At 34.7% G+C, this 241,592-nt stretch overlaps 21 protein-coding genes, 1 non-coding gene and 14 pseudogenes across 28 annotated transcripts; 20 read left to right on the top strand and 16 right to left on the bottom strand.

Moving 5' to 3' along the window:
* Positions 1 to 4,918: 4,918 nt before the first annotated feature.
* Positions 4,919 to 7,396, bottom strand: LOC120206860 (COMPASS-like H3K4 histone methylase component WDR5A). Its single transcript, XM_039206435.1, has 2 exons — positions 6,670 to 7,396; positions 4,919 to 5,423 (listed from the first exon to the last, which is right to left on the bottom strand). The coding sequence occupies exons 1-2, from the start codon at positions 7,348 to 7,350 to the stop codon at positions 5,130 to 5,132; spliced, it is 975 nt and encodes a 324-aa protein (XP_039062366.1). The 5' UTR covers positions 7,351 to 7,396; the 3' UTR covers positions 4,919 to 5,129.
* A 1,365-nt stretch (positions 7,397 to 8,761) lies between these two features.
* Positions 8,762 to 16,938, bottom strand: LOC120206858 (probable sphingolipid transporter spinster homolog 2). The gene is made up of 16 exons (XM_039206432.1): positions 16,777 to 16,938; positions 16,381 to 16,512; positions 16,167 to 16,268; positions 15,615 to 15,719; positions 15,437 to 15,512; positions 15,259 to 15,333; positions 14,995 to 15,097; positions 14,822 to 14,887; positions 13,748 to 13,829; positions 12,449 to 12,546; positions 12,108 to 12,184; positions 11,867 to 11,980; positions 11,310 to 11,429; positions 10,358 to 10,486; positions 9,887 to 9,965; positions 8,762 to 9,269 (listed from the first exon to the last, which is right to left on the bottom strand). The coding sequence occupies exons 1-16, from the start codon at positions 16,833 to 16,835 to the stop codon at positions 9,163 to 9,165; spliced, it is 1,524 nt and encodes a 507-aa protein (XP_039062363.1). The 5' UTR covers positions 16,836 to 16,938; the 3' UTR covers positions 8,762 to 9,162.
* A 2,766-nt stretch (positions 16,939 to 19,704) lies between these two features.
* LOC120206859 (protein BRICK 1) lies at positions 19,705 to 20,804 on the bottom strand. 2 transcript variants are annotated; one of them, XM_039206433.1, is made up of 3 exons: positions 20,434 to 20,804; positions 20,229 to 20,345; positions 19,705 to 19,985 (listed from the first exon to the last, which is right to left on the bottom strand). In XM_039206433.1, exons 1-3 carry the CDS (start codon positions 20,564 to 20,566, stop codon positions 19,960 to 19,962), a joined length of 276 nt encoding a protein of 91 aa, XP_039062364.1. In that variant the 5' UTR covers positions 20,567 to 20,804; the 3' UTR covers positions 19,705 to 19,959. The 2 variants fall into 2 exon arrangements, with proteins under 2 accessions (XP_039062364.1, XP_039062365.1); XM_039206434.1 differs by lacking the exon at positions 19,705 to 19,985 and having other exon boundaries at positions 20,221 to 20,345.
* A 316-nt stretch (positions 20,805 to 21,120) lies between these two features.
* LOC120206855 (serine hydroxymethyltransferase 1, mitochondrial-like) lies at positions 21,121 to 24,611 on the bottom strand. 2 transcript variants are annotated; one of them, XM_039206430.1, is made up of 15 exons: positions 24,483 to 24,572; positions 24,358 to 24,408; positions 24,194 to 24,280; positions 23,988 to 24,109; positions 23,765 to 23,841; positions 23,511 to 23,635; positions 23,294 to 23,386; positions 23,099 to 23,191; positions 22,784 to 22,981; positions 22,540 to 22,710; positions 22,292 to 22,369; positions 22,094 to 22,205; positions 21,908 to 22,018; positions 21,516 to 21,669; positions 21,121 to 21,301 (listed from the first exon to the last, which is right to left on the bottom strand). In XM_039206430.1, the coding sequence occupies exons 1-14, from the start codon at positions 24,570 to 24,572 to the stop codon at positions 21,524 to 21,526; spliced, it is 1,554 nt and encodes a 517-aa protein (XP_039062361.1). In that variant the 3' UTR covers positions 21,121 to 21,301; positions 21,516 to 21,523. The 2 variants fall into 2 exon arrangements, with proteins under 2 accessions (XP_039062361.1, XP_039062360.1); XM_039206429.1 differs by lacking the exon at positions 21,121 to 21,301 and having other exon boundaries at positions 21,515 to 21,669; positions 24,483 to 24,611.
* A 4,977-nt stretch (positions 24,612 to 29,588) lies between these two features.
* On the top strand, positions 29,589 to 30,109 carry LOC120206800 (L-type lectin-domain containing receptor kinase IX.1-like). Its single transcript, XM_039206384.1, has 2 exons — positions 29,589 to 29,797; positions 29,842 to 30,109. The coding sequence occupies exons 1-2, from the start codon at positions 29,589 to 29,591 to the stop codon at positions 30,107 to 30,109; spliced, it is 477 nt and encodes a 158-aa protein (XP_039062315.1).
* A 2,668-nt stretch (positions 30,110 to 32,777) lies between these two features.
* On the top strand, positions 32,778 to 35,820 carry LOC120206851 (uncharacterized tRNA/rRNA methyltransferase YsgA-like). Of its 2 annotated transcripts, none has more exons than XM_039206426.1 (4): positions 32,778 to 33,134; positions 34,000 to 34,174; positions 34,867 to 34,917; positions 35,363 to 35,820. In XM_039206426.1, the coding sequence occupies exons 1-4, from the start codon at positions 32,824 to 32,826 to the stop codon at positions 35,750 to 35,752; spliced, it is 927 nt and encodes a 308-aa protein (XP_039062357.1). In that variant the 5' UTR covers positions 32,778 to 32,823; the 3' UTR covers positions 35,753 to 35,820. The 2 variants fall into 2 exon arrangements, with proteins under 2 accessions (XP_039062357.1, XP_039062356.1); XM_039206425.1 differs by having other exon boundaries at positions 34,000 to 34,294.
* Positions 35,821 to 35,903: 83 nt separating this feature from the next.
* Positions 35,904 to 37,106, top strand: LOC120206799 (receptor-like cytosolic serine/threonine-protein kinase RBK1). Its single transcript, XM_039206383.1, has 4 exons — positions 35,904 to 35,917; positions 36,061 to 36,482; positions 36,560 to 36,817; positions 36,976 to 37,106. The coding sequence occupies exons 1-4, from the start codon at positions 35,904 to 35,906 to the stop codon at positions 37,104 to 37,106; spliced, it is 825 nt and encodes a 274-aa protein (XP_039062314.1).
* A 2,162-nt stretch (positions 37,107 to 39,268) lies between these two features.
* On the top strand, positions 39,269 to 41,049 carry LOC120206852 (nicotinamidase 1-like). Its single transcript, XM_039206427.1, has 5 exons — positions 39,269 to 39,432; positions 39,511 to 39,694; positions 39,786 to 39,919; positions 40,026 to 40,211; positions 40,713 to 41,049. The coding sequence occupies exons 1-5, from the start codon at positions 39,292 to 39,294 to the stop codon at positions 40,794 to 40,796; spliced, it is 729 nt and encodes a 242-aa protein (XP_039062358.1). The 5' UTR covers positions 39,269 to 39,291; the 3' UTR covers positions 40,797 to 41,049.
* Positions 41,050 to 41,579: 530 nt separating this feature from the next.
* LOC120206798 lies at positions 41,580 to 45,775 on the bottom strand (annotated as a pseudogene).
* Positions 45,776 to 47,314: 1,539 nt separating this feature from the next.
* TRNAS-GCU lies at positions 47,315 to 47,396 on the bottom strand. The gene has a single exon. It is a non-coding gene; the product is annotated as a tRNA-Ser (tRNA).
* A 7,684-nt stretch (positions 47,397 to 55,080) lies between these two features.
* Positions 55,081 to 57,513, top strand: LOC120206853 (very-long-chain (3R)-3-hydroxyacyl-CoA dehydratase PASTICCINO 2-like). The gene is made up of 9 exons (XM_039206428.1): positions 55,081 to 55,238; positions 55,315 to 55,426; positions 55,528 to 55,546; positions 55,674 to 55,762; positions 55,855 to 55,908; positions 56,535 to 56,605; positions 56,682 to 56,763; positions 57,048 to 57,144; positions 57,241 to 57,513. Exons 1-9 carry the CDS (start codon positions 55,168 to 55,170, stop codon positions 57,309 to 57,311), a joined length of 666 nt encoding a protein of 221 aa, XP_039062359.1. The 5' UTR covers positions 55,081 to 55,167; the 3' UTR covers positions 57,312 to 57,513.
* LOC120206854 lies at positions 56,923 to 93,641 on the top strand (annotated as a pseudogene).
* Positions 93,642 to 96,472: 2,831 nt separating this feature from the next.
* Positions 96,473 to 97,162, bottom strand: LOC120206797 (protein MIZU-KUSSEI 1-like). The gene has a single exon (XM_039206382.1). The coding sequence runs from the start codon at positions 97,160 to 97,162 to the stop codon at positions 96,473 to 96,475; it is 690 nt and encodes a 229-aa protein (XP_039062313.1).
* Positions 97,163 to 99,983: 2,821 nt separating this feature from the next.
* Positions 99,984 to 102,993, bottom strand: LOC120206850 (protein DETOXIFICATION 27-like). Its single transcript, XM_039206424.1, has 8 exons — positions 102,672 to 102,993; positions 102,053 to 102,594; positions 101,602 to 101,688; positions 101,398 to 101,454; positions 100,613 to 100,851; positions 100,411 to 100,529; positions 100,235 to 100,324; positions 99,984 to 100,136 (listed from the first exon to the last, which is right to left on the bottom strand). The coding sequence occupies exons 1-8, from the start codon at positions 102,960 to 102,962 to the stop codon at positions 100,089 to 100,091; spliced, it is 1,473 nt and encodes a 490-aa protein (XP_039062355.1). The 5' UTR covers positions 102,963 to 102,993; the 3' UTR covers positions 99,984 to 100,088.
* Positions 102,994 to 116,991: 13,998 nt separating this feature from the next.
* LOC120206796 lies at positions 116,992 to 117,976 on the top strand (annotated as a pseudogene).
* Positions 117,977 to 120,190: 2,214 nt separating this feature from the next.
* On the bottom strand, positions 120,191 to 120,727 carry LOC120206795. The gene is given in 3 exon segments (XM_039206381.1): positions 120,191 to 120,364; positions 120,367 to 120,567; positions 120,710 to 120,727. Coding segments are annotated over 3 exon segments (393 nt in total).
* A 4,560-nt stretch (positions 120,728 to 125,287) lies between these two features.
* On the top strand, positions 125,288 to 134,102 carry LOC120206848 (annotated as a pseudogene).
* A 1,328-nt stretch (positions 134,103 to 135,430) lies between these two features.
* On the bottom strand, positions 135,431 to 136,706 carry LOC120206847 (annotated as a pseudogene).
* A 2,456-nt stretch (positions 136,707 to 139,162) lies between these two features.
* Positions 139,163 to 143,152, top strand: LOC120206842 (magnesium-transporting ATPase, P-type 1-like). The gene is given in 9 exon segments (XM_039206417.1): positions 139,163 to 139,464; positions 139,562 to 139,681; positions 139,784 to 140,010; positions 140,106 to 140,317; positions 140,434 to 140,536; positions 140,734 to 141,086; positions 141,088 to 141,102; positions 141,337 to 141,838; positions 141,988 to 143,152. Coding segments are annotated over 9 exon segments (2,775 nt in total). The 5' UTR covers positions 139,163 to 139,283; the 3' UTR covers positions 143,050 to 143,152.
* A 2,107-nt stretch (positions 143,153 to 145,259) lies between these two features.
* On the top strand, positions 145,260 to 145,652 carry LOC120206794. The gene has a single exon (XM_039206380.1). The coding sequence runs from the start codon at positions 145,260 to 145,262 to the stop codon at positions 145,650 to 145,652; it is 393 nt and encodes a 130-aa protein (XP_039062311.1).
* Positions 145,653 to 146,037: 385 nt separating this feature from the next.
* Positions 146,038 to 152,637, bottom strand: LOC120206843 (annotated as a pseudogene).
* A 5,047-nt stretch (positions 152,638 to 157,684) lies between these two features.
* On the top strand, positions 157,685 to 163,179 carry LOC120206844 (annotated as a pseudogene).
* A 2,250-nt stretch (positions 163,180 to 165,429) lies between these two features.
* Positions 165,430 to 166,814, top strand: LOC120206793 (WEB family protein At4g27595, chloroplastic-like). The gene is made up of 2 exons (XM_039206378.1): positions 165,430 to 166,434; positions 166,533 to 166,814. Exons 1-2 carry the CDS (start codon positions 165,430 to 165,432, stop codon positions 166,812 to 166,814), a joined length of 1,287 nt encoding a protein of 428 aa, XP_039062309.1.
* Positions 166,815 to 174,340: 7,526 nt separating this feature from the next.
* On the top strand, positions 174,341 to 176,358 carry LOC120206845 (serine/threonine-protein kinase SAPK1-like). Of its 3 annotated transcripts, none has more exons than XM_039206421.1 (9): positions 174,342 to 174,577; positions 174,667 to 174,741; positions 174,962 to 175,063; positions 175,141 to 175,173; positions 175,282 to 175,374; positions 175,449 to 175,541; positions 175,612 to 175,716; positions 175,805 to 175,903; positions 175,987 to 176,358. In XM_039206421.1, the coding sequence occupies exons 1-9, from the start codon at positions 174,458 to 174,460 to the stop codon at positions 176,260 to 176,262; spliced, it is 996 nt and encodes a 331-aa protein (XP_039062352.1). In that variant the 5' UTR covers positions 174,342 to 174,457; the 3' UTR covers positions 176,263 to 176,358. The 3 variants fall into 3 exon arrangements, with proteins under 3 accessions (XP_039062350.1, XP_039062352.1, XP_039062351.1); XM_039206420.1 differs by having other exon boundaries at positions 174,346 to 174,577; positions 175,141 to 175,194; XM_039206419.1 differs by having other exon boundaries at positions 174,341 to 174,577; positions 175,141 to 175,374.
* A 2,354-nt stretch (positions 176,359 to 178,712) lies between these two features.
* On the top strand, positions 178,713 to 179,718 carry LOC120206849 (annotated as a pseudogene).
* A 21-nt stretch (positions 179,719 to 179,739) lies between these two features.
* LOC120206846 (peroxidase 17-like) lies at positions 179,740 to 181,593 on the bottom strand. The gene is made up of 3 exons (XM_039206422.1): positions 181,356 to 181,593; positions 181,087 to 181,278; positions 179,740 to 180,448 (listed from the first exon to the last, which is right to left on the bottom strand). Exons 1-3 carry the CDS (start codon positions 181,551 to 181,553, stop codon positions 179,867 to 179,869), a joined length of 972 nt encoding a protein of 323 aa, XP_039062353.1. The 5' UTR covers positions 181,554 to 181,593; the 3' UTR covers positions 179,740 to 179,866.
* Positions 181,594 to 183,698: 2,105 nt separating this feature from the next.
* Positions 183,699 to 185,483, bottom strand: LOC120206841 (ras-related protein Rab11A). The gene is made up of 2 exons (XM_039206416.1): positions 185,165 to 185,483; positions 183,699 to 184,321 (listed from the first exon to the last, which is right to left on the bottom strand). The coding sequence occupies exons 1-2, from the start codon at positions 185,395 to 185,397 to the stop codon at positions 183,877 to 183,879; spliced, it is 678 nt and encodes a 225-aa protein (XP_039062347.1). The 5' UTR covers positions 185,398 to 185,483; the 3' UTR covers positions 183,699 to 183,876.
* A 3,030-nt stretch (positions 185,484 to 188,513) lies between these two features.
* LOC120206840 lies at positions 188,514 to 190,114 on the top strand (annotated as a pseudogene).
* Positions 190,115 to 191,037: 923 nt separating this feature from the next.
* Positions 191,038 to 201,467, bottom strand: LOC120206839 (protein CELLULOSE SYNTHASE INTERACTIVE 1-like). 2 transcript variants are annotated; one of them, XM_039206414.1, is made up of 8 exons: positions 201,340 to 201,467; positions 200,727 to 200,891; positions 199,802 to 199,875; positions 196,206 to 199,263; positions 193,470 to 196,014; positions 192,526 to 192,980; positions 191,569 to 191,685; positions 191,038 to 191,449 (listed from the first exon to the last, which is right to left on the bottom strand). In XM_039206414.1, the coding sequence occupies exons 2-8, from the start codon at positions 200,727 to 200,729 to the stop codon at positions 191,309 to 191,311; spliced, it is 6,393 nt and encodes a 2,130-aa protein (XP_039062345.1). In that variant the 5' UTR covers positions 200,730 to 200,891; positions 201,340 to 201,467; the 3' UTR covers positions 191,038 to 191,308. The 2 variants fall into 2 exon arrangements, with proteins under 2 accessions (XP_039062345.1, XP_039062346.1); XM_039206415.1 differs by lacking the exon at positions 201,340 to 201,467 and adding an exon at positions 201,150 to 201,279.
* Positions 201,468 to 207,581: 6,114 nt separating this feature from the next.
* On the top strand, positions 207,582 to 212,013 carry LOC120206838 (regulation of nuclear pre-mRNA domain-containing protein 2-like). The gene is made up of 7 exons (XM_039206412.1): positions 207,582 to 208,087; positions 208,876 to 209,123; positions 209,604 to 209,765; positions 209,934 to 210,090; positions 210,212 to 210,354; positions 210,450 to 210,485; positions 211,146 to 212,013. The coding sequence occupies exons 1-7, from the start codon at positions 208,012 to 208,014 to the stop codon at positions 211,920 to 211,922; spliced, it is 1,599 nt and encodes a 532-aa protein (XP_039062343.1). The 5' UTR covers positions 207,582 to 208,011; the 3' UTR covers positions 211,923 to 212,013.
* A 2,171-nt stretch (positions 212,014 to 214,184) lies between these two features.
* On the bottom strand, positions 214,185 to 216,553 carry LOC120206837 (photosynthetic NDH subunit of lumenal location 4, chloroplastic-like). Its single transcript, XM_039206411.1, has 5 exons — positions 216,074 to 216,553; positions 215,441 to 215,533; positions 214,637 to 214,697; positions 214,462 to 214,530; positions 214,185 to 214,280 (listed from the first exon to the last, which is right to left on the bottom strand). Exons 1-5 carry the CDS (start codon positions 216,443 to 216,445, stop codon positions 214,201 to 214,203), a joined length of 675 nt encoding a protein of 224 aa, XP_039062342.1. The 5' UTR covers positions 216,446 to 216,553; the 3' UTR covers positions 214,185 to 214,200.
* Positions 216,554 to 217,309: 756 nt separating this feature from the next.
* On the top strand, positions 217,310 to 220,500 carry LOC120206792 (annotated as a pseudogene).
* A 562-nt stretch (positions 220,501 to 221,062) lies between these two features.
* LOC120206791 lies at positions 221,063 to 222,362 on the top strand (annotated as a pseudogene).
* A 2,179-nt stretch (positions 222,363 to 224,541) lies between these two features.
* LOC120206789 lies at positions 224,542 to 227,116 on the top strand (annotated as a pseudogene).
* A 956-nt stretch (positions 227,117 to 228,072) lies between these two features.
* On the bottom strand, positions 228,073 to 231,931 carry LOC120206833 (annotated as a pseudogene).
* A 3,196-nt stretch (positions 231,932 to 235,127) lies between these two features.
* LOC120206788 lies at positions 235,128 to 236,489 on the top strand (annotated as a pseudogene).
* Positions 236,490 to 241,592: the final 5,103 nt, after the last annotated feature.

The following is a 241,592-nucleotide window of genomic DNA, read 5'->3' as shown; positions in this document are numbered from 1 at the left end:
ATGATGAGCTTAGGCAGTAGGGTGGGGGTGATAAAACTACTTAAAAGTTCGAAGGATGCCATCAAATCTTGGTCTGCGAATAGGGAGCGGGGATGCAGGAATAATATTTTAGCACTGGAGAGGAAGATCACTGAAATTGAGGTGAAGGTGCAGCAAGGTTCCTTTGATTCTAAACTGTTGACGTCCCTTTCTTCTTTAAGGGCAGAACTGTGGAAAGAATTGAGGATAGAGGAGAGGGCTTGGTTGCAAAATTCCCTGATTCGCTGGTTCAAGGAAGGCGAATTCAACACGCGGTTTTTCCATCTTACAGCTTCAAATAGGTGAAGGGCAAATTCTTTAAAGGATATTTCAGTGAAGAACCGGGTAGTGTCCAACCCTCTGGAAATTAAAAAGCTGTGTTTAATTTTTTTGAGGAAGCTTACAATAAGAAAAATACATTGAAAGTGGAAAGCTTGGAGTTAGATTTCAAGAAGCTCTCGGCATTTCAGCAAGCATTATTAGAGAATCAATTTTCAGAAGAGGAAGTTTTGATTCTTGGGATAAACCTCGACTCTTACTGCTATTCCTTGATATCTGTCATGGTTATATGCCAATTTTTGTTTTTTGCATTGAATTACCTAAACGATACCATATAGTCTATAGGTATACTTCCATAGGTCCGGGAAACCATGTATCTATGCGCTTCCCGGACATGGCGAGGTGGATGTTATCTTAGCACACCAAAGTTCTGTGGAGTTGAAATTTCCCTGACGAGTGGATAGTTGAATAATGTATGTGAAAGTTCTTGCGTCATTATTTAGATTATAAATAAATTTACATTAAATTTTAACCTATGCTACAAGGACCAAAGGCTTAATTCCCCATATCCAAACTTCGATTATGTCAATCCATGATTTTCGTTAATACGTTCACAATCAATGTCGGAATTGGGAGAATCAGTCCAGCAGGCACCAATCGCATTGTCCCTAGACCTAACATTATAAAACCAAAAACAATCGTAAGCAAACTTTAGCAAAACACAACACACCCAAAAGGGTAAAAACAAAATCATATCTTTGGCATACGGTAAATACAGCCTGAAAAACCTACAATGAGCATCACTCTCCCAGCATGAGAGACATTCTAACATAACACCAAACTAACTTCAACACTCCACATGCTTATTGTTGCGACTATTACAAAGCTCAATACAATTTCTTATCCGAAGAATTTAGAATCGCAACAAGACGGTTGCATGGTCACCTGTTTTAAGGAGTTAGTACATACGTACATAGGGTGGGATATGCAAGCAGGGCACCTGCTTGCTGAAGTCAATGAGATATCGAATAGGAAGTCAATATGATTAACATCTTTCAATGGTGGTGGAGGGGAACGATTGGTAGGGAAAAGAGAAAGAAAATTATGATGCAAGAACTTTCACATACATTATACAATTATCCACTCGTCAGGGAAATTCCGACTCCACAGAACTTTGGTGTGTTAAGATCAACATCCACCTCGCCATGTCCGGGAAGCGCATAGATACATGGTTTCCCGGACCTATGGAAGGATATCTATATATGGTATCGTTTAGGTAATTCAATGCACAAAAATTGGCATATGCCCATGATAGATATCAAGGAATAGCTGTTCTAGTGAATGGTGCTCCTACTGATAGATTCTCAATATCCCGAGGTTTGAGACAAGGGTGTTCATTGTCACCATTGCTATTTAATATTGTCGGGGAAGGTTTAAGCTTGATGTTAACGAAGGCAGCAAGGCTGGGGCTTTTTTCTGGTTTTGTGGTGGGTAGAGGGGCGAGGAATACGAGTATTACACACCTACAGTTTGCAGATGATCTTCTGTGATACTTTGTTGGAACAGTTGAAAATTTTGAAATGCATTCTCCAAGTCTTTCAACTTGCTTCAGGTTTGAGTTTAAATATGCACAAAAGCCGCATTTTTGGGATTAATGTTCTGCAGGATGTTATTTCCGATTGGGGTGCGAAGTTGGGCACTTTCCAGCTGATTATTTAGGCCTGCCCCTGGGTCCTAATAGGAACTCTTTATCCCTTTGGGAACCAGTCATTCAAAGAGTGAACGAGCGTTTAGCGGGATGGAAAGCAAAGGAATTGTCTTTCGGTGGCCGAGTGGTTCTCGTTAAATCCGTACTGGCTGCTCTACCCTCATATTATCTTGCACTATTTAAAATGCCAGTCCGGATCTATCAGAAGCTTTCAAGTCTGATGTCAAACTTCTTATGGGGTGGTTCGGAGGATAGAAGGAAAATTCATTGGGTCAAATGGACTGATGTTTTTATCCCAAAGGATTTGGGGGTATTGGAATCCCGGATTTGTCGCTACAAAACAGAGCTCTATTGGGGAAGTGGATTTGAAAGTTTGCCAACGATAAGGATGGATCGTGGCAGCGTGTAATCTGCAGTAAGCATAATTATATGCCGAATAGTTACTTCCGCCCCAGACCATAAACAATCAGGCATCTTGGATTTGGAAAAGCATTCTAAAGTATTTTTTCGAGGAAGACGAGATCGAAAGGTGTTTGAGGGAGAATTTCTCATTCATGGTAGGAGATGGAAATTCAATCTTGTTCTGGGATGATCCATGGCTTTTTGATACGCCCTTGAAGGTTAAGTTTCCCCGGATGTACTCTATAGCGCGGTTGAGAGGGGGTGTGTGGCTGATATGGGGAGTAGACCTCCTGGCAGTGGAATATCCAATTGCGAAGACAACCTTTTGATTTGGAGCGAAATCAATGGTTGGATTTCTCTAAGGCACTTGATGAGTTTAGATCGTCGGGGCTTGATAAAGACTGTATTTGTTGGACAGCCGCGGGCGATGGGAGGTTTTCAGTCAGTTCTATTAAAAAGTCTTTTTACAAACAGAGAAATTCGAGCTTCGAGTGGGAGAGACTGGTTTGGGACAGTGCAGTCCCTCCCATGGTCACACTGTTTAAGTGGTTGGTATGTTGTAACAAAATTCCGGTTAAGATTGAACTTGTTAGAAGAGGAGTTTCTTCAGTTGTGGACGTTTCCTGTCCGCTGTGCGGATCCTACCCAGAATCCGTGTCCCATTTATTATTCACGTGCGAGATATCTTGGCGTATTTGGATGAGCTTCTCAAATCTGTGGAATGTCAATTTTGTTCTTCAAGAGGATCCGAAAGCCTTCATTCAATCATGGCATGAGATGAGTCTAGTCACTTCCCTTGATTCTATTTGGCATCTTATTCCAGCAGTAATTTTGTGGACTGTTTGGCTGTTTAGAAATGAGATAGTTTTCTAAAATGTCCATGGATTTTATTCAGTTGAGTTTCCTTGTCAAGTACCGATTAGCTACCTGGTTTAAAGCAAAAAAAATCCTAAGGTTCCCATGTCATTGGAGGAGATTATGTCGAACCCACTGCTAGCCGACAAAGTGACGGTTATCAGGTTCCCCTCAACGGCTGTTCATTGGGTAGCTCCTCCGGGGGAGTTATCAAACTGAATGTAGATGGAGCTATGCCTCTAGGCGGGGCAGTAGGGGGCATTGGGGGTGTCCTTGGGGATGAAAATGGCTCAAATCTTGGGTCCTTCTCAAGGCAGATTAGTCGAGGTCCGCCGGTTCTTGTGGAATTATTAGCGTTGAATTATGGCTTGCACATGTTTTTCTCTTCGCCTTGGGCTGCTTCTTTTCCATTAATTGCAGTGTGACAGCAAATTGATGGTGGACTGGGATTTAAACCAAGATAAACGCCCTTGTATCGAAGGGATTGTGGGGGATTTCGAAGATGGTCTGCGAAAATAGGGTGACTCTCAAGCATTGATCAGTGCTGTGGTCTATTCTCGGTGGGACTGGGTGCGCTGCTTAGTGATGGATGTACTTTACTTTGAATTACTTTGATTGTGCTTAAATTCCAGTCGTTGTTTGGGGATGTAGCCCGAGTCTTGGTGTGTGGTGGCTGTGAATGAGGGCTGGTGATCGGTTGATAGCTGGCTTGTTGCGGTTGGAGGGCTGCTGCGATGAAGTTTGATTTGATTTTGTTTTGTTATGTAACTCACGCTTTTGTTGGCTTAAGCTGTTTAGTTTGGTGTATTCTGTTTTATTGGTTTGATGTCACAAAGATACTGTTAACTGGTTATATTTTGTCCGTTCTAATAAAGTTTCAGCACCTTGTATTTTTCTGTGTTTTTGCCCAGAAAAATACAATGAAAGGGATTTTTAACGAGACTTCCTTTCTTATAAAAATATATAATTAATTATTAATTTTATTATAATATGATAGTGAAAATTAAACAATATATTATATTTATAATTATATTATACTAATATAATTTTATAGACATTAAAGTATTATATTATATGTATTTATATTTTATATTCTAAACTCTAAATAATTAATCCTAAATTATAATATTCATCCTTTAAAACTAACCAAAAATCTCGTACCAAGAGTTAAAAAAAGTCGGTTGTAATTTATTTAACAAAATAAATTGAAATAATTCGATCAGATTAATCTCTTAAAATATACAAATTAAAATCACATAGTTTACATTAAATGATAATTACATATTTTATATTTAACACTTGAAACGCCAGTTTATTATGTTTATGAATCTTCACCTTGTATTTCGGATATTCTAATTTCGCTAAAAAAATGATAATTACATTCCACAATTCAGACTTGGGCTCATATTCGTGTTGGACCAACTTCGACTATTGACTGATCAAATCGGGTTAAGTTTATGTTTGGGTTGGATCAAAATTGACATGCCCTGTTCCATCTCCCTTCCAAGTTCAGCTTTATATGAAGGCGCAAGGCAGTTCCTCCCCCTATTCCTTGCGCAAACAAATACTTATGCGCAAACAAATGCTCAAAGTAGAAGAATGATACATAAATACTAAATATAATTATAGACAAACAGGTGCACTACTGGGCAATTTGAACACATCAGGTGGTTATTGGATACACAGGCTGAAAGGGGGTCACAAGACTAAATTAAGGTACATGGAACAATCTTGTTATGATAAATAGCAAAAGGTCCAGGAAAAAAATGTATGTTTCATTCGGACAAGCAAGTTGGCCTACACTTAAAATCGCAAATTGTTACCAGCGCAAAACGTGAAACATACTGAACAGGGTATAGAAGCCAGATCATTCCTTCTCCTGAGTCCAGATCCTCACAGTCTTATCGCTGCCGAGTGCAGTCGATGCAATCATGTTGCGGGTGGGGTGACATGCAACTGATATAACAGCATCGGTATGACCTTCCAACTTCTGAACTACCTTCCGGGACTGAAGTTCCCACAAGTATACACAGTTGTCTTCGGAGCCGCTAACAATATACTTCCCATTTGTAATAGAGAAAGAAGATGAAATGCAGAACTTTGAATTCACATGGCCAGTGTAAGTTTTCAAAAACTTCCCAGTTTCAAAGTTCCAAAGCCTCTGCAGAGAGAATGTAATAGTAAGAAAAAGCAGTTGAGGACAAAAACACCAGGTAGAGAACATCAAAAAGAATACTTCAAAGCCAGCTTAATCAGCTCATAAAAGAACTCAAAAGTAAGAAAACAATACAGGATAATTTTTTGCCTTTGAAACGATATGCAAAAATCGCTTCTATAAGATATAAGCAAAGTTGATTGATAAAGCAAACCAAAATTACTTCAGCTAAACGGATTGTTTACAAATTCAATAGCACTTCAAATAAAAATATTTGTAAGCAAGGAAACATATAGGAAGGGTGAAAGTGAAATCGAATTGCAAGTGAGTCAAGTATGACAAATTAACAATCCTTATGGGGCATCCCGGCACTTGCTCTATCCATTTTTGGTAATACCAATACACAACCTAGAAATTTTTCTGAGAAAGGGATCATTTCCAGAAGCAGTAGCAGTGAGATTTCAGGCAAAACAACTGATTCACTGATTTCATAGAAAAACAGCGTTGAAAATAAGCACAATTCTATTAAGTTGCCAATATTAAAGGTCATCTAATAAAGAATAAACAAAGCTAAATTTAAACACTCATCCAAAGATCAAGAACAACTCTGTTCTTCACATACAACTGACAAGAAAAGTTACCGAAGCATTATCCAGAGTCCCAACTAGAATAAACTAAAGTGGGCTATCTTTCAAGTGTGAGCCAAATTCTAGAAAATTCATTTATAATAGATAATGCTATGAAGACGTTGGATACAAGAATTCCAATTATTTCTCTCATCGGATCATTGTCTATGGAGAAATTTTGTAACACATTAGGGCATCCCATCAGCAAACCGACATGGACATATTCCTCTGATTCTGATATTAATATTATTGACCGATTTGTGCGTTAAAGGATATATATATATATATATATATATATATATATATGTTGAAATGTCATTACATCACTGATACATACATATGTTGAAAGATAACATAAACTACAAAAGCATGTTGAAATGTCATTACATTGAGAACAGACTCGAAAATGGAAGTGTAAGCTAAAAGATTACGCCGCCAAAGTAGTTATTTAATTTCCAGGCTAAGCAACCTCAAATTTTCCTCATACAAGTTGAAATTTATATAAATATACAACAGTAAAAGAACCCTCAATCTAACATTGGAAAATCAGAAATTTTTAACGAATTAACATGCAATAAAAGAACTTAAAAAGGGGAAAAAGAAACGACCCAAAAATGAAAACTTACCAAAGTATTATCCAGAGTCCCAACCAGAATAAATTTCCCATTAGGCGAAAACTTAACATAAGAAACAGGTGGATTCTCATCATCAATCAAAGTCTTCATACAATGCCCAGTTCCAGCATCCCAAATCCTACAAAGCCCATCATAACTACTCGAAACAATAAGGGAACCATCTCGATTAAAATCAACGGCTGTGACTGGATCAGAATGAGCGGGCAAAACTTTCAAACATTTCCCAGTTTTCACGTCCCAAACACGCACCGTTTCATCGAAAGAACCCGAAACTATCATGTTAGATTGAGGGTTAAAGTTGACGCAGAAGACATAGTTGGTGTGGCCGTTAAGGGTTTTGATCAAGGAACCAGTGGGAACGTCCCAGAGACGGAGAGTTTTGTCGTCGGAAGCAGAGACGAGGAACCGGGAGTCGTTGGAGAAGGCCACGTCGGAGACACCTTGATCGTGGCCAGAGTATTCATGGATAGGTGTGAGGGTGGCAGCCGTGGGAGAGAGAGAGTAGGTGCGGAGGGTCTTGTCGGCAGAGGAGGAGGCGAGGAGGCTGCCATCGGAGGAGAATTTGACGGAGGAGATGGAGTTTCTATGAACAGATAGGGTTTGGGAGAGAGTGTAGGGCTTGAAAGGCTCGGTTGCCGCCGCAGATGTGGTGGTTGTAGCTTCAGTCGCCATATTTTTCGGGGATTTTGAGGAAGAAAGTTTTGGGGGAGGGTTTAAGGTTTTGAAGTTATTTTTAGGTGATTTTTTTGTTAGCTATGGAATAAATTAAATACCGACGATACCTTTTTTTTTTTGGATTGGAGTTCAAATTCTAGTTTAAGAACGAAATAAATTGGATTTTATATTAAATTTATATAAAAATTAATTAATTAATAAATGAATTATTGATAGTTATAAAAAATTAATATCAATAGTTTTTCTATTATGAGAAATGTTCTTAGACAAAAAAAAAATAGAATTAAAATATAAGAACTAAATTTAAATTTGAGTTGAGTAAAAATATTTAGATAAACATAATTTTATTATGCGACTATTTAATTTAAAATGTTTTTAACACAAAATATTATCATGTTCGATCTAAGAAATTATAAAATTTATAAATTTTTTGTTGTAATTGAAAATTTTCATTGCGGGAAATTTAGGGCTTATAAAAAATATTATGAGGAAAGTAACATTTTCGGTTAACCAAAAATATTATGAAAAAAATAATATTTTTTATTTCTACCTAAAAAGTTACCTCTTCTAACTTAAAAAGTTAGACCTCTTACTAAGATTTTCAATTGTAACCAATTTTTTTACCCTTTTTGAACCTTATATTAGTATAGTATATTTTAAAATTTTCATTAGAGAAGTAGATAAGAGGATCTTAATTTCATAAACAAAATGATAATATTTTTTTAATAATCTAGAGTAATTACAATATAATATATGTGTCAAATATTTTTTAATTATTAATAATATACACTCTACAGAAGTAATTATTCGAATTTAGGGTGTCTTGAGAGAACAAGTTGATTGTATTTGTTTCTTACCATGAAACATTACTAGGGAAGAAGTAAAAGACGTATTGTCATATGTTATCCTTAGACAGAAAGGTGTTCGGTCTGCAGAATAACTGGAAAGATTGGGTAGTCTGGTTATCAAAATTGAAAGAGAACCGGCATTCCCCATGATAGAGAAACATCAACATGTAACTCTAGGCCCTTGTTTTGCTATAGCATCATCAAGATGCCCAAGTTCAATACCCTTTCCAATATTGGTTTCCATAAGTTCAAACTGTAAGTTTATAGGCTTCTTAACATTTGCACTTATTTCTTGGCTCAAAATATTGACCCCTCAGGTGGCCTCAACAATAAAATAGAATATTATTTTCCTTAAAAGTATTGAGTTCAAACAATTGATTAAAAAAATTAAAACCTTAATTAATCCAAATCCAAATTGATCCAATGAAACCAACTAACCCACATTTTCATTTTTTTTCTTGTTTTTGAAATTAAAATCGGGAACGCAAATTTTACATCCATAATTTAGCAAGAACAGCACTAAAAACTTTTTCAAATCAAATCAATTTGAAGGTCCATTCCGAACATAAAATATCATTCACCATCCATCTGCAAACTACCGGAAGAGGGGGAAGAATCCAAATACAATATAGTACGGGTAGAATGAGAGTTAACATGCACCCATGATCAATCATATGTCAACTAATAGATTAGTTGATATATCTACAAATTGATTATATCCAAATCAGAAAAAAAAGGAACAAAAAGAACATTCTATATTACCTTTATCCTTTCAAATAATTCTGTAGAAGCAATCTCAACATTTGCCAGTTTAGATGTCAACTGGAGCAAATCCTCAACAAATGCCACCAAATTTCTTTTTTCTTTTTTGCTTTAACAACTACTGATTTTAGAAGACTGCCTCAGAAAACTAACTTGAATAAGTTCGGAAACTTATACCATGCCGGTCTGAACTCGAACTTCACAAAAAACTTTCATCCACGTTTCCATCAAGCAATGGTTTCGTTCTGGTTGTAGAGACTTGTTGACTTCCATCATTGGATTTGTCAACGCTACGTAGGAAAACACCTGTAAGAGAAGCAACAATTATAAAGTCTTCTGTAAAATAACTGATATACAAAAAGTATCAAGTAATCATGCTGCATCTGGATTTCTCAGTCTACCATAAGAGACTAAAAATGTTTTATCCAAACTAGTAATCCCCAGTAAAACTTCACCCTGAGACCACATGGAAATATTGTTTTCAATATAACCACTGATATCCAATCTATTAGCTGACTAATCCGAATCGGATATTGCATAGGTCCATAATGAGGATGATCCTCCCAACACAGTTTGCATCATTTATAACCTTAGGGTTCAAACCATGGATCTTATTTAAGAGGCCCAGCACCTCATACCACAAAACCATCTGGTAGTTAGAGATCACATACAAATATAGTTGCATCATCCTTAATTTCTCTCAGATAAGATGCAGCTCAACCATTGTACCACGTAGACAACTCTTAATCCAGTAATAAATAGGAACATTTTATTAGTAGTCTCCTCTGGACAAGAGATGCACTGTCAGGAACTTTAATTACATTACTATGCTTTAAGGAGGCTTAATTTAAAAAAAGAACAAAATAAAGAATCTCTCATCAGATCTTTCCGGAAAACATTATAAAAAACTTAATATTACTCACCTATAAACCATATTCCAGCAGCAAGAAAGAGAATAGAGGTCAAACTAAGTGCAGTATACCTCCAATTGTTGATATGATCCTGCCCAAAACATAACCGCCAATGATGCAATAGAAATTTGAGTCCATGGACAAAATAGATAGGTTGAAGTTGCATAGACATGTAATAATTCATAAGATCTCGAATTGAAAGAAATACATGTACATTCAGATTCCCGCATCAAGTATTTGTACAACAAGAGGGACTATAAATATAAGATACGCAATAAGGCAACTATAGAAGTCGTGTTAAGAAATAACCTAGGTAATAAGGCAAAGGATAGGCTGAAAGAATTTGGAAATATTATGTTCACAGTTAAAAAGGCCTATATTTTTCAGAGAAAAATACAAATCATGAAACAGCATATCAATGTAAATAAACAAGTTTACCACACTAAACCTGTACCTAACAAGCTCCGGTGTAAATGAACTCACCTGGAGAATCCCAACAAGTGGTGAGGAAGGCACATCACCGAATATGTGAATTGAGACAGTAGAGATTGCCATAGATAATGGTCTCAAACTCGGCTTTACACAGTGGAGACATACATAATTGACAGGAGCCTGTAAAATCAATATTCGTGACACTACTAGATCAGAAAAAGTGCTCAAATATTTCATGATAATCCAAAATAATAAAATATGCTCCTGTGCTGATGTATTTACTACAGTGGCGAATATGAACCAGAAAAGCTCTTTCTTTTACCAAAGGGGAAATATGATATTATTGTTCAATTTGTATAAACTAATAATCTATACATAGGGATGGGTATTCGATTGAGTCAAGTCAAGTTAAAAAAATTTGAGTTAGTTGAGCTGAAGAGTCCTATCTTATAACTAAATTTTATTTGAAATCTTTTCGAGTTAGAGTTTTTCAAGTTTATGTTTAAATTTAAATGTAAGTATTTATAATGCTATGGAACTAATTGATTCCAATTTCAACAGATTTCAATAACCATATACAATATACATATATATATATATATATATATTTTATATGTGATATACATATATCATGGAGAGTTGAGGGACTAGACTCGAACTTGAACACCAATCCACTAATTACTAAAAAAATTGAGTTATTCGGGTCCTATTTTATAATTCAAACTTTATTTGAATTTTTTCGAGTCGATTCGAACTTTTTAGCGTCGAATCAAGTCAAAAAGTTCAATTTTTTCGAGTAGAGTTTTGCTCACCCCTATCTCTAGGTGCTCTAAAACAAGTGTATAGGACTCATGGAATAGTTTCTAACTAAATCTTCCTTAAATTTTTTTACCAATCGAACCTAATTGAAGAAGGGAAAGAGAGACAACTTACACCTGCAGAAGTAAAAATACAATAATTTGGAACAAGAACATAAATCTAGCTCACTCCATTTTTATATTACCTGAGTTGCAAAAACAAGTAATTCACCCACAGCAAAAAGAACTATAAAACCATACAGGCTCCTGAGACAAAAAGCAGAGAAGCAAAATATTGCCCCCAGAAATGTTGCTCCCGAAAGAAGCTGTTAAAGAAGCAAAGTAAGCCATAAATAATGCAATAAAAAAGGAGACAATTCCAGAAGACAATTTATCAGGAAGTAGGATAGAACTTCTCAATTTTATGAAAATCCCAAATTCCCAATACATCTGTCTTTGTTTGTCTGTTTGCTGGTTAACTCGTTATTTTTCTATACTTTGCAGTGTGTTTGCAATTTCTTTTTCATCTGTGTGGATTTAAAAAATTAACAGTCGAGGAAAGTTTCCATTGAAAGAATCCTATATTCATCTTTTGTTTTATTACATAAGAGGCTTTATTAGGTAAAATAATGAAGAATACCGCCTATAGTTCAATTTCTCAGAAAACCCTCTACACTTTATATCAACTTACTTTACACACACATGCTTGTAAAAGGAAAGGAAAACATTCACAAATTACATCATCAGAGCAAAAAAAACTCACAATAAAAGCGTTAGATATTGTAGCAGTCATGCGATCTAGGATGAAGCCACCAGATATTGTTCCTAAAATCCCACAAACAATTGTAATACCTCCAAACAACATATCTGCACTCTTCTGCAAAATTACAATTTAAATGAGTATAGCACTAAAAGAAAGGGCAATGAGATTCTTTGTGATGCCAAAAGAAAATGCTAAAAGACTTTGAAAGAGAAGAATGCATGTTAGTAGGAAGCAACTGCACCATATGATAAATGTTATAACCAGCCTTTGGCCCCCAATATGAGTATGCTCCAATAACAAAGTTGTATGCTATGTAACCTGACAAACACAATGCCGAAAAATTAATATTTCACAAGCCAAAGTAATACCATATGTTATAAATACAAGTTTTTGTGGCAGAAAATTAATGAGAAAAGAAGCCGCCACATTTTCTAAAGATTGTCTTAGAGATATCCAGGAGCAAAATTTAATATGAAAAGTTGCCGCAAAAATTGAAAATTTCATAATTAATATTTTTTTAGGGGAAAAAAAACTAATTCTCAAAGGATTAGTCCAGTTGATGTGAGAGGGTCAAGAAAATACCCAAAACATTTACAACATAAACTTTGTCCACCAAAAGCACTTTCATGTCTTTCGCAAACTGAGAGAGCTGATTCAGAATGTTGTGTATGCTTACTGACCTAAAGAAAAGAACAATCAGGTTATTCAATGAATACCAACTATCAAAGTACACAGCAAACAATTTTCAGCATCCATAAAGTTAAATCCTAGAATAGATTTACTTTTAACATCAGTAAAACAGGAAGAGATACAATTGTTCGAAAGACACATGAACCACTTTGACAATTACATCAGACATCAGTAAATTCGAGAGCCTTCTGTTCCTCTCTGCACCTTCTCGTCCAGAGGCGTTTTGTTCTGTGCCTAGTGCCATAGGCGAGCTTTTCAAAACTAAGACTACAACTTGCAGACATTCTTACCAAATCCCTTCCAAGAACTAGTTTTGATGGATTCAAGTCCAAGTTGGGTTTATACATTATATATACCCAGCTTGAGGTGGAGTGCAGAAAGCTATCGAGATTAAGAGTTTATTCTATCTTAGAAGTCTAATTTTATTTTTAATTTATCTATATTTTTTATTAGGTTTTATCTTCGTAGGAGATAAGAGTTAAGAAGAATAGAAATCTAGTAGGAGTCTAACTTGCAATTCACAACCTATTAAAAGAGAACATTCTTTTCTCGGATTCTCACGCACCATGAATTGCACGCGACAATTCTTCCATCGCTTGTCGAATTGCAGCCAAACTCCATCTCTTGACCCTAGTTTCCTCTTGGGCGGCCTTTACCATGTCCAACCATGGCTTCAGAGTAAATCTTACTCCAAAACCTAGATCTAGTGAGGCTCTAATTACCAATATTGATGTGGTCAAGAAGATAAAACAGAAACAAAACTCAAGAAACTAGGTTGAAATGAGTTTCAAAGTTGGGACTTGAAAAAAATTAGTGTTTAAAAACCACTGGTTTTTCCTTATTAATTCAAAAATAATAATAAGATTGATGTGGTTGTAGATCTATTGCAACTTACTTATAATAAACTTTCTTGCAAACAAAGTTAATTTTTTTCTTACAAGTAAAGTTTTATTCTTAACCTTAAACTTAACCCTCAAGAAAACTAATATTCTAGGCTGTCTAAAACTTCTTATACTTAATTGAAATAAAACTGAAATAATAAAAAAAAATTAAAAAGCTCCTGCATCATTATTGTGAAAACATAAGTATTGCTTTGAAACAGTTTACCCATCATGGGCTGAAGAACCACTTACAGACACAAATAAACTAATGAAATATTTAATATAAAACATGGGGTGAATAACCACTTACTTGGAAATTTTACTCAATTCATCAGCACTGATACTGTCACCTCTGACCAGCATACGGCCGTCTAGTTTTGATGCCTCTGAATCTACAAATAATATAGGCTAGAATTAAAATAAAAGAAGGGAAAAAGAAAAGAGAGGAATTTTAATAGTTGGCAGGCTGGCTCTTTACAAGAAAGATAGGAACCTTTTTCTTCCTTTTTTTTAAAAAAAAAATAGAAAGAAAAGTTTATGAATTAAATTGATTTTAGATGGTATTTCTTTTCTTATTACTGTTTTACGGGACCAATAAGCTAAAAGTTTTAGTTGAGTTTTGTTTGGATTGTTAAACCAACAGTTTTTATTTCAATTATAATCAAAATCAACTTGATCCTGCTAGATTTCTGTTAGCAAGAAGTTGAACCAACCCAGCCCATGCAAATCCCTAGTAATCACCAGTTCACCCCATTCTTAACATGATTACACATGTTTTGTGCTGATTTAAAGCCTTGCTCAAATGTGAAGGGTCAGAGATGGGAAGAACAAAATAGAAATGCTGGAACAGGATTAACAAAATAGAGAAAGCTAAATATCTATGGACAACAACAAATAACAAGATTAACAGTCTTGTATAAGTACCTTTAGAATGCAAAACAAAAGAAAAAGAGGGATTAAAAAATTACAGAATTTTACTAGGAAAAAAAACAAATTTATAGAACTTGTACAGCACATCAAGAGAATAATTATTGAATCTAGAGAAAACCTTGCAATTTTATGTCCTTACTGCATGGACCAGGGATTGGCATCATAAATGAAATTTCGTTACTTCTATTTTTTGGCTACATCCCAGTAGACATACTGAAACACTTCTTAGTTAACACATTTGGATAATGAAAACAGGATTGACATGCACGAGATGAAAAAAATCATATATTTTTATGTGAGAAGGATAAACTTTTTCCTTTGGATTATGTTTTTACGTGGTGTGCATGCATATATGGCAAGTTCTTAGCACCCTACCATTGAAATCAACTTCGGGCAAAATAGTAGAACCAATAATGAATTTATACAATAAGGAAAAACTATAAGGAACACTTACCATCAGTTATTGAAGAAACAGTGTCCACAGATGTCAATGCTTTTTTGGATTCAACAGGAGAGAAACCTATGGTTTGAAGTTCAGTGATGTTCAATAATTAAATTACTGTGGGATCATAAAAATAAAATTTTAAACACACACACTCAGAGTGTGCAGGGCATCAAAACAACTACCTTTCAACTGCAAAGGTTTAACCACAAAACCCAAAACAGCAAATGGAACCATCAACAATGCCTCTCCCCAGAATGCATAGCGCCAGTGAAAATGCCCCCCTACCTATAAGATTAGTTAACACTGATTAATTATTAAAAATCTTGGAGACATGCCTACATAGATGGGTCTCATGAAGTACTTTGATCTAGGAGTATATAAATCACATCTTTAATGCAAAACTGAGATCTAAAGTGAGAAATAAAGAACACGATGTACAAACTTACAAATCCACCATAAACATATCCAAGAGCAATTCCAGTAGGTATGCACATATAAAACATCGCAAGCCATGCTGTTTTCTGGAGTATGACAGAAAGTTAGCATGATTGTGTAGTTTTGGAAGGAAGATAGTATATGTAGCTCTGAATTCTAAAGTTAAAAAAGAAACAAAAACAAATGAACCTGAGAAACAGGAGCATTGTCATCAATAAATGGAGCAGCAAGACTTATGAAAGAAGCTTCTCCAACACCAACCAGCCTAAAACATCAAGACCCAGCCACAATTTTTTTTTTTAAAAAAAAGAAGACACATTGTGGCACAATAAGCTAATGAAGAGGGTATTGAGATTGTTACACTTACATTCGGCATATTGCGATAAACCAAAAGGAAAATGCACTAGCACATCCAGCTACAGCCAAGGTCCAAACAGATAACCCAACTCCAATAAGCCTAAAAGGGTTGTAGCTGCAATAATATAAATCAATTGATATTACAAACCAAAATCAACATGTTACTTATCCAAAAAAAAAAAAACATGTTAACCGTCAAATACAGTACAATAACTCCAACAACGAAACGATCAACTCCAAAAAGTAATCCTGATTTTATTTAGTATTTAACATGGCAGTTCTACTACCGAAATGTCAGTTCTAAAAGCTTTAGTTATGAGTAGAATATTAAGATTCAATATGATTATATATTTGAAAAGTATATAAACATGTATTTCAAAAACACAAATATATATAAATAAATTTTAATTCAACACTAAATAGGCATCCAACAAAATCCATGAATTTGAAAAATCCATGTATTATTTCATACAACTAATACTAAATTCTGAAATCAAAATTCTCAAACACAACCTAGATGTTCACCAAATAGAAATGCAAAGAACCATCAATCGTAATTAACCTCTTTGCCAAGGAAGCAAATATCGGGGATGCCAGGAGAAGCCCAACCATGAATGCAGACGACAAGAGACCATCTTGAAAGTTAGTCAACTCAAATTCCCCCCTGCAAACAAACAATTTTTAGTAACACAAGTGAAGCTAACAGGTTAGAAAACATTTTATGGCAGCTGAATCCACGCAGCAAAAGAGAGGAATCGTTTGGGATAAAATCTTACTGAATTCCAGTACCAGATTTGCAAATTCCCTTGTCATCACAAGTCCTACTACTCCCATTCACACCATTACTGGCTATGGCTCCTCGATCTACATAATTTATCATGTTAACCAGACAAAATATAATCAATAACCTACAAGAAAAAAAATACAAGTCTGGAATTAGCGTATTGGTCCAAAAAAGTCAACTATAAACGTTCTAGCTTCACCTAACTTTTCTTATATCAACCCTAATTTTAGTAAGAACAGGATTCGGCAAGCAATTAAAATTCAGAAAAGGTGAGGAGGAAAAAAAAAGCAGAAATTACGGATTAAATAGTTTAATCATTCGAAACAAAAAAGGGGGGAGTGTAATTAAAGTTGATTTTTGAAAGAAAAAGAAGAAGAATAAAAAATACCGTTTGGGGGTGAACCAGGAAGGAGGAGGAGAATCTGTAATGGAGGAGGAAGGAGCCATTTCTTGTTGCCGAAAGTTTGATTGTTGGGATGAGCTTTGTTTTTCCTTTAATTCTGGACGAGTTGAAAAGGTGACGCCATTAAACTATATTTCATTTATTTATTTTATTTTAAGGTAAAGTATAGTAATGGTCACTTAACTTTTTTAAATATTTCATTTAGGTTCCTAAACTTTTAAAACTTGTAATAAAGTCCCAAACATTTAGTCTGTTTGCAAAATGGCCCCCCAACATTTAGTCTGTTTGCAATATGGTCCCCGTCCATGGAAAATTCTAATATAACTTTGAATTATGTAAAAATGGTAGTTCTGTCTGAAGTTGCATTCGTCTTTTTCACTGAAGTTGGATCAATAAGACACTTTTTTTCCTTCCGGTTTGAAGGCTTTGTCTTGATTAATCCAAACCGACCCGCGTCGTACACCTAACTTTGGTGAATGAGTCTCATAGTAGAGATTTTCTACATACACAAAGATTCAAACTCGAGACATTGCTTAAGTGATATCAATATGCTTACCACTTCAATCCATCTCAATTGGTGAATAAGATTTAAGACAAATTAATAAGTATTTAAAACCCAATTACCTGAAAAAGTTTTGACCCACAAATCTTAAGTCGTAACGAAAACAAGGATGACTTAACACCATCGCTACTTATTGATCCATATTTTAACTGGGTTAGTGATTTTATATATTAAGAAGAATTATGTTGGTTAATGATAATGTGGTGCATTCTTGTATTATTTTCCATGTCTAGAATTATACTCTGACTTAATCTAAATAAGATTTTTTCTAAAAAAATAATAATTATATTAAAATATGGGATTTATTTCAAGGCACAGTGAAGGATATACAAAGGAATATAAATACTACAAGGAAATGTGTATAATCATTGGTGATTTGGGCACTAAGAAACATGGAAATGTGTAGGATTTTGGGAGCTACAAATATAAATACTGGCAAGTTAAATATGACTGTACCAAACGATACAGGCACCTACCAAGCCTATGTTTTTAAACTGTTTACTGACTGTCACGGGTAGAACTGACTGACTGAGGAATATTGCCTTTGAAATATATCTTACATAAATATTATAAGATTATTAATTAACATCATCTTAATTTTTTATACTATATTTAACTTATTTAGAGTTTAGTAGTATAAGATTTAGGTGTACCCGCATCGAATAATTTTGTCAAGTTTTCTTTCATGATTTGTGAATAGAATAACATATATTTATACGAAACCTGTTTAAAGAAAAATCACAATAAAAAACAGTATATATAAAATTTTATAATATTTATAACATTAATATATAGAATTAATATATTTATATTATAAATAATTTTTTATTCTTGTAAAATAAATTATAAATATTATAAAGGTCTAGGTTTTACTTCTCAAGGTCCCCTGGTTCAAATCTCTTTAAGTGCATTCGACATTTTTTTTTCTTAATCATCTTCTAATAAACGACGCAGTTCTATTTCAACATCCATATTAGCAACTGCCATGTGCTATAAATGAAACAATTGAAAGATTAGTAGTATAGAGGATACATCGTATAAAGTTCAGGGATATAAGCAGGTAACAATGAACTTCAGGGATTACTACCAGACTCTTATCTCATTTCTTGAATGTGATTATAATGCAAGTAGTTTTTTTTAACAAAAGGTTATATATTTTTCTGCGAAACTAGATATTATGTGGCTCAACTTGACAATGATCACCCATCTAGATTGAAAAGCTCAAAACCACCATCAAGAATGAAACAAAATCCAATTTTTATGACTCTTTGCAAACAACAGAAGCATTTAAAAGAAAGTGTATTGATATTTTGCATTTGTATATCATTTGCATGTCTTTGGAAATCAAGTGGTACTGCTGCATATGGATCTGCCACAGTTACTGCTACTTCTGGAACTGTTATTCTTTACCTTTATGACAAAAACTAATGGCTAAGAGAAAATGCAATAGAAAAAAGTCTCACGCAAAAGAGTGGGTAAATAAATTCATTACCATGAAGCTTACATCAACTAATTGCATTCTGAGTTTATGTATATAAAGGTTTGAGGTATTTTTCTAGTCTGTATTATTATGTTCTCTCAAAGTGAATTGATTTTACCTTACCTCCTAGAAAATGCAGGTGTGGTGTACTCCATAACTAGCATAGAGGATGTTTTTGCTAAGTCAATGTCTATACAGACATATACTCTAGAATGTGCTGAGATCCAAGGAGTATTCAGATCTATTTACCATACCCTACCTGATTGCAAGGAAGTTACAGTGAAGGCCTGTCAAGCTACCTCAACTCAAGGAACTTGAAAATTCGAGAATGACATAAAAGTCTTATTTTATAAGTCATCATCTTAGAATCCACCAACTGGGGCAGCAATACATACTGAAATATATGCAAACTGATCACTATTTGAATCTACCTATAGCTAAACGACCATATCTCAATTACGGAAAAGTCGAGCAGCTTATGTCTAACCATACTATAAAACAGACAACTTCCATTATGAATCCAGATTGACTGACTGAAAACTCAACTGCAGGAGATACAATAGCGATTGCCAACATAGAATGTTTAAATTGACATTAATTAACATACAAGAGACCTTGTGAACATCTAAAAGTTATAACCAATTCAAAGATAAATGAACTGATGGCTAAGAGAGCCAAAAGAAGCCGTTTTAATTATTTATTTAATATCCTTGAGCAGACTAACAAGCAAGTCATGCAAGAGGAAAAGTTCAAGTAAAATAGATCTAAATTTAGATGAAAAATACTCTTTTAACGCAACAGTGCAGCTAACTGACAACAAGTTTTCTGCATAAAGAAAAATGTTTTACTTCTTTTTCTTGGATTAGATCCAAATCTAGGATCCAGTCAAGCCCACAATTTTGGTTTTCTTCTAGTTAAGGAGATAACCAACCATCACAATTAAATCCACTTTCCTTTTGTCTATCACGGTGGAAGTCAGAATTTTCAGCTGTCAAGCAGTGCTTCAGCCTCTTCCTTTAGACTATTATTTGCACTTGAATCGTTGTTTTTGGAGGAAAAACTGGCTAACCTTGTGTTAATGTTTCGGTTACAACCATAAATTCTCCTTTCTACGAACGTATGCTTTTTAAGCAGCTAAAATATTGAAGCAAGCTGAACAAAAAAGAAAATTACAATCAAGAGAAAGTTGAATTATAGAAAAATGCAACAGCAAGACGCTAATGTCTTACAAATACAACAGATTCAAAAGAAACAAACAGCAAATTTCACTAGTCGACAAAGGTTACTGTACATAAAAAAAAAAACTCTGTTTTCTACAATGTCGAAAACTATGAGAGGAACAGAACCACAACAACGACATGGAAAGAAATACAATTATAAAAACGAATCACGTACTGAAAAGAGAAGGGTTAGCGGAAGCAGTTCCAACTTGAACTTCAAGAAGCTCCAAACGACGTTCCAGGGTGTCGAGTTTCTCGTTTAGTGATGCTAATTTGCTCTTCGTCGTAGCCTCTGGAAACAAACAATTAACATTTAAAAAGAAAAGAAAATGGAGCTTGAAAATGAAAAATGAAGAGAAAGGAAAATAAGTAAAATTTACCGAATTGAAGGAGAAACTCAAAGAGGCGGCGAACATTGAGGGAAATGTGAGAGATAAATTCGCGATTCTTCCAATCGGCTTGGACTGCTATCCCTACGTTCACGGCGTTCGTTATCCCTCCTGCTCTTGCCATTTCTTTCTCCCTTTTCCTCTCACTTTTTCCCTCTGTTTTCCCCCTTAAAAATGCTGATTTTCACAATCTTCGCCTCGCTTGTTCCTCAACTTTTATATTTGTTATAAACTTTTTATATTTGTTCCTCGGTTTGGTGGGTTGGTGTTGGTAGTTGGATTTGATCATTGGGTTAGTTGTGGGTTTATGGTTGGCATGTTTTTCCTCTAGGTTTTCAACGAGAGTGTTCAAAATTATTTCAATCGAGATATTCAACTAGTTAATTCATCAATTCAGATACAAATTATCCAGTATTTATTTTTTAAATATTTAAATTTTTAGATCGGATATTCAGATTTTTTTTTTCATGAGTTTAAGTGAATCAAAAATTTTTAATATATATATTCTATTTTTTAATATTCTTTTTAGGTGTGGAGCCATGTCCTCACTAGTCTCCATTGTATGCCGCCACTGGATGAAAGAGTATTTCTGTTATTCACTAACATGAACATGACATTTACCACATAAATCAAATTCTGGAGTAACAAGAAAACTATTACGTCTCAAAACAGGTTCCATGCTTCAAATCATACGTATGTATGCATGCATGCATGCACATTTAGTAGATATTCATATCAAAGTTTCCTCGTTTAGACCCATAAAAGCTTAATTTACATTGTACTCAAATTGGCCCCCTAGTAAAGGTTTATTCCTGGTCTGCCTCCACCACTAAGAAATCTCATACTGGCACATGCATATCTGTGTCCAAACACATGAATAATCAGCAAAAAGGCATGACAACAAGAATAACAGAACCAGAACATGATTTATTGCAGATACGGAGAACATAACAACTCATCAGATGGAACCTAATATAGATTCTGACAACAAATTTTGGTTTTTGATGTCTAACTAATTTGCTTTATCAGAAAGTAAGGGAATTAGACTTAACTAGGTGAAATCAGTCGAGTACCTGGTTGCTCAGTTCTTGTACTTCATGGTTCCTTTTTCGAATCCAATTGTCGGGAATTGCTTTGCGTACTCCTCGACATTGTGGCGGAGTTTCGCAACCTCGGATTGAAAGTGAGCAGACTGAAGTGTGGCCACGAAATCTTTCAGCTTTGTCCCTTGTTAACAAAAACAAATAGCATGCAGCCAAGAATTAGCAGAATGCTATGCTACTTGGTTTCGAGTTTCAGATAAGATATGTTCAATTTTCCTGGTTTTTTGTATATTTTGAATTCAAAGATTCTAGGAGGATCATATGCCTATTCTGCAGAAGTGTTGTACACAAGTACTTATAGAATTACAAGTAGAAGTCCAGAGATAAGAGTATAATAAGAGGGAAAAAAGGCTTGCAAAAACCTGTTGTTTCAGCCTTGATTTTAACAGCCAACTTCACAGCAGCATCGAAGTATTCTGCTACCTTAACAAAGTCCTCCTCAACAAATCCCCTAGACGTAAGAGCCGGGGTTCCTGAAGCACAACCGGATTTGTCGGAATAAGTTTATGTCAAGCGAGCATAAGTACATTAATATTAAGAGCCTTTACCCATCCTGATGCCACCAGGAACCATAGCCGACACGTCTCCAGGTACAGTGTTTTTGTTCGCAGCAATATGAACTGCTTCCAACACCTTTTCAACCCTGGAGCCATCAATGCCCTACAGAAAACGTTCAATAAAAGAGCATTGCCTTGCACATGAAAACTTTTAGTGAAGATTTATTAATTTGTCCAAGATGCTCTTACCTTGTTCTTCAGATTAACCAAAACTAGATGATTCTCTGTTCCACCAGAAACAAGTTCATATCCATTTGCAGCCAGAGTCTGCAAATTTGGGAGATTTCGGTTGTTAAAACAATTGCATTTGAGAAGAGAGAAACCGATCTTTATTGTTTAAAATCATCTAACATGTCCCTAAGAATGACTCCTCGTAGGCAAGAGATTTCTCCATGCTTTGTTGCATAACAACTTCTGCTACATCATGCAAATGATACCTGTGCAAACTTAGAGCAATTACTGAGAACTTGCTCTTGGTAGGCTTTGTACTCTGGAGTTGTCGCTTGTTTCAGTGCAACTGCTAGACCGGTAATCGTGTGGTTGTGCGGGCCACCTTGAAGTCCGGGAAAGACAGCCTGGTTGATTTTGTCTTCGTAATCATAAAAAACCTGCAGGGAAAAAGTCTAAATTTCTGTGCCACTTCCATCTTGAAAGAGATGAGGTTTACTTTCAGAAACTAACCTCTTTCCCTTGTTTGTTAATCTCTTTCACTCCCTTCCTGAAGAAAATCATGGCTCCACGAGGCCCACGAAGTGATTTGTGAGTTGTGGTGGTGACAACATCAGCATACTCGAAAGGCGAAGGGATGACACCGGCTGCGACCAAACCACTGATATGTGCCATGTCTGCCAACATTATTGCTTTTTGCTTGTCACAAACCTGGTTAATGCATTACCAATGTGACACCGAATGGGGTCAAAAACATGAACTTCCTTCCATGTATGACATATTGGAAATCTTAACCGGATGACTTCAAATAATTCAAAAGATGATTACCTTTCGAATGCGTGCATAATCATACAGACGTGCATAAGCGCTAGCACCAGCAACTATCAGTTTAGGCCTGAAAAGAGTTGCACTCTTCTCCAACTACAATTAAAAACTTCGATGTCAAGAAAATATTCGACTAAGGAAACCAATCACACAGTGATAAACTAAGAAGCAATTGGAGTTCGAGAACCGATAATATACCTGGTCATAGTCAATATAGCCAGTGCTTTCATTCAACCGATATGGCATTGTCTCAAAAAATATGGACACAGCAGATATCTTTTTGGTGTCCGTCTAATCAATCACAGAAGGAAACTGTAAGCATATAGCTGCAACCAAAAAAAATACTGATAGGAACTAGAAGAGCTCCTAAGAAACTGTTGATTTGCAGTCATTTAGATATGGAATTTAGAAGTACCTGATAACCATGAGAGAGATGGCCACCATGAGGAAGATCAAGTGCCATAATTCTGTCATGAGGCTTTAGGAGTGCAGTGTAAACCTGGAAATTGGATGGAGAACCAGAGAGGGGCTGCACATTCACTGCCATACAACAGAGTTGGATGAACAACCAAATGCTAATTAGGCCCAAAACAGCATCAAAAGTTGTTTCACAAACATAATATAATATCTTCTTCCACCATCAACATGAAACTAGAGGATATCTCTTACCTCCCCATTTTTCAGGATCTAACCTGAATGCTTCCAGAGCTCGCTTCTGACACAAAGTCTCAGCCATGTCGATGTACCTAAAAGATGAAACTTGAAAGCAAATTTCAACATACTTTTACGATCAAAAACTCTAATTTTCTAGTTTATTTTTCAATTTCATCATGGTTAGCTAAGCAATATACAGGTAGAATGAAAATGAGTGTAGGGCGAAAGTTGAACGTACTCATTCCCTCCATAGTATCTAGCACCGGGATACCCTTCACTGTACTTGTTGGTCATGATAGACCCAACCGCTTGCATCACGGACACCGAAGTGAAGTTCTCCGATGGAATGAGTTCGAGTCCCTTTGAACGCAAACATATTTCATTTCACTAAAATTATAAAACTCTTGAAACTATGTATTTTAGCAAAGTTGAATATGAAGGAACCTTCCATTGGCGTGCTTTTTCAAGCTCAATGATGTCAGCAATTTCAGGATCAACGACTTCAAGTGGAGCATTCAATTGCTTTGGCCACTGCATAGAAGAGAGTATTTTCAATATAAACTAAGTAAAATGGAACTTAAAATTATATAATAAAAAAAGAGCTTTACGGTGACCCCAGGTTTCTCCTTCTCGTACACAGCTTCATTTGGCAAAGACGACTGCATTCACCAACAAAAAAAAAAGATTAAAAAAGAAATGGCTATTGAAATTTAGAAGGAGAAGGAGAAGAAACCATGTAATAGAGCGAAGTGGCATGGAAGAAAGGACGTAAAGGCTTGTCGATGGACGAGGAGAGTCGTCGAAGCGCCATTGCCATGGCCATATTTTTCTTGTTTGCTATTGAAGAAGTATGTTATTTTGGAAGAGAGGGGTGATGATATTGTATTGTGTGTTAGCTAAGGTTTTTGTTTGTGGCGTTGGGTGAGGGTAAGCTTTTGATGGTTGGAAATGGAAGCTAATTTGTGGGTTCAAATCAAATCTTTCGGACATGGTTTAGTTTGGTTCCATCTGGTTTTTGTAAGACCCGCCCTTGTCTCCATGCAATCATGATGTTTCCGTGTATAATCTTATTGCACTTTGTTACTAAAATCTTAGATTTCCACAGTTGGTTATAAGTTGATATATTTTTACGGAAGATAGAGAATAAAACTTAGCCATGAAGGGCTTATCCACAACTCTATTTCTTAACCACAGAATTAATACGAGAAATATAAGTAAAAAGCTGGGTGTGATTTGAGACAGATTTTGGCACACAGCCTACCTTGGAATCTTTTCTCCCGGAACTTATCCGTCATGTTGCCACCAACCTTTTCCTTTGAATATACGCATCAGGTTGAATCCATCAATTGATTTTAATGGTCAAAGGGAATGATATTCTTCTTAGAGATCTTCGGTTCAAAGAGTTTAATCATTGAGCGTGTGTTGTCAATTATAAGAAAGATTTTGAACATATATTTATTATCTTATAATCACCCTAGAATATTAAAAAAATATAAAAATGTAATACAAATAAAGATACATTATTGTTATTTAGATAAGCAAATTATATTTTGTCAAAAGAGGCAAAAAAAATTACTGCAAAGTCAATTTGATTTAAAAAAATTAAATACATCAATTCACATTTTCTATATAACAGTGAAATAGCATTACCCGTTAAATAACCTATGTTAAAAAAAATAACCTATTTCCAGTAATTATTTTAATCTGTCCACAATTATTTAGATTTTAACTCATATCAAGATGAAGAAACTTACTCATATCACATCATTACAAATTCTTGTTCTATACCTGCTTTTAGTAGTCACAGTACTTAAATAAATGATTTCTATTTTTAAAACTTGTTATACATAATTGATAATCTATTTTAAATAACCAAACAAAAAATCAAAAATATATCGAAGAATAATAGTTAAACCTCAAATAATTCTAAACCATGATATTTTGGAGTATTATTTATGCCTCGACAATATCAAGACTTTATTGACCTTAAAATCAGTATCATTTTGTTTTCATCTGATTTTATTTTATGCATCTTATTCGTTTGTGGAATCAATTGCTTTATCTTCAACAGCTCTTTTTATATCCAAATGTGAGAAATTTAAGATTTAATTTGTCAGAGGCTCTTTCCTTTTCTTTAATATTTTATTTATAAAATATTTAAGGTTAAATATAAAAATACCCTTATTTCGTTTTCCGATTCCATTTCAAAAAAAAGAAATAGTCATTGATTGGAAGAGAAATATTGATTAATGACCGTTTCAACAACAATTATGACTTTCTACCAAAATTGGAAGAGATAAATCACTGACGAGCGATGAAACAAACTTGTTCCATCAACCGTTAATAATTATTAATGAAGTTTATATATACAATTAAATATTTTACATGTATATCATATTTTTTATTTAACTTTTTACCAACTAATTAAATATAATATTTTAAATGTTATTATTTGTACATCGATAATTGAGTTGATTTAACTCAAAAAGTAGATTACAAAATCGTTATATATATATATATATATTTTTAAATAATTATCAAAGATGTTTGACGATTTTTAAACTCAATATACCACATATTTATTTATATTTTTATCCTTGAACTATAGCATTTTTAAAATAAAATAATTTAAATATTAATATTCATAAATTATATAACTTATTCATTTTGTTAAATAATGTAATATTAATTATTTCTTTAAAATGTATTCTTGTTGATATCATTCACATGAAATGGTAGCCTCGACAACCACCTCTTCGGCCCAAAGAAAGCTCCTATCAATTGGCCTGGTAGGTACAAAATAGCTCGAGGCTTGGCATCCGCATTGCTATATCTTCATGAAGAGTGGCAGCAATGTGTGGTTCACCGCGACATCAAATCAAGCAATGTAATGCTAGATTCTAGCTTTAATGTTAAGCTTGGTGACCAGGGCTGTGGCTAGGTTATCTAGGGACCCGTACAAATTTTTATAAAGGGACCCTTTTTATGCATCCAAGTTCCATTTTGTTTTCTCCCAAGTATTTGACCACATGATATATTTTTTATATGCCCTTTTTTATATATCAAGGACCCTTTTTTATATATCAAGGGGCCCTTTTTATGCATCCAAGCAAAAGTTGCATTACACCAAATTAATGGTGTGGTTCTCCCACTGACTATTAATGAACAATATTATATTAATGAGCAGTATTAATACATGTGTATTACACCAAATGGGTGATGTTTTCTAGTTTTCGTGTTCCCCAAAGACAAGGGCAATGCTTAGCTGTATTACAGCTGTTTTCGTGTTCCCAACCTTTTCTAATGGAGTTTCGCCTTACAGTATTATATTAAGGCCAATCACTCTTTTCAAAGCCGTGCGTCTGGTTTGTAGATGCTCGTTTTTATCCGAGTCTAGGTCGGAGCAGGGCCGAAGCAAACCAATTACAGGCCCCATTCAAGCCCAATAGACAACAGATATATGCACAAGAAGAGAGCAGTTTGAGGGTCGGTTTTTAGCAGTTTTTGTTTTTAGGAGATAACCACCCATCATTAATTTTAAGGGGAAAACTAAAGGAAAGGAGGAGGGCAGTTTTAAAAGAAAAAATTACACGATCAGTGGGGGGGCGGTTTTTGGGACAGAACAGGGGAATTAGCGAGCAGAGAATCATCAGCAGTAACCAGAGAGCAATTCCAACAGAGGATCAAGCAACAACGGAAAAAGTGTTTATTAACCACAGTGGACAGAACTCTTCAAAAAAAACATACATTGTAATAAGAGTTTCACTCACCATTGCATTGGAATCAAAGAAGCAATTGAAAGCAAGGAGAAGTTTTTTGGTATTTTTCATCCTTATTTCGATTTCCAGTTTAATCTATGTCTTCATTTCGAAACAGTTATTAAATCAAGCAGCATAATAATAAAACACATTTCAAGGGTAAAACCAAAACAAATAAGATTAGGTGAGAGTTTGAGAAATAAAATAAAACAAGAAAGAGAGGACGAGGGTTTTAGAGTTTACCTGGGTTGTTCCGGCTCCTTAGCGGGGGTCGGTGAGCAGAGGGAGGCTTTGGGTTTAGGCTCTCGTCAGTGGCCATCGGAGAAGGAGGTCGAGAATGAGTAGAAAGGGAAGGTGCAGCGCTGTGCGTGGAAGAGAGGAGATGGAGAGGTTGAGCGGCTGTGTGTTTAGGTTTAAGTTTAGTCTAGATTTAGATTAAAATTAGGATATATATTATAGATTTATGGTTAATTAACTTTTAGCCACCGAATCCTTAGGGTGAAAATGTCGTTTAATCCCTCTAGTTTTTGTGCTTATTTTTATTTTGGTCCCCAAACTGAATGTTTTCCTGTTTCCAATTTTGTCTCTTTATTTTATCCGCTTTTAATTTTAGTCTTAAGTGTTGTTGTATTTAATCTTTGCCGTTTCAGACATTGAACTGTTAATTTTCTTTATGTTTCGTTTTTGTCCCTATGTTGTAGTTTTTATGTTTTTAATTCTGTTCCTATAGCTTTCGTGCATTTCATTTCGGTCCCCAGTCTTATGTTTTTTAAATTTTGCTATTTTTGACTTTTGACTTTCATTGTTTTGCATGTCATGTTTGAGTCACTAAATCACATTTTCCAAGTTTATAATTTTTTCTTCATGTTTGTAAGTGTTTCTTTCTTGGTCACCTGTTTATGTTTTTTTTATTATTGTTTATGCATTTGGCACGTAATTTTGGTTAATTGGCATTTTCGTCTTTAAATCTAATATGTTGTGTTTTTAATTTGATCTTTGCATTTCATGCGCATTTAATTTTGGTTATAAATGTTGGTTATTTCGTTTTTTGTGGTCTAGACATTAGGGCTCCAAGTTTTTACATGTTACGTTTTAGTTCATGTTTAAGTTTCTTATGTGTATGCATATGTGATTAGTTAGGATCCGTTTATGATGTATACTTATCCTTGGTTTGAACGATGATGATATGTGTGCATATGCTATTACGTGGTTCATAAGCATGGATTTAGATGTAACATATTTTTTTAATTAATCTTTGCGTGACATCCTTTTGCATAATTTGCATGTTAGCCTCATGTGTATAACTCGACATATTACATAATTAGATTAAGGGTAATGCCCTTTTAATTTAAAATTATTGTAAGTGGGCAGTCATAACTGATTTGAGGTCCGCTTTTAATGATTTTAAATTAAAAGTGTATCCCGAAAGTGAAACCAAAAAATTTGATTCGTCACCTAAAATTTGGGAACGAAAGAAAAAGAAATGTTCGTTTATTTAAATATATCGAGAAAAGGTTGTTATATCTTTAAGATCTGATCTCGATATTTGTAAATAATCGAACATTCTTTATCTTTCTAAAATGACTTGGTAATTTTAATTTAATTTGTTTGAGTGTTTTTTAATATTTCAAATTTACATTTTATTTTATGGGATCAAAAATTAAAATAAATTCGAATTTGTAAAGTTCATTGCAAAGACGTTAATTAATCGGCTAGGTACCGATTTAGGGCGTTGTGGGGGTGCTAATCCTTCCCCACACGTAATCGACTCCCGAACTCATTTTTTGGTAACGCAGACCTCAATTTGTTGTTTTAATTAAAATTAATTTTTATTTAAAATGACAAAGCATTTTTGGCTGCCCAATCACACCTTAATCAAAGATTGGTGGCGACTCTTTGAACCGTATTTTTTTGATCGTAAGGGAAATTCAAAATTTTTCGAAACGAGAGGTCTTTTAAATCGCATTTGTTTTTAAATTAAAAAGAGATAATTAAGAATCAATGTGGTTTTTTTTAAATCTTACCTTTTTTCACCCTTCAAGAAAAAAACCGTTTCGACATGGTTCATTTCCAGAAGAAGAATGGTTACCAACCGCCAGTCGGCATCGGTCATTGCCGGATTCAATAGTCATTTCGGGCTCTTATTTTTTTGGGATCCTACGCCGTTGCGCAGTTTGCGCCGGCTCAACCACGCCCCTGTTGGTGACTTTGGATTAGCTCGGTTAATGGACCATGAGCTAGGCCCTTTGACAACAGGATTGGCAGGAACATTAGGTTACATGGCCCCAGAGTACGTGAGAACCGGTAGGGCTATAAGGCATCCGATGTGTACAGCTTTGGGATAGTTGCCTTGGAGATTGCTACAGGTGTGGAAGAAAATTTCCATCTAGGATTGGTGAAGTGGGTTTGGCATCTTTATGGAACTCAGAACCTTTCTGCAGGTGTTGATGAAAGGTTGGTTGCAGGGTTCGATGAACAACCGATAGAGTGTCTCATGATTGTTGGACTGTGGTGTGCTCACCCTGATAGCAGTCTAAGACCCTCAATCAGGCAAGCAATTCAGGTTCTTGATTCTGATGTGGCACTGCCAATTCTCCCATAAGAAATGCCTGTTCCTACATATCAATATCATCAACCTATTGCACCAAGCACTGGCAGCAACATTGAACCTTTGATGACTGATTCGAACCTCAGGACCGAGCCTTAAGCCACCCATCACACTTTTGTACTGTAAAATGTCTTCATGTCTATGATGTCTCCGATTGGCTTTGTTATTTGATAACGATCCATATGGGACTTTGTACATACTCACTCGATTATTACCTTAGGCTGTTTAGCCGTCATCGCTCCCAACGGTAAGTACCATCGGAAGATTTGGGTACTACATCAATGCCTAGAAAATAAGTTAAATATTTAATATATATTAAACAATTAGTAATAAAAAGTATTTTTATTTAATAGTAAAATGTTTAACATTATATATAATATTTGATGCACGGTCATTAGTCTACAACAAATCACATCATCACTGAATAGAACAGAAATTAATTGAGGCCAATTTCTTCTCCAGTTATCCTATTAGGTTGATAATTTACCTAATTAATTTAATCGTATTTCTTAATTGACTTATTTATGCCATTGATCAATGTTGACTCAAAATTTTAAGTTATTATATTTATTTTATAAAAATATTCAATTATATCATATAATTATAAAATATATATGTGGCATCAATTATATAATATATTAATTATAATATTTATAATTGATATTATAAATTTATTATTATAATTGATGTTATAGCTATATTCTTATTATTAATATTATAAGTATATTAATTAGCACATGCTATGCATTAGTTTAAAACTAATAAATACTAGATGTCGTTGCAGTAGTCATTTGAGTGAAAATATATTTTATATAAGAATTATTTATAAAAAAAATATTTAATAAATGATCATAATTAGAATCATAAAGGATTTGTATATAGATCTACCAATCTTGTGTAAGATCATTAAGTAATAATTTGTAGTTATTTTATTTAAAATGAGATAAAATTATAAATCAATAGTGAAAAAATGCATAGTAACAAAAAAAACCTTAAATGTTTTCCTTTTTTCAGTTGTGATTTTATAACATGATTGGTGTTATAAGGTGTTATAAGTATATTCTTGTATATTTTATAATTTATGTTATAATTAATATGTTTTTATAAAATAAATATAATTAAGGGCTACAACAAATATCATTGAACTTTAAGGTGTGTATCGTTTTTATCTTTAAACTTTAAATTACATCAATTTTAGCACTAAATTTTAATTTCGGGTTCAATTAGGGCACTAGATCATTAAATCGTTAATGATAGATAACATGGTCATTTCTTACTTGTGGACTTTAGTTTACTTATCGATTTTGTTATTAAACTTTGAAACGCTTCAGTTTTGGATATTAAACTTTAGTTTGGGTATCAATTTGATCCTTGTAATAAATCATTAACATCTACAATTACCACTATCGGTCAATCACTGATTGTCGTCATTTATAACAAGATCGATATTAAAATATTTGTATTTCACCTTTCTTTCTTCTCTTCATATTGGTTTTTCATGAAAACCACTTAAAATTGATGAGAGTTCATATAAAAATTTGATGTTGTAATACTCCAATCTCCTTTGATGATCTTTTGGTGTGGTAAGTTTTTGAAATATATTATTCATCTTCTCGAAAAAAATGCTTCTTATCATTCACATTTTAAAACACCTTTAACATTCGATTGAATGTTACTTTGGACCATATTTTTTTAAAACATTTTAACTCTTAACGTTTTACTTACTCAAATTAGTGTTAAAACCATTTCGATAATTACACCCCTAATATCACCAGACATCATAACAGAAGAAAACCATAATTCCAGAGCATTCAGATCAGGTTGGATATCATAGCATGTCACATTTTTCAATATGGAATTCTTGAATTGAATCGATTAAAGGAAGATTGATAATATTGTTAGAAGATAACATGTATAATCATCATCTAATAAAATAGACATCAAGAGTTAATTTGACACAGAAAGATACTAAATTAGAAAATAATTTAAAGTATGTATGAAAATAGTAAATTATTTTAGGGTAAAGTACATAAATGATCCCCGATAATAAGACGTTGCTTTGTTGAGTCATTCGATTATTAAAAGTTACAAAATGATCCTCTAACTATAGGGTGTTATTTTATTGAGTCCCCTAACTATTAAAAGTTATGAAATAGTCACCTAACTATTCATATGTTCCAAACTTCGTCGTTTTCTGTTAAAAAATTGATTATAGTCTAAGCTGAACGTTAACCAGCTAATTGGACTATATAATAAAATCTAGTTCCATAATTTCAAATGATTATACAACTCAAAAGGTTCTGGAATAAAAATTTTATCGTATTCTAATCGGAAGGTTAACATTTATCGCAGATAACCACTAATTTTTTAACGGAAAATGATAAGTAGAACATATGAATAATCAAATAATAATTTTATAACTTTTAATAGTCACGAGATTCAACAAAACAACGTCCTATAATCGAATGATAATTTTATAAATTTTAATAGTTAAAATCAATAAAACATCATCAATCATATCATTTATGTCTTTTAAACCGTCAATAGACATGCTTGGGGTTGCAAAAATATTGGGCCTCAAGTTTTTTAACTTTGTGAACCAGGTATAATTTGTCCATCGTTACTTTTAGATGCCCAATGTATTTGTATTTTCTATGATAAAATAGGATAATCAGGACTCCATAGATTAGATTACACAGAGAGAAAGCATGCTATGCTCGTACACGCCTTGGGTACAAGCGAGTTATCCTCAACATTTGAATCTACTAAATCAAAATTCCGATATTTCAATCCCTAAAACAAAGACCCAATTCCAAAGGAAGTCTTTTGGCAGTCGATTTCACGATATTGACGATGATGCTGATAGTTCTGGGTTATTGAAATTTGCATTGCCATCCCATGTTAAATCCATTACAAGCACTTCAAACCCATTTGTAAAACACTGTCTTAAGCTCAAAAACAGCTCTTCTTATCGCCATTCTCATGCTTCTGTCCTTGTTGTTGGCACTACTCCTCTCAGGTAACCTTTCTATTCAAAGCCATAGGTTTGGGTCTCTTTGAATTTTCAGTTAATTGCCCAAAACCTCTGATGGGTTTCTTTTATCCTGTGCTATTTGCTTTATAGTACTTCTGTTGCTTAGAAATGGAGAAATGATGAGAAGATAACAGGATAATGTCCAATTACACCCCCTTCTTTTAATTGTGAAGTAGATTTTTCTTTGTTTTGTTCAAACGAGAATTTAACTCTATTTTTTATGTTATTTTAATATAAAGTGCGATATTCTCTGCTCCATTAGCTTGTTGGTGTTGTTTTGAGGATTACGGAACTTACGATTTTTAGCCTTTAGCAGTGCTTCAACTGACTTGGTGGTATCATCTCAGCTGATTAGAAATACAGCTTTTTTTTTTTCTTTTTTTGCAGTCAAATGCTATGTTTTCTCTGTCAATTGTCTTCTTGCTAACTAGCGTGGGGATTTAAATGGTGGTCCGCTACCTGAATAGTGGCCATTATATAACAATAATGGTGTCATCCGAAACTGTTATTACACATTCGCAATATCTATAATAAAATCTACTATGTCCGTAATCGCGATAAACGTAATGCAACAAAAAATGCTGCCGCAACTGCAATTTTTAATCCCCATGACCGTTGATTTGGGGCCAGACCTTTAGATTTTACACCCACGTCAATTAAAGAACTTATGGATCTTTTTACTGTTATGTCAATAACTGATTTGATTAATGAGTTAACATAATATGCCTCTCGTTTGGGTTTTCCTTCTTTCCTCAAGCTATCATCTTGAAGGCAATTTGCATGAAGTTAGACATGTAAAGGTTATGGTTCTTTTGGGTTAAGCTAAGTTATTATGACATGTCTTTTGCAGGGAAATATACTGGTATAAAGAAGCTTCACAAGAGAAAACTGTAATAGACTTTTTGCTACTACTTGACAAAGCTGAGATTCCTGAAGGACTAGATACTCACTCTGGTCATGTTGTGCGAATAAGCTCCACGGTAATGAAAAAACTTTCTGGGGTGCAATCAGCTGAGTCTATTGAGGCGATTGCCTTGATGAGGTTCCCTACCAGTTTTTTAAATTTATCTGTTGATCAAAACAAGTCTGATTCTCAGAGTTGGTTCCCATCCACACATCGAATTTTAGTTCTTGATGGAATTCAGGTGATTGCAAACTTTTGAAGCATTTTTATCAAGACAGTTACTACACATTTCTTTTAAAAAGATGACCAATATTTGTCAACGTTTCTAAATGTTCAAGAAGTTACAGTGACTTGTCTTCTGTCACTGTGAACATCAAAGTAATTATCGGAACTCCTTTTTAAGCATCTGGAGGAAATCATATAATCACTAAAGCTTTTCTTTAGGATGCATCCAAAAAAGGTGTATCTTTGTGTTCTCATATTTGTTCGCAAAGTCTTCTCTCTACAACCTCCTCATGGCGTATCTGCTGGAATTCAATGTTATACTGTTTCTTATGTAATGTCAACTAATAAGATTCGTTGACAGAAGATCCATTTCAAATAAAGTCCCAAATACATTGCATGCGTCATCCTGTGCTTTATTTTATTTGCCTTTATGTGCAATCTCATGAAATAGTATAGGTTTCCTCGTAACACACTATAAACATGTTAAATCCAATGATATAATCATGCAATGCCATTTAATCATTAAGCTATAACTGCACCATTTGATTTGAGGGATCTTCTCTGATTCATGTGAAATTATCCCTGCAGGACCCTGGTAATCTTGGTACATTAATCAGATCAGCTATGGCCTTTCAGTGGGTAAGGAATGAAACTTTTAACCTGAAATTTTTCCTCTTCTTCCGGTCTGTTTCTTGTTATCAACAGTTCATCTTGTTTTCCTTATGTATTCATATACATGAATGCTTCCCATATAATTTTAGCATAATACTCTGTAAATCTGTTATAACATTATTTTGCAGCCGTCTATGAATACATAAACATGCTAATCTGTTAACTGCTTTGAAACTCTTCAATGATGCCTACAATGAACCCCTATCTTTTGCTGAAAAATTCCAATCACGTGTTTTATTGAGCTACTTGAACCAACAATAGAAGGGTTGAACTTATTGGTTGACATAAACTTTTGCTCATCATAGTCGGATTTCTGCCCCTGTTACTTTTCTCCAATGCAGTCGTCTTTATTGTGTAGAAATTTCTGCATTCCATTATTGTGTCTGATTCTATTTTGATCAATATCCAACAGGGAGGTGTATTTCTTCTTCCAGGTTGTTGTGATCCGTTCAATGAGAAGGCACTCAGAGCGAGCCGGGGAGCCTCCTTTCAGTTGCCTATAGTTTCCGGCAGTTGGAGCCATCTTGAAACCTTGAAAGGTACATTCAACATGAAGATGCTAGCTGGCCATCCAGATGCTGATTGGAAAACGGAAAAACCTTTTTCACTATCCCAAGAATTCGTACACTCGTTAGTGCATGCTCCACTATGCTTGGTTTTGGGAAGTGAAGGACGTGGGCTGTCCGAGAAATCGCAGCTGGAATGTGAGCTTGTGAGCATTCCCATGTCAGGAAAATTTGAGTCTCTCAACGTTTCTGTTGCTGGCGGGATTTTCTTGTATATGTTACAGCCTAAAAACTAGAGATTGAAGTCTGATTTAGTGCTCCATTTCCCACCATTGTTGATTTCCTCATTTCTTTCTTGCCAATTGTCTTCATTTTCCTTTTATCCTGGGGAAAGGGGGATTTGAACACATATCTTTAAGTTTGGTATGCATTTACTCATCATTCTAGATGAACCCACATGCGTACGGTTTTTTTTTATTATTATTATTATTTCATCGCAGGAACCGAGTAATTTATATATTTCTTAGGGTCTTGTCTATGTTGTAGAGGGTGCTATAGAAAACTTGGGCTAATATACAGTAAAAACTTGGAGATTGTGAGTAAGCCTGTCAAGGGAATTAGATAAAAACCCAGAGCTGGAGACGAGAAATGAATCGGTAAACGATCAACCATCTCCAAGATGTGTACTGGAGATACCTGTGGTGGGGTCGGACTCTGATACCAGCAGCTGCAGCAGCAATTCTACTTCATTTTCTCCCAAAATTAAAGGGAACCCAGATTCTTATGGTTTGCAGTGGAAGAATTTAATTGGAAAAATTGAGAAGAAATCAGCTCGAAGTTTCTCTCTTATTCCTTTGCTGCCAAGTTATGATATTTCCAGGAAGAACTCAAGGAGGTCGAAGCTGCTAAAACTCCATGCCTCTGAGGAACAAGATGTTGGTACTGATTTCATGGCAGTGCCTAAGCTATCATGGAAATATTTTACCTACTCAGAGCTTGCTGCTGCTACTGACAATTTCTGTCCTGGTAAACAACAACATTTTAAGCTTAACTTTTTGTTTCAATCTCTGTCATGGTTATGAAATTTACTATTGACTTTGCAGAGAATTTGCTCGGAAAAGGGGGGCGTGCGGAGGTGTACAAAGGGCAATTACCTGATGGTCAAGTTGTAGCAGTGAAGAAACTAATGAAGAATGAGAAAGAAGAGGAGGATCGAGTGAATGATTTCTTGTCAGAACTTGGGATTATTGCTCACATAGATCACCCAAATGCAGCTCATTTAATCGGATTCAGCATCGATGGAGACTTGCACTTGGTCCTTCAGTTTTCCCCTCAATGCAGCCTTTATTCTGTTCTTTTTGGTACCATATACTAGTTTCTCTATTGGTATGAGTTGATCAAGGGAAAAGAAAAGAGTTGAACCAAAATGGCTGCAGTTTCTGGTTTAGTTCGGTAATTATACTTTCGGGTCAATGAATTCATAACCATTGCACTAATGGGGAAATAATCGGCTCTGCAGGTTCACCGGAGCGCCTAGACTGGAAGACAAGGTTTAAGGTAGCCATTGGTATAGCAGATGGAAGGCGCATTATACACCGAGACATGCAAAATTTTGATCGAATAAAAACTCAATCTCATAAACTTAAATAGAATCATAAAAAATTACATATGTAAAATTTTGATCCTTTATATAAAACATTAGTCTCATCATATGTACAATTTCTATCAAATAATATTAATTATATTGAATGTGATTACCTTTATACTTGTAATTTTTTATGTATAATTTATGATTATAATTATACTATTAGTGACTTTGAAAAGATTGATCATAAAAATTTAATAACTCATAATTGTTTAACTCAAATTTAAAATGATTTGAATAAACAACTTAATACGACTTAAATGTAAAACTCAATTCAAATAAAAAAATTGAAATAATCTGATTTAAATGTTCAAATAATCTAAACTGAAAATGATAAAAAAATAGATTGATCTGATTTAAACTGATCACTAACTTCATCGTGTATTAATGAACCACATTTGGATTTAAGGTCCTACATAATTTCTAAAATTTATGGATTCAATAATACATCAAATAATATCATTTTTATAAGTTTCTAACATAAATTATCACAGCCTACTTATTTATCAAAGACACTCTACAAGCCTAATCTGACATATAAACATCACATTTATGAGTTTCATAAAAGATTTCAAAGTTAGAAGTGTACTACCTTCAAGTAAAACATATAAATGGGCTTATTTTTCTTTAAATTTATTTTAAGCCCCTAAATTGAGATTTTTTATGAATGTCTAGGGATGATGAAAGGATAGATTTTACCCCTTTTTTAATTTTGATCGACTTTTAATTCACAAAACCACCTTCTTTCTATCAATTTCTCTAAAGTTTAAATGATGGAGAGAAAATGGAAGAAATATAGGAATATGGATGAGGGGGGAAAGGACAAAGGAAGCTGGTGGAAGAAGACATCAGTAACCTAAATATCAAACAAATGGGATCTCAGTTTTTCCTCGACTCTATTTGTTTTGTATTTTGTCTTTATACCTTCACTTTTTTTTTCTTGGGCCCACCCACCCACCCACTCACCCATTTTTATATCTGTATTTGTTAAATATAAGATTTTACTAATCATAAAAGTTAAGAAAATATATTTGATTGATTGATTAAATTATTGATTCTTTTATAATTTTTTAGCTTATCATTTTTAGATTCGTTAGAAGTATTCTCTTTTTTCTCCCTTTAGATAGGATGAGTTTAGCAAAAAAAAAAAAAAATGAGTTTCAAACATAAAAATAGTTGAGTGACTATTTTATAATTTTAATAATCAAATGACTCAATAAAATAGTGTACTATAATCGGAGATGATTTTATAACTTTTAATAGAATCATTTGTGTATTTTACCTGATTTTAAATATATTTGAAAAATCATATGTTTTGATAAAGTATAAAATAGTCATCAAACATTTAGGGTACTTGTATTTTGATCATTGAATTTTTAATTCACTCTCATTATTATTATTATTACCATCATTAATTTCTCTTAAAAGTTATTGACGTGATATATTAAAATCATTTTTTCTCTTAAAAAGTCTTAAATTTCCCAGGCCAATAATATGAACATAAATAAGATAAATTATAAATTATAAATCAAGAAAAATTTGAAGATAAATAAGATAATAATATGTATATGAGAGAAGGAATCTGAACATAAACATTTTTTATAATGTTAAAAATAAATTATAGTGTTTCATATATTTTAAAATTTTTTAAGTAAATTTAAAATTATTATTTAAAAATATTAAAATAAAATTTTAGTCATATTTAAAAAAATAAATATATTAATTATTAAATTATCATATTATGTCATCTCTTAATTACAGTTAATAATATTGTGATTATTTTATAATTGTTTTAAAAATTAATGATTATTTTTATTTTTAAAATTTTAATAATGAAAATAATTATTTAACAATATATTAAAATTCAGTCACATTTATAAAATTAAAAAATTATTAAATTAATTTTTAGTTATAATTAATCTTATTATTTAATAATTGTTTAAAAAACTAATGATTATTTTATAACTTTTAAAATTTTAATAGTGAAAACAGCTATTTTAAAGAAAGTTGAATGACCTGTACCGATGTTCCTTGGTCCTAGTTTCCTGATCCAACTGTAGTCATCGAATCTTTTTTGACTTCGACATTCAACGCCGTCTTTAAAGTTAGATTGCTGAAAACACAAATACCAATAATCTTCCCTCTTCCAATTCATTGTACCATTGGGATCAAAGAACAATACACAGGAAGATGGTGTCAGCGACCATTGATCTGTTGAAGAAGGAGCTTCCTGTTGAACAATCCTCTTTGGTTCTTTCTCAAGATACTAAGACTGGTCTTGTTCTTGTTGATCTTGTCAATGGCTTCTGCACAGTTGGTGCTGGAAATCTGGTAAATTTTTATTTCCCATAAAATTTATCATTTCTGTTATCTCATCAGGGATCCACGGTTCGTTTCTTGTTCATACAGGCTCCAGTGGAACCTGATAAACAAATATTTTGTATGGTCCAAGAATCCGTGATACTAGCCAGGCTATTCTGTGAGAGAAAATGGCCTGTTTTTGCTTTCCTTGATACCCATCATCCTGATATTCCCGAGCCTCCATATCCTCCTCATTGCATCGCTGGAACTGATGAAGCTAGATTGGTTCCTGGTACTTTATCACCACTGCTTATTCTATTTTATACATGTTTGATCCTTTTCGTTTAAATGAATTCAGTGGCATCCATGTTTATGTATTGTAGATCTCCAATGGCTTGAGAACGAGGCTAATGCAACCCTTAGATGCAAAGATTGCATTGATGGTTTCCTTGGTTCAGTTGACAAAGATGGTTCCAATTTGTTTGTAGATTGGGTTAATAAGAATCAGATTAAAGCTGTAAGTACCTTTGTTTTTTAACAATTAAAATTTGTTTTCATTGATCTTCGTATCGGCAGACATGGGAAAGATTTACTTTGTTGCTTTGCTATATAATATTTTGAAGATACTGGTTGTCGGCATATGTACAGACATATGTGTACTGGATTTTGTATGTTCCGCTCTGTCTGCTCGAAATCGGCGAATGCTTACCCCACTCGAGGATGTGATCATCTACTCTGGTGCTTGTGCAACTTTCGATCTTCCCGTTCATGTCGCCAAAGATATCGAGGGTGCTCTGGCTCATCCACAGGTACTTCAAAATCACCGATGCCCTTGTTTTTGGTTCAATTTTGATGTTCAAAACCAGTTGTTGCACCCCATGTCTTATTATTGTCTTGGTTCTCTAATCCTTCTTAAAGTTTCACTTTCCTTGTACATTTGGATCAATGTGCAAACCGATTAATCTTTCTTCCAGATATGAACTTAAACCAGTAATGAAATCTATGCCAACAACATATTTCTTAGAATTGGCAAGTTGCTGACATGGATGTCTTCTGAGTTTCCCTTGTGTATCAATCAACCATTTCTTCATTATAAATCATTTTAAAGCATTGCTGCTTATAAAGTTTCAATCAAACTAACAGCTGATATTTTACTTTTGATTCAAACTAGGTTTTGGTTCCTAGAAAGTACGTATCAATCACATAAAGAAATGTAAATAAAATAAAGTAGTAATAATTAAAAAAAATGAACTTTGGCCTGCTTGTTTTCTTATTGATAGGAAACTTTTTTGAAAAATTTTCTATGGCAGGATCTGATGCATCACATAGGTCTATACATAGCTAAGGGAAGGGGAGCCAGGATTGTATCAGAGGTCTCATTTGCTGCTCAATAAGAGACTTGTTCATAAGACATGTAAGACTGCTGCAAATGTGTACTGTACGTGAATTGAAGCTATGCAATTATACTAGGAAAATAATAGCAACTTTATTAAAAAAAAATAGCTTCTCTTTCCAGTTTATATATCGCCACTGAAACAAGGAAGTTCATATTGAAAGTAATACAGTTTTTCAGTCAAGCAGTTATGTGATTTCAAGTCCAGGGATCTATGTTGCTTCGGCTTTTTGTATTTCTTGAAATTTCCTCTATGACTCGTGTTCAATGCATATTCAGATATGAATATTGAGATAATCCTCTAAGGACTCTGACTCTCCAAATGCATGGAAATCTAAGAAAAACATATACCCCAATCCGACGCCGACATCCGTTCTGAGTAACATAAACAATGATAATTGCCTTCTTTTCTCTTCAGTGCCTCGACTACAGCTATCGGAAAAATTCTCTTTTATATTTTAATGGATTTTTTAAAGCCTTACAATCTTGAACTCAATCCAACCTTTTATTTGTACACCACTTTCTTCTGGAGCAATTAAGAGGGAAAACCTTAAACCTTACCTAGACAATGAACCTAGGAAAATGTTTGGAACCTGCAGCAGTTCTCCCATCCCAAAATGTGGGTGTCTAACGGTATCTATGATGTAAAAGAAATGGTGTTTTGCAAAATCACAAGACATAAGTCACTGACAGAGTTAGACCGGAAAATGTCAGACAATTTGCTTAAGCTTCGAGTTTTTTTTTTTTAGAATGAAGGATACAAATATATGTATTTTTGTACCATATTTGTAAGTACATACTATGAAATGAAACACCCTACAGCCAACAGAAAACATGATTTTAACAGTTCACAAACAAAATGAGAAAGGAAAACTGCTGCATTCTGTGAGAGTATCACTAAAAGGAAGAAAGCAACTTTGAGAAAAAGGGAGGGGGTGACTTCATAGTATAACTTAACACAGGCAACCAATCCATTGACCTATTTCTTGGTCTTCCTGATCTTGAACTACTGAACTTACGATGCAGTGTAGGGTGTACAATGGAAAAGATCAATGTCCTTTCCTTCTTTGGTTTGGCACTAAAGATAAATGACCTCAAAGGAACCCCAGACCAACTACGTGACTGTTGCATTCGGCTACCTTGATGGATCTTTGATCCAGAAAGCTCACAGTCTTCATTCAACTTTGTCAGACTAATCTCAATTTCAATCTGAAGTGCTGTAACACGATCGGAACCAGCTTGCAGTTCATCTGGAAATTTGTTATTCTCTTGTTTCATGTTCAAAATCTCACCTTGAAATTTCACTGCCTGGTAACTTGTGAAGCTGAAGTCATCGTCTTCATCACTTGCTTTCAAAGCCTTCGTTATTTCTTCTTCAATTTCACACAAAAATGAAAACCTCTTCTTCAGTTCTTTCAGTAAAACACTGCTTTCTACCCAGAGATTTAGTTCATTCTGTATTTCTGTCAGACGTTTGATGGTCGCACATCTGATACCAGTGTACATTTTTTAGCGGTATTCTCCTCTTTCTTTAGTCTTTCTGCTAGTTTTGATGCCTCAGTCACTAAGTCTTTCACACTAGTTTCATATTTCTGAATCTCATGAAATGCAGTGCTGAATCTAAACCAGAATTCCAAGTTCTCTTCCAGCAGTGCATCAATGTTCATCCTGAACTTTTCTTCAATTGCTGAAGTAGTTGGAGACTGGTTAACTAGCGTCGGTCCAACATCTTCATCCTCTTGTGACAGTGTTGTTGAGATTTTAGTCACTACTGGTTTCTCAGAATCAGTACTGTTGTTTTCACCAATACTTGTTTGTAAAAGGCTTAATTTCTGATGCAAGGATTGAATCTCTTCATCTTTCAAGGAATTAGTGCTCTTCGGTTCTTTTAGCTGCAACATAATCGCAAACAGGATATTCTGGTTATTTGCCTCTTCTCCCTCGAGCTTCCTTTTCATGTCCATGTATTTCCGAAGCGTTGCAGTATATTCTGTCAATAGAGTCTTCTCTCTGTCTCCCATTCCTTTCGAGAACAACTGCTTCCAGTCTGGCTCATCTTCTTTCCCTATTTCATGTTCTTTTGATTCAATTTGAGCAAGAGTAGCCACTTTCAGGAAAGGAGCTTGTGTATCAACTTTGTCCTTCGCTATCAAGTCTTCACATTTCTCTGAAGGCTTACAAGTTTCATGGTAAACACCTTCATTTGTAGAAGTTTTAACAGAATCATGTTCCATTGAGTCCTCTTGTAATTCCAGTTCCTCCCTTGCTTCTGATTTCGCATCCCGGCCCTTTATAAAACCGTCATAATGATCAAGTTTTTCTCTTTCCTCTTCTGAATCTTTTGGCAATGCCACTTTAATCCCAGAGTCCTTTTTCGATGATGAACCGGAGACCACGAACCTCGCTTGTTTTAGGACTGCATATTTTTGAAGCCATCATTTGCATCTGGATTCCTCCTCTCTTGTTCTTCAGACTCTTTTGTGGATTTAACTTCAGGTTGAGAATTATCCCTTTCTGATACATTAGCTACGACAAACTCCTGGCCTGCTTTCACCTCCTTCAGCATTTTGTCGTTATACTCGCTCTTCTGTCTTCCAAACTCCTCATCTGGCTTCATACTATGCACCTTCTCTGAAAGGTGATCAAGATTTGCTTCAGTAAAATGAGTTTGGAGATTGTTGTTGTGGTCTTCTAAATGCTGATTCAAATCCTGAATCCCATGAAACTTCTCTTCCATCTCTATTATCTTGTTCTTCAATTCATTTTTCCCATCAACCAGTGTGGCCTTATCCTCTTCCAAGGTCTGAATCTGGGATTGAAGCTCATTGTTATCTGCTCTTAGTCTCTGGACAAAAGCTGTCTGAGATGAAATTGCGTTTTCTAAGCTGATGACCTTGTTCACTAGTTCATCGACCTTCTCCACCATTTGTGTTACAGTCAGAGATTGAGAAAGGCCAGCCTCAAATTGCTCCTTTATCTTTTGCCTTAAGGACTCCATGCACTCACTTCTTGTTCTAATATTTTCGACTTTTCTGCTACTATTCCTGATTTATCTGCATCAGATGGTTGTATCTGACAGCCTTAGTTTAAGAGGAACTTGTTCTTGAGAGAATCCAGTTTCTCCCTGGCATCCTTGATCTTTTCCTGCTCCACTTCTGCTTCCAAGACTGATCTCTCCTGCTTCTCCTGCATCCGAGTCAATGTCCCTTTACATGATTGTAAAGCTGTTGCTACCATCATGATTCGAGCTTCATCATCCTCAATGACCCTACCTTCACCAAATTCATCTTCCAAACCGGAAACTTTCTCTTGCAATTCTTTTATCTCGTCATCTATTGCCCGGTACTTTGCTAGTCCACTCTAATAAGAGCCCTTAACAAACTCTTTTTCAGTTTGCAAAGCCAGGATTCGTTTCTGAAGGCTATGAATCTCCTGAAGTCCCTCGGCCTTGGTAAAACCGGATTTAGGAGCTGCATGTTTAGTGGCTTTCGTCAGTCTCTTAGGTTCCGTTTTATTTTTAGCTGATGATATTAAACCCTTCAAATCTTTTACAGGAAGGTCCTGAATCCCAGGGACATTGCCTTTAGAGTTTGCTGGTGTCTTCCTTGAGAATGTGGGTGAAACATCTTCGTCATTGTCATCCATTGCAAACTGAGCTCGCTCCGGACAAACAGAAGCAAGAGTGTGGTTTGCATTTTGTAGCTCCGTCCATATGTGGTCGTACCGTTCGGCTAAGGAGCGGTGAGCCCTGTAAAATTCTTCCACAAATTGAATCAATTCTGGCCTCTTTTTGTAATACATTTCTGCTCTCTTGGCAAAGGAATCTCCATCTTCTTCAATGACTTTAAGCGCAGCAGTTACTTTTTCCTCCATAACTGCAATTCAGATTGTTTTTCTTAGGTAGTACAGATTCTGGATTCATAATGAAACTCTATTTACCTATCTGCATGTTATTTCTACCAAATTTCATAAATTTAAAACCCAATCAAATAAGAAAAGCAAAGATATCAGCCAAAAAACCAAAAGGAAAAAAACCCAGAAATTATTAACAAATAACTTACCTTGAAGGCTTTGTTCCATCCATTTGATTGCTTGGTTCTGATATGGCCAGCCCACCACCATGAATAAGCATTGCTGGCAGCTGCTTTGCAACATATTTTTCTTCAAATCCTTCAAACTTTCTAGTTCCTTTGCATATGCAGAAGTGGCACAAAAGCAATGCAAGACTATCTTCAACTAATTATGGAACAAGGAGAAGACACGCAAAACATCAAGGAACAAGAGAAGAAACGATTTTTTATTTTTTTATAGACAATTCATGAAAATCTAGAAAGAAACGAAATACGGGTGTTTCTTGGGTTTTGTTAAGGGATCATGGAGAGGAGCGAACTTCGGTCGGATGTTTTGTTTGAGGTAACAAATGAGGCATCCTTTGTTCTTTCTTCTTCGTATTAAAATAAGCCATGAAAACGGCACAGTCGTTGGCATTGTATCGTTAGGATACAGTTGAAAAGTTTTCACGTGGCATTCTGCCCACTATACCTTGTAAACAGGGAAAACTACATAAATTCATTAAACTTTGACTAAGTTTTCGTTTTCTCCATAGAACTATAAAAAATTACAAAGCAGTCACTAACATTATTATTGATTTATAACAAATTCATCACTCCACCTCAATCACGGAGAACTAGGTGAAGGAAAGCTGACCTGGACCGTTAACCTAGTCCTTTGACAGCTTACATAGTCGTTGGTCGGTCACTAATAGAGGAGAATTGATGGAAGTTGTTGAACATTTTATGGAAAGTTGAAAACTGCTTCTTCTTCTCCTTTCCTTCTTCATCTTCTTTATTTTACCCGCCATTTTCAGTTCTCCAAGAGTCGACTCAACCTGGTCCAACAATTCCCCAGATCTCAGCTTAGTTCCAATTCCAACCCAACCAACCTAGCTACCTTAACCAAAATCCTCAACCCACCAACCATATGGCTAGGTTTATTAGCCCCAAACTGATACCGATGAAACAGACGGGTTCACCAGCGAAACTGACCAAGCTTTATCGAGGTGTTAGGCAACATCACTTGGGGAAAAGGGTCACGGAGATCTAACTACCAAAGAACCAGACTCGTCTCTAGTTAGTCACTTTCGAAACGGCTAAGCAGGCAGGCATGGCTTACGACAAAGCGACCTATAAACTAAGAGGTGACTCAACGAGACTCAACTTCCCTGACCTTTGCCCCACGGTTCTCACATCGATGGCACTTTTAGTGAGTACAAGCATTTGTAGTCCTCTGTTGATGCTAAGCTTGAAGCCATTTGTGAAAGCTTGGAACAAGACCGAAGACAAGAGAACAAGAAGAAGAAATCGTCCAAGGAAACAACTGAGAACAAAAGCAAGGTTCAAGAAAAGGCAGTGAAGTTGAAGAACTCGTCTTCTCTTTGTCTCTGGTTTCGTCTAACAATGAGGTATCTTCCATCACTCATTCCTTCTGCAACCATAATCATTACTTTTAAGCCTTGGTCTTTGTCAAAATGAGCTCTTTTGTTAGAAAATTTGTTACGTTATTCATCACATTTTGAGGGGTCCATGTACTATTTGATGAAATTACCTTGTTACTTTATGTAAAGGGATTATTCTTTCGAGGTCATATTTTGTGTTTAACGACTATTGCTTGTCTGAAATAAAGGTTGTTGTATGAAAATCTCCGTGCATTAGGGAGTATTTATTGTTTTGAAGTAACTTGGGATTTGATAGGTCGTATTTCTTGCTATCCTTGAAAACTTAGGTCTCTCTGTTGATGCAGACATGAGTGTTTTTTTGAATCTCAGGAAGCTAGTGAAACTCTCGTTTACCGGTGTCGAGAAGGGGAAGGGGAAGAAGAAGCAGTTTTCAACTTTTCATAAAAGATTCAATAACTTCCATCAATTCTACACCATTAGTAACTGATCGACGACTAGGTAAGCTGTCAACGGACTAGGTTAACAGTCTAGGTCAACTTTTCATTCATTAATGTTGAGTGACCAATTTATAACTTGTGAAAGTTTAGTATAAAAAACGAAAATTTACTCAAAGTTTAGTGACCATTTGTATAGTTTACCTTTGTAAGTATCATTCTATAACTCTCAAGATTACACATTTATTATATCACTATGATATATGAATAATTATATCAGATTAAAATCTTAATAGTTATTAAAAGAATAGTTATTAGTCTTAGTAGTTTCGAGTTTAAATATTAAAATCTTAATAGTTATTAAAAGAATAGTTATTAGTCTTAGTAGTTTCGAGTTTAAATATGACATTTACGATGATGTTCAAATTTTTATTACCAAATGATTGAATAAAAACTATATTATAATAACCTTAAACTAATAACAAGAATATTACATTAAAAATTGGGTGCCTAGATAAAACTGTTCAATTGTCTATGAAAGTACAGTGGAATATACTTGTATGCGTATTTAATAGTTAATACTTGGCCAAATTGTGTATATAGGCCGTACACAAAATTTAAAAAATCAAACGTCACCTGAGAGATTCGAACTCTCGCGGGAAAATCTCACGTACTTAGCAGGCACACGCCTTAACCACTCGGCCAAAGCGACGCTTATGCATTATGTTTGAACTTTATATTAAAATTTAAATCTATAAGGAGTAAGCAGCTCCTACTCGTAGATGGAAATATCTTAAGAGAATGATAATCTACGTTGTTATTAGTTGATGGGACACACGTACATTGATTTTAGCGGATCTGAGTTCAACCATTTATATGTTTTCAACTTCTTTCAATATTAAAATCCTACTATCTGTTTCAGCCATTAATATAGATCATCAACTAAGTTCAGTTAACCTTCATAGCATGAAACCAGGACATGGAATACTAGTTTCTGGCATCCAACAAAAGGTTAGCTTTTGGAAAAACCTACACTGTGGAGACATATTTCATCAAATTATCTCATGTATCTATACTTACTTTTGATCATCCTACAATGTCCCATTTGTTTATCTGATCGTCAGTTTCTGGCATAATGCAGAGATATTTGCAACTTCTTTCAATATGGATCATCAACCAATATTTTGTTTTAGCAAATCTGATTTTAACCAACTATAGTTTTCAACTTCTTTCAATATGGATCATCAACCAAGTTCAGTCTACCTCCATAGCATGAAACTAGGACATGGAATGCTAGTCTTGGCATCCAACAAAAGGCTTTTGCCAAAACCTAGACTCTGGACCCATATTTCATTAGATTGTCTCATGTATCAATATTTGCTTCTGATTATCGTAAAATGACCCACTACAATGCTCTCACTAAGAATGGAAATCAAATCTCTAACCTATTAGACTACCTAGGAAGGCTGACTATATGAAACAACTGAGCTAAATATCGGATTCGTGCTGCATGTATAAATTATGGCTATCTCTCTTTTTCTATGGATACTGCATGTATAAATTATGCAGGCAGACAGTGTATGAGGTCTAAAAGACAAAACAGATATCTTAACAATACATGTTAAGGATTATGAGCATACAGAACTCAAGCATATCGAGAAGTCAACATTTATGGTTTTTATCTCGGAATATGTCGATAATATCTCACATTAATGCCTATATCTATAAACGCCAGCCACTATGTTGGAACAAGGACCTTAATCTACAGTATAAGCAGGTTATACCTTGTCAAATCGAAGGTGTAACACCAAAAATTTAGGTGGCTTTTGTTCCTCATTTCGATCAGTGGCCTCCCTGAGATAGTCTGTGCTAATTGCTCGACTTTGAACCTTAGGTTACCTTAACAGATGCATGAACAGGTGCTCTTTTACTCAGGTGGCTCGAATAGCAGTGGCATAATACTCCCTCGTGCTCCATGAGAATTCTTCAGGCAGCTCTTTGATAACCGGAATGTCATCCTTCAATACATTAATAAAGTGATCCACATCAAATATATCCATGAATGAGCTGCTAGGAAAATAATTACTTCAGAAAAATGTCTCCTTAAAACAGGGGCAAAAACCAGACATTTCCCATTGGCATAAGCAATGGAATGGATAATTTCCTTCCCCGTAAAGTACCTTGAATCTTGTCAAACAGGATGTACTCCAAGATGTGGGATCACAATCGTTGCATTCAGTATTTTAGCAACAGTATCACATATCTACAAAAACAGGTACCGTAATATCTGAGTCCTGATTTATTTTTCAAAGCATACAGTTGATTTAAATATAGAATCAAGAGAGCTTGAAATATTGGAATGTTTCATAGTTCTCGTCTCCTCTAAGCATGTAAAATGCAAACGAAAACCTATCCCCATTCTTTGCTGGTTGAGTCCCCAAGAAATACCTGGAGGCATCAAGAAATATAACAATCAACTAGTTTAAGTTCATATCCTACCCACAAGAAGCAAATTATGAGCATTTCATTTGTCATGTTAACACATGTAAGCTATGTTACGCAGGCTCTGAAACGAATACCGAATTATCTGTCCAACATGGGTATGCTACCATGTTTCTGTTAAATTAATATTTTATTTATATAATATGATACTTAACTCATTAAGCGGATTCAATGGTTAAAAGGAGATTCTTTAAGGTCTTTAGTTTAAGTAATTACATCTGCAAGATATGTGCACATTGTCAATCGTTAAAAAAATTATAAAAAAATATTATATTATATTCACCCAAACTATTCTAAAGATATAAATAATATAAAATTCTTACTTTATGTTGAGGATTTGAGAAAAATATTATATAACCAACATTATTGAATTAGATAAATAGTTTGAATTTTTAATATGTATGATTAATATTATATTTAATTATTATAAATTTATGGGTAAATCATGAAAGTGAATGATCATATATAAGGTGACTATCTTAAAACTAAGGGTAAACTACATGTTTAGTATCTAAACTATCACTTTTGTTCTGTTTTGATCATCTTTTTTTTTTTTGTTTCAAAAGTACACCAATGTTACATTTTGGTTTTATTTTAGTCATTCACTGTTAAAAACTTGTTGATTTTAGTATTTTAAGGGTTTTTCTTTTTTTAATTTTAAATAAATTTGGAGGGTTTTGTAAAATTTAATTTTTTAAAAAAATAAAAATTTCAAAAAAAAATATAAATATGATATGTGTCAAAAACGATATTTTTTAATTGCAATTACGGTCGAGATACTTAAAATGATAATATTTGTAACATTAGACACCTATATTGATTGCAAAATGTTTAAGCACCTAAATGAGAAAAAAATGTATTAAGCCTAAAAAATTTAATGATCGTTTTATAATTTTAAAAGATAAGTAAAAAACTATTATATTTGAACATAATTAAATAATAAAAAATTATTTGAGCATAATTAAATAATTTTATCAAAAGACAAATGAATTTTTATTTAATATTTTATTAAAAATAAATTTTATTGTTTATTTGTTTATCATCATACATAAATTTCAACACGATTTTTTTTAATTTTAAAAAAATGACATGTAATTATTTAAAAATTATCAAATAAACATAATATTGAAAATCATTCTCATTTGGTGTGGTACTACATATGCATGGGCAGCACAGTAGGATGGCTATCCATCTATTATCGATTCATGGTGTGTTATGGATATTAAGTTGTATATTTTATTCTTAAATTGCATATCATAAGTTACATTCATAATTTGAAAATGACATGTAACTTTCCCACCGTAATCAACGTTTCAGTTAGCTTCACACGGCGTACTTACTTAATTGACACATTTTATCTGTAATATTTTTTTTTAACATCTATTGATTAATATTTTTTTGAAGTAGTACCCTTTCGGCTGACGTGGCACAAAGGCGCATTCCTGGAAAAGCGCTTTTACGGGATTCTGATGACTCGGATGCCACGTGTGGAAGACGCATTCCCGGGGACGCGCCTTCCATTTGGGTTATGCTGAGTCAGATGCCACGTTGGTACTTCTTTTAATAATAAAGATTTTATTTTTATTATTATTATAAATAATTAATATGTTATGTAAAGTGTTTCAATTATAATTTAAGAATTATTGAATGTATTTTTTAAATGTATGAAATTATAATATTACACGTATTGTTATATATTTATTATTTTTTTATTATCGATCTATTAATTTTATCAATTAATTATTTAAATGTTATCAATCTAGTCATTTGTTATCAATATTTAAAGAAAATATTGATGCATAAGTCAATAAAATTAGTATAATTACACATTTAATCTTCAATAGTTACATATTTTATCAATTTAGTCTTACTTTTAATTTGTTGGAAAATTTGAGTTATATAAGAGATGAGAAGATGATTTTGGTGTGAAGAATGAGGGAGGGTTAAGGTGGTTTATATAGAGGAGGAGGGGTAGTAAGGGAAAAATGAATGGGGTATTTATGACATTTAATGGAAGGCGCGTCCCTGGGGATGCGCATTCCACACGTGGCATCCAAGTCATCAGAATCCCGGGAAAGCACGTCCCCGAGGATGCACATTTGCGCCACGTCAACCAAATGGTGCTATTTCGATAAATATTAATCAACGGGTGTTAAAAAAGAAATATTACAGATAAAAGATGTAAATGCGCCGCTTCACACGTGTAATTTGAATCATGTGAACCCACATTATGAGTTTTATCACTTTATGGGTAGCTAAAGTAGGTATACTTTTTTTTATTACTACATTACGTCCTGAAATCAATTTTTTATATTCATGTTAATATGTAATACCATAATGATTTAATATTTTTTTTAAAAAGTAAACAACCATTAAAAAATGAAGAAAAATATAAAACAATTTAAATACAATGTAGTATATGTTTATAGGCTCTCAATCATTTAACATTAAACGCTCATATATCTTTAAATATGTGATACTCAAATCCAAAAAATCTAAAAATAATAATAATATTTTAATCACTAATATGACTTGATTCTTGCAAAAATAAATTTAAATTTAAAGCGAGTATATATATATATATATATATATATACAATAATCAAAACCAATAAAATAACATACAATTCAATTTTGGTTAAGATGGGTATAAACTAATGAGAAAATAACCTCAGTGACCAAAAATCCTAGATAATATACGATTTTGACTATTTTTTTTAGATTTACGAAAATGACCAACAAAATCGCAATGCGATCTCTAATTCGCATTGCGATATCTACTATCGCAAATTCGCGTTGCATTTCGCGTTGCAATAGTTGAAAATCGCGTTGTCGTTGCGATTTTCCAAATTCGTTGCGATAGTTAAAAAAAAAGATTTTGTTTCTTAAGAATTTTCTCTAAAAAGATAGTATCCGCGCGGACGTGTCGAAGACACGTACGACCACGACACGACACGAGACGGACGGCGGCGGCAGCGCGCGAGAGTCCCCATTATTCTCTATCACTCAACAAGGAAGTGGAAAAGCCAAGCCTTAAATACCATTCCCACTAGTGTTTCCAATACTATGTGGGATTGAGTATTACCAACACTTGTTTCCAATACAATGTGTTTATTCAGGAAACATTAACAAGCATGCACCTTAAAACAACTGAATCAGCAACCAATTGCATTAGTATTATACGATTAAATATGTCATAATTAAAAATCAATCTACAATCAATCGCGATTATTGTAATTTTAAGCAAAACATTCAAAAATAATATCATTATTTAAGGCTCAATCTCACATAGTATTGGGATCAAGTGTTGGTAATGCTCAAATCCCACATAGTATTGGAAACACTATTGGGAATGGTATTTAAGGCTTGACTTTCTCACTTTCTTGTTGATTGATAGAGAACAAGGGGGACTCTCGCGCGCCTCCGCCGCCGTCCGTCTCGTCTCGTCTCGGGTCGGGTCGTGGTCGTGGTCGTGGTCGTGGTCATACGTGTCTTCGACACGTCCCGCGCGGATACTATCTTTTTAGAAAAAATTCTTAAAAAACAAAATCTTTGTTTTTTAACTATCACAACGAATTTTCGCAACGACAACTGTAGACTATCGCAACGAATTTGTAAAATCGCGACGCGAAATGAAAAATCGTAACGCGATTTTCAACTATCGCAACGCGAAATGGAAAATCGCAACGCGATTTTCAACTATCGCAACGCGAAATGGAAAATCGCAATGCGAATTTGCGATAGTGGAGATCGCAATGCGAATTAGAGATCACATTGCGAATTAGAGATCGCATTGCGATTTTGTTAGTCATTTTCGCAAATCCAAAAAAATTGGTCAAAATAGTATATTATCTGGGATTTTTAATCACTGAGGTTATTTTCTCTAAACTAGTATCAATATATAAGAATAAAGCTAAGATGTTGAAATTCTTGAAAAAATTAATTTTTTTATATAATTTAAATTTCTGTTTATAGTTTTAATGATAACTTAATTCCATACACTTTAAATTTTATAACTTTATTTTTTTAACATAAATTCTAAAAAAAATATTTTTAATATAAGATTATCTGTCTGTTCATATAAATATAACACGAAAACAAATAATATTATTATATGAGGGGGTAAGCACGTGACAGTTGAGCAGCTCACCAATCTTCCAACTGCATTTCGTAAATGATTAATGATATTCGGGGAATTTCAAAATGGAACGACGGACTAAAAATATTTTAAGAAAAATGAAAATAAATGTCGTTAAATGAAAAATTATATTATATACATGTAAATCTCGAAAATGTCATTAAATGCTAGCTAAATAAATCCAGAATAGTTTAAAGAAAATAAATGTGTAAATACCATTCAAAGTTTCATCTAGCGTGCTTGATTACACCGGAAAGTTTTGTTGTTCGTCAGTTTAAATATACGATTAAAGAAATGTCTTACCGAAAATATTAATATTTTTTAATATTTTTAATAAAGTATTATTTAAAATATTTTTTTTATTGAAAATATTAATTTTACTAACTAATTTTCAATAGAAAAAAATAATGTTTTAGGCAACGTTTTACCGAAAATATTAAACATTTTAAGTAAAGTTTTACCGAAAATTTTAAATATTTTAAGTAACGTCTAATATTAATATTTTTGATAAAAATAATATTTTAAATAATATTTTATTAAAAATATTAAAAATATTAATATTTTCGATAATATATTTTTTTAAACGTATATAAATAATGTCAAACCGGAGACATCCCTGACCACACCTCTCTCTCTCCTTACTGTAAGGATAAAACTAAGTCACATCAGATCTGCGTATGCTATTAATATATTTCATATTTATTGAAGTTTAGAATGAGAAATATCCATTTTAAATTTGTTTTTTATTTTTCATTTTATTAAAATAATAATAAATTTAACTATTGAATTTTAAATGTTGAAGTTTAAACCCAATCCACATTTTAAATGATTTTTTATTAAATTTAAGATGATCACAAAATAGTATTTATTATAAGTATTTATAATTATTTAATAATAAATTTTCAATCACTCATGTTTGAAGTCATTTGACAATGATTCATTTATTTCAAATGAACTTATTTTTTTATATATAAACTTAACTCGAAACTTTTATATAAAAGTTCTTAAAATTTAAGTGGAACTTCAAATCTAGATATATGATCAACTTTTTAATAGATACGTGATATGAAACGTTATATTTGAAAATAGAATTTTAAAAAATAATATTACTTAATAGATTATTAATAATATTATATTATATTATATTATTGATTTATTTTGTTAAAACGTAATATTGTAATCTTTGGTTGGGAATATATCATTACTTGATGTATTATTGATGATGTCATATTATACTATTTGATTGATTTTATTTAGAATAATTATAGGATAACGTTTGTTTAAAAAAAATTATAGTCATTAACAATAGATATCCCGTAGACGTGAATGTTTAAACGTAGATTTTTTAAAAGAACAATAATTTTTTTATAATCGAGATAGATTGATAGGTTCACTATTAATTGTTATTAAAAAAAGTAGTGTGACATATTAAAATTCGTAGATATAGTTTTATAATATTTTTAATTTTATTAATTTTCATATATGATTTTTTTATAATATATGAAAATATGGAATTAATTAAAATATATACTTATATAATTAATTAAAATATTTATGCTAAAACGGTTATCGTTAATGAATTTCCATATATTAATTCATTGTTAATTATTAGTATTTGCGTGGGAAGTTGACAGTATTTTGATTGAATTGCCCCATTTTGAAACAACCCAATTCATGACAATTTTCTCTCTCTAGGTCTATGTTCTTCCAGTTTCCTTTAATCCTCCCAGTTCCTCCTTAGTCTATATAAATATTCAATTCTTCTACTGATCTACTATATAGCTATCCTTTTCCAAGAAATCAAATAATCTCTCTGCTTTCTTAATTTGGGTTTTCAACTTTTCATGGCTTCCGCTTTTACTGTTCTCAGGCGGCTCTACCTTTCCATCTACAATTGGACCGTCTTCATCGGCTGGCAAGCTTCCTCATCTCAGAATTTCTTCCCCCCCCCTAATCATCCCATTTTTTAACTTCTCGGTTTTCTTTTGCAGGTTTCAGGTTCTGTTTTTGGCTTTAAAGACTTTGAAAGAATCAGGTCATGAACATGTCTATAATGCAGTCGAAAAGCCTCTCCTTGCAGCTCAATCCGCCGCCGTTTTGGAGGTTTTCTTGCTTCTTCGATCACCCCGTTCTTTATGCTTTCACTTAATTTTATTTCCAAGTGTATTAAGTTCAATTAAATTTGTTTCTCTTTTATTTGACAGATTCTTCACGGTTTAATAGGTGATTGAAGAGCGCTCTCTTCTGATGATGATGAAAAGCTCTCTTCTTCTGACGATGAAAAGAACTATAATAGTTCTCGAGATAATTCACTGATTTGAATTTTATTTTGTTTTGTTAATTTTGGCAGGTCTGGTTAGGTCACCAGTGTCATCAACTCTGCCACAGATTGGATCAAGATTATATTTAACATGGGGAATTTTGTGGAGTTTTCCTGAGGTAACAGAAGAAAAATTAAATTTACAGTCTTATGTTCTTTTATTTTATCTTAATTTTTAATTAAAAGTTAAAATGATGATCGCGATTTGTAGATTCGAACCCACATTCTTGTTACTTCGTTGGTCATCAGCTGGGCCATTACAGAGGTAAAATTAACGGAATTCTGCTGTTTTTCTTTTCCGTTTTTTCCTTCAAATTTGTAGTTAATATCAGCAGGCTTTAGTTGGTGATGAGTTGAAACCGATGAATATGTTACTCTTCATTAGTTGATCATGCTTTTGTTATGTTTGAGATATTCTCTTTATGTATTCAAAGTACAATTATATAGAAAGATTTTACCAATTGTAATCTTTGTTTGTTTTCGTTGTTTGGTCAAATTGATTACTTGGATTGTTATTTCTAACTGGATTGGGAGATTATTCTGAATGCATTTGTGTCTTTCTCGTGTTTAAAACTATCACCTCTCTTGTTTCCTTGCAAGTAACCCTGTTGAACACTGACGTTCCAATAACCTTTCACATACATGGAAAAACTTTTAAGTTATTTAACATACCCCTGTCCGAAGTATATACCTGTGTCCAACATTCACACTTGTGTCCAAATAACATAGTTTGGAACTTAGCATTGAATCTTGTTATCATTTTTACTCATCATGCCATCATTTGTTGAGAGCTAATGTTTCTCTCTACATTGATGATGCCAAAGGGAATTTCTTTTGTAGCTATAGATGTCAAAAGGAAATTAATTTTTCATAAATTCCCTGTAATCGCAGATTATTCGCTATTCATTCTTTGGCATGAAGGAGGCCTTTGGTTTTGCACCTTCATGGCATTTGTGGCTTAGGTAAATAATACATGTATTCTGTTGTTGTTAAGTGGGTGTGTCAAATCCATGGTGTTCATTTTGTTTTTTCGAACAGGTATAGCACGTTCTTGGTTTTGTATCCAACTGGCATCACCAGTGAAGTTGGCCTGATATATTTTTCCCTGCCATATATCAAGGTAATATATCACGGCTTATGTGTTCTACACCTATAATTTCAATCAACTATATAATTCGATGAAACAAATAGAGTTTTCCTGTTGATGGTTGCCAGGTGATATTTTATTGTTGTATGACCAAATACACATAGAAATGTTTTGAAGAGCAAAGGATGGATGTTCAAATACTATACGCTATTTTCTTAAACTCCCCTCACCTTTTTTTTTACCATTTCATTCCAATAAAATTGGAATAAGGTGAAAAGCACATGCTTCTCGATTGAATAAAACTGTTGTATCGGCAGGCTTCTGAGAAGTATTGCATAGGAATGCCAAACAAGTGGAATTTCTCATATGATAACTTCTACGCTGCAATTCTTGCCCTTGGGATCTATTTCCCAGGTATGAACTAAGCATTTCTCATTTAGCGTTTCGTCTCAGCTTGATTTGATTACTTGCTTCGGTCATGCTTATTCGAAGGGCCTATTGTTGTTGCAGGCAGTCCGCACATGTACCGTTATATGCTGGGGCAGAGGAAGAGAGCTCTTTTGAAATCGAAAAAGGAGTGAAACACTGTCGAGATTTGCACAGCATTGTGATACCAGAACTTTGTGCACGTATCATTTCATTCTTTTCAGCATTACTTTTGGGCTAAAATGTTTGAGTTGAGTTTTGTGTTCAATATGACGAGGATGGCGCAGCTACTGAATTTACCAAATTGTAGGTAAGTTTGGTGGTCTGCTCTGGGTATCCTGCAAATCTCTCTAGTTTTGTTGTGCTTTTTCATATTGAAGTATCAAAAACAAATAAATTTAGCTAATTTTTTTATAAACATATTTATTTGTGATGTTAAGTGAAAATTTAATAGAATCAAAGTTGTATTGCCTCTATTTGATAACAAATAAATTAAATAAGAAACTGTGTTCCCCGATGATCATCGATTTTTCCTCCATATCAGTAACTTTTTTATCAATCTAAAATCATTTTGTTAATTATTTCAACTTTTTTTGTTATGTATTGTTTTCTTCAAATTTTAATTTATATTTTATATGCACAGATAAATTCTACAGTGAGGTGACTAAGAACATAGTTTATCCTAAAATATTCTTTGAACTGTGAAAATGAACCCAAAAATAGCATGAGAGGGAGCTAGAGCTTCGCAAAATGAAGAAACCAGCATCCATACCCATACCATACACAACATAAAAGTTGGAATATTGTTTTTAATTTTAGATTCGAGTAAATCTAAATGTTTAGAATTTTTTAATTATTTTCTTCTATCATTCAATTTTTGGGCTTGAATTTTCTTAGCCAATTTTCTAATCATTTTAATTTTTTAATAAATTTAAATTATTAATTTTTATGATCAAATTAAATTAGTTATTTTTTTTATTAATTTGAGATAATTATAAGATAATAATTGTTCAAAGATTTTCAACAAATTAATAATAAACATTTAAATATCCTTACATATACATACTCAAACTCAATATTTTTAAAGATAATAAATTTCTTAAATGCTGAGATTGTTACTTGATCTATATAATTAAATTTCTAAATATGTGTTAAATTTACGTATATAATTATAACATTCTCTTGATAAATTATAAATAAAATGTCTGCATCTACGCTCAAACCAACCACTCATCATAATCATTTCAAACACTCCCTATTATTACTTTTTGCATCCCAAACATTTTTATATGATTTATCTTCCTGAATTTCTGTTCACACTATTATCGCTTTCCAACTGATTCCTATTCTTTAATAAAAATTTGTACATTTCCATTCAATAAAAAAAGTAATAATATTTAGTTATCTAATTAAAAAAATAAACTTTTTTTAAAACCCACAAATTAACCTTTCAGTTTTCATAAGATAAAGAAATCCTCTTTTTTGACAAAAAAAAAGAAAGTTTGAAAGGGTGAGGCGGGATTTGCTTTATCTTTAAATAATAATAATAATAATAATTTTAAAATTAGATATTTAAATTTATTATGTTATCATGGACAACATTTTGGATTTATATATTTAAATTTATTTTAAATTATACTTTTTAAACCTACTAAATTTAAATTCAAATATAATTTAAATATATATTGTTATATTTTCAATTGATAAATTATTTTATACTACTTAAAATTTTAATATAACTTATTATAAATTTTGTGATCTAAACTTTTAGATAAATTTATAAATAAAATTTGTCGACTTGAAAACATAAAATGTTATGAGATTGAACAAAATTACATAAATGTTAATTCATCCGAAGTGGATCCAATTCATTTATGAAGGGACAAAGCTGAAGAATTCGGACGCCCCACCAAAGTTGAATGCATTTATTATCGCTGGTGCGAGGGAGGAGAAGGACAATCCCTCGTGAGAGCGAGTCCCAAACCAATTTCAAACGTACATTTTGATAAAGTTTGGGAAAAATAAGAATTAAACAAGTGTTTTAGAATTAGCCAAACCCATTACTTCTACTACTAATACCACCGCCACACCCTTTCCTTTTAGATTTAAATTTTCTTCTCTTCTCTCTTGGGTTGGGGGTGATGGGGGAGCACAAGAATACCAGCAATAACCGATGGAACTGGGAGGTCAGTGGCTTCGAGCCACGGCGTTCGTCGCCCTCCTCACCGGAGGAGCTACCGGGGGCCAGTGTTGCGCCGTTGATGCGACGGTACTCGATATCCGCGGCAGCGTCGTCAGTTGTGTCGCCATATTCTTCGGAGTTTTCTAAGCAGGCTTTGGCTTCTAAGGTGCTGCGTTTGAAGGATAAACTTAAGGTAACGCTGAAAATCGGCTTTGGATTGTGAGATTTTCGTGTAAATACTTTCGTCAAGTTGCTTTAGTATCTTAATGTGATTTTAGCTAAGCTTCATTTTTACGAATTAGCATGCAGTATTTAAGCAATTTGTTTTAATCTATCAACTTTAACAAATAAAACTAGGATATGCTTTTTTTATGTCATTTTCTGGAAGATTAGGTTCTCATAACAGTATTAAGTTTTAACGGAAAGTTTATGTTTCAGATTCTGATGAACCATAACTTATGTATCAGCTTTTTCCTTTTAGTGTTAGAATTTGATAAAGTGGACGAGAATGTTAATTGCTGTTTATGTGGAGAACTTAGTCAGTTGAGAATGTTTAATAATGGTAACATTCTTGTTACACAAGCTTCGGATCCTGCTTGATGGTCCAAATTGAGTTGGTTTGAACTGTTGTAAGATTGTGCATTGTGTCAAATGTCGATTAATATGCCTGTTTGAAAAATATTTGAATGGACTTTGATGCAGTTCCATGTCCATCCTATATGACGGTTTTATGATAATGCTGTGGAAAACTTGTTGACAATTCATTACCAACAATAACATGATTCATTACCAAACAAATGAAATAGCTTGCTGACAATTCAAAAGTTGATTAATCTAATGAGTACTAACTAAAATTTATATCTACTTATAGATCTGACTTATTTTTATTTGGAAGACATTAAGGGATCCGGGTTCTGATTTTCTTATGTGATAGTTTTTTCTTGACTCTATTAATAAATAAGCTTCTATGTTTTGTGCAAGTTGTGTTGTCCCTCCTTGATCTGAAAAGATAGCTCATGGATTAGGTGATTACTAGGGGTTGCAGTTGGTCATGAAATTTGAATAAAGCTTTTGGCTCTTGTCATATGCATTCAAGATTCATAAAAGAACCTTTTTTGGAAATTTGGAACTTCTCTGGTTGTTTCTGATGTCTAAAATAATGATTGGTAATGCATGATGTCTTCAATGTGAGAAGCTCTTTTGGGGCTAAAGAAAAAGTATTTTGGGCCACATGTGTGCTTTAATATGCAGTGGTTTGGTTTGCATTCTGGATTTTTTCATTGCAGTGTCTTGTGTTTGATGCAATTTCCCCCTTTTACATTAATTTGGCAGCTTGCAAAAGAAGACTACTTGGAGTTACGACAAGATGTTAGTGATCTGCAGGAATATTCAAATGCTAAACTTGATCGAGTTACACGTTACCTAGGTGTTCTCGCAGAGAAAACTCGTAAGCTAGGTAAGATATTAGGTTTAGTGGCAGTTTAATTGGGTTACATTGATGAATACCTTATGCTTCAGCTATTTTAGTGCTTGGTTTACATGTCTAATGTTATATTCCAAAGGTGCTTATTTGGAGTTTGGTCTATTTTCACTCTACAGATATCACCTTGTAATTTTTAGAAGTAACTGTGTTACCCTGTCCCCTTGCCTGTGTTTTTGGGCTTATGAGAGGAATTGAGATATATTTTTTAAGAAAATAGTTAAAGGTACATTATGTTGATTTCTTGTCCAAAAAGAACGAAGGGGATAAAAATATGCTTTTAAAGGAAGCACTAAGGGAAAAAAACAGGATAGAAAAAGAAATGAGTTATTTGGTTAAAAACAGTAAAAGAAAAAAAAGGCATTTTCGATATTTCCTGCTTGCATATTGCAGGAGTTGTGTCACCCTTATTTTAATACCTTCTGTGACTTTCTTGCTAAAGCATGGAAATATAGCCACTAGGGGAGTTAAAATCTGATAGTGTAATAAATGATTGGTAATATTAATATGATAATCAACCAAAGCATAATTAGGGTCTTCAGTTTGTCCGCAGTTTTATGCATTTGATGTTAAATGGCGTAGGTTTGTTTTGTTGGGTTTTTCCTCAATACTTTTTAGTTTGATAGGATCATTTAAGGATTTGTATTCTGTTTGATAATAAAAAGAAAAATAGGGCAAAAAACATGAGTGCGAGAGAGAAAAACGTAGAGAGAGAGAATTTTAAAAAAAAGTCAGTTCCCGATGAGTGTTGGTCGGCGTTTATCGACAACCTGAGTAGGAGGGTTTCTCGTCATACTCTTAAGGAATTATTCTTAGTCCATGGTCCGGTTATGAGAGTTTTCATTCCCAATCAAATTAGAAATCCTAAGTACAGATTTTCCACCTTTGCGTTTGTTCATTTTAAGAGGGAGGAAGATTTAAGGAGGGCTGTTGATGAGTTAAACGGGGTTGTGATTGATGGAAGGAAGATCTTAGTTAGTCCTGCCAGATTTAAGGATGATCGTTCAAGGTCAAGGGTGGTGCTTACTTCTTCAAACGAGGCTTCTGGTCAGATTAATGCAGATTCTTCGAAATCAAGAGAAAGAGAAAATATTATCAGAAGTAGAAGGGACGATAGAACTTATAGGGATGCTCTGATGTCAAATGGGATTACAAGGGGGTACAAAGAACTATTGTCTGAGGATGTCCAAAGGAGGAATGTCAAGAAAAACATTATGGAGATGCATATTCCATCAGAAAGTGCCAATTGGGTGAAGAGGTCGTTAACAGGGATTATCAAATACTCATTTCAAGTTGAGTTCATTCGGAATGCCTTATTTAAGGAAGGCTATGATGTTCAAATTGCTAGATGGGGTTATGTTTGGAACTCTTGCGTTTTAGTTCTCAATTCCCATGAAGAGATGCTGGATTTATGGAGCAAAAAGGAAGAGGTTTTAAAACAGTGGTTTGAACGAGTGGAACCTTTACTGAATGAGGCCGGAGTTCCCATGGCCTTCTGCATGGCAGAATTAATAGGGGTTCCTTTGTTATGCTGGAATGAATATTTCTTCGAGAAAATGGCTGGGAGATGGGGCAAAGTGGTAGGTATTCATGAGAGTACAAGGAAAAGAGAAGACCTTACAATGGCAAGAGTTTTATTGAGGGTGGAAAGCCCCTTTGATGTTCCAGAGGTGATCACTCTTGGATCTTATGGAAGATCATTCAAAGTAAGTATTAAGATTGGATCAGCAAGTGAGTATTCAAGTTCGTTTTTCAGTAATTTTCCGGTGGAGGATTCCGATGAGGCATTTTCTGAAGAAATTAGGTCTGAGGAGGATGTAGACAGGTTGTTGTCAGATCATGGGGAAGGGGAGGCATGTGCAGCAAGGAAAAATCGTCTGTCAGTGGACAATTGGATTGAGCAGGGTGTGTTCAGTGGTTCTGGAGGAGTTAGTGAGAATAGACAGCTAGCAAGGCTTCCCTTAGATAGGAAAGGTATTAAATGTAGTCTGCCAGAAAGTCAAAAGGTTGGGAGTTTAAAAGTTGGTGAGTTTGCAGGTTTGGGGATTAGAAGTCAACATTATTCGGCTGATGGGTCTCAGGCCCATTCTGAAGACTCTGGGCAGTCTGGGTCAAAAGATTTTTCGGGTTTCATTTCTGGGCCAGCATATATAGTTAATAAGTGTGGGGATTTTGTGGAGAACCTTAATTTAGCAGGAAAAAACAGGAAAACGTTTAAAGTATTGGAGAAGAGCCCAATTACAGAGAAGGTGGTTAATGCAGAAGTAGAGGCTGAAGAAGAAAGTTTAAGGTTGGTTGAACCGGTTACAACTAATTTAGGAAACATCTCAAGGGGGAGACAGTTACACCGTTCTAGAAGAAAGGTCTCATCTGAGAGTGAGGTGCTGGAAACTAGAAGTTTGAGCAGTTGCAAAAGGGTCTATAGCAGGTCGAGGGAAAGAAGATATTGGTATGGAGATTTGTTGAACTTTACGAATGAAATAGGTGGCACCAAGGTTGGGCAGAGGAAGTTGGATGTGGACTCCAGCACTGCAAAACAGATTTGTTTTTCAACAGAGCTCATTGCTGATGGGAGTCTTCTTCCTAGCTTTGTTAATGGTCTTGGGGATGGGACCGTAGAGCGGGAGATTGAAGGTTACTGTTCTGAAGGTGAATGCTTAAGACCCAAATCTGGTTTGTTAATTAGAAGGAAGAGGAGAGCTAGAAGGATCCTGTTTCGAGAAGCTCTTGACTAGGTGAGCATTGATACAACATCCTCCTCAGCTTTCTCGAGTTTATTGAAAGAAGCTGTAGAAACTTGGGATGTTAGTAAGCTTTTGGGAGTATCTTTTAAGGAAGGGAAAGAAGCATTTTTGGAAAAAATCATAGCTCTAGAGAAAGGCTTGATTGGGATTAATCAAGGTTTGGTTGATTGAGGGTTTTGTTTGTACCTTGTTCCCTTTATGAAGATGTCAAAGTTAGTAATATGTTCATGGAATGTTAGGGGTCTGGGGAAAAATGAAAAAAAGAGGGCTGTTCAGAATTTAGTCACTAGCTTAAATCCTACTTTCCTTTGGTTGCAAGAAACTAAGACTGAAAAATTTAAGAGGTATTTCTTTAGGAGAAGTGGGATTAATAAGCTTAAAGGAGTTTTGGAATCTCCTTCAGTTGGATCAGCGGGGGGCCTATTGTGTTGTTGGGATGACAATATCTTTGAGTTGGAGAGTCAGTTTATTAGTAGGAGATTTATAGCTACCTTTGGTAAATTCCGGAATAAAAACTTCAGTTGTGGTTTCATTAATGTATACGGTCCAGCAGTGGAGGAAGAGAAAGCTGGTTTTTTTGAAGAATTAAGCAGTTTTCTTAGTGGACAGAATTTTCCCGTTTGTGTGGGAGGGGACTTCAATGTTTATTTACAAGAAAATGAGAAGATGGGCAGAGGCCAAAGTAGGAGCTCAATGGAGATCTTTAATGACTTCATTCTTCATACGGGCTTAATTGATCTTCCTATGAATGGGGGAAGGTTCACTTGGTGTAATAACCAAGAGAATCCCACGTTTGTAAGATTAGATCGTTTTTTGGTTGACAGTCAATTTCTAGCGTTATTTCCGGACATTTTATAGTCTCTTCTACCAAGATCATTGTCAGATCACAATGCCATAATTCTTGTGAATAAAGGAGTGGACTGGGGTCAAAAACCGTTTAGAATGTTCAACTATTTGATGGATGAGGAGGGTTTTGAGGATATGGTTATTTCTTCTATTCAGAGTTCTAAGAAAAGTCAGAAGAAGGCATGTGCTTTTAGTCTTTTAAGGAGTGCCAAACATGCAATTAAAAGTGGTCTGGAAACAGAGATAAGTATCCAGGAGACTTGATTTCTGAGTTAGATAAGAAAATTTCGAAGATAGAGGCTGATATTCAACAAAAGCAGGGTGCTGTCGATAGTGAGGTATTAACTGAGTTGAATAATTGTAGAGCAGAATTGTGGAAGCTGCACAAGATCCAAGAGCAGATTTGGTTTCAGTATTCGAGATCTAAATGGATTGAAGACGGGGATCGCAACACTAAATACTTCCATACCTGTGCTACGGTTAGGAAGAAGAGGAATGCACTGGTGGCACTTAATTTTAGAGGAGAAATAGTTGAAGACCCAATTGCTATTAAGGACATTGTGAAGGATTATTTTTTTAAGATCTACAATAACCGATCTACTCTAGAAATTGATGAATTAAATCTGGATTTTTCCAGAATTTCTTTGGAGCAGAATCAGTTCTTAGAGCAGGAATTTTCAGAGGAGGAAGTTTGGGATGTTGTGAAGTCTTGTGGAAGTAACAAAGCTCCGGGTCCCGATGGCTTTAATATGGGTTTTTTCAAGAGGTTTTGGCAGGTCCTTAAGGAAGATATTATGATCTTCTTTAAGAAGTTTTACTTGGGGAAGGATTGGGAACATGGAATAAATCACACTTTCATCACTCTTATTCCGAAAATTTCAAACATTGGCGGTTTGGACGATTTTAGACCTATTAGCTTAGTTGGTGGTTTGTACAAAATCCTCTCTAAATGTCTGTCAAGGAGACTTAGGAGCTGCATTTCAGATTTGATCAGTCCATGTCAATTCGCTTTTATTCCCGGTCGACAAATCTTGGATTGTTCCCTTATAGCCAATGAAGGGATTGACTTTTGGAAGAAGAATGGTTTAAAAGGATGTGTTTTTAAAGCTGATTTCAAGAAGGCATATGATACTCTTGACTGGCCTATTTTGTTCAGAATTATGAAGGAAATGGGATTTGGTTCTAGATGGATAGGGTGGATTTTTCAGTGCATCACTTCAGCAACTGTTTCAGTCTTGGTGAATGGGGTTCCAACCGAGGAAATCCCAATGGCTAAGGGTCTTCGTCAAGGCTGTTCTTTGTCTCCGTTGTTGTTTAATATAGTTGGGGAACTATTGAATTTATTGATACTTAAAGCTGTTTCAGGGGGTCTCTTTTCGAGTTTGATGATTAGAAATGAGGAGAAGAATTTTAATTTAGCACATCTACAATTTGCTGACGACCTTATAATATTCTGTGGTGCGTCGAAAAAACAGATCTTGAATGTGAAGAGGGTGCTTCGAGTGTTTGAGATTATTTCTGGACTTCAGTTGAACTTGAAGAAGTGCAAATTGTTTGGGGTGAATTTAAGGGAAGAGGAAATTAAGGATTGGGCAGCTACGATTGGATGTTCAGTGGGTTATTTTCCCTCTGAATATTTGGGACTCCCTCTTGGTCCACACAGAAACTCTAACATTCTGTGGGATCCAGTGGTTCAAAGCTTCAATAAGAGGTTAGCAGGCTGGAAAGGCTCTTCTTTGTCACTGGCGGGCAGGCTGGTTTTGATTAAATCAGTCCTATGTTCACTTCCTATATACTATTTGTCATTATTTAAGGTTCCAGCTTCAGTATACAAGACCGTAAACTCTATTATGTCAAATTTTTTATGGGGTGGAGGAGGTGGGAGAAAGAAAATCCATTGGGTAAGCTGGTCCAGCGTTTGTAAACCAAAAATTGAAGGAGGCTTGGGAGTTCCTAATATAAATACGATGAATAGGGCTTTATTGGAAAAGTGGGCTTGGAGGTTTGCTATTGAGAGGAAGGCGGTTTGGAGGGAAATGATTTGCACTAAATACAAATTGGATTCTTCACTGATGCAGCTTGATAGTAAGGTTTCTCCTAAATTTTCTTGGATATGGAGATCTTTGGTGAATAATCATTTTAAAGCTGATTCGATGGGCTGTAGTATCAGAAGCAATTATAGCTACAAAATTGGCAATGGGAGGAATATTGGGTTTTGGCAAGACAATTGGGCATTGGATCATCCTTTGAGGGTCATGTTCCCTAGACTATTCTCTATTGCAGTGAACAAAACTGGAAGATTATTTCAGTTTGGGGATTACAGTTCTGGGGGCTGGTTTTGGAACGTCCAGTTGAGAAGGGAGTTGAATGACTGGGAATTTGAACAATGGTCAAACTTGATGGCTGTTATTTCAGATTTTTCTGTTTCTACTGATGCTGTTGATGGACTGTTGTGGAAGGGGAATGGAGAAGGGGTTTTCAATGTTAAATCATGTGCCAATCTATATTATTCGGGTATTTCTGATTTGGAGGAAGCTAATTTTTGGAAATCTATTGTTTGGAGGGGCCTGCTGCCTCCAAGAGTGGAGACTTTTCTTTGGCAAGTTATCTTAAAGAAGCTGGCAGTGAAGACAGCTCTGGTTAAGAGAGGTGTTCAGGGCATAAATGATTCTATGTGTCCTTTTTGTAATCTAGAAGAAGAGTCTTCATCTCATCTATTTTTTCCTGTTCGGTTGTTTGGCCAATATGGACTAAATTCATGGGTTATTGGAATTTTCAGTCTGTTTTTCATGAAGATGCAAAAAAATTCCTAGTAGCATGGACTAACTTAAAGACCAACTCTCTGATGTGGTCATTTATCCCTGGAGTGGTCTTATGGACAATATGGAAAACTAGGAATTATATAGTGTTTGAAGGAGGGAAGTTTGATCGAGCAGAAATATTCTATCTAGCTAGGTGCAGGCTTGCTTCATGGTTTCTAGCTAGGGAAACTCAGATTTCTATTTCCAAGGATGCTCTTATTGCCGACCCGTCCTTAGTGGATTCTTGCTCGTCTCATACTAATCGGATTTCAACTAAGGTTCCTTGGTCCCCTCCTCCAAAGGGTTTTATTAAACTTAATGTGGATGCGGCTACTTCTAGTGATTGGAAGAGGAGTGGTTTAGGTGGTGTTCTGAAAGATAGTTCTGGTTCGATTCTTGGCTCCTTCAAAGACCCTGCTGGTCCGGGACCTCCAACTTTGATGGAATTGAAAGCTATCCTAAAGGGGTTATTTTATTATGAATCTATTCGCCACAGATTTAAAGAGAGATTGATTATCGAGAGTGATAGTAAGGTGGCAATTGGTTGGGTCAAGGATGTTGGTTCTTGTCCTGTCGTTTATGTTCAAGTTGTTAAGGAAATTATTCAAAAGCTTAGTGTTTATGAAGGTCTTATTAGATGGGTTAGTAGAACAGCCAATATAGAGACGGATGTTCTAGCTAAGGCTGGTATTGGTTGAGTATTATGTTCTGTTAAGGGCTGGTTCTTTTTGGCTTTTTATCTCTGGAGGGAGATTAGACTTTGTATTACTTTGTAATGTTTTAAGATTAATGAACTCCTAGGGCACTCTTTTCCTCCTTCCGCTGATTAAGGAACTATTTTCAAGTTCCGTTAATCATGAAGGGGGTTTTTAGTGAGGCCTACTATTCCTATCAAAAAAAGAAAAAAGAAAAATAGGGTTACTATATCATAAAAATATAGATTACGCAACTTGATAAAATATATGTATACTCCAAATGGTTATACTGTTTCCGTTTATTCTTTTCAAGATTTTGTTATTTCTGGGTTCTATTACTTCTATTGATGGTTATAAACTGTTTCTAAATATAAATGACAGATCAATTTGCCCTGGAAAGTGAGGCTAGAATATATCCGTTGGTCCATGAGAAGAAAAGGTTGTTTAATGACTTATTGACAGCCAATGGTACTCTTCAACTTTGTGCTTTACGAATAATTTCTCCTTCCATTCCTTGAGATTTTCTGATATTTACTAGCATATATTAATTCTATTTGTTTTTCATGCTTATGCTGAGTTAAAAAGCTATGATAGTATTTTTATTTGAGAAACAATATTATTTTTTTCAGGAAACATAAAGTTATTTTGTCGGGCAAGGCCACTTTTTGAAGATGAAGGTCCTTCAATTGTTGAATTTCCCGATGAGTGTACTATTCGTATAAATACTAGTGATGATACGATCACCAACCCCAAAAAAGATTTTGAATTTGACAGAGTTTATGGGCCTCATGTCGGACAAGGTTAGTACTACCTTGTTTATTAATTTAAGAAAGAAGGATTTGACTGAAATTTGTGAATCTAAATTATTTTTTGTTTCTGGTAGTGTTTGACCATGTTGGTTAAGACAAGTATATAATGATCTACATTTCTCTGCAGCTGAGCTGTTCAGTGATGTTCAACCATTTGTGCAATCAGCGTTGGATGGATATAATATTTCCATATTTGCTTATGGACAAACTCGGTCAGGAAAGACACACACCATGGTTGTTTCCCTCTATTTTTCTCTCTTTATTTGTCTGGTGTGTGTGCATATGCTCTTGCACTATTTCTATTTATCTATCTATAAAATCAAAACTAGAATCACGATGTGTTTCCTTTGAATGGATTGGTCACTTACCATCTTATTAGATAATTTTTTAATATATATTTTTCATAATATGCTTGATACATTAGTTTGATGGCCAAAATGCTCATGTTTTCCAGTACTGGTACTCACTTTCTCCATGGTGCATCTTGTATCACTAGTTGTGGTTTTTTAGGCTTCTCAAATACATCGGTTGCTTCTACTTCTTTCAAGTTTTCTTATGTCAAGAGTTTGCTGCATTTGGCTTGTCTATCTGTACACTTAGAATCAGTACTTTAGACGGTTGATGATTCGTCATTATTTATATGACAGCCTCTTCGACTCATTTTTTCCTGTATTGCTATTTTGTTTTTCTTTCAAACAAATTACCAGGCTATTCGATTCTTGACTTGAGTTGTTCACTTGGATTAGAGAAGCATCTTATTTAATGGGAATTTTATGTCTATTCATGGCTTTTCATATACTAATATTGACCTGTGTTTTGGCTTTGGTTATCTCAGGAAGGATCCAACCATGATCGTGGCTTATATGCTCGTTGTTTTGAGGAACTTTTTGATTTAGTCAACTCAGATTTAACTTCAACTTCTAAATTCAATTTCTCTGTCACAGCCTTTGATCTCTATAATGAACAGGTTTCTTAACCGTTCTCACTGTATTCTCACATTTTATTGGTTGTCTCAATATCTCATTTTTGGTTTTTATTGTTATATTTTCATTTCAATGTGGTAATACGGAAGTTTACTATTGATGACCCCTTAAATGTCCATAGATAAGGGATTTGCTCTCAGAATCAGGGAGTACTTTACCAAAGATACGGTTGAAGTTACCAGAACCTTCTGTAGAACTTGTGCAGGACAAAGTTGATAACCCAATGGACTTTTCTAAAGTCCTGAAATCTGCATTTCAAATCCGGCAAAGTGACACATCAAAGTTCAATGTTTCTCACTTGTACGGCTTAAATCCTGTACTTTCTAGTTTCTGCCTCTCTTTTATTGTTAAATGCATGGCATGCTATTAAATAAAGTTAAGTTTAAGAAAATTGTATTTGTTGCTTGTTTCTGAGCTACCTAATCCTCAACAAGTAATACTTAAATATGTGTATTTTATGTTCACTTAACTTGCAATATCTAATTAGTTGCACAAGATGTCTATGTGAGGCATTACATTTTATGTCAGACCTATAATTATAGTTTTCAGTTTGATTACTTGTATGCCAATTTTGGTTGAAACACTGAAATGCAATTTGACGATTCTATTTGTTTCTCAATTTACATCGCCTGTTGTGGTTTTCGTACTGTGTATCATTCTGTATTTTATTTGGGGGATTTCTTTTGTTCCTTTTTTCAGGATCATCACAGTGCACATATATTATAACAATCTGATAAGTGGAGAAAACTCATACAGCAAGCTTTCTCTTATTGACTTGGCTGGAAGTGATGGTCAAATTTTAGAAGAATATAGCGGGGAGCGTGTGACAGACTTGCTTCATGTCATGAAATCACTTTCGGCGTATGTCATCTTTACTATTAATTTTCTTTTATTATTATAATATTTTCTGCTTGCTTAACAAGCACAGAAAACTGAATGTATTGAAGTTACCTCATAATTGGTCTTTTACTTTTGTCTATGGATTTTTTTAACATTCTGTAACAGCAATGAAGATGAATAACTTCTTAGGGATGTCAAAAGTGCTTGTATACACTCCCCACCTACCCCTTTTTTTCTTTTAATTATAAAGGCTTTCTTTATCTTTCATGTGGAGTTTTGGCATCTGCGCGCAAGTAGAGTGTACTTATTATATAATTATGTTATCTATCTTAGGTTCAGGCTTGACCATCCATATTTTGATTTCACTCTTACCATTTTCTTAGTTGTTGTATCTTGTGTTACATGTAGGTTGGGAGAGGTTGGGAGATGTTTTGTATTCTTCTTTGACCTCAAAGAAGGATTGTATTCCTTATGAAAATTCAACTAATATACTTGCAGACTCGCTAGGTATCCTTCTGCTTCTTATAATGTAAAACTTATTGAAACTGAGTATTTGTTATAGAATTGAAGAACTGGATTGCATGTAATTCTTTTGTCGTTAACTTTATTTTTCATGTATAGTTGGTTTCATTGCCTTTTTATTAGTTGAAGTGTAATATTTAATTTTGTTTCTTTCATGTTAACGGCAAAAAAGGTGAAATTTAAAAGATACAAATTAAAGAAAGGTATTGCTAATGAATAGATATTCTCAGTAATCAGGACAAAAATATATAGTAATCTTCCCCATCTTTCAAATATAATACAAGATATGCAATTATTTACTAGAGCTGCTTGTTTGACTTTTATATCCCATGATATTGGTTAAGTTCATCAGTATACTTTCAGAGTCGTCGGCTTTTTTCTTTTAATGCAAGATATGCAATTATTTACTATTGCAAAATTTAGTGCATGGCTTTTCAAAATAACTTTCTATCATTTTAATACCATTGCAAACTTTATTAAAAGATTTTATTACTATAGGTTCTTTTTTCATGTTTATTTTGCCCCCCCCAACAACCAAAAGAAGCATTTTTAATATGATGGATGTATTAACACTTACTTTTTCTTGTTCACAATAAAGTCTGGGTTGCTGACCAATTTATTTGCCACTAAACGTTTATCAAAAAAATGAAAATCTAAGAAGTGGTCTAGAATAATTTAGTGATCTTATTGATGCAACTATCCTGCATCGTCTGCCCCGCCTTATGTTCTCTTTTTCTTATGAAAATATTGATTTGTTATTGTGCGAAGCTTTTATTTGTGCCTATAACTTATTTTAACTTTCTGAAAGCTTTTATTTTGTGCCACTATTCTTCTTTCTGCAGGGGGGAAAGTCAAAAAGTTTAATGTTTGTTAACATCTGTCCAAATGCTGCAAATCTGTCTGAGACATTATCATCTCTCAATTTCGCTGCACGAGCTCGAAATTCTGTATTAAGCCTTGGAAGCAGGGATACTATTAAGAAATGGAGAGATGTTGTAAGTCACAGATATTGATTTCTGAATCACTGATAGATTTTAACTTAACAGTAATGTCTGTATTCTTATTTAAGAAACTGGTATCCTTTGAGGACAGCCTTTGCCGTTCCTGCATCTTTTGAGGACAGTCTTTCTGATGTTATGTAAGGGTTTTCTGATGTAATTATGAAATATCAATAAAATGAGGTACTCTTTTCCTCCTTCCGCTAGTTGTCCCTTTCCTTTTGGTAAGAGGTAACTATGAAGGGTTTTTTTAATGAGACCTCCTACTTCTATCAAAAAAAGAACTGGTATCCTGCTACAAGCATAATGAAGTCAGTAAATTTATTTGAAGGAAAAAGTTTTATCTACTAGCAGTGATTATGCATGATTGAAGGTCTGGAAACAATAGAACTGATTATAAATACAGAAGCAACTTTAGGCGACTGAGATAAAAGACTAATAACCCTAGTAGTAGTGAAACACAATTGAAGCCTAGAATCGACTTGGTGTCAAATTGGTTTTTTTTTCTCTCCTTTTCTCAGAAAAAAAAAAAAAATCTTGCTGTAGTCCATAAGAAATGTAGCTGGTATGTGCAATCTGCATTTACCAAATCTTTTGGTGGTAGTACATTGAATTGTTGAACAAAGCGTATTTATTGGAATGTGCATCTTTATATCTTGCAATTTTTCTTTTAGGCGAATGACGCACGTAAGGAGCTTTATGAGAAGGAAAAGGAAATTCAAGATCTCAAACAAGAGGTTTTGGGACTAAGACAAGCACTTGAAGAGGCTAATGATCAGTGTGTCCTACTATTCAATGAAGTTCAGAAGGCGTGGAAAGTTTCTTTTACTCTGCAATCAGACCTAAAGGTTTTGTAATTTCTTTGTTTGGTTATCTGCAATTTTTCTGCGAGTTAAATCTTACCTAACTGGTTGACATGTTTTGGACATTTACCGGCGGGATCTTGGTATTTGCTAACCATAATTTACATCCCTATTGCCATTTCTGTTCTTTTGTGGTGACTCCAGTCACCCTTTCTCCTTTCCTCTTGTCGTTGGACTTTCAACTATCTGATGTTCCTTTCTGTTTAAGTTGTCATGTGACTTTTCTTATAGTCATTTCTTACTATCACCATTGCAGAATGGTTTAGATGGTATGGATTCTTGGTTCTTCATTGTCTAGCCACATACAAATTAGTAATGATTTTGGGTTTAGGGAATTTTGTAAGGTTCAAGAAACCAAAGTAGGTGTTCCGTCCATCGTTTTTTCCCTTATAAGGAGTATGGGCAATTGAAATATTGCCTTATAGGCTCTGCATTTAGGTTTTGTTTCATGCATGACATTTTCATGCTATCAAAATGCTCTCAGCTTTGGCATGCATCTTATTGAAATATTTTTTTTTTGATAGGAATAGGAGGACTCATTAGGAACCTCCCTCATAGTTTACATTTGATGTAAACTAATTGAGGGAGGAAAAGAGCACCTCATTTTATTGATAAACCAGAATTACATAAGATACACAATACATCCTGATCCTGAGAAACACAAGATAAACATAACACTCTAACCCTCGAAAATACACCATGACCATAATACAAATAGCGATGGGAAAAAATCACCCATCAGCCTAACCCCACACCAACACTATCGTAAAGTACAACACTAAGCCTTCAACACTCATCCGATTCCCTGTTTAGCTAACCTATCTGCCTCCATATTGCAACTCCTAGAAACCCATCTCAGAACAACTCCCTTTGTAGTAACAAGAACTCCAATTTCCTCCACCAACTCACTGAAAATAGTAGGGGAAGGTTGCCGTTTTAAAATCCAATCTACTGTATATTTGTTATCACTTTCCAAAATAAGTCTTCCCTTGTTGGCCCAATCGGATGAAAAGAAGAAGAGCAATCCTTTCTTAATAGCTTTCAGTTCAGATAGTATAGGGGGACCAGGGCCCACTGCGGAAGAAAAATTAGCTAAAGTGCAGCTGTAGGAGTCTCTCAAAACACCACCAATACCACCCTGCATCCCATCTCCAGTCACTGCCCCGTCAACATTGAGTTTGAACATATCTGATGGAGGAGGAGTCCAGCAAATAACCGTCTTAGAACTCGAATTAGAGAGTAATTTATCCGCCCGCGTAGGATCCCCTACTAGAAGGTCTGTCAGAATCCGAACCCCAGGGTATTTAGCCAAGAACCATTTAGCCAATCTAAATCTAGTAATGAAGAACAGAACAGTAGAGTCACATTTTCCGTTTTCAAATACAACCTGATTTCTGGCCTTCCAAATAGACCAAAAGATGACAGCCGGAATAAACCTCCGAATAAGGGAATTATTCCTTAGGTTCGACCACGAGCACAAAATTGAAGAAGGGTCTTGAGGCAACACCGTAGAGATATTCCATAACCTTAGAAATTTACTCCACAAATCCGAGGCAATAGGGCACGATAGGAACAGGTGTGCAATAGTTTCATCCTGAGCATGACACAGTGGACAAAGAACATCCGAAATCTGAAGTCCTCTTCTCTTCAATTCCACTCTCACTGCCACTTTCTGATGACAGATCTGCCATAATAAAGTTTGTACTCTTGGAGGCGCCAATCCATCCCAAACCCACTTCTTCCATACAAAACTCCCTTCAGACCTATCTTGTAACGATAATCGACAAGATTTGACCGAGAAAATGCCATCCCCCTTTCCTGACCAACCCAAAAAATCATCCACACATCGTGACAGCGACGACTTGTCAATCAAAGACATAAAAGCAATCCACTGGTCCAATTCCCAATCACACAAAATTCTTCTAAGTTGTATATTCCAAACCCAAACATCATCTTCATACTCACCAAACTCAGAGACCATCCCCCATTTGTTTGTCGACAAAGCATAAATTCTTGGGAATTGTCTTTTTAAAGGCAAATTAGTAATCCAAACATCATTCCAAAAAGCAATCGACCGCCCATTTCCTACAATGACCTTTGAATTATTTCTCAAACATCCACCAATCTGATCATTCTTATTATAGTTACTGAGGATACCTCTCCATATCCAGGAATCAAAAGGTGTAGTCGCTTCTGAAATTGAGAGAGACAAAATGCTAACGTTGGATTTGCTGCAAATCAGATTCTTCCACAGACTATATTTTTCATTGGCAAATTTCCAAACCCATTTCCCTAGAAGGACCCTATTAATCAACCTTAAATCCAGTATTCCCAGACCACCCTCTTCGATTGGTTGACAAACCGATTTCCAATTCACCCAGTGGATTCGTTTTTTCTCAAGATCATCACCCCAAAGGAAGTTGGCCATCAGCGAGTTCAACTTCTGAGACACTTTGTGTGGAATCTTGAAAATAGATAGGTAAAAAATTGGCAAGGATGAAAGCACGGATTTAACCAAAACAAGTCTGCCCGCCAACGACAGTGAATTTACTTTCCACCCAGCTAACTTCTTATTAAAATTCTGGACAACCGGTTCCCACATACCCACTGAATTTTTCCTAGATCCAATCGGTAAACCAAGATAAGACATTGGAAAAGACCCCACTCCACATCTTGCTTTCCTAGCACAATCCTGAACCCTGTCAGCATCCATATTAACCCCAAATACAGTACACTTTGACATATTTTAATGCACCCCAGACATCACACCGAAGACCCTCAAAACTCTTCTCAAGTTTAGAAATTGCATTGTTGAATCGCTGCAGAAGAGTATTAAATCATCAGCAAACTGCAGGTGAGTCAACTGGAAGGAATTACCAATCCTACCAATGCTAAACCCTTGAAACAGGCCTTTATCAACTGCCTTAATCAACATAAGATTTAATAATTCCCCCACTAAATTGAATAGGAGAGGGGATAGGCTGCACCCTTGTCTCAACCCTTTACTAATATTGAATTCCTCGGTAGGGAAACCATTAACTAACACCGAAATAGATGCAGTTGAAACACAACATTTAATCCATGAGATCCATTTATCCCCAAAACCCGTGTCCTTCAAAATCCTGAATAAGATAGGCCACTCAACCGAATCATAGGCCCTACGGAAGTCAGCTTTAAAGACAATTCCTTTCCTCCCTTGTTTTCTCCAATATTCGATTCCTTCATTTGCCAAAAGTGCACAATCTAGCAACTGCCTACCCGGAATAAATGAGAACTGTGAAGGGCTAACCAAACCTTGAATAACAGAGACTAGCCTTTTCGATAGTATTTTAGAAATAATCTTGTAGAGACTGCCAACGAGACTAATAGGTCTGAAGTCCTCAATTCCCTGTGGATTAACCTTCTTTGGAATTAACGTAATAAAGGAATGATTCACTCCCTTTTCCCATAATTTCCCTCTTTGAAAATCTTGAACAAACTGCATGACAAGGTCTTTCAGTATAGTCCAATATTTTTTAAAGAAACCCATAGTAAATCCATCCGGACCAGGTGCCTTAGCACTGTCCGCCTTAAAGACAGCATCCCACACTTCCTGTTCAGTGATACTAACCTCTAATCCAGCCTTTTGTTCCACGGTCAATTTGGCAAAATTCAGATTACATTCATCCACCTCCAGAGATGTTATCTCATTGTAATTTACTTTAAAGTAATCAAAGATAGCCGATTTAATCATGCTGGGATCAGAAATATCAATCCCATCCACTTTCAAAGACGAAATAGCATTTATTCTGCTCCTATTCAGAGCGCAAATGTGGTAATATCTGGTATTTCTATCCCCATCCTTAATCCATTTATTTCGTGATTTTTGGAACCAAATACTCTCCTCCTTCCTATGCAGACCCCACAATTCATTCCTCCAAGCTACTAGTTGACCCCATTCTTGTGTTGAAGTTCCCCTACCCTGAGCCTTTAATTCCAAGTCGTTTATCCTATTTTCGAGCTCTGAAATCTTTTCTGAAATCCCCATATTATTGTTGTATGGCCACTTCTTAATAGCTTTCTTCGTTCCTTGAAGAATACTCAACATACCCCTTCTTGCATTCTCCCTCTTTAAATCATACACAGCATTATGAACCAACCCATCAAACCCTTCATCCTCTAGTAAATAGTTAAAAAACCAGAAAGGTTTAGGGCCCCAATTGTTGTGGTCATCTTCCAGTATTATAGGGTTATGATCAGATAAGGATTTCGGCAACAATTTCTGGATAACTTTTGGAAATACCTGAAAAAATGCACCACTTAATAGAAACCGATCTAATCTAATCCACGTTGAAGCTTCTCTATTGTTGCACCAAGTAAATCTCCCTCCAACTAAAGGAAGATCCATAAGGTTAAGATTAAGGACAAAGTTGGAAAATAACTCCATTGAATGCCAATTCTGTTGAACTCCAATCTTCTCCTCGGGATCTAGATAAGCATTGAAATCCCCCCCTAAGCATACAGGCAAATCAAGCTGTTGTGTAAAACACATTAGCTCACTTAAAAACTCCTCTTTATCAGTCTCAACCGACGGCCCATACACATTAATAACAACACAATCAAAGTTAACACTCTTAACCTTTCCTGATAAAGCAATGAACCTATTATGCTTAAACTCCCTGCTAACTTCAAACAGATTTTCGTTCCACAGACAGATTAGACCCCCTGCAGAACCAGTAGATGGCTGAAAGCTAGACCCTTTTAGGAAATTACCCCCTAGTTTCCTCAACAATCCCTTTCGACATTTATTCAACTTAGTTTCCTGGAGAAACAGAATCATCGGTTTGATATTTGAAACTAATCTAGCAACAGCTCTTGATTTTTCCTTTTTTCCAAGCCCTCTCACATTCCATGAAATCAATTTGATTTGTGACATAATTAATAAAAGCAAGAAACCTTTACTATCCTGAAAAAATCAGTCAAGAGCTTCTATTATTCTCACTAAGCTCCATCTTCAAGATCTCCTTTTCCAGAATTTGATTACCCCCTTTGAAAGAGATCCCCAACATATCACAAACATCTCTAGAAGCAGCAGCCTCCAATCTTGCTTCGATAGATTTGTTTGGGGGCGTTGAATTAACACTGGTTCGATCCAAACTTTCCCTATCCAGACCTCTATCAAGTCTTTCATAAACTCGATCATGAAAACTAAATGACATTTCACCCTCCAAACCAGAACTATCAGACCACGTTGGAACAATCCTTAACTTCTTTTTCTTTATAATCCGCCCCTGGAAACTAGCTAGTATAACTGGATTTTCAACCCTTTCCACCTCTGTTCCGTCCGCATTACCCCCTCCTTTATCCCGAATTACTCTTTCCTCCATCAAGACCTCATTAGAAACAATAGTCTGTAAACTGACGTTCGTACCATCATTAAGCAAATATGGTATGCAAACCGGCGTAGCTCTATCCCGACCCTGCCTATTTGAGTAGTTCATCTCCTTTTGCTGTAAGTCTCCAAGTTCCACCACCCCAGATTCTATTAGATTACCACAGCCAGCTGATTTAAAATAACAACTGGCCCAGCCGTAGAAAGTCTAATGGGCTCACTCAAGTCCTCTGATTGGGCCTTATCATTTTCATTAGAAAAATTACTCCTAATCCCAATACCCTGATAATTCCCTCTCAAATTCAAATCCTCTGCTGGAAAGTCTGACACCTTTACTCCACTAGATTGACCTTCTCCCTCCTTCCACATTAAATTCTGGCCGGCTTCATCGCCTACTAAAGCTGAACTTACATCCCCTACTAACCATCTGTCTACTCTGTCCCTAGTATCCTCAACTGGCAAGTCTGGTCTACCACCCCCAACAGCGCACTGTTTGTCTTCCTCCTCTGAAAAATCATCATCTCTGGACCTATCCTCTCCGGCAACCATTGAATTTCCTACCGAAAAACTTTCCTGTTTAATAAAGACCGACCCCACGTTAATTTTAACTTTAAAAGATCTCCCATACGAGCCCAGCGTAACAGACTCCTGAACATCATAGGGACTGGCCACCCTCAGCAAGGCCCTGGCCACCGCCATGTCCTCTCTTTTCACCGTCGAATCGTGGATACAGGCTAGCTTCCCCCACTTTGAGGCAAGTTTCTCCATAAAGAGGACATTCCAGCATAATAACGGGATACCAATTAACTCAACTGAACAGAAAGCCATCGGTACCCCGTCATCATTCAGAAGGATATCAATCCAATCAAACCAGAAGGACAATTCCACTAATCTGCTCGACCACGCCTCTTTAAAATCTTCCTCCGAATCAAAGGTTAATATGCAAGAGTTCCACGCATAACCCCATCTAGCTCCCTTAACCTTGAACCCATCACTTGCCAATCCCTTCAGCACTAGCTCCAGATCAAAGTGAGGTTTGATAATCCCAGTCAATGCTCTCTTCACCCAATCCCTTTCATCAGAGGGAATTTGCATCTCCCAAAGATTTCTTATTCCATTATCTTTACAAGGGTGTCCCTCCCTACCCTTTTCATCAACCGGAACTTTCCTCATCCCATCAGACGAGGTTAAAGCAACCATATATGTCCTCTCATCCCTAAACCGACTAAAAGACTCAGATCCCGCTCTACTCCTCTGTTTCGCTCCCTTAGTCGACTTATCTTCATCTTTTCTGGACTTACTTCCACCAACTTGCCAGGACCTCTGCCTCCGATATTTAGCTACACATACCGAAACTCTCTTCCTGTCAATCCAAGTACCATTGACCTTCTCTATCGCCTTCAGCATTCCTTTCTCCTTCGCAAACTGAACGAACGCAAATGAATGATCTCTATAATTTGGTTTGTTAGAACTATTCGGGATATAAACTCTCAAAACACTCCCATGGTGACTAAAAATTTCCTTTAATGATCTCCAAGTGACTCTCTTGCTAAGATAATCTACAAACACCGTCCAATCCTCGCCGGAGTGCGGACCTCCTAAGACTCTCTCTCTCACCATGCTTCTTAATTTCACAAGCTTTTTTTATTTCCAGGTAACCTCTTGGTAAGTATATCAGCAATTATTGAAATATTAATTAGTATTCCATTATGCAGTCTGACAATGCTATGCTTGCGGACAAGCATAAGATAGAGAAGGAGCAGAATGCTCAGCTCAGAAATCAAGTAGCTCAATTGCTACAGTCAGAACAAGACCAAAAGTTGCAAATGCAGCAATATGATTCAACGATTCAAACATTGCAGGTTGGTTGTAATCAAGACTCATGACTTAATGTACGTGTTTGTCTTCGTATGTTTGTAGGTGTCCATGTATATGCTTCTAGTGAAAAAAGGGAAAAAATGAGAGATGAATTTGGTTTAAATTTATCATGATGAAACGCACACATCTGAAGTTCTGTTTTCCTTATCAAGAGATTTCATGTCTATATGGTTGATTGCTAAGTAAGATGACCTTTCATGATGTAGGCAAAACTTAGAAGTCTTGAATCACAACTCAATGAAGCTAAATCCTTCAGCTCAGAAAAGGGATCTGGAGTTTCAACAATACCAAAAGCAGCAGATGACATGGATTCTTCAGCAGTGACTAAGAAACTTGAGGAAGAGCTTAAGAAACGTGATGCTCTTATTGAGGTTTGCTTAATTTTGTAATTAAAATCTTCAATTTTTGTTATTCTTTTTTATGTTTATTTAATGACGAGGTACTATTGCTAGAGGATATATGTTACATCATAGTTTACAATCATAATCTGTTGAATTTTAGGTGTCGATCTTATCAGTTTGTTGCATGTTTTAAGTTATGATGTTAGAAGTTGTTGATTGTTTTTAAATCTAGAAACAACTGAAATCATGTATTAAATTATTGTACTCCTTTTAACCACTTGATCATTCTACCATATAAGATCATTTAATTATGAAAATTATCATATTTTATTACTGATCGTACTTACCCTAATTTAATGCACCTTGTCTTTTGCAATTCTGCTGCAATCTTTTAATATTTATTGGGGTGTAAACAATGAATGTGTGAGACTTCGAGAGAAAAAAGGAAAGTATATCTTGCTAAAACAGAAGAACACAACTTGTTTTAATAGGTTGTGAGTTACAAGTTAGAGTCCTACTAGGTTTCTATTCTTCCTAAACTCTCATCTCCTAAGAAGATAATACTAACCATAGAATACAAATAAAATTAGAATTATAAGATAAAATAAACTCCTAATCTCGAAAACTTTCTACTCTTCCCCTTAAGCAGGGGTGTATATGTTATTCAAACCTAGCTTGGACTTGAATCCATCAAAGCTAGTTCTTGGAAGAGCTATGGCAAGAATGTCCTCAAGTTGTAGCTGAGTAGGAATGTAGCTTAGTTCAAGAGTCCCATTGTTTACTTTCTATGAAATGAAGTGTGTCGACCTCCACATACTTTGTCATGTCATGATGAACAAGATTTTTTTAATACTTATAGCTGATTGATTATCACTCTGCACCTTGAAATGATCCTTTCAATCGACCTCTACTTCTTTTAACAGTCTCTGAATCCACATTCCTTTACAAATACCTGAAGCTAGTGCTCGAAACTCAGCCTCTCTACTACTTGAAGCTATAGACTACTATTTGCTTCTCCATGTAACAAGATTACCTCAAACAATAGAGTAATGTGCGCTTGTAGATCTTCTTCAGTTAACTTCTCACCCAATTAGCATTTAGCGTATACTTCTACCTCACGGTTTTCACCCCTTTTAAAGAGTAAATTGTGACTTGGTGTCATCTTTAGGTATATAAGGATTCTGTTTACAACCTCTCGGTGCTCCTCTCATGAATCTTTCATTCGTTGGTTTAGATAAGAAGGTTTAGAGAAGAATCTGATTTCTCTATATGTTCTTGATTGAAAACTATTACACTGGTTAAGCCTATATAGGCAAATTTACAAAGAAGGTAAGTGGGAATATAATTCTAACATAGAGTCAAACTAGGAGTCTATTTAGTTTAGTTAATATCCGATCTAATCTCCTAATTATACAAGTAGTAGTAATATCCTATCTAATCACCTAATTAAATTAGTAATATTCTAACTAATCTCCTAATTAAATAAGTAGTAGAATACAAAGCAATTAGAAAATAAAACTCTAACATAGTGTTGCCTAATCTGCCCTCACACCCACGAATCTCCTTTGAATTCGTCTGTTCCAATTTGGGATTTGTTTGCGTGCCAAATCGTTATGGAACATGTTCGAAAACGATAAAATTAGCTTACTGAAAACCCATCACAACAAAAGCAAAGGAAAGGAAGATAGGAGGAAGAATTCAATGGGAGAAGGGTGGAAGGAGGAGTGTCACACCCCAAATTAGGGCCTATTTTTTTTAAAAAAAATTTCGAGGACTAAATTGGAATTTTAATTAAATTCGAGGACCAAAATGAAATTTTAGTTAAATTTTTACCCAAATCAGAAAGTAACCAAAGTCTGAGGACTTATAGTGTAATTTATCCATTTTCCTTTTTGTTGAGCTCAGAACCCAAAATTCAACAGTTTCCATTTTTGGAAACTCATTTTCTCTCTCTTCAAACCTTCCCTTTTTAGGTAAGATACTTTGATCGTTGTTTGACTTCCGACTGTTGCTCCATGATCGACACCTCCCATACCATGGTGTTCCTTACATCATCCTGAGTTCAACGGTGGTCGCCTCGTTGTCGTCATCACCAGCGTGTGGAGGGGTGAGTGTAAGCAAATTCCTGACGTTATCGAATCGAGCTCTCCACTGTGAACCGAGCTTGGTAAGTGTAAACACCTTAAAATGCATATAATAATTTTTCCTCAGTTTTTCCGACCCCCGAAGGCCCAACACGCGCCCCCACGTGCCGCCACTGCACGTGGGGAAGTCCCACCGCTTGGTGGGTTTCTAGAAACAGGCCAACCTGACTTGACCTGCATGTCCAACCTGATCTGACCCGACCCAGTCCAACCCGATTAGAACCGGTCAACCATTGACCGTTGACCAATTGTTAACTGTTGACCGACTGATAACCGTTGTAACTGTTGACCGGCGTTGACTTTTTTTTGAAAACTTTTATTGTGACGTTTTTCGACGTCTTGAGTTCGATTTTGCTATCCGTTTTGCCAAATTTTGACCCGAAATCTCCAAATCAAGCCCGTTAGTCCGAAAGTGCTTAGTATTTTTAGCATTTTTGCTTATTTATTTGAGATTTGGTTATGGAATTGATACGAGTATATATATTTATGAAGATGCTCGTGTTTTTCCCGACCGAGGGTCGATTAGATCTGGTGCTTCCCATCCGTTCGATCCGCGTTCTTTGAGAGTTACTTGTAGGTTTCTGTAAATTGTTTAAATAGAGGTTATTATTATTCATATTAGGATTTCGATATAGATTTTTCGATTCGTAGGATCTAACGCTGCCGCTGATCTTGATCGGTGAACTCAGTAGTAGGCTTTCCTATCAGACTACTCAGACCGGTAGAGGTGTATTTCCTGATGGTGTTACATTACTATTTTAAACTATTTATCTGAACTGTTTTAGATTTCTGATGACACTGAATATTTTTACGATATGACAATTGATTTTCTGAATGTTGTTTATCTGATATCTGATTTACCATATATTTCTGATATGATCTTTGGATACTGTATTTCTGTATCTGGTTTTTGAGTATGCAACATTTTCATATTTTAATGGATTAAACTACCGTTTTCACTCGAATACATACATGTTTATTACTGTCGTTGGGGGTATTATTGGAGGAAGTATATCAGGCTTAGTCTATGACTTGTAAGGCCTTATTGTAGACTTCTTTGCTTTGTGCACAGGGTAAGTCCTTACCGCAGGTCCTTATGCTATATGTATAAGGCTCTTACCGGGTGTATAGTTAGGTGTATGATTCTGGGAAACCTACACATTCTGGTGATCGGATGGGGTAGTGGTCAAATTTTTAAAACATGTTTGATAAATAGACTTTTTTTGAAGTATTTTATCTGTATTTTTTATACATCGTAAGGAGCACACTGGGCTTTTTAGTTTATTCTGTAAATTAACTTTTTCAAACATTAGCAGACTGTAGACTTGGTATCAGAAGGACCGACTACTCCTATTTTTGTACCACTGTATATCTCTATATGTCTTTTTGTTATACTTTGGTGACACGTGTTTTTGCTACCGTCTCGATATATCTGTATTACCGGTATTTTGTTTTGTATATGTTTTATACGGTTTTCTGATATATATATATATATATATATATATATATATAAGTTCATACTATACTGTTATATGGATTTTAACGTTGTTTTAAATATGAAAAGAATTTCTGAATACGATATGTACGCGCCTAGATTTGGGCATAACGTCCAAGCCGGGTCTAGGGGGTTACAAGGGTCACAACAAAAGCAAAGCAAAGGAATATAGGGGAAAGAGTTCAGTGGGAGAAGGGGTGAAAAGAGGGGTAATGAAGAAGGTGTAAGGGTCGATATTGCCGATCGTCGGCCTTGAAATCGATAGATCTCTTTTAGTCGGCATTTTGATAAAGGAAGGAAAAGGAAAATAGGGAAGATCGGAAGAGTGAAAGTGTGAAGAGAAAGAGAAAAGTAAAACTGAGAAGAACAGTCACGAAACCCAAGTGAAAAAGAACAATTGTTTAATAAGTCTTCTCATTATTGTACTTTCACCGTTGTTGCCAATTACTGATTAGGTCTCCACATAGTTGACAAAGACTAATATCCCTGACCTTTGAGTACTTAAGTTCGGATCTCATTATACGTAAAAGCCAAAAAAAATATGAATATGTGAATAAGTTATTAAAAAAATTATCAACGAACCAAACAAAATATCATCACGGATCATGATTCCAAAGCCCATACCAAACAAACCTACCCCCAACGAATTGCAAACGATGAAGCTAGCGAATTGTGATCCCGTATCCATTCCGTGAATCAAAGCGAATCACGAATTAGGTAACATTGCTAACACCTAAGTTATGCGCTTACAATCTACATTGATAACCTAGCTTGATACCATGTGAGAATTCGAGATAAAAAAGAAAAAGTATTCTCTCTTGATCGTATATAATGCTGGAACGGAAGAACACAACTTGATTTAATAGCGTGAGTTACAAGTTAGAGTCCTAATAGGTTTCTCTTCTTCGTAAACTCTTATCTCCTAAAACCTATATCCTAAGAAGATAAATACTAATCATAGAATACTGATAAATGTGGGACCTCTTAGAATGTAAATGTTGTGAAGGTCATTAACTTTTTAATAAAGGCCAATGTAGTGGGACCTCTTAGAATGTAAATGTGGAAAAATGGAGTGGGAGAATACCACTCTGTTTGAGATAACTTATAGCTATTATGAAAAGAGTACTTAATTTTTTTTATAGAATATTAGGCCTCGTTAAAAACCCTCATCTTACCCTCCATATTACTATAGTACCATGAAGGACAAAGGAAGAGGGAAAAGAGTGCCTATTACTTTTATTAATCAGGAGAATAATACACTGCCATCCCTTACATCATACTATAAAAGCCTTAACACTAATTACATAAGACTTAAACACCTCATCCTGCTGAAACCTTAACACTGATTACATAAGACTGAAAACAAAATCCCTGCAGAATTGTAAGGGAGTCTTGCACCCTAACACACGAAAAACAAAGCCTAACAATCGTCTTATACCATCTTTAGCTAATCTGTCTGCTTCCCAGTTAGCAGGCCTCAAGATAAGCCTTAACGTAATATCCTTCCCTTCCATTATAGAGACGATCTCCTTCACCAAGGATAGAAACATAGGGGTGCTTAATTCCGGATTCTTGATCCACTTCAAAGCATTACTTGAATCCGATTCTAAAATAATCCTCTTATTAAGACCGACACCTGAATCAGTCAACATGCACAACCCCCTCTTTATCGCCAATAATTCTGCCATAATCGGAGGTCCCCCCCAACCTTATCAGAGAACCAGTGGATCAACACACCACTGCTGTCCTTTATGAGTCCACCTATACCACCTTTATTCCATTCATTCACCATCGCCCCATCAACATTAATCTTTATGAACCCATCTGAGGAGTAACCCAACAAGTTAGTTGGGATCTACTTTTTTCCTGTCTACCAACCGAATCATCAAGAGTTAAGTCACCCACTAGGGAGTCGAAAGGGATGTGTACAGCGTCAAAACTAGCAACAAACCAAGAGACTATTCTAAATCGAGCAATAAAGAACATCCTCACCACATCCAGCTTTCCTTTCATAAAAATAACCTCATTCTTGCATTTCGATACCGTCCACAACACTGCCCTTGGGATAAATTTCCAAATACTAGAATTCGGTAATAGATCATCCCACATAATAATAAAGTCTAAAATGTTATTTGGAATCACCGAAGAAACATTCCACAAATCCAAAAATCTAACCCACAAACCCCAAACTACCTCACAGTGCAGAAAAAGATGAGAAACAAATTCCACAAAGCTGCCACACAACGAACATAAGGGGTCTTCAATCCCAGCCACACCTCGCTTCAACAATTCCTCTTTAACCGCCACTCTCTGATGAGCAACTTGCCATATGAAAGTTTCAACACGTGGAGGTGCTATTCTGGCCCAAATATGTTTTTCCCACGTAGCCTGATTCCCCTGAATACCAACCGTATAAAAAAAATTGTTAATATAAGACTTAGTTGAAAAACAACCCTCTCCATTCCCTAACCAAATCCAGCAATCTTCCTCATCGAGAGACATTGAGATGTTGTTCAACATAGAAATCAGCTGAAACCATTGTTCAATCTCCCAATCCACCAGATTTCTTCTCATTTGAATATCCCACACCCAACCTGTAGCATTGTTCACCCTAAACTCCACCAGTTTACCACTTTATTATTCGAAAGTGCATACAATCTAGGGAACAAATCTTTGAGGGGGACTTCTCCCAACCAAACATCATGCCAAAACTCCACAGAATGACCGTTTCTAGCTTTCAAACGCAAATTTCTCCTAATGCAATCTCCAAACTCATCATTAGAAAAGAAGTTATTAATCACTCCTCTCCAAATCCAAGAGGCACAAGCTGTCAAAGTATTCCCCAACATTTTGGAATTCAGGTCCAAATTGTTCACACAACAAACCACCCTCTTCCACCAAGAATCCTTTTCAGAGGCAAACTTCCATACCCACTTACCCATCAGTGCTCTGTTCAGAATAGCTAAATTCGGGATCCCTAGACCCCCCAACCTTCAAGGCTTACTGACCAATTTCCATTTCACCCAATGTATGTTTCTTCTATCTGTCGAACCCCCCCATAAAAATGCAGCCATGATCGAGTTTAATTTCTGCAACACAGTTTCTGGAATTCTTAAGATAGAAAGGAAATAAGTGGGAAGAGAGCACAACACAACTTTAACCAACACCACCCTTCCTGCTAACGCTAGAGAGTTTGCCTTCCAACCAGTCAACTTATTATGAAATCTCTGTGTGAGCATTTATCCAGAAAAGTGGTTGGGTTAGAGTAACAGGGTTTTGAGTATCTGTTATTTTCTTTATACATTTAAGAATTTTGACTGAAAAGTGTATGTAGAACATGCTGAATTAGTGAGTATGTAGAACATGCTGAATTAGTTACTCCACTAAAGGGAGATAAAGGAGTTTCTAATTGCAGAAAAATTAGTAAAATGTGATGCCCCCTTGGATCATTGATAGAAAAGTATCTCATTCATTCAAGAGCTGTCAGATGGTGGTTCTGAAAGTATATCTTTGAACTCTGGCTGCTAGCTTTTCAAAAGTGCATCTTTTCTTTGTTCTTGATAAGACTTTCTAACTATAGATTAGTGTCATTCTCACACGAATTTTATTGCAAGTACAGAGGTTGCATGAAGAAAATGAGAAATTATTTGATAGACTAACCGAGAAAGCATCTACAGTCGGATCGCCGCGGGTAATCTTTTTATTTTAATTTTCTATGTGTTAAATCTGTATAATTGTAGTACTTTATCTCAGATTAGCATCTATATTTAGCCTTGCTGTAACTTGTTTACTCTTATTCCGTTATTAATTTTTTGTTATAGGCTTAGATGCTATTTTAGGTGTTTATGTTTGTAAAATATTTTAAGTTTCTGGACTAAACTACTGTTAATTCAGGTTCCAAGCCCATTAGCTAAAGAAACAGCAAATGCTCAGCCTCGAGACCCCGGGAGGTTCTACTTCATTTTTTTTGTACTTCAATCTTTCTTGTTTCTAACTATCTTCATAGCTACTAGGTGAACTTCTTTGTAATTGTGTTTACACAGGAACAATAACAAGGGACGGTCCATGGATGTCCCTTTGCAGTTGGCCATGGACAAGACTGATGGTGCAGGTGCTTTGGTTAAAGCAGGTTCAGATAAAGTTAAAACCACACCTGCTGGAGAATACCTTACTGCTGCACTGAATGACTTCGATCCTGACCAATATGATAGCATTGCTGCGATTTCAGATGGAGCAAACAAGCTTTTGATGCTGGTAAGCTTAAGAACTTGTTTAATTGTTTGGGTTTAAACTCTAAACGTCCAAGCTATGATTTAGCACAAAAAAAAGTCTAAAAGTATGTGTTTTCAAATCTCACTCTAAAAGGGATAAAGTGGTTTTGCAATGTTTCATCTTTATTGATGGGATCCATAGGAACACAACTTATGACTGTTTGTCTATTTAATGATCTTCTATCATTGGAAAATGCTGGATAGTCTTTTAGGAGTTCATAAAATTTGTCTATTTTCTAAAGTAATGTATACCAAAAATCTTCAAACTCTCTTGCCTTTGAAAAGCTAGATTAATCCTATCTCAATCTTCCTATTGTTCAATGTTAGGACAAGTCACTTGAAATGGCCATCAATTTATGCTGATTGATTGTGTCACTTGTTAAAATTCTGGTATATATTTGGTAAAATGGTGGAGATATACAAAATTTGACTGTTGCATTTATCTACAATATTACAGGTCCTAGCAGCTGTCATTAAAGCAGGTGCTTCTAGAGAGCATGAAAATACTTGCTGAAATTAGAGATGCTGTTTTTGCTTTTATCCGGAAAATGGAACCAAAGAGAGTAATGGATACCATGCTTGTTTCCCGTGTTAGAATTTTATATATAAGGTCTTTGCTTGCTAGATCACCTGAGCTTCAGTCCATCAAGGTAACTATATACTGGATGCTGGTTTTTTACTCTCAACTGTGGATATGAACTTGTACCTTTATGTTGATGAATGCTAATATCATCTTTCAATTTGTAGGTTTCCTCAGTTGAGTGCTTTCTAGAAAAGCCTAATTCAGGACGTAGTAGAAGTTCCAGTCGGAGTAGCAGTCCTGGAAGATCTCCCATGCGTTATGTTGATGAGAAGATCCATGGCTTTAAAGTAAATATAAAGCCAGAAAAGAAATCAAAGTTGTCGTCGGTGGTTTCAAGAATCCGTGGACTTGATCAGGTATGTGTTACCATTAAGTGTTTGGTTCTTTTCATTTACATGGGCTGGTAGAGAACCTAACCCCTCCTTTCTGGAAGCTTATTGTTAATTGTTCTCAGAAAAAAAATTCAGTTGTCACTATATGTGTCAAATCCTAGTGTATGAGAGACATTCGTCTCGTTTATATGTTTCTTCATGTGACATGGTAACTATCAAAGTAAATGTTTCTTAAGTGATTCTACAATTAAATGCACAGGATACTCCGAGACATCAGCAGGTTACTGGTGGAAAGCTAAGAGAAGTACAAGAGGAGGCCAAAAGCTTTGCAGTTGGAAACAAAGCTCTTGCTGCTCTTTTTGTCCACACTCCTGCTGGTGAACTGCAGCGGCAAATTAGGTCCTGGCTTGCAGAAAATTTTGAGTTTCTTTCTATTACTGGGGATGAAGCATCTGGGGGAACCACCGGTCAGTTAGAACTTCTTTCAACTGCTATTATGGATGGTTGGATGGCTGGACTTGGTGCTGCACTCCCTCCTAATACAGATGCTCTTGGTCAGCTTTTATCAGAGTATGCAAAGCGAGTTTTTACTTCTCAATTGCAGCACTTGAAGGTATGCAATATACCTTAAGGATAACCCCTTCAGCGATCTTTCTGTAACTCGTATTATACCTATTTAATATAGACGTGAGTATTCCAAGTCTTGGATAAATATTTGGTTTTGTTACTCAATCAAATGATTACCTTCTTTGTGGGAAAGTTGGGTTGATGGTGTTATAACCAAAATCTGAAATATCATAGTGATCACGTCAAAGCTTCAATACTTGTTATGTCAAAAGAACCATATATGTTCCATTTCATTTTAGGTTCTAAAGGAATTAAGGGTGGTGTTGGCTCTATGCTTTTGTTGATTCTAGAAACCTTTTAAGTTTTCATGTGTCAGGTTCTTTGCTTTTGTTGCTTTGGGTCGAAGAACTGGGTGCAATGTTTAGCATGTAAGAATTCTTGATGTTGTTCCAAGCAGGGTAAGCTAGTGAGACCTATATTTCCTTTTACTTTCAGGCTTAAGTTAGATGCAAGTCAAAAGGATAACCTCTCTATGGGTGTAATCATTCAGCTTTTAGAGTTCATGGGGGGGGGGGGGGAATTGTTCTGTAGAAATTTTTTTCTACTATTATCCGATTCTTCAAGCTAACATAATGAACTCTTAAGTCCGCTGGTTGACCTTTTCCTATTCGAAAGGGTCAATTACGAAGGAGGTTTTTAATGAGACCTCCAACTTCTATAAAAAAAATAATGAACTCTTAACAACGAGTCAATATGCTGGACCTCACAAGTGCGTAAATCTCTAAGATTTACCATTTAACTTTTCATTCAACAAATAATGTTAAACAGTCGAGGGTGGAGCTGCTATATCCATCTTTAACGACAAATGACAAAGTTATTGAATTCTAGATTTGCTAAAAATCTGTTTCTTCCTGTTTCATTATTGTTATGTCATATTTGAAACTTTTAAATTGAAAAGATCCATTCACTGAAGATAAATTTTCTTTATATCTATTCTACTTATGATGGTATTAGTTTTTCTATTCATCATTTTTATTCTTTGTTTGTGTTTCTTGGAGATTGCATATTGCTCTCTTTCCAGTTCCCCCGACTCTCTGGAATGGATGCAGTGCACTACAATCATTTTCTAGGCAAAGTAGAAAGTTTTCATATTAATAGATAATTTTAATAATTATTATAGCTAAACTCTAGGCACATTGAATTACAATAGAAAAAGCTCATTGTGCTTTATTAGTTGCCTATACATGGTGCTTCGTGCCTTGTAAGTGTTTCTTGTATATGTTTAGGGATGGTGGCTGCAATTTTATTATCTCCTCCCCCACTATATATATAATGAATGATAAAACCATTTGTGTGATTCATTAGACATTCCTAATGTTTTTTTTATCCTGTTAGGATATTGCTGGTACCCTAGCAACAGAAGAGGCTGATGACGCGGCTCAAGTGGCAAAGTTGTGTTCAGCTCTTGAATCTGTTGATCACAAACGAAGAAAGGTAAACCATCCTGCCATTTTTTGCTCCATAAGTATCTTATAATTAGCTTGCCGGCATAGATTAGTTGTTTAATCCAAACTTAATATTTTAATGTATTCATAGTGTGTACCAGTTCAATCATACTTTCTGGGGAAGCTTTATTTTAATGTCGTACTTGATCTATAGTCAAAATTCATCTTTATTACAAAAAAATCTGGAGAGTCGTGACTGTTTAGCATATCTGTTGTGACTTCTTGACCAAGGAACTGATTCTTTAGATGATCTTTTAGGTAGACCTTATTTGATTTCCTGTGTCAGAATGTCATCAACTCTTATATTATATCTGCTGAATTGAAAAAATCTGTTCTCTGTGGACTAAAATTAGATTGCTTGATAGGTTAGGACAATGGATGATCAAATAATAATACTTCTGGATGATGAATAATTATTACCTTTTCTTTTTTCTTTCTCTTCAAATATCCTTTTCCTTTTATGATATTTTTCCTTTTATGGAAAGAGAATTTGCTTTCATGTTCAATAAGAAGTCTGGATAGATGAATGATTCCTCTCTTTTGATCTCTTGTTCTGGCATTTAAATTTAAAATTCTTCAGTTTCTATTGTTTAGTGTAGTATTGTGTGCTAGTTTTTATCCCTTTGATATATCTCCTTCGTGCTTAAGACATTATTGGTCTTAGCTGAATGTCGCATGAGGATATTATTAACTGAAATTTGCTAATGTTTTGTTTTTATCACAAGTTGTATGCTGACAGATTAGTGAAATATTTGCTTGTGTGTAGATTTTGCAACAAATGAGAAATGATGCCGCATTGCTAACACTGGAAAATGACAGTTCTCCCATTCAGAATCCCTCTACTGCAGCTGAAGATGCCCGTTTAGCATCTCTGATTTCTCTCGATAGCATATTGAAGCAAATCAAGGTTTTACCTCTTCTCAAACTTATTGTGTACTTGACGATTTACTGTAGAATTTGAAAAATAAATAATATTACTCTTATATGTTGAGCAGGATATAATGAGGCAATCCTCTGTAAGTAGCATGGGTAGAAGTAAGAAGAAAGCAATGCTAACATCTCTAGATGAGCTGGGAGAACGAATGCCCTCTCTCCTTGACATTGATCATCCATGCGCTCAGAGGCAAATTGCCAATGCTCGGCACCTGGTTGAGGTATGAAATTTTCTTTTGTATTTTCAGAGCTGCAACATTTATTCAATATATGCTTCCTTCTTAGGGATCAAAGTAATTATCCAGAATTGGTTGGTAATTCTGTTTGCATAGCTTTCTTATGTGTTGATCTGGTATTGGGGAAAATAGGTATGCTTGTGCCATAGTTATCCTAAAAGGGCTAAAACATAAGCTGTTGGTTTCCGGAAAGTTTGAAGTGTCCCATATCAGCGTAAGTTCTTCTGAATTAGGCATTTGATATGTGTTTTTGGCTGCATAACGAGAACTCTTTCATCCTGAACTATGGTAATAGGGCTAGTAACAAAATTGCCAAAACAACGTGCACCAAGTAAACTATCGAGTGCTGTAGGTGGAAAGATGATTTCTTACATGATTATATCTGTCCTTTTGACAATTGACCGACATAGTGCTTCACTACATCTGATATTTTGTTGTGGATGGAATTTGTGGCGCTTCAATTGTTTTTCTCACCTGCTATTTAATCATCCATGTACTTCTGAAGTCGATCCGTGAAGAGGATGATCAGGCGCATGAGATAGACCATGCTCAAAAGCCATCTACAGAATTGGGATCTGGTACCGAAACTGATGTTGCACAATGGAATGTATTACAATTCAACACAGGCTCAACAACCCCATTTATCATCAAATGTGGAGCAAACTTGAATTCTGAACTGGTCATCAAGGCAGATGCAAAGGTTCAGGAGCCCAAAGGTGGTGAAATTGTGAGGGTCGTTCCCAGACCCTCAGTTTTAGAAAATATGAGCTTGGATGAAATTAAACAAGTATTCTCCGAACTTCCTGAGGCTCTTAGCTTACTTGCCCTAGCTAGGACTGCAGACGGCACCCGAGCTCGATATTCCAGATTGTATAGGACTTTGGCGATGAAGGTACCATCGCTAAGGGATCTAGTTGGGGAGCTCGAAAACGGGGGAGTATTGAAAGATGTAAAGTCGTGAAAGCAAAGGGTATGTTGTCTTATTTTGTGATGTTGTTTGGGGCGTTCTTTTCTGTTTATAATATTTAGGAGGGACAATGTGGTGTTGTAAACCTGTGCTTTGTAGGGTTTTACGGAGTACTGGAAGTTGGTGCGTTGGTGCCCCTTGTATCACATCTGCCACTGTTGCGGTTGACAATAGTGGCAATTTTATGCAGGCGTCAATAATTTTGGTACTCAATGTACATATTGAGACACAAAATTAACCCCAAAAAGATAGAAAACAAAAAAAAATCTACATAATTAAAATATGAATCAACAAACTTAATAAAATTTAAGGTAAAATATGCAAATAATTTTTTTTGGTTGATTCCCTATATAAAATGATTATTCAACTTAAATAATATCAGGTTGATTGTTGAGATGTATAAATTGATAAAAATCATATAATAATACATTTAGTCCGATTTTTATATATTTTTTAAATTTGATTCTAATTCTTAAAAATCAATCTTTAATATTATACTAATTTAATTCATGTAGACTGAGCTTATCATTTATCTGAAAAATCTAACCAAAAAATCCCCTTCTTGAATCGCTTCATCTTGATAATTTCTTCCCTGATTCGTCTCGCACCATACAATATTACCGACCACCCAAGCATTCTCAAGCAATTGCATAAATTGATGTTCTGGATTTTTTTAGTTAAGCAAGAGGGCCGATTGGAACAAACACCTGACCTCAATCTGTTTGGGTGATGGGAAAATTCAGTGAAGAGTCAAACGGAGAACCCCAATTAAACTTGAATGTTGAGCAAGTGGGCCAATGCTCTATTGTTTTGTTTTCATTTTTCCTCTCATTTTCGCAGCAATCAGACAGATTTTATAGAAAACAAAAATCGAAGAATATAAGATTGGAAATCAAATCAAGAGGGCTTCAGTTTCATCCATTTCATCATCTATGTTTTTAGCGCTTAAATTTGATCGCTAATGAGAAACGGAGAGACTTTTAATATACATCTCTTTCCGCCTCTATCTCCTCCTCATTTTAACATATATTTTTAGGGCCTCTGATTTACAATATTCTTTTAATATACATCTCTTTCTGCCTCTATCTCCTCCTTATTTTAACATATATTTTTAGGGACTCTGATTTACAGTATTCTCAAACACCCAATAGATACAGAAGCGAAGAAACAAAGTTGAGTTTGTTGGTTTTCTGGGGTACCTTTATCCATTGCTTCAAAGGAACCAACGCTAATGAGATGATGAATAGAGTTGAGCATTTATATAAGAAAAATAATTTTATCTTTATAAACAACCCATACTAACAATGATTAGAGATGAAGAAAATTCGATTTGACTTAAAAAATCAAATTTCAAATTATTAAAGTCGAGTATGTAATTCGAGTTTAATACGGAGCTTAGAGCTCATGCAAAGTACCAATCCATGATTAAAAACATATGTTATTAGAAGTTTAACTTAGTAATTTGTCATGTAATAAAGTTTAATTACATCATGATTTTGTCCTTGGACATTAGGTGTCAGATATAATTAGTATATCATAAAGCTCATTAAGTTTATACACAGATTTATATAAAGGTATGTGTGTAGTTCAGTCTTTTGGTAATTTTGGAAGATATAAATTGTCACTAATATTCTAATGGGCTAAATGTTATGCTATATAGATTGAAAATCATGTACTTATGTTACTTTCAATTAACTTGAAATTACCTTCTTAAAATAAATCCATTAATGATGAGATTAACATGTATAAGTAAAAGACACACGAGTGGTACAAAAAATGAAACAGAAGCTCGTGATGGGGAATGATGAAAGGCGGAAGACAAGAGAGGATACATATAGATGGTGAGGAGAAAGAAAAGTGTTATAAAGGGCTTGCTAGGTTCCATAATATTAAACAGTTGAAATGTTTGTATAGATGAAGAGTTAGTTAGTAACAAGTGATTCAATGTGCACAGTTAGAGCATTTACAGGCGTCGTCCAAGTGTTCTGCTAAACGACACAAGGAAAGCAACATAACAGCTCATCTTAAGCCCCCACCCCCCGACAATTCTACAAAAATCTCAATTACGTGTTCTTCTACTACATGACAATGGATTGCAATCTCAAGTTGCAGCATTTTCTAATAATCAAAAATCGTATATTCTTTTCCAATATTACTCTTCTCTATTCAATCAACTTCATTATTATTTATTCTTCTCAAACAGATTTTGGTGCAGCTGTCCTTTCATTTTTGTTTTTAATACCACAAAAAATGGCAAATCTATATGCTAAACAATTAAACAGATGATTTTGTTTATTGGTGGTGTGTTGCAAATGTAAACTGGCCAGATTCTCATGATCGTAAATTGGCATATTTCATCAACATATTCTCTCTTTCATACTCAACTCCCTGCATGAAACACGTTGATGTGACATGATATTGAATAATTTAATGAAGTCTTGGAATGTTATTCCTAAGCCGTGGGTAAGGTTATTTTTGGGACACAGTTGAGTAATGTTTTCACAGATTTTCACGTTGAGATGGAGATTTGCATGGTATTTTGTCGAATGGTCGGGTCATTTGGGCATCAGCCATAATGGGGACAGCCTTGCCCACACTCATTTTTTCTTCTGAAATTAAAATGCGCTTTCGCTGTCTTGAATCTTTGATGTTAACACCATCTACTTGACGGATTGATGATTCCATTCAGATCATCCAAAATATTGAATCCTTGTGCTAAAATTATAGCAAATTAGTTTCGTTTCCAAGTAAAAAAAGAACATCTGGTTTTCACACAGTCGGCACCCCATAAAAACATAGATTGTTTATCAGATACAAAGGGTCGTAATTTGTAAAAGTTTATGCTAATTTGCATAGCTCAAAAAAAAGGGGCTAAGCTTAACAAAAAACACAGGTTGCTGAACTTGAAAATTGAAATGGGAAACCCAAGGTCACCATGAGCGGTAAAAGAAAATGCTGAGCTCTTGACCAATGTTTCCGTCAGGATCTATCAAATGGAAAGATTCAGAATCGACTGAACAACGAACACTTTCGAAGTTGGCCCTCAGGTACATAAGTTCATCGTCATGATGATGACCAAGTTCCTTTCCACTAATCAATCCAGCGCCAACAACTACTGAACTCATTAACCTTAAAGCATCCGTATCAGCTTTCGATGGCTTCCGCTTTACTGCGTACCCAACTTTTCTTCCATTACAGTACATAGTCCACAGTGGCGTCGATAAAACTGACTCTGAATTTCCTGAACTGGTGCACTCCAGCGCAATTCGGAGGATACCACCTTGCATTTCCCTTGCCAAAGCCGCTGTAGTGATTCCAAATTCAAGGAGAATCGGATTGTTTTTGGACTTGGGGTTTGCTTGGATACAAAAGCTGGCTTTTCCTCTACGATAACCAAAGATTGTGCCTGTAATAACGCTAGGAGAAGTAGAGACAGGTGGTGGATAATAATAACTGGGAACGTGATTTTGGTCACGGCCTTCATCGATGAAGGCGCAGTTGCAACTTGGGATGAGGAGTTCCATAAGGGAACGAAGGAGCCGCCATGACCGGACTTGTTTGTGGCAGTCAACAGAAGTAACCCCATTTGTTAGATGGGTGGTGGTGGCACTTATTGACATGTTACTTTGCCTTTGCTCTACAATAGGGTAAAGGCTTGGCTCCTGGGTTGTTGCATACGGTTCAGGCCTTTTTATAGGACATGATTGCTGAGATTATGTTTTTTAAGCTCTTTGTTTTGGTTCAAAGCATGCCCAAATATTATTTATTTTAGTGTACCACAAATTAGACCGTTTGTTATAACCTATTTTTTAATAAACGTGTACTTTTATTTATGGAGAAGTATTAAAATGTTATAATGAATAAAAAATTTATTGAAGGAATTGAAAAATAAAATTGAATCTGCTTTTTATAACCTATTTCTGTTTTTTTTATTTGTTTCGACTTCTCACAATTTTATGATTAATCTTGCAATGGAAAATAATCGGACAAAATTAACAATCGAGGATGATGATAAGGTTACAATTTGAGACAAGAATACGAGATTCTTTCATCGACATGTCTCCCATAGACATCATAAGAATCAAATATAAATAATCGGACAAAATTAACAATTGAAGTATTTTGAAGTTTTAAAATTAGTGTAGAATATAAATAATATTTTGAGAACGTGTGAAATTAAGCCTATATTTAGATATATATATTATAGGGCGCATGAGAGGTAGAGGCTCGAATTGCTGCGAAAGAGCAAAGCAAATGGGGTTGGGTTTCTGCTTTATATCCTGTTTTCTCCACTCGTGTCCGTTGCCATTTTCTTCTTTCAATGCCTCTTTTGTAAATATATAAATAAAATCTTATAATTTTGTTTCAAACAACTCAACTTTTTCCTTGATAAGATCGACACGATCAATAAAATATATAATTATTTCGAAGAAAATTAAAATTTTAAAATAGATACGTACACACCCTAAACCTTCAATGGATGCGTCAATGTTATTAATCTAAACGTGAACGTGTGAAAAATCAAAATCAATTTTAGAACTTAATTTATATGGTTTTAATGTATGAAGGAAATCCTTTTTATGTCTAGTACCTGCCTCCAATTTGATGCACCTTTAATTTAAAGAACAAAATATAATAATATTATTGAAAATGGAAAGCCAAAAACTCAAAAAGAACACTAAACTGATGTATTGCTGAACAAGAAATAAAAAAGGAGCGCAATTATTAAATAGAGAGAAATAAAAAGGAGAATATGTAGAAGATGTTAACTTTGGTGGGATTGAGCATCCACCTCATAATTATGTTCTTTTTGTTGTTCTCGTAATATATCATTGTAGTTGCACCACTATTTTAGATTAAATATATATATTTATTTTTATTTAAATCGGCCAAGCCTGATACCATAAGATCCTGTATTTCAATTAAACAAACAAAAATGCATTTTGCTGATGAATATAACCAAATTATCGTAACAATGTCCAAAAACAGTTTGCATTAACAACGGTGATGGTGTCACAACTTGGTTTTTGAAGTCATTCAGATTTTACAACAGTTTTGCTAAATGAAGGGACGAGTGGGGACAGTCGTACCCCTAAAACTTATAATTTAATATATTTTTTAGATATTTTTTTATTTTTAATTAATAATCTGATTTCACCCCTATAATTTTATAAGTTTGTTCTCTCCTAAAATTTTAAAAGTTTGCTTCTCTGATATAAAATTATGCGTATGTTCTGATTTTGTTTGATTGAAGCCTCCTTCTTCCCGTGTCTTTTGGGCCGTGTTTGACAATTATGTGATGCGGTTGGGTGGAGTCCCTCTCGTGGTGCCTTGGTTTTTGGAAGGGCTTAAGAAAGGGTAGATGTTGTTAGCTCTATTCCAATGTGATTAGTTGTTGGGCCACTTTTATTTTCAGCTTTTTCCTATTGTTGGCTCGATCCTCCCTCGAACTACCTTTGTAGGTGTATGTTTGATGTTGCTTCCTTGTCAACGCAAAGGTTGTCCTAAGCAGATCTAGTTTCCTATGGAGAATCAAGGAATTTGGTTCCACATCACTATTCTCGTTGGTAGCCATGCTGTCTAGATTCCCTTATTTTTCTCATGTCCTTGTTGGTGATATTTCGATGACTAGAAGTTTATTCGTTATGAATGAAGAGGCTTTTTTTCGACCTTGCTCTGGTCCTTATACATTGCCATTCTCTCGTCATCATTCTTGTTGGAAATATTTTGATTACTAGAAGCTTATTCGTTATGAATGAGAAGAGTCCAATGAAAATTCTCTCTTTTTAATCCTTTGGTTTAGATCTCCATGAAACCACCTCAAAATCTACGAAAACTAAATTGAATCTCGAATCAAATAGCCTCAATTTATACCCCTTTCATCGTTCGAATGTTATCCTACATAGATAAGTTACTCTCAACTAGACGTGACATACATTCACCGTTAGGATCTACGATTGAAGATTAATGAGACTTTTGGGGTTTGCGATGGAAAGATCAATGAGGTTTTGGAATGCTCGTTGAGGGTTTATGGGTGGGACTGTTTGGGGTGGTCAGTTGAGACTGGAATTTAGAGGTGATTTGTTGAGATTGAAGTTTGGATTTTGGGGAACCATTTAATAATAACTGCGTTCATAATCTTGTGATATGAAACTTTAGGAGATAATAATAATATCTTAATCATTGAGTTTATTTTTTTTCCTTCGTGCTCTAACATGGCTTGAAACTCCACGAATATTGTCCCCGTCCCAAAACTTATCCCGCATCTTTGCTTGATCAGTTGCTGCTGATCTCTAATGAAATGCAACATGTTTTCGAAAAAGAAGAAGCTCCATATGAACCATTATTCACACTTGAACCACAATTTTGAAATTTCATTCGAGAACGAACGAGAGTTATAAAGAAAGTTGTAGCAGCATAGGCAAAAGATTACAAACTTGATACTTTAATGGCCAAACGAAATTTAGCAGGCCCTCTTAAATTATATGATGAATAAAAAGGCCATTCGGATCACTATAAAAGTATAACATCCCTGTGTTGAAATGATTACATCGTCTCTGACCATTTCTTCACGTGCATGCTTGCTCTCTCAGCCTGCAAAATCCCCAACAAAACAAAGATTCAGATACCATGAAATGGGAGAGAAACGGTAATTAACTTGATGAACAGACAAGATAGAAGAAAGGTCGAACCTCCTTGTCCCAATCACACCGCATGGTAATAACAGCAAGTATCGCTGTCTGAACTGCTGTCCCTCCGAAGATCATTCCAGCCCAAATTCCCTACCAAACATTACATTCCGGCCTGTTTTGAGTTTACGGGTTTCACGTGTCTAAAAACAAGACCTTAAAACTATCAAAATCATTACCATGACACCTAGTTTGAAGCCCCATCCCATCAAGAATCCAAGTGGAACCCCTATGAGATAGTAGCAACCCAGATTTATGTAAGCCACATACGATTGCCATCCAGATCCCACTGCCACTCCTATTGTATAAAAATAAAAACCAAAGTTAAATAACATATATTTATGGAATTCATGATTACTAAAATGATGTAATAGTCTTTACCAGATAGGATGGGTTGAACACTGTTGAGCAAAATGGTGAAGGCTAAGAGCAGTGAGAGCCTGCTGACTGCTTCTAAAACAGGTTGGCTTGTGGAGAAAATAAGAGCAATGTAATCATGAAATATCATGATTAACAACCAGATGAAGATTCCGATTATAACTGATGTCACCACTGAAACTGCTGTTGCAAACTTGGCTCCTTTCCCATTCCCAGCACCCAGCTCATTAGCCACCCTCACTCTGCATGCCTCACAATTTAGTAAACATTTTTTCTTGGAAATTAGTGTTTTTCTTGGGCGACAAGTCTCTCCCTTATTTTGTTAACATCAAATAAAATATTTTATATAAAAACATATAAAAATGTAGTTAGGAGAATTAAACAGGATGAAGTATAGCATTTTGACACGACTCTTGTGATGCAAACACAAGCCACCAATCTAGAGCATTCATACTAGACTATTCGATGCAGACAAACAAACCCACGACGCTTGTGATGCAAACACAATCCACCAATCTAGAGCATTCATACTAGATTATTCGATGCAGACAAACAAACCCAAATAAAAAAAGTTTGTCCCGTTCATATGACACTCTACAACAACAACAAAAAGACGAACTTTCTGCTATATTGTGGTTGGTTGTTGCAGATCTCAGTTCCCGATAAATCAGAGAGATATTTACAACCAAGTATTTGCATTATGACTAACACCAAAGGGGCTCTACGCCAGTGCTTGGGTCAGAAATACGCAGGAAAAATAAGTGGCTACAAAGGAAAGGCAGGCTTACCCGGTTCCAGCAAAGAAAGCGAAAGGTATCATCATTTCCCATCCGTTGATTGACATGCTGCCAAATTTGTCCCACCACAACAAATAAAAATTATAATACTATGATTACAAAATCTACGTTCTTAAACTCATTTTTATAGCCGTCTTATATGACAATTCACCGGTCAACATAATGACTACATATTTACACGGTCAAGATTCATACCATATGGACAAAGCATCGACGGCGATCCTGGCGTTTTGGAGATTCCCGGTCATCAAAATTAATATTCTATAGTACCAATTCTCCAAACTGTAGATTTTCAAAATGTACAATGAAATTGAATTGTTAGATTTTCAACCAAAAAAGGAATTAAATTATAGGATTCGAATTTCAAAAGCTAAAGCATTGATATATCTTCAATATCATATATAATAATATAAATGAAAGTGTTGTAGACCAGGCGCGTTTTAAAAAAAATGGCTCATATCAAATACACATTCTACAAAAACATGTCTGACGGGACGGGTTATATTTTACTTTACCTGGAACTATAAGAGCCTGTTATAGGACCAACTAGAAAGCAATGAATGCGTGTTATATGTGCTAAAAATATTATTAATATGAACGCGGGCATAAATAAAACGACGTCGACGATAGTAAAGCAAATACCTACCAAAGCATAACACCGGAAGCCGCCGAGAGTTTGATGAATTCCCAAAGGCCGGAAAACGCTTCCATGCTGAAACCAGTCCAAGTAAGAGGGCAGCCACCGCAGACGGTGTAGGCAAACAGTCCAACAACCAAAACCCACCACGAAAAATTCAAGGTAATGGCGGTTCCAACCACCCCAAGCTGAAGCCTATACACAAACAGCCAACTCACAAACACATGGACCAAGAGAGCCACCAGTGAAACCCAAGCAATCACCATGTTTTTCAGCTGACTCTGCAAGAACCTTTGCAGTGGGAACTGAAACGCAAAGCTAAAATGAAGTGGTATCATCCACATGGAAACGATCCCCGATAGCTCCGCCACGTCTTTGGGTTGCCCCAACAGCTTCAACGCCGGCGAAGCAAAGAGATACAAAGGCAAAAGCAATATACAGCACAGGAAAAGAACAATCCATGAACGTTGCATATATACTCCCAACATGTAAAACTTCTTCGCCCCAAAAGCTTGGCCACATAGCGTTTCAAGAGCACTCGCCATCCCCAACTAATAACACCAATAGAAACATCAGAATTTGGGCAACTTTTCGTTGCTGTATAAGATAAAAGACAAAGAATTTGTACCAAGAGGCCGAAGTCGAAACCGACGATGACATTGTTTGCGATGGAAATGGCAGCGAGCTCGAGATCCCCAAGGTGGCCTGCAAAGGCTTGAGTGATAACCAGCATAGAGTAAGAGGCAAGGCGGCTGAAGATTGCAGGCCCAACTATATGCCATAGCTTCTTTGATTCAATCCATACTCTTCTCGTAAGAGATTGACTTTGATCATCTTTATCAGCTTCCAAACGTTCTGCCGATGCTAATTCTTCAATCAAAGGAACCTTTGCTTCCTTTAATACACCATTACTCGGCATATTATCTGATACCTTCTGGACTATGAACTCTAACCTTTTCTCTCAATGTATTAAAATTTGAAACGGAAGTCTCGAGTGCCTTCTTGCCTTTTAGGACGCAAGCGTGTATATATATATATATATATAACACGTGCCCACATACACGCCCGAAACCATTAGAATTTGATTTATTTATTTGAATAAAATACGAGAATACACAATTATCTTCTTCTTCTTTTTTCATTGACACTCCAATTATAAAAAGTCACATATTGAATAGTATGTGATTTTAAAAATAATTATATAATTATTTTTTTGTTTAAAAAATAATAATAAATAATAAAAACAATAATATAATAAATATAATCTTTAATTTTAATTCTAAAAATTTAACCATTAATATTTTAATATTACATTAATTTAAACTTGATCTACTTTTGAAGCGCCTTAATGTTTAAAAATAATAATAAAAACAATAATATAATAAATTTAATCTTTAATTTTAATTCTAAAAATTTAACCATTAATATTTTAATATTATATTAATTTAAACTTGATTTACTTTTGAAGCGCTTTAATGTTTAAGCGCTTTAATGTTTAAAAGAATGGTTTTTATATATTAAGATATCAAGTTTGAATACATCGTCTGTAAAGATATATGAGTATTTATCATCAAATATTTGAGAGTCTTTCAAACAAATATCATTTTATAATCACAATCTCATTCTGATAAAAAAATATTACTTACTCTTTTATTTTTGTTTGTTAATCTAAGAAACTGTACGAGGAAAGAAGGGAAGTTGAGTTTTAGATGATCACTACTCTACCAAGGTTAAACTATTGCAATTTATTCATAGTGCATAAATAGTCCGAGGTAAAAAGATAGACGCTAGTCACTAAGTCCAAAAAGTGGCGTGACCTCATTTTCTTAGCTTCTCTTTCTTCTTCCATTCTCTTCTTTCTCCACCATCTTTGAGTTGTGATGTTGTTGGGACAATATCTTAAGATAAAAATCATTCTCTTCATGCCCTAAGCTTCAAAATAAGATGTAAATCTCCATGTTTTGGAGATTATGAAATATTTAGATTTTTGGTGAGATTTAAACTTTGGGAAAGATTTTTGAAGATTTGAGGGTTGTAAATGATATTTTGTTATTCATTCATCCTTTCTTCATGTTTTATGAAATTTTTTTTACTGTTAAATATTTAGTGAAAGAAGCGAGAGAGCCTTTCAAAGTTAAGGTAAGAAAAGATTGACGGTAATTTTGTATAAGGTAATACACCCTTATTCTAGGTAGAGATCATATAAATCATAAATATATAATTTTATAGGTTTAAAATGTATGTTGACGTGTACTAAAGCCAAAAGTGGTTGTTATTGATGTCAAATAACGCATGGATAATGCTTATTGATATCCTTTTTGTTTTCAAAGGATATATTTATATATGATTTATGCTTTATGTTTAAGGTTTATAACGTCTCTCCAGACATTATCGTTTCTAAGTTCAAACATATATTTTCTCTCCGAGAGTACAATATACTTAAAAAAAAACTAAAATAGAATGTCATGGATAAATATAAAGTGTTAAAATGAAGATCAATCTATTTGTTAAATCATTAACTTAAAATTAAAAATGTAAGATCAAGTATCATTTGTTTAATTTTAGAAATTGATAGAGATACAGAAATATTTAACTCGAAAAGTTGAAAACTTAATTTGTCTTGTTTAATACTAAAAATGACCTAAAAATCAAGAACACCTCCGGAGCTTTCTTATCCTTTAATTTGTTTCAATGGTCTGTTGCAACTCTTGTTGGTTCTATAGCGATTTTTGTAGTCTCTATTGTTGATGTTTATAGCTAGGTTGTATCTTGAGAAGCATTTATGTTTTCTATTGGCGATTAAGCATGTCGTTTCCATAAGTGGTGGTTTGTCTTGGGGATGCACTGTCTCTATTTTTGCATTGTGGTTTTTATTGGGTTTTGGTCTTGATTCTTCATGATCTGGATGGTTGTGATAGCGAGGTGATCATGTTTCGAATGCGTGACATATATTTCATTGGAAGATTTGGCACCGTTGGATGAACCCAGAAAAAAATATTGTAGATGGAGGTGAACAAAACCAGAAAGAACTGAATGCAACCTGATTAAAGCCTATCAGGAACTAGTTGAAACATTGGAGGAAGCCAAAGCATCTTTGTGAAATGTAATAAAGAAAGGACAAGTGCAAAATATGTAGAACTATAACAAGTGGCTAGTTGGGGCAGGTTACCCTTGGTGTTGGATTTAGAACCTTTTGATTAGCAACAGTTTTGAGTCTTCCAAAACAATGAAAAGAAGTTTGGAGGAAATAAAGAAAACCATTGGTGCCTTTTGATACTTGAAACTGCTTATTTCAAGATGATATTTAGCGCGGTATAGGAGTATTGGCGGTCGTTGTTGTGGTTAATACTTGGCGTTTGTAGGGCTTGACTAATTTTTTATGGTTTTGCTGTAAGTCCTATCGTATTACAACAGTCATATGATCATGGTGTTTCATTTGTATTATATTTTTCTAGCTAGGGTTATAATCTGAAGATTGATCATGGATGTTTCCTTTTTTTTCAAATATTACTAAAGTCAACGTTAAACCAATCACATGGCCAAAAAAGTAGAAAACTTGCTTGATAATAATAATTGTAGTAGAAGAAAAATGCCCCTACTTTCCCCTTCTTCTAATTTGAAATTGTTTCCATCCCAGTGGGTTAGTGTTGTAATTTGAATAAAAAAAACCCATACCCTTTTGAAACAATTATTTGGTATACGAAAATGTCAAACTCGGCTAAAAAGCTACTAATGAAGTTTGTTTTCGTCTATTCTTCGAACTTATCTTTAGTGCTTTGGAATCAAAGATACCCATACCACGTGAAAACATTAAAAGTACATTTCCTATATTGTAGTAACGTTTCACAATTGCGAATGTTACAAATATTAAGATAAAAAAATATTAAAAACAATTATATTTTTATATTATAATTGCGATTATCCTTAAAATATTATACTATAATCATTACAATGTACTGCAACTGTAATCTAATACTATTCATCCAACTATCTGATTTTGCTTTCAAAATTGCTCCGTTGACATTATTATCTCTTCCCAATCTTAAACATAACAATTAATTTTTTGATAAAATATATATATATATATATATATATATATATATAAACGTAACAGGGTGCATTACTTTTTTTTGGGGGAAAAGAATAACACTGTTTTTATTCCACTGTGGTAAGATGTACAGCAGTCCAATCTCTACAACCGTCCGATCACACCCACGGATACAATCAACCTCCCGTACCCCAAATAATGGACTCGTAATCACCAATCAATCCATATATGACAAATAAATTATAGAAACAAAAAAGAAGACTAGTCGAAAGAAGAAGAGTGAGCAGGAAAGCAAGATCCAAAAGCAGCAACTTCACATTCTTAAGCCAAAACGGCAGCGACGAGAGTGGCGGCAACAGCGGTTGCACCAATGAAAAGGCTGTTGGTTGAGGCGGCAGAGGGTGGAGGAGGGCCTTGGTCAGCAGAAGGCTCGGAGGCCGGAGCACCTTCACCTGATGGGGTAGGAGCAGGAGGTGAAGAGATTGGTGAAGGAGAAGGTGAAGAAGTTGTCGGAGATGGCGATGGGGAAGTTGGCGCTGGAGATGGTGTTGGAGACGGAGTCGGGGTTGGCGATGGAGACGGTGTCGGTGTTGGCGTTGGTGTCGGTGTGGGGGTAGCTGCTGGCGGTGGCGGAGATGTTGGTGGTGCCGTTGGTGGAGCTGTTGGTGCTTGAGCCATGCCAGAGGTGGCCAGAAGACCCAACATAATCAAAACCTTAAACATGGTGCAACTCATCTTGGCTAAACTCGAAACTTGGACAGAGAGACAGGTGAGGGAAGCGGACACCAGGAAGAGTCCTTTGGTTATCGGAGTTGTAGAGACTTTAGAGGTGAGGGAACTGAATATATAAAAAAGGGGAGGGGGAGAACGTGGGAGTGGACAGCACGGAAAAAGAGGGGAAACAACTAAAACAAACAATGCAAATGGACTCTTTTTTATTGTTTATACAAAAAATATGAAATATGTAGCATATATATATTTATATACTATAATTACATACATGCAACCACATGACATGATAGGCTTAGCTAAGCTATGTGCTGGCCACGTTTTATTGGTTTTTTTATTTGAATACAGTATAATTTAATATAAACCACGCGACTTAGGGAGTAAGAAATTATTGTTATTCTGTAAAATTTTAAATTCGAATATTATATATATAAATGTATAGGTGTTTAATAAAAAATAGTTAAGAATGCTTAAATATATATTGTCTTGACTAACTAAAAAAAATCTAATTTAAAATTAAATTTAAATTTAATAACTTTTTTTAAATTTTTTTATATTAGTACATAGTCTATTTTGAGATGTAAATTTTATCCAAAAAAGATAAGTGGTACACGTTGAATAAACGAAGAACAAGTAAGACGAGCAATGTGTTTATACGAGTATTGTCTTCAATCTTTCAAAAAATGTATATTAAAAATATTATGTTTAAACACTTGAAAATCATACCTAAACAATACTCTCGAAAATCTCATTGTTGAACATGATAATTTTGAGATGTTAAAGACATGTCTTCAACTTGATCAGACTCAGCTCCTGAACTCTTTCAGTTGTTGCATTTTGAAATACTTAGAATCTCAGTATCTAAAATTATATTCGATTATCATATTAACATAAGTAAAGTTTAAAACCTTTCTTTAATAGTTCAAAATCAACATGTTTAGCCATCAAATTCTTAAATCACACATTGTTTAGATGTAAGTTTTTTAAATATTTAAGTACAATATTTTAAATTTGTATTTAACGAATGATTGATGATGATAAGACTTATGTACACGTATTTTTATTGTCATCCAACTTGTGCATATGTACAGTTTTTAATAAATAAAAAATCATGTTTTTTTAATTATTTTGTATCATTTTTATTATTTTAATCTAATCTTAAAAAATTGTGAATGACTTTCTACCATGTAAGCAAAAAATTTTATTTAAAAAATGTCTTCTAAAAAGCACGCTTAATGTGATGTGTTGTTTTAAAACAATAATAATCTAGAAATTAATATGTAATAGGTGTTAATTTCATAAATAACTTCTAAAGATATTTCAGTAACAAATACCCCATATTTTATTGTTTTTATTCTCATTATATTTATATAATTGTAAAAGAATAAGATTTACATTTTGTATGATCAAATTAAATAATTTGATTAAATATATGTAATTAAATAATAAAATTAATGAAATGAAAATTCGTCTATGTGTGTGATATTTAAATGGAATTATAAATTTTTTTTTTAAAGTGTACCTGATTCCATTTTGCTGTTTCTTTCTTAGAAGTTTGTTGAAGAATCAGATACAAACAGCTGTTGCCCGCCCCATAAGGTCAGTGATTTTGACACCTGTTCTTGATTAGGGCAACTTAATTAGTAGTGTAAATTTTGGATTTACCCGCTGATTTATGGCGTAGTGCCATTAAGTTTAGAACTTTGTCGGTTGCTTAAGGTCAGTAAAATGTCACTTTTTATACAGTAGGGTTTGGACAAATTACAATATACTTTTTCCAACTATAAAATATTTTTTTGGCCACCGTCTTCTCTTGCCAGACTGTCCTCTGCCTTAAGCTTTTCCATCAACTTCTTCATTATGGTCGCTGATATTCCCTTTGAATTTTCTAATGTTAATTAAGTTTAGATACAAATAATCTCATTTGACACGTGGCAAATATCCATTGAGTCTGACACTAAAACCGTCTAATATGGGGTTGGGGTGTTTGAGATAATGAAAGATTAACTCTAAACCTGAGATTTCAGTACGGCTGTCATAGTCATGGTGGCTGTGGTGGATGGTGACATTTTGTTTATACATTAACGTATTTAGGGCTAGTTATTTATTGTGGAAACGAACCGCCGTAGAAGATTTCAGAGGAGAAGCGGAGTATACGATTCGACTATGTCCCTCCAGCCCTCCAACAGTCTATGAATTACTTTTGTTTAACCTTCATTTCCATTCAAAAATAATACAACACTTCGTTCGACATTTCTTCAATGGTGGATTTTAGGTTGTGATGATCTTCGATCATCAATATTTTTTACAAACCAAAAAAGATTCAATTGTTGCAAAAGATTTCGATGGAGAAAGTTCAATTTATTCATAGATTGAAAAATTTACCGGTGGAATATCGTGGGGGCCAAGGCTCTCCTTGGCTCCCCAATTACCTTTTTTTAAAAAAAAATTAATTAGTATTAAAAAAATATTTTGAAAAAATAAATAAATAAAAAATTACCTGATCTTTCTCAATTAAAAAAATACATTTATGGGGAATAAAAATTACTTTAACCCCACTATAATGAATTTCTATTTCTGTCCCTGCAAATTATAGAGTCTGCACAATTGCCGCTTTCAGAAATAGATCAAATGATGGATTTTTTTTAAAAAAAAAACATATATTTTAGGTATATTTTATATTTTTTATCGACAATTCAATTTATTTTCTAAATATTATAAATTTATTTTCTAATATAAAATCTTAAGAAGTCTTGCTTGCCAGCTTCAGCCTCTTTAAGTTGTCTGGAAATAGGAGGAGTTTTGGGTGAGTTCGGAGTGGAATGAGGGTGATGTTTAATACCAAATTTGTATTATATTTTGAAGAGATTTAGAGGTTGTTTGTTTATTTCAGAATGATTAAACGCTGAATGATTCAGAGACTATATATGAATTAACTCTGAATGTGACATGTTGTTTGATAATGACTTTAATCATTCAGAATATACTTCTGTGTTGAATCATTCAGCACTGAATCATTCAGATATACGAAGCAAACGCATTAAATACTGAACAGTTTAACATTCAACGTTAAATGATTCTATTAAGAGACAAACAATCATACCCTTAAACCCATTTTCCAAATTCCCTTGCCTAATAAACCTGAATTATTAATTTTCTCAACCGCACGTGTTTTGACTTGATTTTGTGGAATACCATGGATAACCATTGATAGGGCAGCCCCCCAGGCTTTTGCTTTTATGGAACCCTAAATCATCAATTATAAAGTCCAATAATGGGATTTGTACAAAAGTCAGCGGTTAATTAATCGTCATTCCAGCATGCGTTTATTGAATAATTTCAGTAATAATAGAATATATTATTTTTTAAAAGATTCCGAATTTTAATAATTATGTTTCTAAAATATATATATTATTAATACATAAAAATATTTAAACATTTATTATTTATAATCACTTCGAAATTAATTAAAAAATAATAATGTAATGATTGGACGTAGTAAATGTGATAGTTAAGCACGATGTGCCTAAAAACCCCATTTGTCGGTCCTTTGTTCTAACTAAAAAGTTAGCTTAAGTAACTCACCCTTTCCTACCTGCCTCATGCCTACATCCAACGCTCCAATCTCTTTTTCAATATATATTATTGGGTATATTTAAATTTACATGTTCACTTAATATCTGAGAAGATTTAAATAAATATTTTTTTAAATAAAAGAAGGATAATTTTAACTCTAACATGCAAGACTAAAGTTATTAAAAATGAAAAAAAAAATATAAAACATTTTATTGCATATTATTAATAATATTAATAGTATTAAAATTTTAAGACGGACACATATCCACCCTAAGCTAAGGGTGTATGCTCCACTTATTACTTTTATTATTATTCAATAAATCTTTCCTTTTCGTATAAAAATAGTGAATGATTGTCTATTTTGTAGCACGTTCTTTGTATACTATTGTAGCACAACCGTTCTTTTTTTTTTCCTATCGGTGTTAGGTTTGATGTTGTCTCTCCATATACATATAACATTTATTTGGTTATCATGTTGATCTATTCATACTTTCGACCATCGAACTGTATATTGATAGACACTCGCAATCATCGATGATAAATTGTGATTGAGTTGTGTTAATGTCAATTTATCAATGAGTTGTCATTATTAAATATGTTTTTATGTTAGTGTTGATAGTATTTATCCTTTACTGACGACAGTAATATTTGTTTGTATCTACAATTTAAAAGTTGTTTGGTTGGGTTTTTAACTCTTTTCTTATGGGGATTTTTTTCATCCTTAGATGATTAGTTTGTCTAAATGGATTCAAGGGAGATATCTGACTCATATGATTAATTTACTCGTTCGTATAGTATAGGAATGTTTCCTCTTTATCTAATAAAACTAGCGATCACTATTAATTCCAATAAAAAAATAAAACTATGAAGTCCAAGTTCTCAAATGCTACTTCAAAGATTTTATGGTAATAAGCAACTAAGAGCGGTGAATTTAGTCCAAGATCAAGTAACAATAGAAGATTTAGGACAAGCTCAATGGATCCTGCTGCGATGCTTCAACAGGAAGATGAGAAATTGTTTCACAACATCAAACAAAGCTAGTGCATGGCTTAGATTGTTAAGAATGCTTGGAGGAAACTTGGGTTGACTACGGCACTAGATTCCATTAAAAGAACAAAACTGATTAATTTTATCTCCTTGCAGTGCCTGGCAAAAGTACTCGAATAGGTTGATTCACAATAATGTTTTTGTTCCTTCAAATCGATTCATCCCCCACACCCATAAATAAAAAACCAAGGAAAAGAGCATTAAAAATTTGGTTGCAGCTGCTTTTTTCCTTCCAAAGTTGCATCTATATGGCAAACAACCTGAGGAAACTGCAGTTCCAGTCATTGCAATGTGTTCTAGAGAGCATCTGGAATTCTGGATGCTCATTGCTCTTATGTCAAACAAATATCGTATTTAGTCCGGGGAAGTGGGAGGTAATTCCTGTTTTTTAACTGTATTTTTCCAGTAATCCATGGATGCAGAATTTACAGTTAAAGTCTATAACAGAGAGATTAGCAAGTACAAACAAATATTATTAAGTTGAGTTGTACCCTAAGACATAGTACAAGCGACAGTTAAAGAGTAGGATAATGAAAATATTCTTGCTTTCTTCATGTAAACAATCAAATAAGTTACCCTTTGAAATATATAGAAAACATTTCTAAACCTGTTTTTTTTTTTTGAACTCCTTTACCCAGAAAGGAATAGCCTTTTCCAATAAATTTCTCATCTTTATCCCATCGGCACGAAAAACCTGGTGGCTTCCTCTCCGATTGAATGGCTAAGATCCTGGAGTAAATCTTCTCTCTGATATTTACATGCCTCTAATAGTCAATTGTCATCATGTTAGAGAATCCGATTATAAGTTACTGCCAAGTTTGCCAACCTATCCAGATCAGAGGCTACTTTTGACCAGCACTTGTCTAGAGAAACCGAAGCTCTGTCCTTCAGCACAAGCACATCTTCACCCTCGCCTTTGGTTTGCTGTGTGCGCGTGTGTTGCCACGCTAGTCACTTTGTTTGATGTGTTTTGCTGTCATGTATTACATGGTAAAGTAAAGAGAGTCGAGGAACTGTCCAGGTTTGGAATTTAAACAAATGACACCAAGGGTGTCAAGGAGTTGGGATTTGGATAAGTGGTGTGCCGCAGTTGACGACAATGATGATGACAATAACATCAAGGACGATGATTAGGATTAGAGATTAGAGGTAGAGGAGATAAATATAGAGAAAGATTTTTTTTAAAGACGTGGAAAAGAAATTAATGACATGTCATGTTATTGAATTATTTAACGATATTGTAATCAAAGTGTAATGAATTGATATTACAAGTGATTAAAATATAATTAATATTGTTTTTATATTAAAATTTTGTATACTTTTATAATTATATTTTATTATTTACATTAATCCGACTGTCCAACCTGTAATAATTAAATCAAATTAAAATATCCACTCTTACGTATAATGAAAGATAATATCTATAGGAAACAACATAACATAAGGTACTAGATAATGTGCATGAATCACAATCAAACAAACCAAACGTTAATTAATTACATTTAAAATGAATTAAGAGCATTAAAGAAAAAAAAAGTAGAATACATATTTAGTATCTCAATTATCTATTTTGTTTTATTTAGAATCATAACTAACATTATATTTTGGTTTAATTTTGGTCACCCATCATTAAAAATTTAACGATGGTTATGACATGTCACCATAAAATAATGCTACATCGTCGACTAAAATAAAATCAAAATTTAACGTTAATTATGATATAAAAAAAGAATAATTGAATAATTAAAATGGAATAAAAGTTTAGTTGAGGTACTAAACGTGTACCCAACCAAAAAAAAAGGGGATGGTTTTTTATTGTTGGTTGGTACAGTACATATTATGTTTGGTGTGGAAATGGTGGTGGCACAAGAAGCAAAGCTACGGGGGGCCATTGTGTTTTCATTCCCCATTCTTTTCTTGCCCCGTCACAATCCACTTCCCTTTCCACCGCAATTCCCTCTCTCTGTCCCTCAAGAAAAAAAAAACTTTTTTTTCATTGTATTATGGTTTGATTGGTAGCTTCCGTCCCGTTTATACATGATTATGAGCGCAGTGCAGCAACTTGTATATTACAGAGTTTTGTTTTGTTTTGTTTTGTTTTGATGAGACAGAGAGGCAGAGTTGGTGAGAGCAACAAAATTGGATATGGTATACAGTGGTAAAGGAGGAGGAGAGTATTGCAAAATAAAAACCATGTCTGTATCTGCATTGTCTTATCTGACACACACCAATATCTTATTGTATTCATACATACAACCAGTGTTTGTGTTTTGTTTTTTTATCTCCTGTTTTGTTTTCTGGGATACTACTCTCTATGTCTCTGCATTCTCAGGTTGTCCCGTCAGACGTCGCTTCTGTAGCCTGTTTTTACCCAATCATTTCAAACTTACTTTTTTATCCTTGACCTTGCAAAATCATACTATATATTTCTTGGGTAAAGTACACAAATATCTCTTCATTATAGCGTATTATTTTGTTGCATCTCCTAACTATTAAATTATATAATGATCCCTTACCTATAAGATGTTATTTTATTGAGTTCACATACCATTAAACGTTACAAACTGGTTACTTGTCTATTCATAAGATCCAAAATCATCCCCTTCCATTAAAAAAATAGTGGTATTTTGAGCTAAACGTTAACATATTTACTGAATTATAATAAAATTTGATCTTATAACTATTTGAGTTGTAATTTATGGTTCGACTCTCCGTTTACATTATGTCATCAACTAATACTTGAAATATTATGTCGTCGAACCAGTACTTAAAAGTAACGATTGTGCTAGTAGACTTCATTAAAATATGATTTTATCACATCTCAGTCAACAGATTAATGTTTAGTTTAGACATATTCAAATTTTTAACGAAAAATGATGAGTTTGGAATATATAGATAGTTGGTGACCATTTTAAACTTTTAATAGTTGGGGACTTAACAAAACAACGAAATATTAGTCAGAGGACGATTTTATAACTTTTAATAATTGAGGGACTCAACAAAATAACACTATATAATCAAGGGACTATAATTTTAATAAATACTATATTATCACAATTTTATATTATTTTTTATTAAAAATTACTATATTTTGTGTCTTTAACAACCCACAATACCTATTGATAGTATCAAAATAAAATTTTGAATTGAGAATTTAAGATTTCTTCAAGAACCCCAATAAGAATTTCCAAGTATCAAAATCTAGGGAGTGGGGCACATCAAATTTCATGATTCATAAACATTGAATCTCCAACAATCACAACTTCACTCCCTCAATCCTTAGCCACCTTAGTTTCCCCCTTTCTCTTAAATGCTTCTCATTCCTCTTTGGCCATCAACACATGAAAAAAAAGGGTTCTAAATCACTCAAATGACTATGGGAAAAGTAAAATATGAATTTAAAACATAAAATAACATTTAAATTACGAATGCGATCTTCCACAACTTAATCTTCAAGCTCTACGTAGCACCTTAGTTTTCTCCTTTGCCAAGCTCTACATAGCGCCATACGTGGCAATGGCGAGCTTTTCTTGAAGCTCACTACAAGATGGTGATTAATCTTAGCTCTAGGGTGATTAAAAACCTTCCCAAAGGTGCCGCAATTTGGAATGTGCTAAGAATTCAACTCTTGTCCATTGTGTGCCCTTGCCACGTTATCCTCGGGACTACTTGATTCCGTTCACCGTAGACCAAAATATAAATTTCGACCCCAAAATTTAGGGTTTATAATTATTTATCAAAAATTCAATCATCAAAATTACCTAAAATGAAAAGGTGTGAATACTAAAATTTTATAATATTTTTTATTAATATTGAGTTATTATAAGATAATATCTATTTAAAAGACTTTCAACCATTTGATTACGGTCGTTCAAACACTCATGTAAATGTCGTACTTGAATCGAAACCTTTTAAGGATAACAACAATGCTTTAACCACTTAAAGAGTGAATACTAAAAATTCATTGTTGCTTTCGGTTCCTAGGAAGCTTTTTTAATGTTGTAATTTCTCAATAAACATTCGCCAGCAGTATTCGCTTGTTCCTTAACTTCCTGACATCTCTTGCAAGTTGCAAGGATTCTCACTAATTTTTCTAGTTCCCCATACATGTGTAGCAAATGGGACCCACTTGAATTCTTCATAATATTAACTTAGACTTCACTACTAACCTACATAGGAGAGTCAACAAGATAATGAATGCATACTAACGATTTGTTAGGCTTCTCCATACTAATTTATACTAGGACACCATCTCTCTTTTGTGGACTAGTTGCTCCCACAATTTATTAGGCTTGAATGCAACAGATTATAAACCATCTAGTATTGGAATTAAATCAATCAATTTAAACACCGTCAATCATACCCAATTCTACTTCATTTAGGATTAAAAATATACTATACCCGATTCGTTATTATCCTTTGAGGTTACAGGTTGAATATTACGTATGTAGAGGTATGAACGTTCATTATCAAGTGATTGAAAGTCTTTGAACAAATATTATTTTATATTCGACCCAAATTTATTAATTATAAAAACTTAATTGTGTAAAAAAATCATAAAGTTTGAATTAATTATTATTACTACTCTCATTCAATTATTTTGTCTCATGTTGACGAAACATATAGTTTTAGGATATAAGTTTGATTATATGCCAAGTAATATAAAACGAAGGAAACCGTAAAATTATTTTCAAAATATGATTGATAAATTTGACAAAATTATTTTTATAAGTGTAAAAGAACGAGACACATAAAGATAAAAATGAGAAATATAAGTATTATTATTTATTAATTTTTTTAATAATATATTTTGAGTAAGATAATTTTAAAATTTAAATAAATAAATCTGATATAACGAAAGAATATTATATTTTAGTTTACTTCTAAAAAATCTGAAGCCAAAAATAATAATATATCTTCAACATATTCTCTAATTGAAAAAATGTAGGAAGAAACAAGTACAAGAAAATATCTCTCCCATCATCCTATCATGTGCATGCCTGCATGGCTTGGTAAGGAAAAATACACTTTCGATCCCAAACACAACCGCCCACACTCTAGCGCGTTCCCTCCACGCGAATCACAGGAGAGTATTAATAACCATTAAGCTCCAACTTTTGCCTTCTCCATCCTTAATTTTCTCTCTCTTACAGAACACATCGGGATTTAATTGCATGTTGATGCCAACAGCGCGTCACCACCAATGTCGGAAACTTTGGCACACGTCAGAGGTTTTCAAGCTTTGCATTTAATGCCGACAATTTTTTGCTCCCCCAAGTAATTCCGAGTCCCCATCTTCTTCCGCAACAAACTCCCCTCCGTACTACAATGTTACGCGCCGCTACACGCGCCACCTGACCTCACTTTGAGGTCCCTTCTTTCGGTAACGAGAGAAAAATGAAAGGGTCCATCGAAATTATTACAACGTAAGTTTCAGTGCGGAGAGAAAGCGCGTGAACTTTGGATTCCTTTAATTGTCCGCTCTGCAAACTATATACCCAACAGTGGACAAACCCCAGGCCTGCTATCTTCACTGTACCCACTCTTCCTTTAAAACCAGACCCGTGTATTTTTCAGTTCCGTAAAAATCAACCAAATGAGAGGTTAAAGATATATTTTTTTTCGGAACGGGAGAGTGATCAAGAAGGATCCTTTGTTAAAAAAAAGACAGGTTCAAGGGGGGAAATTATGGTCACAATGTGTTGTTCCTCTTATCTTCTTTGTATTCTATAGGGAAGAAAAGGTTTATTTTTTGTTCTGTTAAAATCTCTTTCCGTGGGGTAAATTTTTCGTCTTGGGTGGGAGAAATGGAGTTTGAGGATCAAGAGGAGCAAGAGGAAGAGATGGGTTTGGCACCGACTTATGACTCGCTTGCAAATCATCTCCAACCAAAATATCAGGTGTTGAACGGGTTCAATAACTCCAGCGGCTCAGTTGCAGAGGAAGCCAAGGTATAGAGAGTGTTTGAAGAACCACGCGGTGGGGAATCGGCGGTTACGCCGTCGACGGTTGCTGTGAATTCATGCCGGCTGGAACTGAAGGTACCCTTGATGCTCTCAAATGCGCAGCTTGTAACTGCCACCGTAACTTCCACCGAAAGGAAACGGAACTCGGCTCCCCACACTCCGTTCCCATGACGGACCTGTACTTCCCATCACCAGCCACCGCAATTCACGCCTTACTTTAGACCTCCAAACGGGTACCTCCACGTGGCGGGACAGCAAAGGCCGTTGGCTCTACCGTCGATATCAGGAGGCGGCGGAGGACACAGCCGGGAAGATCAAGAGGATGTTTCGAATCAGGTGAGTTCAAGGAAGAGGTTTAGAACAAAGTTCACGCCGGAACAAAAGGGAAGATGGCGGCGTTGGCTGAGAGGCTAGGGTGGCGGATTCAGAAACACGATGAAGCCATAGTTCAACAGTTCTGCAATGAAAATGGATAAAAGGCATGTCTTCAAAGTATGGATGCATAACAACAGAACACTCTTGGTAAGAAACCCTAAAAAACAGCTACTTCAAGGCAAAAGAAATTGAAAAAAATAATATAAAAAGCTAGATTTGTTAGGGGGCTAACATTTGGTACTTTGGTGGTAAACATAAATCATATTTACTTAATGTTAATTTTAATTCTAATACATGTTTTAATGTGAAAATGAGTTTAGATATTGGTGGATTGAGGCAAAGCGGTGGAGAGACGTGCAATGCAAATGAAAGAGGCCTGAACATGGAAGAGCTTTAACTAGTGGAATTTTGAGCTTTAATAGGCAAGGGAGGGATTAGTCAAGATTATCCATGTATCACGTATAAACAGTTGCTATAAACCTAATTAGTTATCCTTTTGCACGTGAATTTATCTGCATGTAAGAGTTATTGGTAGATATTTAGCTTCTTGTAACCCAACTATTTTTGTTTAAGGAAATCTTCAGCTGCACTAACATTGATATATGTGCTTTGGCATGGGAATGAATGCTCTTGTTTAGTTGACTGGATGAGATTTTTGCTGGGTATGTCAGAATTCAAACCACATGGTAGGTAAAAGAGGGATATGATTCCTTATAAAAGGTAAGATTTTAAGACGAGAGATGTGCTTGTTTTTTTTTGGACCATTTAGCTGCAGCTGCAAATCCTCTAGTGTCTAAATCTTTTAGCAACAAGATACGCAGAATAGTTTGCTTGATTCGGGAATTTTAACCACAGTTTCTTGCATCAGACTGTGATTCATCATCTTCTTCCTACTTAGTATGCTGGATTGTCTTTATTCATACTTGTATTCATGTTATTCATGTTCAAGTTGAACATAAGTGGACACAATTGTGTAATCCATCTAAAAACAGCAAATTACCCAGTTATTTAGGATTTTTATTGTTTATGAAAGTTGTTTAAGATAAAAAAGGGTTTCTTTTTATAATTACTGGACGGATTATGTTGATTTTTTTTTGTTAATTTAAGATGATTACACTATAATATATGTTCGAAAAATAATCAACTATTTAAGAATAAAAGTCTAATGATCTTTATAGACATTGTGTTTGAACTTGATAATTTTAAGAATAATAACCATCGATTATCCGCTAGATCGGTTGGTCGTGTTAGGTTAGAATCCTATATAATACTAATAGACCTATCCATTATAGTTTCTTACCTATAAGTATGGAAATTCTGCTTTCTCAAACTCATTTCGATTTGACAGTGTCTAAAATTCATCCCATCAACATTTGATTTCGCATCGTCTTTGCTAATATACGTTAGTAGGGTAATTATCATTCTAAATGTTATACCACCTCAAGAGAAAACTTATCATTTTATCTTAAAATAAATAAATTTTTTTTATCAAACGTTTGAAAAAATTGATGTGAATGTTTCAATTAACTAAATTCTTGAGTTTAGATTTTGAGGTTGCAAAAATGTTGTGGTCTATACAGTTGACTATGATTAATCTTTGTTTAAACTATTAAAAATGAATAGGGGATGTACGTAATTCACATAAAAGTAATAAAATTAGAAACAAACGTTGTGTAGAACGGATATAAATAATAAGAAATAAATGTAGTTAGGAGAGGAAAATGTAGTAGGAAGTGGGTGCAAAGTATGAGACGGAATGGGGGTGGGTTTGGGTCCTATATGACTCCAAGTAATAGTGCACAACAGGCCAGTGTAACCCAAGGAAGGGGGGGTCCTCCCAAGATTCTTTGGGTCGTTACCTTTTCTAAAGCAAACAACCAAAAACTTATGGACATAACTTTTGCTTTTATAATTTTGTTTTGAGGCATGATATGGACAATTGGATATGAACATTGGACATGGACTAGACTATGATGCTTCATTCCCAACCATAATCCCTCTCTCTTTCCATCTGGTCTCCCAATAAGCTTTTTGTTTGGACTCTACCAACTCATACAATCTTTTCTTTCTTCCATTTTACAAATACGAGAAGAAAATCTAGACATAATCACACATCTGTGTATTCAATTCCTTGCAAAACTATACATATCCCATTTTAATTGGCAGTATCAGATAGTAAGTTCGCATGCAGTATTTGAACAAAATAAACAAACTCAAACCATATTTTATTTAGCTGCATAACAAACCAAATTCATTTTACCACTTCCATCCCAGCTCAGAGCTTGTTATTTACACCAATGTTTCCTTTCTCCTTGTTTTCAAGCTTAGGATCATTGGTGTGTACCTTAGCTTCGTATGATCTTTCAGTTTTCCTGCTAAGAATTGCAGGGTCAGCCCTTGTTGATCTCAGACGATTAGCCCATCAAACTTCTTAGCATTAGATTTAGACCCTTTTGTTCTTGACTCCGGTCCGGGTCTAAGAGGCTGACCCTTTTGATCTTTCTTAGTCTCTTTAATCTCAATTCTGGTTCCACCCTCCATTTTTATACTTATATTCACCTCGGAAAGTGTTTTGTCTTTTGTTTACTCCCAGATTCTGATATTCCCTCGGCATTCCTTTCCCTTTTGTGCTGATAAAGGCGGTGCAATCTAAATGCCAGATGGTATATTCCATCTTTGATTTCTTCTTCCAAGTCTCTCTCTATTTCACTCTCCAGCTCACCTCGAATTCTCCACTCCTCTTCACACATGGCCCCTTGTTTTTTCTGTTTCTGAAAATCAACCTGCAGTACCACCACAACACAATAAACTTATTTATTAAAAAAAAATAAGAAAAGCCAATTACTCACCTGGAATCATCAGCAATCTGTTTCTGGTCCATCCTCAAGATAATGCTTTTCCTTGCTCTTATTTGTGGATTACTACCAGAGGCACACCTGACATTTTAAATCCAAGTCCAAGGATTGAGACTTGTTGGGGAATGGGACCGATATTATAGTTGGAACGAAGCTGTCCTTGTTGGATGTTTTAGTTTGGGGGAAAAATGACAGTAGGAAGTTAGTTTAGTATGGTGATTTAAATTTAGGGTCAATAGCTCTGTGAAATGGAGAGAGGATTATGAAGGTTATGGTAGTAGATTAACCAAGTGCTTTACGTGGAAGGGACCAATGGGGTGTTTTGGTTGCCCTTAAAGCATAATCAATATAGGTACAATACCCACATGCTTGATGTTGTCTTCATGGATGGTTACCTTTCATAAGGTGCATCTTCCAGCAAGACCAAAAAAGACCAGACCACCATTGGTTGAAGCCCAAACCTTGAAACGTAAGTTGAACTTGAAAGGACAATGGTCAAGACTCAAAAACTAGAAGGTGCAATGTGGTGACCAAACACAGAAGCAGCCCTTCTGCAAAAAACTTACCTAATTCGGTCCTTATCTTTACAGTAAATTACCTGGTAAATTATTTTTAGGTGCAAGAATAAGGATTTTTTTAAAGACAAATATCAAGATTCAAATCTATGGGATAATATGAACGTCCTTAATCGCTCAACCAATTAATACATCTTCGTATTTCAGTAGTCTTAACATACTTGTGTCTCATCTTACTTGGTTCTTCGGTTGATATTCTCTTTGTAACAGACAACGCCTATTGTTTCTCAGTGTCCATTACAAATTGTGGTTCTCCTTGTTTTATTTTTAGCTTTACAATGTAATTTGATTCACCATGCTTTTATTGTTTGTTATCTGTCGAGCTTTTTGGTTTATAGTGACTTGAAAAATTTATTTTTGAGTAATGTATTCAGATAAAATGATAAAGTTAATTTATTTTAATTAATCACTCAATAATTAAATTCCTATAAATCGAGTTATTTTGATAAAATGATGATACGGCAATTAAGTAAATTTGTAATTACATTTTTTTTTCTTAATTATTTACATATTTTATTAATTTTAATTCATAAATTTAATCTACCAATAAGAATAGAGTTGTAAATTAGTCGAGTTGACCTCGAGTATTATTGAGTTCGACTTGAAAAGTTCAAAGGTGAGCTCGACTTGACTCGAAAATTTACAAATTTAAAATTGTGAAGCTCGAGTTGAACTCGAAATCAAATATTGAAGCTCGACTCAAGCTCAAAAAAATTTATGCTTGGAACATTCTCAGACTTAACTCAATTGAAGCTCAACTCGAGCTCAAACGTGAACTTTAATTACATCAAAACATAAAAATTTTAATATTATTAATAATTAAATTTTAAAATAAAATTTAATATATTATTTTCCAAGTTGCTCGAGAACTTTTTGAGTCGGATATTAAGTAGGTCACTTCGGCTTGTTAAGAACTTGAGTCGAGTCCATCTGAGTCGAGTGTTGATCAAGCTTTGATCGAGTCAAAATCAAATAACTTACAATCTATTTCGTCTCATTTACTACCCGAAATAAGATGATGGCAGTTTGATCGGAGGAATTTTCTCTTAATTTTAACTAGTTTTTACTATTAAAATAATACACAAGTGACAATCTAGTTAATGAAAAATAAATGAAACGATAATAGGAAAGAACATGAGGGCTTGGTGGGGGAGGGCGTGTGCACTAACCATTGACAAGAAAATCATCTTATTAAACTATTTATTAATTGATATTAGCTAACCAAAGTATCTCTTAGTTTGGGAACAGTTTTCATATGACCGTCTATCAACTCATTGAGATATTCTCATCGGACTAACCTATTGAGGAGTAAACTGAAGACTGCAGAGACTCGGCAGGAGATTTCATGGATGAAGAAGAGGAACGATCACTTTCAGCTAATGAAGATAATGCTGGAGTCAGATACAAATGCTTTCAGCGGATAAGGTGGTGAAGGAATCGATTGAGAAAGAGAGATAGAGTCTGTAAAAGCGGCCTTGATTGTTGCTCTTCTTATCTCCCTAGCTAGCCCAAGTTTCCAACACTACTCAGCTGCTGCTCTCTTTCATCACCTGCGCACTGTTTAGATACAAATGCTGCTGTTAGCTTGCATTTTTGCATTAAAATGAGCACTTTGAGTCCTTTTCGCATGAAAATATCAGCTCCAAGGTGACTCGAATCCTCAAAATGGGTTTAAGATCTGTATTTATGCTGCATTTTGACTGCAAGGATTACATTTCCCCCCACACGGAAGCATTATAGCTTGTTGTTTCTGTGACATTAGAATATTTTTACGGGTATAGAAGAAGATGTTCCTTTCAAACAAGTTTTCAAGATTTTCCTTTAATAAAATATGTTACCAAGATTTGGTTATCATATGGTTGTTCCAATGTTAATGCACTTGTCCTCCGTCTTAACGCTCTAGGTTTATTTTTATCAATAAAATTATGACACATGACATCGAATAATTTAAAAAAAATAAATTAATTAAATAAAGAAAATTCTTCCAATCAGATAATGACATGCGAGAAACTATAAAAATTACTATAATACGAATGGTCTCATAATATCTATAGATCATGAGATTAAGACATTTAAGGGTAACCATGAAAAAAGATTGTTTAACTAGTAACACGCATATAAATGTCAAATCTTAAGTCTTTAGTAGTTTTATATTTAATCTTTTAAATATTTTTATTTTATATTTAAAATTTAAAATAATTTTATTTTTTTAAATTAAATAAGCCAATGAATATTAAAAATATACTCAACTCTCAAATTAAAAAAAACCAATTTAAACCATTTACCATATCATCAGTTATTGTGGATCGATCGCTATATTAATATCTTGAATTATTATATTAACAACGTAACTATTAACGATGAAATAATTAACTAAAAGGACATATTAAATTTTTCCTGAGTTTAAGGGCGTATAAAATATTTAAAGGCCATATTATTTTTTTTAAGAAAAATTTGAGGTTATCAAAACCATTAAATTTTAATTTAAAAACAATTTGCTGTATATCGCCGCGATTAAGTGTTGTTAAGCGCGGGATTATAATAGCTGGAAACCGGGGATTTACAGCACATATCCAGTTTGGACTAAAAAAAACACAAATATTCGGGGAACCGCGTGGTGGGTCCCTTCTCTTCTCCAAGGTACCGCCTTTTGTGTGTGCAACCGAAAAACACTTTTACTATTAAACAAACCAGCAGGCGCGCTTTCACTCTCACCACTTTCCGTTACTTGAGTACTCTCTCCCTAAATTTCGCTTCAAAGTTGAAACATTTACTTTTGAATTTGTATTCTTTAGAAGAGGAAAATAATAACCATTAATGATTTTTTACGAAGCTGAGAAGAATGTCTATAGCAGCAGTTGAAAACCAACCAAGCTTTTGTTTTTTTCTCTTTTTTTCTTCTCTCACTTTCTCTTTTCACACTGTGTCAGAAATTCCTCCATCTCTTCCTCAAAGTCTCCTTTGGGCAGTGCCATTTCCTTTAGTTTCCTTTTTTATCCAGTTTTAGTGATACCCTTTAAGTGGTTGATCATTAAAGCAAGTGGGGTTTCAGTAATTGCATTGTTTGTTACTACTTTGATCAGTGCTTGGCATGTGAAGTTGAACTGAATTCCCATAATCTCTTTGGTAAATATTGTAAAATAAAAGAAAACATATACTCTTCCATCCTTTTCAATGATTTTCTTTTCAATGTACCAAAACACAATCCCTCATATTAATGACTCAGTTTTGTGCAGTTTGCAGTTTTTTGGGGTCAAGTATTGGACTTATTTTAATCACACTGACTGACTAGAAAGGCAAGAAACGAAACAGCATCAGTATTTGCTATTTCTTTTATTAATGATTTAGTTTGTTAGTTTTTTTTTCTTGTGGATCTTCGCTTATTAGTTCTTCAAATTTTAATTTGGGTGTTAACTTCTCTTTCAGGGGTTTGGTTTTAGGTTTAAGTAGAAGAAACTGTACAATGTTCACCCATGCTCTTGCCAAGGATGGGTTAAGATGGGATCGCCAGGTGGGTCATTTCATTTGGTTATCTGTATAAATTCATATGCTTTTGTATCTGTTCAGATGGATCGCCAGGTGTTGCATCTCATTGACAAACATAGAATTCAGATACTAATTCTTTCAAGCATTTGCTGAAACTAGGTTTTAGAATGTCCTTCACTAAGAATTTGATTTTACTCGTGAAGTTTCTCGTTTAGTGTTATTTTATTTGGTTACTTGTTATTAATTTGCTTAAATTATGCCCCTGAAGCTTTGAAGTAGAAAATTATTAGGCACTTGGTAATTCTTTTTTAATGATTTTTTGGTTGTGCTTATTTAAATTTAGGATGTTAGCTTTTCATATTTGCAAAATCCATCTAGTGATATGGCCATTGTCAATGGGTAGGCTACCCGGGGTTTCACATCCTAAAATTGTTTACCTTCTTGAATTTTCTAATTGCTTTATCAGTTATGGGATTGGAGATGTCTAAATGGCTTCCTTCGGATGTGTATACTTTAACTTGCATATGCAATCTGGAATTTATAAGATTGAAATATGGCACCTCTGTGCTCATAAAACTTAAATTTATTGTTAACCTAAAACATTATGCCATGTATCATACTCAAACTATTTATGTACATGTAGGTTTTTCATACTGGAAGAATGCAAAAGATGGAACCTTCTCACAGTGATACCATTATTCTGGATAACAACAGGGATGAGATCCTCGACCAATCAGTTAGGTTTGTACGTCTAAATCTCTGAGCCTAGGTTCCTTGATGTTTTTAAAGAACATGGAGGAGCCAATGAATCCAGTAATAATTTGCCTACACGTCGCCCTATATTTCATGCAAGGTTAGCCAATTGCTAATCTAAGCATGGTTTTCTCTTGGTCTAGACATTTTACCTTCATAAAGTCTGAGACAACTGACTGCATTGATTAAAATGTTGCAGTGGGCTTGGTCCATGGGTTGCGGTTCTATCTTATGATGCATGTGTTCGTTTATGCTTAAATTCATGGGCCAAAGGTTGCACTGAAGAGGCTCCCTACTTCTTGAATCAAGAATGTTCAGAGTTGCGGAAAGCATTTGGGTGAGTGCTAGTATTTCCTTTTTGTTTCTTTAGTTTCATGTTTTTGCAGTTACACATTGCCTGTTTAAGGTCAATATGTGATCAGAATACCAGTTTAACTCTGAAATCCAACTTAGTTTGTTGAATGGAACTATTCCAATAATGAACCTATAACTTGATATGCTGATAAAAGTACAAAATATTACCCATATTTGGCAATATGAGGTCAGAAATAAGGATCGACGGAAGTGGAACTTTGGACAACTTTGTCATAGAGTTGCTTTGCGTAGTTCCTTGCCTTCCATGACTGTTCACCGGAAAGCTATGCAATAGTGTTAGGTTGTCACTCATGTCTATCAAAGAATCATTGAGGTGATTTGGTTCTTTAAAAATATTTCTCATCCAACCTAACCAGCAGATCATAAGTCATGGTTGCCGGTGACTTATATAGAAGCTGTTGCTATGTTTGCATTGTAATTTCACTAAATAGAGAACCATTTTAGAACATACTAACTATTTGCAGCCAGATTAATTGCATGATTGCATATTAACCAGATCACTTAAGAAGAAACACTTTGTGTTGTGTTCCTGGCTTTTTATTGCAGTGATTCCTTTGTCCATGCATGCCTACCTTTGTGCATCCATGAATGTAAGATTTAAGCTTTCTTTTCTATTGTTGGTTATGTGGTCCATTTACATGATACTTTCATAATGTTGATTTATGTCGGGCTTTTTACTGCTTGATGTGAAACTTTGTACTTTCCTTCATGCTTTGAATTACATACATCTGACTCACATTTTATTTTGTAGTTTACAGAATGTTCTATTGCAACCTGAAGAAGAGCTATTGGCAAAACAGTCTTCCGAGTTAGTTAGTGAGGCAGCTGCTCCTAAATCAAAAAGATTCATTGGCAAAATGAAAGTGCAAGGTACTGTCATGTTTCCGGAAAAAAATTGACCAAAGTCATAAATTTTCATTTTTAAGCCTACACATATATCTTCTTTCTGTTGGACAGTGCGTAAAGTCAAAATGGGTTTAGACCCTCCTCCTGGATGCAATCTGTCTCTAATGAAGATGGAATCGCTTCATCATCATTTCTGCAAAGTGAACTCAATGTTGTTTTCTGGATGGAATGCTCTTCGGAAAGTTCGAGTGACTCCCAATACTCCTGCAAATGGTTCTCTTACAAAGCAAAGCCTAGCTTATCTGCAGGCAAGCCGCCAGTATATAAAAAGAGGTATCCAAGCTCTTGAAAACTGGAGTGACCACTTTGCACAGCAATTCGACATCATTTGACGTAATTCCAGGTATTTAAACCCCATTTAGTTATATGAAAATTCAGAAGTCTGCTGTGATGATTCAATTACTTTAGCATGGTTAGAAATTTTGTAGTTAGGGTATCATTACTGTTGAACATACCGAGGGACAGACGCATGATTTTATGCCATGGGGTTTGAACTTTTAGGAAGTTATATTAGAAATTTTAGGGGTGCAAAATTAGATCATCAATAGAAAATACAAAGAAAATACCTCAACTATATGGGAATTTGAAATTTCCAGGGGTGTGGACCCCCCAACCCCCCGGTCCATCCCTGAACATATCCTTTTTCGCCTTGTCCATTGGTTTCAACATCCTTTACTAGGTCGTGATGTTTCTCTTTGTATGTGTTGATTCTCTCATTGCCACCTAAAATTAGAGTGACATGTCATTAATCACTCCATAAATTCAGTAAATACTGTTGTGATCTATGAAGCCATGTCAAACTTGTTTCTTTTAATGATCTAAACAATTGTTTGGTTGTACTTGGAACCAAATATATGAATCTTTGGCACTATCAAGGAGTAACTAGTTAATTTCTAAGAAATGATTTGACCAGGGGAAACGCTACTTAGGTATATCAAAAGCAGCTATCAACTACACCTGTAGGAAACTTTTATGAGACACATGAGTTACAAGGCGCAAAATGCCACACTTGTAACAGTTGTAACCTTCTACTCTGAATATTTGGCTGACTGCCATTTTCCTCCATTTAATGTGGAACTGATCTTAATTATATGGTAATTGAAATTATGGTCAGAAATCTTATTCTTTTTCCAAATAGGTGCTGACAAAGGTGTTAGCTTCATCCTATTCTACCAAGTAAGAAAAACGTTATTTGGAGGAATATGAACAAGGAGGGAGTGCTTTCTTGGACTACTTGTTATCGGGCTAAGTTTTTATTTTGTACTCTAACTGGTTAAGGATAATAAGACCAAAGAGAAATTATTTTGTTTTTGGTTACATGAACGCACTTAGTTCTATGAATACACTTCAATAAATTAGACCTTGGCTTAAATGTTCATAGCAAGGGGATGTGATCCTAAATAGAGCACCGTTTGTGCAATATATTTCACCATCCACCAGAAATAATGTAAAAAGGCTTAGACATTTGTTGTTGATGATGATTGGGCTCAGAGAATAGGGTGCACCATGTATATAATCTCTTGACGGATTGATTTTGTGCACCTTTTGCACTGTCTCTCTAACACTAGGTGGTGATTGTAATTCTCAGAAACATATTGTTGCTTGCTGAAATTGAAAAGTTCATCTGAGGATGATGTGATCAAAATGCAACCAGGATCCAGTGAAGCTCATGTGTTGTATGTAGCTCCTCTTACCCCTTATGCATCTTTTCCTCCATCCATCCTTTTGCTTCACTTCTCTCAAATGCTTTCTATCTTATCTTTTTCATCCTTGCTCCATACCCTGTGGGAAATTTCTTCCTGACATTTTCCTACACAGCTTACCTGATGGTCTTGGTGATGATTTGATTGTAAAAGTTCACGACTCCAAGGGGCAGTATTGTGGCCATGTCCTAGCACAAGTTGTTTCTGTTGCTGATGACCCTGTAAGGATTTTTTAATAATACCTAGTCTTTAAGTTGTAAGGTAAAAGGGCAGATGTTTATGCTGAAAGTTTAAAACATTGGTTATGCAGGGTGACAAGCTTCGATGGTGGCCATTATATCATGAGCCAAAACATGAGCTCGTTGGCAGAATTCAACTGTATATACACTATTCCAGTCAAGAGGAGAATAATCCCAAGGTACATGCGAAATGTAATTGTCCAGAAAAAATTTCCTACTTAAGGGTTCTTTCTTTTAAAAAATAATTTTCCTTAACCATTAGCTACCATTTTACCATTTGAATTACATCACACCAACAGAAATAGCAACTATACTAAAAAGTGAGACTAAAATTTTCTCGTCCTCCAGTGTGGTTCTGTTGCGGAAACAGTGGCATATGATTTTTTGTTGGAAGTTGCAATGAAAATTCAGCACTTTCAGCAAAGAAATTTGTTTCTACATGGCCCTTGGAAGTGGTTGGTAAATGAATTTGCATCATACTATGGAGTATCAGATGCATATACCAAACTAAGGTATGGAGATGCAATAGAAGGTAGTTGATGTTTTTATGATTAGGAGTTTTAAATTTCTTTCTTTTGTTTGATTTTCTTTTTGGCTGCAGATTCCTTTCTTATGTTATGGATGTGGCTACACCAACTGAAGACTGCCTTACAGTAATACATGATTTACTATCTCCTGTGAAGGGCAATAACAAGCACAAATTAAGTCACCAAGAGGTATGCGTGCTATTCAAGCCAAATTATTTTATAATTTAAATTCTGTCTGTTTCCTGTGTCATGCATATATGATATATTGAAAATGACTGGTCATTAGCTTCTTAGTATTTCTAATAATCAGATTGTATCAACTCAGAAACAGAATCGCAATCATGTTTCTTAAGTTTAATTCATCTTTTGAAGTACCTTTCCAATTCTTGTTAGTTTGGATCTTCTGATTCACAGGTACAAGTTACTGGAAAAATGTTTTCTTGAATTTCCATCTTATTTTGATTTAGTTAAGATGTGACACTTTGTCATTGTCATTGCAATGCATCATTCTTACATTTGTATGTAATACGTGTTTAAGAAAATGTACAGATATTTACAAAATATTTCCTCATATGAATATAATGCTTTAACATCGATCAGAACCGCATCCTTGGAGAAGTTGAGGATCAGATCCTGCATATTTTAAATGTGATCTTTGAGAATTACAAGTCCTTAGATGAATCATCACCATCAGGGATGACAAGTGTTTTTAAGGCTGCCACTGGAGCACCAGCTCCTGCCTTGGTCCCTGCCATCAAGCTCTATAGCCTATTACATGATATTTTAACTCCCGAGATACAACAGAAGTTCTGTGGGTATTTTCAGGTATAAGTGACTTATTTCTTCATAGTCATGGTTTTATATATTCCTTTCCTGTGTCCCCTCACAGAATTTTCAATAACCTTGCAGGTTGCTGCGAAAAAGAGATCAAGAAGGCACCAGGCTGAAACAGATGAGTTTGTTTTGAGCAATAATGACAATGCATTGATGGATCCAACGATTCTTTCAATGTCTTACCAGAAGATGAAAACTTTAATTTTGAGTATCAAGAAAGAAATTTTCACTGATATTGAGATCCACGAGCGGAATATACTTCCTAGGTGATTTTCTCTTATTTCAGTAGATCACAGCATGCAAAATAATTTATTGTAGTTCTGAAACAAGTGTTCTTTTTCCCTCCCACTTGTTGATCTATTACGACTGCAAATGTTTCTATATGTAGTTATCTTACTCTATGTGCTCAAACTTTTGAGCTGGATATGTGTCTAACAAGGGTGTTTTAAATTTTATTCTTGGAAGGTAATGACTCCATATCCATGTCCACTTTGAAAACTCTGTAACATAGCATCTACAATTTCCTGGTTTGCTAATTTGCTTTAGTAACACCAGTTTGAAAAGGGAGACAAAAGGAGAGAGTTTTAATTAAGAGAACTGTGGATTTTGCAGATCAGTTCAAGGAGAAAGATTCCAATAGAAAATAGTTAAAAAGTATATGATTGCAAGATGTTAAATATTTTAAAATTACTTGTATTTTGGTGTATCCCCTCTACTTATATGTCTTCTGGCTCTGCTTTTTGACTGATTCGATTCTTCTGTACTAATTTCTGTTGCCGCTCTATCTTCTACGTTTTGCAGTTTTATAGACCTTCCAAATCTTTCTGCACCCATATACAGTGTGGACCTTTGCAGTAGGTTGCGTGCATTTCTTGTTGCATGCCCCCCTCCTGGCCCTTCTCCTTCTGTAATAGAACTGGTTATTGCAACAGCAGACTTTCAAAGAGACCTGTCTTCCTGGAATATTAAGTAAAAATTTTACTTCTTTTAGCTCACTTATAGATTATATAAACTTGTTCTAATCTGTAATTTCTATGGTTTGAAAATTACTTTCTGTTGTTTCCATTCTTCTCTGATCTTTTAGCATTTTGCAGACCTATAAAGGGGGGAATTGAGGCAAAAGAGCTGTTTCAGTCTTATATAACATGTTGGATTGAAGAGAAACGTCATTCTTTACTTGATTTGTGCAAACTCGATAAGGTACACATTTTATGTTGCAGACTTGTGTAACTGCATTATCAAGCTCATGTGAAAATGTTGAAGGTCGGATAGAGTTGGTTCTGTTTTTCTGTCTTGACTTATTCATTGTTAGACTAAGTAGTGTTTGGACACTTGTGCATCTTTTACTTTTTTACTTGCTTAAATGGCATCCAGGAAAACCACAGTCAATCTTTCTTGGAATAATATATAATTTGGGATCATCATATTTTATCCTGATAGGTTAAATATATATGTGTGTGTGTGTGGAGGGATCCACTTACATTAGTGTAAAACTAAAGTAGTTTTACACATTTCCAGAACTCTTTCTACAACATTTTAACAATCTGACCGCTTTATTTGATATAAAAAACTTTCAACTGTTAAATATAGTGATATATACGGTATTCTTGGTCGATATGATAGGACATCAGATTGATTTGAAACTTTGCGTGCATGACAAATACAACTATATTGATGAATTCAATGGTCAGATTGTGAGAATTTTAACCGTAGAAAGAGTTTACACTAGTGTCAGTAGATTTCTCTCAGGAGCAGAACTTAAGAGGGACTAGTGGAGGGCACCCCCCCCCCCCCACAAATTTATATTAAAAATTTGAAAATTTTAAAGTTGAGACACTGGTAAAATTGCTCATTACTCCCCCCCAAAAATATAAAATTCATTGTTGCCCCCATAAATTTAGATCATTTTAAATGGCCCCCTCAACAAATAATGTTGAGTTCCACCGCTGCTCTCTCTCTCTCTATCTGTGTGCGTGTATGTGTGTGTGCGCGTGCAAACTGCCTAGACCAGAGAACTGCGTGTGAATGACTTAATGAGTTATTAAAATTGATTGTAAGGATATTTTTGTTCTCTCCTCAATTGACAGTTTTCTTGAAACTGATTTCAGGTTAAATGTTCTGATATTAAAACACAACAATCAACAACTCCTTTTGTTGATGATATGTATTGTCAGCTAACAGAAGCATTGAATGAATATGAAATTATCATTTCTCGCTGGTCAGAATTCACCATCATCTTGGAAAATGTATGTTGTTCTTCCCTGTATTAACTGTTCTTACAGATTTTAAGATTTGTGGAGTATTGAGATGACAGAATTCAAAATGAACTCAAAAGTAACGATATTTTGTGTTTTTGGTAGCTTGGATTTGACGGATGCAATATTATTATCTTCATATTATTTGTTGCTACTGCTGTAAACATTATGGAATATTGAAAGGCAGGAATATTTCATTAAGTGGACCTGAAACTACAAAATAACTTGTAACCTTGTTGCCTGACCGGTATCAGTTTTCAGGGGAATTTGGTAGCTTTGATCTTGAGCCTTAACTCCAGGCTTCAGCTTGACAGTCGTGTTAACTTCATGCATAATATGCTTCTTGTTTATGTTTTATTGTGTTATTCTAAATGAACATGTTAATATCTTTGGTACTTGTGTAAAAAGGCTATTGCAGATGTTGAAAGAGCTATTATTAAATCTTTAGAGCGGCAGTATGCCGATGTTCTAGCTCCACTGAAGGACGGCCTTGCTCCTAAGATAATTGGCAAATATGTTCAGAAATTCACCAAAGGAACACCTGTCATCTATGTTGTTCCTGATGAGGTAAAGTTTTGTTTACATGTTTTGCTGACTTGTTCCGTTTTTATCTCCTACAACTAAAAAAAATGATTAATTTTTCAGTTGGAGTTCTTTTGAATTCCATGAAAAGGATGCTTTTTGTACTGCATCCCAAGATAGAATCCCGGCTGAAGTGTGTCCTTGCACTCCACCTGGTGGAAACTCAATTCCAGGAGAGCGTATTGTGAAATTACAGTAATGCTGAGGGCTGAATTCAGAAACCATATTCAAGCAATGGTGGAGAAACTCGCAGAGAATGTGTAGCCTCTTCTAGAACACAAAGAATGCTAATGTTGATTTTAATATCATTTTATTAGACTCCTTCCATCACTGATTTTCGACTCATTTCTTTAATAGTAGCTTGAAATACGAACAGGGCCTTTATATATATTACTATCTCCTTGCCTTAGTTTACATTCTCTCCTTCCCAGTTTTTTTATTTCTTTGTTTTCCACAGACAAGAATTCAAACTGCTACGAGATTGAAGAAGATAATCCAGGACTTCAAGGAAAGTGTTGTCGAGTCAGATGTAAGAAACCGAATGCAGCCTTTGAAGGATCTCCTGATAAATATGATAGAGAACCTCCATTCTGTCTTTGAATCTCATGTGTTTGTAACCGTCTGTCGAAATTTTTGGGACCGGATGGGACAGGTATAACTAGTAAATATCTTCATATACATTAACCTACTAAAACCATGAACATGTTTTCTATTTCTCACAGGACATTCTACATTCATGGGAAACCGAAGAGAGAACATGTCCTGGTATAAGGGCCTAAGGATTGCAATTTCGGTAAGTCTTTCTTTGATAATGAACGTTCCGATGTCAGATGAACTCACCATCTCCTTTGGATTTTGTGCTAGTGACTTGAACGTTTTCATTTGTAGTTTTATATGTTATTCATAGTGGCAGCCTTTAAACTGCAGGAATTGGATGAAATCTTTGGGTCACAGATGCAGAAGTTGCATGGAAATGCACTACAGGAAAAAGATTTGGAGCCACCTCCATCTGTGATGGAAGTTCGTTCGATGTTTGCGAGGATTTTGTAAATTAAGACAAGTATTGGTTTTGATTCTCCTGTACAGATATAGTGGAACAAAGGAAGTCGGTCTTGTAATATTATACACGGCTAAAAGGAGGGAAGAGAGGAGTATGCAGGCAATTTTGATCAGAAATATAGCAGAGGATGCAGGCCAATTTTGATCGTACTCGGGTTTATGCCTATCTTCTCTAAAATTTAAATTTAAAACCGAATGCCTAAAATATACTTTATTTTCATTTAATGGTAAAAAAATATTAAATCTCAAATAAAATTTATCAAGATTAGGAATATAATATATTATTATAAATCCATAAAATTTAGATGGTTAAGATTCAAATCTCCTCATAAGTAAACATATTATCTATTTCGAATGTAACTATGACTCCCGTTCTAAATAAGTCTTTAAACTTGTGAACATTCTAATTGCATCCTCAACTATGATCCTTTTTTAAAATTATTCTCCAGACTTTTGAATATTCCAATTTCATCCTCAAACTATGATTATTTTTTTAAATTAGTCATCAGACTTTTGAATATATTTTAATTCCATCTCAAAATTCATCTAAATATATAATTAGTTTCAACCATAGTTTAACTTAAATCTTATTTTTTTTAAACATGTAATAATATAACTTGGGCTAACGGTTTTATTAACAAGGGATGTGATTAGTATATATGTATAATTTGAGATGAAATTGGAATGTTGAAGAAGTTGAAATGCTCAAAAGTTTAAGAATTAATTTAGAATGATAGTCATAGTTTAGGTATATAATTGAATATTTAAAAGTTTAAGGATTAATTTAAAAAGAGAGTCGTACTTGAAGACTAATGAACTCTAATTTAAATAATGAGATGTATGGTGGAAAGAAAAGGAAAGCCGTGAACCAAGGAATTCCGAGGGTGAAATGGAGCGCCATCCTTGTTTATATTTGCGATGCTTATGGCTCATGCGTCCATAAAACCCAACTGCTGAGGAAAGCGAGGAAGAATCTTCTTACTTTTTGTGTCGGATTCGGACAACGTGATAATTCAGCCATCAGATGCCAAATAAATACTTATTTAAAACAAAAGTTTGATATTTTAAATCTGAGCTAATTTAAAATATATAATCACACAAAAGCGGAACATAAAATCTGGAAAGCGTTGAAAAGTAAGTCAAAGCTGATAGGCGCTGCACGAATTGTGGTACTAAACTGGGTATTAATTCAAGCATTTAGAAACCAACTGCCTAATAAGCTCATGTCCCCACGAGGAAGGTGCAACTCCGATTCTTCAATCATCTAAGCAAAATAGTTTCTTGCCTTTCTTTTGCTCGAGCATAAATATTTGAATGTTCCAGGCTCAAGGTCAGTGTGACATAATACATCTGAATTGCTTTTTTAAATCCATGGTGCTGGACACCGACAATCGCCATCTGCTGCTTATTATTAGCCTGTCCGTTACTTTTGGAGAAGGTGGTAGGAAAATGGCTTGAAAATCAAAACCCCAAATTTCCACCAATAGAGCACTACACTAATATCAATATCAAATATCATTAATAGAATAAGACATTACAATTCCATGGATTCCAACCACTTCAACCTGGAAAACAATCACCTAACTTAACAACATACGGTTCCTAAAATTCATTTTCATCGTCATCTTTCAATACCTTAAAATTCCTTGAGCAATTTCCGGACCTGTTCAAGAGTAACAAAAAGCACCACCGTAAATGGTCCCTGTCTTGAGATTGTGGGTATAACCCTTTATACAACGCCATGGGTCCTTCAGCCTTCACCGTCTTGATGGCACAATCCAACGCCCCCGCATACGGCGGCTTCTGTCCGGGCTCCACCTTCATGTTCATGACCCTTGTTTTGATCACATCAACAGGATTTGACGCCACAGACGCCACAAACCCGGCTGAAAAACTCGCCGCCACGTGTGTTCCGAGCCCATCTTTCATCAACCCATTTTCCAAAATCGTTTCTTTGATCTGATCGTAGGAGGCCAGCTGCGATGCCGTCACCAACATAGCCCGATTCACGGTAAGCGACGAGCCACGCCACAAGGAGGTCACGCCTTCTTGTTTGCTCATGCGAGTGATGGCGTCCACAACGCTAGTGTAATTACGTCGTTGGGATACAGGGAGGCGTCCGTCGGCTTGCATCCGAACCATGGCCACGTCGGCTGGGTTCCCGACAGCAGCGCCAATCCCGCCGGCGATTAATCCGGCGCCGATTTGCGGGAGAGAGGCATGGTTTTCGTCTCCTCATCGGTCCATTTTGTTTGAGGATGTCGTAGAGTCCCATGCGGGTGGTGGAATAGAGGGTCTGGCGGAGGACGGTGGCAGAGACGCCAGAAAAAAGAGCAGCAACGCCTTCGGTCTGGAAGATCCTGATTCCGGTAGCGACTGGTCCAACACGCGCTGCCGTGGGTGGCGGCGGAGGAGAGATGTGGATCGTGGAGGAGGTGTTTTGAAAGGCTAAAGCAGGGCGGAGAGTTTGAACAGCCGGATTGGGGACATGGCTTTCCCCCTGGAGTTGCATTCGGACTTTGATTAAATCAAGAGGGTGGGTTGAGCATCCGGCGACGATTGAGGCAATTCCTCCCTCCACAAAACCTTTGACTCCCATCTCGATTCTCTTAAACAAAAGATAATCTCTTTACCAAAATTTGCTTGTCAACCAACAAGCCAATTACAAAAATAATGAAGAGAAAATAATTATGATCCACAAAATCAAGAAAAGGAAAGAGATGAAACTAGTGAGAGCTAGGGTTCTTCTCACTGGAAAGCAGGGGATGAGAATGGAGAACAAGGGCTCTTGTAGAAGAGTATTTATAGCGGGGGGTAAGAACATGGGAGGGATACTTCTTTGGACCGAGCTCTTGTTGTTTTTACGCGTTTCAAATTCAATTCATTAAAGTCAATAATTTCCCACAACATTGGCGGAGAGATGCAAGTTGAGGCCAATTTGAATATAATTTAGGGTTTATTTATTAGATTTATATTCTAATATTTACGTAATGCTGTCGTGCATGGCCTTTGAAAGAGGTGAAAAGCAATTGAAGATCTTCGTTTTTTTCCTTCTTTTTCTGGCAAGGCTTTTCACCCTCTAGAATATTATTTAATTGGTAGGTTGAAATATTATGGGCAAACTTAAAGTTTGATCACTTTTTTCAAATTTAATCACTTTTGATAATTGAAATTGAAACAATTATGTTTCAGCCACTTAACCTTGTGGTCGTGAGATTGAGTCCCACGGTGCGCAATTTATAATTCTGACTGCCGGAGGTCTCCCACAGAAGCTGCTCTCAACCTGGCGTTGGGGACATCCTACTAACCTACCTCCCCCTTACCCCATTACATATGGGAATAGGGTCAACTAATTTTACTTTAAATATCATTAAACTTTGTCTATTTATTCGTTTTTCACATTTAATCATGTCACTTTGTTGTTAAGTTACTAACGAGACAATGTCATGATTAATGATGGTTGATGTAGCATACCACACACAAAACGACGTCGTTTTGGTACAATTGTTCTGGTACCTAAAACAACATCATTTTAGACACTGAACTTAGGAGTGTATCGATTTTGTCATTAAATTTTTAAACAATTTACTTTTTTTGGCACTACACTTTCCGACAAGTGCTGACAGCAAATCACCGATCGTCTTTCGTGGCCGAGTCGGTACCAAAATATTCATATTTTACTACTAATTCTTCTCATATGATTAATTTTCTACGAAAACCACTCAAATTTGATGAAATAACTTAAGTATAAGTTATGGTGAAACTAACACAATTAATATGCTTAGTCTGGTGACTGTGTTTGGCCCCTTTTAGAGAGGATCTTGGATTGATTCCCACTAACTTAAAAATTAAAACACTACATTATATATAATTTAAAAAAATAGTTAAGTGACTAAAACAAAAATGTAAGAATAAATGGATTATTAAATAGGTCGTTTAGCCAATTAAAATTTTAGGGTACGTATGGAATGGAAGGGGGAAGGTTGACCCACGTCCAAGTTGAGTATGGGGGGATTCTGCAGTGTTATAGAAACCTTCCACGTGTACGTATTCAATACTTGACCAAGTTGTGCATATAGGTGAGGCAGTCTGGGCCCAACTAGTAAGTTGACTTCAAAATTTTATAACTTAACAACCCGTCGCCTGAGAGATAGGATCGGAATAGGTGGTCAGATTTTAATAGGCCTGGGTCTGGCCTACAATGATTTTTGTAGGTTTGAGCCTGACCTGTGACCTGTCAAAGGCTTTTATTTAGGCCTGACCTAATCTGTTTAAAAGCTTGGCATGTTTAAAAGCTTGTTTAATAATAAATATTTAATATTTTCAGTTTAGTCATTAATTTTAGAGTAAAATCCCTATTAAGTCACTCTAACTTAGTGCATTTTACAAAGTAGTCACTCTAAATAGGCCGACCTATCAGACTTATAAGGATTTTTAATAGGCCTAAGTCTGGCCTGTTTAATTAAATAGGCTTTTAAAAATGTCTGACCTGACCTTTTTATTAAATAGGTCAGGTCAGGCCAGACTTTATACAGGTCAGGCCGTATGCCCCTGTAGGCCGGCCTGGCCTATTCCGACCCCTACTGAGATATTCGAACTCTCCCATGTACTTAGCAGGCACACGCCTTAACCACTCGGCCGAAGAATGTTTAAACTTTCTTTAAATACTCATTTTGAAAAGAATTTATAAATTAATAGAATATAAAATTTTTAGGACTAAAATTATTATAATATTATACCACATTAGATGTTTGTTTCACTATTAACTACAAATGATATGTTTATAGTAATTTTTAGTTAAACAACTAAATTGTAACTTTATGAAATGATCCATTTATAACTGAATTAATACTTAATGACATAATTATCAGAGAATAATAATATTTTTTTGGTTGTAAAGAAAATAATAATATTTCAGTGACTTGGGTGTATTTTACCATAAAATATAACGTTAATATAAAAATAATAAAATAAGTTGCTACATTGGATCTGCCGAGTGATTTTTTGTCATTCAAAAGGGAAATAACTGCCATTCCCTCCTATACAGATTGCACCTAACGGTCATTTGAAGTTTGGTAGTTGAAGCTTTGAACTTGGAACAGAGAAACAACTGGAAAGAAGCACCCGATTCTTCAAACACGCTTCGACTTGTCCAAATAAGGTCTATCTAAAACAAAGATTTATTAATCCTTCCTTCCATTCCACCTTCTCTTCAAATCTTCAACCTCCTCACCGACAATCAACTTGTTTTTTAAACCATGCTTTCTTTTGGGGGCTCATAATTTCATGTAATGTACTCACCAACCTTATTCTCCATCCATTTCTATTCTTACTACCTCTTTTTCCTCCTATGGGAAGCTTCAAATTCTTCAGTTTTTTCAGTTTCGGAACCCGGTTTGAATTCCTCCCTTCTTCCAACCCTGTTCATGAAAGCCTTGTCAATGGCAGTAATAGTAACACCAATCGTCGCCACCGTGCTGGGTTCTTTTCGAATCCGGTTTTCGGGTTTCTCCAGCGTTTTAAGTCGAGAGGTGAGTTGTTGTCGTCGCCATTAAGGTCTAATAGTAGTTTTAATTTTGGTTTTGTGACAGTGTTTCTGACTTTGGGTTATTTGTTTGAGATATTTAGTGAAGATCGATGGGGCTTCAAAGACAGAAGAAGAAGAAGAGAAGGTTTATTCTTGGTTATATGCTTTGGCAAAAACAGAAAGATATTTGGCTTTCGAATATGTTCGATCCACCGAAAGAGGTTAGCTCGCTTTCTTATTGAATCGAAGACAGTAATCTCCTTGATCAATTCACCCATTTTGTGAGGGATAATGGATGCTGACATACTTTTGGTTTTGAGTAGGCTTGAGCTTTACTGAAGCTGAGAGGAGATTGAAGGAAAATGGCTCAAACATTCCTCTTGAATACACATTTCCAAGCTCTTGGCATCTTCTGTGGAACGCCTTTTTTCATCCTTTCAACATCATTCTTATTGTGTTGTCAGCACTCTCATACATAACCAGTGATAATCCAAACGGATGCATCATGCTTGTATTGGTTTTCATTAGTGTCTCCCTTCGATTCTATCAGGTGCTTCCTGTTTAAGTTGCTCAATCGACCGAATGGTCCACGAATTCGGCTTCAAACACGGTTTTATATAACTATAATTTCTATGCAACATCCAGGAATATAGCAGTTCAAAAGCAGCCATGCAACTTTCAGAATATGTAAGATGTCCGGTTAAAGTTCAAAGATGTGCAGGGAGAGTGGTTCAGACCGAACTGATTGTTCAAGTTGATCAAAGAGATGTTGTTCCGGGAGACATTGTCATTTTTGAGCCCGGGGACCTTTTCCCTGGTGATGTGAGACTATTAACTTCCAAACACCTTGTTGTAAGGTACACCAGCTTCAAATTTTCCGCTTTCTTTGTCTCAAGAATCAAGATTTGAATGTATTTTCCTTTTGCTGGTAATTCGTGAAATCCCTTAATTTACATCCTTGCTTCTTCGACAGTCAGTCCTCGTTAACCGGAGAATCTTGGCCAACTGAAAAAACAGCTGGTGTCAGAGAAGATAGAAGCACTCCGCTGCTAGAATTAAAGAATATTTGCTTCATGGTAATCTTTTGTTCCTTCTTGTTGTTTTATCATGAACAATTGCAGGTCATTGAATCATTTGCGTTTTTGAATATTAAACAAGTATGGGAGGAACTTCAGTTTAGCTAACATCATACCGTTGTCCACTAGTATTTATGTAACCAAGATTATTACCGAGTAATAGGCTGAGGTATATACTGTTGCAATTAATATTTCAGGGGACAAATGTGGTATCAGGTACTGGAACTGGTTTGGTTGTCTCCACTGGATGCAAGACCTACATAAGCACCATATTTTCAACTACTGGAAAACACAAACCAGAAGATAGTTTCGAGAAGGGTATTCAGCAGATATCGTATGTGCTTGTTGGCATAATGCTTCTTGTAGTCACAATCATGATACTGGTAGAGTACTTTACCTTCCATGATTTTAGTGAGAGTACTCTTTTCGGGATATCGGTTGCATGTGCCCTTACTCCTCAAATGCTTCCCCTCATCATAAACACAAGTCTTGCAAAGGGTGCACTTGCTATGGCAAGGGAGAGATGCGTAGTCAAAAGCTTGTCTGCTATACGATATGGGATCCATGTAAGTCCAATTTCTCTCATGAAATATAGAGAAAGACTTAAATCATTCCATGCAGATCATTGTTTGAAGTGTATTAAATTGACATTATAAACGAGAATAAAACCAGATGATTATAGCGTGTGAAGAGTCTCATGTTCTATGTTTTTACATACTAGGTTCATAAAGTTTTTCATCTGAAGCATAATGCTTCGACATTTTGTTAGTTATATTCAACTTTGCCTTTTGTTTTGGCAGGGATATTCTATGCATCGATAAAACCGGGACGCTCACCATGAACCGTGCAATCATGGTTAATCATCTGGACAGCTGGGGTACTCAGAGAGAAAAGGTCTTACATTTTGCCTTCTTGAATTCTTACTTCAAGAGTGAGCAGAAATATCCACTAGACGATGCAATTTTGGCATATGTGTACACAAATGGTTACCGATTCCGACCATCCAAATGGAGAAAGATTGATGAAATCCCTTTTAGTTTCATAAGAAGAAGAGTATCTGTTATTTTGGAAACAGAATCTAATCGAGAAGGCAGATATAGCGAACGCATTAGCAGATTCATGATAACAAAAGGAGCACTTGAAGAAGTGGTGAAAATTTGTTCTTATGTGGATGATGTAGATAGGGGTGAGATTACAGCTTTCTCTGCAGAACACCATCATAGGATCTTAAATGTGACGGAAGAACTTAGCAATGAGGGATTAAGGGTTATAGGAGTTGCAATAAAGAATCTGCAACAATCAGTGAGTTCAAATATCCATTAAACCATTGCCCTTTTCTTATTTTCTTGCAATACCTCTTTCTGTTTTACTTGTTCCATGAATGATTTTTCAACCAAGAAGAACCAATGCTTAAACCCTTGAATGTAGAATAATTTTATGTCATGTTGCAGGAAACAAGTGAGCAAAACATGGAAAACGAGGATGCTGTTGAATCAGAAATGGTGTTCCTCGGCGTCATAACCTTCTTTGACCCGCCTAAGGACTCAGCAAAGCAAGCTCTATGGCAATTGGCTGAGAAGGGAGTAAAGGCAAAAGTACTAACCGGTGATTCATTGTCGCTGGCAATAAAAATTTGCCAGGAAGTTGGCATCAGAACCACACATGTAACAACAGGACCAGACCTGGAGCAACTGAACCAGGATGCCTTTCACGAGAGAGTGAAAAAGGCAACAGTTCTGGCTCGTCTCACTCCTTCTCAGAAACTGAGAGTAGTACAGTCATTGCAGACAGACGGTAATCATGTTGTTGGATTCTTGGGCGATGGCATAAATGACTCACTCGCGTTAGATGCTGCCAATGTAGGTATATCAGTTGATGCAGCAGCATCGGTTGCAAAAGACTTGGCTGATATCATTTTACTAGAGAAGGATTTAAACGTTCTTGTTGCCGGAGTTGAGCAAGGTCGTCTCACATTCGGCAACACAATGAAATACATTAAACTTTCAGTCATTGCTAATCTAGGGAGCGTTCTTTCACTCTTCATTGCAACACTTTTACTCAGATTTGAGCCATTGACCCCGAAGCAACTCCTTGTGCAGAACTTCTTGTATAGTGTAGGTCAGATTGCAATTCCATGGGACAAAATGGAAGAAGATTATGTCAGAATTCCACAAAAATGGTCTACCAAAGGTTTGCCGATGTTCATCCTATGGAACGGTCCCGTCTGCACACTCTGTGATGTAGCCACTCTTTTGTTTGTCTGGTTTTATTACAGTTCTGGTAGCCAGTTGAGTTCAACTTTCTTCCGTTCAGCTTATTTCATTGAAGGGCTTCTGATGCAGACCCTGATTTACCACTTAATCAGGACGGAGAAAATTCCCTTCATTATGGAGATTGCTTCATGGCCTGTAATTGCTTCAACACTCGTGATTTCTGCCATTGGCATTGTTGAGCAAGGTCGTCTCACATTCGGCAACACAATGAAATACATTAAACTTTCAGTCATTTGCTAATCTAGGAGCGTTCTTTCACTCTTCATTGCAACACTTTTACTCAGATTTGAGCCATTGACCCCGAAGCAACTCCTTGTGCAGAACTTCTTGTATAGTGTAGGTCAGATTGCATTCCATGGGACAAAATGGAAGAAGATTATGTCAGAATTCCACAAAATGGTCTACCAAAGGTTTGCCGATGTTCATCCTTGGAACGGTCCCGTCTGCCACTCTGTGATGTAGCCACTCTTTTGTTTGTCTGGTTTATTACAGTTCTGGTAGCCAGTTGAGTTCAACTTTCTTCCGTCAGCTTATTTCATTGAAGGGCTTCTGATGCAGACCCTGATTACCACTTAATCAGGACGGAGAAAATTCCCTTCATTATGGAGATTGCTTCATGGCCTGTAATTGCTTCAACACTCGTGATTTCTGCCATGGCATTGAAGGCAATGTAGGAAGAAATTTTCTTCATTGTGCATTACTGAGAGGAAAGCACATACTTTCCATAGTTTTGACTGCTAAACATCATTAAAAACATGATTTGAACAGTTGCCAATGTTTTACGGACCTGCAACCAAGATGATGCAATGGAACTAAAAACTTGGGTTATTATATAAATCGGTACTTCACTTAGAAGGAATTCTCAAACTAATCTCAAAATTGAGGGAAAAAAACCCTCAATTAATATTTTTATGTTAATGCGATATTTCAGCAATAACAGTTTTTCCATGTGACACTTAATAGGATTATCATTTTGATTGATCAATATAATATTTATTCAGAATTTTTTTAATTTATTGACAACACCATCTACTCTATAGACAGCTACTTGAATCCAAAACCTCTAAAGAAAATAATATTCTCTTTATCACTAATACTGAGTTAGTATATATATATATACACGTCAGTACATATTAAATTCATGTCAGTTAAGAAAAGTTACTAAGTTAACGTATGCTAATATAAAATAATAAAGGTTTTTAAGAGAAGAAAGGAAAATTATATTTTTGTCCATTAATTTGATAACCGAGGTTTAGTGGGAATTGACGCAACAAAGTCTCAGAGCAGGCCAATGGCAAGATCAACGTTTAATTTTTTTGAAATCCACACTTTTGACCCTCCCTACATTTTCCGATTTCTTCAATTCAATCCCTGAATCTTGTAGAAGTTCTGATTTTCCCCTAAGAAACTTCATTCTCTCATATTAATCCTCAAAAATTCAAACTTAGTTAATATCCGTTAAAACTTCTAGCTCGGATTTTAGGTCCTAACAACTCCCCAATCTTCAAAGAAAATTCATCATTGAAATTTATCGACTTACTAACAAATTTATATCATTGTACTCACAAAAATTTTATACAGTCATTCAATTCTTTCCGTATTTTCAAATCAATTCTAAAGTTCACAGTATGTTATGGACTCTGATTTTTCGTTATACATGTCAATGGTCTTCTCATCTGATATCCTCTAACATCTTGCGCAACTTACATGTAATGTTGATATTCCTACTTATGCTCTTTATAAGGTTTTAAGATATGACTATAGGAGTTTCTTTCGAACTTAAAACTCAACTATGTTTTTCAACACCATGACAAAACCCTAAACCTGTAATCTCTCATACAAGTTATTAATTATCATTACTTAGGAGGGGCGACATTAGACTCTAAAAAATTCTATCAAAATAATTTAAGACACACGTGCATGGTGCCCATAATCTTTTTATTTCAAATCATGCATGCAAAAACTTTTGTTTTATTTTTATTTCAAAATATAAATCCAATTCATATCATATTAAGGAGTGGTGGTGACTAATTACCATCTATATGAGTATTATTATAAACATTATTATTATATATAGGCATATAGCTACTCAGCTCTGCTTCGATGGAAAGAAAATCACATATATCATTCTAGTATATTTGATAAATCATATTTAATAAACATCAAAAGAAGTGGTTTGCGTACCGTACGTTGCATGTGAGGGCTAAAATCGTGGACTTCTGTGAACATCAGTGTGGGTTCGACAGACCCAAAGGTGATGAACTTAACATCCATCTACACTATCACACTAACCTGTAATGCAAAAGATGTTTTGTCCATACGACTATGTCAGGAAGCTTCTTGGAAGCTAAGTGGAAATTTTTTTTCCCGCATGTTGTCTATAATACACAACTCAAGCAATAATCATCAACTATTTTATTTTCTTTTCTTTTCATAAAAGAAATTCCTACATGCATTTTTCTGAAGCAGACTATGGATGTAAGAAGCACTCAAATCACCTGGAACATCAAGGTGTTTGCCCTTCGTGTCTTAGAGAGAGATTATCTCGTCTTACTTCCGTTTCACACAAAAAAGCTTCAAGGGTTGCTTTGTCACTGTATTTTTGTCCTGCTGACTCAAACTATGCCTCTCCGGCTCAACATCGAATTTTCCATAACAGAAACAGCTTCATGGGGATGTCGTCGTCTTCCACGCTGAAGGTTGGTACCAGCAATGGTTTGAAGAAGAGTAAATCGATTGCTTCTGTACCAAGAAACTTGGATGATCATGAGGAGGCTAGAATTGGGAAAAGTAAAAAAGGGTTTTTGTCTAAGTGGATACATTTACCTTTCAAGGAGAAATAGGATGTCTGAGGCATTCACCAAGTATGAGACTAATGATGGGAAGAGTGAAATAGTATTCTAGGATTCGGTTTCAATAAATTTCTGCATTTTTCTCTTTCAATTGTTACATATTCATGGGATGAGAAAGAAATTTTAAGATTGAATCCTGTGTTTCTTGTATTTTGTAAATGTTGCTTCTTTCTTTAATCTTGAAGAAGAAACCAAAACAGGTTTGGGTCTTTGAATCTACTTTTAAAAGCTGATGTCCACGCAATCCTGAAAATCTTCATCATTCGAATGGGGGTGTAGCTTTTCAGATGCCGGAACTATCTTCAAAATAGAAATGCTTTTAGATTTTGTCACATCAGAATTACACTATATATCACTTAAGAGCTGAAACGTGTTCAGTTCAAATTAATTTTTTTTTTTTTTGAAGATTCAAATTACAAAGTTAGCTTTGAATCATGGGGAATGATTTTTGCCCTATTTTATTAGTCTGAAATTTCCAGCTGCTGACTCCAATACAGCAAAAACATGTTCCCTTTACTCCTACCTCACGACTGCAATGGACCATTTGATCTGTATATTCCGTATCACAGTTTCCAAACATTTTTCTGAATGGATTAGTATCATCGTGTAGAACCCTTGATCTTGATTTCTGTGTCGTCCTCATTTTCATTCTCATCACTGTGGTCTACTGACGGCCGTTTCAATCTCTGGAATATTTCGTCCAGGGATTCAGAATCAGATGAGCGATGTGGGGAGTAGCGAGTATGCCTTCCTGATTCTGGCGTAGAGGGAGAAGCTTTCTGGCTTCAATATTTGCTTTAAAATTTTGAAAACTGGATCTCTTGACCTCCATGTTGAGGCCAATCCAGAGGGTGCCCCTCCCTTTTGGCTACCAGAATGTGAGTTGCTTGCTTCAAGAAATGAGACCTTACCAGAGGTGGTTTATTCTCCATCGGTTTTGGTTTTGACATTTCTCGACCCTGCTCTCTCATGGCAGCATACTTGTTGCTGATGACTTCTCTACTCGAGACATATTTACGGGCTTCTTCTTTCATAGGAGTTGAGGGAGATCCCTTCACACCACCAGTGGCTGAAATGGTTGCTGCCTTCATTTCTACAACAGTATGATCCTGAGCATTTCACATCAAGTTAGAAACTGACATAAACGTAGGCTCTTTCTTTTTGATAGAAACTCAACCAAAGGCTTTAGATGAAAAAGAAATAAAACATATTATAGACTAGGAACAGACACGCAATTCATAAGATCTTTGATTAGTTGCACTATAAAAAGACTATCTTTTAAGAGTGATTACATACTGCAATATTGTTACCATGCTCAATATCAGCACCATTGAAATTCCTCGCCAATGGAATTACTGTTCGCCAACCTGGTATCCTTGTTCAAGCCAAGATCGCTCTGTAAAGTGCAAAAACTTTTATTAACAGCTGGTCAAATATCTAAATAATTCTTACATGACAGTTCGTCATCTCTTTAAGGAGTCACATACACATCTAAGCTGTTGACTTGCTTTCATCATGAAATTCACAAGCGAGTGATAAACAAATAATATAAAAAATTGAACTGTTGACTATTGTAGTGTCCATCATTCCCTACAAAAATGGTGGATTGTGAGGAAAGTTAAGTCCTTAAATATTTATTTCACTATCGTAACCTTAACTCAGTAATGAAGTGTCACCATGAACAGAAAAAGCACGAGTGCACGACCACTAACTAGAATAAATAAGTCATATCATGCAATGCCCAATACACTTTTAAACTGTGCATTTCAGACAAGAGTATTTTATAGTGATTAATATTTAGTAGAATGAAGATTGGTATCCTTACCCTTTTCCAGAATAATTAATCCTGAGGGATTGAATCCATCCACATCATCTGCCTCAGTTTGAAGTCTAAGTCTCTTCCAGTTCCCAAAGAAACCAACTACACGATCAAAGAAATTGCCAGCGACTACAAGGTGTAAACAACCATGATAAGTGGATAAATGTTGTTGAACCCTTCTCCAAAGAAAGGTACAGCATCATCAACGTTCCCCATTCGCTGCAATGAGAAGTTTAAAGATTACAATTCAAAAACCATACAGGGGAAGAAAAATATTAGCACAGATGCCTAGTTTGATAACACAGCAAAGTTAAAAATGGACCAAATATGATACAGGGCAATATGTTGTTTGTGAAATTTGGGGACTGGAGGTCAAGACAAGTTTCAGATCAGACAAACTACCAAGCAGGGATGGACTGAAGGGGGGAGGGTGGGGGCAGTCACCCCTGAAAATTTAAAATTACCATATATTTTAGATTTTTCTATTGAAAATCTGTTCTCCTCCCCCCCGGGGAATTTTATAAGTTCGTCCCCTCCTAAAATTTTAGAAGTCGCTCCCTTAGCATAAAAATACTAATGTTATGTCTAAGCATCCTGATTCTTTAAGAAAATCCAAAGTTCACCAAATAAGTGTCCACTCAAGAAGTTATCACTGAAAGCCAAAGCAGCTTTCTTCCTTTCTTGGAATGGAAATGAGGCAATAAGCCAGCTACAAGGCTAAAGCAGCTTCTTTCCATTTTTTGGTGGCTAATAGTGACAAACCAGATTAGAAAATCAAACTAGACACACTAACACTAGCATTTCACCTTACAAACCAAAACTGTAACATTTTGAAACAAATGAAGTTTTTTTTTTTTTTTGGCGTATGGCTAATGGTAACAGACAGACACTAAACCAGCACCACGTACACGTACTAACAGTATTATCTTCCCCCTCTAAACCAAAAAGGCTCAAACATTTTGAAACAGATTAAGAAGAATTGCTGCATTATTCCAATCACTTTGTCCATTACAAATGATATGTGAGATGCCAATCTAGTAATTGACAGGCCAAGCCATGTTTATCTTTCTTGCAATTTCTATAACCACTGAAATCACTGGATGTAATGTTGAACAGCTAAATAATGAAGTAGGAGAATTACCTTTTCAAATATGGTTTTTTACCATGAAGGCTAATGAGATTGAGAAAGTTGTAAGAAATTGGGGGAGCATATCGAGCAACCATCCTAGTAAACATGTTATCAGTTTTGATTACCAACACAAAATTAAACAAATTAATTAATTAAAAGGGAAAAAGGAAAGCCAAAAACAATAGATTTCCTAGGTAAACTTACGAGCATATCAGAGCAAGCTGACTGAGCTAGTCTGCCGTGGTGTTAATGAGTAAAACATTAACATTCCAACCTTGAACAAGGAATAATATGTGCAGATGCACATATACATCAAAGGTACAAAAGCAAAGGCCTGAAGAAAAAAGCAATCAGCAGAAAAGTGGGAAAAGAAGAGGATGATCCAGAAGAGAACACATTATGGAAATATCTAACAAAAGATACAATGTCAATGGCAGAAGTTATCAGTTGCATGCAATGGTGAGGCAATTTTGAAGTGGCAACATGCACAACGCAAGAAAGAAGAGAATTGCAGATTGCCAAGTAAATTTTTTCCAAGACCAAACTCCTAGCCCAATCAAGTAATCGAATCAAGTTTACAGAATCTCTATGAAACTACAAGTTGAATCTCTTTATAGGAGAAAAATGCAAAACTTTCACCTGTACAAGCACCTCCTCCTCCTTTACTGAATTTATAAGGATAGAGAAAAGAGACAGGTCAACTCCTCTCGGTAAAAGAGTAGCCTCAGCTAAAAGAATTGCTGCAGACATGATGCCGAGTATAACAGCCAAAATTTTCTTTAGTTGTTTCCTTAGGATGCATCGCCAAATAAATTCTGAAAAAAGAATTATCATTTGTGTTAAAACCAATTATAATACAACTTTTACTGGTGGATAGAAAAGGATTATATACATCCCTTAAGGACCCTGCACACATCCAAGAACCATAAAAATCACTGCTTTCTTTCAAAATACATTACTTATGAAATGAATATGACACATCCTTATAAACCAGAAAAAAACCAAGGAGATAATTAAGAGTGTTGATTTCAATTGATGACTCCAACAAATTTCTCAGAGAAATTGGAAGAAGTAAGAGAACAAAAGTTCTAGGGTCTCCCCAGAACTAAACATAAGCAAAGCATCATGAAGCAAGGAAAATACTGATTGTGCAACAAAAAATCAATAGAGGTCTACATACCTATTGTATCTAAGAGTTCCTGTCTTCCCAGAGCGACCAGGTCTGAAACTTGATACATATTTCCTGAAATGACATCAAATATGAACATTAATGATTGAGGAAAAGCAACTAGAATGTCATAAAACTAGAATAGACAGAAGAAAACAAGGTTAGAAGAAAACCATCCAGTTGAACTACGACGTTCGTAATTTTTTATTGTATCTTCAAGCTGAAGCCTCTGAGACATAGGTCATATACTCACTGCAAAGCCAACCATGTTCAGATATAAAGAAGCAAAAGTTTCAAATACAAAGCCAGAATCAAAGTTTAAATGCACTCAATTCAAATCTAGGAATGAGTTAACCCACAGGACATCTTTAAAATTATTACAAAAGCAAAGCATTAAAATAACAATTTCCAGAACACATAAAACAGTTTGAAGATGGTATATAACTTGGATTAAGTGAATAATATGGGTTAATAACAAATTAAAAGTGTAAATCGGCAACCAGTTTACCTTTTGTAACGATAATATTCTTCTCGAGCTAGCCTAAGATGACGCCTAAGTGTTGCCATTGTTTTCTCATCTGAATCATAGTCCATATCATTTTCTCCCAACTTACCACCTTGTGGCTTAAAGGACGGGTCTTCCCTAAGCTGGAGAATAAATGTAGCATATAAAGTCATGCACTATTCCCTACAAAAGATCCTTGTTCACAGAAAAGCTTGCAAATAAACACAGAAAATACCATTTGAGCCAACATATTATCAATGACATCCATGTATGGTCTCAAAGGATCACGCTTGGACATCTGGTTGGATGTTGCTTGGGCAACCTGATAAAGCAAATAAATAGTTAGACAAAACAATCCATTATGACTAACAAAAATAGCAGAATAAAGTTTAGCCAAGGAGGAAAAACGTGTGATATAGAAATTGCTAATAGCGTATGGAAACTCCAAAGCGTTTCACTTGCAAAAATGTAAAATGAACAAATATGTGCGTGCTCATGCCTACATGCACACATGTTACTAAGAATTAATGACAGAGACGTCTTCACATGCATGCATATGAGTATCTGCTAAAACCATTCATTATTCTACTAGGGATAGCATATCCATGTATAACAATACGTGTAATGGATCATTTGAATGAAAGTTGGTATGAAAATGAAAAACAATTATAAAATTTAATGGGGATAGCAAATACCACAATAGCATTTGAAAGCTCCTGATGAGCTTCATCAAGCTTCATAGCCATTTTGGCAACTTTATGCGAGAGAACTTTTTGGCGGATGGTCCAATCTGCATTTTTCCAAAGGGTCTTTGGAATTTCACTCAAGCCAAATCCAAGAAGAAATGCTCCCGTAACTAGCCCAAACGTATTGGACAAGGCCATAGCTAAGCCAAGGATACCACCACTCCTGTCAAGATAAAGTTATCAAGTAACAATTTATAAGAACAATGTGTCAGCTGGCATACAAGGAAAATCTTTTCTGCCCATTTTTCTATATTTTGTAGAACCCATCAGTTGAAAAGCATTTGCATGTAACATATCTGATCTATAAAAGAAAATTCAGAACATATGCGTAAGAGAAAATGTAAGAACTTGAAACAACTTCCAATATAATCCTAATCTTTATAAGACAACCAAGATCATATCAGATAGAATATCATAAAACCGAAGAAAATCAGGCAATTTATAAAGAAAGAATAATGTACCAGTTCCTGTTCATTGTGATGAGGAGAATAAGTCCCACAAGGCCAATAAAACCCACGACTGAATAGAAGATTAAGTTGACATGCACACTAGTCTTCAATCTTTCAGTCACGGAGAAGTCTCCAGCATCTTCAAAACCCTGAATAAGGGGCACCACAGCCCTGCTTAGAGATAACATAATCAATTATACAAGGAAATGCACAACAATCTAGAAAACCAAATGCAAGAATTATCTCTACTTGCAACAAAACCATCCGGCAACAATAACACAGTGGACAATTCAACGAAAGGTATAAGTACAACCTTAAGTCATTCATTTCAAACCCACCTGAAGAGCTGACAGCAAAGTAACAGGAATATGGATACAGACTTGCAATCAGGGGGTGAAGAAAAGGTACATCTAAGAAATATATACATCCCAAAGGAGAATTTCAAATTTAAGAAAATTTAACCAAATGTGATACTAAAGAAATTAATTTAGAAAACAGCACATTTGCATATCAAACAGAATTTCAGATCCAAAAATTCTCATAAATTAACGAACTGTAAATAAACTAGAAAGAAATTCGATCGAGGTAAAAACACGTACCAGGTAAGGAGAAAGGTACCCCAATAAGACCAGCTCCAAAAGAACGAAATTCCTCCATTTTCATTAGCATTTTCCGGCTTCGATATCGTCTGACAAAATTTAACAGCAAAATTTCAATTTCTGGTAGCCCTATCTTATCAAAAGAAAAAAACGATCGATTAAATAAACCAAAATTTCGAAAGGAATTATTTATATAAAGAAAAATGATTTACCGTCCAAATATCGGCGGGCACAAGAATGATGATGGAGAGAGAACAGAACCAAGCATATCCGACGGTGAAGAGGACATAACGAGGGACATCGGGGCCAGCGAAGTACCTCAAGGTGAAACAACCATGCCTAGGGTTAAAGGCAACGAGATCAGGTAAAATACCCACATCTCTCCTTGCCTTTAAACTCCAATTTTAGAGGATCTGGGTCAGTGATCGATGAGGATGTAGAAATATTGGAATTGGTTTGGCGTTTGTATGGAAAGAGGGAAATGGAGGAAGAAAGACCCAAACTCGAAGAAAGAGCTAACACTAAAACACCCAAATGGGAAAGAAGAAAAGATGATTCTTCATTTTTTAAGCTGTTGATTCAAAGTCATATTGTTGTAACGCTTAAGCAACTCCATAACAGATCCATTCCATTCTCATTAGTATTTTATTGGGTAAACTATACGAATGGTCCTTATGTTTTTAATCTGACTAATTTTGGTTACCTATTTTTTTAAAAAATTATTCGTTGTCTCCAGTTTAGTTTAGTTTTACTTGACCATTAAAAAATTAAAGAAAGAATTCATGTGCATCTTCGCTAATAAAGAAAAGCAGGTGTATCTTCTTCTTCTTCTTTCATTTTATCTCCTTCACTACTTCCATGAATGAACCTTTTACAGCTCTCTGAGACTCTGACCATTATCTCTTTATTACCTGCAGGTACAAGGCGTAGTACCTGTAAAACCAACTCCATAAATTGATTGCAGTTACTGGCTACATCGAAACTGCAAGTCAAACTAGAAATAAAGATAGAACATACAAAATTTAATGTTAAATATCTGTTGGTAGCACTGCTGACTAAATAGAAAGGGGAAGAAAAGCAATGGAAACTTTTGTATATATAGCCAAAATGTTCATAGATTACCAATTTTCAGGGCCACATAACTAGAAAGATAACATAAATTTTGAGAGCGTTCATGGACATCGATGGCCATTGATGGCCATGGACAAATTACTTTAAGGTCTGTATGTCTTTTTCATCATGTTTTCTCATTTGGGTATGTCTTGGTTTCATTGAATGTTAACAATGAGTTTTATTTGCTATTTCATCAAATATATGTGGTACCCCCCAAAGGTTTCTTCCATTGATTTATTATAAAAAATATGGAAATGTATATTTTTTTCTTCTTTACGTTGTTCACTTTATGGGATTTTCTGCATATGCCATACGTGATGAACATTCATTTTTTATTATTTTCCTTTGTAAAGTTTCCCATGTTCATCATTTATTTTTCTTTGTTTTGTAAATAATGCGTCTATATATATAGTGATGATGATGTTCATTCTTTTCCTTACACACATGATGAACCAAGCACGGATCCTGATTTCTCTGGTTTTTTATTTGGATTATTGATTTGCTATGGCCTTTGATATCTTCCAGCTTGAACGCCATCTATTCGGGTGACAGGCCGGAGAATATGCGGTGGTTCAAACAAGACACAGAAGATAAGATGTTATGATTTCACCAGATGGATCAGCTCCACTTATCTCTCTCTCTTTGTATGGTTCATTTGTTTCGGTTTTCCGAGCTCTTTACCACTCTTTGTTTCTTATTATATTGAAGAATGCGTCGATGTTGGGGAGGAGAAACAAGATGGATCGTCTCCTAAAGGAGTTAAAGAAGCATGCGCTTGGAATCCAACTAAACTATTCCTGATGCGAGCCTGAAGGCGAAAACTAGTTCTGTAGGTTCTGGAGCACTTGCTAACTGGAAAAAACTCTTCAAATTATGAAAAAGAAGATCGAAAGAGCGCTAAGCTTCGGTCCCCATTTTTCCTTCAACAAAGCGGTCGAAAAAGATTGACAGGTAATAAAGAGAGAATGGTCAAAGAGCTGTAAAAGGTTCTTTCATAGAAGCAGTAAAGAAGATAAAACCAAAGACGTTTTTAATGGGGCAATAGAAGCAGTGAAGAAGAAGAAATCTTAACGTCAAAGAAAATGTTGATATTCCTGTAGATTTTATGTTCAAACAATTTTAACTATTGGGGGTAAATCAACGAGATAATGCTCTCGAAGTTTTTATTTCACGAGATAATGCGGTGCTCAGATTAATTGCTCAAATGAGGTAAATTCTACAGTGATGGCCGTAGGTCGTCATGCTATCCGGGAGACCTACGACGTGGCAGCATCCAGATGAACCACCATAGGTCGCCATGCACGCCCGACGTCGTTATAGGTCGCCATGCAAGTCGATCTTTGCTATGCATGGGCCATGCACGGGGCATGTGGGAGCGGGAGCTGTGCATGGACCATGCACGTGGGGTGTAGGTCGCCATGGAGGGATAGGGTTAAAGCTTGGTATGCATGCATGAGGGATAGGGTTAAAGCTTGGTCGCGATGCCAGAGCTTGATCCATGCACAGCTCCCGCTCCCACATGCCCTGTGTATGACCCATGCATAGCAAAGACCGGTGTGCATGGCGACCTATAAGGACGTCGGGCTTGCATGGCGACCTATAAGGACGCCGGGCGTATATGGCGACCTATAAGGACGTCGGGCTTGCATGGCGACCTATAAGGACGCCGGACGTATATGGCGACCTATGGTGGTTCGTCTGGATGCTACCACGTCGTAGGTCATCACTGTAGAATTTACCCAATTTGAGCAATTAATCTGAGCACTGCATTATCTCGTGAAATAAAAACTTCGAGAGTATTATCTCGTTGATTTTGCCAACTATAGGGTGTGTTATTAAATAATTAAAAAATTAAATAAATATTAATTTATAATCATTTCATATAATTCATACAAAAATATTAAATAAATAATGACAAAAGTGGGCCTCCATAAATCAAAGCACCCTTTATTATTGTCAAAATCTTAAGGACAAAGATTAGAAAAAAAATTGTCAATCTTTGAATAATCAAAACCATAATTTCCAATTTCCCATCAATTGTGACGAACAGAGAAAAAGAAAAATAATTATTTTGTGAGGGTGGCAAAGCTTATAGGACACATTGTCTCCCTCTTTTTGCCATTATTAACAAAGGTCAACCCTTGGGAAAAACAGCCCTCCAATAATGGTTATACATCGGATCCACTCTCTCTTTTTCTAATATATTGTCATTCTCAACCTCTTACTTCCACCATTATTATAACAATGTGTCCCCTAATTCATCCAACTTTTTACCTAAAAGTTTGTACTACTTTGCAAAAGATTACCAATTTTGCTTTTTCATATAATTTGCTGCTCATAGCTTTAAAATATTATTTCTTTTATACAATTTTATTAATCAATGTGTTGAAACAGTGGTTAAAGTTTATTTAAATCAATTAAAAGATATTAATCATTTCATACATGAGTAAGTAAATGATGCAAAGAATTAAATCATATAAACTATAAATTTTAGAATTAAATATATGTATTCACACATCAAGTTGCTTAATAATAATAAAAAATTTCATTTCTCTAAAAAAAATTGAATTTAAAAAATAATATTTATAGGATGTTATTAATAGGTTAAGAAAATTTTGAATATATATTATATTATAATTATCTCATACTATTCAAAAAAAAAATTATTACATATGGATTGAAGGGTGCCGAGAGATGATAGCATCCTATGACAGATCCATTTGTTGGATGGGAGGGGATGTGCCCCCAAAATATTTTTGGTATAATTATTTTTTAATAACATTAGGTGATTCCATAGTAATATGTGTCTAAAAGATTTTTAATTATTGATAATGAACACTCCAACACTTTTATAGGCTCGTGCTTGAACTCGAGACCTCTAGAGATAACAACTACACTTTTAACCATGAAGACGTTTGGTTCATGCTTATAAAATTATCGGTTTAAATATTAGTCAAATAAGATCTTTGTCCCTCTTAATTTTAAATTTAAATATTAATACATCTTTGTCTCACCAAATATTTGATCTTATTTCTATCTCGTATCGCACCTATTAAAAATTTTAAATTATTATATAATTTAAGTAATTTTTATATTTTTTATTAATGATTTGATTTTATATTTATAAAAGTGACATTTTATTAAAATTTTGTGTTGGTCGTTAACTGTCAAGCGACTAGAATTCTGGATATACCATTCTTTTTCTCTTACGATGTTATTCTTTTAACTTTTTCAACATCAACATTAATGTTAATTTTGAATTTATCGTGGATCAAGTTTTTTTTCATCTTTTTTCTTTACATTTAAGTTATATTTCTTATCTAAGTAATCTTTTATTATTTGAAAATGATTAATGATTTTACTTGTTTTTATAATATGTTTTTTTTAATATATTTTATAGTACGTTTTATTTATTGATTGAATTTGACGTCGTCTCTTAAGATTTAAACGACTTTTGTTTAGTTATCTTGTTGATCTATTCGTATTTTAGACCCTTAAACATTAACAATTACTTAAGATAGGCCGTGACTCGCGATTGACTTGTGTTAATATCAGTTTGTCAACGATCACATATGTTTTTATGTTAGAGTTCGTGATTTTATCTTTCATTATTAATGATAATGTTTGTTTGTCTTTATTATCGACGGTGGTGTTTGTTTATATGTATTATTTTATATATTTTAATTTACTAAATAATTAAATTATACACTTCGATAATTTTAAAAAATTATTTGATTCACTTTATAATTTTAAGATATATTCTCTTATTTAATAAAATCAGCAGCTACCATTAGTTAATAAAGTTCTAGTTCCAAACTTGAGAGATGGAAATTTGATATAAAATATAATATAAGAATGTTACTGTACTCAGAATTTGGTGTGTTTACCCCAAAAATATATGCTGTCAATCTTGTTTGCATCTATAATCGCCAGGCAAGCAATCAGCGTTACGAGCCAAGACTGGAATATTCATCTTGAATTTCTATAATTATATGTATATAAATTCCAATAAACTATTTAATTTTCATGTGGATTAATATTCAATATTATATTATATACTTTTCAATATTATTTTGATGGCATTGTATACTCTTTATATCTATAATCCCAACTAACAAAAATAATTAATTCATTTAATACTGCTGACCTGTATCGGTAAGAAATTAAGAAACCAGATACAGCTATTTCAAATACATTATTTAAACCAACATTTGTTGAAGAAAACCAAATTAATTATTTGTTAAAGAATTACCTCCATACTAGTTAAGCAACAACCCACCATGGAGGCCGTTGATCTCTCTTACTTTTACCCATTTATCATCAGACGGTGTAAATTTTTTTTACTCAGAGAAAACAGTGTTATACTTCTTCGTCGCCAAATCACTGAAATCAGTGACTTTTAATCACTGGATTTATAAAACCTTACAAAATAAGGGGGGAATATTACGCTTACACCCATAAAAACTACAGCTCAGCTCTTGAAAGTCCACACTTTCTCCCTCTAGACCTATCTGAAACATTTCTCCATGTCCGCCGTAACCGTCGTCAAATCCCCCTAACGGAACCGCTTACGCTCTCAATTCGTCTGTTTTTCTTCTTTAAATCGAAATTAGTGTTAGTATTCGGTTCCGTACATGGCGGAGGACGACGTCGTTCCCAAGACCTTCCGAGCTCTTGTCGAGAGCGCCGACCGTAAATTCGCACGAGTTCGGGATTTCCCGTCGTACGGGCGGGCACAAGGCCAACACTATTTTCACAAGGTCTTCAAAGCCTACATGAGGTTATGGAAGTACCAGCAAGAAAACAGAGCACAGCTTGTTAAAGCTGGTTTGAACCGGTGGGAGATTGGCGAGATCGCCGGTCGGATCGGCAAGCTGTATTTCGGCCAGTACATGAGGACGAGCGAGGCTAGGTTTCTAGTCGAATCCTATGTTTTCTATGAAGCGATTTGAAGAGGAGGTATTTGAAGGGGGTGAAGTGAAGGATCTTCGAGTTCGGTTTAAGGAGTTGAGATTTTATGCCCGGTTTTTGCTGGTTTCGTTGATTTTGAACCGAACCGAGATGGTGAAAGTTGTCGTTGAAAAGCTTAGAGCTCTTGTTGATGAGTGCAAGGCCAATTTCCGGGTAAGAACGAAATTGGCTTTTTCTTTTTTCTTTGTGTGCGTGAGGGGAATTTCAAGCTGAATTTTATTTATATGTATTTGTTTGTTTTTTCTATTGTTTTGATACGGTGCTTTTCCAGTTTTCGTCTTCTCTCTTTGTCTGCCAAGGGGAATTATGAATAAATAGTGACAAAAGAATTTCAATCTCTCTTTTTGTTTTTTCAAATGAATAGTACGAATAGTACCCAGGTAAGTTCACTTAAGAAATAGAACTTACTTTTTTTTGTAAATAATCTAAAATTTGAATATATGGAGGGATCAGCCAGCTTTATTACTGTCCCTTTTCCCCTCATCTTTGTAATATCTTTTTTTGCTGTTAATTTTTGTAATATCTTTTTTTGCTGTTAATTTTTGTAATATCTTTTTTTGCTGTTAATTTTTGTAATATCTTCTTCAGTGTTTTGCTGTTAATTTTTGTAATATCTTCTTCAGTGTTTTGCAAATTAATAAAAAAGGAAAAACAGTTGGACCTTTGTCTTTGTTTTTTAAAGGTCAGTTATCCCCTATTTTAATAACCATTTAATTTATTCATTTTGATCGTAATGATTGAGCTAAAAATTAAGGATAATTATGTTCCTGGATGATTCTGCTCATGTCAAAAGTTTATTCTTGTAAACCTTAGGGCTATTTGTGAGTGTGTAAGAATTGAAATAATTTTGTTGCTTTTGTTATGATGGGTAAGATTGGAAGAAAAATCATTATTCTTTCTCATTGAGCATGTAATCAAAGTATTTGAAGTGAAAAATTTTAGAATATGTTTGTTTGAATTGATGAATGAGAACACATTGTTGAGTGCTGTGCAGTATATTAGAGGATGATTAAGTATGCTATAACAAAATTTTAGTTTTAGAGGTACATATTGTAAAGCTGTGGGCTTATTAACTCAATACAAAGTGTTAGTAGCTCCTGGTCGGTGCATATGATTCTTCTCCCCTTTTTTCAGGAAACAAACTTTAAAGAGTGGAAGCTAGTAGTGCAAGAAATTCTCTTCTTTATAAACATTGATACAACTTTTACCATTCCAAGTTCGAGGTCATTTCGTTACTGTGCTGTTCTTGACAGTCATCCAAAGTCTGCTCCATATGTAGCTCGATTCCATGCAAAGAAGATTCTAAAGTTTCAAGATGCCGTGGTGATGAGTTATCACCGGAATGAGGTGAAAGATTTATTTTTGGTCTGATTGTTTTGATTTTGAGGTCATATTCTAAACCTGCAAATTGAGATTCTTATAATCTGTTATTCTTGTCTTTTTTAGGTAAAATTTGCCGAGCTTACTCTGGATGCTTACAGAATGCTGCAGTGTTTAGAATGGGAGCCTAGTGGATCATTTTACCAGAAGCATCCTGCTGAACCAAAGGAGAATGGTGTTGCAGCTGATTATTCTGGAGCTTCTGGATTAATTGATATGAATTTGGCTGCAGACATGACTGACCCTACTCTACCTCCAAATCCTAGGAAGGCTATCCTGTATCGACCATCTGCGACACATTTGATAGCAGTGAGTTGTAAACCCTGTTGATTGAACTTGCTACTGCTATATATATATATATATATATCGTAACAGGAGATATTTAGGCTAGTGCATTTCTTTTAAGATTGTTTTAAGTGGTTTTTAGACATTTTGTTCCACTACCCTATTCCCAGGTTTCTTGTACCTTTCCGGGTTGAAGGTTAATCAACATCTAACATACTATTCTGGTAACCAAATCGAGTTAAAAAATATAAAATCAATTAATTAATTAAGATTTATGATGGCCTCTTGAGAATTGAACCACTCAGAACATGTTTGTTCACGGCTGACTGTTAGGTTCTTTTACTATTTTAGGAAGAGGTGTGAGTTCTCTGCTATGCTACAAATGGCTTCATTAAACTTTTAGTTAACTGCGTGTTTGTATTATTTATGATGGGGGACTTTGCATTTACTGTCTATCAACACCATTATATTCTTACGGATATTTGTATGGATGGAATCATCATGAGTGATGTTTAACGAATAAGTTTGGGCAGGTTATGGCAACAATTTGTGAGGAGCTGCCTCCAGAGAGTATTATTCTTGTTTATTTATCAGCCTCAGGTAATTTTGATTTTTCTCTTCCTCCAATCCGAATAATTTGAATGTTTTTCTTCTTCCTAAATTGTTGACACAGTGATAACTATGCAGGGAAGCCTGGTCATATTAATGCTTCTCAGGTAGAAACTTCAGGAGGATCTAGGCGAACAAGAAAAAGCATGCTTGCTTCTCATAATTCCCTTGAACAGAATTGCTCTGCTCCTGAATCCCATGTCAATGGTGTGAAAGAGTGTAGTGACTACTATGACAATTACTTGTGGTTAGGTCCTAAAGGAAATGGTGGTAGGTAGCTCTATCCATATCTAATGCTATATGCTATCTTTAGCTTTTATTCTGAGGATTTGTGGACCAACACTCCTGAATTTGTGCAATATGAATTTTATTTTGTTCCAATTTATCTTAGGTATGATTCTCTGGGATTTGCAGGTTCAAGTAACCTCTATCCCGGTGATATAATTCCTTTCACCCGAAGACCTCTTTTCTTGATCATTGATAGTGACAGCAGCCATGCATTCAAGGTAAGTTTTTCATAACTCGTGTATGCTTGACAGGATACGTTTAGTTTACTTACTATTTACAACAGTAGTTTCTACCAGAGTTTTCTACTGTGTTTAAAAGGTGATATGTAGTATTCTTCTGTTTTGTATTTGAAAGAATTTTTTCATATTCTTTAGTTTTAGAAAGTTTAAACCTTAAATCACTTGTATTCCTCTACCTTCAATGTGATTACATATGGCATTCACAATATGGAGTTGGATTGAAAAGATGAAAACATAATGTGAATATTTTGAGAGTATATATAAAACCTCCAGACTGGTATTTGATAGTACTGCAACTTGCAAATAAAGTTAAATTCATCATAATGCTTTTTGCGGATGGAAATGATGGATAGTCAATTAAGAGAAGGAAAATGAATCTTACTGTGGTTATAATGAAAAGGAGGGAAAATGGAATTTGAAGGTTTTAAAGTCATATTCAGTGATCTGTGGCCATGAGCTAAATTGTTCTTGCTGCAACATGCAAGTAAAGTACTTTCTATTGCAATTCCTTTAAAGATGAAAATGATGGACAATAACTGAACAGAAGACATTAATTGTACCCTTTGCTTGAAATGTCGATTGATAGGCTTTGTTTTCCTCTTTCAAGATTTAATGTATCTTTATGAGCAGGTGAACCTACTATCTAAAATTTACGACAGTTTTAGAATTAACTGCTTGGAACATGTTTGTTTACTGCTAGGTGTTATTACTATTTTCAGAAGAGGTGTGGGGTCTGCTAAATTGCTAATAAGCTTCATTGAACTTGTCTTAAACTGTATTTGTACGATCTGAAATTGGAGATCTCATTTTGTTGTAATCTTTGTTATTGTTTATCTATGTGGTTCCTTACACTATAAATTACTTGAGTTTCAGGTCTTGCATGGTGCAGAAAGGGGAGAAAAAGCTGCCCTACTGCTTTCGCCATTGAAGCCATTTTTCAAGGACCCATCCGCTGCTGATATTAGTCAGAATGGAAGTCAGTTTACCTTTTTCTTGACTGCTCCTCTACAAGCATTTTGCCAAATGGTCGGATTCTCCTTGTCTGATAGTGACATGGTAAAATTTCAAATTATTTGAGATCGTTAATCCTACATTCTCTCTGCTCCAGTGGGTCTTACTTTTCCTTCCTTTTCTGCTTTTAGGAGGTTCTAGACGTTGCCGAAAGCATACTATCTACTGCTTTCTCCAAGTGGGAAGTAATTCTTTGCAAATCACCTAGCCTGGATCTGGTTTGGGCGCAGGTTTTATCTGATCCATTTTTAAGGCGGATTATTGTTAGGTATTTTATCTTTAATCTTTTATCTGATTGGCTTTTTACTCTAGCTTTTGCTGTTGTAAATATAATTAAGTTTTTCTTAGTTTAATGGAGGCATTCTGAGACCAAAAAAAGTACTGAATGACATGACTTTTTCTTGCAACTTTTATTCAGATTCATATTCTGTCGAGCCGTGCTCTCTGCCATCTCCCAGGAAGAAGGGAGTGAGCAATTTCTGCCTCTTTGCCTACCACAACTTCCTAATTCCCTGTCTCCAAAGGCTGATGCTGTGCAGTCTTCCGTCATCCAGCTTGCAGATCACCTGAAAGTTTCCCACTGCTTTCACTTTGCCGATACATAAGTAGGACCTTATATGTTGATGGAATCTGCAGCATAACATTGTTGCATCCAATACATATCTCGTAGAGTTTCGACACAAGTCGGACTTTCAGGGCCCTCAAGGGTATATGATTGCTTAAAACCCAAAGCATTGTCAAGGGTATTTGATTGAGCATGCTACATGACATTGCTGGTGTGTGTACCGAATCTTCTGGTTTGGTACCAAGTTGAGATGGGTGCTTGATAACATGCAAGGTGCATTTGAACATAGTTTGGGTAAAGGTTTTAGGAGCCCGTTGATGTATCTAATAGGTAATTTCTGTGGGAGTATTGCATTTTAGTCTTGGGATTATTAATGTTATGTTTTTTTTTTCTTTTTCGTTCCTTTTTCTGTAAAAAGAAAAGTGAGGTAGGTCAGTGGGATTAATTCTTTTTCTTCTTCTTGTTCCCCCCCCCCCATTGATGGGTTTGATTTACATGTAGTCTTTAAAAAAGGTAAAGGGGTAGAAGGTTAATTGAATATGATTGGTATTTGAGGAATCATTTCAATACATGTATTACTTTTTCCTTTTATATATTTGGACTTCTGTTTTTCCTCTTTCACATTCAAACCAAATGAAATCTAAAGCAATTGTGTTCTTATCTTTGTAAATAACACTATAGACGGGTAACTTTGAATTTTTTTTGTATAATATATGAAGTATTTATAATTTTTAAATGTAGGCTCAAAATTTAAAATTCTCATATATTTTAGATAGTTTTTTTATATATTTTTTCTATTGATAAATTGTTTTTGTTACGTTTAAAATTTTATTAAGTTCGTTTCATTAAACAAATAGTGTTTTCTTTGAGGAGAAAGTATTATTCTTAAGAGTAGACAAATGGTGACCTATATGATCATAAGTAGAGAAAGTCGACAACATTTCGGTGTCATGTGAGAAATCATAATTTGTGACAAAAATCGCGAACATATCGGGTCAAAGGGAATGTTGATGGTACAATATGTGGTAAGAACATGTGGTTGGCGGAGGTGGAGTGATTCGAAATGAGCAAGGTTCATGATTATTTGGGTTCTCCAGGAGTTTTAGCATCAGCTCAGTGTTAATTATAGAATTATGGTCGGTACATGAGTATTGTCATACTCTTGGAAGCTCCGTTATCGTTGGGTGGAGGCAGGCCAGTCCTGACATTTTAAAGGTTTTAGGTCAGAAGGTGATGACAAGAAGACAAGTGATGCTCATACCTAGATTTCTCCCTAATTAAAATGGGGTCCACTTAATTACCATATTTTCGAGTTTTTTAAATAAAAAATAATGTTTAAAAATATTTTTTAATTATTGAGGCCCATTACATTACCATATTTTAGAGTATTTGAAATAAAAAAATATGTTTAAAAATATTTTTTAATTATTAAACTTAAAAATAATTTTAAAAATGGGTCCCTCTAAACTTGGGCCCTAGGCGGTCGCCCCTTGGCCTATGCCCAGGGCCGGCCCTCGGTGGAGGTAGAGAAACAATTTTGAAATATCAAAAATTCTTAAGGGAAAAGTATGCAAATAGGCCCTTTTATTTAGGGACTGACTGACTTTTGTCACTAATTTTAAAATTAAGGGTAAATGGTCCCTTACATTATCGATTTGTCCGGTTTAATTTCCTATGCTATTAATTTATGCTAGCACCCTTTTGTTTAAGTCCCTAACATGGCGAGGGACTAAAATCGAACGAGAGTTAATGGCTGAGGGACTAAAATCAAATGGATCGGTAACGTTAGAGACTAAAATTGAACGAATCGACAACGTTAGGGATCATTTTCCCTTAATTTTTAAATTGATGACCAAAGTCGCTCAGACTGAAACCATAGGGACTATTCACATAGTTTACCCAATTCTTAATTATAAATCTTAGTTCTTATCATATAATATCGTCGTTGTTGCTATTAGAGTCTGTTGCGAAGAGATTGAGAGGTTAAGACGAAGAATATCTGGATGAAAATAAACGATAAGGCGTACATGTTGGCAAAGATGGCTTGTGGAAAAACTATTGGAGAACTTGTAATTGCAGATCTGCGAAGGGAGGTTGCAGCATTAGTGAAGCAGAAGGTCGAAGCCAGCTTCTAGGCTCAGTTTCTCTTCTGTTCTTATACCGGCGGGCAAAAAATAGAATATGGAACAAATTCGAACCCAAAAAATAAAAAAATAACATCACCTGTCCCCAATGAAGTGGGTTCGGTTGAAAGATTTATACATTGCATATTCACGAGTGAATAAATTAATATTTGCTTTAAATTGGATGGCATTAAATGATTGGTTTTGTTTATATTTCATTTTGCTTAATCAAAATCGCTCTGTAGCGTCTTCTATTAGAGCAAGTTTTGGAATCAAGTAGGACGTAACGGGGCACATACTCTAAATTTAAGCTTTGGTTTGAGCAGAATACCCGACAACCTCCGATGTCCCTAAAAAGCCTACCCCTTTTTTTGTTTTGTTCTGTTCCCCGACATTTCTGGACTGGTTCTTGTTCAATATTTATCCTCTAGCTTAAATTTTGAGCATTGTTAAAAAGTTTAGTTCGTTTAACTTCCCTTAAATTTAAGAACTCGTTGTGTTTTCCAAGAAACAATCCCTTCCCCTTATATCCAAAAGAAACCCTTCTACTTCTTCCTCACAAGGGAAAACTTCACTGACAACATCACCACAGATCAAGAAACCTTCAAAACATTCCCATTTCAATACAGATTTTAGCGTCGTCATGATAAACGTCTGAACTTTTCATGGTATTTCTTGGAATATTGTCTAGCAAGATAGATCATCTTTTCGTCGTGTGAAATTTGTGATAGGAAAGGAAGTTTAGGGTTTGGGAGCAACAAGGCAATAAATGGGGCAGCTTGAGGAGGATTCATCGTTATCGTTTGCTAAAGAAGAACAAAGAGTTGAGAAGTCTGAAGCAATGGATTTATTATTGTTAGAAGGTAAGAGGAGAATTCATGAACTGGAAGACGAAATTAAGAGAAGGGATGAATCCGAAAAGAAGATGTATGATTCACTTGTTGCTCAAACCAAAGAGCTCGCGAAAACAAAGATTTCAATTGAAGAATCAAGACAAGAAATCACATCCCTCCGTGAAATCCTCGAGAAAATGGAAGGTTCATCCGAGGCTGCTGCATCTCAGAGTTCTTCTTCATTAGATAGCCTTGAGGCCGAGCTTCAATCGGCGAAAGAGAAGGAAGGGAACGTTGCTTCATTAAAGGCCAAGATGAACTCGCTAAAAAATGAAATGAAATCGACCCGAGAAGCCAAAGAAAACAATCTGAGAGTCCTGGATGACTTAGCCTTAGCATTGAAAGAAGTAAGAACGGAAGCCATCGAAACCAAGGAGGAAGCCTCGATGATAAAAGACGAGCTCGAGAAATCCAAAGACGAAGTAGAAAATCTGAAGCTCAAGTTGAAGAACATCGAGGTAATGTACAATGAAGCAAAGAACGAAGCTGAAACATTTAAATACATTTCCGAGATATTAACATTAGAGGCCGAACAAAACCTAATGCAATGGGATATGAAAGAGACGGGCTTTGTCGATTGCATTAAAAAACTCGAAGATGAAAAGAATGCTGCACAAGAAGAGAACAAGATATTGCTTGAATCACTAACAGAAGCTCAAAACATGTACAGAAAAGCCATGGAAGAGAATGAAGAACTTCGGGACAACAAGAAACAGGCCGTGTATGAAGCTAATTACGTAACCAAGGAGACCGCAAGCATATATTCCCGAAATAAAGAAGGGTCAAATAAACTTTCCCCTGAGAATGAAAACCGTAAGAGTAACGGATCAGCAACTTTTGAGATCATTAGGGAGTGGAAGCTTTGCTTTGTGAAGAGCAAAGTAATAAACATAAAAATGGTAAAGCACAGAATAAGAAACAAAAGCAACATAAATTCAGCACCCCTTGTTTGAATATAAAATTCCCATATAAACTCAAGGAGGTTGAAGACGAAACCAAGAACCTGATCAAAGAAAGTGATGAAGAATCAGAGTCTGATTTGTCTGATCCACCGAGGGGTTCTATATTTGATGTAGTTGAAACTTTAGAACACCAGAAAAAGCCTGCTTTTGTGGCCATTGATGAAGCTATGAATAACAGTGAGGAGTTTTATCATCTTGGGACGGGCCATTTCTATGTAGAAAACAATAAGACCTCCCGGAAAAAGAAAGCATTGCTAAGTAGGTTTAGTGATCTTTTAAAGATAAGGACTTTACACTAGCTAGGATTTACTGTGTAGGATTAAAATCTGACAATAGTGGACATATTATTATGTATATTGATATTAAAAGGTTAATGATATTCTGTATGTCATAGATATTAAAGTAATGAATGAAAGTTAAACATCGAAAACCCTAATCGAACCGATAGGGATGGCCATGGACTCAAAGTCGAAGCTCGATCTATCTAGGGAAACCCAAATGCACGGTGGCCGGTGGCCGTATATGACAACTGACAACCACCTCTTTCTCCTATGCCTACTCCTAGGGGATTGTTTCCTTTCTTGCATGTAATTGAAAATTTCCATCTTCAACAAAAAGCTTAATGTGGAATCGTTTTCTTTTAGACTACTCATGAACGAAGAATGACGAATTTTGTCAAGAAGAATCAAGTGAGGTTGTATACCAAAGTTGTGGAGAGTTGGAATTCCATAATGGCTAATTTCCATGTCTAGGGATCAGGATATTAGTTTTGTTGCTGGACCATCGATAATTTGTGATGTTCAGTCGCCTATATTAACATGCAAAACATTATGCTCTTCTTCCTCGCTTCGAAAAGAAGCATAAAGAGAGAAGATTGAAGAAAAGATCGATCAAAATGATTATCTCACATAGTCAAATGATGTCAAAAAAGTTAAACTAATGTGTCACATCAACATTATGTTATCCCAACAATAACCTTAATGATCAAATTGTTATTTTTGAAACATCAATAAGAAAAAGAGAAATTTATTCAAATATTAGTGACAATTTGTATAATTTAACCTATTTATTTCTCTTTTATGATGTATCAACTAACCTTTTTTTCCTAATAATAATAAGGGTAAAGTATAGTAATGGTCACTGAATATTTTTGAAGTTTTTATTTAGGTCTCCTAACTTTTAAAACTTGCAATACAGTCCCCTAACATTTATTCCGTTTGCAATATGGTCCCCCAACTTAAACTACTGTTAGAAAATTAGGGTAAATTATATAATCGGTCATTAAACTTTTCAGACACTTGAATTTAGGTCTCCCAACTTTTAAAACTTGTAAAACAGTCCTTAATTTCATTATAAACCCCAATTTCCAAAGTAATTCAATTTCATTCTAAACCATTGATTCTACTAAATCATAAATGATCACTGTATGAGCAAATTCAGGTGAATCATAAATGATCGCACTGTAAAGCACTAAAGGGTTAGGTACTCAAATCTGATAAAAAAAATAGCATGCAAGAACATAGTGGTACTTAAATCATAATGCTCCAAATGAGTGTTCCGAATTTCATATAGTCAAAAGTTGAAGAAATGAGCAGAGTTTATGGGAAGTTGAAATACCGAATAGAGTGCTTCCATTTTGCTATTCGGGATGTTTAATCAATGCATATTGTTATTCAAAATTGATATAAATAGTTAAACAAACCTCAAATTTATATTGAAATAAATATTGTCAAATAGTAAATTCATGTTCAAAATTTCAAAACACCTTAATTTCATTCTAAACCTTAAATTCCAAAATAATTCAATTACATTCTAAACCTTAAATTGAAGTATTTTAGAATTTGGGGTTTAAAATTTAATTGAATTATTTTGGAATTTAGGGTTTAGAATGAAATTGAATTACTTTGGAAATTGGGGTTTATAATGAAATTGAGGACTATTTTACAAGTTTTAAAAGTTGGGAGACCTAAATTCAAGTGCCTGAAAAGTTCAATGACCGTTACCCTAATTTTCTAACAGTGGTTTAAGTTGAGGGACCTAATTGCAAACGGAATAAATATTGGGGGGACTTTATTGCAAGTTTTAAAAGTTGGGGGACCTAAATGCAAGCTTCAGAAATGTTCAGTGACCATTACTATACTTTACCCTAATAATAACTTGGATAAATTATCTATTTGGTCACTCAATTATCTTTTTAAAATCATATTTAAAGAATTTTGTTTCTAGTGATTACCCATCGTTAGATTTGACCGTTTATTTGATGAAAATGGTGATGTGGTTTGGTATAATAGTAGTTTTAGTTTTCAAAACTTACACATTTTATCAAATTGGTCTTCATTTAAAATAATTCAAAAGAATCTTTAATATTTGAGAATCCTATCAATTTGATCCAACATAAAATCTCAAATTCTTATCATCTTCGCCGAATGAGTAGATGAGTGGAGATGGTGTTGAGGTGACATTGGTGAGCAAAGTTGTGATGACAATCTGAGCAAAGCTACCATGTGAGTCCAGATGGATCTCATATGAGTGACATCAGTGTTATGATGTGAGTAAGATAGTGATGAAAATCTGGGGAAATTGTTGGATAACGAAGAAATGATGAACGACAATGCAAAGATAGTGGTGAGAGCTATGGAGAACACATGGATATTCATATAATAAGTCCTTAAATTTCGACAGTTTTAAAAGTAAGCTACTAAATATATATATATATATATATATATAAAAGTTATATTTAAAAAGTAATATATTGATCCAATTTATAAATTTAGATTTCGTCTATATATATATATATATATATATATATATATATATAGTTGTTATTGTATTTTTAAATTGAAAAAATATACATGAATTATATTAGATAATTTTTTATTATATTTATATTAGTTCAACCAATAAATTTTTTCTGGATTCGTCACTATATACATACTACAAAGATCGTAGCTCAAATCCAAGGTTCTAGGAAAAACAACACTCTCTCTCTCATCTTTTTAATAATATTTGTACTTTTAAAACATTATATTTTTCCTTATTCTAGTGTTTCTTGAGGTGGAACTTCCCACTAGGGCTGTAAATGAGACGAGACAGATTACGAGCTACTCAAGATTGACTCGGTCAAAGCTCGATCAACACTTGAATCGAATGAACTCGACTCGAATTCTTAATGAGCTACTTAATATTCGACTCGAAAAGCTCGCAAGCTACTCGAAAAAAATGTTATATTATAATTTTAAATTTTTTAAAATTATTATTAAAAATATATTAAAAATACATTATTGATAATTATAAATTTTTAAAAATATATTTTAAAATGTAATATAAGATTTTTGTAGGTTTAAATTCGAGCTTGAACCGAGTTCAAGCTTGAACCGAGCTCAAGCTTGAACCGAGCTCAAGCTTGAATCGAGCTCAAAATCGATCTTCAATCGATCTCGAGTCTCAAGCTTCAATCGAGCTCATGAAATTTTTGAGTTCGAGCTGAGCTTGATAATTTTTAGCTCGCGAGTTTTCGAGTCGAGTCGAGACTAGTTTTAAACTTTTCAAGTCGAGTTCAGTAATACTCGAGCTCGACTCGGCTCGTTTACGGCCCTACTTCCCACGTACTTGCATTTGAAGAAATCGAAATACTATATTTAAGAAGAAAAAAGAGAGAGTGACCATATTTTCCATGGAAGAAGGAATACAAAAATGTCACTTTCTTTATTTTGTTTTCTAATTTACCAGTGTGCCATTTGCTTTGTTTTTTAATTATTAAATTGTAAAAATCTCAATCAATCCAAACGTAAATTAATGATTAGATTATAATTAAGACCCCCAAATCTTGTGTTCATATCTGCTTTAAGGTATATTTAGTTCGTTCACGAATTGCATGTGGCAATAGGTTTATCTGTTTGTAGATACTGAAATTGATGCTTAGCATTGCAGGAATTCCATTTTTGTAAAGGGCTTTACTTGGTTTCTGGTTTGTATGGTTTAAGTAGACAAAAAAGATGAGTATGGGGAAACGTGATCGAGGAATGAAGCTTTGCTTTGAAGGAATGTAGGGTGGTTCAGTTGATTGAAATAGTCGGGCCATTGCTGTGCTGGAATGCACTTGAAGAAGAAGAAGCTTAAAAGCTCTACCATATCATCTTCTTGTTCAACCCACTATGCTTTATTGGAAGTGTTGTGAAATCGCCAATAACCACAGAATAACACACACAACCAGATTCTAAACTCTGATCAAGATCAAGAATCAAAGCCGTAATCAAGAACACCAAATATTTACGTGGTTCGGTCAGTGTGACCTACATCCACAGGAAAAAAACAATTTCACTAAGGCAATCAAAACAAGGTTTACAAGATTTAGAACCAGAAGTAAGAATTCTCTCTCTAAATCTCTCAATACAATATGTTCTCTCCCTTGAACCCTCTCAACTCACTTACATCTTATTTATAACTAAAGACCCTTCAAGTTGATCGGTTCTGCATCACCAACTGTCAAAGTCAAGACAGTTATAACTGAGTTAGTTTTGGCTCCTAACAGTCGCAACCACCTCTTGAATCATAACATTGCCTTAGTCCAGTAAATTGTGAGTCATTACAACAGGAAGCGTGTAAGTTTGGGAAATGTGAGCCGACTTGATCAACCGTATACTCCTTTATTCAGGGACTCGCTGCTTTCATCTGCTTGCACCCATAAAAGGACTCAAATATTTTATTATTATGAAATCAAACTTTTAACCAGAATTTGTGATTTATTAGGCATGATAATAAAATTAATCTCAACGATTATACAAATAATCATTTTATTATTTATTTTTTTAAAATATTTTAATTCTCAATATTTTCATTTTTGAACAATTAAAACTCGACTTCACTAAAATATAAATTCGACACAACCTGAATATGAAAATGATTATATGATATCTAATAACACGTCTCATAACGATATGGGTTTTGCGTTGATGCACAAAAGAAATTTAGTGACTTGTGCTTCAAGACAATTAAATTCCTACAATTGGATTTTTCTAACTCATGTTATAGAACTAGTTGTGGTCTTCGTAGTTAAAATTTGGAGAACCAAACTACTTATACATGAAAAGTGTTACATTTAAACGGATCAGAAGAATCACGTGTATCTCATAAATCTATGAGTAGTTGAATTTGAGATAATGTCGATGGGTCGAGCTTCTTTGTATGTTGAAAAGTGTTATGTTTTCACATATTACAAGAATCTTAAAGTATCTCTAAATCTAAATTGAGTTGAATATGATAAAACACCAGTAGATTGAGCTTTTAACCATTATGATTGCATTATTAAATTTTATATCGATAAAATGAACATAATCACTAATGCTTAGAGTAGCCATCTCTAACGGATCCGACAAATATATACTCGACTAGAGATGATGAACGATAATAGTACATTGGTGGAACTATAGGTTAAAGTGATTTTAGCTCAACAATAAAGGGAAAGTAGTTGTTTGATAAAAAGAAAACAGTGGTTAAATTTAGATGGATTAAGTAGGACGAATCAAAAGAGAAGTGTAATCGAAGATCTTACATATAAAATATATTTAATATTTTAAGAATTTTAACTTTGTATTATTAAAATATATTGTTTAATTGTTAAAAATAAAAAAATTTATAAAATATATTATTTTAAAATTTTAAAATATAATAAATAATTATAAATATATTATTCTAAATATAATATTTTAACTATTTTAAAATATTAATATATTCGGATTGGGTCGGGTCGAGATCGAGATTTTAGTCTAAAAACCAAAACGGGTTGGGGATAGGAAAAAGAAACTAAAATTTATTGGGACGAGACATAGACGGGTATAAAAAATAGGTTTTCGGGTCATGGTCGGGACGAACAAAAACCTGGCCTGGCACGCCTCGTGCCCATCCCTAAATGTAGAGTAGTTCTTATACTATGCATCTTGATAATAATAAAATGTACCGACATTTAAGAGATATTTATTGGTGGACTAGTTTGAAAATGTATCCAAATTTATGTTAAAGTGCTTAACTTGCTAGTGGATTAAGGTTGAGCATCATGTTACATTGGGATTACTTCACCCTATCACAGTTTTCGAGTGGAGGTGAGACTAAAATGACCATAGATTTTGTGATTAGGTTATAGTTGAATTAGAAAAAGAAAATATATTTTCGTTAAAAAATTGAATTCATTAAATATTTTAATTTTAAATGTATTAAATTAAATTAAATAATAACAAATTTACCCTTAATTTGAAAAATATATAGAAAAAACTTATAATCTTGATTAAAATAATTTAAGAAAATAAAATTTCGATTCATCCCATAAAAAGATGATGCGATGGATAAATTCAAAGAGCAAAGGGAAGTGAATGATAATTGATGGGCGGCAGATACATTGTCTTTTGTAAGACAGATATGCTTCTATTAGCTATCTTTTCCAAAGATGAAAACGAGACTTACAATAAACTAAAAAATGAAAAATAATTTATGAATCATCATCCATCCTCCACCGTCCACGTCATTCTTCAATTTCTCTCTCTAGATTAGAGCCCTACTCGCCTCCAACATCAAAATACGTTGTCTACTCGCCTTAGCAACCGTCGGTTCTGATTTTTACTTTAAAGCTAAAGCCATTTATCCACCACATAAAAATAGTTCCCACTAACTGTAAAAGCAAAAGAGATTAAGCTTTATAATACGTAAATAGAATTTAAAATAGTCCAACATTTTTAATAAGTACGATTAATTTAATTAATAATTTTATTATCATCCTATTTTAAGGTTTCATTTTGATTAATTAGGATCGATTTGCGTAATACAAAATAATACAATATGAATTTGACTATACAAATATTTATATAAATTTATATTATATAATAAAAATAAATATTTAATATATTAGACATTATAGATTTTATGTATTATCACTAAATTAATTAATAATATTATATATAAATATCTAACTTATTAATAATACATAAACTTATATTAGCGCAATGTCAAAATTAAACTCCAATAAATGTCAAAATGATCATTTTGACATTTATTCTTTTTTTTCGAAACATTTTGACCCTCAAACGTATCATTTTAAAATAAAATGCTCATTTATGGATGAAAAGTGTTATTTAACATAAGATTAACACTCTAAAACGGAGTTTTTATCCTGAAATGAAATACTAAGAATCGAAATACTCTAAAAAAATAATAAAGGGGCAAAATGAATGTTTAGTCAAATATTTAGAATCTTTTTATCATAAAATAAAATATTGTGGTCAAAATACTACAAAAATTACAAATTCTAAATCCAATCCTTATCCTATGGAGAGAAATAGAGACTCTAGAAGAATAAATAAAAACTCATAATATAAGAGAATATGAAAAAACAAAGAATATAACTAAGATGATTATTTTAATAAACGTTGTGAGCTAATTTGAACATTATGTCAATTATAGTACATTGAGTATTAACTCAAAAGGTATTATCTCATAGATTTTCGATTCATAAAGATTTTGAAGACATGCCTTTGGAGCAATATTAAGATAATTCAAGTTGATTGTATTTATAAAAAAAATAATTATTTTTATATAAATTGACCAACAAACAAAAAAGGATGAGGATATTTTGCGAAGACAAATGATAAGCAGGAAGAAAGGCAGATGGTGGGGTAGCCGAAACCAGACCAGACATAACCCAAAAAGCAAGCTACGTCGGTAAGCAACTTCTTCTTCAATCTCTAACCTCTGATTATCTTCCACGTGTAATGTCTGCTTCTTGTCTCTCTGGCGTTGACACCCTCATTTCATATCATCCTTTGCCCTTTGCTTTCACCTATAATCAAACATCAAAAAAAGTCGCTGAAAATCATCCAACTCTATATTAAAGCTTATATATATATTCATTTGCTGCAACATAGAAGATTCGTACAACTGCTGTCAGCTTTGGGAAATGGAGCGTTATGAGATACTGAAAGATATTGGATCAGGCAACTTCGGTGTTGCTAAGCTGGTTAGGGATAAACGAACTGGTGAGCTTTTTGCTGTCAAGTATATTGAAAGAGGCCCCAAGGTACTACTTACCTCCAAGCTTCATCTGCACTTGGTTTTGTTTATTCATAGCCTGATTGGGGTTGTCTTTCCTGTTTCCTGGGTATGCAGATTGATGAGCATGTGGAAAGGGAGATTATGAACCATAGGTCTTTGAAGCATCCGAATATAATAAGATTCAAAGAGGTAATATCTAAGTTTCACACAGCTCCTTAAATGAAGCAGACAAGGGTGTTTGTGACCTACAACAGGGCTCCCTGCCCTGGTTTGTTTTGGTTCAGTCCCAAACAGCAAACAACTCTATGTTTATCCATAGCTTGAAGTAGTCAAATTGAAATTGTTTATGTTTTGCAGCCCTACAAGTGGTGCTTCTTCTTCTTCTTCAGTTCTTTTTTTTCCCTTTCAGGTTCTGTCGACTCCAACACATCTTGCCATAGTCATGGAATATGCAGCTGGGGGAGAACTTTTTGAAAGAATATGCAATGCTGGTAGATTTAGTGAGGACGAGGTATATTTTTATAAACATTTTTCTTGATTTTTCTTTCTTTTCATTCTTAGCTTACTGTTATTGTTCTACTGCATCAGGCAAGGTTTTTCTTTCAACAACTGATATCAGGAGTGAGTTATTGTCATGCAATGGTACATATACACTTGCCAAATCCCCTAATAGTTGCCATTATTTGGCGATCTAAGCTTAACTTGAAATTTTTGTCTCCATTTTCACAGCAAATTTGTCATAGAGACCTGAAGCTGGAAAACACTCTATTAGATGGGAACACTACACCTCGACTCAAAATATGCGACTTCGGCTACTCTAAGGCAGTAAACATATGCTTCTGCTCCACATACTATATATATAAGCTCAGTTATTAACTTTTCACTCCATATTGCAGTCAAGTGTGTTTCATTCCCAGCCCAAATCAACTGTGGGAACCCCAGCTTATATTGCCCCAGAGGTCTTGTCTAAAAAAGAATATGATGGCAAGGTAAAAAACTTTAGTTTTCGGCTCGGAAATTGACCATTGGTGCTTAATTTTTGACCCAAAAAAAATTCAGATTGCAGATGTTTGGTCTTGTGGGGTTACTTTGTATGTCATGCTGGTCGGATCTTATCCTTTTGAAGACCCTGAAGATCCAATAAACTTCAGAAAAACAATTCAGGTTAGTTGGTAGCTGTCGTTTTCCATAACTTGTCAATATGAAGGTTTTGATTAAAAAATGAATCTGATGGCGAATCGGATTTCGACAGCGGATTCTAAGTGTCCACTATTCTATACCTGATTATGTTCGACTTTCCAAGGATTGCAAGCATCTACTATCTAGGATTTTTGTAGCTGACCCCGAAAAGGTTCATATGATTTTCGACATTTGCAAGTATTTTTAACAGTTTTCTTCATATGTAAGTTGACTTTGAATCTCAATCTTTCGTAGAGAATAAGCATACCAGAAATCAAGCAGCATCCATGGTTTTTAAAGAACCTGGCAATGGAAGGAGAGGATGGAAAACTGGAAATCGAACAAGGAAATTATGAGTCTCAGAGTGTTGAAGAAATAGCGTGTATAATAGATGAGGCTAGGGAAGCTGGTGAGGCTCCCAAAGTGGGTACTCAAATCCTTGGTGGTAGTATGGATCTTGATGACATTGATGATGTTGATATAGATGATGTAGATACCAGTGGTGATTTTGTATGTGCTTTTCTTGATTAATTTGTAAAATTCTCATGATTATCTGTTTACATTGTTGATCAACTTGCGAAGGTAATGTAATCAATGCTAAACGTGCATGAAATCCGGTGAACTCAACGGTGGCGCGTCTGAAACAACCAAAAGCAGAATAACAGTCTCCTAATTGAACAAATTGATATTTTTATTCAACTTCATCAAATTGAAGTGCTTACATTGTCTGGGTTTGAACTCAACAGCCCAATTTATATCTAATAAAGTAACTACCCAACAGAATCTGTTATTGGACTAACCGAATAACAACCCAATAGTTGGGCCTGAGATCTAGAACTTATTGGATTAATATATTTTAGGGTAGACTACGTAAATGGTGACCAAAGTATGTTTCTGTTTTTAACATTGAAATTTCAAAAGTAATGAAATAGTCTCTAACATTATCCTTTTGTAATAAATTGGTCACTCAACTGTTAAGTTATTACCGCAATAAAAAAAAGTATGATGTTACAAAGAAGGAATATGGAAAAACAGAGATCATTTCTAAAAGACCCGAAGATGAGAAAAAAAGTGAAAAGAAAGATGTGTAAATCGTTGAGAATGAAACCATGGAAAGTGAAAAAAGAAAAGGTACTTCCACTTAACAAGAAGTTGACAATGTGACCTTGTTTATCGATTTCCATTGCTTTCAAGAAGCCTGGTAACCATGAATCGAATTAAAGACAATTGCAGTGTGGATGATGAAAAGTGTGTTCTGTAATTCTCTGACTTGCATGTGGAGCCAAGACCTGTTTTAGTCAGTTCATTTTCTAGAATGCTTGATAATAATATATGTGAATTATTTATGGGTGCAGGTTTGTGCCATCGAAGTCGACCCTGGTTTTAGAGAAAACAGAAACGCTAATCTACATGATCTTGTTATCCTCACAGGAGGAGAGGTAGGGTAACTTCGTCTTGCTATATGATATTGTCTTGTTCGTATCATATTCTTCCCCTGACATGAAATTTCATTACTTCTTGACAATGATATTTGTTTTATCTCTACTAAGTTATAATTGAAGAACAATAGCATATAACAGGATAACCTATTAAAGACAATAGCTACAAATGCTGGAGTCGTGGGAGTCGTTATTGTTGGTAAGCTATTGGAGCATTATAATCCTGATGTTAACGGGTATGATGCAGCCAAAGGTATGTAAATCTCTTAGCCAAAAAGTGTGAGATATATGTTTTTTTTAAGTGTCAGTCAAAATGACTGGTTAAAGGGTGTCATGTGACTAAACAGTGCCAACTTAGTCTTTTAAACTTTTGGGGTGAATATATTTCAATCCCTTTTGGGGTTTTGTTAATGCTCTTTCTTCATTTGTTTGTTTCAGTTCAATATTGCAAATCCAACCACCGGTTGCCAGAAGAAGCTGGAAATTGATGATGACCAGAAACTGTAATTGTCCTCCTTTCCCACTCCCCTTATAAAAAAGGGTTGAATTTTAGTTTGTTGCTCTAAAGTCCAATGTTAATGTTAAAGCCAATGCTTATTATCTTAACCAATGTAAACACTCAAATGAAAACTGTGGCTTCTTTTTGGTTATATTGGATTAGTGAGATTGAGTTTTAGAGCATCTAGAGATGTGCAAAAAATGGGCAGAAGAAAATTCAGTGGTAGACTAAATGTTAATGAAATTTGGATGAATTTTTTGTTAATAACTTTTTTGCACTAGTGGAAAAATTTTGGTTTTTTACTGAGTTTTCTGTTATATCAAAATGGTTTTTGATTTGCAGATTTAGTCTTTGTTAAAGACTAGAACAGTTGTGAGAAATGTTTCCTCTCTTGTATTGTGGAACTTCATTGATAGCCTTTGATGGGGTATGTGACAGGAAATGTTGTTTGTATTTCCCAAATCTAACAAAAAAATTAGCTAGCATAATATATTTTGTAAATCTTGTCTCTCACCGTTCATATATGAAGTTAGGACTTGGAATATAATGGTTAATTCGCTTACTCGATATTGTCGATATTAACTTGCTAATATTATATTCAGAAGTTAAGAAAATAATGTCTTGCACCTTATAAATTGCTCATCTGCTAAATTTTATGCTGACTACTCGGTTAAGGGTTTATCTTTGGGACCACTGGTTCTTTTCAAAATACCACCTTTCTTTATCCGATGCAAAGAAAATGGAAAGGAAATCCAACTGTATTTTACCCTTTTGCCATAGTTTTTTCTTGCGAACAGTGCTTTTACATTTAGCTGCTTGCTTTGACTGACCATGAGTGTAAAAGTTTCTGAACAAAATTTACTGACCTCAAACTTTTATATCACAGCCGAGCCTTTTTTGACAAGAGGATTTCTCAGGAAGTCAGTGGTGATGCCCTCAGTGAAGTATGATTCCAAGTTGCTTGTAGCTTATCTTCCAAATTTATTCTATTGAATCTGACTGTTTTAATTGCCTTTTGCTCTCTCCCAATTATCATTTAACAGTAGTTTAAGGGCTATGTATTCAAGATCATGGGAGGCTGTGACAAGCAAGGTTTTCCAATGAAGCAAGGAGTTCCTACTCCGGGACGTTTTGTCTTTTGCTTCACATAGGTCAATAGACTACAAATTAGTTCCCCTTTTTTTTTATCTCAGCATAAATGTTTTTCTTTTATGGTTTTTCAGTTGACAGAATGACTATTTTTCTCTGAATAGGTACTCCCTGCCTCCGTGTGTATCGTAGAAGAAATGGAGAGCGTAGGAGGAAATCAGTTCGTGGATGCATTGTCAGTCAAGATCTTTCAGTTCTGAACTTGGTTATTGTGAAGAAAGGTGAAAATGATCTTCCTGGGTTGACTGACACTGAGAAGCCAAGAATGAGGGGTCCAAAGAGAGCATCAAAAATCTGGAAGCTGTTCAACCTCTCTAAGGAGGATGATGTTAGGAAGTATGTTAACACATATCGCCGAACCTTTACAACCAAATCTGGTCAGTACAAAGTATTTCTCTGTGCTTCATTTAAGTACCAGGGGAAGGATTTTTTATTGGTGATTTACTTTTCGCAAAATATGCATCTATAAGCTAATAACAGGATGTGTTCCCCAATAAAAAATAAACACTTTCATGGAATGCAGGCAAGAAAGTAAGCAAGGCTCCCAAATTCAGAGGTTGGTCACTCCTTTGACCTTGCAGATGAAGCGTGCCAGAATTGCAGAGAAGAAGAAGAGAGTTGCAAAGGCCAAGGCTGATGCTGCTGAATACCAGAAGCTCCTTGCTCAAAGGTTAAAGGAACAGCGTAAGCGCAGGAGTGAGAGCTTGGCCAAGAAGAGATCCAGGCTTTCTGCTGCTTCTAAGCCATCCATTGCTGCTTAATTGTACAAAAAGTTTTATTGTTTCCTTCGTTTGTTGAAGCTGGCTAGTTCTAATATCTTACTATACGTAACTTTTTTATAATTTTCCGGACTCAACAATGCTTTTAACTTTTATGTCATTGTGTTGTGGGTGTTTACCTGTTCTTCTATGTGTACTTTATGAGCTTTCTGACTATATTGGTTCTAAAATCAGCGAGGCTTTGTTTGGAATATTCTATCTCAGATTCTCTTGAAATATTCTATTATTTTCTATTAAATAGCTTCAAATAAAGCAGATGGAGACTCAAGTTATACATCCACGGCCTGGCCATTGACCTTCCTACAATTGGTTCTAATCTCACCAGGCCGCCCTGACTGCAACTCTCCCATCTTCAACATCCCCTCGACGAAGGCTTTGAAAAACTCATTTTCATCATTACTAAAAAGCTTTACATATTCTCTAGTCTGAGGGAATGTGAAGAGGGTTTCATCTGAATTCAGAAATCCCCTCCCTGCAACCAAGTCTTTGAAATATTGGTTGTCGAACAATCGGGACGTTGCATCCAGATCTCCGGTTACATTCTCATCTCCACCTCGTGGACAAAGCTTGTCAAGCTTTGCCCTAAACCCGGGCTCGATGGCAGGGTCAGGCTTGCCTGACCCAGATTGGTTGTAGAGCCTGAACATGATTGAGAAACACCTTGCTTCCCCAATGGAGTGTGACCCAGAGAGGGCTACAAGATCCTTCACCGAAAGATTGTATTTGCTGAAGAGATCAATGAGAGAAGATGCGTTTGCTCTTGGGCTTGGCATTATATTGTTCGACTCCTCTTGACTTGCTGTTAAACTGTCTTTTCTTCCTAGTCTCACCACCCAATCGGGTCCTCCAGTCTGGTTTAAAAACACAGCGTGTCATCTCATATTTTGGTGAATTATACATAAAGAAACTCTACTAACAAGTAGAATTCATCAATGGACTTAACAGCTACCATATTAATAAGGGTAAACTACGTATTTAGTCATTTAACTATTTAAACAATTTCGTTTTGATCATCTAACTATTTTTTAAAAAGAAAACTATATATAACGTTATATTTGGATTTCAGTTTGGCCACCCGCCGTGAAACATTAACGGTGATACTAATGTGTCATCATAATATAATGTCATATTATCATTAAAAAAAATATTAAAAAAATACCACATCAGTAATTCTGTTAATTTATTAACAAGTATTCAAAATATAACGTTTGGTATGATTTTGAGAAAAATAATATGGTGACCAAACAGAATCATACGTATAGTTGAATGACTAAATGATATTTTACCCTATTAATAACAACTATGAATCTGAAATGATGAAGAAATGTTGTTTTTAGAAAAGTTGGAAGGTATGAATTGCCCTAGTTGACAAAGTTCGGACAAAAAGCGTCCATATGTACTGAATTTCTGGCAGATTGTTTAATGTGTAGCATTTTATTGAAGGAAGAAAAGGCTAAAGAGGACAAAGAGAACAAGAATAGTTTTTTACCAGAGCAACGGCATCCCTGGCCGCCATTATTATGATATCAGCACAAGAAACAACCCCCGGACACGCCTTCTCCAACGCTTCCTTGACCTCATCGACAACCTCGAAAGATCTCAGCGAATTTATATTGGAAAGAGCTAGCTTTTCCCCGATCATGCTCGGCGTATCGTCCAGCAGCAAAGAGGCATCACAACCCTGTAAAGCAAATCCACGCATAAAGGTATTGACATACTGAAACTACGTAATTTGAGAGGTTAACAAAAAGTTTTTACGTTAACAAAGCAGTCGTGGAACTGAAAACGCATGACGGAGGCAACGCTTCTGGGTTCCCTAATCATGGCCTTCTTCATCACATTTCTCACAATGGCTTCCGCTTTTGGACATGTTTGGGAGTAAAACCCTGGGTGGAGATGGCATGCTGCCGCCATTTCCACTATTAGGACAAAGAGTATTGGAGGAAGGAGAGACATTTTTTTGTTTGTTTGTTTGAGAGGGACAATGGTGGATGGGTTTTTAAACTTGTTTAATAGGTGGGATATGACAGTGTTGGCTGCTTGGTTGGATTCTTTCTAACACCAATTTTATATTGTCTGAATTATAGTAATTTAATAAGAAAATAATTTAAATTTGTGCCAAAATCAGATACAAACATATATAGTGCCAACGTTAATATTAAATATCAAATCTGCACACCAAAGCAATATTAACTCTCTTAACCACTTATCTATTTTTTGACTTTTTCTTTAATTGTAGTTTAAGTTATTTAAGTATAAGTTTTTACAAATAAATTAAATATGAATAATTATTTTACGTATAAACAATAAAAAAAATCCACAAACGAAAGTAAAATATTATCATATTATTTTTCAATTCTTATTTTGTTAAGATAATTAAAGCACACCTGAAATCACATATTCAAACATCGGGGGTGTAAAAATTATAATTGTTTATTATTAGAAGATTGAGAATCTTTAAACAATACCACCTTTTATATATATATATATAAAGCACACTTGACAACAATACAATAAAATGAAATTTTACCCCGACTAAGATTATTGTCCATTCAAATCTATGTGAATCGGCTGCCTCTGTTAAAGACTTATCAGCCAAACCGCCTGCCAGCGGATAGTGTGAAGATTGATTATTATTAATGTAGGAAATATTAATATATTAAATATTAGTATGGATTAATGAAATATTATTCGAATTCTTCTATTAATTCTCATAAAACCATAAATCTAATCATTATATTTTAATTTACTAAGATAGAACGTTGAAAGTAATTAAGATAGATTTAGATCCATTTAGCAAAGTGGGATTCCACTTGGCAAGATAAATAATTGTATTTGTGGAGTATTAGGTGAAAGAGATGAGATTCTTGTAAATGCAATTGCAAAGGTGGCAGAAATTTGCTGGGTTTTCAGCCATTGTCACCATAAAAAGAAGGCAAAGGCGTCCCAATGGGCTAGTGGTGCCACGCCATAGTTAACCCACACAATTCATACTTCCCATAGGATGTTGTGGTCGTGGCAACAATTGCGACACCCACTATGCACCTTAAGATAAATTCGAGATTAGGAAAAATAATATTTTTTATTAAATTGAGTCGATTTTTAAATTTAAAATCTATAAAATTAAATAAAAAAAACCCCGATTTATTATGTCCCATTACCATCGTTAACCATGATATTGGGTAGGCATTCACAAATATCTTATATATTGAGTAACCAAATATAACTTGATCTAATGATTTTATTAACAATGGATGTGACTAATAAATACATATAGTTTGGGATAAGATTGAAATATTTAAAAGTTTGAAGACTTAATTTAGAAAGAGGGTCACGGTTTAGGGATGAAATTAAATTTTTTAAAAATTTAAAGATCAATTTAAAATAAAGGTTATAGTTTGGGTATATATGCAATTAACTGTTAAAAGTTAAATAATGTAACTGAAGTGTCCCATTATCGCATGTGTAATTAATTACCGCAAGCAATTATACTAAAACCTAATTATTTTGTGGCTTTCCGACCACACTCAAATAAATTGATGCTAATTCTAAAACAAGCCACTAAAATTAAATTATCAATTACAACGAAATTTAACAATTTTACCAAAATAAATATAGTAATAAATCGTATTATTATCCACATTTTTTTTAATAAAAAGTTAATTAAGAATAGAAACACTATTACCAATCTCCTAACAAACGAGGTGATTATCTTGGTCATTTAGTATTTGTAACAAGTGATTTTGATTTTGAATTTAAAATTAATATTTATTTTTGGAAAATCGACTCATTTAATTCAAATACATATCAAACATAGAGATCCAAGAATGAAATTAACTTGGATTTAAATAATAAATATTGACCAGCTAGCATCCGTGACATGCAGGCAGCACTGATAATTCATACTGATCTGCCTCTGCCATTTCACCAGATCTGAGCTTCCAATAATTCATACAAATACAACGTGCTGCAATTATTGGACCTGGTTGGCAGTTTATCTTCTTGTTCTAAGGGAAAAATTCAAAGACAACAACTTTAGCAGGATAATTCGACAGAACATATAACTTCAAGAAACAACATTCACACAATCTGCAACTCAGCTGCAAACTTTGGTTTTCTATTTGCCCATCTCAGAAGATGCAATTAGTTTAGCTGCCCTTGCAAACTAGACTAATGCAATGTAAAATATACAAACAGATATACCGCACCCTTGAAAATTTGATATTAAGAATGTAAAAGAAATGACCTGACAAACAATAGGAGACCAAATCCAATTAACTCATGATCTACAGCACATGTTGCTCTTTGCTGGAATTTCTTGTGCTGGACCTGGAATGATGATCTTCTTGCCTGCTAGAGATGTGGGGTTGCCGTTTCCCTGATTCTCATCAGCAACCAGGTTCTTCTTGTTCACGATGTTGAAGATCTCAGTAAGCACAGTCATGAAGGCGGTCTCCACGTTAGTCGCTTCAAGAGCTGAGGTCTCCAAGAAAAACAGTCCCTCCTTTTGAGCAAATTCTTTCGCATCCTCGGTTGGAACCTCCCGCTGGTTTTCAAGGTCACATTTGTTCCCAATCAGAATAATAACAATGTTTTTGTCGGCATGGCTGCGTAACTCTTCCAGCCAACGTGGAATGTGATCAAAGGTCTGGCGTTTTGTTATATCATAAACCAGCATTGCCCCGACAGCACCCCTATAGTATGCACTTGTAACAGCTCTGTATCTGCTCAATATAACATATCATAAGAAGCAAAAGAATTAGGCAGAAAGTATTGGTCAACCTAAATGGCTAGGTTTGTATATCAAAACAGAATCACCATAAGGCAAAAGAATCCCCATAATCAAATGGCAATTGTCCAAGATGGAACCAGCAAGATTATCAATACCAAAACCAATTACATATAAACTTATTAAACATTAACTGTCAAGAGTTAGATTCAAATGCTTTAACCATTACCAAAGAGGTTGAATGATTAAAAGATGCGACTATCCCATCGAGTCATCAACCACTTATTTACTACCACAAATATAGGGGCGGATTGCAACTAAAATGGCTCAAATTCAACAAGAATGACAGATATCACAGCCCTGCTTATCAACATCACAAGCTTAAATACGCACTAGCACAAACACAAATCTCCGACGTCCACACCGCAATTTGTTGCAAATTTGTTCCAAACTATTTCACCTGATCAAATAGGGCATTAAGATCCAACTGAGGGTTCCTATTGTCAACTGATCACCATGAAAGATTTCATCAAGCCCATAAAAACTTAAAAGAAAAGTAATTATATAACCCATCTATCAAACATTGAAAATCCTTTTACCTCCAAACAATTTAGACAACTAAATACAACCATATCTTGTGAGTGCACAGTAAATCTAGCAAACAAACGTTTAGTACAAGGATTCCCGAATCAATTTTCGATTTCAGATGGCATTTTCCAAGCTTATAATTCTGTTTCTGTCCGAAAACTACAGATCTTTGAGAAAACAGAAAGGTTTCACCAAAAAAAAAAGGGGAAATAAACGAATCTTCGTGAAAAGTTTCCAAAAAAAAAAGTACCGTTCTTGACCGGCAGTGTCCCAAATCTGAGCCTTGACACTCTTGTGTTCAATAACAAGAGTTCTCGTCTGAAACTCAACTCCAATGGTAGCCTTGGAATCTAAACTAAACTCATTTCTGGAAAACCGAGCAAGAATCTGAGACTTGCCCACAGCAGAGTCGCCGATCAAAACTACCTTGAAGACGTAATCAATCTTCTGGCTTGGGTCTCCATACCCTCCTCCACTTGCCATTTTTTCTCTCTTGATTCTACTTGTGCCCTTCGTTATTTCACCCTGGAATATAGGCTAAGAGAGAAAACAAAGGGATTGTGCTGTTATTGCAATGGCTCTAATCTAACAAATCATTGATGAGAAAGACGGAAAGAAATTTTTGTTAATTATCAAAGGAAAGGAACGGATTCAGTGTGTCCTGGTATAGAGTAAACAAAGAAATGGTTAACCAATGAATAATACACATTTGTCACCTGATTAAAGTAATTTCCTGTGTTTCATTTGAACTAGGGAATGTCTGTGCCTTTAAACTGGGTTTTTGAGACCGCCGTCGAACTTATTTCGTTGCTCTAATTTCTGGTTTATTATATTTAAAAAATAAACATAAGACTTTAATTGCAAATCAAATTATTTTTAAATTACATAAATATAATTTTACATGTATTTGACTTTTATAATTAAGGGTGAATGTTCGATTGAGTCGAGTTAAGTCGAGTTAAAAAGTTTTAAGTTGTTTGAGTTGACGATTCATATTTTATAACTCAAAGCTGATTTTAATTTTTTTCGAGTCGAGTCGAATTTTTGAGTTTCTATTTAAATTTAATTGTAAATATTTATAATATTATGATATTATTTGATTATTGTATGAATTGTTTTTTATAACTATATACAATACATATATATATTTCTTCAAATTTTTTTATATGTGATATGCATATATCATACAGAGTCGAAGAACTCGACTCAAACTTAAAAATCAATTCACTAACCACTAAAAAATTTGAGTTATTCAAGTTACCAAATACAACTCGATTTGAACTTGAAATTTTTTCTAGTCGAATATGAAAGTACAACTCGAAGTCAATTCGAGTCGAATTTTTTCGAATCGAGTCAAAAAATTGATTTTTCGAGTTTTACTCACCCTACCAATAATTGTGATTAGTGACAAATGATAGTGTAAAATAAATAACATACCACTTAATTATTAGTAAAATTACAAACTGATTATGAATTTTAAAAAGTCTCAAATAGATCATTTAATTAATTGAATGTTATAAATAAATCAATTTGTCATTAAAAATGAAACGAATATTGATTTATGCATTATATCAATTCAATCATAATTCGAATAAATTTAACATTTTATATTTAAAAAGTATATTAAATTAATCTTTGTTCTTTTCCTATAAATATTATATTATTTTCTTGTTGCTTAAAATCACTTTCAATATTTTATATGATGTTAAAATTTACCAATGAAGATATTGTGTTTATTGCTTTGTGTGAGACACCAGCTATGAGAATTAAATAAAATCTTTAGTATGAGATATGCTTTTCGATGTGCACTCAGAAGATATTCTCTTTAAATTAAAATATACTTGTAAAAAATCTTACGTTATGTTAATTAAAGAGTGACATTTTATCCCGCGACAAGATGGTTATAGGAAAAATACCTTCGGCAGCAAACCCTATCGGCGATAATCCTAACCCTGCACAAAACCCCATCAATCCCTTTGGTAACTCTAGCGGTCGACCACCAGAGAGAACCCCAAATCTGGGTTTACCACCTATACTAGAACGTCCAGGTTCCCCTGCAAATCGAATATCAACAGGCAGTAAAGATAGTCATCTTTTTCATCATAAATGATCTGTTTGCCCCGAAATGACTCGACGGAAATGCTAATTCATTAGGCATTTCGATACAATTAAATAGAAAGCCCCAAGGGTGCCATATTCTAGGAGACCAAACTATGTGATTAAATAAATCCTTCTTTATTTGTTGCGGGTCGAGTACTCTTTCTCTGTCTCCTTACCCTTCTTCAAATTCTGATTAATATTTTTTTTTATAGAGATTTCTCTTATCAACGATAGAACAAGATCCATTTTGCATCATATATAAGGGATTCCTTGGCTCGAACCGAATAAGCAATGTCACTCAATCATTATCAAATATTTACAATCTAAATGAAAGTTATAGATAAATTTAGTGATCTAAAAAATAAACTACCCTTAAGTTTATTTAGGTAAAAAGAATTATAGAGTATGAAATTTTAAGGGCTAAATTTGTTTTCCTCCTTATATTATGTTTTTTTAGATGAATCATAAGATAATTATTTTGAAGAAATGTAATTATTTTCGTGATGTCTCTAATTGTTAGGGTTTATGCTGTTGAGATGAATTTTTGTAAGATATTAGAAGCGTTTTTAGATACATCGAACTTTGATATACATTGAATTTAATATATATGTATTGATATATATGTTTATAGTGAATTATTGTTTCTTTCAGTTGTAAATGTAATTAAAGTCAAATTACATTACATCTCATCTTTAACTCCTACTTAGGGAGAGGGGAAGGGAAATTTTACTCGTAATGAGTATTGAACTCACAATTTAGAAAAAAAATTAAGTTATCGATTAAGAACTTTTAACTACATGCTTTAGAGATTATTGACGATTTTTAACCTAAACTTATGTATATCTATTAAATTGGTGAACCATATGATAATGAACCAAAACCACTTGGCATCTGCTTTTTGGACACAACAATTTTCTACTCCATGATATCATGATTTGCTATATTGCTTTTTCTTAATCCCAAATAATATATTTTAATCAATTGATCATTATTTTGTAAATCAACTGGTTCCAGAATTAATCAACAAATTGATGTAGAACTTATTATGTAAATTTTATCTTAAATATTATATATCAAAATTTATATAAATAAATATAAATTCTCGGCTTCTTGGATAATAAAAATACATCATTCATCCCAAAAAATATATATATATATAAATAAAATAAATAAAAAAATTAGTTTATATACTGTATAATAACTATTTAAGAACACATATTATTTTTTAATAAACATACAAAATTTCTATCAGATACACTGACCTTAAATCTAAAATTTATCTAATTAAAATTTTTAAAACCCTAATCCACCCTAAATTTTCTATTAACACAATGGAATAAAGGACAGTCAGATGATGGGCTCAGATTGGGTTGAACAGCACAGAAAATTTTGAAAACCTTCTCAAGTTTTAGCCCATATTTTGTTTTGGGGTCGGTGACGGCACATTTCAACGCCCATATCAATTACAGTAGGCAGAGAAAGGGTTTCGCGGTGTGCTCTACCAAAATCGATCGCCAGTCGCAGTTCATCGTTTAAACCAAATAAGATTTGAATGCAAAAGTTGTCAAAATGGAGTGCGTTGTTCAAGGAATTATAGAGATGCAGGTAAAAATTCACATCAAAAGTATATAATATATTTTTTAATTTTAGAAATTTACCTACTCTGAGGATTACGTTAAGATGATTTTTGTTTTGTTTTTGAGATTTGCAGTATGTTGAAGCACTCGAGATTCTACTTCAAGGCCTTTGTGGGGTTCATAAAGAACTCCTAAGGGTCCATGAAATTTGCCTTAAAAGCGGTCCAAATCTTGGTAGCTCTTCACATTCTCACTGTCAAAAGCTTTAATTATGCTTACAAGTCAAAGGATTATCGGGAGATGAAAGCCTTTTTTTGGCTTCTGGTTTAATGTTGTGAATGAGTTTCCTGCTTAATCATATCGTAATTCATGGCTTCTTGCTTTATTTGTAATAAAGAATGGTTAGGTTCTGCTTTGCTAATGCTTAGAATTTTACAGGTCTTGTTGCTTCAGAGGTCAGATTATTGTGTGATCTTGAGCAGTCTGAACCTACTTGGTAAACTGGAGTTTCTAGTTTTGTTAATTTTGGATATTTGATTGTTTATTATAAAAAGCCTTCTATATTTCCTGTAGGACTGTTAAACATGTTGGAGGTGCAATGAGGGGTGCTGGGGCAGAGCAAATTTCTGTTCTGGTTAGGAGTATGGTAGAAAGCAAAGCAAGCAAAAACGTGCTTCGATTATTTTATGCGCTCGGATAGAAGTTGGATCATGAGCTGCTGAGGGTGGGGTTCACCTTTCGTTTCCAAAGGGGTGCTCAGATAACTGTAACTGTTCCATCCGTCAGTAAGATGCTAAAACTGCATGCGACAGATGATGCTGTGTCTGTAACGCCTGGTATACAGCTTGTTGAAGTCACTGCCCCTGCAACATCTGAAAATTACAATGAAGTCGTTGCTGCTGTGACTTCCTTCTGCGAATATCTCACACCGTAAGAAATTTATCTGCCTTCTTAAGATGCGTGATTATGCAGAACTTATCTTATCCAATTCCTACTCCATGCTTAGAAACCAATACACTAGTTTATTCTTGGTTTCTTAATGATTGATAATAGTGACTATAAAATATGATTCCCATGTATGCCACTGGTGATCAAACTTGACAGATCCTATGGTTGTATATGTATGTAACTCATACAAGCTTTAATGTTTAATTTTACAGGCTGCTGCATTTGTCAATGCCGGGTGTTTCAACCGGTGTAGTCCCTACGGCTGCTGCAGCTGCTGCATCTCTGATGTCCGATGGTGGGGGCACAACCTTGTAAAATTGCAGAATGTCAATAGTATACTTTTGCATAGTTGATGCTTCATTCATCACATTTTAATCCCTTTGATGTGGCTATATAAGATGCTCTGTCACTGCTGTTTTTAATCTCATGATGAACGGTTATGGCATTAAAAAGAATGGGGGGAATTCGTCGAATTTCTATATGGAAGGTGAAGAAATTAGTTAAGCCTTAAACCTGGAATTCCTATCCTAGAACTTCTCCTAATTGATATGTTTGATTGCACGTTTGTGAGATAAGCCATGATCCGGTTAAGAATATTGTATACGTGATCTTAATATTCGATGTTTTCTTGTAGTGTTGGCATTTTATACGTCATATATGATTTCATAAATGAGTTAAGATTTTGCTACATTTTTTTGTATGATTAATATGTTGAATATATCAATATGGTTTTATTTGTCATGTATTGAAAGTTTCATATTAGACTGTTTTCAAGGATTGAGTTTCAGAGGTGGGCACAGTTACTGACATGACTGTCCTAGTTTTCATGTAGTAATTCTGCGCACAGCAGGGAAACCTAAGGTTAATTTGCATCAGGTTTTAATCAGGGATGTAAATGAACCGAAATTGAATAAATAAGGATATGTTCATGTTCGATTTTTATTTTTAAAGGTGCTCATGTTGGATTCGTTTAAGTTTAAATTTTAATATTTTGTTCGTTCGTTTAACTTTGATAACTTGAAATTTTTAGTAATTAGATGATTGATTTTCAAGTTTGAACCGAATCTCTTAATCAATTATGATATATATCATATAAGAAAAATTGTGAATAAATATAATAGATTGTATGTTGTTATAAAAAATCGTCTAAATTAAAATCAAGTAGTATTATAATATTATAAACAATTATAATTAAATTTAAACAAAAATTGAAACAACTTAATTCTATTTGATTTGACTCAAGAATTTATTTTTAAATAAAATTTGAGTTATAAAATAAGATTTATCAAATCAAATAATATAAATATTTTTTTAATTCACTTGATCGAATACCAACAAAAGCTTATGATGTTTTCTCCTATTGTCGGTAAGAGTTTCCTTAGAGCTAGCCATATGCCTATGCTAAAGGCTTCCAAAACGATGAGTAGGTAGTGCCTCCTTGTAACGAGGCTTGGCCCAATAAAGAAAAGAAAGAAGAATTACATGAAAACACATTGAATTATATAAAGCCCTTATTTTTGCTCTCAAATTTTACAAAGCACACCAACAAAGAATCATATTACAACTTGTGTCACACAGGGAAGTGCAAGAAAAGAATCATATTACAAATTAAAACGAATACTTTACTTTCACAATTGAATACACTACAGGCGTCAAAATCACCATTGGACCATGTACACTGGGATGCCAAAAACCAGAATGTATGTTCCCTTCTCAATCATCACTTTGCGGGCAAAAAATAATAATAATATTTACCTCCGTCGCATTCTTCATTTGTTAGACCACTGGAATTCAATTTCCAAATTACGTGATGGCCCGCTTTTACTTTGGGGCAATAATGTATACTCCCCTGCGACTGACCCAAGCATTACAACCCGATCGATTTGGATTGTAACTTTTCCAAAGGAACTCTGTTTTCGTAAAGAATCAAATAAAATTTAGAAACAACAAAAGAAAACTAAGATATGAGCATGTTCACATTTCTCTTAATAAACCAAATCCAGCCATTCAATAATACTGATACACTTACCTTCCCCATTTTGCTCTTATTCTTGCAAGATATGTGCAGCTTCTGGCCTTTTGGAGGACTCTCAAAAGTCCACGCAAAACTTTCATCCCACTCTGGATTTGGACCAGTTGATACAATCTGACAAGTGACAAATAAGTAGGCATAAGCAGTAATTAAAGTTTGAGGGAGGTTAACGGATAACGAGCACAGAATGTTTCCAAGTGATTCTCAAACCAAACACAAATAGACGGAACACACATTCATCCAATTTGTTTATCCAGCATAATAAACAAAGCTTCGGAATCAACTGTACTTCCTGAGTCCCACCCTTGTATTGAGAAAAGAAAAATCCCCTTTCATTCTAATCTTAACACTTTTAGCTTAAAGTCCAAACCCAAACATCAGCAATGTTATGTATCCATATACTGGCAGCATTTTAAAATGTTCACCTCTCTCTCTATATATGTATAAACAAGTCAATTTTGAGGACACCAGCTGTTAAGCATTTCCAACCTAAAATCAATTAATTATAGGGGGAGTGACTTGAAGATGTCCGATATTAAACTCAATGGTCAAAACTTCACAGATGTAGGATAATATTACTTAATATTCCCTCCCACATGCAGCTCAGGGGCTACATGTGAACAAACTCACAAGAGGGACACAAAAAAGAGAACATATTATAATTCTATAACATGTTAACCAACCTAAAATTAGTAATCAATTAGTAGACTTGAATATAAGACCACAAGAAAGCCAAAGCCAAAATTTCACTTATGTGGAACAACACCACTTAACAAGCACTCAGGAGCTGAAGCTCAAGCAGTGTAGGGATGAAAAGGCTACTCCAAATCACACAACTAAATGTATAGTTCTACCAAAACATTGTGTGATAACTTACAAAATCAGAAAGAAATGTTCCAGAACTCAATTCAGAGTCAGATAAACAGGATGGATAAGGATATGGAAGCATCTTACCTTAGTCTGCCGAGGTGGGGTGTTTCCAAGAGTAAGTTTGCAATAGACACTTGGGTTCCCTACTGATTGCTTCATATTGTTACCACGCTTAATTATCACCACCAATGTTCCAGGCAAGCACTGCAACAGAAATTCTGCCTTCTCCTGAAATCTAGGTGGGCCAGACTGTATTAAATACTGCAGCAATGGGATTGCATCTGCAGCGGCAACTGATTGAGCTCTTGAAACTTCAGCTGGGCATGCTGACCAAGCTTGCCTGAGTAGAAAAAGAGCATCCAAAGCAGCTTCTTGAGTTGCCTCAGAGCCTGTCTTGAGGGATGTAACCAAATGAGGAATACTTAGTGTTGCAGGCTCAGTTGCTCTCAAACGTGGGAAGTTGCTAAATAAAGAATTTAGAGCTTTTAGATACTCCTCATTGACAGTTCCAGAAGCCCATAAGTCCTTCTCAATAGCAGCTGCGAAATATTAACAGAAGTTACATATAACGGAAGCAAAAGCTTGTATGAAAACGGAATCTAAGGAACAACGGGTTACCAATACCACTTTAAAACAAATGGAGAAAAGGTAAAACAAATAAATTTCAATGCACTGCTGGTCTTTGAATAAGATATATTGTTTGTTGGTTCTTCTAAAACCTTCACCCATGATAAAGAAAACTAAGGTGTATACAGACACACAAGCAGCACTGTGATTATTTCCCAGTAAAACAATAAATGGGTGCAAAAAACAGACAATTTACAATGCAGCTTATTTTATATAGCTGTAGAGCAACAATCATAATGTCAATATATTTTTCAGACTATGACAACAGGGAAAGAGTGATGTGTTATGGTGAGTTGGTGACACTCAAATCTTTTTGAGGAGCGCACCAAAAAAATGATAATGCAGTTAGAATTACCAATCTACACATATATAATAAACTCCAACAGAGCTTGGGAACTTACCAGTTATGGCTCTGACTGTTTCACTAGAAGCATACTCTTGAATAGTATGGTTCGAAAATAGAAGTTTAACAAACATAGCAGCTTGAATGGATGTCTCGGGATCACTTGAACCTATTAGATCCAATACAACCTGAACACCCCCAGCCTCAGCAACTGCTCTCTTATTTGAGCGACTATACATCACAAGATTTTGCAGAGCACATATAGCTACCACTTTCATTTCTTCTGTTGGTTGGTCTTCAAGCACATTAACAAGAGCACGACAAGCTGAAACAGCATCAGCACTTCGAGCAAGTGCCTCATTCTGAAAAAGGTCCCCAAGAGCCAATGTTGCCAAAAGCCTTGCCTGCTGAGCTTGGGTTTGTGGATCCAAGAGATACTGGGATAGTGGTACAATTGCAGTCTTAGTAACTTTGGTTTCTCTGATCTTCACATTATTGAGTAATACTTCCAGTAGTCTTGCAGCTGTATCCTCACAGTGATGAGATCTCAGAAGTTCTAAGAGAGCCTCTATGGCACCACTTTCAGCCATCGCTTCAGCACTGGTCCCATCATCACTTTCTAATACCAGAAGAGCATTCAATGCACCAATCATGGTTCCCTCTGAACCTGAATGCAGCAACCTTACCAAAACAGCAACAGGAACTTCTAGATAAAATTCAGAACTGAATTGCAGAATGCTAGCTAAAACTGAGGCAGCTGATTCCCATAAAGCATGTGGAAGTGAAGGGTCAGCTTGCAATATCACTTTAGACAGCTCACTGACGCCACCCTCTTTTGCAATTTCATTTGGCCAAATTAAAGCAATGCTCACAAGAGCCTTTACAGCTCTCTGTTGCAAAATATGTATGCCAGAGCCAAGAATTCTTATAAGGGGACTTATTACTTGCTGTATCACTGCATCCTTCTGAAGATGTTCTTCTAAGAGTAGATGTGATAGAAGCTCTGATGCCAACTGCTGAACTGCAGGAGCAGGGGAATCAAGAAGTGGAATAATGGGTTCTATAGCTTGGTGAGAGGTTAGAGTATGATCAGCACGGCACTGTGGATGCTCCAGAATATTTACAAGGACCTGTAATGCACTATGTTGTCCATCAGGTCCAAATTCTGATCTGGACAACAACTGAAAAAGGGGCTCAACCACTTTTGCAGCAGATGGTCCTTTACCTATTGTAGCATTATTTGTCAATATTCGGAGCAGTTCTGCAAAAGCAGCACATAAGAAATCTGGCGCTTCATGGAGGATATCAAGTATGCTTTCGATTACCCCAGATTTCACCATTTCCATCTTACAAGCAGGCCTGTCTTTCCCTAACTTCACGAGAGCTCTTGAGATAGCTTCTTGAAGAATATAATTCTTCCCATACAGAAGGCCTACAAGAGGTATTACAGCCCCATGTGCTGCAACTAGTTCTGCCAGTTGTTCATCATCCACGAGTTTATCTAATGCACGGACAACTGAATGATGAGCAGGACCGAACTCAGTTACAAGGAGAGACACTAGAGGCTCAACACAACGAGCTGCAGCTATGGTGGACCTGATTCTTGTATTAGAAAAAAGAACACAACACAACTCAGCAGCATCTCCCTTCAGTTCCATTGAACAATCTGTTGAAAGGATTCTGCAAAGAACATCCACTGCACTCATTTCAAAATCAGCAACGACAAGTGCTTTAGAAGGATTTTCACTCAACAACCTAATTAACGCTGCAATAGCAGCATGTTGTTCTCTCTCCATTCCAGTATTAAGAATCTCAACCAAGGGTTGAACAGCTTGCCGGGCAGTCTCAGCATTTCTGATATGGTCAGCAGAGAATAGGCTTTCCAATGCTTTAGCAGCACTAAACCTAGCAGCTCTTCCTCCAAGACGTAAAACTGCTATAAGTTGACCAACAACACCAAATGCTGCCTCATGTCTTCGAATTTCAGCACTGCTAAATAGGATCCCCAATAGGTCAGTAGCAGCTTCCTCTGTTGCATCTTGAGGGCTCAAAGAGAGATACTTAGTCAGAGCTTCCAAAGCTCCCGATTCCACCATAACAATCTTATTTGAAGGACAGTCTTTTGCAAGCTGAATCAGAAGCCCAAGGGACAGAAAAGGTGCACCAGGACGGTCTGGAATTGGTTTAAGTAGATCAACAAGGGCAGGTATTGCTTTTCGAGAAGTTGCACCAACCCTAATGTCTTCAACTCTAAATAACCTCTCAAGAGCAACTTGATCTGGATACCGTATCAAAGCAAACTCCTCAGACAATTCAAGAAGTTCTTGTATATCAGCATCAGCACAGCCAAGCAAAGAGATGAGACCACCAGCAGCCCCTGAATTTGCAACAGACAGGAGAGTCCCTCTACTACCATTACAGACTAAACTGGCTATTGCTTGTGCAGCAAAATATCTGTTCGCTGAAACCTCTGACTTCACTAAATTTGCAAGTACTGGTATTGATTTCATTGTTCCATGTGCTCGAATGATATCTCTATCTTGGAATAAGATTGCTAGCAATAATGCACAAATCCATATGCTGTTATCTTCCTTAAAATCAATCTGCAAATTACCACAGAGAATGTTAATTTTTCAATAAAAGTAAAAGATAATATAGCCACAATTGCAGAATAGGGAAACACGGAATAATATCAATGCCATCTCAGAGAAATTTTATATATAGTTGTAAGCACCATAAGTTCTATTCTTATCAACATTATTTTATATAAATAATTAACAAGAGGATTGAATACCTGAGCATATTGGGAAGATCGTTGGGAAATTCTCTCGGTGACAACTTCAACGGCTCCAGCTTCCATTATTGGGATTTTACTCTTTTCATCATGACAAGCAAGGACAGAGAGTAGCCATATAGCCAAATTTTCACCGGAAATAATGGATGTGCCAATATCAGATTCCCCATCTGTGCCTTCTCCTTTAGCATACCTACATATACTAATGGCATCCTGATCATCTTCTTGTGGATTTGCCAATGAAGTCTCTCTAGAACCAAGCATCGCAACAAGTGATTTAATTAGATAGATAGAAGAGTTTGATTGATTGAGATCTTCCACCATTTTATGGTGATTAACTTTTGAAGCACATATAAGAAGAGCAGTGCCACCAATTTTGACCTTTAAGTTTGTGGAACTGGTCACCCTTCTAGCAATTGATGGAATGCACTCAGAAGCACTAGCAACATTCTCTCCTACAATGACAGGTTGAGCATTGCAAAGTCGTGACAATATCTCAATAGCTTTATCCTGTAATAAGGGTGTTGCATCAGCAATGGACGAAACTATAGGAGATATGCTTTCTGGAAATTCAGCTAAAACTGCCCATGTAGGTTTTATTTGTCCACCGTCTGATTCTGATCTTGACAGAATAGCAAGTGCATCTAGTGCCTCTCCTGTGGCAGCAGATTCACCTCTGGAAGACTCTAGAAAAGAAACTAACGCAAGAACTGTTCCCGCATGGTTCACAGAATCAGTTATTGCATAATCAACTCGCCTTGAATGGAGCAGTCGTGCTATTGCTGCTGCTGCATGCATCTTTCCAGAAACAGTTCCTTCACGTAAAACCCTTGTAGAAGGCAGAATAATTTGTTCAGTAATAGCCATCTCCGATATCTCGGTATCCAAAATAAGATTTGCTAGAGCACATACAGCCTTCTCTGCTACTTCAAGAACTGAAGAGTCAGACAGTAAAACTAAGGGAGACATTGCATCTCGAGCAACAGAAGCCACATCCCTGTTCTCCTTAATTGAAAGAAATATTGCAGCAAGACAGCGGCAGGATTCTACCAAGATGTTTTCTGATTCAACATTTAGCAACTTCATGACTGACAAAAGAGTTTTTAAGGCATTGTTACTTTCACGCAAGTCCTTCCTGGTTTCAAAAATCCCAGCTAAAGCCGATGCTGACTTTGCCTGAGTTTCTTCTTTAGTTGAGTTCAATATTTTAATCATGGTCTCAATTGCATCATTAGCAGCACTACCTTCACGCAATATATCTTGGAAGGGGACCACTGAAAGCATACTTCTTAAAGCATCCAAAACATACACTTTAGATTCAGGTAGATCACTGGTTAATAATGCACTGAGCTGACTGATAGTAGCAGTATCGGATTTATGAATTAAATGGTTCAAAGTCTTTGCGGCAATTTCTTTCCCATTTGAGCTCCCATTCTTAAGCAGCCATAATAGTGCAGGAACAGCATCAGCACTTTCAACACATGCACGTATATCTTCACTGTGATTGCATAGATTCTTAAGAATCAATGCAGAATCTTCCTTGGCCTTCACAGAACCAGTTTCCAGAATTTGAACAAGAGGAGGAATGCCACCAGCAGCAGTAATGGCCCACTTACTTTCATCGTTTTCATTCGATAGAAGGCAAAGCAGTGCAACTGCACATTCCTGCTGTTGTTCTGATGATAGACCAAGAAGTGATATCAACATCTGAACACCTTCACGACCTTGAAGAGCACGCCATAGACTTCCTTCACTGTTGCAAAGTGCAAGGAGAGATCTTATAAGCTCTTCCTGAAGTTCATTGGTAGTCATTGTGATCAACCCCACAAGTAACCTTTTGGCATCAGAATTTGCAAGTTTGATTGAGAGTACAGTGTTCCCATACAAACTAGCTAGAGCTTCTATTGTACGTTCTTGCACAAGGAATGGTAAGCGAGGTTGGAACTGATTAACTAAAGTTTGCTCAATAACCAGAGGATCAGATGCTCTAGTAGATTCTGCGTTTTTGTCATAAATCATTAAAGCCGAAGCCAAAGCCCCAAGTGTGTCAGCAGTCTGAGCAGGTGAAGAACATGACTCGAGGCTTTGACCAAGACTTGAGATGACATAAGATAAACCACCAGAAATGTTTGCCAAAGCACACATAGCATTCTCCTGCAATGCTTGGGCATACTCACCTTGCATGAACTCTTTTGACGGAGCTATTGTAGCATTTATTAAAGCAGGAATACCATTAGAGTTAGCTATTTCCATTCTAGCTTCTTTGCACTGAGAAGAAAGAGACTTCAGAGCACCTGCAGCCTCGGCTCTCACAGGAGCTTCATTCCCAGGTCCTAACAGTTTAAGCAACTGTTTAGTAGCTTCAGCAGACAATATCTTCGAACAAACAGATGCATCTTCCATCATCATACACGCAAGAAGAAAGCATACATTAGCTTGAGTGCTTGACTTTCCAGTTATGAGCAACTTCACAAGTATATCAACTCCTCCAGCTTGTACTGTAGCTGCCCAAAATCCCTCGGTGCTGCTTGAGAGGTTTTTTAATGCTCCAGTCAATAAGTTATCAACCAAATCTCCTGTCTTCAGCCCATTCTGTAGCAGCTTCCAAAGCACTGGAACAACTCCCTCAGTTGAAAAAATCTTTGATCCAACATGATCCTTGGCACCACCTTGTGAAACAGCATAGATGGTCTTTGCTGCTGCAATTTGACCTTCTGCTGAGCTGGATTTGAGGAGACCAAGCAACGGTGGTATGCAGCCCCCAAGCAAGACTTTAACCCTTAGTTCATTCTCCTTACAAAGCGAGCCTAAAACAGTTGCAGCTTGGATCTTCACTCCAAGTGATCCTGATCGTAGAAGAGAGACAAGAACTGGAACAGCCTGAGAGTGTGATCCAACAGCACTAAAAGCATTTTCACGTGCGTCGATGAGTTCCAGCAATTGCCTCAGCGAATGCTCTTTCTCTTGTACTGATGAGGAACTCTGCCGCAACTGTTCAATGCACTGTGCAACACTTGCCAATGTCCCATCTGGATCCTCCATGCTGCTTGTACGATCCCTAAAGGTGATTTAAGAATAAGGTGGTCAATTTAGAACTATAATAGCTAATAATCATAGCATGCAAATTCAGTAAATGACCAAAGAATGGGGAAAGATAATATTATCTTGAACATCAATAAAGTGGTGATAAAGCAGATCCTTTCCAACAGTTAAAAACTTATAATTCAGAAGCAACAAGAAAAAAATGCACGTCTTATGACAGCAAACCAAAGTAGCCAACTGAAAACATAATAAGGCCCATGACAAGAGAATCCAAGTCAAATACACCGAAAAGGCCCAAGGGAAGTCAAAATATACATGGGATGGAGAAGCTAGGATGGCGACAAGCATATTCTGATTAAACAGTTAGCTAAACTCTATGCTGCTCTGCTGGTGTCGAGAAAAGAAATTTTATGATGTGTATTGCAAATTTCAGATTGCTCTAAATCTAGCGAGCAGCTTCAAGGCCAGGCTTCCCTACATTGTTCTTGGCTCTTCCAATGCAATGTGCCTTGCATCCTAGAATAAAATATGCATACAATATAGCTTACACTAACCTCAAACCCATTTTTATAACTGAATGTGGAGTTGGGGGCTCAGAATCTTGAAGTTTTGCATCCCCATTTTTTTCCTGCAAACAGGAGAGGCATAAAAAAGGTAATGATGTTAAAAACTCAAATTTATTCAATTGACTATCACTAGAGAGCCATCAACAGGTGAATGAAAGTATCCATGTAAAAACAATAAAAAAATGCTATATGATTACATTGAGAAGCTGCACTTAAGAAAGAATATGGAAATCATAAACAAGAAAAGCATTGCAGAATATTGTTCTGAGACAATCAAAATATATCCCCAATTTAGCTGATTAGTGTAGGGCTTAGAGAAAGTTGAAAAGTATACTTATAACATTTCATTTTCTATTGTCCTTTTCAGGACAAGATGGGGACTGGGGAGATGAGTATCATTGTTGTTTTGGGGACAGCAATACTAGCAATAACCTATCACATTCTAGTCTGAGAAAATCAGGAAAAAAAAACACCGCAATAATTGAAAAATGTATATCTAAAAGCAAATTTTTAGAGAAACTAAACCAACCAGTAGCGTTAAGGAATACTAATGACACACAGTCACCTCCCAGTATATTATTTTGAAGAATGTATATTTGAAAATCACAAATTAAATTTCAGTATAAGTGATTCTTAATAAACTTCCAAATAATTGACAATAAAAGTCTCGACAACCAAATAACTTTTAGATCTATCATTATGCAATTGCATTTCCATATCGAAGGTCAGAAAAGCTTATAGAAAACGAATTATCCACTAAAAGGATGCACTTATTTGTTTTAAAAAAAAATGCAAAGTGAGATATAAACATATCAACCACCTTAAACTTCCTAAATGTGTCATATCAATAAATTCACGAACCATATCCTTTGAATTACCCAAAAACTTATCTAGAAAAAAAATATAAACATACCATATCATTAGCAGCAAGGCTGCTGCCATTGTTGGCAGCGAACCTCCAAGACAGTGCCGCCGCCAGCTTTGCTTTTTATTGCGAAATTCGATGAATCTTGAAAAGAAAAAAAAAATCTCAGGCCCTCCTCAGATCCAGCCACTATCGTCAAAACATTAAAATCTCCTGCCGAAAAGTAAAAAGAAATAAGTGGAATAAGACTAAATATATAAGTCCAGATCAAGCAAAAATCATGATAATACAAAAAAAAAAAAATCGACCTCAAAAGAACACTAAACCAATAAATCTGATATTAGTAACTGATAGTCCAGAAACAAGTGGAGCAAAAGACCATATTTCAAACACACATATTTCCTTTTTTTTTCAGGAAACAAACAGAAAATAAATAAATAAATAATCCACTAAAAATGAACTGAATTTTACTAAAATGAAAATCAGTAGACAGCAGATCGAAGTCTGATACAAGAGGGAAATAGCAGAATGAATTAAGAGAATTTGAGAAGCTTAGATTTGGAAGAAACGACGCCGAATCATGAATAGAAAAGAGAACGAACAAACAAACAAAAGAGAAAAAGAAAAAGAAATGTAGATGGGGAGAGAGAGACGAGCAAACCTTTCAGAGAGAGAGAATGAAGAAACAGAAAGATTTGAGTTTAGTCTTTAATTGAGTGCTTTCTTTCAATTTCGTAGAAGAGAAGCCAAAGATGAGAAAGATAATAGAGAGAGAGAGAGAGAAATGTTTTTTTTACGAGGTAATGATGCTGCTTCTTCCTGTCTTTCTGTGTTTACGTTTTTATTATATATGGATCAACTATACTCTAGGTCATTTAATTATGAGTTTAGTAACAAATAAGTCACTTTTCTTCTAAAAGTTACAGATAGAACACTCAATTAAAATATTATTACAAACAGATCACTCGCTAAATATTAGAAGGAATTGTGAAATGGTCCTTTATAATTTTATTCCTTATAAATTATATATTATATAAATTTAATTCTAATTAAAAATAATTAAATTAAATTAACCCTTCATATTTAAATTTTTTATCATTTTAATTTTTATTCTTCTCCTAAATTGCTTGTTCTTCTCCTAGAAAATTGTATTGCTTTCTAATGATAATAACAATATAACAGAAAAATATTGTTTCTTTATTAAAAATATAATTATTGAATTATTACTTTGATTTTATGAGCTTACTTTTTTTTGACAATATCACAAAAAATATTAAATTGATAGAAAATTTAAATATGAAGGGTTATATTAATTGAATGATTTCTAACTAGGATAAAATTAATAAAATGTATAAGTTTCGAGATAAATGTTATTATATATGAAAAATTAGATATTCGTTTCAATTTTAACAACAGAATGATATGTTTATAATAATATTTTAACTAAGTGACTTATTTATAATTTTTAAACGAAAAGTGACGTATTAGTTACTAAACTTATAATTAAGTGACCTTGAGTGTAGTTTACCCTATATTTTTCTACGAGACGAAAAAGAAAAGAGTGAAGTGTGTTATGTTTTGCGTTCACTCACAGCTCACTCACAGCCGATGCTTTTCTGGAGCACCGACAATTTTAAACCTCTACTTTCTCGGCTCAGCTTGCCAGCTTCTTTTATTCCATTTTAAGAATTTTTTTTCTATATATGCTAATATGTATTCATGTATTTTATAACATATTTAAATTATTTAAAATGAATTTGGACATGATTTTCTTTAGAACTATCATTCGGAAAGGAGAAAGGAAATTTTATTCTTAATAAATAATGAATTCACAATGTAAGAGAAGAGAAGAGAAGAGAATAGAAGATTTTAATCTATACTTTAATTGTATTATAATAATAATGTAAATATAGTATTCTTGTCTAATTATTTCATATATGACATATATGTACATATATATTTATGTTTTATATACACGGTTCAAAAATATTTTATATATAAGAGTTAATTACATCATAAATCCTCAAAATATGATATTTATTTTAAATTAATTCTTATACTTTTGAAGTTTTTAATTTTATCTCTATGCTATGACTCATTTTGAATTATTCTCTAAATTTTTAAACATTTCAATGTTATCTCCAAAGTGACATTTAACAACACACTATTGCTACCTAAGTTGCACGAAGTCATGGTTCGACATAATTTTTTAATTTATTTTTCATGCATCAAAATCTTTTGTCCTTCATATCTAAATCAGATACAAGTTACGGAAAAGTCACATTTGTATAGTCTATATAATGTTTCTTGATATCTTAAGTAGATTATAATAAATGAATAAATATAATATCTCATATCAACTTATTCAAACATATCTAACTATAAGAATCGTGGTATATTTAGCATATGTCTCATGATACAACCAGTTATAGCAGACAATTGTCTATACAGTGAACGTTTGATTATATCAAATAATAATAATAATCTCTTATATTAATAAATGAGATAGACTGAATATGTTATCATAATTATGATTATTTAACATACCCTAACAATTTTGTGTAGTGGACATATGATTTCCGCCCACAGGCAGAGGTCATCAAAGGGGCAAATGAATGATTTTTGGTTTTATAGTTTTTTTTTTCTTTTTCGATCTTTTTTTAAGTATTGTTTTCATTTCAAAACACTTTGAAACATAAATAATTCATTCGTATTGTTTTTACTATTTTATTGACATCAAAAATAATAAAACCAACGATATCTATGCATCTAGTTTTATCGTCTTAAATATGTCACCTACGTCCCTAAAGTTTCAATCTAGTAAACATGTAGCCTTAGACGATACAGTTCTAGCCGATCGTCTAAGTAAGCCTACAAAACAACCTTGATGAGTTTAAATTCTCACAAGGTTGTTTTACAAGGTTACTTAGGCGATCGACTCAAGTTTTATAGTCTAAGACCGTACGTTCGCTAGACCAAAACTCTAGGGACGTGACAAACAACGCTCCCCATTTATTAATTAAATTCTTCCCTTAATATTCCCAATTAGTACAAGTGAAATAAGATACATTATACTTCCAGTGAGTTTTCCAATACTAAGATAATAATCAATTAATTAAGTAGTACAGGTAACTAATTTAGACTGTCTGTGTAGGAGATAATTAGTTGAAAGGTAAATACCTTGTGCATAAAGAAATCTGAAAAGCCCACTTGGAAAAGTTGTTAGTTGTGAGGGCAATTCTCATAACAGCAATGCAAAATATGTTGAATCAGTGTTAGGTTGTTACAACTTAAGGTGATATAATTTTTATGTCAATTCAACTGGAAACGGGAAAACTCTGGCTGTTAAAAATTGCAAAATGTTGAGAAAAATATTTCAATAAAATGACACATCATCAACCATACATATGCCAATATCTTCAAAAGAGATCAAGGAAATCACTCTGTTTCCGATAATCCTATACTTTATTCCGACATTACACCATGATGACCTAATAACAGTATATGTGGACCTTTTTTCAGTGAAGAAAACCAAAATTTGTATTCCAACAGTAAACTATTTTTAAGAAAAATAAGCATTGTGAGATTGTAAATTCCATACCCAAGATTTTGTTTGAGCCAAGTGTTCCAGGACGGAAGATTAGGTAAGACTGATGCATGCAGCATACGATTGAAGTATGGTTAAAGCTTGCTCCGTGATGGCCCTATTCCTCGCTCTTTTCACCCAATCACCGACTATCTCTTCTGCTTGGCTACCTTTGAAGCCTTGCTCCAAGACGGCTGCTGCTTCAGCGAGCTTTCCTTCAGCCAAGTATTTGTCAACTCTACTGATTAAAGACTCAATCCCTTCACCAGATTGGTCAACTCCCTTAACCTAGAGTATAGTCAAAAGGCAAGCATGAAAATTTTCAATGGCATATCTACAATATTATTGAAAGGTAAATCACATGGTTTTATACCTTTAACCAGGATACTATATGTGCTAAAGAATGTGTCAAGATACCACCACCGCCTGGTGGAATTAGGCTGAAGTGCCTTAGGCTCCCTTTCATTGCATTAAACTGCAAAATAAAATTATATTCAATGTTATGAATCGGTATCTGTTTGAATTAATAAGAATCACTAGAACTATTAACTACCACTGCTTATAGACAACAGCATGGTTGAGGCTATGAAAACTTGAAATGCCGTCACATCAACAACTAAATTTTAGTAACTTCTACAGTATTCTAGTCAATCTTCAAAATAAACTCAAAATTGCCTAGATGAAAACTCAAACTTCCCCCCCGTGTCCATACTATAGCTAAGGCGCTGTGAGAAGATAACTTGGGAGATTCCTGCAGACAAGTGATAGGATGATGCTACTTAGATGCAACAGAGATCTAGATGAGACAGTCTATATCCGACTGGCAGATAATGTGGTACATAAAGAGGACTAATACTTCCTTTTTTAAAAAGGAGCAATATTCAGTAACGGTAATACAGAGGAGGGCGTGAAATGGATTTGCAAGTAAAAGGGACAATGTTTTCAGCACAGATATTAGGATATCAGGAAGAAAAGAGGGCACAAACCTACAACAGCTAAAGAGGTGTAATGTGAATGATGCCAGGCTTGTCGTTCCTCCCAGATTTTAATTTTTGGGGAAAAAAAATACTTTTAGCTTGCCTCCATAAAAGCATTTAAAAATCTTCCTTTTTATTACAATATCGCCAAAAGTGAAGCATACAATTCATAAATAGAATTCTTCAATGGCGAACTATCAACCATATGTAACCAAAAGTATAGGTTCTCTCATTCAAAAGGACTCGTAATTTATTTACATATATTAGACAACTTGCCTTTTGATTCAACTGTATAGAGTGTCTGTACCATGGCACCGAGTTTCTTCTGGGAGAGACGAAAGTACCAAATCTAATATTGAATCCTTCTCAATACCTTCAAGGTAGGTACGCAGAGAATCTATTTCTTTCTGGATCGGCAATCCTTTAGAAAGTGCATCTTCTAGTGCAGGTGCTCCCTGTAGGACCCAAGAACATTCAATTTATGGGGCAATAATTTAGTAGAAGAATTACAGCTATGAATATCAATCACTATATAACATGACAAAGATTCCAACTAAAACCAAAAAAATACGTGGAATAAGAACAATGAAGGTTGAGAAGGTACCAAAGCGAGCTTGTGAACAGAATGACTTTTGCGTGCTTCTTCAGATCGTGCAAAAAATGCCATACATAAAGCATTTATCTACCAATGAATAATCCATACCATGGTTAGTGCCTCTAATCACATTCATAGTGCTGAATGACTAATAATAAACAGTATTGATTATGAAAATAATTACTCTGGCATATATGAAGCATAACAACACATGTCAATAGCTCCATTATCAGATTCATCTTTCTAACTAACAAACAGTAAATTGAGAGATGCATTTATGTGAATGGTTGTAACCGATAAACTATAAGTAGCTCCTGACTTAGAAGACTACTTTTCAACAACTCGTTTCTAGCTTAGGTTGTAACCTATAAATTGAGAAATGCATTTATGTGAATGACTAATCCTCAAATGATTTTTCATGTTTGATTTGGTACTCTGCAATTCAAAGAATGCGTCAGAAAGTACTCTAGCTTCCATTTCTTTCTCGAAAAACAAGTAGAACTACCCAAGCTCCCATTTAGTATCTATAATGTTGGAAATTTTATTTACCGTCTGGATCATCTATTAATAAATTCCATAGAAAGATCATATTCAAGTAATTTAATGGAAAAAAATTATTTTCAACTAGAAATTCTATAATAGGTTAGTTATTAGCTTGTCCTTAATGATCACTTTTGATGAATTCAATTTTCAACACAATGGATCTTTATTTTTCATGTGTGATTTAATATATTTACATATTGAACGAAATGACTGTAACTCCCTAGACCCAGCCTATGTGTTTCGATTAAGTCTATCGGATTACACTAAAGATTCTTAAAGACATTTTCCAAAAACGTTATTCGATAATTTAAATCATATTACATTTATAAAAGTATAATAATAACGATAAATAAAAGTATAATAAATAACGATAAAAATCCAACTCGTAAGTATGAAACTAAAAGCGACCATGTAAAATAAAACATGTAATAAATCCGAAGCACAATAAATCAAATATCAGTAGCAAAAGCAGTAAGCATCATTAAAAGATAAGTACTTCAAAAATAAGAAACATCTCACCATAATTAAAAGCAGTTCGGAAGATAGAAATATTATAACAAAAATATTTTTACTAAATGTGTCAATCCTCCAAGTGTCTGATACGAAGTGCCTATCCAAGAGTATCTGAAAGATGGTAAAACAGTTTGAAAAGTGAGCTAGAGACTCAGTGTGTCCCAACAGTGCATAAATAAAAACATACAGATATACTTTTAAAATCAGTGCAAATCATAATTATTAAAACATTAGAAGAGTTTTTTAGGATTTGAGATGAATTTTTTGGGTTAACAATTTGGGCATAGGATTTAGGGTTTTTAATTTATTTATTTTTATTATAATCTTATATGTTAATAAAATAATAATAATAAATGTCTCATCATAGAAATATATTAATAAAATAAATTAAAGTGACTAAAACAGAAGTAATTTTAAAGTTTAGTTTTTAAATTGAAATTTTTTAAAGTTTAATGACTAAAATAGGAGCGGGAGATAATTGAGTGATGAAATATATAATTTCTCCGTTTTGGAAAAACAACTCACTTATTTCTAAATCATAATTACTTAGAGCGTATTTTACCTAAATTTTAAAATTTAAGAACCCTAAAACCTCCGTTTGTTCTCTCTTTAAAACGCCTTGATTTCCCGTTCGAAACCTTTTTTTTTTGGTTATTTTCTTTGAGAAAATAAAATATCTTTTTTAGGGTTTCTCTCTGTAATTTGTGGTTTAGGGTTTCTTTCTATAATTTGTGTATTTCTTGTACCTTTTACGCGCTCCTGATTTAATTTGTCGTGTCGTCGTTCTAAATTATCTATTTCCTCGTCTCGTCGTTCTAAGTCATCTTCCTGTTTTAGGGTTTATGTGACATGCAGGCCATTGATTCTTCTCGCAGTACGAATCCTTTCATTCTATGCATCTCATCTAATTTGGAAATTCCATCCTTTGTTTTCCCAGTCGAATCCACTTTTTGTTACTTTTCCGCTTCTGGGTTTAAAGATCCCAGTCTACTTCAGTTTGGGTAATTATTAGGGTTTTAATTGTTTCGTCTCTAGATTTCATTTTAGAGGGCCACCCCCCTAAAATTGTTTTAAAAATCGGGGCTTTGGGCATTGTTTAGGGTTTTTGGTTGGTGTGGGATGAATAGTATATTTAGCGAACAGATACTCGCAGATAAGCTCTCCAAGCTCAACAGTACTCAGCAGTGTATTGAAAGTATCCTTTTTGTTCTTTCTTTTTTTCCTCCAAAATTTTTATTAATTAGCTGATTTAAGTTTGTTTATATTAGCAGAGGATAAGAGAACTAAAATGTTACGAGTTCTATGTTCTATGCTTGCTTGTAATGCTTTGAATATTCTTCTTTGATGCATTTCTCTTTTAAAAAAGGATTTTATTCCGAATGTGTGATTAGTTTTTTGTTTAGTAGAGCTAATCTTATGTATATTTGAGTTTGCTTGTGTTATTTTTCATGCTAACCGAATTTATGTATATTTTCCTAGCACTTTTTTTAATGATTCATAGTGCACTGTTTGATAGTAGGAACTGTTAATACGATCAAAATTGATGTTTTGAAGAAAATTGCTGCATTTGGATGAAGCAGATCTTATAAGGCGCTCAATCTTGTAGATCTTTAATAGGTTTACTTTCGTTTTGTTAAGGTATTCATAAACAGCAATGCTAGGACAAAATAAGATTACATTAACTAGTAGACTCACAAATCAGGGGGAACAAGCAATTTGAAATTTCATGAAGTGAAATCATTGTTGAACTTGGGTTTCTTTGAGTTTGAACTGTGCGAGATGTTCATCGTACACAAAAAGTTTCTTGTTTTTACCTTGTAGACTTGTAGTTTCCATAAGCGAGGATTGTGAGTTTGATGTAACTTCAACTGTTTAACTGCAAAATTTGATTTCAGTTATCTAATCTTCTTTTGGTGGCATTATTGTGCTATTGCATTGATCTAGTATTTCATATGGTACGTTACCTTGACCTATCCTGAATAGCATTGTCTCACTGGTGTATATTTCACCAAAGCAAGGCAGAATCAGTTGTTGCAACATGGGATAAACAGTTTCACAGCTCACAGATGGCTCAGAAAGTCCCTCTCTTGTACCTTGCCAATGATATTCTACAGAACAGCAAACGCAAAGGAAATGAATTTGTTAATGAGTTCTGGAAAGTCCTTCCTTCAGCCTTGAAGGACCTTCTTGAGAATGGTGATGATCGTGGGAAGAATGTGGTTTCTAGATTGGTAAGTTTTCTTTGAAGGAATACAAGTGTCATGGCTATTCATCTTGTGTCATCTGAAAAACTAGTTTATATTTTTAAAATGACTGTGATACTTTTGGTTGAGATATATAGTGTTTGTCTCATTTGTTATTTTTTCATAATATTTATAATTTATCCATTGGCATTTTAATATGTCTACTAACTGAATGCTTTTGTTATTGGTTGAGTTATATGGTGTTTGTCTCACAGTGTATTATTTCATAATATTTATAATTTAACGCTTTTTAATATGTTCAAATAACTGAATGCTTTCATCTGGCTTTGGTTTATTTATGTTAACTTGGATTATGCTCTGCTGTGAGATACATCCGAAAATGCCCAAAATTATGGCTCGTTGTACTTGTATGTTGGGCATGGAGTCAATTATGCTACAATATCATGTTATTTCTTATTAACAGTGCTTTAAGCTGTATAGTTTTGCATTTTCAATACAAATTGTTAGGTAGGTATATGGGAAGAACGAAGAGTCTTTGGGTCCCGAGCACGAAGTCTAAAGGATGTGATGCTTGGTGAAGAAGTGCCTCCACCATTGGAATTAAGCAAAAAACGTTCGCGCTCTGCATCTGTTAGAATTGTGAAACGGGACTCGAGATCCATTAAAACGGTTAGAATGGTTGCACTTTTGTTTTCGTTGTAATATTAAGTTTCATCTTGTTTTGATTACAAAGGCTACTATTTCAGCTGTGTAGTCTGTTTCAACTGACTTTACTTTTCTTCCTTTCCAATATGATAAAACCAATTCCCACTGTTATCTTGTTACTTGTCACACCAGAAGTTATCGATTGGGGGAACGGTTGAAAAAATAGTTTCAGCATTTCATTTGATACACAGTGAACAGCCAAATGAAGATGAAGAGATGAGCAAGTGCAAATCAGCAGTTCATCGTGTGAGGAAGATGGAAAAAGATGTGGATATTGCCTGTTCAATTGGTAATCTCTTCTGCATTGACTTTAGTAGTGCTCTTGATTATTTTTTCCTTGTATGGGATGCTTAAAGAGCATGATGAGATTCTTAAAGGTTTTATCATCCAAAATTTTCTTCGTGTTGCAGCGAAGGATAAAAAACGTGAAGCCTTGTCCAAAGAACTAGAAGATGAAGAAAATCTCCTGAAAGAGTGCATTGAGAAACTCAAGTCAGTTGAAGCTAATAGAGCAGCACTTGTAACACAGTTAAAAGAAGCTCTTCACGAACAGGTACCTAGTTATTTCATGACTTCTTATGTTAATGTTTCTACTTGCAGTAATGATCAGATCATCAAGCGGTAGCTTTCTTTATGAATTTCTTGCAGGAATCTGAGTTAGAGAATGTTCGCACACAGAGGCAGGTATATATTCTGATAATTTTATTATGTATTCCTTTATTTTACTGATTTCCTTATGTAACGTGAAAGATGGCATGTAATCAATCTCATTGAATTCTTTATTTCTTAAGATCTCCTGACAAATACTGATTTCTTATCTATTTCTGGATGATGATGTTTGGTTCTGGTGTTCAGATGCTACACCTTTGGCCTATAAGAACTAGTTGAAACTTATGTCAAAACTGGAACTAGGAAGCACGTTAAGTCTTGGACGAAAACCGAAACTGAAGTTAGGAGTAGATGCTTGCATAGAACATTTTTATTTGCTTGGACCAGTATTGATTATTGTAATGTGTTGGGAAAGTACGCATCACATTTGGTTGAGTGTATAGGTAAAATGCTGTTTATCTATGATTGGAATCTTTTGAAATGTATAGCACCTGCTACTTTTTACTGCTAGTTTATATGAAGTTTAGGAATTGGGAGCTGTGCTTATAGGATACTAGTGACTGAACTCTTTTAGATGAGTAAGCTATTTGCTATAGTTGCATTTGGGAGTTGATATGCCAAAATTTTGGTCCAGCTTTTCTGGGTGTAAGCCAATTTTAGTTGCTGCTAATCACAAAGGCTATCCTGAGTATGCTAATGTGCTAAAAGTAGGTTTTCTACGCTTTTGAACGATAGGTAGCACAAGCACAGGCGGATGAAGCCTTTAACATGCGGAAGCATCTTAGTGATGAAGATTATGTGTCAACCTCATCTGCTACAACAATCCTATCAATTGATGGCAATGGAAAAGCTGGAGAAACACCAAAGCGGACTGCAGCAGCCATTGCAGCTGAGGTTGCAGACAAGCTTGCGGCTTCTAGCTCCTCTCAGATGATCATGCATTCTGTTCTCTCTACATTTGCAGCTGAAGAAGCCAAAAATGTTGGTCTAATAAAGGCATCAACACAGTCGAACTCCCTCAATTCCGTCACTGATGCAATTTCAAAATCAGAGAAGTCGCTGGCAGTTGCAGATTCTAATGCTCTTATGCCAGCACAACCGTTATGTGCTCCAATGAGCCATTCTTATCAATCCGTTCTTGTGCCTCAGCCAGCCATGCAAAGCCAAACCACTTCCTCTCAACCTCAATATCACATGCTTCCTAACATAGCCACACAACAATTTTTGCAGTCATCTGGGCAGACACTAACCCCGTATGGTACTTATGGTTGTATGCCACCATTGCCGCCTGGACCACCACCACCATCTCCCTACATGGTTAGTCCTATGTTATCTTTGACTGCACAACCATTGCCAATAACTCAGCAGCAGCCAATACCATCAGGTCAGCAAACAACACCCTTGACGCAGCAGCAACAGCTGCCGGTAACTCAGCAACCACCTATGCCTCCTAGTTTCCGGCCTCTTCAACCACCGGGAATGGTGTACTATGGTCATCCACCATATTCATAATGAATAGAACTAGTCGTTTAGATTAGGCAGATGAAAACTTGGAAATTTTGGTTTGTGAGAAATTGGAATTGTTGTAGCTATAATGATCATACTAATGGTTCCAAGGAGCAAGAATTTATCAATTTTCTTTTTCTGAAGTGTGGGTTGAGGTTGTATTATTCTACTTTAGTTTATCATCTACACAGGGTTTGCTTATCATCATATATGGTTTTCAGGAACTAGCAACTCTACCATTTTTAGGGTATGTTTCACTGTAATTGATTTTCTAAAAAATATTTATTTTCCGGCATTTGATTGGTGGAAAATATTTTGTTGTAATTCATTTTTCTGTTCAATAAATTTTTATTTGCATTTTTTAAAAAGTAATATTATTGACATTAACAAAATTATATACATTATTTTAATATTCACTAAAAAAATATAAAAACTAAAATTGTGTTTATACAATGATACATCAATATTTCCATTAAGTCCAGTCAAACCTAATGATATGTGATCAAAATAGAAATAAAATATAACGTTACGAATTATTTAAAAAGATACTTAAATAATCAAAATAGACATATAGAGCTAGATGAGTGAGCAAATTAGGGATATATATTTTTAAACACGCACGTACCCTACTCACACACCTAGAATCCTCCCTAGAAATTGCACCTGAGAATCTCGATCAAACGCCGAGGATTTTAGCGTAAAATTATTAATTAAATTAAATTTTTGATTTCTCTAAATAATTTTACGCTAGTGTGATAAGAGTATAATTTATCTTCACATTTTAGTATATAAGTTAATAAAATATTAATTTGATAATTTTTTATCAATCATATAAATGTTAACTTCAACAAAGAAAAGATATATACATTATTTATTTTAAATATGTTTTTTTTCACAATAACTTTTTACCCTTCTTTCTAATTTAAAATTTAAACTTATACTAGTTCTTCTTTATATCATGATAAATTATTTTAAAACTCATAATAATTAAACTCTTCCTTGTGTGTCATATTTAAAATTTAAACTTATACTAGTTATTCTTTATATCGTGATAATTTATTTTAATCAGTCTTTTATTTGCAATCCTTCCTTTCCAGCCAGTGTTACATTGCATTTAGCAGCCATGCTTTTCATAGAAACACCTTGCTTGCTTCTTCCCTGAATAATTCCTTCAAAAGGCATCTGCTCTGCATTTTCTTCATCCAGAGGCATCGAACAAAATCTGGGACTTGGAGTTCCCAAGTCCACATTTTATGAGTGGCACGATCCTATCTTATCAAACATCATGGACAAATAAACGGCACATGTCATATCAGAAATGAAAAAACAGGTCAAAGAGGAAGGGGGTCTTTCAAAAGTCATTTGATGCCTCCATATATATGAAAATTGACAATTTGGTGTACATTTCATTTCAGATTGAAGGAAGATCAGCAGTTCCTATGCAATGAGCACGTAAATTGCACAATGCACGGAAGTCAGTAAAGAGATGGGGAGTGATACAAAACATACAAAAAGTTTGGCACACTATGACGATTATGAAGAATTAGATGCAAAATGTCACCTCCTTTTCACATATGTGCGTGTGTTTTAGGTTAGCGTATGCACACGAGCATAGATGGGAAAATATGGAGTTATAACAATAGATATAAACATAAAACGACAATAAACTCACTAACATCATAATACTGATCATTAAGTCCTGCCACTCATCATTCATCTCACAAAGCTAACCGGTGTTCGTAATAACAGAACGCATTAAGTATATTTTTAACTATGGCAGTTTAATAATCAAAATATTGAAAGAAAAATAATTTTATTTATTAATTTTTATTAATGTTGAAGTGCTTATAAATGATATTATATGATATGTAAGTACTCCGTTAACGAAAATGTTTGTGTTTCATGGATTATGTTACATACTTTATCTTCACAAGCGCATGTTTCAAAGACTGGTATATATATAAATAAATAAAAACAAAGACCAAGCTCCAAAGAGAATAACAAGGTAGCATGGAGCTCAAGTCTTTAGGAGCTTGCTTGCTTACACATCAAACTATTTGGATGATCATTTAGATTGGAGGGAGCTTACTAGTTCATTCCATCACCTGAAACACCCTTCAACTTCATTAAACACAAAACACGTACGCGCACACGTCGACACGCGCACGCTTATAACTATATCTTTGAGCACATATATAGTAAACTCATTTTATGTTTAAAAAATAAATGGAGACTCACTTTGATCTCTTTGCATTTCTTTTTGTTTTCCGATTTGTTCGAATCATCACTTTGCATTTCCAGAGTAGATGCCAACAAAATTAATATCATATAGCAAAGTTGCATTGGCAGGTATGTTGCAGTCACCTGTATAAAGAACATCATGGAGTCGGGGGATAAGGTAATTGTAACCACAATGTCTGTCTCACTTAACGTTCATTTATACTTGCAATTAGAGGGAGAGCTTTTGCAAGAACAATTATTTAGCCTGATACAGATGCAATGAGAGGTCTAGAATGCTAACTTCCAGTTGCACCAGGGAACTCACCGGAAAAGCATCCCGCCGGTTCTGGTCCGTATGCCAAGTTTGGTGGAATCTGAAGCTTGCGTTTTCCACCTGTATCGAAATCAACACCATAACAATTCCTCTAAAACAATATGATGAGAGAAAATAAAGACAGTACAAGTAATTTGCAGACTCGTCATTGTCTTCAGATTATTACCAACAAACATAGGAGGGACTCCTTCACCCCCTAAAATTCCCTGGTCCAATCCTTTAATGACCTGAAATGAAGGCATGATATGAACTTACATTAACATGGATAAATGAAATCGGAACAAAGGAAACACGGGGAAATCTTCATTGTTCTCTTTGATTATTATTCCTCCCACGGAGAGCGATATCATTTTCAAGAGGGAGAAAGCAAGGTAGGCACTATGCAGTATGCCAACCAAGCTTTTCAATGTAGCTGATGAAAAGCTACTAGTTTTGCAGTACCACTATTTTTCTGGAACTCTAAAATGCATCTATGGAGAGTTTAGGGTGATTTACCTTCAGTTTAGAAAGATTGGAATAGTGACCATGAATGACCCATATGCAGTTGTAACCACGGATGGACCGAAAGGAGACTGTTGGGAATAGTCTACCCCTAAAAATTTTAAAATATTATATATTTTAACTATTTTCATTGTATTTTATATTGATAATCGTTTTTCGTCCCTAGAATTTTATAAATTTATCCTCTATTAAAATTTTAATAATTTGCCTCCTAACATAAGATCTTGTAATTGTCCCTAATTGTAACGATAAACTTCCATGTCTTTTTCCATGTTCTTTGAATCGATACAAGTTCAATGACTAATAAGGATGCGAATCTATGATCTATAAGCTTAGTTTTCCATTACAGAAAAAGATTTATCAGCCCAAGGACAAGCAGAAGAAGCTCAACTAGCCAAGACCAATTTTAATTCAGAAGAAAAGATTTGACAATAAAACAGCAGTAAATGCATCTACAGGGAAATTGTACCTTGCGAAGACCAATTCGCATCGTAAGAGGTCTAGCACGTTTATAGCTACTGTCAAAGACAGTTCCATCAGCAAATCTTGCAGTGTAGTGAATCTATGCAAAGAAGAAATTAAAGAAAATAATCCTACTTCAATCAATCTGATGTAACTAATGTTATTTACATATTCTGCAATCTATCATGACAATATGAATCATGGAATGCATTCATATTACATACATATATGCATAATGGACCGAGAGATACTAAGGATTCGGTTGCACCCCTAAAATTTTTAAAATTTTACATATTTTCATATTTTATATTGATGATATAATTTCGTGCCCTCTAAATTTATATTATAATTTCCTAAGTTGCACTCCGAATATAAAATCATGCTTATCTCACTGCATATATATTGATATTTACACATTTGGGTGTTCAAAAACTTGCCATGGCAGGTTTCTACTCTTTTGTATTGCGAAGCTTATAGATAGTTCATAGTACGTTATGTAAAGAAATGAAATAAAAGCAAAGAAAATTATGTAAAATTAAGCAAATTCCTCAACCAAACAAAATTCAAGTTTTGAGGATATTCAAAACAATTTAAAGCAAAACCAAAAGGAACCCAACTCAAATTCAAGAAATGATCTTACATTGACAAGCTCTCCACGCGGAGCTTCCTCACCAGACCCCACAATAACATCACAGTAACCAAGACCAGATTTAGCGTAGTTGAGCTCGCACTGAGGTTCCCCTACAGTAGCGAAGTACTCAATCCTGGTGGCGTCAGCATTCAATGGCGAGAAAGCAAGAACTGAAGCTGCTAATAGCCCAGCACCCACACTGAAAACACATTGCCTGGCAGCAGGTTTTGAGTTCAAAGAGAGTTTGGCTTCATTCGGAGGTGGCACTGGCAACGAAGAAGAACAAGAACAGTAAAAGAATGGCGGTGAAGAGTATTTAGAGTTGGATAAATGATGGGTCAGGGGATTTGCAGTTGCAATGGCTAAAGCAGAGGTTGCCATTTTTCCTTGGATTGGAAAGCAGTTTTTTCAATTAGAGAGTTTGGATAGGAAAAAGAAAGGAGCCAACTTTGGAGGGAAATTCTATTCGTTGGATATGGATAACAATGAAGCTTTCTTTTTTCCAATTTGATGGCTAAAATAAGACTATATCCTCAAAATTTATAGTTTGTGGAGTTTCAAAATTTATTTATTAAAATGTCGAATTTATTGTCGCAATAACACTTAAGTGGATATGAGATTTTTTAAAAAACTTTTTCATCATAAAAAGTTAAAATTATAGATAAGATATAATCAAGTAATCAAATAAATTACATCATTCCGTTATTTTTTTTTGAAAAGTCCAAAGACACATAACTTAAAAAATAAGAATTCTCATCAGTAATTGAATACATGTAAAAACGTGATGTCAACAACATATATTAACTATTAGTTAACTAACGGTTTCTATCCAATAAATATTGTTTTGACGAAAAGTTAAAACGTTAGAATAAAATGCTCCCCAAAAATTAAGGAGCAAGGTTACCATTTATGTAAATATTAGGGGTAATTGTGTCATTATGTCTAATGGATATGAAATGTGGGATTTAGTTTCGTCTGCTAAATATCTCGAAAACAAACTCTTCCACTCTTCAAGGTAAGACTGTGACTGTAATCTTTTGAAATTAACCCCAACGGCCCTTTCTTTGCGCCAACTCCGTTTTGACCTCTTCAAAAAGAAAAAAGAATCAACCTTTGAAACTTAACATATCAAAGCAAAGGCTACAATTTACTGTATGAAAACATTAACGTTATAGTGCTCAAATCTCGTCACCCTCTTTTGTGTTTTTGTCATTCCCCTTGAATTTGGGGGAAAAATTAAACACCATGGGTCGTGTTAAACTTCAGATTAAAAGGATAGAGAACGATACGAATCGACAAGTCACCTTCTCCAAACGTAGGAATGGACTGATCAAGAAAGCTTATGAGCTGTCGATCCTTTGTGACATCGAAATTGCTCTCATCATGTTCTCGCCATCTGGTCGTGTCAGCCATTTTTCAGGCAAGAAAAGGTGCCCTCTCTTTCCTGTTCATGTTTATGTTCGTGTTCGTGTTCATGATCGTGTTTGTAACTTTGTTTTACCGTCTCCTTGCAGAATTGAAGATGTGCTTAGCCGATACATAAACATGCCGGATCGAGATCGAGGAAGGTATGCAATTCGATTCGAATGATTATCATTTTTCGAGATGCAAACTGGAAGATATTGCAGATGTTGAACATATTTATTAGTATTTTCTGTTTTGGTTGCAGCTTGGTGCGGAATAAAGAGGTAACTTGACCTTTAATGAATGAGAAATATGTGTACAGTGGATATATTATATTATAAGATGCTTGTCCCTTTTTTTGTTTCAGTTTTTGCTAAGCACCCTGAAGAAACTCCAAGCTGAAAATGATTTTGCTCTTCAACTTGCAAGGTATTTAGGGTTGAGCAACGATCTTAAGAAAATCTATAAATTGATCCGAATCGAACTATGAGATTTAATTCGACTTGAGTTTTTTATTTTTGTATTTTGGTTTCGGCTCGGTCTAGATATACATATTCACGATTTGATTCCAGTTTTTCCCTATGAAACATGTTTGTTTCAATTCAAACTGAATAAAAAAAATACAAACAACTAGTTGGCCTAGTGGGATAGGCACTAGATCTCTTAAGTAATGTTAGGAGTTCGAATATTGACGTTTGCAATGGAACAAATTGAGTTGGGAGGGTCGTCCTATAATGAGTCTCTATAAAACTTGATATGAACAGTTGATCACTAGATTGAATATTAGATTTAAAACCAAAAAAGACAAAAAGAAAAAAAAATGATCTAAATCAAATTCATTCTGAATTTGTTACTAGACACATTTAATTAAATAAACTCATAAAAATAATATTATTATTTTTTATAAATTAAAACTTGTGTGCTTGCACTCGATTTAAGCTTAAAGTTTAATTTTTTTTATGTAGAGTTTAATTTAAACTGAATTAAAAACAAAAAAATACTAACAACTAGATGACCTAGTGGGATGAGGCACTTCGAATCTTGGTGTTTGTAATAGAACAAAGTTGGGAGGGTCATCTCATAATGAGCCTCTACAAAACTTGATCTAGAATAGTCAATCACTAGATCGAATATCGGAATTTAAACCAAAAAGAGAAAAAGAAAAAAAAATCTAAATCAAATTCATTTTGAATTTGTTACGATACACATTTTATTAAACAAACTCCTAAAAATAATATTATTATATTTTATAAATTAAAACTTGTGTGCTAACACTCGATTTAAATTTAAAGTTTGATTTTTTGAATATAGAGTTTGAAAATTTTTAAACAGTTAAAATTCGCATAACACAATTCAATTCATATTTTATTAAAAATCAAACCGAATCGACCCTTAGATATTTTGCATGAACCAGATCTTTTGGGGTGTGACAATTGACATCTCTAATTGAAATCAGTGTTTCCATGCAGTTCTACCCCTTGTACCACCAGCATTAACTCAAATGTTGAGGTACAAAATTTCAATACAAAGCCAAGCTTAATGGTATTTTGTTTTGGGAAATTCTAAACCTGAGTTTTTAAGTTGCATTGTACTCGGGAGTTCCAACGCGAAATCAGTGATTTACAACAACAGATTCAGCTGGCAGAAGAAGAATTAAGGGTGTATGAGCCGGAGCCCTTAACACTCACGTCCATGGCCGAGTTTGAATCATTGGAGAAGAACCTTGAACAGACATTAACACGTATTACTCAGAGAAAGGTCCATATCTATACTTCATTAATTGATTAAGTTAACCATAGCTTTTTCAGCTTCATTTATTAAGTAGGGTTGTGAATTATTGGTGTTGCAGAATTATCTCATGACTAATCATATCCTCTTTCATTGACCGATCCAATGTACTGGTAATTGACTAATGTGTTTTTAGATTTATTTCTAAAAGATTTACTATCTTGTAAAAAATTGTTCTACAAGTAAAATTTATTATTAGTATGAGTATTATTTAAGATTAAGGTTTGTGTTTAGTGTTCTTATATAGTGTTATGGCTTAGGGTCTTTATATAGGGGTTGTGGTCCTTATATAGAGTTTAGGGTTTGTAGTTTATGATTTTTATATTAGGTTTAGGGATTGGGGTCCTGTATAAGTTTTAAGGTTTGGGATTTAGGTCCTTTATGAGGTTTGAGATTTGAGGTTTAAGGTCTTTCTGTATGGTTTGGGTTTGGGTCCTTATACAAGTTTTAAGATTTGTGTTCGTGCCCTTCACAATGTTTGAGGTTGAGATGTATGGTCGTTATATAGGGTTTAGGGTTTATATCCTTCTACAAGATTTATGGTTTGAGGTTCAAGATCTTTATATAATGCTTGGGGTTTTGGGTCCTTTTACAGTGTTTAGGGTTTGAGCTCCCTGTATGATTTTTATATATAGGGTTTGGGGTTTAGGTAACGGTTGAGGTTTGAGATTTAGGGTCTTTATATAGGATTTGAGGTTCTTATATAGGATACATTACATCATTAAAATCATGTTTGTGAAGTCTATTGTTTTCGCTGTCGATGTACGAAATAGTATCAATTTCTATAAAATGCAGATGTACTTGGATGCACAAGAAGGGATGCCAAGCTCTTTTGGGAATGAGGTGATGGGTTGGTTGCCAAGCAATGGACAATCACAAAACCCAACAACAACCCAGTATTGTTCGATGGCACATGAAACAAACATGAGTGACTTCCAAGTCACCACCTCAAGCAACGATGGTCTTCCACCTTGGCACCACAACTACACTTCCGCCGAGCTCCTCTCCGCCTTCATGTCCTCCCCTACGTCGTTCCCTCTTATCAAGGTCGTTAAATCCCAATCCCTAAACTATTCATTCAAATGAATCATATAACTTGTCACCAATCGGTCATATTTCGGCAGGATATAGCAGATCCAAGTATTTCCCAAGCTGTAGTATTAAAGCAGGAGCAGGAGGTTGAGAGTCAAATGCCGTGTGGCGATGAAGGTGCAACAAAGCCTCCACATCTTAATGTAGATTAATTCAGTCGCACCCAAGATTAGTTCATTTGGGTGGTCTGCCACTTTTGTAATTTTCCTTTATCTACTTTAAATTTTATTCCATTTTTCTTCAAATCAATTTTCAGATCTATTAAAGATTCTGGATGAGATGGCTAAAATGGTAAATGAGTAAACCCACAAGTGTTAATCCAGTTGGTACGGTAAGGATTTCCTTTTTATGCTTTTTTAATTAGGGTCGGATTCTTGTGATAGTGTTTCAAATATAAAATTTTGAATATAAGATTTAATTTATTTTAAAAAATATATTTGAATTGGATAAATGTCTACTATAATATTTTTATTTTAATTTTAAGTAATTGAAAATTTTATTACTATACAACCGCGTAAAATAACAAAAAGATCACCGCTTTCTCTCATTTCTTGGATTCCCGCCAAAAATAACAGAAACGAGTAACAAACCCCTAAAACCGTCAGTGCCAAGCTCTTGGATTCCAGTTACGGCGATCCCAAGCGCCTCCACCCCCCACTTTATAAATAAACACTTTCTCTTACTCATCAATTAATCCCTCATTTTTACTCTGAAATGGCTATTCTTTCTCTGAATCTCGTCATCTTCCTCGCTCTTTCACACTCCACTTTCGCCACCTTTGACCTCACCTCCTCCGCCGCTTCCATTAGCGTCCACAACAGTCCCCTTCTTCACAATCTCACCATCACCTCAACCACCTCATGATCACGCGGAGCACGCCGTCCTCTCTCAAACTTCACTCCTCGCACCCATCCTCTCTCATCTCGGCTTCAACGAGCTTGCCACAGCCGCTCCTTCTCTATTCAGCGACTCCGCCACCGCCGCTACTTGGTCCGGTCCCTACACTATTTTTGCTCCCTCCGATTCCTCTGTTCGTTCTTGTATTTCTTGCTCCACTCCTTCCCTCCTCCGCGAACACATGGTCCCTGGCCTCTTCACCAACGATTACCTCCGCAAACTCACCTTCGGTACCAAAATCGAAACTCTCAGCCCCGGCCGTTGCTTAATCGTTACCTCCACCGCCAACAACCAGAAAAACTTCACCGTCCACAAGATCTTCATCAGCGGAGCCGAAATCACTCAACCAGATCTGTTCAACAACGGCCTACTCATAATCCACGGCCTTCGGGGCTACATCTCACATCTCTCGCCTTTCTCTTGTGACGTAGAACAGATGACGTCAATCTCTTTCCCCTTCGGCCACCACGATCGTAGTATCCCCAACAGCCAGTTTAAGCCGCAACAAACCGTCGCTCTGATGCGATTCATGCTCCGAGACGCCATGCTACGGCTGAGGAACAACGGCTTCTCCGTTCTCTCACTCGCTATGAAAATCAAGTATCCCGATCTCATTCCTCTCGTCAATGTCACGATCTTCGCTCTTGATGACGTGTCAATCTTCTCCGGTTCCTATTCTTATATCCACAGTGTAAGGTTCCATATCGTGCCAAACCAGTTTTTGACTGTTGCGGATCTGGAGAGACTTCCTGTGGGCACCACGCTGCCGACGTTGGACAGAGGGCAGAGTTTGGTGGTGACGACGGCTGGAGGAGCTATTCAAAATCAGCTGAGGATTAACTATGTGGGGATTAAGGTGGCTGATATGATAAGGAATTTGAATGTTATAGTGCATAGCATTTACTTGCCATTTCCTCATCTTCATTCAGTGACGGCGGTGACAGATGGCACTTTAGGTGGAGATCAGAGGTCGCCTGTGGCAGGAACAGGAGGGGATTGTGAAGCTACGAACGAGCAAGGCGATTGTGGACTGAGCAAGGTGAATCACGTGGCGACTCAGCTCAATCCCCACCCCCACTTGCTGGAATTTGAAGACCACCATGACCATGGGCTTTGAAGGGTTTTGCTGATGTGTGTAGAGTGAAGTGCAGGCTTGCCCTGTGTTTCCTAGCTTTGGTGATCTGTACTTTCCTTTTTCGCTAACAAATACCGAGAAATACTTAGATAAGTGTGCTTGTTTTAGGTTAATGTTGTAGAAGAGACGATCATCGCTTTGTGAACGGTTGCATGCAAATAAATGAGTATGATTCGTTTGTTTTCAATGTACTATTTTCATTTTGTTCAATCAAAGATATCACACGATACGGTGAGTCGAATCTTTCAAAATCAAATACTTAAATTTGGTCATTATGTTATAATATATAAAGCTTACTTTTTTTACTATAATATGAGTACATGTCTAATAAATAAATAATAAATAATATTTATTGGGCTCATATGAATTTTCACCTGGTATTAGACGAGGTCAATCACTGATGATCATTATGTATCACCATCTCTTTCATTAAACACTAATATTAATATGATTAACGTATATAAAATGTGTGACATTCATATTATTATCGATGATGATTAAACAAAAAAAATTCAAATTGGCTTTCTCTTCCTCGGATATTTAAAGCAAATGATCGTGAAAATATCATCATATTATTATTGTTGTACCACATATTTCCAATCTTATCACTTGTATTTTATATTAATGCACAACATACATTACACAGTGTAGCATCCGGGTTTTGTTCTTCCAAGGGCCCATAACACAGACCTTATTCGAATTAAAAACATTCCAAGAAAAAAAATAATCTCTTGGCATACATATATTGGAAACTAGTTTGAAGGAATACAATATTACAATAAATTTTCCTTTTTGGGTATAGCAATTCATGTATTTTTTATCATTTTGTTATGAATTTAAATTGATTGGATTTTGATAATTTAATCATTTATAGTATACACATAATGTTTATATTGTAACCATTATTCTAAAAAATATCAAAACAAATCTGTTTCTTGTTTCCTGGAAAATATAATGTGCTCTGTGTCATCGCTTAGCAAATTTGCAATTGCCATTTATTGGAATAAATTCAAATATTATATTTTTGAAACAAAGAAAATCCCAGTTTAGGTTACTAATAAGTAAGGAGGGAGCAATGGAGCAGATGAGGAAGCAGCTAGAGAAAAATTAGGTAAAGTCGTAGCTATGCTCCATTAATCGCCCTTCATGTAAATCCACCTTCAAACATTAACACCACTTTATACCTCGCCTTCCTACAACCATTTATTTTCTCCCACCAACCCCCTCGTACACACACATATATATATCCACACACTTAAGAATTTTTTTTATACTTTTTATATTTTCCAGAATTTTAAAAAAATAATTTTTAAGTTAAAATATGTTAAAAGTCTTTATTCTATTTTAAAATTTAGGTTATATAATTTATTTTTACAAAATAATGCCATTGCATGATTTTTTATTTAAAAATCTTAATGCATTCCCTAACTTCCTAAAATCCTTATATTTTCTTTATTTAGTATTTACAGAATTGTGAAAAAATTACCAATAAAATCTGAAATTAATAAATTCTCGATAGTGTGCGAGAAGTCAGGAATCCAATCGGAGATTTTCAGACAGGGAGTAGAGGGGCCACACCGCCAGTAACAGCGGCGGCGGGAACGGACGTAACCGTCACTTGCATACTGCCTTGATATTTGCTGGTATATTAAATGAATGCTTGAGTGCACACAGTTGAGGGATTACTTTTTCTCCCACCAACCCTCTCCGTCTTCCTTTTATTATAGATTTATTTTAGTTCGCTTTTGTTTTTTGGCTGAGAAGCAACAGCTACCACCTCTTGGCCAGAATTTTCTTTTGAATCTTCATCCAAATGACATTTTCTCTTCATAATTCATCAAGCATTTCCCGTGTTGGCTTCGCCTCCCAACTTTTGGGATCAAATTCCGCCTCCAAGGCCCCCTTTCCGTTTCTTTCCCCCCTTCTCTTGCAAATCTCTCCTTCATCCAATTTCAGGCTTTTTTTTTAAAAAAATTTCCCCACCACCTGTTTCTTTTATAGATTATTGGGTAAGAAATTTTGGGTTGTAATCGCATTTAACAGATTCTGTATTCTGTCCTTCTCTTCATTTGAAGAAAGACTATAAATATTTTCTTGGTCATCTGTGTCCAAATCCTTTGCAAGTCAACTATGGGTCAATCCTTTTGAGTTGCAGCTGGCAATGAATAAAGATTCATTCTCTGCGAGAGGCAAGTCATATCGAGTAAAAGAGTAGGTTGACATATGTACGAACAAATTGCTGTTGAAGTGATTTCATGTATTATGGAAGTGTAAAGAGAAACATCGTGATTCTTAGTTACTTCATTCCGTAAGCTGATTAATTGAAGTTGTAGAGCCTATTTAGTTAAAACTTTAAACTATCACAAGCAATGATATCTATCAACTTAAAGATAAAAAATATATATATCGTGCAAGCATTTCTCATTTGTGAGAAAAATTACAGACAAGTTGTCTCAAAGTCTGATTATCCCCGAAGGGGTGTAAGGACCAGATATATGGAGAATTTCATTGCTAGTTATATGTACTTGGCAGATTGGTTGAGACTAATACGCAACAGTCATCTAAAATAAATGCAATGTCGAAGGCAGATAGTAGCAGCTTTGATCAAGTGAAAGTTGATATCTTTGAGCCCCAGAGTTAACTCTGTGAAGCCTTCAAACAGTGGCTATAACTGATCACGCAACTGCTCTTGCACAAGCTGGTGTACCTGTTATTCGATTGGCTGCTGGAAGCCCTAGTATTTTAATTTATTTTACTTCTGTTGTTCCTGGAAAAATAAGGCTGGGATAAATGCTATTCGTGAAGGTTACACAAGGTACACTCCCAATGCTGGTACTTTGGAACTTCGTACAGCAATTTGTCATAAACTAAAAGGTAAGTGTATTTAATGCAAGTGCTTTTCTGATATAAAAAGTGTAAATTTGATGCATGTTTACCTTTGGAGTAGGATGAGGCAAGATTTATCATGTTTTCTAGTTCTTTTTACGTGTTTCCTTTAATTTGTTGCAGAGGAGAATGGAATCTCTTATACACCTGATCAAATTGTGGTCAGTAATGGTGCTAAACAGAGTATCCTTCAAGCAGTTCTTGCTGTTTGTTCTCCGGGATGAGGTATAGTTTTCTATTTGACAATCTATACCATAGAGCATCCTAGGAATATGCTTTAAGAAATCCTCCCCACTTCCTGACCTAGTCGTGAATTTCTTGTTGTAGATGTATTTCCTTCTTCACCCAATGCCACACCATGTTTATCTTCCTTCCTATATCTTTGATCAAATCACTTAAGTTCCTAGAACTGGGGACTTTCTAGTGATAGCATGTTTACCCTTAAATTTAGTGAATATTCTTTGGAATATGGAATCCTTTCCATTGATTAATTATTCTATCAAAACAAGAATAAAATTTGGACACAAATTTCATGAATGAGTTTTTAATATGTAAGAAAAGGTTCCATTCAAATACCATTTTGATTGCATATCGAAGTGAGTCTGAAACTATGCCCGTCTAAGAATAACTAACATTGATTAATTATTCTTCAAAACAAGAATAAAATTTGACACAAATTTCATGAATGAGTTTAATATGTAAGAAAAGGTTCCATTCAAATACCATTGTTCTGATTGCATATCGAAGTGAGTCTGAAACTATGCCCGTCTAAGAATAACTAAGGTGCCTTCTCTACTTTATAACCTATTTACTTTTCATATATTTAATGCATCCATCACCTATTTGTATAATTAATCAAATTCAAATACCCCAGGAAGCTCATGTTCCCGAACTCAACCTTTGTTAAAACTACGGTTTCTTTTACAATAGCGTGCAGTGTGTATGATTATTTGTTGAGTTGATTACAGTATCTGGTCTCAAATAAGAGATTTTTGATATACAACCTTGTAGTGTAGTTATAGACTGAATTTCTTCATTGATTGTGGTATCAAAGTTTCAGTTACACCATACATATTTAACTTCCGGTTGCCAGGGTACAAATTTAGGCAAGAAGAGTACCATATGGGTTTGAAATGCTCGGAATAAAATTGATCAAGTATTAGCCTAGCTTTGTCAAGAAAGTGAGAATAGAAAACCAAATGAATTAAAATAACCTATAAATGAGAACATAATATAAGTTTATAAAAATTATATCATATTTTCCTGCATGGTAGAATGGTTATTTCCTGTTCATGTTGTTAGATCTTCCTTCCAATTGTATTATCTTCTAGGAGCCTTAATTAAGTACTCAAAGTCATGCTTCCAGCAAGTAGAGTTATGAGAGGTGGCTTGATTCTGAGTGCATAATTTATTTCAGGTAATAATTCCTGCTCCATATTGGGTGAGTTACCTGAAAATGGCCAGGCTGGCTGATGCAACACCTGTTATTCTTCCAACACTCCTCTCGGATGATTTTCTATTGGATTCAGAGGTCCTTGTCTAAAATCACTGAAAAGTCGAGACTTCTGATTCTATGCTCTCCATCTAATCCAACTGGATCTGTTTACCCTAAGAAACTGCAAGAAAAAATTGCAGAAATTGTAGCAAAGTATCCCAGGCTTCTGGTATTACATAGCCTGAAATATCAGACATGTGCTGATGCTCCAACACTGAGATTTTTGTTATTGGCTTATTCAGGTGCTATCTGATGAAATATACGAACATATAATTTATGCACCAGCAACTCTCACAAGTTGCATCATTGCCAGACATGTGGGAGCGGACTCTAACAGTCAATGGTTTTTCCAAGGTAAGGGCCACAGATGCGGCCGGCTACTAGCATGGTAGTTGGTGTTTAGAGCTCCAATGTTGGATGTGTAAGGTTGAAATTAAATGCTAAATGCTTTTGTTTGAGGCCTAATGTATCTGGCCACTTTATATAATTTACTTTCTCATGTTTTCTTGGCCTTATAACATAACTGGTAAATGTGCCGATCAAATATCTGCCACAATAAGAAACTTTTATTACAATACACCACCATCACTTTTAGTCTACAACCTGAATTTTTAGATTTATTATATAAATTGGTATTTGAATTTAAAATAATTCAAATAAAAAGGTATTAGTTGATTAATATTTTATATTATAACAATCTAGATGTTATAGATTCGAGTGCACTAAACGCAGTCGTCTTCGATCTAGGAATCGTGGAGTTTATAAGTGGTTCAATAATTTTTATAAATAAAAGAAAGGTAAGCTTTTAATTCCCAACTATCACTATTCGTTATATTTACGTGAATATACAAATGACCACTTAAGTTTTAGTACGCTTGCATTTTGGTCATTCAAAAATAATAATTTCATTTTAGTCATTATTATTGAGGAAAACTTTCATTTCTGTTATTTCACTGTTGAATCATTAATGATGCATGGGTCGACACATTCACATGTGAAAATGTCTTGTTTGCTTCATTCTACCTGTGTGTGAAGAATAACAGGCTGCAACTAAAATTAGCAAATGTTGCTATCTCTATTCAAAGAAAAAAAAAAAGTAGTTCAGAATACATTTACAAAGAATATGTTTTCAAGCTTCAGCACATTGTTCTTTCCAAACCTAAGGCTAACAACCTGGGTTTCAACAACTGCATTTACCTTTTGTTCTTGATCTAATCTGGAAAAAGAATGAAATATATATATATATATAGATATGTATATATCTAATTGTGGAATCAACTTGTATGCTCCAAGTTAACCTTGGAAATTTGTTTTTTTTTTGTAGTCATTAGAACCCCGCAAGCTGGGTGTACTGAGAATAAGCTTCTGACTGCATTGCAATGGGGGCCCTTAGAATATAAGGCGGAAGATCAAAAGCATCTAAGTCCCCAGCAATATTTCGCACCTGGAAACTCAAGTACTGTGTCAGCTTGTTGATTGCCTGCATGGATAAAATACTTGTATTAATAACTCAGAATATACATAATGCTAGGACACATGATTCATAACCCTGCATGAAATGTTTATAGTCTTTCCAGCTCTCTAGGGATGGTAACAATACAAAAGAGAACGTTCTGATTAAACTATACCTTAGCTTTGTTTGGTGCAACATAATCAACATTGCGGTACGTTCCTATGTCTTTCCAGATCCGATCCAGGGCATACAGATCGCACAAGAGTTTTAGAGCAGTTTGACTACTTGCATCAGGACAGCTGAAAATTAAATCAGACCAATAAGAAACTCAAATAATTATATATGTGTCAAGTAGAAAAGAAAAGGAATGAATTTGGTAGCTAAGTTCAGGAAGTACTTCTGCACAGCTTCAATAAACTTCGCAAGTATGACAGATTCGATATGAGACTCTGCAAGTGTGAGAAGGTGATTCAGACACCTATTCCAAGCACCAAAGCTGCCAAGAGTTTTAGTGTGCTTTTGAAGTCGTGCCGCTACACTTTGAAGCAGTCTTGAGGTTCGGTACTGAATACCAAAATTATAAAGAAGTGAGTTACTTACAGCTTAAACCTACAAAACGAAAGAGTACAATACCAACGAAAACACCCACCTGGAAGGCATCCAACTGGAATTTAGGGTCTCTCAAGTGATCTGTACTTTCCCAACGAGCAGTTACAGGATTTGGCTGAGACAAGTATGTGTTCATAGATTCTCTCAAGTAGTTCCATGTGACAGAAAGAGCACCACCTTGGAATTTGTCTTGTATTGCTTCAATAAATCGCCAGCTATCTACATCACAGTAAAAAGTTCATTAATACCACACTACACTAAATATTAGGTTCGAATGAAGGAAAACAACCCCTTGCACACCAAACTGAAGAGAAGATTGTTGTTTTCTGTAAAAAAAAAAAAAGAAAGAAAGAAAGAAAGAAGACAGTTGCTCCAAACTAAATCCCCTCTGGGAGAAGAAACACTTCAGAATCACAAAGTCAACAGAATCCCAAAAGCTTTAAATAAACATCCAAATGACAAGAATCTAATCAAACCGAAAGAGTCCATGTAAATACATAAGCATTCAAGGTTCTATAACTCATTTTAAAAATGCAGGTGATAACAACAAAAGCGCTTATATATCAAGAGAGGACTTAAGGGAGCAAAACTACTAAACATATTTGAACAATTTGATTAATGGTTGCAGAAGACATGAAAATCAAGCTGCAAATCTAAATCTAGCCTCAACTGAGATGGAAACAGGATCACAATTCACTCTTTCCAGATATATTTTCAGACTATTTGAAAAAGATTGGCAATCTGATTGCCATGTAGTTCACAACTGATGAATTTGAAGAAAAGCTAAGTTGGGCAGTGCGCCTAAATGCTTGAGTTGGATTAAAGATGAAATAAAAAACCAGAGCTATCACAAGGGGTCACTCCTGCTCCTTTTAGCTAGTGTTTCGCTAAAATATTTCTAGATAGTTAATTCTTTATACCAAAGCAAACATCGTAAATTCTCAAGCAAGGTTGTGATATAAAGGTTTTTGTCTTATACCTGTTGCAGAAGTACTGTATTGTCTCCTTCAAATGTCTGGAAAATGTCATGATCATTCCTCAAGGTACCAAACCGATTGACTGCAGCATACCCATGGCCTCCACAGGCTTCCCTGCAGGTACTCAAAGACTTAGCTGTATATGATGTCACATAGGACTTCAGGCCTGCAGAAAGAGCATGTACATCTCCAACTATTGTTCATCATGCGTCTTCTTCATCTCTGCATATTCTCCACCAAATACTTACTGGCAAAATGAAATGCATAAGTTGAAGCCAAATTGGCATGAGCTTGTGCTGTTGAGATTGATAATCAAGAATGCTCACTTCAGGCTGTCTGGGAGGGACCAAACTGCTGACGTAATAAGGAGTACCGCACTGCAATAGTGACAGCAATCTTGAGGATACCGACCGAAGAATGTGCAAGGCCAACCCTCCCACCTACAAGTTCACCAAGAGTAGCAGCAAACGTTGTTTATTGTAGGGAGACTACTTGTGTATTTTCCATCTCTGGTGACATCCCCAAATCGATTAAGAAGATTATCTCGGGGAATTCTGACTGAACAGAATCGCAGTGCTCCATTATCCACCCCATTCAGGCCAATTTTGTGGCCACAATCATTTATTTCAATTCCTGGTAGTGTCTGGTGAGTTTTTACATCCCTTATTGGCACAATGAAGGCATGGACTCCCATATCAGAAACTCCTTTAGAGTCATGAGTTGGTAAAATCAGCCTAGCAAAAACAGTTGCAAACTTGCCATGAACAGCAGCATTGCCGATCCACCATTTAATGGCCCCATCATTTGGCGTGTCGATTACAAATTCATCTGTAACTGGATCAAATGTTGCAACGGTCTGCAGACCCTGAACATTTGAGCCTTTAAGCACAAAATCGAAGATTCAGTATGGTATGCAACCTTAGCAGACCATGAACAAAAAAGAAACCACTTGAGGCAGAGAAATAGTTGCACTAAACAACATTAGAACTATAACTCGAATTTCTCAATAATATATTTGCCGATTCGATTCACACCATGTTGCATGCATGATTAGCTCCAATGCAGAACAGCAGAACGGTTAATGCCAAAGGAAGCACAACAATATACATCTAAGAAACAAAGGGCAAAAAAATGTACATATAACGAACAGATGGCTCACCATGATGTAATTCTGTCATAGCGAAGCAACCAAGATAATCCAAATTGTCAACACCATCAAAATACTTATCACGGTGCTTTTTGGTTCCCAAGTTCAGCACAGAACCTCCCCAAAGACTGCATAATAAAGCTTTCAACATCAACTTTCGATTAAAATCAATAGTAAATTTTAAAATTTATGCAAGTTAAAGAAATCGTTTAGATCTCACGCATAATATTAAATTGAGGCCACGACAGTGTAACGTTTTCAAGGTCACCACGATACCAATCGCATCGACAACATGAAAACATAGTTAAACTCTAGGAAATAAATTTTAGGAAATAAGTACTATATTCTCACTATGGTTAGAGTCATGCTTCTATATCAATGAATTTTCATCCATTAGACTCTTCGTTCCATCATCACATTCAGTACGTCACCAAGCATTTATATCCAAAACTTCGATACCCAAAATCCAAAAGAAAAAAGAAATCCCAGACTATAATTTTAATACGGAAAGACAGAAAAAGAACAACATATTTACCTATATTGGACACCAAATTTGATACCAAGTGATATATCAACGCTTCCAACGGCCTCGGAAATAGCAAAATACTTAACAGGGTCTTCAACAACATATCTAAAAGGCTTGATATTCGCTTCTCTAGCTAACCCCAAAAGCTGTCTCAAACAAAGCTCCCTGTGTTCCTTCATCGAGATCTCGATCGGGGTCTGCAAATCCGGCCTGGAGTTAAAGAAATCAAAAATTTTCTCTTGAATTTCCCTGTGCTTCCCTCTCATGTAGCTCGAAAGGGAGGTAACGTCGACCTCCGGCTTACTGGCCTTGGCGCATGTTAGCATGTCGAGCTGAGTTGAACGTTGGAGAGGCGGAAGTGGAGTCAGGTGAAGCGACAACCGTTGGATACGGCGGGCGATGGACGGTTCTGATTCATCCTCGATCGTCTGATGATGTTCCATAATTTCCTTTACAAAAAAAAATGTGGGTATGGACTATTTTTCCGCTTTGATTGTTGGAGAGAATGATTCTGCGAGAGGGAGATTGAGTAAATTAAAAGGGAGACTAATGATGACGTGTCCTTCTAGATATTTGCACGTGGCGATCGGGAATTGGATGGGAGGAAGGTAGTTAATCGGCTCGCTTTTCTGTTTCTAGATCGGATATATTGATTACGCGGATGAGCATGGGCAGATGATATATACATAGTTCCCTTTGAATGGATATAATATTGCCTTCTTAACTTATGGATATCTATGCATTTAATAATATATTTTAACTTATGGAAAAAGTTGTTGGTTTTTTTTAGATTTTAAGTTTAGGTTCTCTACTTGTAAGATATATATATATATTGTCAATATTCTAAGAAAATATCTCAATTTATATTATTTTTTAATCATTTTAAATTATAAATTTAAAATTTTAAAAGATTTTATTGAATTTATAAATATTATATATTTTTTTTATTTTTGCATTCACGTGGTAGGTTCAAACTCAAATTTGGGAACAAGTTAAATTTGGTGTCTGTAATTTTATTTTTTTAATAAGTTCAAACGCAAGATTAGGAAGAAGATAATGTTAGTGTCTATATGTGCGTGTTTGACTAAAATATAGGGACAAATTCATGTAATAAAAAAAGAGAGAGAATGGGTAATCAAGGAATTTAATATATTAGGTAATGAAAAATATGAAATTGATACGTTGAGGAATCAAACTCTTTAATTACTTCCAGCTTGGCGTAGGATTTTAAAGGAAACATGCTCGCTTGATAAGCAATGCTTATATAATAATTTACATTTGGATAAATAAACATTTTTAACAAGAAAGTAACAATTATTTACGTAAATATTTGGAGGAGAGTGGGAGGAGCGAGAGGGGGTATTTATTTATGGGATTAATTATATCATATGTCCCCAAAGTATAATTTTCATTTTAAATTGGTCTTTAAACTTCTGAATATTTCAATTTTATCCCTAAACTATAACTCTTATTCTAAAATTAGACCTTAAACTTTTAACATTCTAATTGCATCCCTAAACTATGATCCTCTTTCTAAATTGGTCCCCAAACTTTTGAATATTCCAATTTCATCTATAAATTCATCCAAATATGTAATTAGTTTCAACCATAGTTTAACCTAAATTTTGTTTTTAACCCAAACATATAATGATATAACTTGGCCTAACGATTATATTAACGATGAATGGGACTAGTATATATTATAGTTTGGGATGAAATTGGAATGTTCAAAATGTTTGGGGACCAATTTAGAATGCACTTCATAGTTTGGGGATGAAATCGAAATGTTTAAAAGATTGAGGACTAATTTAGAATGATATTTATAATTTAGGGATGAAATTAAAATATTTAAATATTTAGGGATTAATTTAAAATGAGAATCATACTTTGAGATCATGCGATGCAATTAACTCTTATTTACAAGGAGATGATGGTTCATTTGAGAGTGCGGTTGTTCGAGGACAACTATAGTAGTGACGACGAGTGACGGTTGGTAAAGAATTTCAAATAAAAGTTTTAGGGTTTTGAAACTTCTCTTATAATTTTAAATAAATTTAAGACTTTTTAAAAAAATATATATAATTTTACGTTTTCAAAATTTTTAAAAATCAATAAACATATATGTCACCTTTCGAAAGATTAACAATTGTTTTTAATAATTGTAATGGACTATATACTTAAAATGGTTATTTTTTAATATAATTGAGGATTAATAGAAACCCAGCGGTTCATTGGATATGACATTTGTATTTCTCCAAATACTAAAAAGTCGGGCAAATGGGGCAAAAGTGTAAGCTGAACTTATCAGAAAAAAAAGCATTAACCATAGGGAGCTAAAATGTAAAAACAGCTTTGGGTCACGTCGAGGCAGTTGAGTCTCATATGCACACTCCATGAACCCTTCTGTTGAAGTAAGAAGAAGATAAATGGTAAGTGTTTGTCATTTGTAATTGTTGCAGATTTGTTAGCAGATAGTGTTCTAGGACAGTAATAACCCTTTGAACAAAACAACAGTGTTCTTACAAAGCTTGGTAATAAAGGCAGTTAACATCCTAGAACACAGAGCTGTTGCAGAAAGCTCGACGCTTCTCTGGACTGCTTTGGTACACGTAATTTTCATTTATCTCCTTTTTGCCTAAGTTGGGGTTTAGACTAGGGACCAACTTAAAACTTTAATGTTAGAAAATGAATTTATAAAATTTTAAATGAGAGAGAATTTATAAATATTTTAAAGAATAAAAATAATTTTTTTTAAATAAAAATATATCTAAAATATATAAAAAATTAAATTTGTAAGAATTAACTGCCTCATCCCTCTAAGTTCATCCTGGATTAGAGCAATGACAAAAAAACAAATAAACTCTATTGTAATGACCGTGACCCATCACCAATTTTCATTAGCCATGATATCTAAGTGAATCCAAATTTAATGCTGTGTTTTGGACCTTTTAATGACCCCTTAGTTTACCTTTCTACATTTTACCGTTCGATGAAGTTAAGTTTAAAAAAATTGAATTAATCTAGTTGATGAGTTATATAAATTACATTTTATAAATTAAATTTTATTTAAAATTTTCAAATCAAGTTGAACTGTTCGAGTTTCTATACAAATTTAATTGTATATATTTATAATATTATAGTATAAATTGGTTCAAATTTATCAAATTTCTCTAACAATATAATATATATATATATATATATATATTTCACATTCTTTTTAAGGTTGTAATGTTACTTAATAAATCAAATACAATATAAAATTATAAAATATATTTAAGAAATCCTATAAATTTGAGAAGCTAAATTGAAAAAAAAAATTATTATAAAAATGATAAATTTTAGATACTTGTATAACCATAGTTTAAGAGGAAATAGTTCAAATTTGATAAAAAAAACTTAAAATAAATAAAGAAATCAAAGATTAAATCATTAAATTGTTAAAATATTTAAATTTTCTTTTTATTTTTCAGTTGATTTGAAATTTTTAAATTCTAACTTAAACTAAAAAATTCACTCGATTATTCGAGTTGAATAAAATAACTCAAACAACTTGATTTGAATATGCTTTTTAGTGGAGTGGAATTATCTCTAACCGTTAAATCAATGAGAATAGAAAGGATGACTTATAGGTTTGTCAACCTTGGAAAAACTAAAATGTCAAGAACAAAGTGGAAATATGAATGGGAGAAACAGCAGAAGAAGAGCAAAGAAAGCAGCCCAGACAGTGCCATGGTTTGTCTGTAGCAGCCGAAGGCAATGAACTCACCCAGATAGTGCCAAGGTTTGTCTGTAGCAGCCCATCAGAAAAGTTAAAGTCGTTTATTACCTAACCAGAAATGGCCAGCTCCAGCATCCTCATTACATGGAACTCACCCATTTGGTTAATCAACCACTTCGTTTGAGTGGTAAATGCAAACCCCCATTTGGCTCAATTGATTATATCCCTCTTTCTTCCTCGTTTCATATTGTTTGTTTTCACAGATGTAATGGAAGACTCACAGCTCTCAGAGGCAAAGGGGTGCCCTCTCTTTACTCTTGGTCTTGCAAAAGGTTCCATTTTTGTTCTTGGACACCATCAAAGCTGCTTTTTTGTGTGTTTGTTTTAGCTGATATTGATGTTTGATTATTAGGAGTTACAAGAATGATTATGTATGGAATGACTTAGCAGACAATGATGTAATTCCTCCTGCTGATGGAGCTGAATATGTTCTCAAAGGCGCTGGTCTGCTACTTTTTCAAATTCATTACACGTAAGTTTTCACTTTTAACCAAACTTAAAGGCTGAAAGGATTGTTTGTTTGTTGCAGAAAGATTACAAATCAGCAAAAGAGGACCCCAAGAAGCAACATACGAAGAGCAAGAATTGGATGAAGAGGAGGAACAAGATGAGGAGGAGAAAACATGTTACACAAGCTCAACAACTCCTCACTCTCGTTGCTCGAGAGGGGTTTCAACTTGAATCCAAGAAACCAGTATCCAAAAACGCATTGTTACCATGAAGCAAGACCAAAGAAAAAACGCTTCCGTCTTAACTCCTCGGTTCTGCTTCAACTTATTTCATGTGGGAACTTGGGGAGTTACAAAGCCAAGAACGTGCCTTGTGTGAAGCAACCGGTGGTACCCAACAGTGCGGTGAAGAACAAGAGTGAAAAATTGCATAGAGGGGTTCTTTGCATGTCTGAGAACCCAAGGTTTGGTAATTTAGAGGTGGAAGAGGAGTATTTCAGTGGCAGCATTGTGGAGTCGATGAATTCTGAGAACCGAGTAGTGCCTGATCAGAAGGTGCTAAAGAAATCAATTCCTATAATGAAGAAAGGTGATTGATTTGGCTCCTTGAACACTGCCCATTTTCTTAGTAAAAAGATTGACATGTTTCATTGGAATAAACGTAACTCATTTGGCTTTGGCTTGATGATCAGGCGCTGCAAGACTGGACTGAGTGAAACGGTGGAAATGGGAATTGAATTCCTAAGAAGAAATAACCAGAGTAAACCACAACTTTGGGAATGCTTTTGAAGCGTTTTTTTTATTCCTAAAACTCTGTTTTAAATACAAAAAAATTTTAAAAAGCTTTTCAGTCAAAAATTTAAATTTGAAAAGTGATTATTAATTTAATACTAAAAAAACGATATTTTACATTGAAAAAATCACTTTTGGGCAGCAAAAGCATTCCTAAATACATATGGCTTTATAGTTTTGTAAACTTATAACTGTAGTTTTTCTATTATTTCTGTTGAAAAATAATAGTTTTTTTTTTAAATTTTAAGACATCATTTTTTAGTGATAAAATTAGAGGTTTAGATAATAAATTATTAATTTATATTCTATTTCATTAGACTTTTAAAATTGTATATAATATATTCAAAACAATTAGATGAATGAGAAATTCATGTTCAAAGTAAGCTAATTATAAATGTTGTTGAGAAAATTTCGATATTTAAAACACTCTTTTCACAAAAAATATATATAAGAGTTTGAAGGGTATTTATATACAAGAACTTAGTACGTATAAAATATACACGATGCGAAAACATACCAGATGTAAATTGTTATGATTTCATCCTATTATTAGGTATTATCTTGTACTTAGCATTTTATGAGCAAACACGAAATGTTCCAATTGGTGTAGCCTATATGCATTGTTTTGAAAATCGGACCGGTCGGTTCAACCGGTTCAATCGGGAACCGTGTGCTAATCCGATTTAATCTAAATCGGTTGAACCGTTATTAGTAAACCGGCCAAAACCGCTCGAACCGGACCGGTTGAAAACCGGAAAAAACCGGAAATTTTATTTTTTTTAAAAAAAATTAAACCAAACAACATCGTTTGTTAAACGAGCCAAGTCGAACTCGAGTATTGCTGAGCTCGACTCGAACTTGAAAACTTTAAAAGTAATCTCAACTCGACTCAAACTCACAAGCTAAAAATTATTAAGTTCAACTCAAACTCGAAATATAATATTGAAACTTAAACTCAAAAAGGCTTGAACTAAAAAAAAATTAGAAGCTCGATTGAAGCCTAAAATTCGAGCTTGATTGAAGTGAAATAATAGTTCACTCAATGCTCACCAAAAGGCTCCATGATTTTAAATGCCAAATTACCTCTATTATTTATAGAAGTTAGTTGTGATGCTCTTCTATGTTTCTTAGCAATGTGAGATTGTTTTGTTCTCATATTTTTACTCTTTAGACTTTTGGGATGCTCTTCTATGTTTTTTTGGCCATGTGCGATTGTTTTTAAAAAAAATTAAACTAAACAATATCATTTTGTTATGATTTTTTTAACCCCAAATTTATTTTTTAATTGTAGTTATATAATTATATTTATTATTTAATATGTTTTACCTTAAATATTATGTTGTAGTTAATTTGAATCATTTTGTTTCACTTGATTTTATGGTTTTTAACTTATATATGTTATGAATTGCTTTGAATATGACTTGTGATATAAAAAATTATTTTTTATATTTTTATTTAATTTTTTAAATAATTATGACGTCGTCTGGTTCTTCAGACTGGTTCGACCGATTAAACCAGTAAACCGATAACATGGCCGGTTCGCTAACAGGTCCGGTTCTGAAAACCATGCCTATATGTGACCTTACGAAGTCTTTTTCTTTTATAAAAAAATTGGGATAAATTTTCAAAACTAATGTCCTCTTTATTTTGTTTTCTTAACTTATTAATTGATTTGTTTCCCATCCCAAACTATAATTGCTTTTTTTTTAATGACTGAGGAAATCAAAAAACTAATACTCCAAAGCCATTATGAGGCAAGTTCTTCGGCAGTGGTTGGCGTCTCTGCAATGAGCAAGGGTTCAAGCTCAGTCGGTGCACTGTCAATGTAATGAACTCCAAATGCCAGTCTCCAAGCTATCTTAGTTAAACCATCTAGAAGTTAAATTAGAATTTAAAAATTGACGTTATAATTTCAATTATGTTTAAATAAATTTAAGGATATTTACCTAGGTCCTCTAGTACTTTTTATTTTACATTAATGAGACGGCAGATTTTGATTCATCAATGCTACATGAGACTCATACATTGATTATACATCATTTTTTCGTATTTATTTTTAAACTATAGTATCAAACTAAATAAAGTATAAAATATTATACTATTTATATTTTAAATAATTCACATCTAAATAATCAGTAATATAAATATGGATTATGATAAAGTATAAATTTTTTAGTTCTCCTTAGTGAAATTTATACATCTCTTAACCTATATGTCTATGTCTATCCCTTTTTATCCGCCCGTGGTGTCATCAGCATTAATCGCCATTAAATACAAGAGATCTTTAGTCAAAGGAAAACGTGGTGTCTGCCATCATTCATAAATTTCTGGACATATATTTGTTAGGTTAATATACTATACATATATAGATATATCATCTATATTTCAAAATCTCATTTTCAAAATACTACAAAATTTAAATTTATCTGCATATAGGACTACTCGTGTTACTTCAAGCCGACTTGGTCAAAATTTAAAGTGAGATGATAAAAATCACCTTTTATCCGGTCGGAAATCTTACCACATTCGTTCATACTACACAATGAGGGAATTTTAAACTCGAATTTAAATTTATCTTATAATCTATCTTATAATCTATATTTCAAAATCTCATTTTCAAAATACTACAAAATTTAAATTTATCTGCTCATATAAGACTACTCATGTTACTTCAAGCCGACTTGGTCAAAATTTAAAGTGAGATGATAAAAATCACCTTTTTATCCGGTCAAAAATCTTACCACATTCGTTCATACTACATGAGGGAATTTCAAACTCGAATTTAAATTTATCTTATAATCTATTATGAGTAAATCTTACGTAAATTTTTTTGACATCATTTTCATTAATCTTGTATGTAAAATGTCACCGTTCATCGAACAACCGATTCGTTTTCTCCTTCTTCTACAGAAGTTTTATTGCCCTAATAATGTTCTTGACATTGTCATAGAAAAGTTCAAAAATATCAAAAAATTAACAATAAAATATTTTAAAAAATAAAGTGAGTAGAAGATTTTATTCTAATTTCCTCTTAAATAGGAGGTGAATGCAATGTCTCATCAAAAATCGAAATATTATATCTTTTCATTTCACTAATCATATACTAACATACATATAATTTTTAGTCGTTCGAAAGCAATCATCACGTGATTCTCCAAAATCAATGTATTTATTGCAAGTCACATCAACTTATGTAGATCTCAGATTAAGTCATTTTATAATTTTTAATTAAGGAGACAAATGTTATACCACTCTATATCTTCTTCGTAATTATTCTTTACACTAAGATCTCCAGAGAATCCCTCTGCAATTAAGAATTCTTGAGAATATTCCTAGATATAAGGTAGTCACGACCCTTCGACGTTATCTTTGGTAAGTCTATGTGACCTGTAAAAATTAATTAATAACTGATCACATCAATAGAACTTATCAACCTACGAGTATAATAATATTATACTTGACACTAACAATAAAAGTTATTATAAAACTTCTTAGCCAAAACTTAAAAAAAAATCTAAAATCTCTCTTTAATTTTTTTATCAATTGATTTGTTTCCCATCAAAGCTATAATTGCTTCTTCTTTTTTTATTTCTATCAAATAGATCCGGTTCGAGTTCTATGGAAAGTTAGATTATATTTAAAAATATATATATGTTATAATTTTAATTATGTTTACATAAATTCAGGGATATTTATTTAGAATTCCTCTAATAATTTTTTAATTTTATTCATTAACGAGATGGTAGATTTTGATTCATCAATACTACATGAGACTCATACATAAGCACACATCAAATATAATCCCATAATATATTTATATTAGAATTTATAATTTAAAAACAATATTAAATAATATAAACATTATATCAGAAAATGTATGTCGGAAAAACTACCAACTATATTCTAAATATTGTAACAAACTGAATAAATTATAAAATATTATAATATTTACGTTATCTGAAGACCATCGGCTCCCCTCCTTGTAAAACCTTCGTAAAAATATTCTTTCACCGTAACCTCTAATAACTAATCCCATAATATATTTATATTAGAATTTATAATTTAAAAACAATATTAATAATATAAACATTATATCAGAAAATGTATGTCGGAAAAACTACCAACTATATATTCTAAATATTGTAACAAACTGAATAAATTATAAAATATTATAATATTTACGTTATCTGAGACATCGGCCCCTCCTTGAAAACCTTCGTAAAAATATTCTTTCACCGTAACCTCTAATAACATTTCAAATAATTACATACTAACTACGAATAGAATAATAAACTATACGTATGGTACAATCAAGTAGAACCATATAAATTCATCTCAAGTATGTGTTAGAGGAGGTCGATTCTTCTTTCATAAGTATTTTACGCATGTTCTTTTACAAGAAAATCTTCCGTCAATGGGTGTCTTTCATCGACCGCAACTCTTCACACACATTCCTTGCAGAGACAATTATTCGAACTTAAGATCTTTAAAAAAACACACTCTCTTTAACGTTGAATACGCTAAATGAATAATTTTGTTTTTGTTTTGTTTTTAAAATACAAATTAAGGAGAAACTTCAATTTTATTTTTTTCTCTTAACTTTTAAGGAATTGAAAGGAAAAAGAAAAAACTCCACCGGTATGTGGAATAATTATCCGTAGATATAAGTTATTACGTATGGCCTGGTAGCTTCGATGAAATAAGATAAGTTGCATCAAGTGGAATACTTGTAACTTTCTCCTCAATTTCCTCTCCTTCACACACCTATTTACCAATATCAAAGATCTGAATTTTACTTAACCTTACAAATTCATCAATGGTTATCTTCTTGTCATGCCTGCATTTTACACCGCCATTCATATCCAATATATTGTTTAACTCTGCGTTCGATACGAACTCACCAGTGTTCGACGTTTTACTTTCTCCCCACAAACAAAAAAAGAAGAAGAGAAAAGGGTTTTTTTTTTAAGGAGAATTAAGATATGGTTAAATTTTTGATGAGACTGAATCTCCTGGTCCTGGTCTGGAAATGGAAGCACAGGAGGAGGATAAAGAATAGATGAGGAGATCAGCTATGAGGAGCTGAAGAAGAGGATGTGG

Source organism: Hibiscus syriacus, unplaced genomic scaffold (genome assembly GCF_006381635.1).
Source record: "Hibiscus syriacus cultivar Baekdansim isolate YM2019G1 unplaced genomic scaffold, ASM638163v2 tig00014064_pilon, whole genome shotgun sequence".
Taxonomy (NCBI): Eukaryota; Viridiplantae; Streptophyta; class Magnoliopsida; order Malvales; family Malvaceae; genus Hibiscus; species Hibiscus syriacus.
Note: the sequence above shows the minus strand (reverse complement) of the source record. Positions and strands in the feature narration are given on the sequence as shown.

Bases quoted from the DNA above. Each gene is read 5' to 3' on its own strand.
- LOC120206860 (XM_039206435.1), bottom strand. From the start codon at position 7,350: ATGGCGACTGAAGCTACAACCACCACATCTGCGGCGGCAACCGAGCCT. The intron at 5,424-6,669 runs GTAAGTTTTCAT...TTCTCTCTGCAG, and splicing joins GGACTCTGGATAATACTTTG to AGGCTTTGGAACTTTGAAAC.
- LOC120206858 (XM_039206432.1), bottom strand. From the start codon at position 16,835: ATGGCTCCTTCCTCCTCCATTACAGATTCTCCTCCTCCTTCCTGGTTC. The intron at 12,547-13,747 runs GTAAGTGGTTAT...TCTTTTCTTTAG, and splicing joins GAATTGAGTAAAATTTCCAA to GTCAGTAAGCATACACAACA. The intron at 12,185-12,448 runs GTATTTTCTTGA...TGTGTTTGTCAG, and splicing joins TTATGTTGTAAATGTTTTGG to GTTACATAGCATACAACTTT.
- LOC120206859 (XM_039206433.1), bottom strand. From the start codon at position 20,566: ATGGCAAGAGCAGGAGGGATAACGAACGCCGTGAACGTAGGGATAGCA. The intron at 20,346-20,433 runs GTAAATTTTACT...GTTTGTTTCCAG, and splicing joins TGAGTTTCTCCTTCAATTCG to AGGCTACGACGAAGAGCAAA. The intron at 19,986-20,228 runs GTACGTGATTCG...TTTTTTGTTCAG, and splicing joins CGCTAACCCTTCTCTTTTCA to CTTGCTTCAATATTTTAGCT.
- LOC120206855 (XM_039206429.1), bottom strand. From the start codon at position 24,572: ATGGCCATGGCAATGGCGCTTCGACGACTCTCCTCGTCCATCGACAAG. The intron at 22,370-22,539 runs GTATCATTTGCA...CCAAATTTGCAG, and splicing joins ATTGCTCTAAGTTTGCACAG to ACTCTGGCTGCAAATGGATA. The intron at 21,670-21,907 runs GTTTTTGCAAGC...TTTGTTAACAAG, and splicing joins AATCAAGGCTGAAACAACAG to GGACAAAGCTGAAAGATTTC.
- LOC120206800 (XM_039206384.1), top strand. From the start codon at position 29,589: ATGGTTACCAACCGCCAGTCGGCATCGGTCATTGCCGGATTCAATAGT. The intron at 29,798-29,841 runs GTACGTGAGAAC...CGATGTGTACAG, and splicing joins TTAGGTTACATGGCCCCAGA to CTTTGGGATAGTTGCCTTGG.
- LOC120206851 (XM_039206425.1), top strand. From the start codon at position 32,824: ATGCTATGCTCGTACACGCCTTGGGTACAAGCGAGTTATCCTCAACAT. The intron at 33,135-33,999 runs GTAACCTTTCTA...TGTCTTTTGCAG, and splicing joins GTTGGCACTACTCCTCTCAG to GGAAATATACTGGTATAAAG. The intron at 34,918-35,362 runs GTAAGGAATGAA...AATATCCAACAG, and splicing joins CAGCTATGGCCTTTCAGTGG to GGAGGTGTATTTCTTCTTCC.
- LOC120206799 (XM_039206383.1), top strand. The intron at 36,483-36,559 runs GTAAACAACAAC...TTGACTTTGCAG, and splicing joins TACTGACAATTTCTGTCCTG to AGAATTTGCTCGGAAAAGGG. The intron at 36,818-36,975 runs GTACCATATACT...TCGGCTCTGCAG, and splicing joins CCTTTATTCTGTTCTTTTTG to GTTCACCGGAGCGCCTAGAC.
- LOC120206852 (XM_039206427.1), top strand. From the start codon at position 39,292: ATGGTGTCAGCGACCATTGATCTGTTGAAGAAGGAGCTTCCTGTTGAA. The intron at 39,695-39,785 runs GTACTTTATCAC...TATGTATTGTAG, and splicing joins TGAAGCTAGATTGGTTCCTG to ATCTCCAATGGCTTGAGAAC. The intron at 39,920-40,025 runs GTAAGTACCTTT...AATATTTTGAAG, and splicing joins ATAAGAATCAGATTAAAGCT to ATACTGGTTGTCGGCATATG.
- LOC120206853 (XM_039206428.1), top strand. From the start codon at position 55,168: ATGGCTTCCGCTTTTACTGTTCTCAGGCGGCTCTACCTTTCCATCTAC. The intron at 56,606-56,681 runs GTAAATAATACA...TTTTTCGAACAG, and splicing joins TCATGGCATTTGTGGCTTAG to GTATAGCACGTTCTTGGTTT. The intron at 57,145-57,240 runs GTATGAACTAAG...TTGTTGTTGCAG, and splicing joins CCTTGGGATCTATTTCCCAG to GCAGTCCGCACATGTACCGT.
- LOC120206797 (XM_039206382.1), bottom strand. From the start codon at position 97,162: ATGTCAATAAGTGCCACCACCACCCATCTAACAAATGGGGTTACTTCT.
- LOC120206850 (XM_039206424.1), bottom strand. From the start codon at position 102,962: ATGCCGAGTAATGGTGTATTAAAGGAAGCAAAGGTTCCTTTGATTGAA. The intron at 102,595-102,671 runs GTACAAATTCTT...TGGTGTTATTAG, and splicing joins GTTTCGACTTCGGCCTCTTG to TTGGGGATGGCGAGTGCTCT. The intron at 100,530-100,612 runs GTAAAGACTATT...TTTATACAATAG, and splicing joins TGTTCAACCCATCCTATCTG to GAGTGGCAGTGGGATCTGGA.
- LOC120206794 (XM_039206380.1), top strand. From the start codon at position 145,260: ATGCATTTTTCTGAAGCAGACTATGGATGTAAGAAGCACTCAAATCAC.
- LOC120206793 (XM_039206378.1), top strand. From the start codon at position 165,430: ATGGGGCAGCTTGAGGAGGATTCATCGTTATCGTTTGCTAAAGAAGAA. The intron at 166,435-166,532 runs GTAATAAACATA...TATAAACTCAAG, and splicing joins TTTGCTTTGTGAAGAGCAAA to GAGGTTGAAGACGAAACCAA.
- LOC120206845 (XM_039206419.1), top strand. From the start codon at position 174,458: ATGGAGCGTTATGAGATACTGAAAGATATTGGATCAGGCAACTTCGGT. The intron at 174,742-174,961 runs GTAATATCTAAG...TTTCCCTTTCAG, and splicing joins ATATAATAAGATTCAAAGAG to GTTCTGTCGACTCCAACACA. The intron at 175,542-175,611 runs GTAAAAAACTTT...AAAAAAATTCAG, and splicing joins AAAAAGAATATGATGGCAAG to ATTGCAGATGTTTGGTCTTG.
- LOC120206846 (XM_039206422.1), bottom strand. From the start codon at position 181,553: ATGTCTCTCCTTCCTCCAATACTCTTTGTCCTAATAGTGGAAATGGCG. The intron at 181,279-181,355 runs GTAAAAACTTTT...TTTGCTTTACAG, and splicing joins TCCACGACTGCTTTGTTAAC to GGTTGTGATGCCTCTTTGCT. The intron at 180,449-181,086 runs GTAAAAAACTAT...TTTTTAAACCAG, and splicing joins CCAGGGATGCCGTTGCTCTG to ACTGGAGGACCCGATTGGGT.
- LOC120206841 (XM_039206416.1), bottom strand. From the start codon at position 185,397: ATGGCAAGTGGAGGAGGGTATGGAGACCCAAGCCAGAAGATTGATTAC. The intron at 184,322-185,164 runs GTACTTTTTTTT...TATATTGAGCAG, and splicing joins GACACTGCCGGTCAAGAACG to ATACAGAGCTGTTACAAGTG.
- LOC120206839 (XM_039206414.1), bottom strand. The intron at 192,981-193,469 runs GTAAGTTCCCAA...AATATTTCGCAG, and splicing joins AACAGTCAGAGCCATAACTG to CTGCTATTGAGAAGGACTTA. The intron at 191,686-192,525 runs GTAAGATGCTTC...GTCACTTGTCAG, and splicing joins CCCCACCTCGGCAGACTAAG to ATTGTATCAACTGGTCCAAA.
- LOC120206838 (XM_039206412.1), top strand. From the start codon at position 208,012: ATGAATAGTATATTTAGCGAACAGATACTCGCAGATAAGCTCTCCAAG. The intron at 208,088-208,875 runs GTATCCTTTTTG...TATCCTGAATAG, and splicing joins TACTCAGCAGTGTATTGAAA to CATTGTCTCACTGGTGTATA. The intron at 210,355-210,449 runs GTACCTAGTTAT...AATTTCTTGCAG, and splicing joins AAGAAGCTCTTCACGAACAG to GAATCTGAGTTAGAGAATGT.
- LOC120206837 (XM_039206411.1), bottom strand. From the start codon at position 216,445: ATGGCAACCTCTGCTTTAGCCATTGCAACTGCAAATCCCCTGACCCAT. The intron at 215,534-216,073 runs GTAAGATCATTT...TTCTTTGCATAG, and splicing joins CGCGTGGAGAGCTTGTCAAT to ATTCACTACACTGCAAGATT. The intron at 214,281-214,461 runs GTGAGTTCCCTG...TTCTTTATACAG, and splicing joins ACCGGCGGGATGCTTTTCCG to GTGACTGCAACATACCTGCC.